We start from the raw sequence: 288,358 nt of genomic DNA, 5'->3' as shown, positions 1-288,358 counted from the left end.
ACGCAAATGGTGCAACTCTACTTCGTGTACAACCAGAGAAACGATAATTGTACCCCATATGTGTACAATTAATAAAAAAAAGACCTGCACATACAAATTTCTTCTACTTATTTTACTTTTGACACACCAACTCCAACTGCAAGACTGTAAAACAATCCATAAAGCTTTTCAAAAGCCAGATCCTTACAGTAAAGCATTATCTTAGACAGGCTTGTACCTATAGGTGGCACTTTCTTCAACTCACTTTACCTCTTACAGACCAACTCCAATTTCAAGATTCTACAAAAAGCAACACTGAGAGAGACAACCAGAGTGGAACCCCAAAACCATGGCCAATGGCTGGGAACCTTTAAATTGAGCAGACAAGATCTTCCCAAAAGACTACCTACAGGATCAATGCAGTATTGGTCACATCTTAAAAGGGGCAGTAATACATACAAACAAAACAAAAACACAGACAGACAACCAGAGGGAATTCACAAATCCAAGGCCAACAAATGATGAGAACCTCCAAAAGATCCTAAGGAAGTTAATACCCCTAGATTCTCGAGTCCCGCTTAACCATGACTCGTACACCAGCAGATGTGTACATCTACACAGATGTCCCCAGAAAGAAGGACCAGACATTCCCACAAAGAGGAGCCAGATATGTGGAATCAAGGGTCTCAGCATGCACACCAGGGGACATACCAAATGGCCAAGAGTGTTGTGACTTTACTGAGTTCAGTTTCCTTTTCTCAAAGTGGACCACGATGGAGAAACCTGTATCATTCAGGGAGAGAAGGCAGGAGTTTCCCGAAGCAAAAGGAGCTTCGGCATCTGCGGGGACAGTCCCTCAGTCCCTTCCTTTACTCACAGGAACAGCTCCTCTGGTCCAACCCTAGGCAAACTCACCCGACTCCTAACTCTCCCGCAGTTGGCTCTCAACAAGTTCACCCGCCACCTTGCGTCCTCAGCACGGTAGTGGGGTTCCTTGGAAAGCCAGGCCTGCCCAAGGAAGTTGGAGGGCGGGCTGCTCTCGGATCCTACTGGGGGTACGAAATTTGTTGCCAAAAGCTCAGTCCTTTTCCCCTTGGGCCGATCCACTAACAAGAACATGGTTTTGAGAAAAAGGAAAAAGGTGTATTGCTTTGCTAGCCAAGGAGAAACACAGGGGACTCTTGTCCCAGAGGCTGTGATTTTGCCCATCCAGAGGAACAGGCAATTTTTAAAGAGGTGTTTTGAAGGTTACATCCCCGTGTTCTGTATGAGAGTTGTAATTTACTTGTTAATTTGGGAGATAGTCATTTCTGAGATCTGGTACTATCCCCAAAGTCTAAATTACTTCATCCCTATGGTATGTGTGTGTGTGTGTGTGTGTGTGTGTGTGTGCGCGCCCGCGCGCGCTCAGGACAGATAAATCTGCCTAAAATGGGGAAGAAAGGTAATCCTGTTTCCCCTGAGATTAGGGAGGAGCAGGGAGAGAGGAAGGAAAAGAAACATGTCTGTTTTAAAAATGAGTTGCATGGCAGAGCAGCAAGGGCTGTATGCACAGCATCAAGCGGACCACGGTTACAGTCTGAGAGGCTTAGGGGTTAAGGGAACCTTCCGCTTTTAGTCACAGTAGACTAGGCAATGCAGACCAATCTCATCACTGATGACAAATAGTAAAGCTGGAACACACACTTGTGTGCACACGCATGTGCGCGTGTGCGCGCACACCCACACACACAACCTGCCTCAGAAGGCTACCAAGATAGTGGGGGGTTGGGGAGCAGCCTCCTAGGAGGCTCCCAAAGAGCTCTACCTCCAGGGATTCACACCTTTTTGTGAATCATCATCAACATGCACGTAGAATATGCCATTTCTGAGATTGGCTTCCTTCTTAACAGTGACCAGTCCTTTGGGAGTTGTCCTTGGCAGAGTTATTTTCACTTCCTCTTCATTTGCTTCCCTTCCTAACCCTTTTGATATCTCCTCTTATATCTAAAGAGAAGCCACCTAAATGTTAAGAGGTTAATTGCTCAAGTATCTTTCTTTAGATTTGCAGAACCCAGTCTGGAAACCTTCAGATAACATCAGAAGGTGTAACTGCACTTCCATGTGTTTTCTTTTCTTTTTCTTTTTTTTTTTTTTTGTTCTAGGGATTGAATCCAGGGGCACTTAGCCACTGAGCCACTTCCCCAACCCTTTTTTTGTATTTCATTTTTTTTGTATTTCAGGGTCTCACTGAGTTGCTGAGCCTGGCTTTGAACTCAAGATCTTCCTGCCTCAGTCTCCCAAGCTGCTGGGATTACAGGTGTGTGCCACTAGCCAAGAAGTGTAATTCATTTTTAATTGTTAGTTGTCCGAAAATGAAAAGAAGGAGCCCATCTCTGTTGCATTTGCCTGTAATCCCAGTGACTCAGGAGGCTGAGGCAGGAGAATCACAAATTTGAGCCTAGACTTAACAACTTAGAGAGTCCCTGTCCCAAAATTCAAAAATAAATAAATAAATTGCTGGGGATGTCATGGTAAAAAGCCCCTGGGATCAATTTCCCCCCAACACACATACAGAATTTTATGCCTGATTTCAGCTTTTCATAAATGGATTCATTGGCATCAGTTTGAGTGTGAAGCCTGGGCACTGAACCCTAGCTTTCTCCTTCTCAGTCACGCATAAAGGAATAAGATAGGGTGAATGCTGGAGGAACATTGGCATTCAAGCTTTAGCCAGGGACATGAATAAATGCAAGGGCTGTCTTCCTTCCCTCATCTCCCACATTCTCTGTTCGAGGTGGGGTTCTTTTTATTTTTTCAGTAGTGCTGGGCATTGAACCCAGGGCCTTGTACTTGCGAGGCAAGCACTCTACCAACTAAACTATATCCCCAGCCCTTGGGCTTCTTTTTAATGTTCGTAAAATGTCATCTCATGAACACTTTTTTGCATTTTCACAAGATGACTTCCTTGTAGGCGTTTAGGGATTGTTCTAGAGTTTTGAGAAATATAAAGAATATAAAGAAAATATACTTTGGGGATCAAAAAGAAAGCACAAAATTACGACTTCTTCATAGTTTATAAAAATTAATTTACACTTCCAAGTCACTTTTCTCCGTTAATTATTATTATGTTAGCGCTCCGGGCTATGGAGCAGACTCTCTCTCTGCCTTGTGGATGTGCTCCTGAATTTGAAAACCAAGTTTTTGAAATCCCAGGCTCTGAGCAAGCTGCGGAAGGGACAAAAATAGCTCCTGAACTGCGCAGAGCCCGCGCGCTGGGGAACTGAATCCCTCTGATCGCCGCTTGGTCCTGGGCGCAGGAGAGAAGCGCTAGCCCTGGCCAATGCTTCCGCGTTCCGAGCTGTGAGCCCAGTATCCGGAGCCCCCAAGGTCGAATCCATTGCTCTAATTCCCCCGCGACACATTCCCAGACTCGAGAGGTAAGGTCCACATCGAATTTGCTCGCGGAAAAATCAGTTCCCGGTTCGTTCCTGCGGGCTCAGCGTTGAGGACCCAACCCCGACTGCAACCGCTTCCGAACCCGTGGACCCCGGTTGCTGCTGCTGCTGCTGCTGCCGCCACCTACCCCGGAAACGCGTTGGGCTTACCAATTGCCCGCGGCTCCGACGTCTGCTCCTTCCCGAGACTTTTCTCTGCTCCGGGGATACTCACCTGCAGAAAATCATCCCGAATCACGCCTCTCGGATGGCCGAGATCGTGGGGGCAGACGACCACTCCACCGACCGCCCAGAGCTGGTACGGACTCAAGCAGGTTCTCTGGGGTCCCGGCAGGTGTAGGAAGCCGCCAGAGCTTGGGGCGGTGCTCGCCCAGGTCCTGGATCTTCCTGTGCGCCCAGGTTGTTCCGGGCGCGTCAAAAGTTGTTTGTGGTTGTTTGGATTGGTTCCAGCGGACTTGCGGGTGCAAAGACCCGCCACTGGCCCACGCCCGAAAGAACAACATAAAGTAATTACACTGACCACTGCCCTTGTTTCTGGTGCTTACCAGATAAGTAGTGGGCTCGACCCTAAAAGCCTGGTCTACGTGTCATTTGCTCCTTACAACAGCCCTAGGCGGTGGGTACAGATATTAGTCCCAGGTTTAGGCTACGTGGGATAACCAGCTAGTAAGTGGAATTCGAACGGAATCTAGGTGACCCTGAAGCCCCCAAGCACTTTCTGTCCCCCGGACCCAGGGCTAAGAAAACAAGATGCCTTCGCTCTGCTTAGTGGTCTGAGTGGAAAGTCCAGGGACTCTCTGCTAGGGACCGTGTATTCCAAGTATTACCCAAACCTCAGGATCGAAAGGAACTGGGTGAGACTCGGCAGGAAGCAGGGTCGTCTCCACTTCCCACAAGTCCCCGTCCTTCTTTTTTTGCTCCCAGGTATCCATTCCAGGATGCGGGAGCCGGTCGCACCCAGCGGTTAACGTCCGCGCCTATACAGCTTCCTCACTTCTGTCGTGACAACCTTGCCTGACCCTGTATCTACCTTGGACTTCGTTCTCCTTTTCTACGGGTGAACGGGTTTCCCTTTCCACTTTACAGAGAGACACAATTCCGGGGCGCACTCCTAGTTTCCCTGTCACCGCGGCGCCTACCTGTCGTTCCTGGCTAGGCTGAGTCGGAGCGCCCACCCATCTCTCAGCCTCGCCCACAGCCCAAATTCGCCCATTTTGCGCCACACTCCACCAAAGCTGTCCTGGCAAGAGACGCTGGAGGTGGAAGGCTGGAGTGCGCTAGAATCCCTCTAACAGGGACGTGCGCAGCCACACAATGCCTGTATGCCTGGAAGGAAGAGTGGTGAATCTCAGATGAAAGTAGCATTTTCTAATCCACAGTGCCCGGGCGTGGGGGAATACAGGTATTTTGGACTAGACAGAGGGGAGTGAAGGGAGGGAAGGGGCATGGGGGTAAGAATGACAGTAGATTATTACCCTGTGTGCAGATATGATTACATGACCAGGTACAACCAGATGAAAGAGAAGTTATACTCTATGTATGATGTGTCAAAATGTATTCTACTGTCATGTATAACTAATATATATATATATATATATATATAAATTAGCATTTTCAGGACCCTTTTCATAAGCCAGCTCCCGTGTTGGGTGGTTCCAAAGGCCATCCCAACTGTGATTGTACTGTATTTTACTCTGACTTAGCTAAGTTACAAACAGGATTTTTTTTTTTTTTCAAGTAAACACAATGATGGGATGCACAGTGGTGCTTCTATGTGTATCCAGTATGTATTTAATTATACCTTGCCAGTGTCCCAAGAAAGGATGTAAGATGACACATAAAATACAAGGTAGTGTAACTAAAAGACAAAAGTGGCAATCAATTAATTAACCAAGTCTGGAAAGAGTGCAATGGAAACCCAGAGTGCTCTAAACCTGGGTGCTAGTAATTCCAGATTCCCCTGGGAATTTCTCCAAAGTCAACAGAAAGTCAAACTCCCAGCTAGAAGGGAGTTAGAAGTAGCAATTGCAGATGACTTATTTCCCGGCTCTGAACTGAAAGAGGAATGTTATTCTTTGAAAAGACACATCAGCAAAATGTTGTACTGACCATATGTGTGCATTAAATAATGTTTGTGAAAGACCTGCTTGCTTATAAGGGGCTTTTCCTTTTAATTGTCATTCAACACTCCTAATAATGCTGCCAGGGACCACCCAACCTGTGAGAGATTGTATGGTTCATTCGGATTTTTGTGGCCAGTGAAGAAACTAGGACTTGCACCCAACAAGTTCCGTCTCTAAAGCCAGTGTTGGCTCCCCTGTTCCCCCCAACCCTTCCCATCATCTCAACACTGTCTAAATAGGAAAGCTCTTTGCCCAATCAGCTCTTCTTGTGATTTGGAAGTGGGGAAGGGGTTCATTCAACCCTAACTTCTGTCTCACAGCAGTGCTGTGATTTGTGATTGCTCTGTGGTTGCTGAGTCTCCTCCTGCTCCAGAGAAGAGAGAAGAATAGAAAAGAAGGGAGTTAGTTAAGTGAGGTGTTCTTTGTCCACCTGAACAGGAACTCTGCACCAGTTTTCCATGGCAGAACCATTTGCCCTCCCCGAGCCAGGGAGAAGGTCTGCTGCTGCTCTGAGAACTAGAGGGGGCTGAAGACCACCTGGAATCCCAACGGTGCCAAGTCTGTGTCTATCCTGTTTAATCACTCTCTGGGATTGGCCCACAGGTTGCATCTCTCAGTGGCTTCCCTTCCACTATAGCTGGTACTAATGTATCACCATAACGAGACTTCCACTTCTCCAAGGCCGTGGACATTTCTGGCTCTCAGCAAACTGACAAATTCTGAAGTTATTGGAAAATTCCTGGGGTAATTTCAGCTACTCCCAGGGCCCAAAACAAATGCCTCTGGCATTGGTCTTGCTAGGCTAAAGGGCAAACTCTTCTTTTTTAAAAAAGAAATGATGTCTCATTAAGTTGCCCAGACTGGCCTCAAACTCCTGCCTCAGTTGCCTAAGAAGCTGAGGGTACAGGCATGAGCCACCATGCCTAACAAGGTCAAACACCTTATCTTTCACAGTAGGGCTCCTGTTTTTTTGTTCCTTGTGGGAGAAACTTTGAGTGGCCCGCATGGAACTCAGATTCATCTAGCAGATCCTTGTGCTGTGACTGAGTTTTCTGGCAGGGGTTCTTGGAAGACCAATAAAGCCAGCTTTATATTCCAGTTAAGACAGCACTTTCTACCACGAGAAGTGTTCAAGGAAAAAGGAAGTCAAATGATTTTTGCCACCCCATCAAATTGGTGGTAGTAATTTCTTTGTTCCAGAGGAGTGGGGCATTTCTGAGTCAATTCTGAATCAATTATCAACTCCACGGGACTTGCACAGGTCTGACTCAGAGTGGGCATGTTTTCTTTCTTTCTTTTCTTTTCTTTTTTTTTTTGCCATGTTTTCTTAACACAGTCATGAACCCTTCTTTTTCCCCAAATTGTTTTCTTAACACATTGTCATTAACCCTTCTTCTTCCCCAAATCCAGTTCTTGCTGATGCTCAATAATGTATATTGAAAGAAAGCTTCTTCAGAAGACTGAAGGACAAAATGCCCTGACTTGTCATAATCATTAGGAAAAGGAAGCAATGTCACTTGCTCAAGGGTAATGATTAAATTTCTTTTTCCTAAGGAGACTTCTAGAAACATTTATCTTTCCTGCCTTTCTCTGGCCTACCTGGTCTGATAGTGGATAAGACCCCCATTTCAGAAGAGATCCTGTCCCATTCCCAGGAGCAAGGACTGCTATGCAGAGAGGTCAAGAAGAATCTAAACAGACAGACTTGCTGGGTTTTTCCACCCAACCTATTAGAGTTAAATGCACAGTATAGTCTCCCCTAAAAACTCAAAAGGAAAGAATTCCAGGTTCCTGGAGGACAATGCACCCAGAGAAGGCATGAAATCTCCAGGCCTTGCCCTATGCTTCTCTTCATCTATCCTTTGTAATATCCTTTATAATAAACCAATAAATGTCAAGTGTTCCCCTGAGTTGTGTGAACCACTGGGGCAAATTAGTTAAACCCAAAGAGGGGGTTCTGGGAATCCTGATTTATATTCAGTCTACCAGAAGTACAAGTTAAAAACCTGGAACTTGTGAATGGTATCTAAAGGGAGCTGGGGGGGGGGGGGGTAGGGGTAGCTTAGTGGTAGTGTTAAGCAGACGGGTAGCCTAAGAAGTCAGGATGTGACATTGTGATATTTTAACATGGGTTGGAACACACCCAAATATTTGGATTACAGACAGAGAAAATATATACCTTTGAGTTATATACAGTGGCTGAATTTGCAAATCAGATATACATCGGACCAGATCTGCTCTAAGAATTGTAAGATTATTGTGAACACCAACCTTGTTAGATTTCCTCTAGGTAGTTGGAGATAGACCCTGATCAGAGACCCTGGAGTATGGGGAAAGCAAATGCAATTGAATCTGAAGGAGAGCCTGGTGGGGTGTATCCTCCAACACTGGAAGGTATTCAGGTACTCCCAGTTACCCTAAAGCAATAATTTTCTTTTGCATCCCAACCTGGCCACAATACTCTCTGGAAGGTTTTTTCTAATGACCAGAAAATTAATCTCTTAATTAGAATATATTTCAGCTTGATTTACTTTTTGAAAGGGAAGGAAAGTGAATCAAGATCCCTTATATACAGAACTTCATGGTTGTGTACCAGAATCAAGGTTTGCAGAAAAAATGAGTTGACTATTAAGCCCAGCGTTTAAACTGTCTATCCTAGAAAATCTTGTGAATAAGGAGGTGCTTTATATGCCAGAGACCAAACAACAAAAACAAACAAACAAACAAAAAAAACCCCAAGTCTTTGATTCCCAGGAAACAGCCTCTGTCTCACCTATGGCACTACTACAGACAAGTGATATGGGGAAATGACCTCCACCTGTCCCTCAGACTCTACTGTCAAATCCACAGCTCCTAAGAGTCTAACTCCTGTGCAGATAGAACCTAATCCTTTACTCTCCCTGACAGCAGACCCCAGCCCACACTTGAGGGTCACTAACCACCCCAGCCCTCTGCTGCCTGATGGTACAAGTACAATGGGCACTAGGGATAAATTAGGATCTGACATTTTCCCTCTAAAACAGTACAGGATGCTGACAGAAATCTAATCAAGGTGCACCTGCCTTTCACCACCTGAAATCTATACAATTGGAAAGCCTGGACTAGGGATCAAGAAAAAACCCAGAGGATTTCGTTGCTCTGATAAAATCTTTTCTATTCATAACCCCATCTGGGCAGATAGTCAAAGTCTTTACATTAGCCTCTTCTAGGCTGAAGAAATGTCAGCAGTTTTGGTAACAGCTAAGATACTCGCAGATGAAGAGTACCAAGGATCTGAAATCAAGAGAATGGGTGAGGAAGCAGTGAACTGGGACTCCCATGATTTGGGAGACAGGGAGTTATGAGAACATTCATTACAAAGGGATGCTTCTCAGAGCTATGAGAAAAATAAGCAGTTCTTGGGTCAAATTTGGATAAACTAAGGGAAATTCAACAAAAATTGGAGGAAAACTCTTCTGCCTTCTTAGATTAAAGGAGTGTCTCAGGCAATACCTAACCTGAGTCCATCGTGCCTCAGGTAATTGGGTGTGTCTCATCACCTAGATCATATTTCAGAGTGACCCAGCTATCTTCAGGAAACTCCAAAAGTTGTCCATTGAACCTGACATTTATTCTTCCCTGTTGATGGAGGGGGCCCTTAAGCTTTTCAATAACAGAAATATAACTGAAAATAAAAAGAATGTTTTTAAAAAATAAAAACCCAGGCTTCCTTATTGTCCATTGCCCTCCAGACTACCCCAGGTAAGGGACAAGAAGATGCCATGGGTAAAAAAAATCTCAGCCTCCAGTGTGGGACCTGAGAACCACCAAGTTTGGCATGTTAATTTGTTGTTGCTGTGACCAAAATATCCGGAAAAAACAACTTAGGGGAGGAAAAGTTTATTTTGACTCAGAGTTTTAGAGATATGATCCTTATCCAAGGAAGAAACATCATGGAAAGACATGACAGAGGAAAGTTGCTCAACTCATGGGAGTTGGGGGGGAGAGAGAGAGAGAGAGAAGCCAGGGACAAGACATAGTCCTCAAGGGCACACACCCAGTGACCTACCTCCTCCAACCATTCCCACCTGCTTATAATTACCAGCCAGTAGTCTATTCAGATTATTAGTCCATGTATTAGCACATGTAATGGTTAATTTGAATTGTCAACTTGATTAGATTAAGAGATGCGGATGGTGTGTCCAGGAGGATGTGTCTAGGAATGATTGGAATGTGGGATACAGTGCTGAAGGTGGAGACCCTCCCTAAGCATGGGCAGCACTGCCTGATAGGATGGTGGCTTGGATGGAATGAAAGTTTAAAGAACAAGAAAGCAGATGCAGACCCCTCTGGACTCTTCTCTAATGGTCTCACTAGGGTAGCACTGTTGATCCTTCTTGTTCTGGGGCTTCTGCCTCTTGAACTGTGCAGATACTGGTTCTTCCAGCTCTAAACTGCAGACGGCCATTGTGGACTATCCAGCTTCTGGTCATGTATGTCAACCTAATAAATCCCCTTTTTATAATCATACTTCCTGTTGATTCTGTTCCTCTAGAGAACCCAGACTGATACAGTCCATCAAATGAATAAGTTCTCTGGTGAGGTTACAGCTCTCAATCCAATCTTTTCACCTCGGAACACTGCCACATTGCCTAACACATGCGCTTTTCAGGGGACATTCCTAGGTCCAAACCATCATAGTTGGAGGAGTTGGAGGTCTCACCAGTGTGCTTCCTGTAAACAAGAGGGGCATGGAAATGGAACTGTCCAAATTGTCCCCAGAAAGGAAAGGAAGAGGCCGGTCCCAATATTTACCAGTTGCCCCCGATATACCCAGATGACTGATGGGAACTGGGGTTCCCCTAAGACCTTTCATAATCTCTCCCAAATAACCCCACTTTAATTTGGATAAAGCTGGGGAGAAAATTAAGTTCTTGCTTGATGTAAGAGTCACTTATTCTGTGTTGGTGACCAGAAAGCCTTCTTTGACTGACAAGAGATGTAACATAAAGGAAGAGGGTAGACCAAATGATTTGTGGAGTAACCCACATAAGAACTGGGAACTAGGACATTATAGCACTCTTTTTAATTTGTACCCGTGTAGAGAAAAATGGAGTCTTGTTTAAGAGGGCTTTCAAAAAGTGAAATCAGGGCAAGGAGTAAACAACTTGCATGAGAAACTTAGTGGTCTGACAGTGCCCCCATTCAAGGACAGATAAGCTCTCTGTCCGAGAACATGAAAAAAAAAAAAAAAAAAACTTATAGACATCTGGTTTCTGCTCTCAAGGCCTGGCTCCTGGCCAGATCCAGGTCTGGAGACCAAACGCACTGATGGCACTGAGCCCAGTGTCTCCAGACAATAACTTTATATGTTTACTCTGGTATATTTAAGAGAGATGAGAAGAACTCAAAGGTGACAAGACTGCATTCTTTGGTTATGTATGCTGCGAAATGCCCGTGATGTCTCTCTCGTGCTGAGTTGGTATGCTACCTGGGATGGTTTTCCTTTTTATATACTTTATATATCTTAATAAATATTATCTTTTCCTATAAGCTTGTGGTGGTACATTCAATGGATCGACCCATATAAAATAAGTCTGTGCACAGCAATGGGAAATACGTTCCCAGACAGCCCAAGTGTCCAGTCCCGTGTTGGAAAGAGACTTGCTGGTTAAATTAGGAGCTACTGTAAACTTGCAACATAACAAGGTAGAAAGACAAGTGCCTACCAACAAGGGATACAAGTTTTTATGGTCCTCTTGCAAAGGAAACTCTCAGCCCCATCCTCAATACTGAAGGAAATTTTTTTTCTTTTTTGTATCAGGAATTGAATCGAGGGGCACTCAACTGCTGAGCCTCATCCCCAGTACTTTTTTTTAATATTTTATTTAGAGACAGGGTCTTACTGAGTTGCTTACTGCCTTCCTAAGTTGCTGAGGCTGGCTTTGAACTTAAAATCCTCCCCCCTCAGCCTCCCAAACTGCTGTGATTATAGGCCTGTGCCACCTCACCTGGCTAATGAAGGAGAGTTTAGCTAAAATTAACCCCAAATATGGTCACAGGGACAAATATGCTGAGTCATAAGTGCCTACCCAGTGAAGCTTAAAGCATATGGACAAATGGCCAAAGGTAAAATAATACCCCCCACAGCCCAAAGGCATTAAGGGCATTTTGCTTATACTCACAGGTTGTTGGCATAAATATTAACAAGACCCTGCAGATCCCATATATTACCCCATATTATCAGGAAGAAAAGGCCTAAAACTGAGGAATATGAGTTTGTGCAGGATTTCAGAGCTACACAGGTGGTTCCCAACCCTTATACTTTGCTGGCCAACTTGCCTGGAGAAGGCAGATTTCATACTGTCACCAACCTTAAGGATGAATTCTTTTGGTTCCTTTAGATCCTCAGTCCCAGGAGCTATTTATGTTTAAGTGGGAGCACCCCAAGAGACAATGGTACTGTTGGACTGTCCTACCACAGGGCTGTAAAAATTTTTCCACTCTCTTTGGGAGATTTGGGAAGTGATTTATGAAAGTTAAAATTTGTAAGGTATACTTATCTTCAATTTAATTAGATCTGCCACATTATTTTTCCTTAAAACCATGTGATAATTCTCAATACTGAACATCCTAAGGTAATATTAGAATTCTTTTGGCCATGGTGGTACATTCCTATAATCCCAGTGGCTTAGAAGGCTGAGATAGGAGGATTGCAAGTTCAAAGCCAGATTCAGCAATTCAGTGAGACCCTTTTTCAAAAATTTGAAAAAAATTAAAAAGAGGGGATGGGGGTCTGGGTATGTAGCTCAGTGGTAAACAGCCCTGGGTTTAATCTCTACTACTGAAAAAAATTAGTAATAAGAAGAATTCTTGGGGTGGGGGGAAGGGAAAAAATAACAGAATGAATCAAACAATATTGCCCTATGTAAATTTATGATTTTCTATTAAAATTAAAAAAAAGAAGAATTCTTTTGGCCAACATGGTGAGGATGTCACCATGTATTGGATGTAATTATGGTTTTCATTTGCATTTTTGATAATTAAACATATTTTCAAAGGTTTATTAGACATTTTCTATCTTAATTGATTTATATTCTGGATTGCAAGCAATTTTTATATGTTTTGGGTGACAAATTCTTTGTTGAAGGTACATTAACATCTTCCAAAATAACCTACCATCAAGACCCTCAACTGCTTGACTGATAGAGCATAAAATGTATCAAAAGAAAAGGCAGAGATACCTAAGGACACTCTCAAGTACCTGGAGTTTTTTATTTCACAAGGACAGTTCAGCCTACCTTTGGAAAGAAAGTTGATTGTTGCTAAATGGCACCTTCAAAACTCTGGAAGTAAGTAAGAGGCTTTGGGGAAGGCTATTTTCTGCTGCATCTGGGTCCCTAATTTCGGCTTAATAGCTAACCCCTTAAATTATAAGTAAAGAGGCTGACTACTTTGAGTGGCATGAACGATCAGATCCAAGTTTTTAAAACCATAAAAGGGTTAGGGATGTGACTCAGTGGTACAGCGAGCTTTACATGCACAAAGCCCTGGATCCAATCTCCAGTGCTGCAAAATAGGGAAAGGAAGGAAGGAAGGATTTGCCAGTGAAGGTTTCACCCTCTGATTTGTATGTACATGAGAAATAGAGGACAGCGGTGGAGGCATCAACCCAAACGCTGGGCCCCCTAAAAAGAGTGATAGTCTATTTTTCTAAGTAAGTAGATACAGTTGCTGAAGTCTGACCAGCTTGCCTATGGCAATGCCATATATTTTCCTGCTTATTGAGGAGGCAGAAAAACTGACTATGGGACCATTCTTTGTCCCACACCAAGTCTCCAGTGTCTGGTTGACAGAGGAGAGAATGTTAAACCAGGCTCTGTTGCTAGACTCTTTCTCCCACCCCCAACTCTTAAAATTTCGCCGGACATTTAACCCTAACACCTTGCTGCCTGTATCCCATAAACCATGAATACACAACTGCTCAGAACTGGTAAACTTCTCCAGCAGGAAAGACCTTCAACCTGAGCCTCTGCCTAATGTTGAAATGATGTGGTTTATAGAAGAAAGTAACTGCATAGTAAATGGCCAGCAGAGGGCTGCTTACCCTGTGCTACCTCTCCATGAGATCACTAAAGCAAGAAGGCTTCCTCCTTGTATCTCTGCTCCAAAAGTAGAAATAATAGCTTTGACTTGGGGCTTGAAACTGGAAAAAGAAAAGCTACTAAATGTATATACAGTGTCTAGATATACCTTCTCAGTGATCCATGCTTATGGAGCAATATGGAGAGAGACAAAGAGAGAGAGAGAGAGAGAGAGAGAGAGAGAGAGAGAGAGAGAGAGAGAGATCTTCAATACCAGCAAGAAAAAAAAAAAAAATGAAAAGGAAATTCTCAGAATGCTTCAGGCAGTAAACACCCCTCAAAGGTAGCTGTTGTACACTGTAAAGAACATCAGAAAGGAGATTCAGAAATAATAAAGGATATAATAAAAGAAAACTGCACAGCCAATGCTACAGCTGAAGGTTCAGCTTTGTCCAGATAAATTTCCCTTCTTTGCCCCTCTACTAATTTGCCCCCTTTTATTCAGAGGAAGACAAAAAGAAATACAAAAGGCAGGATTTCAAATGTCTTTTGTTTGGGTGTGGGTTAGTAAGTTCCAAAGGCAAATTTGGGCTCCCAAAGAAAGTAGTTAGAAGTAGTTGTCAGTAGTTGTCTACCTGTACCAGATCATCTCTGCCCATGCGTGTGACGATGCTGCAAGTGGCCACTCCTTTGTGAGTTACCTTTTGTAAGGGTACTTCCCCTTCCTTTTGCCTAGTATTCTAAATTCTAAAGACAAGTGAGACCAAAATGATTAGAATGTTTACAGCTAAATAGTCTTTCTTTAGCTTGGCAGAATCCAGAATATCTGGATTACATCACAATATGTAATACCCCTCCTTAGTCTTTAGTTCTGTACATTCACTCACAGAAAGCATGTAAATTGCTTTGAGGTTCAACTTGCAGAAAAGTAATATTTCCATCTAAAGAACTGTAGGCTAACCCCAAGAGGTCAATATCAATCGGGATGACGGTCAGAGAAAGGGAGAAAAGGAGACATATACTCTGGTGACAAAAACCCTGCGTAGCATGTAGTCTTCCTGCTCATTATCCCTGCATTTTCTTTCCCTCCCTATAAACCCCTTTCATATATCTAACTTCCATAAAATGAAGGTTTAAAGATGACAGCCCTCTTTATATCCCAGGATGCCAACCCTTGAATAAAAGTGATTTCCTGAGGGGTGGGGGGAAGGGAAAAAATAACAGAATGAATCAAACAACATTACCCTATGTAAATTTATGATTACACAAATGGTATGCCTTTATGCCATGTACAGAGAAACAACATGTATCCCATTTGTTTACAATAAAAAAAAGTGATTTCCTTCATACCAACTCTTATCTCCCAAGTATTGACTTTTATGTGGTGAGCTGCCAGACTTGAGTTCAGTAAAAAATTTGGTGAACCAGCCAGGAGGTGTGCCTCTTGAGTAGTATAGCCCTCTTGGTTTCTATGAGGCGGTGCAATGATTGCTTATGAAAATCCAGCTGCTCGTGACAAGGGGACCCTACATTTGGGACTTTGGGGACTTCCTAGCAGCTTTCGAGAATCTTTTAACTCCAGGATTTTCCCTTCTCTCTTCCTTATGGCACCAGCTACTTATAAATGGAAGAAATCAGTTTATTTTTGGAGGGAAGTCAGTGGATTACAGTATGGGGAAGTCACACCTGTGTGTACTGGGAATCCTCTATCTCTACTGAATGGGACTTAAGTAGTCATTTGTATATTGCCTGGGTAATTTTTAGTGCCAGTTGGTGTGAGATAAGAGTCTAAGGACTAGCATTCCCAGGCTCTCCTTTGAGGGAAATGTATTTGTTTGGAAAGAAGTCATTTATTTTGTTTGACTTTTTTTCTTATAACCACTTGTCCTCTTGGTCACATGCTAGCTAACTGAACAGTTTACAACTATAATCCTATTACTAAAAAGGAATTGGTGCTCCGTTGCAATACTGCATGACCCACACATGTGCTAGATTCTGATGAAAGATGGCTGCTTCATGGATCTTCAAATTACATACTATTTTACAATAGGAATTGTTCTGTCAAAGATCAGGTAAATAGTGTGAAGTCCCTTATGTACAAACTTTCATGGTTTTGCATAATGAGCATTCCAATGAAGAAGGGAATAGGTTAATTGTTCAGATAGAAGGGGAAGACTTTATTCCCTTCCCAGATAGTAAACTTCAGGAGGAAATGGAAAATGAAGAAATTAGTCTTTTAAATGCTTTAAATCTGCTTCCCTCCAATTGGTGCAACACCAGGTCCCATGGACAAGAAATGGGTCACTGGAGCTGCATCCCTTGACCATATCAAAGTAAGGCAGGAATATTCTCCCCTTTTAAGACCCAACAGGGCACGGTGTTTGGCCAGAGAGCTACCTATTTTAGGGCAGGACAATATTCTCTAAGGCAGGATCCCATCAGCCAGCCAGCAGAATTTTATTAGATTTTTCTATTTTCAACTTCAGATTTGTTAAACTTGAAAGACTCTAATCCACAATAGAAACATGATTCACACACATAAACAGTGACTCCGGTAGAGGAAGGCACTGTTGTGGCCAGTACTGGAGATCTTGCAACACCATTGCCCGGCAGGGGACTGGAGCCCAACAGTCATGGTTAGAATGTCGGGCAAAGACGGGATCCAAATCGTCCCCCCGTGAATGGCACAGATCATCATAAAGACTTGTTTTAAAGGAGCACAAACAGGTCGAAACCTTCTGAAGAAAAAATCTGATGCCCTAACTCTTCGATTCTGACAGATCCTGAAGGGGATAATAGAGACTAAAATGTTGATGGGTGAATGATGAGAGAAGCTGCCTTTTCACTGGCTGAGGCTAAGTGCACAGCGGGGGACTTCAGCACCACAGTTATCCAAAACATAAATAAAGCCCAAGTGAAGATTCGAGCGAAGGAAGATGATGTAGCAGGTGTTGCTTTACCGGTGTTTGAACATTACCACGAAGGAACTGACAGTTATGGACTAACTGGTTTAGCCAGAGGTGGGGGACTGTTGACTAAATTAAAGAGGAATCATGTCAAAGCAGTGGAACTAGAACTAGCTTCACTACAGATTTCTTTTGTTACTCTCATGAAGCTATTAAGATAACTAACAGGTGTGTGTGCCGTTGAACATGTCATCATTCCCCGGATTGAACGCACCCTCGCTTATATCATCACTGAGCTGGACGAGAGAGCGCGAGAAGAGTTCTGTAGATTGAAGAAAATACAGAAGAAGAAAAAGATTCTCAAGGAAAAATGTGAGAAGTTCTTGGAGCAACGGAGAGCAGCCGGAGAGGTGATGGAGTCTGCTAAGCTTCTGGCTGAGGAGAAGGACGAGGATCTTCTGTTTGAATCATCTTTCCTGATCTCTTCTTTCAGAAACCCTCAATACTGGTTCCAGCTTAATTCAGGGTGCAGGTTTGACACATGTGGCTGTTTTGGGGGCTAAGAATTTCACTTGTCATTTACGGGGGTGTCCATTTATGGGATTACTTTTGTGGACTCATAATTCAGTATTTATTACAGGTGAATGGGATTCGTAAAACTCACAGGATTTCTTCTGCTGAAGCGTCACACTACTTCATCTACAGGGCGTTACACATGATGTCTTTACCAAGCACAGTAGGACATACGCCTTAGGGCACATTAGTGGCTGTTGTTCCTACCTACAATCCTTGGCCCTGTTGCCTGATGTTAGCGCAGTCCTCCTTCACCATGGTACTTCTCTGCTCGAGCTTTATGAAAACCTTCACTTCCTTGCATGACAGATCTCTTGTCTTGTCTGTCATGGGACAGTTCTGCCATTTAAGTAAAATGATTTAAAAAGTAAGTTGTTCCCCTTTTTTATTATTAATTTACTAAAAATAGTAGCTATATTCTATGCTCAAATCAGTGACTGTATTGCCATCCATAAAGCTTTCTCGGCTGATGTGTGAGTATTTTTTTAACTCCCTCTATATATCAATGTTTTACTAAAAGGCTTATTTTGAGACAATTTTTGCATTACAGAGTCACTAATAAATGATCCCCAGTGAGTTAAAAAAAAAAAAAAAAGAAAGATGATTCACAGAAAATGACTGATTTGTTTATCTCTATTTTTATCTATTTTAAACTATTTTTTATTTCTGTTTGTTTATCTCTATTTTTGTTACTCACCACCCTTCCTGGGTGAATATCCAAGATCTTTTAAATATTTTACTGACTGCAAATTATAGGAGGCTCATGTTAGACATGAAGGTTCATGTGCCCAATGAAAAAGCACAGCATCTCCATAAAGAAGAACCCATGGGAACCCCCAACCCCCCAGGAGCTGTTCCATTAATAGAATTAATTGGAATCCAAAAGATGAAGGGATAACGATTCAATTAGATCTTTATAAATGGTGCGTCCTGGCAGGATTAAGGAAAGGGATAGCTAAGCAGAGAAGTTATACAAAGTATAAGCAATCCAACAGAAAGCAAACGAAGACCTGTCGGAATTTTTTGAAAGAATTTACTGGGCATATTGAAAGTACGTGGATGCTGATCCAGAAGCCCCAAAGAACATGAGGACAGTTGTCATGACTTTTATAGGGCAAAGGGCCCTCAATGTCCACCAATTACTTTATCACTTACTCGTACATAAATTATTCCTTGAATATAACAAAGAAATACTAATACAATGTATTTGATTTTTTTTATCATCTCTATATTTAACTCCGTGCTCTCCTGGAGCTAAATTAACCTAATTACTAAGAAAACAATTTCCTGGTACCTGGCAATAACTAGGGTGGCCATTACAGCAGTCTGAATTGCCTATCATAACCAGGGATTATTATTTTTTTTTTCTTTTGATGGTACTAGGGCTTGAACCCAGGGCCTTGTGCATATGAGGCAAGCACTCTGCCAACTGAGCTATATCCCCAGCCTAGGACCTGGTGATTTTTGACTGGGATGTAAAACTGATCTTCTCTGACACACTCTCACTACTGGAAATTGAACCTGGGGAGCTCTACCACTGAGCTTTTTGTCCCCAGTCCTTAGCGAGGGTCTCACTGAGTTACCCAAGATGACCTTAAACTTGGGATCCTGCTGCCTCAGCCTCCGTGTAGGCTAATATTGTTAAGATTGTAAAAGTTTCTTTAATGCTATTTTATATGTCGTTCTATCATATTGTCTCTAAATGTGCATTTTTCCCTTTCTTGCTAGGCCAGAACGCACCTGGTTGAACCTGCATCTCCAAGGCTTTGGTTGGACTTATGCAATCCTGGAAAAAGCATTTCCTCAGGGTAAGATGAGGTTATTGGTTTGAATCACAGAGGACAAGAGCTGAATGGCCCAGATTCCAATAACATCAGTCTTAATTTTTCTACTACTACTCATTTCTAAACAAAGAATGAGATCTTGAGATCTTCCTCAGGGACAAAACAGACGAGGAACAGGAAGTTGGCTTCCAGGATTCCAGCCACATCATTTTTCCATTTGAAGCTAAAACCTCCCGTTCTAACCTTGGGTCAGAATGCCTGAAATTGTTTGGAATCCTAGCTTGAAACATTTGCGGGAAGGAAACTGCTGCTCTCTTTCTACCAGACTTTTCCATGTGGCTTGGCCCAAGGCTAGGGAGATACTTAGGGAAAGTATGCTGGGGGCCACAGTGAACCCTTCCCCCAGGTAAGAGATATCCATATGGTGGTGAGTCCCTGACCCGCTCTCCCCATCTGGGGACCTATAGGGGACACACCCTATAATGGCAACTGCACCCTCATGGTGACCCCCTCCTCATACGTGGCACTGCCTGACTCACCAACAGGTTACTCGTACTTCCTTGCACTGCCACCCTCCCCTGAAACCTGGGGAGTATGTTCTTACCCAGCAACCAGTTATGTGTAACTCCCTGGTTGGCCTGCTTATCTCCAGCCCCTACTGTCAGGGATTGGTTGGTAGCAGTTCTGCAAATGTGATCAACTTGTACTTGCCATATAGTCCTATGGAACTCTCCCCTGCATGAATCCCCCGTGCCTTGTTAATTTTTAAGCTAATTAGCTCCCACCTAGCCCCCACCCTACATAAAACCTGTGTAACCTCCTCAATAAAGGAGTTCCTGCTTCACCTTTGGGGCGGGCCCTAAGGAGATACATCGGACCTTGTTGCTCAACAGGGAGCAACAGGGACCTGTTGCCATAACCTTTCTGCGATGAAAAGAAACACTAGCCAGGGTGACAGAGGGGAAAAGAGTATGAGCTTGGGTCTTCTGAGAGTCACTCCTTCCAGAACAGGTTTCCCCAGCTTCAGGCAAAGCCCAGATCAATGACCCAGCAGTTCAGCTATTTTAGCAAGGTGTTAGTTGTAGCTGTTAAAAAAATGAAAAAACTTCATTTTTATGACCCTACAGTTGGTCTAGCTCCTAGATATCCATCTATAGACAACACACTAGACATGATGTAAATGACAGAGTAAAGTATAAAGAGATGTTTAGGAGCCTCCAGTTTCTGATTGGGGCAATCAGTGTCAGCAAAGTAAGTGTGGCAGAGCCCTAAGCCAAGATGTGAGAGACCCAACTCGGACTCCAGCTCCAGCCCCCCGTCTCTGTGTGTCCTTGGGCAGGCCACTTCACCTTTCTGGGCCCCATCCTTGTAAGAAAACCCACAAAAACCACGCTGGACGTGGAAAATCACATAAGGGAGTTTATTAAGCAAACAGAGTGTCTCCCTGCAGGGTAAGAGAGAAAATGAGAGGAAAAGAGAAAGGAAAGGGAAAGGGCGCGTGGTAGAGAGATTTGGAAACCAAGGAGGAGAAAGAAAGTTAGTCAGCGGGAGAGAAAAGCAAGAGAGAAAAGGTGGCGGTGAAGCTATCTTTAAGAATCCCGCAGGGCTCACAGGGGACCAATAACAGAGAAGGATACTTGCAAGCTGACTGGTGAACCAATAGCTAGCTAGGATGTTCACAGACTGACAGTAGTTGGGAGGCGGGGAAATGGCTGCAGCGGAAAGGGTGGGGGAGCAGCTTTCAGACTGACAAGCTAGCTTGTGATACAATGGAAAGGGCCGGGAGCAGCTTTGTATTACAATCCTTTCCCTATAATAGGCAGGGACTCTTAAAATCTCTGCCTTCACCTCCCATCAACACTCAAAAAGATAAGAATGCATGCATATACGTGACAAGGTGGAGGTGATTTCCAGGTGAGAGGCATAGCTACTCTACTGGAAGACAGGAACAAGACGAGGTTGGCTCTGTGCAATTATGACTGAGCCTATTCTCATGAACTTTATAGAGGTGAATGTCCAGAGGACACTCAGGTGCACGCTGATGCTCCAGGACAGGAGGAGGGACTCTGCATACCTGTACCTTCTGTGAAAGAGATAGGGGAGCTGGGGTCCTCTCAAATTTCATTATGAGTGGAGAGTGGTGAGGCCCCTCTCCTACTGACAGTGCAAGTTTACCTGCTTCCTGGGTCCTTCCCTGCACCCTGGTCAGGGTCTCACCTATCCACCCCCTCTTTATTTCCCGTATGTTCAACTTTCCCTCTTTACTCGACTCATAGGCACGGTTCGAACACGCTCACACCTATCACTGAAAAAGGAAAAAACCCTCCCAGTTCTTGCTTCAGCTACGGTTGTTCCTCCCTTCACAGCCAGATTTCCCCACAGGGCTGTCTGTCCTCATTCCCACCCACCTCCCCCTACACAGTCCTCCTCTCCCCGTGAGGTTTCCACTCCACCGGGTCACAAACGCTGTTTGCTTAGGTCACCGAGATCGTCGTGTGGTTTAGTCTAACCGTCCCTCCTGTTTTCATCTTCTCAACCTCTTGGCAGTTCCCGGCAAGCCAGCTCTAGAGAATTGGATCATACACATCTCTTCACGCTCAGCTGCCAATAAACATACCACCTAGGTGGTGGCATCATTGTTCCTGGTTATTCACCCTTCCTTGGACCTGTGCCTCCTGTGATGTGACTTTGCAGCATCTCCCATTAGTGGCCTGTGCACCCCACTCCATGGGTGCAGGGATTGGTCGTATGACTTGTGTTAGCCAGTGCAGTGGGGGAAGAAGTGACAGTGTGCCCAAAGGAACCCAGGACTTCAGAGGCACTGCATGTTTCTGTTAGCTTTGTCCATGCTACATACATGGTCATGGGGAAGAAAAGGCCCTGATTCTGGAAGAAGTGTAACATGGAGCCGAGTTGCTCTGGCCAACCTGTGAGCATGTGTGTGAAGGCTTACTGCTGTCGCCCACCGAGAGTGGGGTGGGTGGTCACACAGCACTGTCATAACAATGGTAGCCTGATGCACCATGCCCTTCCCATGAGACAGTCATGGCCTCAAAAAGCAGTCCGTTGAGAAAGCTGTTGACCAATGATTTTCTTAAGACTCTTTTTCCATTTCTCCTCTTCCTGTAGCTTAGCAATGGAAGGTTCTAGGAAGAAGAACTTGCCAGCTTTTGGAATTTTTTTTTTTGTACCAGGAATTGAACCCGGGGATGCTCAATCACTGAGGCACATCCCTAGCCCTCACTGAGTTGCTGAGGACCTCACTAAGTTGCTGAGGCTGGCTTTGAATTCACAATCCTTCTGCCGCAGCCTCCTGAGCGGCTGGGATTATAGGCATGCACCACTGCACCTGGCAGCTTTTGGAATTTTACAGTATTTTCATACCAGAATTTGAGATCTCATGAGGGTCTGACCTCATGAGAGATGACTTCAAGTATTAACATCACAATGTTTTGATCCGGGTACCACCATCTGGAACTGCAGGTAACTGGATTTTGTTTTAGTTTTCCATGCATGGGTATCCTTTTATTTCCTGGATTAAAATTCAGAACCATAAATTCCCAGTGGTCAATGCTTATGAACATGAGCAAAGTTTCCTACGCTTCTGAAAACAGTAAGATTTCATTATTCAATTTTGAAATCCCATCCAACAGTCTCTGATTTCTTATTCCACCCTGGCACCAACCCAGGAGTTCCCAGTCAGCAGTAGTTTCAGCCATATTGCACAGCAAAGTGATCTATATTTTTTATTTCTACATTAATTCCATTTTTGCAACCCCAAGCTAGCATGGCTCTAAGTGATATTTCTCTAATCTGTGTAGCCTGTTCATAAAAAATTAGGAGGGAGAATTAAATCAGCTTCATAAAAAAGGGTCCTTCATATACGTGAGCTTGACTTGTCTGTCTAGCCATAAAGAGGGTTTCTATGACCAAAGAAGGATATTAAATACCACTGTAGGTTATGATCCTTGTGTCAGAGATGACTAGTGCTCATTGGTATCAGTGCTTTCCTCTTCTTGACACAGCTCAGTGATATCAGATCTTCTAGTCTACCCTGCAGTAAGCAGCCACATGAAATTTAATATGGGGTTACCCTTGTGCCCCCTTCTGTTTGGCTCTGTTACCCAATCTGAACGAATCATAACATCCAACAGGTGCCTGCCACCCCCTCACATGCCTACCATCCTATGTCATGGGACCACACGGTCTTTATGTCATCATGCCCATGAATTTCAGGACCCTTGCCAGAATTTGAAATACTTATTAAATATCCACTCCATCCATAAATCTTCAACTCTCCATTTACCACCACCTCTAGGTTCTACTCACAGTCCCTGGACATGCGTAAGAACTTCTTTTGGTGTCTCAGCACCAAGGCTCATTTCAGTGGTTCTGTTGTGCTTTGTAGCACAGGCCCAGACACAGAGCCAAGGCAGAGATGTTTGAGGAGGGCTGGTTTTCATTGCCTGAACCTGGCCTCCTCCTTCTAAGGCTCATAAAGGAAAACATGGTGACAGATGAACCAGTCAGAGTTACCACCAAAGCACTGGCAGCTTTTATCCATGCTTGGAACCCTTCAGCTATTACCCAGTGATACCCCCATTGGCTTCCAACTTTCCTAGTGCCAGCGTGCCAAGGAAAAAAATGACCTCCCACCCCACGCACATCTAATGGCATTGTCTGCCCATAAACTGACTTCCCTGAGAATACCACACAGTTGAATCTACATTATAGGTAATAATTCAGTGAGAATTCAGGTAGCCAGGTAACAAGTGTGTTGAGTTTGCAGTTCTTCGTGAGCATATTTTCTACCTTCACAATTTACAAAGGTGCTTCATCCAACCAGATGTCACTACTTAAATCTCAGGGAATCTGAAACCATAGGATTTGGTGTGACAGGGCTGACACATTTGACTCCATGGAAATGTTATAGACCAGGCTATATGGGCAATGACTAAACAGACTCCATTTTACCCTGAGACTCCATGGTATGTAGGAAACGCTTCTCCCATGGGAACACCCCGCCCTGTTCCCACCAATGGTTGTTTAGCATAGCAGGTTTGGCAACACAAAATGGCAAGTCTTATTTAATGTAAAAATGTTCTCTTTTTAGTGCCTATTTTTCGTGGACAATGTACCCTGTCAGCAACGATTGTATAGATGTTAGTAACCATTCTTCAACTTGTACCCAACTAAGGTCGTTTTGACCCACTTCCCCTTCTGCTTATGATTTTCGATCTCATGAAGTTTGTAGTTTGGAATCATAGCAACGGACACCAACATGCTTTATTTATGGTATAGAAGCTCTTGCAACCCTATGGTCGGGGCTGTTCTCCCAGTAGCAATTTTGGGCATGGTCAGTTGGCTAATAAAGACTCTCAGATCAGTGGTGATCAGTCTGTTCTTAAGTTGCGCCCCACAACATTGGTTGGGTACCTGGAGCAATGTTGTGAGGGCCCAGGCCTGGGAGTAGCAGAAGAACCAGATGGTGAACTAGAGCTGAGTTGTGAATTGTTCAGATTTAGTCATAGGAAAATCTCTGGGAACTTCTGACCACATCTTTTTATCTGCAAAAAATTAGCCAGGTCTCATCTGTGCCTCTATTTAGTCTTGTATATGCCCTGTCTCAGCTTACACACACATCCTCAGGACCCCCAAGCAACTTAGCCAGACCCTGTCTCAAAAAGAAAAAATAAGCCAGGCACAATGGCTCCCAGCAGTTTGGGAGGCTGAGGCAGGAGGATTGCAAATTCAAAGTCAGCCTCAGCAACAGAGCAAAGCTGTAAGCAATTTAGTGAGACCCTGTCTCTAAATAAAATATAAGAAGGGCTGAGGATGTGACTCAGTGGTTAAGCACCCCTGGGTTCAATACTCAGTACCAAAAAAATAAAATAAAGGGTCCCTGAGCCCCAGCTAAGCATTCTACATATAGGCAGCAGGAATAAAATATACTGATATGTTAGGAATTGAGATCTTCTGTAATTAACAGAGATTTGCAAAAAATGTGGTTTGAATGAATTAGAAGTTTTATTTATCTCATGTAACAAAAAATCCAGAGAAAGGTAATCCAGAGCTAGGATAGCAGTTTTATAACATCAGGGATTCAGATTCTGAAACCCGGGAGGAAAAGCTTTACTGCCCCTCTGCTCTGGCTCCACTGAAACTCTGGGAGGTTGCAAGGGGACAGGTTTTATTCAAAGCCAACTTTGAGAAAGAGATCTTTTTCTTTCTCAAATCTCTGTCTTCTGGGTGTGGAAAGCTTTTATGAGAAGAGGAGGCAGGGAGGGATAGAAAGCAGGAAATATACATATCTAGATTTGGCTAGACCTTGTCCATCAGAATCATGTCAGTCTCAGATTCCTGGGGGGGGGCATCAGGGCCAAGGGACATCCTCTCAGCCTCCATTCTCAGTATGAGGGAGTTCAAAAGTTTAAGCAATTCGGAGCTATTAATTTCAAGAAGGGTCTGTTTGAAATCCTCCCTGTTTAATTCATCCCTCAGTCTTGAGGGACTTGGGGCTTCATGCCATCTGGCTGGCAGCTTTTTGTTGGCTAGGCGAATAGATCCCATCAAGGACCTGAACATAAGGAGTTGGGTGCTTATTCCTGAAAGAGGCAAAGTCTGAAATATTTAACAACCCTACCTATGGGGAGGACTTCAGCGTTCCTTTAGGTAAGAACTCTCCATAATCTCCTGGGCTGTTATGGAAATGACAAGCCACTCCTGGTGATTCCACAACCCGATGGTGTCTGCAGAGTTTTCTCGAAGACACTGCTGATGTTTGCCAGGCCTTTTGATCTCCTGGCCAAGAGCCTTCTCCCATTCTTTGATCTCTTTGGTCCTGCATCAGAGGAAAAGCAACAGTCAGGGTTTGAAGACCCTCCTTTAGCCAATTTTAAGCAATAGGTTTTTAGAAAGATTAGTTCATAGGCCAGAAAAATACAAAACATTAATAAAAGCAAAGTGATCCAATCTGTATGGTAGATTTGAGCTAATAAGCATAGTCTCTTTAATTCTATCATTTTTATCTAATCAAAGAAAACCAATTTGTCCATAAAAGTACTTCTGTTAGATTTTCACTAAAGAGAGCCTGTTAGCTAGAGTCCTTCTTATGCAAATCAGTGTTACTGCTGTCTGGGTAGAAAGTTCAAACACCACATTTTATTGGTGTAGAAATTGTACCTTTAGAAATTGAGGTACATCTGGGTGCGGTGGCGGCACAGGAGGATTCCGAATTCCAGACCACCTCAGCAAATTAATGAGGCCCTAAGCAACTTAGTGGGACCCTATCTCAAAATTTTAAAAAATGAAAAGAACTGGGGATGTGGCTCAGTGGTTAAGTGCCCCTGGGTTCCATCCCCAGAAGTAAAAATACAAACAAACAAAAAAAAATTGAGGTACATTCCAAAGAACTACAAAGACCTTGAACAGTCTACAGGAATTAATGTCAGTCCACTTATTAAGAACATGTATATATAGCCATATGCTGTGGTGCACGCCTGTAATGTAAGGAACTTGGGAGGCTGAGGCAGGAGGATGGAGAGTTCAAAGCCAGCCTCAGTAAATGCAAGGCACTGAGCAAATCACTGAGACCCTGTCTCTAAATAGAATACAAAATAGGGCTGGGGATGTGGTTCAGTGGTTGAGTGCCCCTGAGTTCAATCAATCCCTGGTACCAAAAAAAAAAAAAGAGAACATTATATTTACTCAAGTGTATTTTGTAAACTAAGTCACAATGCAAATAATATAACTGAGAACACCTTTTAAAAATAACCAATCTTACACACATGCCAAAATCTTTGGCCTTAAATTCATCTTGAGATAGAGGATGAATAAAGCAGGATTGACTCTTATGAACTACACAGACATTGCTCATGATATCTAAAATAACTATAAACGTTTAAGGTATTATTGTTACATAGCTTAGCAACTCAGCGAAACCATTTAGTTACTTCTACAATATGTTAAGTCAACAAGCATGATTTACAGCATTACATTCGAACTACCAGGCTTCTTAAAGGTTTAGAGTATTTATATCCAGAAAACACCAATTATTGTAAAAATAGTAGTTTATCTAAACAGAGCTATAAACCAAAAAAAGACTTTAGAAAAAATATTTGAATAAACCATAACTCTTATAGGATTTAGTTTATCTTTTAAGCAACCAAAATCAGAAAACATGGGAAATTATCTTGATAAAACATAAAATCTTTGTTCTTTAAGTCAGTATCTTTGTAAACTTTGCTAAGAGCAGGCCAGTTATTGCCAAACTGTTGGATTCTACCTATTAATGTATTTTTAAAGTTACTTAACGTTTTTCTAGAATTTAACCATTAATCAAAACCCCAAAGCTTAGCACCATCTTATGTCTTTAGGTAATTAAAAATTGAGAAAATAAAAGACATTTAAAATAATGTAGATCCTTTAAAAAAAAAAGGTATGGTGACATATTAGAAAGATAGATCTACATTAATATGAAAAAAAATCTATTTTTTAGTGAAAAATGTTCTACAAAATTCAATCAAAACAAACTAGATTTTTTTAACATTAGACATAGCATACGATCCATTTAACAGTTTCAAGGAATATTAGAAGAAAGCAGTGAAGCATTTTGCTGGTTAAAAAAATAAAAGCCAGGTAGTTTGTACAGAAGTCATAAATGCAAAGTGTCTGAGTTACTCTATAAGGAACATCATATAAACTCACTTTTTAGAAAAACTTTATTTTATTTTTATGTGGTGCTGAGGATTGAATCCAGGGTCTCACAAGTGCTAGGCAAGCGCTCTACCACTGAGCCACAACCCCAGCCCATAAACTCACTTTTAATTCCAGGTTAACAAAAGGAACTAATGTTAGTTTACAGAGAATGAGAACAGGCTTTTAATCTGTGTTCTTTGAAGGATAATGAGCATCAACTTTATTTTTAACCATTGCAAATTTAGGACCTCTGTATATCAACATGAACCTTTTTTAACAAGGGAATAAAGAAAATAAAAATGACAAACTAGTTTTAAAAGCTAATGTCTAAAAGCTTATAAAACATTAAATTTCTCTTATACCCAATATAAAGAAAATAACAATCAAAATTCTAGAAGTGAGCTGGGGTTGTAGCTCAGTGGTGGAGCACTTGCCTAGAACTTGTGAGGTATTGGGTTCGATCCTCAGCACCACATAAAAATAAATAAACAAAAATAAAGGTATTGTATGCCTTTACGCCATGTACAAACAGAGAAACAACATGTATCCCATTTGTTTACAATAAAATAAAATAAAATAAAAAAATTAAAAAAAATAAAGGTATTGTGTCCACATACAACTAAAAAAATTATTTTTTTTAATTCTGGAAATGCACATGACATTTAGGTTACTGAATGAAGGTATAGATAGAATGATAATTAATTTTTGAAAGTACTCTAGAATTTATGATCAATTATATATCTACACATATATGTGTATAAACTTATGCTATTCCAGAAATCAGAAACAGAAACCATCCGTATGTAGGTCATTAGCATTTTAAAATCATCTTGCCTAGTATGTATGAGGCCCTGGGTTTGATTCTCAGCACCACATATAAATAAATTAATTAATTAAAGGTCCATCAACATCTAAAAAAATTTTTAAAAAGAATTCTGCCAATATGTTTTTAATAACATTTCTTATAAACCATTTTAGAACTCAGTGCAAACTTCAGTCTAGGCATTTTAGTGCATAGACTCACTTGTGAATTTCCAAATATATTGAAAAATTAATATCTCAGGTAAACAATGAATATCACATATAGGTATAAGAATTACACATTTATCAAAAAACGAAACATATTTGAGGTGTGAAAAGCCTGTTTTTACCAATTTTTGAAGACATCCTTATTACCAACAAATTAAAATTAACTTGTCACAGATTTACTAAAGTTATGTGGATTAGAAAGTCATTAAGGCTGACTTAAGTTTTAAGTTATGTGATTACTTTTTTTATAAGCCAATTTGGTACCATGCAAAACAAACAATTTGTAAGTATATAGACGTATAGGCACACACAAGACAATTTCAAAGCTTAGATTTATCATTTTGCCACTTTTTTTTTAAAATTTGTTCTTTTTAAATATACATGGCAATAGAGTGTATTTTGACATACATACGTCGAGTATAACTTATTCTAATTAGGATCCCGTTCTTGTAATTGTACATGATGTGGAGTTTAACCGGTGGTATTTTCATATATGAACATAAGAAAGTTATGACTGATTCATTTGCTGGTTAAAAGTCAGACTGTTGATCTGATATCACCCTAAGCAGTCTTGAAATCTTAAATTTACATTTACGAAGGTAAAATCCTTATTTGAGGCTAGGTAGAAAAATTACATCTGGAAGATTCAGATCAGCAAACCTTAAATAACCAGTTTTTCAGAGAGAGAAAGAGAGAGAAACAACCCTCGAGTAGACAGAGAAAATGAAGTTTGTTTTTTGTTTTGTTTGTTTGTTTGTTTTTGGTTGTTTTGTTACCAGGGATTGAACTCAGGGCACTCGACCACTGAGCCACATCCCCAGCCCTATTTTGTATTTTATTTAGAGACAGGATCTCACTGAGTTGCCTAGCGATCACTTTTGCAGAGGCTGGCTTTGAACTCCTCCTGCTTCAGTCTCCCAAGCCGCAGGGGAATACAGGTGAGCACCACCGCGCCTGGCAATAGAAAATGAGGAGTTTTTAATCAGACAAAACAAAATGTATAATTTAAACACGCAGAATAAAAGGTGAATTCACCAGAGGGGGGAAAAAGCCTTAAGCTCAAAATAAAGCGATTGCAGATAAAGTTTGTCCAATTTTTGATAGAGGCTCATCTGATGACTGAAGCAAGGACCATTCTTGAGAAAATAGAATTGCCTATCTATGCAGATAAATCTGTTGCTGCAGTCATTAAAATTTAGCCTGTTCAGCCAATCGTCAAGCTAATAAACACATAAAGCCGTTGTGTTAAACCAGAATGCACTTTTAGACATACAGACTACGTTGTATTAATTTTTTTTGTAAGAGCAAAATCAATCAAACGCTCCAAATGACCAGATCAACAAAATTGCCAGAAATGTTAGCGCTCTGAATTTTACCTTATACCGACCTGTACCCGCAAACCAAATGGCTTATTCAAGCCCCAGACAGAAGAGAGAGAGAGAAAGAAAGAGAGGAGAGACGGGGGAGAGAGAGAGAGAGAGAGAGAGAGAGAGAGAGAGAGAGAGAGAGAGAGAGAGAGAGAGAGAGAGAGAGAGAGAGAGAGAGAGAGAGAGATTCTTACCCCACCTCACCCAGTACTGCAAAATGACCCATTCAAGGTCCAAAAAAGGTTACCTTAGCCTCAAATAGGAGAGAGAAAATCTGTAGTGCCTCTGCCGCGACACTCAGGGGAACCCGCAGATCCCCACACAAAACCTTCTTCCTCATCGACAGGTAGTTGATGGTACAGAGAAGGAAGCAGGGTGGGGGGACGGGATCTGAGCAGCCGCTCGTGTTTTCCCCTGCAGCTCCCAGTGGAGGTTCAGCTAGCTGTGCGTGGTCCAGCCCCTGTTCCTTAGAGATCGCGGCCCCGGGCAGAGTCCCCCGCTAGCATCCCCAAACTGAGACCCGGCAGGGAAAGCTTACCGCTGGTCACGCTCCACTAAAATTCTGGGAGGCAGGTAGGCAAGGCAGCAGTTTTATTCAAAGTTGACTTTGAAAAAGATAGAGGAGACCTTTTTCGTTCATCTTCCGGGACTCAGGGAGTGGAAAGTGTTTATGAGAGGCGGCACAGTGGGACAGAGGACAGGAAATGTACAAGTGTAGATTTGGCTAGACCGTATTCGTCACAGTCTCAGGTTCCTGGGCTGCAGTCAGGGCTGGGGACAGGCCCTCAGCCTCCATTCTCAGTATGAGGAAGTTCGAAAGTTAAAACATTTTGGAAATTTTTGTTTGTTTGTTTGTTTGTTTGTTTGTTTTGGGGGGGTGTTACTGGGGATCGAACCAGGGGGCGCTCTTCCCATGAGCTACATCCCCAGCACCGACCCGCAAACTCTCGCACGTTTTTGTTTTTTTTTGTTTTTTTTTTTTTTTTTAAAAAAAAAAAAAGACTGAGTCTGGCTAAATTGCTGAGGCTGCGGGTGCGCGGTGGTGCACGCCTGTGATCCCAGCAGCTGAGGAGGATGAGGCAGGAGGAATGTGAGTTCAAAGCCAACCTCAGCAAAAAGCGAGGCGCTAAGCAACTCAGTGAGACCCTGTCTCTAAATAAAACAAAATAGGGCTGGGGGTGTGGCCCAGTGGTTGAGTGTTCCTGAGTTCAATCCCCGATACCCCCTCAAAAAAACAAAAAAGGTTGCTGAGGCCGGCTTCAAATTTATAATCCTCTTGCTTCAGACTCCTAAGTCGCTGGGATCACAGGCATGGGCCACTGTACCTGGTAGGAGTTTTTAATTTCAAAAGGGGTCTGTTTCGGTCCCTCCAGCTCCCCAATCTTTTTTCCTAGGGTGAGTCTTCATCCTTTTATATCATGGCTTAAATTGAAGCAATCCCACATTCTTAGCAGAGAAAAGGGGAGGAGGGAAGAAAGGGCCAGTAAAAAAGGCCGAGGTTAAACCCAATGCAGTGTGCACTCCGGTAATCCCAGAGATCACCCAGAGGTAATCCCGGAGAGGCTGAGGCTGGAGAATCACAATATGTCCCAGGTCAAGCTCAGCAATTTAGTAAGGCCATAAGCAACTTAAGGAGACCCCGTCTCAAAATTAAAAAAAGGCAAAAGGGCTGGGGATGTGACTTGGTGGAAAAGCACCCCTGGTTCAATCCCAAATACAAAAAAAAAAAAAAAAAATTAAAAATTTTAAAAAGCTGAGATAGCCAATTGAGCCAGCCTCAACAATCCGCTGGCTCCCACTGACATCTCATTGGCCAGAATTGTGTTAGGAGCCGGGCCCTGGCTTCAAGATAGGCTGGGAAGTGTGGTTCTTTTTTATCTGGTCTTATTGATATCCTGAATACAATTGAGATTCTCTTGTGAAGAGAGAAGAAGAGAATGGAGATTAGAAGGCATCCCCAGTCCCTGCCACCTAAGAAAAGACTGTCCTTGGACCAGGGGATATATGCACCTCAGGGTAGAAGCCCACTCTAATTTCCCTAAGAACTGCCTATGTTTTGCCCAAAACAGGGCTTGCATTTGAGACTTTATTGAAAGTTTACCCTTTTTCTATAAAACCAACTATATAAATATCTTGGCTGCTCTCACAGGCTATATGCACACTGTTTATCTGTGAAACTCCCAAAACTGTCAAATTAATGTAAAACTGACTCAGAACTGGCAGATCCTTTATAAGAGACAACCATAAAAAGATACACTAAGAACATATTTATAACAGGATATTCACAGGACTTCCACTAGAAGAAACATTCAGATACCCAGCCAAGATGAACTCATAAATAAAAATTATGAAGCATATGAGGAAACACAATGCCATAAGAAATAATTAGCAAATGTAACAAATTGTGAACTAAAGCTAGTAAAACAATCTGGAATATATTTTAGAGTATATTTTCACTTTCAAAAAATTGAAAAGAAGAAATTGATAAAACAAAATTGGAGCATTATGGAAAAACAATTCACAACAGAAAGATATGAAAAAGATTCAAATGGAAAGTCTATAAGTGAAAAAATATCATTAAGATGAAACCAGTAGAAATATAAAAAACAATTTGAACTTAGCCAACGAAAGATTCCATGAACTGGAATACATCAGAAGAAATTAACCAGAATGCTGCATGGCAAATTAAAGAACTTGATTTTTTTTTTTAATGCAAAAATAACTGAGCATGGTGACACATGCCTGTCATCCCAGTAACTTGGGAGGCTGAGACAGGAACAGCACAAGTTCCAGGCCAGCCTCAGTAACTTAGCCATGCCCTAAGAAACTTAGCAAGACCCTGTCTCAAAATAAAAAATAAAAATTTAAAAGGCTGGGGATGTGGTAAAGTGCCCCTGATTCAATCCCCAGTATCCAAAAAAAAGTAAATATAGGTTAAAATGCATAGAATTTTTTTTTTTTGGTACTGAGGGTTAAAACTGTAGGTGTCTTACCACTGAGCTACATCCTCAGTCCTTTTAAATTTTTATCTTGTTGTTGTTGTTAATTTTGAGACAATGTCTTGCTAAATTGCTGAGATTAACCTTGTACTTGTGATCCTGCTACCTCAGCTTCCCAAGTCTCTGGGATTACAGGTGAGTCCCACTCACCACACTTGGTGAGGAATGAAAATTAAATGAGAAGTTCCAGAAGACATGTAAGGGATGTTCCAATATAAAAGAATAGCAATAATAGAGTGTATTAGTCAGGTTTGTATTACTACAAAATATCTGTGGAAGCTAACTTCATAAATAGGAAAAGGTTTATTTAGCTCCCAGTTTAGGAGTTCAAGGTCATGGTGCCTGCATCAGTTGAACTCTTGTGAGGGCTTCATGGCAAATGGTAGATAGCAATGGCAAGAGTGTGCAGAAAAAAGCAGGCATATCCTAAGTCAGGAAGCAGATAGAATGGAAGGGGCCAGACTTGCCCTTTTCCAAGAATTCAAAGAGCCACAAGAGAACTACCTTCCAAGAGCAAGCCCCAAGTCACCCAAGGACCTCCTACTAGGCTCCACCTTCCACTATCAACGCCCACAAACCGAACTTTCAATAACCATGGACCCTGAAGGGACACCCAAACCACAGCAGAGAGTCACAATATTCAGAGTTAATTGCTAAGCATGTTCCAGAACTGAGAAAAGGCATATGCACCCTCAGTTCAAAAAGCGCATACTGAATTCTGAACAGGATAAATAAAAACAAATCAATATGTCATAGTGAAACAATAGAAGATCAATGATTAAATAAAACACCTCACCAGAGAAAGGGAAATACTAATGAATTTTAACAATAACAATATGCAGTCGCAACCACTGCCTATTAGCAGCAATTGATGTCAGAAGACAATGAAATGGTATTTTCAAAGTGCTGCAGAAAATAACTGTCAGTCTATAATCTTCTACTTAACTTTAAAGATGGGGTGAAATAGGCATTTTCAGACTTAGAAATGTAAGAGGGCTTTTTTTTTTTTTTTTTTTTTTTTGACTTCCAGATTCCCTCTGAAATACCTACTAAAAGAAGTACTTAAGTGAAGGAAAATAAATCCAAAAGGAACTTCGTGAAATACAATGATAAATAGTAGGCACAGAAGTAAAATAAATAAATAAAATAAACTGGCACAGTAATTCCCCCCTTATCTGTGGGGGACACATTTCAAGATCCCCAATGGATGCCTGAGACTGTGGCTAGCACTGAACCCTATATACACTGTTTCTGTCTATATAAAAATACCTATGATAAAGTTTCATTTACAAGGTAGGTGCAGAAAGAGTGCAGTGCTAATGATAGACCAAGTATAACCATACACGGTAGCAAAATTATGTGAATGTGGGCTGTCTCAAAATAACTTCCGGGCACTGCAGTCACCCTGTGATTCTGTGAGAGGACACAATGCCCACTAGATAAGAGGAAGGCTGTAGGCATTGTCACACAAACTGGCCGTAATTAGACAAATTGATTGATGAGATGGCTAAGTGACTAACAGCTAGGTAGCATATACACTGTGGCTTCACTGGACAAAGGGAAGATTCACTTTCCACGCAGGCTGGGGCAGCATAAGCGCAAAAGGTAGGGAGGTAGTGGATTCAGAGAAGGCTTTATTCCTTTGCAGACTCGATCGCCGTTGGGAGTCCACTTTCCAGCTGCGAAAATGGCCCTCAGTTACAGAGGGGATTTGGGTTTTATAGGGTACAATGATGTAATCATTGCAAGCCGTGTACATGCAGTTTTGACGGTCAGGAGCTAGTCGGACAGGTTAAAACTTTAACTTAGGAGGGTGGTTGTAAAAAGTTTGAAACTCATTGCTGTCTGGGGAGATAAGAGTCCACATCCGGAGGGATGAGTACTCAAATCTCGCCCATTGGTATTTGCTGTGCTTGGGTTTAGGACTAAATTGCCATGGGGGAAGTCATGGTTTAGGGCCCAGTATTCAATCTCCGCCCCTTTCCCCCAGGGCCCATTGTTCCTTGGTTAGTTTCCCTTCCCTCCTCCCTAGCCGCACCTCTCTCCACTTTTCTTCGGAGGCTATGTTGCAGGAATATTATTTTCCATAACCCTTCATATGAGACTCTGAAAGGAGAGAAAGAGTTGGGACGTCAGGTCGGATCTGGCTGCTTTGAGCTGAGAAGGGGTGAAGTGGGGGGACCCTCCTTTCAGAGTTCTGGAATACAGCATGGAGACCCTGGCAGGGAGGGTGTGTGGGGAGGAGCCTTGAGGTCATCATAGGTGAAGTTCTCCTTTTGTGGTTTCAGAAAGTCAGGATGCAATTGTGGTAGAGGTGTGTTCTGGGAGGCAGTTTGAGTTGGGCAGGTTACCTCATTAAGAAACTATTTCTGGGAGAAGAAAGGTTATTGTATTAACAGTTGTAAGGCCCCCAAAAAGGAAACCCCAACTCTGTCCCATGGATGGACGGCAACCCCAATCAACCGCAGGAGGCGTCACTTGATGCAAACCGCAAGAGGTGTTTATTCCAGCACGCTGGGACCCAACTCCAGGAGTCGAGTCCCTAGCAGAAAATCTTGTAGGTTTATAAAGGCAGAAACCACACATCGGGAGGGGTCGCACATGAAAGGGGGAAAAGGGGGAACAAAGCTGCCAGGAAATTTCAAAGGGGGTCTGGGTTTGCTGACAACATGTTTCACAATGTTTTACAACAGGTGTAGATTCTGGTCAATAGTTTCTGGTAATCCTACTGTTTGAGCACTATCTAGCTATCTGGCTCAATTTACTCTTTTATTCTCTGTTTGGGGCTGTTTCCTGGAACAGGTAAAAAAGTAGGTGTTTTTTATTCTCTGTTTGGGGCTTTATTCCCATTACTGGGAGGGAAACCTTAGGGAGTTGAGATAAAACAGACAGCTTAAAAAAATGTCCATTCTTTCACGGTGGGCATTAGTTAATTTGCTAGTGCTAGGAAGACAATTTTCCATGTCAAAACAGAGCATGTTCTTCTAAAATGCCAGAAATCATACACCTCAAGAACATAGCAGGTAACATAGTTGGGACCCTATTTTTCTTAATTAAGGCCATGTGCCCCTTTTAAATTTCGGGTGCACTCTCCATGATTTCAGGAGTCCGGGTCCTCTGAAGCATAGCAAGCATAATTAACGTTGAAACCATAATTTCCTGATGTTTGAACCATCTCTATCCTGCTTAACAAACTATGCAAAACAAGAACTGAGATAAAGTTTACCGTACAGTTATAGCCAGCAACCCAGCTACGTGTGTAGGAAAGTATTTTAAAAGGTTAAGAGAAGAAATTCCTTCAGGTAAACTGTCTCAAACTTCTTCACTATTAAAAGTAGGTGTTTTTGCATTGGCCAGGACCAGAACCTGAGATTGTAATTTTAACACATCCAAAAAGGTGTTATGAAAAGGATCAATATGTACTTGAGTTTGCCAGTTCTCAGTAAAATTTTTGAAAGTGTTGAAGGAAATGAGTTTTGGTGCCTGCTGGTGCAAAGACATCAGTGCAGTAGATAACAGAGGCCATTATCCCAGCTGTGACAACAATGTCAGTTATTAGCCCTCAGATAAAACATTTAGTACTTTTACAGGGAGCCAGGAGGCTACTGGCCTTTTGAGAATTATAACAATTTGTCCTGAACTTCATCATATATGCTGATTGATACAGTGTTGTAACATACAGTTTTCACATTTAACATATGTTTTGTGAGGCATCATATTGTACTTGAATAAGTCCAGACAATAAAACATAGGCATTTAATACACATGCTGTGGAATAGAATTCCTTATGAAAGGAAATATTAAGATGGGTAGCATTTTGAAACATATTGAAAATCACTGCTTGAGATTCGAAAAAGGCTCTTAAGTCAGATCTATTTTCCATATTTCAGGTGGTCATGGAGCTGTTTAACCCTGTCTCTTACCACTTCTAATTGGTTTACATGAGTCAACTGAGTTCCCACAGGGGTCACTCTTGGGGAACTCAAGAGCAGTTTCTTAGCTCTTTTAGTGCCATTTGCTAGGTAGGGTCTCCTTGATGAGGTGATTTCCCTTAGAAGCATCAGGAATGTCTCCCTTTTCCAGTGACCCTCCTCTTTGCAGCAGGTACACTGATTGGCTTTCTGTTCTCCAGTGGTCTCCCTTAGAAGCATCAGGAATGTCTCCCTTAGAAGCATCAGGAATGTCTCCCTTTTCCAATGACCCTCCTCTTTGCAGCAGGTACACTGATTGGCTTTCTGTTCTCCAGTGGTCTCGTTAATCTCCTTGATTGGGAGGTCATGTGGCCCAGAGTTGCAAAACTCCTTAGAGATGCTCTCCCATTCCCTGGGTTCAGGCTGACTCAGAGGGCAAGTCAAATACTAGTTTACTTGACCCTTTTGTGTTAATCTTGATCTTAAACATCCAGCAAGGCAGTCTTGCCACTCTGAAAGTAAGAATACTGGGCCTTAACTTGAATGTCTATAACTTACAGGCAGGACAGTGTGAGAGTTCATCACATTGCTCACAATAACACACAATTGAAGACAAGGATTATTTATTTCTGGAATTCTCCATTTAATGTTTTCCAACAGCTGTTGACAGCAGGAAACTAAAATCATGGAAAAGGGGACTGCTGTGAATTATTATAGATTATAAATAATGACTAATTTGGGTGTGCCTAAAAATCTAAACAAAATTTTAATATAAATATTTGTAAACTTAAACATTAGAAAACAAGAGCATAAAATATGGAAAGGGAAAGTTGGGAACGAAATTTTTTAAAAAGAGCTAAGAAGAAAAGCTTCTTTGATGGAAAAACTATAAGGATAAGTATATTATGGTAAAAAATGTAAGGGTGGGGCTGGGGTTGTGGCTCAGTAGTAGAGAGCTTACCTGGTATGTGTGAGGCACTGGGTTTGATTCTCAGCACCACATATAAATAAATGAATAAAATAAAGGTTCGTCAACAACTAAAAAAAAAAATTTTAAGTGTAAGAGTAATAATTAACAATATAGAAATACATGCATATCTTTCAAACCAATAGAGAATAGGGAAATGGAAAAATTTTTATTAATTCAATAGAATACAGAAAAACTACAGGGAGTGGGGAAGTAAAAAGCATAGGTATAAGAAAACTTCAAATAAGATGCTAAAATATGTCAACCATAATAAAAATGGTGACAAATATGGGTGGACTAAATTCATACAAAAGACAGTTCCAGCTGGGCATGGTGTTGCATGCCTGTAATCCCAACAGCTCAGAAGGCTGTGGCAGGAGGATCACAAGTTCAAAGCCGGCCTCAGCAACTTATCGAGGCACTGAGCAACATAGTGAGACCTGGACAACTGTCTCAAAATAAAATATAAAAAGGGTTGGGGATATGGCTAAGTGGTTGAGCTCCTCTGGGTTCAATCCCTGGTACTGAGAAATATATATATATAAAAGACAGTCCATCAGCCAAAGCATGGTGTGTATACCTGTAGTCCCAGCTATTTGGGAGACTGAGACAGAAGAATTGTTCGAGCCAAAGAGTTCCAGGCCAGCCTGGGCAACACTGGGTGACCCCATCAGCCCACTTCCCCAGAAAAAAAAAAAAAAAGGTAGTCCATCAATTTGGATTTTTTAAATGGGCTATATGATCTTTGTAAAGCACGCCTAACAACAAAAAACAAAGCAAAAAGCACACAGATTAAACATCAAAGTATGGAAAATACTTACTAGACAAATCATTGACGTTAATAAAGCAATACTCAAATCAGAAAAATAAAAATTTAGACAATGATGATTAAGAATAACAGTAATATTTTAGAATGATAAAATGAACACTCATAAGAATCAGGAAATCATCTGTCCCCTTAAAACAGAACCTCAAAAAATGGAATTATAAGGAGAAATTGAGAAATTTGCAAGTTGGAGATTTTTTTGTTTTGCAGCACTAAGGATGGAACTCAGAACCAGCTGAGTTGGTCTGGGGCCAGCACTGTTTGGCCCAAGACAGTTGTAGCAGAGAAGGAAGAGCATAATTCCGACCACTTCTCTCATGGTTCACACACCCAGATGACTGTCCTCCGGCTAAGGCTTCTACCCTACGCCGCACAGGGTCCCTCTGCTTCAGGGTCTTCACAGTCTTCTAGCCCTACCCTTAGCCCAGGATACACATTCTTTTTTTTGGTACTGGGGATTGAACCCAGGGGCACTTTACCTTTGAGCAACATCACCAGTCTCTTTTTTCCCCCCTGAGACAGGGTCTCAATAAATTACTTAGGGTCTTGCTAAATTGCTGAGATTGGTGTTCCTTCTGCCTCAGTCGCCCAAGTCATTGGGAATACAGGTGTTCACCACTGCACCCAGCTTAGAATACACATCTTCTTAAGCACATTCGCAAGCATTAGAAAGTGAATCATTTATTATACTTACAAGGAATCCAAAAAATATATAGAGATATCAGGGCTGGGGTTGTAGCTCAGTGGTACAGCATGTATTTTACATACACAAGGAACTGGGTTTAGTCCCCAGTACAACAAAAAGGGGTGGGGGGAGAAAGAGAGGCTGGCATCATGACTCAGTGGTAGAGGGCTTGCCTCGCACATGCGAGGCATTGGATTTGATCCTCAGCACCACATAAAATGAATAAATAAAATAAAGGTATTGTGTCCATCCACAACTAAAAAAACAAAAAAAGAAACAAAGGATGCTTCAAATGATTTTTTAAATGGTTATCTTGCCAGGTGTCATGGCACATGCCTGTAATCCCAGCAACTCAGGAGGCTGAGGTGGGAGGATCACAAGTTCAAGACCAGCCTCAGCAACTTAGTGAGACCCTGACTCAAAATAAAAATAAAAAGGGCCAGGGATGTACTCCATAGTAGAGCACCTCTGGGTTCAATCCCCAGTGTCACTGGGGGTGGAGGGGAGGACATCTTGCAGATCATATTCTCTACCCACAGTGCAGAGCAGGTCAAATCACACATACACAATTAGAAACCCTCCTTGGTTTGGAAATTGAGACTCATACTCCTAAATAATACACAAATTAAAGAGGACATTATGGAAGGATGGTGCCCAAGTATGTAAGAAGTTTGAACAGGTGGGCAGGCTAAATATTTTGAAATGAACTATGGTGCGGGTTGGATTTTTACCAATATGCTGAACTAACCATTGATGAAAAAACAAAAACAAACAAAACAAAAAAAAAAACCCACAAAATTGGACAGTGAAAAGCCCTGGAAGTGCAGTGCCCATGTGTGACATAGGGTAGGAGCCCTGGCCTGAGTACAGTCATCTGGGTGTATAAACTAGGCAAGGAGCTGTCAGAGGTAAGCTCTTTCTTCCTTTTCTCCCATCATTGCCTTGGGACAAATCATACTGGTGCCAAACCTGCAGCAACTCAGCCTATTCAAGTGTCCTCTGCAATAAAACCAGGGCGAGGCAGGTACAGGTGAAAGACAAAAGCAAGGGGACCAATTTGGAGGGTCACTTGTCTACCATCCACCACATCTCTCTTTCCAAATCCCCAGGAGGCAGTTTTGACTTCCTGATTCAATGAAACCATGATTTTGGTTTTTTTTTTTTTTTTTTTGCTCTATGTAAATTTATGATTACACAAATGGTATGCCTTTACGCCATGTACAAACAGAGAAACAACATGTATCCCATTTGTTTACAATAAAAGAAAAAAAATAAATAAAAAAAAAAAAGAAAATATTTGAGGTTTGTAAACCATGCAGGCTTCATTGCAACTACTCAGTTTGGCCACTGTTGCCCAAAAGCAGTCACGGACAATACTTAAGTGAAAGTGTAGCTATGTTCCTATAAAATTTTATTTACCATAACACATGACTGGCCCATAGGCCATACATAGTTTGCTGACTCTGGTCTCACCTATTCTTATATGTAAATTTCTAACTCAGCATCCTAAATGGCCAACATATTTCTATATTAGTTTCACTAATAGTCTGAAGTTGTTCTGTCTTTTTTTATTTTTATGGTACTGGGGGTTGCCTCACATAAGCTGGGTAGTTTTTATTACAAAATATTTCAAACAAGAGTGTTTTTGTGTGCATATATCTAGACATATATACATACTTACATATAAAAGGTACGAAGTATAACAAATGAACAGCATGCTTCCCCACACCCTTGACTGGGCCTCTGAGGAAGATGCCTCAGTAGACACCACTGAGGTTCTGCCTCCCTGACCAGCTGATTCTTAAAGGCACTGCCTGCCCACCTGTTCAAACTTCTTACATACTTGGGCACCATCCTTCCATAATGTCCCTCGAAACCATCCATGGTTCTTTCCCTTGCTCCAACAGGGAAATCACATCAGGCTTGGGAGTAGAGAGTCCTCAGAACCTGAGTTGTGTTTCCCTGGATCCCTCTCTTGGAAAAGTACAGCATCCACAAAAAGCAACTGGTACAGCTCCTCCAGGTTGTACCTGATGGACATGCTGCCCTGGATGGCCCTGACCGCCTCGTGCAGCTTCCGCCACGTGTCCTGGGTGTAGTTGTCCGGCAGACGCGGCCTGTCTCGGAAGTTCTTGATGACCAGCATCCTGGAGTCGCCCGCGACCCCCGGCTTGGCGGGGCCGCTGGCCAGCGCCGCCGCTTGGTGAGGCCATTGGTGCGGCTCACGAGCGCCGAGACGCTGCCCTTCCGCGGGCCCTGGTCCGCCATGGCTGGGCCAGACGCCGCCCCCGAAACCATGATTTTGTGTCCCAATGAGAACAAACCTCTTTGTGCACCAGAATCTTCATATCCCCCAAACTGAGGGTCTGGAGGGATGGGAAGCAAAAAGTATCCCAGTCAGCTATTAGGTGCAATAGAAAGAGATACTGTAATCTGCACCCTTTGGTTTCCCAAACTATGCCCTCAGACCAAAGTGGACAGGACAACACATGCATGCCACTGGTGTAAGGCATATGCCCTTAGACTTAGGCAAACAGGGCCTTGATTTGGGCCAGGTGCTTCAGGGGACCTGCTATTTCTCCTGTGGCAGTGCCCCTATGGAATGAGGATAGAAGAGGTTGAGGGGAACCCATGCACCGCAGGCCTAGGTACTTTTGGGTACCTAGGACTCTAGAATTCCTTGCCCATTTCCACAGTCTCCACAGCACTCCTCCCTAAGTGCCAAAACACCTTGAACTTTAACTGCCATCATGATGGTATTAAGAGGTGGGACCTTAAGAAGTGATTAGGTCATGAGGGTTCTGCCCTGGTGAATAGATGTTTATATTTACATTATTCTAATAAATAATCGACTTATAAAGAGAAACTGTACTAAGTGTAGTGACATATACCTGTAATCTCTGTGACTTGGGAGGTTGAAGCAGGAGGATTGGAAGTTCAATGCCAGTCTCAGCAACTTAGGCCCTAAGCAACTTAGGGAGACCCCGTCTCAAAATAAAAAATAAAAAGGCCTGGAGATGTGGGTCAGTGGTTAAGTGCCCCTGGGTTCAACCCCCAGTACAAAGAGAGAGAGAGAGAGAGAGAGACAGAGACAGAGACAGAGAATATTTATTTTGGCTCACAGTTTTAGAGGTTTCAGTCCATTGTTAATTGGCCCCTGTTGCTTTGGCTTGTGACGGTTCACCGTGGTGCTTCATAGGGCAAAAATTCTCACCTTATGACCAGGAAGCAAAAGAGAGAGGAAAAGAAAGGGTCTGAAGTCCTCCTCTCCTCTTCAAGGTCATTATCTCCCATGACTTGAAGATCTCCATTTCCCCTACCTCTTAAAGCTTCTGCCTCCTCCTGATTGTACCAGGCTAGGAACTCAGCCTTTAACACATGGGCTTTTGAGGGATATTTAAGCAATGGATTAATACCATTATCATGGGAGTGGGTTCTTGATAAGGAGAAAAGGTCAGCCCGATTTCCACTCAGGCATGCTCACTTGTCCTCCTACCACATATGGCACAGCACGGAGTCCTTCACCAGATCCTGGCACCATGCTATTGGACTTCCTGACCTCCAGAACAGTGAGCTCAAAAAACTATTTTTTTTCCATACTAGGTACTGAACACAGGGGTGCTTAACCATTGAGCCACATCTCCAGCCCTTTTTTATTTTTTGTTTTGAGATAGGGTCTCACTAAGTTGCTTAGGACCTTGCTAAGTGGCTGAGGCTGGCTTTGAACTTGAAATCCTCCTGCCTCACCCTCCCAAGTCACTGGAATTACAGGCATATGCCACTGTGCCCAGCTCAAAAAACTTCTATTGTTTGTAAGTTATCCAGTCTGTGTTATTCTGTTATAGGAGCAGAAAATGGACTAAGTCACCACTTTCGTGTCACCACCAGCAATATGCGCACCCCTGGGTTCAAGGAGTGAACACAGGTCAGCTGTTTGCAGGGCATGGGAATGGAGCTTGGAATGTGATGGTCTGGGTGTTCATACAAATTTGCAGAAAGATACGTGCAGTGGTTAGACAGGGAAGAGAGTGGGCCATCGACGGCGGCATAGGCTGACTTGCCTCATGAAATTTAAAAACTCTGAATTCACATCTGGATTTCCAGTTCATTATGAAAGTGTATTAAAGTAGGAAGGCAGAACATAGGCTATTTGGCTGTTCACCTGACTTATCACTTTAAAATATGTAGACGGGGCTAGGAATGTAGTTCGTTGGTAGAGTGCTTATCTAGACTGTATCAGGCCCTGGGTTCCATCCCTCAGACTACAAAAAAGCAAACAAAAATGACAAAAACGTGTAGACTTATGGCACGCCTTCCTCTTCTTACATTCTTGCCCCACAGAGCTAGGGGTGGGCCTATGCGCGGGGTGCTGGGGGTCAAGCTCCAAGGCACAGCGCGCTGTCTCTTGCTAGTGAGAGCTCCCTCAGCAGATCCTACCACAGTCCTGTCAAGGGGCTGCCCCTTGGTGATGGAGCCACTTGCAAAGACCAGGAATTCTGGGAGCATGAGCCCATTTTCATACTTCCTTTGCAACAAAATGTGTCGACTGTTGGCATTTCACATTTATAGGGAGATCATGGTGATGGAACAAGATTCTCTAAGACCATGAAAGGTGACTGAAACCCTAAAGGTAAGGCGGGCAAAGCCGAACTCAGAATACACATCTATCCCCATGAGGACAAAGTGTTGTCCCACCAGTCCCCTGTGATGGAAAAGGGTCCTATGGAATCCACTAGCCTCCTGGATCCCCAGGGAATTTCAGGAGCTTAGTGTTAGTCGCAGATTTTGGCAGTTGCTTGGGAAGATAGGCAGCTGTCCCTTTGCAACCTTACCAACATATTCAGGACTAGCTTCTTTCCTTCTGTTTGCTGATCACAGGGAGCTATGAGGCCATGGGTGTGAGTGATGGAGAGGGATTGGCACAGGAAATGGGAAAAGTGCCTGGACCTCCTATGTGTGTAATTTCTGCCCTCCAGCTACAGAAGTTGAGGGGCTATTCAGATGGTTGTATTCTGGCTGTCACCATGTGTTCTGACATGATCATGGGTGACCTGAGCCTGTCATCTTTTTTTCAATTTTTTTTTTTTTTTTTTTTTTTTGTACCGGGGATTGAACCCAGGGGTGTTTAATCACTGAGCCTCATCCCCAGCCCTTTTTATATTTTATTTTGAAACAGGTTCTCACTAAATTGATTAGGGCCTTGCTAAATTGCCAAGGCTGGCTTTGAAATCACAATCCTCCTGCCTCAACCGCCCAAGTCACTGGAATTGCAGGCATGTGCCCTCATGCCCAGCTTCAAGATTTTTATAACAGTTAACAAAACCCAACAAGCTCCACACAAATCCACTTTGCCCTGAATCTTTCAAGTGCCAGAGCAACTGCATGATCCAGTGCTTCTCTTTCCACCTGTTTCCCATCCCATCCATCATGGGTGAGTTTTTGTCACTCTGATGCTGCAGCACACAGGATCTCACTGTCCTGTTCATCATCAGCCAAGGGATCCAAGTACAAAATTCCTTCCTGAGGATTCACTGTCTTATGGCCATTTCTGGAACCGGCTGTCTTACTTTGGGCTTCCACAATGCAAACTGTGAGGCAAGGATTTAGTTGCATGGGGCTTATTGGGGAGCAGTTAAAGAAAACTGTGAGGAAATAGGGAATGGAGACTGGGGAGGTCAGCTAAAGAAGGGTGTGTGGGGGCTGGGGAGATGGCTCAGTTGGTAGAGTGCTTGCCTCGCATGCGTTCAATCCCCAGCACTGCAAAAAAAAAGAAGAAGAAGAAGAAGAAAGAAGAAGAAGGGTGTGTGTGTGTGTGTTCATGAATGGAGCTCAGCCTCACTGGGGACCCTTTGAGAAAACGTGTGCAACAAACTTCAGAACTGCACTGAACAGCACAGCAGGCTGTTCCTTCTGATTGTTCTAGAGGAGAATCTGTTCCTGGTCTTTTATGGTGACTAGATACTGCCTTTATCCCTTGTGTTATTTACTGAAGTGTGTTTCCTCAACCCCCAATGTTGAAGCCCTGTCCCCCAGAGTGACTATAGTGGAGATGGGGCCTATAAGAAGGTAATAAGCAAGATGCGCTGGCACATGCCTATAATCCCAGTGACTTGGGAGGCTAAGGCAGGAGGATTGCAAATTTGAGGACAACCTCAGCAACTAAGCAAAGCCCTAAGCAACTTAGTGAGACCCTGACTAAAAAAATTTAAAAAGGGGTGGGGATGTGGTTCAGTGGTAAAGTGTCCCTGGGTTCAATCCTCAGTACCAAAAAAAAAAGAAGACAGTAATAAAGGTTAATGAGGTCATAAGAGTGGGGCCTTTCTCTGATAAGAAGGGATACGAGAGACGTGTGTGTGTGTGTGTGTGTGTGTGTGTGTGTGTGGTGTGAGTTTCCCCTTCTTCCCATATATTTTCAAAAATGTCCTCGCTTACATGAAATACTCTCATTCTCCACCACGTGTGGTGGAGGGGGAAGACCATTTGAAGACCCACTGAGATGACCGTCTACAAGTCAGGAAGAGGCGCCTCAACTGTGCCATCATCAAACCTGACCTCTAGCCTCCAAAACAGTATGAAGAGAAATTTCTGTTGTTGACGCCACCCAGTAGCATTTGGTTGTAGCACCCCTAGCAGCCCTGCAAACCTTGTTTATGGACCTCTGTCATCTTCAAAGCCACTGTCACACCACCCAACCTCTGCCTTCACCCCCACATCACCTCCTCCCACCCTCTCTTTCCTACTCCCCCTTTCGTTGGGAAGCACCCTTGTGAGCTGGCGGTGGCAGTGAGTACCTATAGCCCCAGACTTTTGGGAAGCTGAGGTGGGAGAAGTGCTTGGCCAGGAGTTCAAGATGCACCTGGGCAACAAAGCAAGGTCCTGTCTCAAAGAAAAGAAGCATCCTTGTGATTATATTGGACCTAATTGGCCAGGACAGATCTCTCCATCCCCAGGTCCATTACTTACTCACATTCTTCAAAATCCTTTTCACCACATAAGGCAAGATATGCACAGGTTCTGGGAATTAGGATGTGGACATAGGTGGGAAGTGGAGGGATTCTCCTGACTGCCACAGGAATCCAGCTGGGGCCCGTGAGAAAACAGCTCTCGGGGCTGATGGACCTGATCAAGAGGATCACACGTATTCAGACGTCCTGGACTTGGAGCTGCCTGTACCAACTTGGTGGAACTTTGAGAATGAGAGTATTTCACATACGTGATGACATTTTTGAAAATATATAGGGAGAAGGGGAAAAACAGATGTTGGGCAACCAAAGGAGTGGAGCGTAACGAACATTCATGGTTAGCCTGGCCAGGTTTCATCATTCCTTCTGGTAACAGTCACTGACCCTAAGCTGAAAGGGGCTCGCTGCTTCCTCCTCCATCTGTGTTGGAGACTGCAATGCATGACTTTGGGAAGCCACCCTTATTTGGCAGAATCGGACTAGGTTGAGCCCTGGCATGCAGAGGTCTGGCTTCTAGGAACTGCCGGGAAGCGTTTAGCACTGTGTGGGAGTGGCTCCCTGTCTCCTTCTGGAATAGTCCTCCTAAGAGAATGACTCCCTAACTCCACACTTCCTGTCCATCATAGAAGAAGCTCCTCCTGGTCTTGAACCCTTTACCTGTGTAAATAAAGGAGAGTTGGGCTACTCCATATTGTTAGAGGCCAGAGCTGGTATGGCCAGACACATCACACTCCCTCTCATCTAAGAAGAGTATTGGCTCTTGTGTGTTTATTGAGTAGATAAGTCTATGGGTAATTGATTGATAAATAGTCAAAATCATTCTCTGGTAGATTTTCTCATCCTTTTCTCATCCACGCGGAACATGACTGAGAGACCCCCCACACACAACCAAAGCCAATCAGTGTATTGTCCTTTTGAACGACCTATGGGCAGCAAAGAAACAGCATTGGAAAAATTCCAAGCTATTTTATGGCCTAACACTTGGTATAATGGCTACCTGGCAAAACGTTTGGTAAAGTTGCTGACTCCTATAACTGGAAGACCAAAAACATTCCTCACATTGTAGCATCAGCAAGGGAGTTTCAAGGAAAGATGATAAAAATAACCCATTAGGGACTTTTGATAGAATAACTCAAGAAACAGATAAGCTCATAAAAGAATTGGCCAGTTCAAGAGGAAGCCCAAGATGGCGGGGCAGCATTGGAGGCTGGGAGAGTGCAGAGGGATCTCCTGGCACAGGAACTTGAACTTCTCTGCCGTTGTCCTCAGCAGGAGCCCTCACATCACACCCAAACTTGAGCCCTCAGCATAGCAGCCAGCTTGAAGCATGACCTCTAGGAAGAAAGTGTTGCTGAAGGTTATCTTGGGAGATTCAGGAATCAGTGAATAATCACTCTTTTTGGGGGGAGGGTTACTGGGGATTGAACTCAGGGGCACTCAACCACTGAGCCACATTCCCAGCCCTATTTTGTATTTTATTAGGAGACAGGATCTCACTGAGTTGCTTAGCACCTCACTTTTGCTGAGGCTGGCTTTGAACTCTGGATCCTCCTGTCTCAGCCTCCCAAGCCACTGGTATTATAGGCGTAATCTTTTTTTTTTTTTTTTTAATACCAACCAAATTTGTTATATTTACACAAATCCAAGACTTTTGTTATAGATAATTTTAGTTTTGATAGCACCAACTTGTCAATGTGCTCTTTTAAGCTTTACATTTAACTATGTTTAACTATTAAAGTAAAATTTAGAATCTAGCATGTACAGTAACAATAATTATAGGTCTGCATGGGTTAACAAAAAACAAAGAATAGCCTTAAATCTCTTATACATTTAGAAAATAGTGTTAATGATCAGAAATTGACTTAGTCAAAGCGAACATTTATAAGATAGGTCTTCAAATGATATTATGGCCCTTCTGTGTCAGATACAATGTATAAAAGAGAGCACTTATTGTTTATCTTTCCTGTAAACTTACATAAACTTTCACTTTATAAACTTTCACAGAACATCTGGACAAGGCTTAGAGACATAGAGTTCTTAGATGCATACATATAGGTACTCACATATATTTAGAGTGTCAACTATATTGTTATAACCAAAGTAACAGTTGTTTAACAAGTTACAAAGCAATCATTTAAGACTTCAGAGCAGATACAAACTCCAATTCCTTTAAGACTTAATTTCCTCAAGTAATGAAACCAAATAGCCCAGGGTGTCATGACTTTCTTAAGTTCAGTTTCTTTTTTCTTTTTCTTTCTTTCTTTTCTTTCTTTCTTTCTTTCTTTCTTTCTTTCTTTCTTTCTTTCTTTCTTTCTTTCTTTCTTTCTTTCTTTCTTTCTTTCTTTCTTTCTTTCTTTTTTTTGAGGTATATGAATGTTTTAATCACAGACTTACTGTATGCGATTAACTGTATTTCACAACTAGCATCTTACAAAAGACAGTACCATTGTGCCTGGAAAAAGTACTGCAATTAAACAGAAAATTACATTACCACGAGAAACCACCCAATATCGCAACTGTCAGGGCTTACATTTTTCTTCCTTCAAATGTTATTATGTCTTTAATGTGATATTTTGTACCCAAGTTATGTTTTTAAGCTGATTTACATTTCAAAAGTCTCCTATAAGTGGATGTATTTTATCCAAATGGTTAGAGAAAGCAGGAGACCCTAGGAGAATTTGACCATATGTGGCTCCTAAGTTGGTTTTAAAATACAACATAAAACACTTTATTAGTTGTAAACAAAATGCAAAATCTGTAGTCATAAAAATATTTTATTGGTAATTATACATAATAATGAGTGGGGCTGTGTTTTTTGTTTTTTTGTGTGTGTGGTGCTGGGGATCGAACCCAGGGCCTTGTGCATGCAAGGCAAGCACTCTACTGATTGAGCTATCCCCAGCCCCCTGTAAATACTTTTTTAAATTTCAGGATATTGATAAATGCATAAATCGGCAGATGTATCTGAAAATAGGGTACTATGATTTTTATAAGAACTGTTATATTTAATAAGAAGCCAATTAAACTGATATAAGATTAGTTATTTCCCAGTTTTGTGCATCAGTTCCAATTTCTGTATTAATTAGATTCATATATCTATGACCCTGAATAAGTTTGGGACAAGGAAACAGTGATAAAACTATCATTAAGTTAAAGCTTTTCCAAAATTGCAGCTTTTTAAATACGGCAAGTTTCTTTTCTCTTTAGTTTTTGCCCAATGCTTATAATTATTTGAATTTTAATGCTCTATATAATACAGAAAATATTAGTGTTCAATGACAATATCACCAAACCTGAATTATAAAGCTAAATAATCAATGTTTTATTGTTTACTAGTCTGCTAGTAAACATTACAATATGTGAATGTTTTGAAAAATAGGCAAACAAAAACATCTCAAAAATGTTAGAGCTCTCCTCCTCACTTTTCACACTCTCTCTAGCGCACACCCTTTCTCGTTCCCTTTCTTTTCCTCTCATTTTCTCTCTTACCCTGCAGGGAGACACTCTGTATGCTTAATAAACCCTCTTATGTGATTTCCCGTGTCTGGCGTGGTTTTCGTGGGATTTCCTTACATTGGTGCCGTGACTCGGGATGGGTCCTTCCACTGTCTCTTAAGTGAGTGGAACCCCATCTGATGCCCCAGTGACCCCGGACACAGCCTCACCTTCCATTTTGCATCCATCACCAGATTTCAGATTGAAGCACCCATCCCCAGATGCCTTTACAACCTGCTCTTCCCCAACCAAACTTCTACCATGGACCCCTTGACTAACCTGATTTCTAAAAAGGGAACTCCAAACTGCTTGACTCATGCTGCCCTCTTCCAGCTCAAAGAAGCCAGATCGGTCATCACCCCCTTTCCCTATAGCAGTGAAGGAGTTCCTAAAATTAGAGGGGTGAACGAAGTCAGAATTGGGGACAGGTAGTTTGTGTAGAAATAGGGATCAGTGAAATCGAGGAAATGAAGTCCATGAAAACCATCTGCCTTTGGAAGTCTGGAAGGAGAATGGACTTTTTACATCTCACCTGCAAAACCAGCCCCAGTCACTTAGGCAGGAAGGGGAGAGAAGGCTTCGGAAAGAACTGGAGAGCAAAAGATTTTCTTATAAAAACTGAAAAGGGGGAATATAATGTATAAAGCTGCTCCTCCGCCCTTTCTGTTGCAGCCATTTTCCCTGCCTCTCAACCACATGTCAATCTGTGAACATCCTAGCTAGCTATTGGTTCATCAGTCAGCTTGCAAGTATCCTTCTCTGTTATTGGTCCCCTGTTAGCCCGGTGGAATTCAACCGCCATCTTTTCTCTTGCTTTCCTCTTCCCCTGGCTCACTTTCTTTCTCCTCCTCGCTTTTCACACTCTCTCTAGCGCACACCATTTCTCTTCCCCTTTCTTTTCCTCTCATTTTCTCTCTTACCCTGCAGGGAGACACTGTTTGCTTAATAAACCTTCTTATGTGAAAAAAAAAATGTTAGAAACATAAGTCAGAAACAATAATTTAGTAAAAGGTGTCAAAAACATTGGCAAAGGTTCATAACAAATTCTTTATTTAATAACAACTTTCCTATTTAACCACACCAAGTACCAGCAGGTGTATTAAGTGGATAACCATTAAGAAAATTCTGTTGCAACAATAGTTGATTAAGCTGATATTTGACTTATATACATATAACTATTTGTTTCACAATTCTCAAATATTACATATTTAGGCAGCTTGCACTATGTTATAAAAAATTTAAACTTGTTACATGCCAATAGTAGAGAATTCAAGAATCATATTTTAGCTGGGGATATAGCTCAGTTGGTAGCATCCATCAAACTAAACAGGAATAAGTAGATCAAGTCCCCAGCAGAGAGCAGCACAGTTGCTGAACGGGCAGTAACCACAGAGCAGAGTCCTTCACAAACCAGGAACAGACCTTCTCCTATCTGTTCAATTGATCTCTCACATCCAGCCACTAAAAAAACACCACCAAACATAGTTACATCCTCTCACAAACAACCATGTATACACACTCAAACTGGATCCATGAAGACAAACTCCAGCCTGTGCCCATGCAGGGGGTGGGGTCTGCCACCCACCATGACCTTCCACCAGAGGCTGCTGTAGAAACCATTCTAATGTAGGGTCAGCATTGATGTTGCCATTAAGACTCAATGTATCAGTTCATTTTCTGTTACTCTAACGAAATATCTGAGGCAGGTTAGCTTTATAAAGAAAAGAAGTTTATTTAGCTCACAGTTCTGGCGGTTCAAAACCCAAGATCAGGCAGTCACATTGTTCAGCTTCTGGTAAGGGTCTAATGGTGGGAACAAGACATCAAGTCTCAAAAATAAGAAGCCACAGTCATGTGCAGTGGCTCATGCCTGTAATCCCAGCTACTCAGGAGACTGAAGTGGAAGGATTGCTGGTTCAAGGCCAGTCTGGGCAATTTTGAGACCCTGTCTCAAAATAAAATAAAAAGGGCTGGGGAGATAGCTCAGCGGTAGAGTGCTTTGCCCAGAAAGTGTAAGCCCCTGGGTTTAATCCCAAGTACCACAAACAAAACCACAAAAAACCAAAAACCCAAGAGGCCAGAGAGAGATTGGAATCCCACAATCCCTTTCAAGAACATGCCCCCCAATTGACCTATGCACCTCCTACTAGGTCCCATTGCTTAAAGATCCCACCTTCCAACATTGTCACCTTGAGGGCCAAGTACCATATATAAATGCTTGGGGACACACTTAAACTATATCCAAACCATATCACCAATACCTGTATCTGTTAGCTTATGCTTCATAACAAACTACCCACAAAATAAATGGTTTAAAGCAAGCGTTTTTCTTATGATTCTGTGGGTTTGCTGGGTAGCTTTTCTGGCCTGTACCAGCTCAACTGCGGCTGAGTCTGAATGATCTGATGGTTGTCAGGCAGAGCACATAACAGAGAATTAGAGGCTGTTTTGCTAAAAAAAAAAAAAAACTGACTCTTCACTTGAGCCTACAGATGCCAAATGGGTAACTAAAAGCAGGATGCAAAATTTGGCATCTCTGCCTTCATTTTGTATCTGTCTTATTTGTTACTATCAAGAAAACTTGGTTCAGATTCTTGCTCAACCCTGCACACAGGCATGTTAATCTTTCCTTAAGTGTTTGTCTAAATACTGGTGATGTCACACATCCCTAACCTTGAACTTCCTGCTTGTCCTAGCTGAACTTCTACCCCTCCCTAATTTTAACTATCTTTAAGGACAAGGTACCATAGGCCAGAACTTCCTCCTTAGGTCAGCTAGCTGAAACTGGCTCTATCAGAGATGGCTGCCGGAGTGACTGCCCAAAAACCTCTTCCTTCATGATAATCCCATCTGTGTGCTAAATGAGACATAACCCATCACCCTGCCAGTTGAAAATGGCCACAAAGATGACTGGAAAGAATCATAAAAGGTGTAATACAAAGCTGCTCCCCACCCTTTCCGTTGCAACACAACCTAGCTTGTCAGTCTGAAAGCTGCTCTACCTTCCCTTTCCAGTGCAGCCATTTTCCCCGCCTTCCAACTACTGTCAGTCTGTGAACATCCTAGCTAGCTATTGGTTCATCAGTCAGCTTGCAAGTATCCTTCTCCATTATTGGTCCCTTGTTAGCCCTGCGGGATTCAACTGCTTCACAGTAGCTACCCCGCCATCTTTTTCTCATGCTTCTCTTTCCTACTCACTTTCTTTCTCCTAGCTTTTCACACTCTTTCTTGCACATGCCCTTTCTCTTTTCCTCTCTTACCCTGCAGGGAGACATTCTGCTTAATAAACTCCCTTATGTGATCTCTTGTGTCCGGCATGGTTTTCATGGGATTTCTTACAAAAGGAACAAAAAGAGGTGATGCAAGAATCAATAAATGGGATAGATTCAAACCAAAAAGTTTTTTTCTCAGCACAGGAAGCAATCGATAATGTGAAAAGAGAGCCTACAGAGTGGGAGAAAATCTTTACCACACACACTTCAGACAGAGCACTCATCTCCAAATTTATAAAGAACTTCAAAAACTTTACACCCAAAATACAAAGAACCCAATCAATAAATGGGCTAAGGAAATGGGCAGACGCTTCACAGGAGAAGATATACAGGTGATCAACAAATATATGAAAAAGTGCTCATTGTCCCTAGTAATTAGAGAAATGCAAATTAAAACTATTGGCTCAGTTTGCTGCCAGTATTCTGCCCCCCACCACACACCATTTTACAACCCAGATTGTCAGCCTGCAAACATTCTCAGCAGTCATTGGTCCAGATTGTCAGCCTATGAACATTCTCGGCAGTCATTGGCCTGTTATCAGCCTGGGAAATTTGACTACTTAAGAATAGCTCCACCACAGACCTCTCCCCACCTCTCTCTCTCTCTCTCTCTCTCTCTCTCTCTCTCTCTCTCTCTCTCTCTCTCTCTCTCTCTCTCTCTTTCTTTTTTCTTGCTTTCACTCTTGCACATGCTCTCTCACTATCTCTCTCTCTCTCTCACCTCTCTCTCATTTTCTCTCTCTCTCTCACCCTGTGGGCAAACACTGCCTATCCACTTAATAAAACCTCTTGTGTGAGTTCCCTCATCTGGAGAGGTTTCTGGGTGCTTTCAAAAACCACCCTAAGATTTCCTCTAACTCCAATTTGGCTATTATCAAGAACACAAGCAATAGTAAGTGTTGGCATGGATATGGGGAAAAAGGCACACTCATACATTGCTGGTGGAGTTGCAAATTGGTGCAGCCACTCTGGAAAGCAGTATGGAGATTCCTCAGAAAACTTGGAATGGACCCATCATTTGACCCAGCTACCCCACTCCTCACTTTATACCCAAAGGACTTAAAGTCAGCATACTACAGTGATGCAGCCACATCAATGTTCATAGCAGCTCAATTCACAATAGCTAGATTGTGGAACCAACCTAGATGCCCTTCAGTTGATGAATGGATGAAGAAACTGTGGTATATATACACAACGGAATATTACTCAGCCATAAAGAAGAATAAAATTATGGCATTTGCTGATAAATGGATGAAGTTGGAAAATATTATGCTAAGTGAAATAGGCCAAGCCCAAAAAACCAAAAGTCGAATGTTTTCTCTGATAAGTGGATGACAATATATAAAGAGGGGTAGTGGGGGTGGGGAAAGAGAAGAATGAAGGAACTTTGGATGGTGTAGAGGAAAATGGGGTGGGAGGGGGTGGGGGACGGAAAGATAGAATGAAAGAGACATTATTACCCTATGTATATGTATGATTACATGAATGGTGTGAATCTACATTGTGTACAACCATAGATATGAAAAGTTGTACCCCATTTGTGTACAATGAATCAAAATGCAGTTTGTAAAAATAAAATATTTTAATAAAAAAATTAAATAAATAAATGAAATCCTTAAAAAGAAAAAAATTCTCAGAAAATTTCTGCCCATTCCCAGAAAAAGACATGAATATTTCTCCCTGTTATTAGCCCACAATTTCCCTGCATTTCTTTTACCTTCTGCCCATAACCTCCCAACCCCCAAGGGACAGGAAGCTGATTTGCAAGTTTATCTCCCATTTTTCCTATTCAAGGTCAAGAGTAAAACCACACACACACACACACAGACACACACACACACCGTTTTTTAATTTTTTTTTTTATTTTTGGTGTAGGTATTGAACCCAGGGGGCTCTTCCACTGAGTTATGTCCCCAGTATTTCCCCACCTTTGGACAGTCAATCTCACTAAATTGCTGGCCTCAAATTTGCAATCCTCCTGCCAAGTTTCTGGGATTATCAGTGTTCATTACCACACCCAAGGAAGTCACATTCAATTCTCTAACAGTGCTCAGTCTTCTTTTGAGTCCCACAATTCTGAGAGGAAAAAAGGAACCCAGCCTTTGGGGTCAAAATTTGGTAATGGTAATATAAGTTTTATTAGCTCTAAATTTACCTAAACCATCTCATCCCTCTTCAAGACTAAAGACTCCCTGGTAGGTAATTAAGGTATTGTCAAGATTTATAGGGACATCCTGCTGCCAACTTCTGCAACATCCAGTTCCAGACTGCCTAGAGTGGCACCTAGAAATCTCCAGTCATTGCCCTAAGCCTACAGTCACCTTGGAGTCCAGGAACAGCAGAGCCTTGCAGACAGATCACCTATAGCGAGGAATCATCTCACTGGAACTGAATAGCCCCCCTCCCAGGATTACAAGTCTGATTGGTAAACATCCTGAGCAGCAGATGGAGATGGTTGCCCCCTGAGCAGCGGCAATTTGCTTGATACCCATAAGACGGTGTGACCAGATCTGAGATAGTGATCAACCAAACCACAATTTGACCTAGACTGCTAAATTATGCATATGTCTTGCCCCCATCCCAATTATTCCTCCATTTAAACCTAAAGTTCACATCAGTAAAGTTTCCTTTCCTGCTTCTCACCATTACTTTTCCAATTTTAGGGTGAATGACTGGACTTCATTTGTTGAGGTTCCCAGAGGAGGATCTCTGGCCTTGGACTCCAGCAGCAAGTAGTATAAGAAAGCTTCTGGTGGGATGGCTGATTTCTGCCTCCTTGGCTCTCTCATCTTCCAGCAGCATCCTCACAAGTGGGACAAGTGTTCTTAGGATCAGCAAGAGAGGGCAAGCCCTTCCCCCTACCTCCGCCCAAGTGCTGGGGTTCTAACCCAGGGCTTTGCACATTCTTGGCAAGCACGCTACCATTAAGCTACATACGCAGCCCCTGTCAAGTCCTTTTCCAGTCTCTGCTTCTATCACTTAGCTAATGTAGACTAATCCAGCTAAACCCAGATTGAAAGAATTGATAGCATCACAATGCAAAGGTGTGCACCTACAGTAACTGGAGGAATTTGATCCAGCCCCTGTCAAGCCCTTTCCCAGTCTCTGCTTCTATCACTTAGCTAATGTGGACTAATCCAGCTAAACCCAGATTAGAAGGAAGAGAAATGGAATCCATCTCTTATTGAAAGAATTGTTAGCATCACAATGCAAAGGTGTGTACCTACAGCAACTGGAGGAATTTGTGACCATTTTGGCAGAATACAAGATGGCTTTAGAACAAAGATGAAAGAAATTGGAGGTGCAGGTATCACACACTTTTTAAGAAGCCTTTTAAAGGATTAAGGTAGTGCCTGTTGATCTATTCAACTAGACAAAGCATTCCTCGAATGAATAACTCTCTGGCCCACACAATAATGATAGGCCTATTGTTAGGTACTTTGTCTAATAGTAAGTCTAGAGAGAAAATTATGAAAAAATCATGGGCATAGCATTTGGTCCTAGAAGTCATCTGAAATCAAAGACTTAGTGTAATATAATATAAAACTGCTCCCCCCCTTCCCGCTGCAGTCATTTCCCCACCTCTCAACCACTTGTCAGTCTGTGAACATCCTAGCTAGCTATTGGTTCATCAGTCAGCTTGCAAGTGTCCTTCTCCATTATTGGTCCCCTGTGAGCCCTGCGGAATTCAACTGCTTAAGGATAGCATCCCGCCATCTTTTCTCATGCTCACTCTTCTCATGCTCTCTCTTCTCCTCTCCTCACTTGCATGCTCCTCTCTCTCCTCCTCACTTTCATGCTGTCTCCTCCATTTCTCTCTCTCTCCTGATCATGCGCCCTTTTTCTTTTCCTCTCCTTTTCTCTCTTACCCTGCAGGTGTTGAGAACAGGGTGATATCTGTGCAGCTAGCTGTCTTAATTACCAGGATGCAGGCAGTTGCGACTGCTCCCTCAAAAGCCAATACAGCGCAAACAGGACTGCTGGGCCCCCATGCTTATCGAGGTTGTTAAGAAATATTTGCCTGAGAAATGTGCAGCTGCCTAGGAACCTTATCTATCAAGGACAGGGGGGTCTAACTGCAACTCATCTCCTGCACAGTTCACCCCTTCCCTCCTCCCTTCTTCCTCTAGGACCGTTCAGTTCTGGTGGGACCCAATGAGAAGCAAATAGATTGGCAGGACCCAACCAGAGGAGGACTAATGTTTAGCTGTTCAAATGTTAACCAATTAAAAAGAACACTGTAAAACTGTTTGCCTTTCATTATAAAAGCCTGCTGAACAAAGGCTTGAAAGAATGGACATTTTTTTAAGATGTCTGAGGTCACCCTCCCAGTTATCTCAACTCCCTAAGGTCACCCTCCCAGGAATGGGAACAAAGCCCTTAAAGCTGTTCCAAGAAACAGCCCCAGAGAATAAAAGGGTAAATTGAGCCAGATAGCCAGATAGTGATCAAACAGAATGATTACCAGAAACTATTGACCAGAATCTACGCCCTATTGTAAAACATTGTGAAACATGTTGTATGTTATCAGCAAACCCAGACCCCCTTTGAAATTTCCCAGCAGCTTTGTCCCCCTTTTCCCTTTCATGTGCGACCCCTCCCGATGTGTGGTTTCTGCCTTTATAAACCTACAAGATTTTCTGCTAGGGACTCGACTCCTGGAGTTGGGTCCCAGCGCGCTGGAATAAACACCTCTTGCGGTTTGCATCAAGTGACGCCTCCTGTGGTTGATTGGGGTTGCCGTCCATCCATGGGACAGAGTTGGGGTTTCCTTTTTTGGGGGCCTTACATTTGGGGGCTCGTCCGGGATAAGATGGCCCCCCCTCATCCGCGGAGTCGACCTTGGAGGTAAGAAGGGGTACCCCGAAGTTGTCTTTGTCTTGTGTTTTGTTAGTTGGTCTGGTTCTGTTTCTGTGAGCGCGCTTTCGGTTTCGGTGGCAACCGTTCGGTGACTCGTGAGAGGGGCCGGACAGTGGCCGGTAGACGTGCCTGGGGGGCCACAGGTTGCAGCCCTGGGGGACGCCCTAAGGGTGGAAGGAGAGCCAGGGACGCCTGGTAGTCTCCGTCGGTAAGGGCGCTGATGGGGTTCAATTGGTGGATCAGAGATTGGCGCCCGTCTGTATCTGGTTCTGTTGTGTGTTTGTGGCGGACAAGGTGGAGGAAGGGTTGGAACAACTGGGGGGTTCTCGGACCGGGCTACTCTCGGGTGGACCCCAAAGGTTCCTTCTCTGGACTCCCCCTCCCGACAGCCCTGAAGGGTAACTTAGCAAAGTAGCTTCAGTCTCAAAAGTAATGAAAAATAAGGTCTCATAATTTTAACATCCAACCTGTCCGGATGAGATGGCTAAAATGCCTTAGACACAGAGTTTCTGTTAAAACCTGTTAGATCCTTCCAGATCTCAGTCCAGGCTTACATTGAAATATAAATAAAAGAAGCCTAAAGGCTCAGTAGGAGACCAGTCTCAAACCCAGGGAAAGAAAAGGTAAAAAGAGTCTTTAAAACTCCAGCAAAGTAAATGCTATATTTTTAATTATATGTTTTTTTGAGCTCATGATTTTTTGATCAGTTCTATTTTTATTCAACTAGAGTTTTTGAACATCTGTTACACTGCAATGGAGATTCACCTATAAAGTTACAAGGGCTTGATTTTGTGTTATTTGTATGTTGTGCTGTCTGATGTCATGTTTTGTCTGTATCAAAACTGAGCGCTCCTAAAATTAAAATTTAAAAATGGATCCAAATACTTTTAATTCACGTGATTTAAAAGAGGTTCAAATTGGGTAAACTAATAAGAGTAAAATGTCTTTGAAAATAACTTGCAAGTCTCTAGGTGGTCAAGCTAATAAAATATTGATGTTAATAAAATGTCTAATATCAATTGTTTCTAGGACTTTTCTTCAACAGGGAAGAGACAGCAAATACTGTTCAGGACACTTGTCTGATATCTTGTTTTTTTTACAGAATAAGTGAATTAGAGTTAACATGTATGGGATTACTCTAATGTGTTTGTAGAGACATCTGATTAATTTACAAAGTTAAAATGCTAATAACATTTAAATAACATCGAGTACTTTTAACTCCTTAAATTCCATGGGGTATCATACTTAAACATTATTGGTGTTTTCATAGGTTGGTAAATAAAAGGGTTTAAACTTGCTTTGTGTCATCACTAAACTAAAAACAAAGTTACTAAGAGTTATGTCCTAACAAGTGCAATTCTATATACAAAGGGTCCCAAAAGTTTCAACTGTGTTTCAGTTAGAGTACTATAAACAACAGAATATTTAATCTTATTAAAATAGAGTAATTTATCTAAATTCAGAAATTTCATAAGAGTTGTTTCAGAATGTGAACAAAAAGGGGTCTACAAATAGGAAAGAGAAAATAAAAGATTCTGGGTATGGAAATATATTTAGTAAAAGGAAAAAGGAAATGTTTCTGGGTAAGAAAGTGCTTGTGTGATGAAATACATGAGGGTCTAAGTAAGTGCTAAGAAAGTCTGTGTAAGTAAAGGGCAAGTTTCAACAAGTTTGTGTGTAACCAAGTTGGTTATATGTATGTGAGACAGCTAAAACTATTGAAGGTTTTTCCTAAGGTGAAATACTAACGTTCTGATATAAACCAAAGTTTAATCTATACGGTAGAATGACATGGTAAAATGACAAGGATTTGAAACACTAATTTACTCTTAACTTTGTGTCTATTAAGTTTTATTCTTTAGAACAATTAGTCTTAAAAATTGGGGTGTATACAATTATGGTTAAACAACTATTATAGAGTATTGTACTTTGTTACAGAGTATACATTTCTCTTTAAAAACTCAATTTGGTAAGATAAAAGTGTCAAGGTATTTGTGAAATGGTCACTAGTTATTAAATGTGTTCATATTTTTCAGGACCACAAGTTTTTAAAGCAAGGAATTTATTAAGCTCTGCTATCCTCCAGATTAAACTTGTCTGTAATGGTAATCTTAAACTTATAAAGAGTAAATTTTATTGGGGATTTATTTCTATCATTTAATGTTCTATTATAGGACCTGCTATCAATAGGGTATGTGTAAAATTTGTTACTTTTTACACTGGGATAAAGAATTTCAAATGTAAATGTATTTCTAAACATTAGAGTCTGATTTGTTTAAAGGTTAATATTGTGAAATATGAAAGAAACATGAAAACATTTTGCCACTTAATCACAAAAGGAAAGTTAAAAGCTCTCTCAGCCTTTCTTTGATTCATGTTTTAGATACTATGTTAAATTGTGTTAATTATAAAGTTTATATAGGCTCAGGAAACAGTATATGTAAACTACTTAATGATATTTAAGGAAGAAGCAAAGATCAACATCAGAATTAGAACACTTAAGATCTGTAAAGAGCCCTGCCTTACCTGAGATAAGGCTCTGCCTCCCACCTTACTGCATGTTAGAGTGACTCCAAAATAAGTCAGACTTCAGCTTATTTAAAGTTATAGTCAAAATATTGGTTCTTGTTGTAAAAGTACTGTGATCTCAAATAGGGGATAGAATATAGTTCTCAATCAAAATTCAAGATAGCTATTATACAAGCTGAATATATTTTTACTCTTGCTAATTTCATTTTGTAAAACTGTTACCTGTTAATGTTTTGCAGAAGTAGCTGCTCCAAGAACAAACAACCTAGGTAACTTGTGATAATAAGCCATCACCTATAGAATAGATAGTGGTAACTTCCAGTACTAATGCAGACTCCAGTTAGATAAAAGGGTAAATAACTGTAAAGTTATGGACATCAAAGTTAAAGCCCATTACTCTTAATTTATGACTGGTGAGACTGGCTTGCTGGATAATTAAGATCAAACTTAGAAATTGGAGTTAAATACAGAGGTCAAGAAAAGTCCATATTTGGGTCTTGCCCTCAACATTAGCCTGAACCCAGGGAATAAGAGAACTTCTCTAAGGAGCGTTGCAACTCTGGGTCACACAACCTCCTGATCAAGGAGATTGTTGACTAGAGGATGAAAAATCATCCAGTGCATCTGCTGCAGAGGAGGGTCATGGAAAAGGGGAAACATCCCTTGATGTTTCCAAAGGAAGTCACCCCATCAAGAGACCCTGCCTAACCAAAGTCACTGGTGGAGCTAAGGAGCCGCTCTTAAGTTCTGTATGAGTGACCCCTGTGGGACTCAGCTGACTCTTTAACAAGACAGGAACCAGGTCAATTTGACCAGCTTGATCTTAGATACCCAGCAAAACAGTTAAAACCAAAGTATAGCCATTCTTGGGCATTTAAAGGAAATAATAGTTAAATGTAACTTTAGATGTAGCCTGATAACTATCAGAGAAACTGCCAGAGTCAGAAGTTTTTAGTCAGTTTAAGGCCTGCAGACCTTCCTAAGCTACACAGGTAGACTTAATCTATGTTTGCCAGTATGATTATCTATTTCTAAGTAACAGAAGTATAGAGATCTCTACTAAACACAGGTTATACCAATAAAGGGATATTTTACAAAATCAGATGACATTAAGTAGCTTAACTATATTTTCTGGGGACATCTATGGCAATGTTAAAGTCCCCAAATAAAGGCCTTGTTCTCTCCAGCCTTTGCTAGGCCTAGTTATGGGAACAATTTCTCAGTTCTTTCACCTCCTGGTGAGAGATTAACTTCTGTCATTTTCATGATACTCAGTGGCATATTTCAGATGCTGCAACATTTACTTTGTGCTAATCTCATTTCAGTACTCATGTCTTTTTGTTCTTCTATCATAGAAGCAGCCACCCCCAGATGACTTTACAACCTGCTCTTCCCCAACCAGGCTTCTTCCTGGGACCCCTTGATTGACCTGATTTTTTAAAAAGAAGGAACTCCAAACTGCTTGCCCCTCGCTGCCCCCATTCAGCTTCGAAGAAGCCAGAATGACCGACGCCCCTTTTCATTTCCTTAACAAGCAGTTATGGGTTCCTAAAGCTAAAGCGGGGAATGAAGCCAGAATTGGGAATAGGCAGTTAGTGTAGAAATAGGGGATCGGGTCAAATCGAGGAAATGAAGCCATGAGGTCATTTGCCTCTGCAAGTTGGAGACTGCCCCTGGGAGAATGGAATGTCAAGGATCTCCGGAGGCCATTGATTACCAAATTTACCTGCCTTTATCAAGGACTGTTTATCAAGGACTGCAAACAAGGGGCTGCTAATGGGTGGCCCGCCCCCTCAGCTCTTGCCTGCCTGAAATCACCTAGTCACCTTCATCAGGGAAAGAATAAGTGCTGTACAGGTACTAATGCTCAGGCAACAATACCAGTCCCTCCGCCAAGGAAATAGCTTTGGAGAAGAGTATATAGAGACAGAAGTTCCATGATTAGAACTTACCAGAAAAGAAAATGGGGAAATGAAAGAATGGACATTTTTTTAAGATGTCTGAGGTCACCCTCCCAGTTATCTCAACTCCCTAAGGTCACCCTCCCAGGAATGGGAACAAAGCCCTTAAAGCTGTTCCAAGAAACAGCCCCAGAGAATAAAAGGGTAAATTGAGCCAGATAGCCAGATAGTGATCAAACAGAATGATTACCAGAAACTATTGACCAGAATCTACGCCCTATTGTAAAACATTGTGAAACATGTTGTATGTTATCAGCAAACCCAGACCCCCCCTTTGAAATTTCCCGGCAGCTTTGTCCCCCCTTTTCCCCCTTTCGTGTGTGACTCCTCCCGATGTGTGGTTTCTGCCTTTATAAACCTACAAGATTTTCTGCTAGGGACTCGACTCCTGGAGTTGGGTCCCAGCGCGCTGGAATAAACACCTCTTGCGGTTTGCATCAAGTGACGCCTCCTGTGGTTGATTGGGGTTGCCGTCCATCCATGGGACAGAGTTGGGGTTTCCTTTTTTGGGGGCCTTACAGGCTCAGGGCCTCTTAGCGTCACTGACCGAGTGCGCGGAGGACCAGGCTCGAGCTTGCTAATAAATGACTCTTTGTTGCTTGCATTGATCGTGGTCTCTGGTGGTCTTTGTGGGGTCTCGAGCTGCTGGGCACAACATATGGGGGCTCGTCCGGGATACCCCAAGCCCACCCAGACACCTGATCATAGAGTCATAAGTAACATCATTGGCCGGTGAGTAAGGCATTGCCGTATTTCTGTCTGGATTGCCTGCAGGTTCTGGTTCTGGGCTGGCAAAGTCCTGGCGGACGCGCTATAGGACCCCAGCAGGGTCTTGGGAGACGTCCCCTCGACCCATCTGGGCAGCCTTTGTGCTGCATCTGGGCGACTCTGTCGCATCTGGGCCTTTGTTTTTGTCGACAAAATACCAACTAGCCAACTTTGATCTAGCGCGCTATATGTCTGTCTGTTTGTGTATTGTATGGTATGGTCTTTACTCTTGCCTCCTATTGAATTCTTCATTGTGTCAGTTTGCTACTATTCTCACTGTTTCTCATTCTTAAATTTCTCATCTCCAATCTGGAGGAAAACGGGTCTATGAATCTCCTGATAGACAGGAGAAATACTAATCAATGGTCAAATTCATTTCATCCTTTTGGAATTATACAGGGAACAGGCTCAGGTGACTCCTAAGACTTTCCTCCTGAGTCACTTCTCAGAGGTCTGTGCCAGAGGAGAGAACTTCAGTGTGGACCACCTAAAGGAGGGTAAGTTTGCTGCACTCTGCTCCATGGAGTAGCCAATCTTCACCAAGATCTACGTCGAGTGAGATAAATAAGCTTCTCTCTCCATGCACCCCACATCTGGTTGAGGTGCTGGTTTCTGTCTCTTCATTTTTGGAGGGTAAAATGGGCTACACAATACTCCTGCACATCCACTCCCTCCTGGATGCTCCCCTTCCCTTGCTGGTCAGATATAGGAATCCAAACTGTTGGAATAAGACCTGGGACAATTAGTATGGAAATGCCCAGGTTCCCTTTGTTTGCATAGTTGCCCGTCACTAGTCTGTCCTAAGCACCTCTTTGTTTGTCGGAGGATGGGCTCCCTTTGTCCTCCCTCAGGTCCCCTATTCTTAGGCTTAGGGATACTCATTGCAGGGTACTTTACAGTCCTTCTCCTTGTTCCTAAGAGATTTGTTTACTCCAATCCCCCTAGGCAGAGAGCTCAGCAGCTCCATTCCCCAAAAGTAGTGGGAAATAATGTTTTGTGATTTTCTGCATTCAAACCTAACCCGATTTCTCAACCAGGAAAAAAAGGGGTTAAAAAGTCCTGGGCAATCCCTCCCTCCCCCTTGCCTGGCCTTGCTGAAGTCTGCATTGGAATGTGAACTGTAGCAGTTTCAGTGGGAGAGGAGGGAGTAACCTAAAAAAAAAAAAAAAAAGAGGTGCGTTTTAAACTCCTGGGCTGCTACACAGAACTAACTCATTTTCTAGGATTCTTGTTTTGTTTTGTTTTTCTTTAATGCTATATTTCTGAGCTCATAATTTTGATCCTACATGCCTAGGTTAATGATTTTTTTTTTTATCAGTTCTATTTTTATCCAACTCTAGAGTTATTTTTAAACATCTGTGATTGTTCTCCAGTAAGTAAAGTACATCTTTTATGTGCCACCACCCAGGAGGAATATCAAAAGGCCATTGCAGAACTCCTAAACTTCTTAGCTAATAGAAATTAAAAGATCAAAAAATAAAGCTTAATTATGTCATCAACAGGTTCAATACTACAGAAAATAGCCACTATAGGACAATATTCTGCCCCCAGGAATATCAAGAAGGGGCCTTACTTCAAGCTCTTGTCCTCAGCTTACCTATGAAGTAAGATTTAACCTGTTTGTCACAAAGGGAAAAATAAATTCTGGATAAGCAGTCATAGGCAGCTCAATAACCAATAGCATATCTCAGTGAGGAACTTAGCAAAGTAGCTTTATTCTCAAAAGTAATGGAAAATAAGGTCTCATAATTTTCTTTGACATCCAACCTGTCCTGATGAGATGGCTAAAATGCCCTAGGCACAAGGTTTCTGTTAAAACCTGTTAGATCCTTCCAGATCTCAGTCAAGGTTTACATTGAAATGTAAATAAAGGAAGCCTAAAAGCTCAGTAGGAGACCGGTCTCAAACCCAAGGGAAAAAAAAAAGTAAAAAGAGTCTTACCTAAACTTCAGCAAAAGTAAATTTTATGGTGCTTTACTGAAGTAATTAACGGCCGTATCATTTTTCCAGGGCTTTTGTTTTTCTAATTCTATATTTCTTGAGCTCATGATTTTTTTTGATCGGTTCTATTTTTTATTCAACTAGAATTTTTAAATATCTGTTACATTGCAATGGAGGTTCACCTATACAGTTACAAGGCCTTTGATTTTGTGTTATTTGTTTTTGTGTCTGATGTCATGTTTTGTCTGAATCAAAACTGAGCGCTCCTAAAATTAAGATTTAAAAATAGATCCAAATACTTTTATTCACATGATTTAAAAGGGTTCAATTTAAGTTGGGTAAACTAATAAAAGTGAAATGTCTTCAGAAATAATTCGCAAGTCTCTAAGTAGTCAAACTAATGCAATGTTGATGTTAAACAATGTCTAATATCAATTGTTTCTAGGACTTTTCAACAGGAAAGAGACAGCAAATACTGTTCAGGACACTTGTCTGATATCTTGGGTTTTGCAGAATAAGTAAATTAAATTTAACATGTATAGGACTACTCAAATGTGTTTGTAAAGAAATCTGATTAATTTGCAAAGTTAAAATGCTAATTGTTAAATAACATTAAGTACTCTTAAGTCCTTAAATTCCATGGGGTATCATACCTAAACATTACTGGTGTTTTCATAGGTTGGTAAACTAAAAAGTGTTTAAAATTGCTTTATGTCATTACTAAAAACAAGGTTATTAAGAGTTATGTCCTAACAGGTAAAACCCCAACCCGGAGGGTGAGCGTTCCATCTGCTCCCTTACCACTTCCCCCTGCTCCCCCTCCAGTTCTGCAAAGCTCCAAGGAGCTCTTAGGTTTGGATTTAGAGTTACCATCTCCCCTCTCACTGTGTTTCAGTTAGAGTACTATAAACAACAAGGTATTTTATCTTGTTAAAATGGAGTAATTTATCTAAATTCAGAAATTTCATGAGAGTTGTTTCAGAATGTGAACAAAAAAGTGTCGACAGAAAGGAAAGAAAAAATAAAATGTTTCTGGGTAAGAAAGTGTTTATGTGATAAAATGCATGAAGATCTAAGTAAGTGCTAAGAAAGTCTGTGTGTAAGTAAAGAACAAATGTCAACAAGTTTGCATGAAACTAAGTTGGTTACAAGTATGTGAGACAATCGGTTAAAGCTATTTAAGGTTTTTCCTAAGGAAAAATACTAATGTTCTGATATAAACTGAAGTCTAATCTATATGATAAAATGACATGGTAAAATGACAAGGATTTGAAACACTAATTTTCTCTTAACTTTGTGTCTATTAAGTTTTATTCTTTAGAACAATTAGTCTTAAAAATTGAGGTGTACACAATTATGGTTAAACAACTGTTAAGAGTATTGTACTATGTTACAGAGTCTACATTTTTTTTCAAAAACTAAATTTGGTAAGAAAAAAAGTGTCAAGGTAATTGTGAAAGTCATTAGTTGCATATTAAATGTGTTCATATTTTCCAGGTATACAAGTTTTTAAAGCAGGGAATTTATCAAGTGTTGCTGTTCTCCAGAATAAACTTGTCTGTGATGGTAATCTTAAACTTAAGGAGCACATTTTATTGGGGATTTATTTTTATCACTTAATATTCTATTATGGGACCTATTATCAATAAGATATAAATAAAATTGGTTACTTATTTCACTGAGATAAAAATTTAAATGTAAATGTATTTCTAAGAGGTAGTGACAGCCTGATTTGTTTAAAGGTTCATATAGTAGAAGGTAAAAGCATTTTGCTACACAAAAGAAAACTTAAAAGCTCTCTCAGCCGTTCTTTGATTGATTCCTGTTTTGGATATAATGTTAGTCTGTGTTAACTAATGTTCATATAGACTCAGGAATCAATATATGTAAACTTCTTAAAATGACATTTAATAAAGAGTATAATGCGCAATAGCAAAATGGGACAACAATGACTGAGATTGGGGTCTCTGACCACATGACTGTAGCATGCCTGGTGCCTGGAAGTGTTCCTGTGTAGGGGCACAAAATGCCTAACTGCTGTGGCAGTACCCTCCCTGGGGAAGCTCTGTACAGGAGTCCTTTCAGCTCTTACATTGATCTCAGGCACACAGCTCTTGGGCAGCAGGAAAAAAAAATTGTTTTGCTAGATAATCAGTGTTTCATCAGCTCCCTTCTCTAGTTCCTGCCCACCTTACAGTAACTTTGGACAGTGGACTTCTTTGAGAGCTACACAGAGTTCCTAACATTGCACTTTGCAGTTGTGGAAAAAAGTTACATAGATGTTCTATTCTCTGTAACTCTCCTGAAAACAAAGAATAATGCTTACATAGTCTTTAACCTAATAATAAGACATGTATAATGATTGCTAACATAACTCTTTGGATCTGCATCTCCATCAGAGAACAGAGCTCCATCTGATCTCAGCTTAATCTTCAAAATCTGTGTTTATAAACCTTTATTTTCTAATACTCCTTTGCCCCTCACTGAACTTGAAAATTTGGTCATGCTGGTCATGGCAAAAGGGAAAAAAATTAGCTTCAGGATTAGAACATTTTACTTAAGATTTGTGAAGAGCCCTGCCTTACCTAAGATAAGGCTCTGCCACACCCTGCTGCATATAGAGTGACTCCAAAATAAGTCAGACTTCAGCTTATTTAAAGTTATAGTCAAAAGATTGGTTTTTGTTATAAAATTACTATGATCTCAAATAGGGGATATAATGTGGTTCTCAGTCCAAATTCAAGATAGCTATTAAACAAGCTAAATATGTTTTTACTCTTGCTAATTTCATTTTGTAAAATTGTTGCTTGTTACTGTTTTGCAGAAGTAGCTGCTTCCAGAACATACAACCTAGGTAACTTGTGATAATAAGCCATCACCTATAGAACAAATAGTGGTAACTTCCAGTACTAATACAGACTCCAGTTAGATAAAAGGGTAAATAACTGTAAAGTTATGGACATTAAAGTTAAAGCCCAGTACTCTAACTTAATGACTGGTGAGACTGGCTTGCTGGATGATTAAGATCAAACTTAGAAATTGGAATTAAATACAGAGGCCAAGAAAAAAAAAACAAAAAAACAGTATCTTGCCCTCAAAGTCAGCCTGAACCCAGGGAATAAGGGGACTTCTCTAAGGAGCGCTGCAACTCTGGGTCACACAACCTCCTGATCAAGGAGATTGTTGAGACTAGAGGATGAAAAATCACTCAGTGCATCTGCTGCAGAGGAAAGTCATGGAAAAAGGGAGACATCCCTGATGCTTTCAAGGAAAGCCACGTCATCGAGAAGACCCTGCCTAACCAATGGCACTGGTGGAGCTAAGAAGATGCTCTTAAGTTCTCTACGAGTGACCCCTGTGGGAACTCAGCTGACTCTTTAACAAGACAGGAACCAGGTCAATTTGACCAGCTTGATCTTAGACACCCAGCAAAACAGTTAAAACCCAAAATACAGCCATTCTTGGGCATTTAAAAAAAAAATAATAGTTAAATGTAACTTAAGATGTACACTTGTATTAGCCCACTAAAATAAAAACTGGAAGCTACAAATGAAAAAAAAAAGATTCTTCAGCAAATGTGCCTGATAACTATCAAGAGAAACTGCCAGAGTCAGAAGTTTTTAGTCAGTTTAAGACCTTCCTAAGATACACAGGTAGACTTAATCTATGTTTGCTAGTATGATTACCTAGCCCTAAGTAACAGAAGTATAGAGCTCTCTACTAAACACAGGTTATATCAATAAAAGGATATTTTACAAAAATCAGATGACATTAAGTAGCTTCACTATATTTTCTGGGAACATCTATGACATTAAGAGTTAAATGTTGTGTTTACATTCCTGATAACCTGGACAATGTTGAAGTCCCCAAATGAAGGCCTTGTCCTCTCCAGCCTTTGCTAGGCCCAGTTATGGGAACAATTTCTCAGTTCTTCCACCTCCTGGTGAAAGATTGACTTCTGTCATTTTCATGATACTCAGTGGCATGTTTCAGATGCTGCAACATTTACTTTGTACTAGTCTCCTTTCAGTACTCATGTCTTTTTGTTCTTCTCTCATAGAAGCACCCACCCCCAGATGATTTTACAACCTGCTCTTCCACAGCCAGACTTCTACCTTGAACTCCTCGATTGACCCGATTTAAAAAAAAAAAAGGAACTCCAAGCTGCTTGCCCCACGTCACCCACTTCCAGCTCGAAGAAGTCAGAAAGGTCATCGACCCCCTTCCCCAGCAGCATGGAGTTCCTAAGATTAGAGGGAGAAAGAAAGCCAGAATTAAGAACAGATAGTTAGTGTAGAAATAGGGGATCGGGTCAAATCGAGGAAATGAAGGCCATGAAACCTATCTGCCTCTGGAAGTTGGAGACTGCCCCTGGGAGAATAAAATGTTAAGGGTCTCCAAAGCTCATTGATTACCAAATTTACCTGCCTTTAAAGACAGTAAGCAAGGAGGTCTATGTGCAGCCCTAGGAAAAAAATGTTGTTTTTGTATAGATCACTGTGGGATAATCAAGGATAATATGACAAAAGTCAGAGAAGGACTAGCAAACAGAAAAAACGGGAAGCTAGTCAGAGCTGGTTTAAATTCTGGTTCAATTTTTCCCCTTGGTTAACTACTCTGGTGTCCACTATAGTGGGACCCCTAGTATTGTTGCTACTAGCTGTAACTATAGAGACCCAAGATTGGCTCTCTAAATGTTCTTGGAAAGGGGGGAATGTTGAGAACAGGGTGATATCTGTGCAGCTAGCTGTCTTAATTACCAGGATGCAGGCAGTTGCTATTGCTCCCTCAAAAGCCAATACAGCGCAAACAGGACTGCTGGGCCCCCATGCTTATCGAGGTTGTTAAGAAATATTTGCCTGAGAAATGTGCAGCTGCCTAGAAACCTTATCTATCAAGGACAGGGGGGCCTGACTGCAACTCATCTCCTGCACAGTTCACCCCTTCCCTCCTCCCTTCTTCCTCTAGGACCGTTCAGTTCTGGTGGGACCCAATGAGAAGCAAATAGATTGGCAGGACCCAACCAGAGGAGGACTAATGTTTAGCTGTTCAAATGTTAACCAATTAAAAAGAACACTGTAAAACTGTTTGCCTTTCATTATAAAAGCCTGCTGAACAAAGGCTCAGGGCCTCTTAGTGTCACTGGTTACCGAGTGCGCGGAGGACCAGGCTCGAGCTTGCTAATAAGTGACTCTTTGTTGCTTGCATTGATCGTGGTCTCTGGTGGTCTTTGTGGGGTCTCGAGCCGCTGGGCACAACACAGGGAGACACTCTCCCTGTGTGCTTAATAAACTCCCTATGTGAGTTCCTGTGTCCGGTGTGGTTTTCTAGGTTCTTACACTTAGGAAATACTAAGTTTTGAGAGACTTATTTTGGCAAAGAACCTCAACATGGGCTGAAAGGGACTAATGATGTCAAATAATCTCCATTTCCCAACTTGCTAAAGGCAGGAAGGAGACTAAGGAAGCTTCCTAGCAAACACCATGGGTTTAGTCCTCTATGGTGTCTTCCAAAGTGACCTAGGAACAGGATGAAAAAGGAAGGGCCCCGTAAACATTGAGGTGAACCTGACATGGAGAACTTATAGAGTGGATAACCCATCGAGAACGTCATACTGTTAAATGCAATGGTTAATTCCCTGGGTTTATGAAATTTGTCTTCTTTTAACAGGACACCTCCTTTGGGAAGTTGTCCTTAAAAGAGTCCCCTCCTTAATCCTTTTCTAAGGATTATGTTCCCTCTCTTTTGCCCCATTCTAAGTTCTAAAGAGAAGTTCCACCTATATAGTTCTGAATAATCTTTCTTTAGATTTATACAACGCAGAATTTTTTTTGGGGGGGGGGTACCAGGGATTAAACCCAGGGGCACTCAACCACTGAGCCACATCCCCAGCCCTTTATTATATTTTATTTAGAGATAGGATCTCACTGAGTTGCTTATGGCCTCTCTAAATTGCTGAGGCTGGCTTCGAACTCATGATCGTCCTCCTCAGCCTCCCAAGCTGCTGGGATTACAGGCTGTGCCACCGCATTCAGCACTTAGAACATTTTTAATGCCCTCCTTAGTCATTAGTCCTAATACAGTCCTAATACAATTTACTAAGCATGTAAATTGCTATGCAGAAAAGTAACATCCATTCTAAGAAAATACAGGGGGAGAGAAAGGGGAAGTACTAGGGATTAAATTAGGATAAATTATATTCTATGCTTGTATGATTATGCCAAAACAAACCCCAATACTATGTATAACTATAATGCAGTAATAAAAAAAATTAAAAGTGGGGCTGGGGTTGTGGCTCAGTGGTAGAGCACTTGCCTCGCACATGTGAGGCACTGGGTTCGATCCTCAGCACCACATGGAAATAAATAAGAGGTATTGTGTCCATCTACAACTAAAAAAATTTTTAAAAATTAAAAGGAAAATACAGGAACTTGCTGCAGAAGGTTGAGGTCTATTGCGATGTTCCAGCCAGAGAAGAGAAAGAAGACACACACCTAGATAATGAAGATGTCACTCAGCACATAGCCTTCTTGCCCTGCCCCTTCTTTCCCTCCCTATGAAGTCCTTTGCACCCCGAGCCCCCCAAGATGGAGCTTCAAAAAGCACCTCTATTTTCCACGATGCCAAACCTTGAATAATTCCAATTCTTTCCTACCAACTCTTGTCTCTCAAATACTGGCTTTTGAGTGGCGAGCAGCCTGGACCTTGACTCTGGTACCATTCTCAGGAGATTTTAACACAGTTGACTTTCTAGGAACACATTCTTCTTTTGGCTTCTATCCTAACCACATATTGCAGGTTTTCTCTCCTACATACCTTTGGTAGTGCTTTGCAGTCTTCTCTACTAGCCCCTTTCCGCATAACCTCAAAATCCTGGAGTACCCCAAAGCCATTCCTGAGATTCTTTTGCTACAGAAATGTCATGCAGACCCTGGCATTATATATGTCCTTCTCCATGCCAGTGACTATCAAGTATATATTTTCACCATTTCTCCTGAATGTGCCTTCTGCAATACTACAATTCAGTCTGACATTGACCACACACAGCGCAGATTCCAAAGGTTTAAGGACACAGACCCCCAACAAGTCTACTCTTACTTCATATTCCCAGTTAGACGTGACCAAAATGTCACTAGAGGAGATCTAGGCAGTTCCCAAAGAGGGGGATCTGGACTCAGAATGAGTGGGCTACTTAACAAATGTCAGAGAAATGAATTTAAAGGCACACCATTGACAGGTACAGACAAGGATTTATTTAGAAAAGCAGAGACACGGTCAAAAGAGAATGTGGGTCATCTGTATGATGATAGATGCTTAAGGGATTTTCAGGGTCTTCTTTTAAAGGAAACTCGGTGAGGGGTGGGCATGGGAAGGCACACAGAGATGACAGTCTGGTGACCACAAGGTGGTTTATGGCAATTCTCAAGATCCTTAGGCTGACATGGTCCCCATGATCAGATCAATAGATAATGTTGCAAAGTATCCTATATTATAGGTTTCTTAAAAGATCGTATCTCTCTTTGCTTAATCTATTATGTAGGCTGATTAACAGTACACGAGGTAATTTTCATAACTGAGTGAATTTATAGCAAAAATTATAGTGAAGATTTACTGGTTTCCCAGAAATTTGGGAGTGACAGACCTGAGAGAGAGTGACAGGTCTGGAAGGAATGCTGGTTTTGAGAGTGAAGGTTTGAGAAAGTTTAGTTCAAGGATTTCAGATTAAAATTATATCCTTCTTTGTTTTATCTCCTTTCTACCTATATTTTTAAATTTCCTCTATCCTACATCAGGTCATCTGCACTTCTGACCAACTGTATACAAATGCTGGAGTTCCTGTGCCCTTTAGTTTGCTACCATCTCTCACAGAACTACTTAGGATTAGGGTTGGGGAGATAGCTCAGTGGGTAGAGTGCTTGTCTTGTAAGCACAAGGCCCTGGGTTCAATCCCCCACACCGCAAATACAAAACAAAAAACCAGGATTATAGTTTTATGAGCCAGGTGCAGTAGGGCGTACCTGAAATCCCAGCTATTCAGAAGACTGAGGCAGGAGGATCACAAGTTCAAAGCCAGTCTCAGCAACTTAGCAAGGCCCTAAGCAACTCAGCTAGATTCTGTCTCAAAATAAAAAGTAAAATGTGGCTCAGTGGTTAAGTACCTATGGGTTCAATGCCTGATACAAAAGAAAAAAAAAATCATAGCTTTATTATAAAGGATATAAATCAGGATGAGGCAAGTGAAGTGACATACAGGGTAAGACCTTGTCTTAAATGCAATTCTTCTGTATCCTCTCCCCATGGAATCAGGACACATCACCCTTTCAGCACCTTAAAAGTGTTCACCAGCTGGGTTGAGGATATAGCTTAGTGGTAGACCACTTGCCCAGCATGCACAGGTTCAGTTCTCAGCTTCCACTAACCAGGAAGTTCATCAAGGTGTCCGAAGTTTTTGTTAGGTTTTTATGACACAGGCATGGTTAATTTAGTCATTAATTATATCTCTGGCCAGCTTCTTCTCCCTGGAGGTCAGGTTGCTATCACTTGACTTAAAATTCAACTCTCAGACATGGTCAGCATAAACTCAGGTAGGGCCCCAAGACTCATGTGTAACAAGGACAATCTTACCACTTATGAAAGTCCAAGGATTTAGATGTTGGCTCCCTGAAACCAAGGACAAAGAGTGGCCAATTCATTATACCAAGCTTGCCTGCATAACGCAATGGATTACTTGACATACCTTTTTGTGTAAGGACTGAGACGGAGGAAACTTCATCTGCCAGTTGAAACTGGTCTGCTTGGGAATTATGGCCACTCCTCTAATCTTGATTTCTTTCTTTCTTTTTTTTTTGTTTTTTAATCATTCCTTGGATAAACCTCATTGGCTATGATACTGCCACTGCACAAAGCTAATATTGATTTCTTAGAAGGTCAGATAAACAACTTAATTTCATCCTAACCCTGCACTAATCTGGGTTGTAATACTCAAATTGCCACGACCACATTATTCTATCATCTAGACCTTCAATTTCTTTCTTTTCCCTCCTTTAGCCTAAAGACATTTACCTTGGCCTATATCCATCCAGTCTTCTATTCTAGAGGATTTGTTGCCTGGTTACTGAATTGTTTCCTGGATTTATTTTTTTCTGACAGCCTGGTGATGCCAATTAAGCCAGTCAATCTGACCCTGGGTGATCCTCTCATCATCTGGGCACTAATGTGTTCCATTAGAAATCCAAGTCAGGGGTTGGGGTTGTAGGTCAGTGGTAGAGCATTTGCCTAGCATGTTTGAGGTGCTGGGTTTGATCCTAAACATCGCATAAAAATAAAGAAAGAAAGAAAATAAAGGTATTGGGTCCATATAAAACTAAAAAATAAAAATAAAAATTAAAAAAAAAAAAAAGAGAGAGAGAAGAAATCCAAGACAGTGTTGCAGTCACCCTGAGGAAAGGGAGAGCATCCCCCGCTGTTGCCCATGGGTATTCATCAGGCAACAGAACCTCCTCTTGGGGAGGCTGCTCTATTTTGCGCATGCACAGACCTTTTGACTGCAACAAGCTCTGAGCAGTTGTTATGTTCTTCTCTGTGATCATGTCTTCAGCAAAGCAGACACGGCCACGCTGGCTTAGAACAGGGGGTCAGTCATTCTGGCCACTGAGTCATTTCCACTCCTTCTCATACTACACAATGGGTGTACTGAGGAGCCGACTCTCTAGACCCACTGGGCTTTTGCTCTCATTTTCCTCCTCTCCCACTTGTTGCAAGAGTGGACCTCAGCACATCTCTAGGTAATGGGCTGCCCTTGATGACTAAGAAATATCTCATTTGTGGGCTGAGGATATAGCTCAGTTGGTAGGGTGCTCACTGTGAAAGTACAAGATTGTGGGTTCAATCCCCAGCACTGCAAAAAAAAAAAAAAAAAAAAAATCTCATTTGTGGCCATGGCCACAGGCCACTGCTTTCCCAATGGTACATGAGGGTGAACAACCACCATAGCATGCTTTTCTTAGCTTTATGGGAGTCATTTTCCTTTGTCTCTAACTCTAGCCACTAACACAAACCATTAGGTAACTCAGGTGAGGGCCACTTGTGCCCCTGTCACCAAATGCTTCCACATCCAGAGTCAAAAGATATGCCCTCTCAGAACTTTAGAATGTGACTTGGTTTGGAATAAGTGTTTTTGCTGATGTGATCAGGGTAAGGATTTGGGGATAGAGATCATCTTGGATTAGAGTAGGCTGAAAATCCAACAATGAGTCTGTGTTCATCACTTTTCACTGCTGTGACCAAAATACCTGACAAGGACAATTGAGAGGAGTGAAAGTTTATTTTGGCTCATTGTTTCCAAGAGGTTTAGTCCAAGGTGGGCTAACTCCATTGCTCTAGGTCCAAGATGAAGCAGAACATCATGGTGGAAGGAAATTGCTCAGGACATGGCAGTCAGGAAACAGAGGAGAAGAGGGAAGGGGTCACAGGGAAGATGAACCCTTCCAGGGTACTCCCCTGGTGACCCTCCTCCTCCAGTCACATCTCATCTGCCTACAGTTACTACCCAGTCTATCCATTCAAACTGGGAAGGATGGATTAGGTTAGAGTTATCACAATCCAATTATTTTACCCGCAAATATTCCTGTATTAACACAGGAATTTTTTGGGAACACCTCATATATACATATATATACATTTTTTTTCCTTTTTCTTTTTTATCAGTGCTGCTGTTCAAACTCAGTGCCTCCAGCATGCTAGGCAAGTGCTGTACCACTAAGCTACACCCCTTTTTATAGCAAGAGGAATAGGCCAACTTTGGCTAACTTTCACATCAGGAACAGAGTTCGTTACTTTGTAAAAGAAGATTTTCCTTGACTGCCAGAGAAATTCAGCATTGCAGATCCACCTACATTGTTTCAAGACACTTCACCTGGCAAGCAGACCCTGATTTTTGTTGGAGCTTGAGTGACAGCTGCTCCCGCTGGCAGGCAGCCAAGGCCACTAAGAATGAGATCTTTGTCAACCAATAAGACAGTACTATAGAGAGAAAATTTTGGACATCAGAAGAATTTTCTAACATTTTTTTTTTTTTTTTTTTTTTTTTTTTTCGGTGCTGGAAATTGAATCCAGGGCCTTCTGCCTGCGAGGCAAGCACTCTACCAACTGGGCTATATCCCGAGCCCATTTAACACTCTATGTACATTCACAACGCAAACAGGTAACACATTCCAATATCAATTACACATTTTTTTACATGTTTATACAATGAATGAATTGGAGTCCTACTCCAATTCCTTCCCCCACCTGCTTCAATGCAAGGTTTTTCCCTAAATAATTAGCTTTGTTTTGTTTTGTTGTGGGAACTGAACCCAGGGACTTCCACATGCAAGGCACTGTTCCACTACAAAGCTACAATTCCATCCCCAGACCTAAGAGTTTTAATCCAAGTCGGTACTTCAGGAGTTATTTATGCAGGAACTGGAAGCAGGGGAAACAACTTACACCAGTAAGCACAACTTTGTACTGGCTTTTGGTCTTAAGTGGCCATCAACTCAGTTTTAAACTCACTTCTAACCCTGTCAGGTTCTATATTAGTTCATTTTCTGTCGCTATAACAAAACGCGTAAAGCTGGTTACTTATAAAGAACAGAGGTTTATTCCACTCACAGATGGGCAGCCCCATGTCTGGTGAGGGCCCCCAGGACATCACCTCATGGCAGATGGTATCATGGCAGTAATGAGTGAGAGAGGGAGAGATTACATGGCATGACAGAAGCCAAAGAGTGAAGCGGGGCCTGTCTTGCTCTTTTTAGAACTAACTCTTTCGGCAACTAACAGGAGTTACATTAAGAACTACATTAATCCCTTCTGAGGTCAGCGATGTACCTCCAATGACCAAATCACCTTCCATTAGGCATCACCTTAAAGGCTCACCACCTCTCAACATGGGAGACCCTGGGAACCAGTCTCCCAGCACGCGAACCACTGGGGGACATATTCAAACCATGTTGGGAACCCTATAGGTACCAATCCTACTCTAGCCACTGGACCTGCAAACATTTATCGACAAGTGGCATTCACCATCAGAACCCAGGAAGTCATATCCCCTAACTAGGAAATGTCTGTTCTCCCCTTTGAAGGCCCAAAGTGTCTTTTAAAGGCACTGTCATCTTTATGGGCCCCACGTTGGGTGCCAAATTTGGACACCTTACTGTAAGAAGACCAACCAAGATGGCAGTGATGTGGTTTGATATTGTGTAGCTCCATGGTGAGGAAGCAGAACCTGGGAGACCATGGAAAACTGACTCATGACAGTCTCCCGAGGGAGATAGAAGAGGACCTCAGAGTAACTCCTTGCAGGCCTCTCATTCTTTTATGTTCTGAGAAGATCTCAAGACATTCTGCCCAAATCAAGATAAGCTGTGTGAAGGCTTTGCCTGCACAAGTATGTACGAGGGTCCATGGTACAACTACGGTGCGGCCATTCCCCTGTTGAGATTTAGAACAGACAGAACAAAGACCCCTACCTGCACAGAAATTGGACTCCAGAGAAATGACAGAAAGCAAAGACAACAGAAGCCAGAATGGGCACAGGGGCTTCCTAGGGTGCTAGGAATGTCACCTTTCTTGATCTAGGTGTCACCATAGAACATTTTCATTTTGCAATCATTCATTAATTCACTTATAATTTGTGCATTCTTCTGTACATGTGCTATAATTTTTTTCAATTAAAATATATAACAGGGGCTGGGGAGATAGCTCAGTTGGTAGAGTGCTTGCCTTGTAAGCACAAGGCCCTGGGTTCGATCCCCAGCACCCCAAAAAAAATAAAAAATAAAAAAATAAAATAAAATATATAACTAAGTATGTAGTATGCTGGAGAATGGGAAGTGCTATAGAGAGAATTAGAGCTGAGAAAGGGGAGAGAGAGCATGCACTTCATGGTCATGGACAGTGTCTCTGAGATGGTACTATGTTTGTTTTATCCCTCCTACCTCTCCAGAGCTCAGGCTCTCCTTATCTTCTTTCTGGTTTTTCCACTAATACTTTAATTTTCTGTTAAACATCCACCACCACCTTTTTTTTTTTTTTTTTTTTTTTTTTGGTACTGAGAATTGAACCCAGGGGTGCTTAATCACTAAGCATCATCCCCAGCCCTTTTTTTATATTTTACTTAGAGATAGGGTTTTGCTGAATTGCTTAGGGCATCGCTAAGTTGCTGAGGCTGGCCTTGAACTTGTGATCCTCCTACCTCAGCGTCCCAAGCAGCTGGGATTACAGGCATGCGCCACTATGCCCAGTTTAATATCTTTTCTTTTTTTTTTTTTTTAAACAAAAACAGTGCCTGTGAATTCCCATCCTAAGCATGTTCTCACAACCTATAGTTGATATTTCTATATTCATTTCTGGATTATTGTGGATAAAATTCCTTTTTTCTCTAGTCTTATGTAGTTTTGCTAAGATGACAAACTCTCACATATCTGTTATAATATTTCCTAAATTTATTTCAATTTTTGTTTGTTTTGTTTGCTATGCTGAGGTCTGAGCTCAGGGCATTATACGTACTAAGCAAGTACACAGGCTGAGCTATACCTCCGGCCCCCAAATATGGTTTTTTAAAACATGAATCTTTTATATCTTTCAGGATTTCTACTTTTTTAAACTTTCATACAAACTTCTCCCTAAGAATATTCCTGAGTTATCTAGTAATTTTTATTAGTACCATGAATGAAAAGGTTTTATACAATTTTATCTGTATTTTTGTTGTTGTTGTTGCTTTTCCTTAGGATGTTTATATTTAAATGACCCTTTAGTTATGGTGGTTTATTAACTTTTTTAATTTCCTGAAAATGCAATCATATTAAATGCAAATAATAATACTTCTTTCTTACATTAAGACTTCTTTTTTCCACTTAGTATCTCACTATATTGCCCTGACTACAAACTATAAAATGTGGATAAGTAATATCTTTGGGTTTTGTTCTTGAGCTTATTGTATCTGTCCAGTAGCCAGCATGAAGTATATTTAGACTGATGATTTGAATTAGAGTAGCTTAATCATGTTATTAAACTACTTGTGTATTTAGTCTTTTTATCAGAAACAGATGTTAAGTATTATATTTTGGGAACATATTGGAATAATTTTTTTCTTTTTCTTTTTTCTTTTTCTCTTTTTTGGTGCTGGAGACTGAACCCAGGGGCATGCTACCATTAAGCCATATCCTCACCCCTTTAAATTTTCAGATACGATCTCTCTAAGTTGTTTAGGGCCTTGCTAATTTGCTGAGGCTGAATGTACAATCCTCCTACCTCAGCCTCCCAAACTGCTGGGATTACAGGCGTGTGCCACCCTGCCTGACTGGAATTTTTCTTAAAAGATTTTCTAACTTTAACCTTTCCTGAAAATCTTTTATTTTATTTGAGTGAATTTTCCTCATTAAATCTCATTTATTGTTACGTTTAAAAAATGCTATCTCTTGTCAGGCTTTAAAAAATGCTGTCTTGCCAAGCGCAAACATAGTGCATGCCTGTAAGTCCAGCAGCTCGGGAGGCTGAGGCAGGAGGATCTTGAGTTCAAAGTCAGCCTCAGCAATGATGAGGAGCTAAACAATTCAGTGAGCCCCTGTCTCTAAATAAAATACAAAGTAGGACTGGGCATGTGGCTCAGTGGCTGAGGGCCCCTGTGTTCAGTCTCCAGTACCTTCCCCCCACAAAAAATGCTCTTTTGTCAGGCTTTAGAATTAGGATGTTTGTTCTATTGACTGAATTAATTAGATAGCTTTTCTTCTTTGCTTGTGTTCTCTAACAGCTAGTTATAAATGTGAAATTTTGATACTTTCAAGTATCAGTTTGAAATTTTTCTTCATAATAAAATCTTATAGAACTTTGATGAGGAACATTGAACGACTCTTGGATGTTTTATTGGTCTGTTCAGATTGTGTATATTTGTGGTACTGGACATTGAGTCCAGGGACACTCTACAACTGAGCCACATCTCCAGCACCTTTTAAGTTTCCAAGGCTGGCCTCCAACTTGTGATCCTCCTTCTCTGCCTCCAGAGCCATTGGGAAAACAGGCATATGCCACCCGTCCCAGCCCTCCTGCCTTTTGTCTTTAATCCTGTGTTTCCCTAGAAAGTTATAAATTTACTGGAGGTTTGCAATACTATATAGTTCATATTAGTCTTACATTTTTAGCTCCTCAATAACTATTAGTATATCTTCTTGTTTACTTTAAATTTGCTCGTCTTTTTCTGTTTCTTGATTAAATTTTCCAGAATTCACCAACTTGCTGCGATTTTCTTCTTCAAAGCATTAATTCTTGGATTTATTTGTTAATACCATTGTCTTTCCGTTTCCTTCTTTTGCAGGGAGTGGGGGGCAAGGGTGGTGCTAGGGGACTTGAACAGAGGACCTGGAGCTTGCCAGGCTAACCCTCAACCCCTGAGCTACCTTCTCAAGCCCCTTGTGGTTGTATCTCAAACATTTTTTATCTTATTTCCCATAGACCAAATTTGTCAAGTCAAATGACCAAAGTTGAATGCTTGCATCTTATTTTTCTTTAACAAAAGTATTTTGAAGCTACAAAGCTAGGACCGAAGTCTTATATAGAATGCTTTAATTCTGTGTCTTAAGTTATTGTTGTTGGGGTTCCTGTTTTTTATTGTTTTGGTACTGGAAATTGAATCCAGGGGTGCTTTACCACTGCTGCATCCCCGACATGTTTTATTTTTTATTTTGAGAAATGCCTCACCAAGTTACGGAGGCTGACCTCGAACTTGTGATCCTCCTGTCTCGAGCTCGAGTTGCTGAGATTACAGGTGTATGTCACTGCACAGGCTTGATTTACATTTTAAAGGTAAAACTCAATGGAATATATGCTGTAAGAAAGGAAATAAGAAGTATGCTTCAGGGATGGGAGTGTTATTGAGGCCATCTATAAACTGGGAATGGTACCTGTCCCACAGACTTGTTCTCGAGATTAAATGAGTCAATGCATGAAAACTTGTAGAACAATTACTGGCACTTCCTCAAATAGATGAATATACTTGGGAACTCAGTTCCTATTGTCTCATGAACTTCTTCATCTTTGTGTTCAAAACTGTTCCCATTAGCCTCTCCCACAAACCTGTTTTCACCTTTATAGGTCCATCTGTTTCCTCAAGCTCTGAACCTGAGGCATGGACCCTCTGGTTAGTTTGGGCCTCCAAGTCTCATCTAACTAACCTTGTTTGTTCAAGTACCTGGCTTATTAAATACTCCAGATGCCGGTGTAGCGGGGTATGAAACAAACTCTTTGTATCACCTACCAATACTGGTTTGGGACCTGGCATGTGACACCCCAGAGCCCAGAACACTCAAGGTCCTAAGCCATCCTCCTTGGCCACAGCTTCTCTCCTCTGTCCAGCCACAGCACTGCTCATTGGTCCCTGTGTCCCTTTCAACACATGCGCCTCCTCCACGTGCATACTCTGTGCTAAATTCCACCATTATAAAGACGAATTCCTCGCTACTACCTCTAAAACGCTGCCCACTTCCAGTTCTATAGCCGACTGGCCCCATGTGGCAAACCACTCCCTCCTTTGTACGAGGCTCAGCATGGGTGATGGACGCCTTGCGATATCCAGAGATTTCCTCCGCTGCCCTTCCCCTGAGCCTCCCAGCTTCTCATGGACCTGGGAACCACATCTCTGGAATAACATCAACTGCTCGGTGCATTAGGTCTTCAAGTTATATCAGAGGAAGGCCTGAAGGAAGAGAAGACAGGGCAAAAGCAGCTTAGGAAGGGATCCCTGATGCAGATGCTCTGCAGATGTTCAGAAGGTAGGCAGTATGGCGGCGAAGCTGCTGCTGGGACAGGATAAAAACAGATGCCAGCATCAAGTGGTTCTCCTCTGGTTCCTGGAGCTTCCCCAACAGCATGGCAGTCAATGGCACCCTTGACTTCTTGGCATGGCTGATTCCAGTAGGGAAATTGGGACGCAGGTCTTTTTTTCATTATTATTATTATTATTTTTATTATAGGGACCCCCTCAGAAAATTCTCTCCCTCTTTCTCTTCCAAAGGGTAGAGAACGATTGATGTCAATCGTGACAAAGCAACACCAAGAGCCAGCTTCATGCTCTGAAGGGAACACTTCACTTCCTCCGGATGGTTTCTAGAATCTATGTGACCAGAGAAACTTCTCTAGTACCAAACTATAGAAATGATCCCTGTATAATCTTCAGCTGGGTCAGTTTTTCGTCGACTCATGCGTCACAGTATCTTGAAGTGCAGAGGCACTTTTTGTCTCTTCCCTCAGAAGAGTTTATTGGTTTGGCGACCATTCTTGTAATACTCACCCATTTAGTCATTTCCCCCAATTTTTTTTTTCTTTTTTTTTGCGGTGCTGGGGATTGAACCCAGGGCCTTGTGCATGCGAGGCAAGCACTCTACCAACTGAGCTACATCCCCAGCCCCCTCATTCCTAAATTTCTTTGGAACAATGGAGGGCGTTTCCCTCTAGTCTCTGTTGAGAGCTCCTCTTATCAACCCTCAAGGTAAAATGGCCTACCAAGACATGGGAGCACATCTTGCCCTTGTCTAGTTTAGGATCTACTCAAATGACTCAAGGACAATGATCCACACTCCTATGACCTTAATGACAATCACAGGTCCTCTTCTCATTTTTCCTCCCTGGGAAGAATATTCCACTGGACGAGGAAGCCTGCTAGTAGAGCCAAGCTCCAATGGGAAAGCAGATCATCAGCCTGAAGTCCTGGCTACAGGTCCTGACCAGGAAGGCCTGGACGAAGCATTCCACAACTTCCAGAACAGACTCCATCTTTTCCAGATCAGGTTCAAGCTGACTCTCCTTGTTCAATGTCTCAAGTTCCGCTCAAGGACTGAAAACTGTGGCAAGAAGTGATAAGTCAGGAGCCTGAGGAACTAGCCCAGGTGGTAGAAACAAGCAAAGAAAAAAACGGATGTTTGAACTGGTACAATGTATAATGGCAAAGTGCTGAATGGGACAATCTGTGGGAAGAACAGGGTTAAGTAAAGATTTACGTGGCAAATCGGAAGGATACGTTTATGAGAAAATGAAAACCATGTCTTTCAGGAGATGGCAACGTAGACCAGATGCAAAACAAAGGAAAACCAATGAGTGGATTCAGTCCTAATGGAACTTGGCCATTGGAACCTGGGAACCTGGAGGAAGGTTGTATGGGGCAGGAAATACGGAAGGTCCCCTTGTCAGTGATAGGATTCCAGACTGGAGAGACCTTCCTTACCAGATTTAAGGATGAACATTGTAAGTGGAATAAGCCAAATTACGATCACAGCCTCAGTCACCCAGTGGAATAGTCAGGAAGAGGGCAACTCGGGCGCCAAAAAGTAATTCCTAGGATCAAGTTGGCAGAATTGAGAGCCATAGCACACATGGCATGTCCCCGACCCCGAGAATTCAGCTCATGTCCCATCGAGTAGGGTTTAGGTCCACTTCCTTCTCCCTGTTGACCTGATTCTGTCATCTTCTGTTGAATGGGGGCTAGAAGAGGGGTTGATCTCACTCATGAAGGATGGACCTGTGATTCCAGATAGAAGTACAAATGAATACCTGAGGTGTTATGTCTGAACTTCATTTCCTGAATACTCAACTTTCAGCAGAAAATGAGAGTTTGAAATCTTGTCTCTTATACACCAACGAAGCGATATTGGCTAAGTGAACTGTTACAGGTACAGGGTCTACAACCTGCATGTGACTTTGGTAACAACCTCTCTGATTCGTACGTAGCTCCTTCCTCTACGAAAAGGGGCTGGCTTCAAGGGAGTGGTAGTTTCATGGTACATTAAGGGCCTGGCATGTGCAATCTCTGGGTTTGGTCCCCAACATCACAGGGAGAGAATATTTACTTTAAGATTGTTGTGAGGGTTAAATAAATAACCCATCCAGTAAAGTCTTACACATGTATGTGAAGCACCAATATTTATCAATATTGGTTGCCCTCAGGAAGATCCCCAAAGTTCCACTATCAAGCTTAAGACAGCTCAATTATTTCTTAAACAAGGCAGGGAATAAATGTTCATCACCTATACAAAACTTGACATCAAGAGGTGAGTCAGCCTGGTGCAGTCGGGCACACCTGTAATCCCAGTGACTTTGGAGGCTGAGGCAGGAGGATGGTGAGTACAAAGCCAGCCTCAGCAATTTAGCAAGGTCCTGTCTCAAAATAAAATATAAAAAGGGGGGAGAGGGGGCTGGGGATGTGGTTCAGTGGTAAAGCGCCCTTGAGTTAAATCTGCAGCACCAAAAATAAAAATTAAAAAGTGTATGACCCAGCTGTACCACCTCTTGGTATTTGCCCTGAAAAACTGAAGTCATCCTACTACAGTGATACATTCCCATATTTATAGTAGCACAATTCACAATAGCCGAACTATGGAGCCAACCTAGGTGTCCATTAATGAATCAATGGAGTTTTATTCAGACATAAAGAAAAGTGAAATTATAGCATTTGCAGGAAAACGGGTGGAAGTAGAGACCATCATGTTAAACGAACTAAGTCCAACTCGGAGGGTCAAGGGTCATATGTTTTCTCTCATTTGTGACAGCTAGAGAGGAAAATGGAAAACAAAGGTGGGGTTAGGTTTCCTAAAAATCAAAGGGACATCAATAGAGGAAAGAGACTAAGGGTTGGGAGGTAGGGAGGGAGGAAGTACTGGGAATTGACGGTGGTCAAATTCTATTGCTGTATTTTAACAACAAATCCCATCAATATGTACAAACATAATGCACCCATAAAATGTGTGTGGGGGGATGAGAGGGCTGGGTTGTGGCTCGGCGGCACAGCGCTTGCCTGGGATGTGTGCGGCACTGGGTTCCAGCCTCAGCACCACGTAAAAATAGGTATTGGGCCCATCTACAACTAAAATACACATGTATACATATTTATTTTAAAAAGGTTTCAGAGTCATTTTCCAACATTTACCCAATTATTTGGGAAGAAATAAGTAGTACCAACACCAAATCTAATCCATGACCTTAATCTTCACATATTCACATTAAAACGTCTCAAACAAGGGCTGGGGGTTAAAGTTCAGTGGAAGGCTACATGCTTGCAAAACCCTGGGCTGGATCCCCACCACCAGAGGAAAAATGTTTAAAAAACATTCTTTTTTTAAAGTATGTTGAGAGACTAGTTGAGAGAGTAGAGAAGGGGAGAGAATAAGAAGAAATGAGAAAAAGCCAAACTGTATAAGCATATAGCATGTTAGCAGATATTTTCCACTGTTCCCTGCAGAAAGATTTCACTGAGCTGCCTATATCCAGGGCAAGCACAAAAACCTACACGGGGGAGACAGTGCTTAACTCGTCCCTCCACACCACCTTCAGGAAGCTATGATTGGTGCAAGGAATGTTCATTGCCCCAACAGATTACCTAGAACACTCGTCTAAGTTTGTCATTGCCTAGCATCATCTGGTCATCTTTGAAAAGACAACGACGTGGTGGAAAGAGCGAATCAGGAGAGCCAAAGTAGGGATTCGGGTTGCCACACAATGCTCTCGTTCCACCAATCTGGCCTTCAAGAGTTGGCACAGTCGGAATAGGACTTTCCCTTTCCTGGGTTATAGGAAAACCAAAAACAGATCATTTTCACAGTTCTTGGAGTGGAAGTTCAGATTATGGTCTCATCACTTCCAGTGTGTTGACTGCTCTGCACAGCGGCTTCCCAACGTCTTCTTTCCTGGTGGAGTCCTTATTTAGGACATCTGACCTTCCAATAGGCAAAGCAAAATTAAAACCAGGGAACCATTTGAAACCCACTTACTCCTCCCTGGAGACAGTGGCACACACCCATAATAGGCTCAGAAAGGAGGATCAAAAGTCTCACACCAGCCTCAACCATTTAGTGAGACTGTCTCAAAATAAAAAAAATTAAAAAAGAACCAAAGAGGGTTGGGGTTGTAGTTCAGTGGTAGAGCACTTGCCTAGCATGGGAGGCACAGGTTGGATTTCAGCACATTAAATTAAAGGTCTTGTGTCCTACTTCCAAGGTTTTTAAAAAGGGCTGAAGCTCTAACTCAGTGGGGGAGTGCCCCTGTTGCACTGCAAAAATAAAACTAAAACACTTCTTTCTGTTGCCTTTCCATTTGGGCACCTCAGATCCCTGGGTGCTGAGGTTGACCCTTGAACTCAGATCTGAACCCAAGAAAGAAACCCTCCCCGAGACACAGACACACTTGGCTTTCAATATAAGTTTCCTTTTATTTTGAAATTGAAACAGCGGAATCAATTGGTTTGTGGCTAAAACAACCTTCACAAGGGAAGAAAACTGGAGTATTTATCAAAAAACAAACTCCAAAAGTCTGAAGCCGGCTGCCCCGCCTCCCCCAGACAGAGTAAAGCACAGATTAGGGTGAGAGGAAGGGTACAATCAAATCCAAGGTGGTGATGGCTGGCAGGTTCCAGTAAAGTACAATTTTTCAAAGTTGCCGCAATTACAGAATAAGGTAGCACTTGTTAAAAAAAAAAAATAAAAAGAAAAAGTCACAAGCAGTAGCCCTCCAGTCCCTCCCCTGATTTGCATTCATAAAAATAAAATTTTCAGTTTCCTAAGTAATGTCTCAGACTGCATACCAATCCACTGCTCCTCAGCGCAGGGGGCTCTTTTGAAGTATTCTGGTTTGAGGGACCAGGATCATGATTCTGGAGAAAGGGGAGAGCCCAAATGGTAGTAGATGTTTATTCGTTATGCTAACTCATAATCTAATAAAATTCATTTCAAATATCATTAGGTAGCAGTGGCTTACATAAAACTTGCAGGTACATGTGACCAGAAGTCCCCCGAGCCCTGACAAGGGAAAATCGTAAGTCAAGACTTGAGCACCCCAAAACATGAGTTTTTGACTGGCGGGGGTTGGGGGGGGGATTAAAGTCACCCGGCAGGGGAGGGGAGTGAGCACAGGTAGGTCTCACTGGCAGGAACGGGTGAGGGATGCGGCAAGCCCAGGGGTAGACCGGAAAGCTGTACCTGTGAATAGCTAAATCAGTGAAGAAGATTGCCGAAGAGTGAAATTTATTTATGGGGGAAAAAAAAGAGGAAAAAGTTTGGGAAATTAAAACAATCCAGCAGCAGCCACTGGAAAATGTCTCCCTCTTAAAATAATTTTTTTTTTTTTTTGGCTTTTTTAAAATTTTTTTTTATTTTTTGGAAAGTATTTTTTAAGGTAATAATTTTTTTTTTTTTCCTTTGGAAAAAGAAATCTTTTTTTCCCCCCCTAACCTAAGCAAGTGGAGTCGCCACTACCTACTTTATCTCTATTGTTTTGCTAAGAGGTAGATAAAACAAAAGTGAAACGGGGCTTCTATGAGGAGGTCCGTTAGAGGGTGGGGAGGGGTGGGTCACCCAGAGGAGCTCCCCGACTACAAAACGGCCTGAGCGCGTCCAGTGGACCAGGCCCTCAGGCTCTCCCGGGGCAAAGGATCAAGCTCCACCTCTCCTCCTTCCAGAGCAAACTGTCCCCTTGAAGACGAGAAGGGGGGTCCATGGAGGTGGAAGATCTCAAAGAAACCCTACTGAAGAGGTCTCGCCTCTGGCTTCCCCGGGCTTCCTGACTGGAGCTGAATGGCAGGTTTCAGGTCAAGCCTGAGCTCACCTCCAGCCAGCCCGGCCTGGAGAAAGCGATTCCTTTCCTCACCATCTGGTCCAACAAAGCTAACGCAGGTGAGAGGGACAAGCTGGAGGGAAGGTGTGAAGCACGGGCAAGGAAGGCAGAAAGGGGGACGTCATGGCCAGCCCTGCCAACCCAAACCGATGAGTGGGGATCCTGGCAGGCCTGCCTGGCCCCCAAGATCAACTTCTGTGGCACAAGCCTCAACTCACTTCTGGCTGGGACTCCCCCTCATGCACAAGTCCCTGCCCTTAGTTTCAATCTTACTGTAAAGGATTGAGGTAGTTAATCCATTTATACTCGTAGCATCCATCACCTGTTACTCAAAACGAGCTCAAGAGGAGCTTCCTGCTATTTCGCTTAAGGAAAAAAAAATTCTCTTCTAGTCAGTCCGGATTCAACCATCCTATGACACCAGCACTGGTGCCATCAAGCTGTGCCCCAAGGAGGTCCACAGGGCGAGGTTCAGGGCTGGGACCGTTGCCCACCACTCAACCCATCTTCTATCACGGGGTCTCTTCTCTGCCCTGTACCCCCACTGAGTCAGTATCCAAAGGAAAGAAATGGAAGTGTCAGCTGGTGTTAACTCTACGTCTGAATATAAGAGATACGTTCTGCATCTAAACCATCGAGTATTTGGAAGAAAATGGCTTTTACGTCCCCTGGCATCAATGAGGATTTTTCTTCAATCTTCCTGCAATTATGTGTCAGGCTGTGCTGTTCTCCTTCTGGTTTTCAACAGGCAAAACAGTCGCATGGTTTGAATGGCAACGCCAGTAGGATCTCCCCAAGAACACTTCAGGGGAAAGAAAGGAGGAGACCCCACCCCTCGAGAGGTGGGAGGAAGGGTCGCCTAGAGGCGCTGGCTTCTCTGGGACTCGGGAAGGCTCAGCTCCCTCTGGGCTCTGTGAGGTAGTTCGTAGCACTGCAGGTTCCCAGTTTGGCAGAGGTTATGTCTGGGAGGAGGGGAAGGCACCCTTGAGAGCTAACTGAGGCCCCTCCTCACTGCCAGTCTGCCAGGCCTGAAGGGAACTCCACGGTGCCATCTCTGCAGTGGGGACAGGGGACAAGCGCAGTCCCACAAAGAGAAGCCCTGAACATCCCTTTTCCCCAAAGTGCAACCAGGAGCCAAAGAACCCCTTTCTCAGCTCCCTACCCCTTCGCAAGCACCACTCCCATGTCCCCTCAGAGGGGAGGGGACTGTCTTTAGCTCACACTGTATACAGGTCCCTCCCCCTTACAGACAGCCCAGGGAGATGTCAAAAGATGGCTACTGCTTTGATTCAGAAATGGCCTCTCTCAGCCTCTGTCTGTCTTTGGCACAGAGGAAAACGGACACATAGAACCAACTGGAGCCCTCCCCTCTCCAGTGTCCTCTGGGTTTCACCTGTGGTCTTTTCAGCCAACAGTGAGGCATAAATAAGAGAATGGCTCCCAACTTCCCCCCAGAAGTGGGAAGCTCAGGAAAAAAAAAAAGGGAGGGGGGTGGAGATGGAGAAGGACCAGGAGGAGGGGAGGGAAGAGTAGAGGGGGATAAAACTCCCTGTCCTGAAGAATGGCTATCTCCTACCCAGACCCCTCCTAGGAGCCAAGTTCACAACCCAAACTACAGAAGGCAACGGGACGGGACGCTAGAGGGGATTAAAGCCATCAGCATGTAACTGGCAGATGCAGCTTCAAAGTTAAGTCAATGAATCAAACCATTTTGGTTTTCTATGTGTTTCAAAGAATTTAAAAATATATCCCAAAAAGAGATGGTCCTTTCATAAAAATATATATGTAACGCACACACGTTAGCGCACAGAAGCGTCTTTTTAAAAAGCCGCTTTTCTCAAAACCATCCAAATATGCCAAGTGCTTTTAGCGGTAGCTTGTTATCTTACCAAGGATGGGGAAAAGGAGGTGCCAACCAGGGCAAGGGGTTGCCCTAAGGCCTGCTATTCAGGTCACGGAAGGACCCACCAAGAGAGGTCCTTCCTTCAGCTAAATCTTAACCCCCAAGGTGTACTCCTTTTGCCTTCTGGTAGCCTAGTTTCCACGATTTTCCTGCTGGGCAAATGTCAGCGATGAGTGGAGCCTTGACTAATCCAAGTCAGTTTCTGGTCCCTTGCCACACTTCCTGGTCTCTTCTGGGAGCTCAATCAGCCAAACCAAAGGAAAAGGACTTGAACTTCCAAGGTGTGAAGGGAGCAGGCCCCCAAGGAACTGAACACTGCAACAATCACATTTCAGGTACTGTGGGATGTTTCTTTTATCCTGATGATCATTTGAACCAGGTATCAAAGCATGCTTGCTGCAAGAAATCAGCTTTAAATCACTAAATGGCCGATGTCTGAATGTTATCTGCTTCATTTGGAGACAAAGAATACAGAGCCAGAGATGAAAAGCTGGGAGACCCTTTTTGTGGTTGGGACAGGTGGGAGGCTTAATGCTATAGGCCTGATATCACCCCTAAGGGCTTTCTTGCTTCTCTTCTTTTCGGGCTAGAGAGTTCTGGAGGCTATGAGGGGATTTCATGGAGACAAAGTGATTAGACCAGAGTAAGGCAGGAAACTGCCCCAATCACATCTTTCCCCTGACCCTCCTGGCCACCCACCACCCTAAATCAAGCACTCCCTAAGTATAGGGTCTGAATCAGATCAATCTAAAGATAGGGAGTGGGAGGTGGCTGTCATCCGACCATCTGTTTGCCCTTTGGTCTATGAACATAGACTAAGAAGAATAGCAAGATGGGATGGAAATGAAACAACAATCATCAAAAAATAAAAACCTTTGCAATAACGAACCAGGTGGACCTCTCTGAGGGTGAGAGGATGGCCTTATCTTTCTCCCATGAATGGAATCTTAGCTCCCGTATTTTCAGACAGAGCAATATAGATTTTTTTTAAAGGGTATTTTTCTTTTTTTTTTTTTTTTCTTTTTTCTTTTTTTTTTTTTTTTAGTTATTCTCTCCTCGATAAAACGGAGGCAATATATTTTAAAATATCACAACAGCACCACTGGTGGGAAAAATGGCTGGGATGCTGCTTAACCTTAATGGAAGGCAGGAAGAGAGGAGCCCAAGGGCTTGCAGGCTGGTGGAGGCTGCTGGTTCGCCCCCCAGGGACCCAGGCTCTGCTAGGTCTTACAATCCTGTCAGGCAGGATATCCCAGCAGGAGACCCAAAGTCAGAGATCCGAGCTGAGGAAGGCTCTGGGCGCTCCCCCTTGGGGCCCTCAACCCCAGGCCTTTCCTCTCCACCTTAGCCTCCTACCAAGGGCCCAGCCCCTGCCGCCTTTCCCACAGGGGCTGTTCTCCATAGGGAGTTCCTAAAGGGTTACTGGCTCATGTTGTAAGAAATTATGAAACATAACTTTCTCATTTTTTCTTTTCATTAAAAAAATAAAATATTCAAGACTATCAGCTTCTCTTTTGCTTTGCTTTTCTTTTTTTTATATAAAATATCAGCAAGCCGCAAAGAAAAAAAAATAAAAAAAATTTTTTTAAAAAGGGGTTCAGGGGAACAAAAAGGAAAATAATTGCTGAGGTAACTTCATACCTTGAGGTAGTTTACTTCGCACACAGCATTGCCTGACTCCGCCCACGTCATAGTTGTCTTGTTGTCACTGTTGTTGCAATGTTGGAAGGAGGGAAACTCCATGCATGGGCTTCTCCACATGCAGAGAGGCCTTCCTCCCTTCCCAGCACACTTGATAGCATTGTCCAGGGTAGCTAAAGTGCATCACCTGGCTAATCTGCACTGACAATATAGTATTAGGAGGGGAGGCCTAACCTCATTCAACTGATGGCTGCTGTTCTCCACAAGGGCTAAACTTCCAACGGAATCTTACTGAGCCTGGTAAATTAATAAATTAAGCTTATATGTGCATTATGCTGCTGGTAGTCTGAATTTTGTTTTTAGGCACCTCAATAATAATTCATGGAGTCAGAAGCCATCAGTTAAATACTCCTCTAGAATAAAAACAGAAGCAAATACTCTCCAATTTACTGATTTTACCAGATGATCGACTTTAGCTTTTATCGGGAGCTCGGGGTTGAGTTCCAAGTCCCACCACCACTAAGGAAAAGAGTGCTGTGGTGGGCAGTGTCCCACAACCCTTGACTCTGGGAACCAGCCCTTATGGGAGCACATGGGCTGGGGTGAGGGCACCTTTGGGCCACTCAAGTCCTCCATGGAACTGAGACTTTATCAAGGGGAGTTCATGTCCCCTTCCCAGTGCTCGTATCCAATCATTAAAATAGACTTTAAAAAAATATAAAATCCGCCTGAGAGTGATGGGAATCAGGGACAGTGGTAAGTCCCTACCCTGCTGAGTATTCAATGCCACGCATGTGCACCTGGACATGTGGGACCCATAGGGTTAGAGGGACATTAATATGATGGGAAAGGCCCAACAGACCAAGGGGGAATTTCAATTGTGCCAAATTTTTAAGATGGTGATCTGGAATAGACCAGTCACAAGGGAGTTTTTTTAAAAATTTTTCTTCTTTTTTTCCTTTTCATTGCGGTACTGGGGGTGGAACTAAGGGCTTTACACATGCTAGGCAAGTGCTCTACCACTGAGCTGCATCCCCAGCCCAAGGGCACTTCCTTTTAAACGTGGATTACTATATGTTTTAATCATCTCTTTCCCTACTTCTCCCCCTTCATTCCTTGCTGTTCCTAACTGGATGGTTAGGGAGGGTTTGGAATTTAATTCATAGTTGAGGATGGGTCTTCTCTACAGAGTCAATACTGAAAGCAAAGTAATACATCAGTTCTCATATTCCTGGTAGCAGTTAAAACAGTGGCCACAGGAAAAGGGGTTGTCAGGGCATGAGAATGGAAGTATTTTAACCAATTAACCATGTTGGGGGTCAGAAAGAGAAATTTTAAGGTCAAGAAACAAACCATTCCTTTGAGGTTTTTAAAAACCTGAAGGAAAATTTTATTTCTCTTCCCCATTGGAGTCTGATCCACCTTCTTGGTGGGATCTGGAAAACTTCCTTAAACAATCCACGTTTAAAAGCACCCTGAGCTAGAATCTGAGTGGTGACACCCCGAAGGGTGGGCCTGGTTGGGCCGATCGGTCAGGGATTTGGCACCGAGAGATCAGGGTTCCTCACCAGAACATCTTTCTTAGCAAGTGGGCAAACCTGATCTCCAGTCCAGCCCTGGGGTCCCTGATTCCCACTCATTCTCAGGCCTGCCGGAGGAGCGCACTCCCCAGTTCTGCCCGGTGTCCTGCAGTCAATGGGACTGGAAGGCGCGGGTCACTTCCTCCGTGCTTGGGCTTGGTTGCTCTGTCCCTTCTGATGCTGCTGCTTAACCTGGGCCAGGATGTCTCGAATCTTCCGCTGAGCCATCTGCAGCAAGAAAGGGAAAGTGGGTAGGGTGAGGACCTCCAAGGAGAGAGGGTCCAGGACTCAAAATATTTAGCAGAAGACTGAGGATCTGGGTGACTTTAAGTTTCTCTGCCTCCAAGTGCACTCTGAGACTCCTCTAGGCAAAACGAAAAGTAAGCAGAGATGGAGAGGGTGAGCACAGAAGGGAGGAGACATAGCAGAAACTCATTAATCAGCATTTAAAACTTAATGAAGTTAACACTTTGCCATGACAGTGTACCTAGAAATGGGAAAACTTAAGCTTCTACCCAGAAGTATATTCCATGGTGCCCTAGAATCACAAATTAGGAGACACCATCACAAATCCAATACTCATAGCATGCCAAAGGAAGGGGGACAACGTTCCCAATTGTGGTGTTAAAAAAAAAAAAAAAAAAAAAAAGTTCTACCAATGTATCTGAATATTCCTTTCTATAAACTGAATGCTTGGTTTCTTCGTTAAAGAGAAAGTGGGTCTAGGTTCAGGAAAGAAGCTGGAATTCAATAGTTAGGAGTTCTGATTCCATCAGAACTCGCCTGATGCTTTTAAGTATTTCATTTAATCCTCATGCTGCTGCAATATGTAATAAAACTTAGCCAGTAGTGATAGATCTACTACTACCCTCATTTCCTTGTTGGTAAAATGAGGTTGTTATTGGGATTAAATTAGTTAATATAGGGCTGGGGGATATAGCTCAGTTGGTAGAGTGCTTGCCTCGCAAGCATAAGGTCCTGGGTTCAATCTCCCAGCACCACAAAAAAAAAAAAAAAAAAAAAAAAAAATTAATATACAAAAGCTCTGTGAAACAATGCTGGGTGTGTATCATAAGTACCCACAAACGGTAACTATTATTCCTATGGTTCTTACTGATACTTCTCCCAGGATTAACAGTATGCTGCTAATCCCAGGAAACACAGAGACTATGTAGGCAATGAACTCAAAAAGTTCCCAAGTTTTCAATGCTGTGCTACAGCAATAATGCTGGGAGCTCAGGGGACAGTTTCACCCTGGATTGCCACAGCCTGCTGATGATAAACAGCAGGAACTGTGTTCAACAGTCTCAGAGTCCCAGCTCTCAGTACTAGTATGTACAGCATTTAAGATTTTTTCAACTGCTCTGTCAGTCACCCTTTTACTTGCCTTGTTGAAGCTCAGTAAAATCTGAACCTGAGATTGGTTTTGTTTCCCAGGCTCTTTAGTCAACAGCAGCCCAGGGAAGGGGAAGGATAAGGCGCTCCGAAAGGGTATAGGAGGGTGGAAGAACAGGAATCAGGGAAGTGGTCATTCTGGGACAGGCAAAGGAACTGCTTTTGAAAACAATCCAGGGTGTTACGACTGGCATTTCTCATTATTCCATGGATAAGACTTGGCATTGCTAACTCCAACTTCCTTTCAATGTCCAGTGTAAAAAAGGGGCAGGGAAAGACTAAGGTTAGATAACTGGGAAGATTACTAATATATAATGTATAATAATAGAATAGAATAATAGAGGTTGACCTGGATATCATTTCTCTGCTCCTGGCCCCTGCAGCCCTCTTGAGATGGGGGAAGCACCAGATGTACCTGGCTAGCATAGAAATGCCCGATGATCTTAACAATGACTTGGTCGTTTTCATCCGGGGTCTGGTCTCTTGGCACCACTACCTCAGCTGCTGTCAAGTTCTGCAGCTCATTCACCTGGGGATAACCAGAAAGGAGCTCAGGATGCTATGGGGTGTCGCTCATGCACATGCCTAGCATGCACAAAACCCCGGGTTCCATCACCAGCAACACACACACACACACAACACACAGGAACATGGGTAGGACTGGAGCAAGAGACAAGAGGTGGGCGACAATTAGGGAGAGTCAGGCACTGAACTTGGGGAAACAGAATCAAACAGAATCAAGCAGAAGGGCAAATGGAGCAGATGCAGGACAGCTGAGCAGGACAGGGGAACAGGAGGCCAGAGTGGCCCTGCTGGGTTTGGACCCCAAGGCCCAAAGCCTTCAACCTGGCCCCTCGGGGCTCACCGTTTTGCCACCTTTGCCAATGACCCGGCCAGCAGCCGAGGCTGGCACCCGTATATGAGTCTCCAGCTTTACTTCCTCCTTGGGACCAAAGAAGTTCTCCTCTTTGAGTTTGCCATAAATTCTTCCCTGAGCCTGGGGAGAGGAGGTCATTGTTAATCAGTGGTTCATATTATCTGTGGCAAAAGGAAAGAGTGGTGAACACCAAGGTGACCCCCACACTCTAGCCCGTCCTTTTTGGGTCTATGGTTGGTGACGTGAAAGGCCCCTCTGGGCAACTGGTCAATGTTCCCCCTGCCTATCTCCAATACTCCAGACCGTGTAACGTTGTTATGAATGGGGAGTAACTGAATAATACTTCCAGAAGGATCATAATTCAAAAGTTCCAAACCAGACCTATGGGATCTAGGGTGATTGCATTTATTTGGATGTGGCAAGGTGAGCATGTCAAGGCCCTAAAATCAAGTCAAGAAGAGGGTAGCCCTGTAGGACACCCCAAGGGCCTAGAAAGCTGTCCCAGGTCTCCATTCTCACGTAGGTCAGTTTAAGTTAGTCATTATCTTTGGCAGCCTAATCACATGCTCAACAACCTATGGTTATGGTGGACATACGGGAACTGACATCAGTGCAAAGACCAGATTTCGTTCATTCTCTTGTTCCTATGTGAACTTTCAGGAAGTGAAGAGGAAAGTAGAAATCAACAGAAAGTAAGTTCAATGCCACTTTGAAAGCAGCATTGCATCCTTCTGGAAAGGCCAAAAGATGTGACAAGAATGTGACCCTAGCAGAAGCTGCCCCAGTCTTTCTCCTGCACACAGGACGTTCCCAACCTCAATTTCCCTGTTAATCAGTTTGGAAAAACAATATAAATCAAAACCTTGAATTGGGCCTCTGGGGGTCCAGTGATGATAACCATTCGAACTTTGGAGTCAGGTGTTTCCGGTGGAGCGATCTACAAAGCAAACATCTGGTCAAAGAGGGGCCTACCTGCCATCTCCATACCCTCCAGGCCCCTTCTTACCACACTCGCTTCCACTGTGCAACCTGAGGACTAGGAGAGGGACGAACAAAGACCCTGAAGCCCAAGTCACTGCTCCAGTGCACCCAACCTGTGATGAATGCTATGAGGTCCTGCTTTGGTGACATTTGCTCAGTAGGGTGTCCCTGACCCTCCCCACTCAGGCACTAGTGGGGTTTCACTGGAAACTGCTGAGAAGCAGAGACACAGGTGAGATGAACAACGGCAGGAGGGCAGCAACTGTACCTCCCTTAGGGGGGCAATCACTGCTTTCCCAACGCTTTTAAGATGTCAAACCTTTGAATTTGGGTTTGTGAAATTAATAGCACCTTTGTTTCATGACGCCACACACTCCTCCTCTTCCCTCAACTCCAGAGCCGGGGAAGGTGAAAGACAAGCAAAGTTCACTTAGTGGGACTGTAGCACAGAGCAAGCCAGGGACACTCTAGCTGCATGGTTTCCTTGTGTACTCTTGAGGAAAGTGGGGCTCAGGTCATGCAGATCAGTGGGGCAAGAGGGTGGGGCTGGACCTAGAACCCAAAGCAGTCTGTGGCAGGACCCAAGCTCTTTCCACACTGCAGTGCTGCCGCTGATTCCGCTGAAAACCCAGAAGCACTAAAGGCACAGTCGATAGCAAAAGAAGATTGCAGTCCCAGGGCAGGGAAGGTCCTTAACTTGAGATGCAGATTTCTCTAAAGCATACAAAGCATACCATACAAATCTGGAACAAACATCCCAGTCTGGAGAAACACAGAGCAAATCACCTTGATGGAGGCACTGGCAAATCTGGAGAGTTGCTTGATGTGCTGCCCCTTCTTGCCGATGATGGCACCCACAGCCTGGGCGGGAATGAACACCTGCACCATCTCCTGCTCTGGAGCCTGCTGTGGGACAGGGGCTTCTTACCAAGGGCCTGAGAGCAGGGCCCAGGAGCCCTCCACTCCCCTCCCTGCCTTGCAGCCTCGAGGAAGAGGAAGTACAGGAACCCCACTGCACCCTGAGATGGTGAGCCCTTTAGCTCTTCCTAAGCCCAGCAGGGCCGAAGGGAAGAAGCTGAGCAAGAGTGAGGGAAAGAGCTGCGGGCACCAGGGCAGCATGCTCTGCTGGGCTCTGCACAGCTGGCATTCTGGAGTCAGAGCCCAAGGTTGGAGCAATGCCGAGGAGGACCATCTCACAGACCTCCCATCCCTCTCCCTGTCCAACTTCCTGAGCACAGGGAGTTGGATCCCTTAAGGAAGACCACCCACAAGACTGGGGTCCCCTGAGATTAAAACCTTCCACCTACCATAAAGGAGCTGTAGGGAGCAGCCCCGGTAACGCTGCTGGGAGGTGGTGGGACCGCACTGGAGGAGGCTGGGAAAAGACCCACAGCCGCCAGGTTGAGGCCAGGGATCAGGTGAGACTGTAACTGGGGAAGAAGAGTGAGGAGCAAGTCAGCTCATCCTGACAGAGCCTAGTAGTCCCTTGTGTGCGTGGCCCTGGCTGAAAAGTCCAACAACTCTGAGGAAGTGGGCCCAAATCATGAGAACTGCATGCTTTTTGCACAAAAATCTGCCTGACCATGGTTTTCCTATCCTCACACACTACATGGCGTGGAGTCTTGGATGACATGATTTCCTCACTGGAGTAAGCGCTAGCACCTCGGACCCAAAGAACTAACCCGCCCTGGACGTCAGAGGCCCTTCCTCTGTGGAAGGTCCTTCCACTCCATTGGAGACAGACCAGGTTCATAATGCAGTAATGTCCTGCTCCTCTAGGAGCGCAGGAAGACTGCGCTCCCTTCAACTTCCAGAACTCAGTGGTTCTGAATCTCTCGTCCTGTACCAACTTCACTTCACCTTTTCTTTTCCTTCTTTCTTTGCACTGGGGATTTAACCCAGGTGCGATTAACCACCATGCTACCTCCCCAGCTCCCTTTTCAAAATTTTTTTTTAATATTTTTCTAGTTGCATGTGGACACAACATCTTAATTTAATGTGGTGCCATGGATTGAACCCAGTGCCTCACAAGTGCGAGGCAAGCACTATACCACGGAGCTACAGCCTCCAGCATCTCCCTTTCTGAATTTTGAGGTAGAGTCTCGCTAAGTTGCTTAGGGCCTCCCCAAGTTGCTGAAGCTGGTCTCAAACCTGCAATCCTCCCACCTCAGCCTCCTGAGACACTGGGATTACAGGCCACTGCATCTGTTTTTAAAAAATCAGATGAAAATGACGAACCCTCCTCTCCACTAAAGTGCACAGGACCACAAAGTTTACAGGAGGATCACAGCCTCCAAGCCCAAGATTGAATCTCAACTAGGAATCTATGACACCCAAGACTGGACGACCCACACCAACCTAGGACCCAGAAGAGCCCCTGTTAATTACATGTGGTTAAAAAGTTCATTTCTGGGGCTGGGGATATAGCTCAATAGTAGAGTGTTTGCCTAGGATAAACAAGGAGCCGGGTTCCATTTTAGCATTGCAGAAAGAAAAAAAAAAAAAAAAAAAGGTTATCTCTGATGAGTTGCTGTCCAAAAGCATAAAGATGCTCCACGGCCATATGGCACAGGGTGCATGTGACCATCACCTTCCTGTCCATGGCCAGGAAAGGGGACCCAAAGGGGTACAGCCTAGCACTCACGCTCATGGCTGCCACATCATTCTCGTAGGCCTCCCGAACTTTCTTCATGATTTCCTGCTCCGCCCTGCAGCAGTTCTCAATGGCCCCCTTGACGGTGATGGTCCGCTCTGGGTTGTAGAGGGTGAGGTCCTGCAACCTGGACAAAGAACAGAGTGGCCTCAAGCTTTCACTGGCAGCCCAGGGCCTGGATGGGGATGAGGCCTAGAAACCAGCCAAGTCCCAGGTCCCCCATTTCTGTAGTCTGTGGAACTTATGGCAAATAATTCTCCATCTCCAGCCTTCGGGCCCCTAATTATGTAACCAGGTCAGAGAGAGAGAGAGGTCCAGGGAGATGAGATTACTCAACCCATACTATCACAGCAGAGCCAATCCTGCGCAGCTTCCAGTCACCAGCCAACCACAGCCAAGCCTGGAGCCTGGTTCCCACTTATCAGGTCTCCAGGATGGCTCGAGGCAATCATATTTTTAGAAGACAATAGTTACACTGCCCACAGGCTAGTAACTAAAGGAATAAGGAGTCATGGTCCTTGCACAAAGCTAATCCACCCCCTTAACTGGTTCTTCCAGAGGAGTTGCCCACCACACACGTATATGGTGGCAGTCAGGCCTGAAGCCCCATTTCCTAGCAGTGGGCTCTTAATGAGATGCAGAGGAAGAGAGCCAGGATATGGTGGGAAAAGGACGTGGAGACAACCCCGCCTGACTGTGGGGGTGGACGAGCTCGAGAAAATGAGCTTTACCACTGCCTCCCCATAAACAGGAATGTGGGCAGTGCCTTACGAGGAGATGGTGATTTTCGTCTCTGTGTCCTGCTCCACTTTCTTCAGGTTCCGCCCTTCCTTGCCAATGAGACGCCCCACGAAGTTATTATGGGCCAAGATCTTTAGGGGGACTTCATCAGCCCTGGGGAAGAAGCAAGCAGAGGACAAGAGTTTGGGTTTCTACGACAAGTCACAAGACAAAAAGTGTTGGAGGGTTACACAAGTCAGCAGGTCAGCGGTTGCTTATGACTAGAAGTGGAAGAGGAGGACAGAGAGCCAAGGGCCAAGGGAACTCAGAGGCAATGGCTTTACTTGAACGGATTATGGCTTCAATAGGTACTAGATACAGATAATAAACTCATTAAACTGTACTTCAAAAATAGATCTAAGACAGGTATGGTGGCACCAGCCTATAATTCGAGTTACTCAGGAGGCAGAGGCAGGAGAATTACTTGAGTCCACAAATTCAAGTGCAGCTTGGGCAACATAGTAAGACCATGTTTCAAAATATGATAGAGAAGAGCCAAGTGTGTTGTATGCCTATAACCCCAGCAGTTGGGCAGGTCAAGGTCAAGGTCAGCCTCGGGAACTTACTGAGGTCCTAAGCCAATTAGCAAGACCATGTCTCAAAATTTTAAAATTTTAAAAGCGGGAGGTTAGGGATGTGGCTTGGTGGCTAAGTGTGCCCCTGAGTTCAATTCCTGATACAAATTCAAAAAAAGAAAATGTATTGGTGGAGACCGAGGATGTAACTCTGACAGAGCACCAGTCTGACATTTGTGAGGCCTTCCCTGGGTTCTTCCCCAGCACCACACAAAAAAAGTTACGGGGACAAGGAAGTTTGTGTGTGGAGAGAGAGAGAGAGAGAGAGAGAGAGAGAGAGAGAGAGAGAGAGGCCTTACGTTTTGGTGTCCTTTGCCTCCTTATGCATAATCTCCAGAATCATCTTACAGGCAGAGGAGCAGCCCTCAGGGGTCGAGTGGACGCTGATGGCCTTTTCGGCGGCACCTGCATTCTCCTTCCTGTGCACATCTATCCTGAGGACCACAAGAACAAAACCAGTTAGTTGTCCCCAGTGACACTAGTCCTCCGGCTCCCTCGCCTCTCAATCCATCAAAAGCATAGAACCCGCTCTCTTCCACAAAGGCCAGTCAGGTCCAGAAGTGAGAAGCGCCAGGGCAATGTGGTCAGGCTGTTACTCTGACTCTGTCAGCAGGTAGGTGGGGACAAGAATATAACCTTCAACACTGATGCCAGGGCAGGGATGACCAGGCCAGGCCTGTAAAACTGCATTTCCCCTTGAAGCAATGATAGGAAGATACAATGTACCAACGAAAAATAAGTAATGACAGGATTTATTATGAATATGGGAATAATGTGACCTGTTCTATCCCACAGAGCACACTGATCAGCCACAAAGATTAGAGAAAAGGAGTGAATATGAGATGGGGCATAATTATGACCCGTGACAGAGGACTCTAACTTTGGCCAGGTTGACTACACCTGTGGTCACTAAGGCATACAGCATGAAAGAGTGGCTGAGTTACCACACCTGCATTTGCTTGAAACGTCTGTGAAACTTTATAGAACCCTTCTCAATAGCAGCACTCGGCCAGTCACTGCCACCAATGGTGTACCCCAGACTCCTCCTCCCCTGCCACCTGCCCACCCAGGAGACAGGATTGGAAGCAGCGACACCGAATATCCCAAGCAACTTTTCTGAAGAGGAAATCTTGATGCCCCGGTGTGTCTCCAGGAGGCCTCCCGAGGCAAGAGCAGGTTCCCTTGCACCCAGCCTCCTTCCCCAGCAACCAGACTCACTTGGACTGGGTTTGTTTTGTGATGTTACGGATTGTGGCACCCTCCTTGCCGATGATGGCGCCCACATACTGAGTGGGCACCAGGAGCCGAAGCGGGATGTCCACCTGCTGCTGCTTGGCTGGGGCCCCCGTTGCCACAGGTGAGCCCTGGCGGGGCTGACCCCGAGAGCCAAAGCCTCCACGGCGCCCATTCTCAGGACCCTGAGATATCTGCTCATCAGGAATGTAAGAGACTTTCAGGGCATGGTTCTCCAGCTGGTGGCCGTTCAGCTTCATGATGGCTCTGGGAACAGAGGGAAAATCCATTAGTCACTCCAAACTATGCCAATCATATTAGGAACCCTCCTTGTGCAAAAGCATTCCACCCAGTTACAGTGAGGAACACACACTGAGGAAAGGGAAGTAACCACCTGCCCATCACCCCCACCTACTGTTTAAGAGAAACTTCCAGTCTACCTGGTATAAGACACCAAAGGAAAAGAAAAGAAATATAGAGATGCCTGCTGACATTTAGTTGGGATTATTGCTCACAAAGGCCTTCCATTTAGAGCAGAGACGTGGCATCCAGTGCAATGAGAAACACATGGTGCTGCTGGGCTTAGAAGGAAAACGAAGCCACAGGTCTAAAGAAGTCCACAGTTGGGGCTGGGGTTGTGGCTCTGTGGTAGAGCACTTGCCTAGCACGTGTGAGGCACTGGGTTCGATTCTCAGTGCCACATATAAATAAATAAATAAAGCTTCATCAACAGCTAATAAAATTTTTTTTTAAAAAAAGAAAGAAATCCACAGTTACTTGAAGAACCACATACCTGAAGAGGCTTGACAAAGCTAACACCTGTGCTTTCTAGATGGTATTCCTACCAGAGGATGAAGAACCCAAGCACTAACTACTACAAAATCTTAATATTACAGATTTTGAAGCCAAGGATTGAAATGTGTTAATCCTGTCCTGGCATACCCCCAATGAGTTAAGTAAGATACTCAACTGAGTTAAGATACCACTAGTTTGTGCACTAAGTAATTTATAACCTAGTCTACACCCAACCTAGCCTAGAACTAAGACTCAGCAGCTGCAAAGTGGAAGTTGTTGCCTGCCCTGCCTATCTTACATCTTTGACCTTTAGAGGTCGTTGACCCATTCAGAATTAATTTGTATGTAAAGTGGAAGTTAGGTTCCAAATTCATTTTTTTGTCTATGCATATCAAATTACCCTGGTACTATTTTTCATAAAGACTAGTTAACACTGTTTGATTCCCAACCTAAAGGTTTACTTCTAGATTACATTGATCTATGTCTATTCTTGTGCCCATAACTCATTGATTTAATTATTGCAGCTTTGAAGTAAATTTTGAAATCTGTAAGTTCAAGACTCTCATGGTTATTTTGGGTCTCTTGCATTTCCCCACAATGAATTTAATACTACTTATGTCAGTCAAAATTGTATATCCTACAATATGCATGTGAAAACACATGATAAAATAAGGGGTTTGTTTTTACACCAAGTAAGTCTGGCACCTTCTGTAGTTAAGGAAACTCCATGGGAAAGAAGCAGGAATTGGTGATAGAAATGATTTGGAGATTGGAGCCTACGTATATGAGGCCTGTAAAACAGGGCAGTATCAGATTGAAGGGAAGGGATAAGAATCATCCAAACTCAAGGCTGGCACTGATTAGAAAGGTAAGTTAGCAAGCCTCGATGTGATCTGTAAAGCCATGAAGAAGTGCCTGGATGGTCAGAGGGAGTAGGAACGGCTAGCCCAGATAGCACACGTCTAAAAGGAAAAAAATAACAGGTACTTGACCTGGTGGGACTCTACGTATAAAGCATCACTAGATTGAGGAGGCAGCGTGTTGAGGCAGAAAAAAAAAAAAAAAAAAGGGTAGCAAAACAATAGGATCAAATGCCAACATAAATAGACAATGTACAAAATATGCAACCTGGTATGATGCTGCACCTTGTACAACCAGAAGAATGAGAGGTTATACTCCATTTGTATGATGTGTCAAAATGCATTCTGTCATGTATAACTAACTAATTAGAACAACCAAAACAAACGATAGTAGAAACCACATTTTTATGTCGATCTGTAATGAAGATGTTTACCCTAAGTATATTAAGAGTTCAGAATATTAAAAAGCAAAACCAAAAAACCCATCTTGACCCCCGGGTTTTCAGTGGGTATTCTTGACCACAGAACAAATAGAAAAGTGGGTTCTGACACTGACTAGAAAATACAACTCTTTTGAATGGTTTATGTGATTTTCTGGTAAAAATGTACCCCAAGAAACAGCCTCCTTCATCGTGATACATAAAACCCCAGCTTGTTAGCAGTTTTTTGATTGTTTTTTTTTTTTTTAATGTGCAATCTGTACTAGTGGTTGAGAAGCAAACTGCTCAACCATGCTAAGGAACTAGAAATTGTGTTGTGATGGAACAGAAAGAATACTACAGAAGCTTCGACTAGGCAGGCTCCTGACTATCACTACAAAAAAGTGTCTAGTGGAAGGACTGGAGGTGTAGCTCAGTGGTAGAGTGTCTTCCTGGCATGTGTGAGGCACTGAGTTTGTTCCTCAGCACCACATAAAAATAAATGAATTAAAATTAAAAAGACATTTTTAAAAAATGTCTAGTGGGACATCTCCGTTAGTCTTTTGACTCCAGCAGTTCCACTATTCACCACTTGGTGTCGCCATCAACAAGGAATCCTGCATAACCCTGGGAACCAACACCTATCAGAGCTAACCTTTTCTCCCAGACTTCCCACCTTCCCTGAGGAGAGTTTTAGGTCCCTTCCTTCAATGTATTTCCCTGGCTGTGCTGGGGATTGAACCCAGGGTCTTCTGCTTTGGAGGCAAGCACTCTACCAATTGAGCTATATCCCCAGCTCCCCTTCAGTGTATTTTTGGTATCAATCCTCAAGTGTCAGAATCTTTAGGATTCCTGAAACACAGGACATGAAGATATGCCCTGAGAAGACCTATGGAGGGAATCTGAGGTTGACTAGGTCAATACTGAAAAACACAGGGCATCTAACCTGCCTGGGACTCCCCACACAGCTGTACCCCTTCACCCAGACCACTTGTCCTGTCCCAGCAGAGGGATCAGATGACCACTGCTCCACAGAGATCCCCAAGTCCCACTGCCAAGGTACTCACTGCCTGGTTTGCTCCCGGTTAGAATAGGTGACGTTCACCACTGCCGTCTCACTCTCCGTGTTCACTGCGGAGACAACAGGCCAGGGTTAGAGCAGTGATATCTGCAAGCCCCGTGGATGAAACCCCAGCCCAGCATTCCTTGTTTTGAGCTCAAGAAAGCATCCAGCTGGCTACCAGGAGGTTATGAAAGACTCCACCAAAAGGTAGTCTTCCTGAGGTTTCTTTCACCACAGCTGCTGGAAAGTTCAAACTAACCTTCTTGCCCTCCTGTTCTCCTTGATTTCTTCATTCAAGCTACCCCAAAAGCAGGTACACAAAGGGTGTGGCCCCCACATCAGCATCCATCCAGAATGGCAAACATACCCCCCACGCCCCCACACACACACCTGGACCTGGGAGAGGAATTTACCCGTGGAAAGTTAGTTAAACTAGTTAACAATCAACACAGAGAGTGAGATTAGCAATTTACAGAAGTAAACATCCCAAGGTCTGTAAAGATATGGTTGAGGAGACTTGGCAACACCCAAACTGATTCTAGAATCCTGCAAATCCTCAAGGACACACTCATCAAATGAATATCCAGCTACACGGATTGACAAGAGTGGATGTTGTAGAGCCTAAAGGAAAAGAATCTGTCTCCATCTTTTTCCAGGAGAAGATTCCCTGCCTTGAGTATCCTTAAACTTCAGTTGTGAACTAGACACATTGGGTCATCCTAGCCTCAGGACACTGGCCAGGAATCCCATCAAAGTATATCTTTCAGTTTTCCTTTGATCCTACATATGCTTCTTCCTATAGCGTGGAGAATGGGTTGGCCAGCTGATAATAAAATTCAACCATGGGGACACATATTTCTCACTTTAGTAAAATTAACTTCTTAGTGCCTTGTGACTTTGGGTCAGTTCATCCCTGTGTGGGGCTCTGTGTAATGCAAGTCTCTGCCTTCTGACCCCTGATAGGCACTTGGTCACAGAACATCAGTGCAAATCACTCTAAACCCCCTCTGGCCTTCAGCAGTGCTTTCCCAACTCAACAGTGAGGGAGATTCTGCAAGAATGATCCTTCATGACCAGACCAACAGAAGTGAGGCAACGACACCTCAGCATTGATGGAGCATACATTCCAGGAGAGGTGAACACGTAAGCATAAGAAGCCAATTCTACAGAATACTAGAAAGTGGAGTGTCATAGACATAAATCAGAGAGTAAAGAGGGCAGAGGTGAGGAGGCAGTTTTCAAGAGGGAGACAGAACAGACCTCAGGATCATCTGAGCTGACTAGAGGATTTTCTATTGTCCAACAGATTCAAAACATTTTCCATACTGTTCTCTCTCCAGGTGGCTGACACCCTTCCTTACAGAACCCTGGTGGGCCCTGAACAGACTAAACCAGCTTTAACTCCTAATGCAACCCCCAGTGAGTTCTGGTTGCACTGCTCAGGGTTACTATTGATTTATCCAGGAGTAGTGTGTTAATTAATTATTCTATACTGTGAACGCCACTGGGCAACAAGTTACCCTAGCATTTATGATCAAAGAAACTGCAGGTTTAGAGCATAACTCAACCTGTTAAAGATTCAGTGCTTTACCATCAAATCATTTGTAATCACCTATAGCCTGCCCCTTTCCACAAAGAATACAGAAATCAATATTTAAATCTCTAAGGGACCAAAACTAGTAGTATCTTCTCTATCTAAAGACCTAAAGATGCCAGGTGTGATGGCACTCGCCTCCAATCCCAGTGTGTTGGTATTCCAAAATCCACTGTAGCCAAGCACATGCCTATAATCACAGATATTTGGAAGACTGAGGCAGGAGGATCACAAGTTCAAGGCCAGGCACAGCAACTTAGTCTATTCTCAAAATAAAAAACAAAAAGAGCTAGGCATGTGGCTTAGAGGTTGAGCACTCCTAGGTTCAATCCCTGGTACCAAAAAATAAAACAAAAATAAAATTGAACAAAGACATGTGTAGCTAAAAGTCAGAGCTTCTGAAGAGAAATGACCAGATAATTACTTCAGCCACAACCCAGAAACGTGGAAAAATAAGAAAAAAATTGGAGGCAGGGTACTGGGCATTGAACCCAGGGACACTTTACCACTGAGTCACATCCCCAGCCCTTTTTATTTTTTATTTTCAGAGTCTCGCTAAGTTGTTCGGGACCTTGCTAAATTGATGAGACTGGCCTCAAACTTGTGATCCTTCTGCCTCAGTCTCCCAAGGGGATACTGGGATTACAGATGTAGGCCACCAGTGAAAGTTGAAAAACTTTTAAAGTAAAAAGTCTGCAAGCCAGACATGGTGACACATGCCTGTAACCCCAGCAACTCAGGAGGCTGAGGCAGGAGAATCACAAGTCTCAGACCAGTCTCAGGAATTCAGCAGGACCCAGTCTCAAAATAAAAAAGGACTGGGATACAGCTTGGTAGTAAAAGTGCCCCTGGGTTCAAACCCAAAGCCGCCCAAAGATAATGTATAAAGTAAAAGAACTGCAGATTTTCTTGGGTTAAAAGCACAATTTCCATTCTTAAACTACTATCTTTGATGTCTATCTATTTCTACCTTGGTTGATCCCTGAGAGCCCAAGGACTCCATGGTGGGAAGGAGTGACTTTGTTCACTTCTCACCAGACAGAAGAGAGACCTGGTTCCAGGAAGAAGCAGTAGAGCCTAAAACAAGGGCTTGGTGTCCCAGTCCCCAGGCCAGCCTATCCCCCTCTACAGCCCATTCTATTCGGATCTTCCTGGTGGATATGATGATGGAATGGGAAGGAGAGCAGGTCCCCAACTCCTCAGATACCCACCTCTCACCTGCCCCATCTTACCTTGCTCACAGTTCTCTACTGTACCATACTGAGCCAGCAGGCTGTCCAGTACCTAGGAACATGGAGAAGGGTGGGTGAGAAGGCAGTTTGAGAATCCCAGGCCAGGATACGACTCACCCCAAAAGCTCCAGGGCACAGGCAGAGCCACAGGTGAGGACTGGGCATTATTACCTTTTAGACTAACAATGATGGCGGCACCAGAGTGTCTTTACAGGAACGTACTTCAGCTCTGCACTGAAAGCCTGTTTTGGAAGCACGTCTGGCTAACTGGGTCCCTATATCAACTCTTACCATCGCCAAGTTTAGGGAACACCCTTCCCACCACCTTCTTAATGCCTCCTGCCTTAGCTAGTCCAAAAGGCAGAATCCAAGATGAAGGAGACCCAACCAACCCCAGACCCAGGAGACTCCTCCATTCAACCCAAGCCGACCCAGTCATGCTGCCCCATCTCCACCACCTCAGCCCACCCCAATAAGAGCTTCCCTCAAAACACTTACTTCCCATCGGAGCTGAGGTGGAATGTTTCGGATCTGGATTTTCCGACTCCTGAAATTAAAAGGAAAATTAGAGTCAGAGAAAGCTCTGGGTGTTTTAACAAGACCCTGTGAACTGGCAGTTTCCAATCTTTGTTTCAGTTTTTTCCTCCCTACCTTCTGCTCACCAAAACGGATGTCTGAGAATAACTGTTTGGTAATGGAGATTTGGATTTGGGGTGCCAAATAAGACTAAATCATTGTCAATAATACCACAGCCGGGCACAGGGGTGCACACCTGTAAACCCAGAGGCTCTGGAGGTTGAGGCAGGAGGATCATAGGTTCAAGTCTAACCTCACCAATTTAGGGAGACACTTATCAACAAGACCCTTTCTCAAAAACTAAATAAATAAAAAGGGCCGGGGATGTGACTCAGTGGTGATGTGCCCCCAGGTTCGATCCCTGGGACCAACAAATAAAAAATAAATACCACAAAGAATACAGAATCAAATGCTGTAAGCAATTAGGCAAAAAAATTCCTTAAAAAGCCATAACTTTATTCTTTGTCACTACTTGCGTTCTCACTTTATTCAATGTCTTGTTACCACAACCAGGCACTACAATGCAAAGCTAAACAAGAGAAATTAATTAATCTAACAACTATCTAATCGGTACCTACTTCATGCTCTACTTTGTGTAAGAGGCTTGGGGCACAGCAATGAACCAAACACAAAATGCCTGGCCTGAGGTGCTCACAAGGTACTAGGAGAGACAATATATGCAAACAATTGCAGCAGATAATAACCTGGTTAAGCCCTTGGCAAGGATATGGATTTAAACCACTTATTAGTACTGATCTTGAAAAGATTATTTATTTAACTTCTTTGAGGCCAAGTTTCCTCCCCTGTAAAGCAGGGATAATACCTATTCACAGGTGGTAGGTGGTGTTAGATAATATTTGTAAAGAGCTTAGCAAAAGGTTTGTTGTAAGCACTTACCCCGCAACAATGGATGCATCCGTGAATACTAAGGTGGGAGTGATCAGCACACCTCCCAGCTTCTGGACCTCCTTGTCCCTTCCAGTTCCCACTCCCAGGCAATTGTACCTTCTCCTTCCCATCTTTCAAATGCCTCTTTTTAAAAAGGGGCATTTTCCCTAAGGAAAGCTTTCAGGTTCAGGGTTGATTCCCAGGGCAACAGCTCATCACCCCAATCAATACCCTAATCCCTGAGTTTAAGACATTTAAATTGACTTGATGTGTTAGTCAATTGTCATTTAGGTCTTTGTATATCCTTGACTATAAAGTCTTAGTTCAAAGACAAGGTCCAACAAAATTCTAGCAATCTGAAGGAAAACTGCACTATAACGCCAGAGTCCAGTTCAAGCCCCTGAACTGACCCTTACTGGGATGTTGACTGATTGACCCCCTTAGCCTCAGGCCTCAGTAACCCTATTGGATATGCAATGGGGACCATATGTAACAGGAACTGTGTCAGTTCAAGTCCAGTTGGAGAAAGGGGACTGAATTCTAATTGTAAATGTGTCCACCTTGGCTCTCTTGGATGTACTCATTCGGTTTCCCAGTGTCCCTGGATATAAAATGGAAACACAAGGGTCTCTAAGACCCCTCCTAGCTCTGCAATTCTGATTGTGGAGTCTTTATCCACAAAATACATTAAGGAACATCCCTTTCTGAAATGAAATAACTTGAGGAAAGGAGAGTAAATGTTCAAGAGATACTTTGTGGCATTCTACTTTGGCTGGTTCATGAACTTGACCTCACTCCAGCAAGACAAAACAGTGAAGATCAGAAACAAAATGCAGTTCCATCTCCTTAGATTCTATCAGGCCACCCTGTGATTCAGTTCATTGGACAAGAGGAAGCCCCACATCTGCCTTTATGAGCAAGCAATTTCCCACACAATTCTTTTGATGACCAAATAGATGATTTTCAAACTGTCAGGGAACTGGAGAAATAAATGATCACATCATTTTAAGATTGAGAAAACCGACACAGAGTTTTGCAGGATAAGAGGGATAGCCCAAGACCCATGAGCCTCCCTTAACTGAACCATTCTGGATGAAGCACAAGGAGCTGGGGGACTGTCTGCCTGGGAGTTCAAGCCAATGAGGGCCTAAAGTAACCCATGGTAGAAGCCTAATTTGAAGTACCCCCTTGCTTTCAGGATTGTCCCTTGCTATAATCTAAGGTTAAAGGTCAAAACATCCCTCCTACTTCAGACTGTTTTAGGGAGCATTTTTTTTTTTTTCAGGGAGGGGAGGAAGGGAAGGAGGGGTGGTAGTGGCGAAATCAAATCTCTGCTGGGATGTTAATCCATATCCTGAAAGCAATGGCAGGCAGTTTGTCTGGAATGTCTGGAATGTTCCAGGAGAGGGAGGGGGAGGAGGGCAAGGCCACCCAGCCAATGAAAGAAAAGACATCCTGACAGCCCACCCCCACCCCTCCAGGGCACATACCCCACCCACCCTGGGAACCCATTCCTGGCCCCTCCCAGCCGTCCTTTCAGCAAAGCCCCCAGCCCTGATTAAAACACAACTAGAAGAGCCTGGAAGAACTGAGACCATGAAGAACCTTTGTCTTCAGGTCTCTTGGCCTGGTTTCTATTAAGTATGATGCTACCTAATTTATCTCGGCCCCAAAGCACAAGTGGCAATGCTGAAAGTGTAACCCGCATTCCCTTGCCTGGGACCTTGTAGGTAACTCATTCATTCCAGAAATAAGGTCAAAAGGCCCAGGGTAGGTTGGGTGAAAGCAGGGCACCAAGGGCTTGCGGTCCCTGGTGGTGATGAGGGGCACCCAAGACATCGCACTGAAAAGAGATAGTGAAGCAGGATGTAGTAAAGCTCCATCCATGTCCCAGTCCCCAGGAGTCTGCAGGTGTCCGGACCAGCATGGAAAGGTCAGAAAGTAGGGCTGACAAAGAGCTCATAGGTGAGAGGGATAAAAACTTCTGGGCTGCTGGGAAAATTATGGGAAACACTACTGCCTAACGCCCCACTCCTGCTCCTCCACCTTGCAGGCTGATGGACCCCTCCCTCTCCAGTAACCAGGTTCTGCCAGGCCAGGATGAGTGCAGTCTATGTCAGACAGACAGACAGATAACAGGGCCCCATACCCTGAGAACCGTCTCTGTCCCTGGAGGGCCTAAACCGAAACACCCATTATTTAGGAAAGGAAAGAAAACTCGGGGCTCACCAACTGGCCCCAACCTCCAGTAGCTGAAAACCTGTTGAATCAAAGAATGAAGCTGCCCCACGCATGAAGGCAGAAGAGTGCAGCAGCTAGAAGGCTGAAACTGCTACTGCCTGCGACATGCAGTGCCCTCTGCCTGCCCTGCCCCATAGGTGTCAGGTCCTAGAGGACTGTTCAGCGAATACATAGCAATTAGAGAGCCCGCCTGTCAAATGCTGCAGGGCCACCATGACACAGGGGTCATTCTTTGGAAACACAGGGGATAACAGAGAATCTCACCGTGACATAGGGCTACATAGGAAACCAATGGACTTGGGAAGTTCAGAAGCTGGTCCCAAGGAAGGGGTAAGAGGGGAGCTCCCTGGACAGGAAGGTCTCATTCTTTTACACTCTAGCTGGGTTCAGAGAAGTATCACTGACATGGACTTCAGGGAAAGGGAAATGGTCACAATTTGAGAAAAGCCTGGCTTAAATTTTAAACAAAGAGAACTAACATTTGAGGAGCACTTACTAGATCCCAGACCCCAAGATTCATAGTCTCATATAATCCTCCCCTTGCCCATGAAGTTGGTATCAGTGGTTATGTTTTACAGACCAGGGCCATGATTAAGAGGCTGAATATTTTACCCATGTCGCAATGCCACAAAAAGCCAGAGCCAGGAATTGAACCCCTCGTCTGTCTGTTCCAGGCTCTTTGCACTGACCTCGTGCTACTTTTGAACCCAGAGGCACTTGACCACTGAGTCACATTTCCAGCTCTTTTTATATTTTATTTAGAGATAGGGTCTTGCTGAGTTGCTAAGGCTGGCTTTGCACTCAAGATCCTCCTGCCTCAGCCTCCAGACCTGCTGGGATTACAGACATGCGCCACTGTGCCCGGCCCGTGCTACATTTTTAATGTCATAAAAGAAACAAAAAGCCTTGCCACAGTACAGTCATGTTAGGCTTGAAGACAGATTATAAATACTCAGAGTTCACACAGTGAGGAGCAGGGCCTGCCTCAAGGGTGCTGCTTTCCAAGAAGCCCAAACACCACACCTAAAACTCATTAAGCTATTAACTTCTTTTCCCAGCTGCACATTTCCACTTGGTTGAATAGTGATTTTATGGCATGTCCTAAGCTTATTAGTTTAATGACATTAAGAGTTTATTATTATTCTTTTAAAATCATATTGTGATTTGTGATGTTCTTTGTCTCTGCCAACCTGCTCCTTGCTCTTTCCACCCCCATACCCAGAGGAGAGGGTACCACCTGCCACATTGATGGCTTGCCCTTCCTAGACCTCTGAAGAGCACCAACAGCAGGTTTTAGAAGCCTATCAAGCTTGGGCCCCAGTCCCCAGAGGCCCCTGTCCTTAGTCCAGCCTGGACTTTCATCTCCTGTGGAAGTAGGATTAAACCAGATCTTCAGGTTAGACCCTTCACCTCTGCCCACCCCAAGCCATGCTTCTGCCTCAACCTGTTGTCTTGGGCAAGTCAAGCCTTCAACTCTCTGGACCTCAGTTTCTCACATCTGAGGGACAAGGAATGGATTATTCCATCTCACAGGATCTTGTGTCCCTAAATAGGTATGACTCTATCAATAGAACTTTCCTAATGTGAGAGATTTTCTATGCCTTAATGGTCCACATAATTGTTCCCCCTTTCTTCCTTTTTTTCTTTTTTCCTTCCCCCCAGGGTTGAACCCAGCAGTGCGTAGTCACTGAGCCATATCCCCAACCCATTTTTTTTTATTTTGAGACATGGTTCTGCTAACTTGCTCAAGGCCTTGCTGAGTTGCGGAGGATGGCTTTGAATTTAGGATCCTCCTGCCGCCAGCTGAGGAGCGGCAGGGATTTGCAGGCATGAACCACTGCGCCCAGCTCCCTTTTTAGGAATGTGATGAAAGGTAAGAACACTTTCTACCAGAAAAATGAAAACCATTTGCACATCATTTCAAAAATTCAGGGGGTTAATGAAAACCTTGGGATCCATCCATAAGCCCAAAGTTAAGATACCCATTCACACCTACAGGTTGAACCTCATTTAAATGATGTCCAAATCTTCAGTCAAGTCCCACAGTGAGAAGAAATAGTAAGAAGCAATTTATAAAGAAAAGAAGGGTGAGTAGGACTTAGGTGTGGCTCAGTGGCACAGCATTTGTCTAGCATGCAAGAGACCCTGAATTCCATCCAAAGTACCACCAAAAATAAGTAAATAATTAAAGCTAGACTGGAAGTGGACCTGGGTTACAACTACGATGCTACAAGAGTGAGCAAACGAGATGTTCCAAACCTGCAGGAACACACCACACTCACTTAACTAACAAGTACCCATTTCTGTCGTGTCAAGAAGCTGGCTACCATGGCTTCCCTCCATTTTTCTGGAAAGAGTCCAGCTGCTGTGGCTCTCCATTCCACAGAGGTTATCTTGGTAACTACCACGCACTGGGCCTATGCTATCCATCATGGTAGCCACTAACCACAATGTGACCTCAGAACACTTCCAATGTTACATGAACAATTTTAAATTTTATGTCGAGCTTATATAATTTTTTCAACTAAATTTTATGAATCTAAATACTGAATGGGTATCTCCACTAAAAACACAGCACCTAACTTTGCGATGGGTTAAGTATAAAATAAAATAGAGTGGATTCCTAAAACTTAACTACTTCCAAGATAAAGAAAAAAATCTCATTAACTACTATATATTGGTTGCATGTTGGGAATTTCTTTGAAGGGGTACTAGGGTTTTAACCCATCCGTGCTTTACCACTTACCTGCATTCCCAAGTTTTTCTTTATTGAGATAAAACAGGTTCTTTGCCAAGTTACTGAGGGTCTAAGGTAACCTCAAACTGATGCTGGCCTCGAACTGTCTCAGTCTGGGCTTACAGGTTTGTGCCACAGTGGCCAGCAGGGATATTTTTTATATGCTGGTTTTAAAATATCTTTAAGATTAATTTCAGTCGAGTATGGTGGCCTCATAACTAATCCCAGTGGCCCTGGAGGTTGAAGCTGGAGGATCGTGAGTTCAAAGCCAGCTTCAACAATTTAGCGAGGCCTTCACCTACTTAGCAAGACTCTATCTCAAAATTAAAAAAAAAAATTTTAAAAATTAAGTCTGGGGATGTAGCTCAGTGGTTAGTTAAGTATCCCTGGATTCAACCCTTGGCACTAAAATAACAATATAACAATAATAATTATAATAATAATTTCACCAGTTTTGTTTTCATTATGGCATTTGGAAATTAAACTTTCATGTGTGGCTCATGCTGTACATGCACAGTGCTGGGTGTTATCTGCATGCTTAGCAGAGTCACTGACGAGGTTCTTGCTTCCACATACTTTCAGTGCAGTAGGGAACCCCAGTTTGAACAGGGACGGATAGAACAAGGCTGACTGGGGAACAGAGGAGGCTTTCCATTGGGTGCCTTCCTTCAGAAAGGGGTGATTCCGCAGACTCTTCAACAAGAGTCCCAATGTGGCTGCTGTAGGAGCAGCAGGGTCCTCCCAAAGCTGGAGACCTCATGGTGTTACTCCAAGCTGGAAGCTGCCCTGAAGGGCCCACCTCTGCTTTTTCCAGAAGATCACCGCTGGACTCAGTCCTTCCTCCCCACCCTTCTTCTTATCCCTATACAGGATGGAGAAGTGGCAACACACACAAAAAAAACTGCCCAAGGAAAACTTCTGAAGGGGCGGGCCTGCACGCTCCAGGCAGGGCTGTAGTTGAGAAAGGGGGTGGGGCCGCGGAGGGAGGAGAAGCTGGCCCCCGCGCCCCAGGGCTCTGTGCCAGGCCTGGATCCAGAGGCAGGGCAGCCAGACAGACGCGCGTCGGGTGGCTGGCGGGTAAGGGCTAGGAGGTGGAAAACAGGGACCCTCTGGGTGGCAGGGGACCCAGCAGAGTGGGGTTCCGTCCCAAGAAGAAATCAAGTGTGGAGGGACTGGAAGGGCACGACACCACTGGCATGCAACTGTGGCACCAGCATGTGGTCCTTTAAATGAACGTGGCGCATACACTGAGTCCCACATGTCCCTTGATTTCTGCACTAACTCTGAGGACAAAAAGTAGGAAAAGCAACACTCTAGGATCTCTTTTGGAGAGCTCTCCTACCAGTGCATAATAACACTTCAGAGGAGAACGGGAGATCCACTCAGCTTTTACAAGACCACCAGGCACCCACAACACACAGCACACACACACACACACACACCTACACTACCCCTTAACCTATCACCAAGAATTTCCAGCTGAAAAGAATCAGATTCATAGTTTTATGGAAAGGAGGGAAACCCTCACACCTGATTCTAAAGTCACCCTTATTCTAGGAGAAGGAAAAAGCTTTGCCATCTGGCAGTGGAACTAGAAATCACTCTTCGCTGGTCTGTGTTCATTTTTCCCAAACTACGCTGCTTCCCTCCAAAGGAGGAATGTTGATACAGCAGAAGCTTGTAGAGCCTGACGTCAGGAGCTAGGAAAAAATGCCCATATGCTGTAGGCTAAATGCGTGCCAACTGGCTTTTACTGCATGCGGCTCTAATTTGGGCACAAGATTTAATTTGCCAGAAGAGCTAACTACCCTATATACGGCTGGATGGCTGTCAGAGATCTGTTTAAGAGGGGAAAAGGGTAGTCAACAGAAGTTCTTATCTTGCACCACAATGCCAGCTAGGCCTAAGATAGACAAGGAAGCAAGGCGTGATCTGAGGTAGAGGTGCTAAGGTACTGACTTGGGTGGACAGCAGCTGCAGCCATGAATCCTTAGCTCAACTCACTCATCTCAGGACTAAATGGGTTGACAAGAAAGCCTGAAGATTTTTTTTTTCCCCCTTGCCCATCTGGGCAGCACCAGAGGAAGCCAAAACAGAAGCTCTGGGACAGCCCTGTCTTTCCAGACAATTCTGAGTCTGCCTGGCCAAGGTGGCGTCCCCTTCCCCACATTGCTCTCTGCCTAGAATCTTGCTCTTTAACCTCAGAGCAGCTCCTGCAGGGGACTGGCCATGGAGAGCTATACAGTGGGAAGATGTAGAATAAAGAGAATAAAGAATCTGAGGTGTGATATATGTGCAGGAGAAACTAGAGGAAAAAAAACAAAAAAACTCTCAAGTACACAGACATGTGGAAAGAGGTGACCAGTGTAGCAAACCCTTCCTGGTGGAGGCAAATGGTGCCTGGAGGAGTGCTGCTCCCCCCATCCTTCTCAGACTGGCAGTGGGAAGTGTCCGGGATTTTCCTGGGGTAGAGAAGGTTAAGAAGCTCTGATAGAGGGAAAGACCATCTCCGGTCCGACTACAGCTCACGGGAGCTGCGTGGCTTAGCTCTCATCCCCCCATTGCAGATGTCAGCATCTCTCCAGGAAGCCCTAGAGCCAAATGGTCTGGCACTCTGGGTCCTGGCTGAGGGTGGAGCTGCCACTGAGTGGATGGTGACATGGAAGATGCCTGGGAAATGGAGAGGAGTAGTCTCTCCTCAGGCAGAGCAGCAAGTGTGGAGAGTGAAGCTCAAGGGAGAATTTAAGTAGAACGCTCAGAAGCAAGGAAAAAGAAACCAGCTCACTTTTTGCAACTGGGGACTTGGCCCTGTCAAAAAGACCCTCTTAAGAATTAAAGTAATGCTTGGAATAAGTGTTCCCCGTATAAGGATGAGTGTGTCCTGGTATGCATTCAATAGTAATAATCTAATTTATCCTATTAGTGGACAGGAGCTCTGGTTGCCTCCCCTCCCGGTGCCAAAAAAGTCCTGTAGGTGGGGGACACTCCAGGAAGCCAGGGGTTTGCTTCTTCAGGTTGAGGAACATCTGATTTTTGCCTGGCTTGGGGTAAGGGGAAAATGCCCTCTCCGTAAAGGTTTTTCTCCCCAGTTCAGGACTAACAGCCCCTTACAAGATGGTTCTCACAGCCCTCAGCCAGGAGGAGGCGCAGGGTCCAATAACGCCTTCCCCCCAGAGGGCTGGAAAGCCCAGCAGTCTGGGCAACTGAGGAGAAAGAGGTGCCTGGGAAGGGCGGCAGCAGCTGAGAGTGGGAGAGGGCTGGCAGCAGCTGGGGGGGAGGAGGGGAGTCCTGTGAGCCCGCAATTGAGAAGGTCTGAGCAGCTGAGAGGCCAGGCCTGTGCCCCATGGGGGCGGACCCTTCCCCCAGCCCCTCTCACCTAACCCAGGGAAAGCTGAGCACGCACTCTGCCACCCCAACCTCTGGGTGGGCTTCAGATGCAGAGTGCCAAAGGAGGTAGGATGCCCACCCCCACCACTCCCTCTGTTAATCTAGAATGTTCTGCCAAATCACCCTCGGTATCCAAGCCGGTCCAGCGGGGTCGAGTGGGCCCTAGGCTACCAGCGCAGGGCCCAGAGGGGGAGGGGACCTGCACCAGGGGTTACTGGGTGGGGGTGGGGACCAGGACTTTGCCCTTTGTGTGTGTCAGTCAGTCTCTCTCCCTCTCTCTCTCCCCCCCACCGCACCGGCAGAAACCCGACCCCGTCGGTGCGCCAGGCAGCCAGTGCGGGGCAGGCTCCCCCTCCGGGGTCCTTTAGTAAATCCAGACCCGACCTCCCTGTGGTCAGGGCTGTGACTGAGGTGGTCCTGTGGGGGGAGGGGGCTTCCCGCCTGCAAACAGGCCTGCAAGCATTTAAGTGGGAACCGGTTGGGGGTAGGGAGCCGGGAAGAGGCTGGAAGTGGGGCCGCAGATGCTGGAGGGGAGAAAATGGCCGGGGAGTTGGCATTCCTTAGAGACCTCGGCCGAGCTGCGGGAGGGGGCAGGACCGGCTGGGAGGCCTCCCACTGAGAAGGCAGGAACTGGGGCCTGGGAGTGGGATACGGGGGGGTGGTGGGGGGCAGAACTTAGGGGCCTTCCCATCCCTGGAGAGGCCAGGTCCCCAGTCAACCAGGAGGATCTACAGCTACAGCAGCGTTGAGTCATCCTGGCTCCCATGCCGGGTAAGGAGTGAGAACCTTATCTGCCAGCCCTTTGGGAGTGTCATCAATTTATAGTCTTATTAATAACGCAACTAGGCATAGTATTTCAAAGTTTACAAAGTACCTCTTTACACGCTCTCTTATGAACCTGGAGCAACCAAAAGGTGCTGGTCTGAGCCCCTCAAACACCAAAGAAGACAGAATATTACTTCCATTCTGCCAAGTCCCAAAAAGAGGCTCAGAGAGTTCAAGTAACTAGCCCAAGGTGACACTAGCCAGCAAGTGTCACTGCATCGGGCAGCCTGCTTCTGCTTGCCAGAGAAAATTTTAAATTGTTCTTGTTCAACGTGTATCTCCCAGCCGCTGGGGAGGCTGAGGCCATGAGGATGTCCAGGTTAAGTCAGCCTAGCCACTTAGTGAGGCCCTGTCTCAAAACAAAATGTTAAAAAGGGCTGCAGAGATGTCTGGGTTAAATCCCAGGTACCAATAAAATAAAAAGATAACATGAATCAACTATGAATTATGATTATGTAAGTCATGTAACAAAGGTCACCTCTTTGTCCCTGCAGGGAGGAGGGGGAGGAGAGGGAAAGTATCTCAATCCCTGTCCTTTTCCCCAAGCTCCTATTTCCCCTGGGTTAAACCCAAATGAAAAAAGGGAGTTAGCCAAAAGTTCAAGCCCTGGTGCCTTCCAGAAGTGTCAGAGTGGAGATTCTTTCTTAGAACCCAAAATATTTATTGTTTATTTCATGAGGTTTCTGGAGATGGCAAGGATCCAGATGAAGAAACAGAGACCTGGGAAAAGACAATGACCCTTCATGCCACAGCTAATACATCTGGGGGAAACTGAGTGTGCATGTGCAGCCCACTCAGGTCTTTCCTCCACTTGCTTTAGGTCCCTCTTTGTGGCTATTAACACTCCAACAGCAGAATCCCCTTTCCCATCTTAGCAGCCCAGACAAAGGGAGAAGTTTGGGATCCATTATCTCACTTGTGTTAGCCTGAAAATCCCAACAGGGAAAGGAAAACGCACTGTAAAGGCAATGTGACCCCACTGGGAAGGGAAGGAGGCACAGAGCAGGGAAATGGTCATGGGATTGCATGTGTGGTGTATTTATATTTGCAAAGCTTATGCTCCCCCCATCAAAATTAAAGAAAAACTCGACCTTGTTAGAGGACTACCTAGCCCCACCTCTAAGAGAGCTCAGCCTTAAAAACAGAAATGCCGCAGTTGAGTCCTAAGGTTCCTACTCATGGAAGGCATCTTTTGGTTATCTGCACCACCCAACTTCAGTTTCTTCTATAGAATGAAAATAATGCCTTTGGGGTTCTTATAGGGCTTCAATCTCGGAGTAGATACTCCGTAAGTTTCCTACAATTATAGAAAGACCATTTTTTGACCGTCATCACTTCTCACACTTCTTAAGAACAAAGCAGATGTTCAATGAGGACATAAACAGGGCGCCTGCCCTACCTACCTATAACTTGTCTCCACTGAATACTGCTCCCCCTCACAGAGATGAATTATTTTGCCACAAATACCACCCTGTCCTGTTGTCCACCAGCTCTCCTGAACCCACTCCTCTTTTTCTGCCTATCCTCCAAAACCTAGTTTAGTTACTGCCTCCCTCCTTTATCTTAGCTCCTGATATGGCATAACCCTATCTAAGTACCTAATCCCCTAGACCTCCATGCTGTCCAACAGCTTTTCTAGATCTAAAAACTAACACTGGAGGGCAGGAAGTCTCCCTCTCAACCCCTGTGCCTGCTCTCTCTGCCCAAAACAGAAGCCCCACTACTAAATATAAATTAAATAATTGAACTATTCAGTGCAGGGAAAGGGTCAGGTAAATATTCCACATTGGCCAGGCTCAGTGGCACATGTCTGTAATCCCAGAGGCTGGGGCAGGAGGAGCGAGAGCAGCCAGCCTCAGCAACTTATAGAGGCCCTAAGCAACTCAGTGAGACCCTGTCTCTAAATCAAATATTAAAAAGGCCTGGGGATGTGGCTCAGTGGTTAATTGCTACTGGGTTCAATCCCTGGTACAAAAAGAAAAAAAAACAAAAAACAAAAAAAAAAACAGATTCCCACATTGTCTAGGATGAAGGGTCTCTTCCATGTGAGAAAAAGCAGAACCAGCAATGGTATTAAAATAGCAATTTGTTTTTTGTGAGGCACAATGATTCAAGCCTGTGGTCCCAGGTACTACACAGAAGCTGAAGGATGATTTGAGCCTGAGAGTTCAAGACCAATGTGGGTAACATTGCAAGCAAGATTCCCACCTCAAGGAAAAAAAGATAAAAAAGGGGTGGGGGGGGGAGCAAAATAAAGAAAAAAAAAGTACTTGACAAATTAGTTTTTTTTCATAGCCATTATAAGACTAAGGTTTTTCACTTTTTCCTCGTGTATTTCTAGTATCTAGCAAAGGGAATATCATGCAGTTGTAGATTCCAAAAAGATAAGCACATGGATAAATGCATGTGCTCATGATCACATGATTAGAGGTACCAACATTTGCAGCAATATGCGAGCTATCACAAGAAGTACCATCTTCTGGGATGCTTGGAGGTTTGTTTTTTCTGGGATTCTGTGTGTTTGTTTGGTACCAGGGGTTGAACCCGGGGCGCTTAACAACTCAGCCACATCCTCAACCATTTTAAAAATATATATATTTTATTAAAAAAACAGGGTCTCACTAAGTTGCTGGGCCTGGCTTTGAATTCATGATCCTCCTGCCTCAGCCTCCTGAGAACTGATGAGTATACACACCACTACACCACTGCTCCTGGCAAAAGTCAGTACCATTTTACTAAATATTTTCTCACATGCATTTTGGTTATAATTTTTTCATTATTATTAAGGCCAATGATTGAGTAGCAAATGCACTCTGTAGACCGCACCACCAGGCAAAAGCTGCTGACAGAACTTTTTTTTCCTTTGAAGAGGAGAGCAAAGGAGCTTGGACTAGATAGGTGGCATTCCTCTTCTAGTCAGAAGTTGAAAGGAAACTACTCATTCAAGATGGCCAGCAAGAAAGGGTAGAAAGCGACATAAAGATTATCCGTCGGAGATGTATGGGGTCTGTGAAGATGATTCTGCCTCGCCCCCAGAGCTGAATTTTGCAGGGGACTCCCTCCACTCTATTCCAAACTGCCAGCAGCAGCAAAATGGTAATAAACAGAGGAAAGTCCTCTAGATAAGTTCGCTTCTGTCAGCTAGATCTTCTTTTTATTTTTTACATGAAATAAAAAGTTGCTGAACAGACACTTAAAGAGTGAACCCTGACTGGGTGTCGAGGCCCAGACCTGCAATACCAGTCACTTGGGAGGCTGAGACTGGAGATCACAAGTTCAGGACCAGCTGGGGCAATCTAGCAACACCTTCTCTCAAAATAAGAAACATAAAGAACCAGGGATGCAGCTGAATGAGTGATAGAGTGCTTGCCTACCAAATCCAAGACCCTGGGATTACAAGTGCACACAAATACGGCGGAGCAAGGGGACACCCAGTCCTGCTGCCTCTCCAGTCAGCATCCTAGTACAGCTAGTCCTTGCTCAGAATACACTGGCTGCAGACACCAACAGCCACAGCTCTCTGTGAGGAACATCTTTGCCCTTTAATTTAGGGCTCCATCTCCAAATCCTGCCAAAGCAACTGGTCTTTATTACATTTGGACTTCTCCTCCCAACCTACTTAGAGACCTCCAAGAGGAAGTAGAATAAATATTTCTAACTTTGAATAGACAGCCTCAAAAAGTTTCCTTTTACCCAGCAACCCCCATTTCAGTTCCTGTCTCCCCTCACATTCTCCTCCTCAGAGAACCTAATGGGAAGTTGATGAGCCCCAAGCAATTCCAAATGCAATATACATCACTCTGCATAAATTGCAAAACCCTTTATTCTAACTGATTAAAGTCACAAGCCTGTTAAAGGACCAGAAACCACATCCGTATTGGAGGCCATTCCCCTCCCCATCCCAGTAAGAGAGGGTTCAATCCTTAGTCCCTGGCGGGGTCCATGGCCTCTGTATGAACATATGCATATACCCACACGTGTGCCCAGGGTATGGTGTACATGTTTTGAGGAGGGCGGACTGAAAAGAGGAAGTGGTCACAAAATTGGGTTCTGAGTATATCTTTGGGAACTATTTCCAGACTAGCAGACCAGGGAGAAAAGGAAAGGCCACTGCAAAGGCAAAGGAAGGAAGAAACTCACCTCCTTGGCCTCCAGGAATCCCCAATTCCTGAATGCCTTTTTGTTCATTTACCAAGAGCAAGACATTAAGACAAAGATACACTTCTCTAGTCAGTTATCCTCTAAACCTCCAAAGGATTGAATTTTTTAAGTTTTTGATGAACCTTTATTTTATTCACTTGCTTTCATGTGGTACTGAGAATTGAACCCAGTGCCTCACATATGCGAGGCAAGCACTCTACCACTAAGTCACAACCCCAGCCCCCAAAGGACTGAATTCTTAATATACTTTCCATATTTGCAGAGTGAGGTGGACCCAGTGTCCCTTTTCTACATGCACCTTTGACAGTGCCCTAATGTGTGAAATTTCAGCTAGGAATCTGGCCCAGGTTCATAGAATCAACAATCAAAGACTCATTTCTCCTAATGAATCACCTAGGCTTCCCACCATGCTTGCCCCATCTCTCTATGCCGTCTGTCTCTGGGCAATGATGAGGTTCATGATCTGGAGGTGTCCCTAGTAAGCTTTCTCTCCCTCTCCCTAAAGATGGTTTTTGCTTTGTGCCTTTCAGCACAAAGGCAGAATTATCAGTTATCACTCTATACAGATCCCCTTCAACATGTTCCATATAAAATACAACCAAATTCATATGAATATACTGAAACACCCCAACCCAATGCCTAAGATATGTACCCTACACTGCCACACTCTCACTGACACATTTTCCAACACAAATACACTTGATCAGTTCTGGTTCTCTTGGAGTTACCCTCAGCTCTACAGGATAGAGCAGAGAACTGCAGAGCTTGAAAGGAAGACAACGACTGGACAAAACGGGAGGCAGTGAGGTCAATATCGAAAACAAAACAATAATACTATAATTATAATAGCTACTGCATATTACTGTTAGGATCACTTCACAGTTACAGAAATTGAGCTCTTGCTTTTAAATACTGCGTCTCCCGGGACTGAGGATGCAGCTCACTGGTAGAGTGCTGCTTTCCTAGCATACACAAGGCCCTAAGTACCCCCAACAATAAAAACAAAAAACTTTATATACTGGTATCCTGGAAGAAAGACCCTATATAGGGATCTAAGGTGGTCCTAAGACTCTGATATTATAGAGCTTTCTCCCTCCTTGAGCCATAGGAACTTTCTGGTTCCTAGGTGGGCATGGTGGCACACACCTGTAATCCCAGTGGCTTGGGAGGCTGAGGCAGGAGTATCTCAAGTTCAAAGCTAGCCTCAGCAACTTAGAGAGACCCTGTCTCAAAATAATAAAACTTTAAAGCAGGTTCAGGATGTGGCTCAGTAGTTAAACATCCTTGGGTTTAATCCCTGGTATTAAAAAGGTATCCCCCCCACCCCGCCACTAAAAAGAATTTAATGATTCCTATTCTCTTCATCCCTCCTGTCAAAGAACCTGGACCCCGCAACCTGTACACGTACTCATGTTTTTAAAAATTTCCAATTCTGATTTCCCCTTTTCAAGATTCAATCTCTATCCAATCAACTAAACCAAACTATCCAATCAAATTTCACTCACTTATTTTCCATTTAAAGTGAACAAAATAACCCCAGTGAAGAGCTGGCCTACTAAGGGAGCCTACTCTGGACTGGCAGCAGTGGCCTTGAAGCTCCCATTGGGCGAGCCAGGCACATCAGCCCAGGTCTGCCCTGGTCCCTCCCTCCCCCACCACGTGGGGGTTGGCGATTGGTGTCTGTTTCTGAACCTTGCCTGTACTGAGTAGCACACTGGCCCTCTCAGGTAGAGGTGGCATCACTCATGCAGAAACTGTGCAAATTGAAACTCGAAGAGTCTTTAAATTTTTAAAAATTAAAAAAATAAAGTGGCCAAAAGATCTTGATGACTATTTTGTAACTGAAGTTAATTTTTTTTTTTTTTTTTTTTTTTTTTTTGCGGTACTGGGGATCGAACTCAGGGCCTTGTGCTGGGAGCCAAGCACTCTACCAGCTGAGCTATCTCCCCAGCCCTGAAGTTAATTTGCAATGAAAAAAAAAAAAATTGAAAATTCCCCTTAACCCTCTTAAGACAATGTGGAAAATTAACTACAATCCACAAAATAGACACGGTTAAAAAAAAAAGAGAGAGGGGCTGGGGATATGGCTCAGTTGGTAGAGTGCCTGCCTCACAAGCACAAAGGCCCTGGGTTCAATTCCCAGCACCACAAAAAAAACAAACAAACAAAAAAAAAAAGAGAGAGAACAGGGAAAGATCACCCACTTCTTGTGCCTCTGCTATTATTTTTTCCCCCACAACCCTAGTTCAAACTGAGCAAAATTCCCAGCCGTCTCTTGTCCGACAATTCCTTACACACGTTCCAGTTACCAAAAGGCCACTTGTCTCATAAGATTTGTCCCAAGGAGTCTTGATATCTGGACAATTGAGCCAAAATTCGTTTAATCATCCTGCTGTTTTGCTCCTGTATTTCATTCAAAAGCAGTTTACGCCCCCGCATGGCGAGCATACTACTGCTGGGAGTTGGACCTCTGCAACAGGCTGCATTTCTCCTGGTTTGTTCTGCACAGTTTTTACATCTCAGGGGGAGCGCCAGTCAGATTTTTCCGACTATTATTGAAATCATGAAGTCCAGGGCACACTCCTATAATCCCAGCACCTTTCGAAGCTCAGGCAAGGGGATTTCAAGTTCAAGGCCAGCTTCAGGAATTTAGTAAGACACTGTCTCAAAATAAAAAAAAAAATTTAAAAAGGGCTAGAATGTACCTCATTGGTAAAGTGCACCTGGGTTCAATCCCCTGTCCCCCCAAAAAAGTCCTCCTTTTCCCCATGATTTATGCATAATCAACATTTTTGTATCAGCGTCTGTGTTTGGGGTAAAAGCTTGTTCTAGACTGTTGTATTTATTGCAAATCTACTGTAGTGCTATAAAGGTAGAAAACCAAGTCTTACAAAGCTGGCTATACAACACATTTCATAAGCAGAATTACCCTTTCCCACCTACTAACAAAGTTCCCCACTTTGATCAAAGCCTCAAAAACCATCCCAGTTCTTCTACTGGATAGAACAGTTACTGAACATTCTCCTGATGGCAGTCCATTCTTTCAGCCATGTGTCACATATCTTATAGGATCACTTCTAACCAAATCAAACTTCCTCAATAACCAAGTGAGTGCCCATTTTCTTGAGTGCAGGTCTTTTTGAAAGTCCTTTCCTTGGGGAGGAAAAGGGGAAATGGATAGGGAGCAAAAGTTTTCTAATAACATGAAGTCATATGTGAATTTGAGAATGAGGCCAAGACCTGAGTAAGCGCCTCAAAGCCTCACCAGTCACCAACTGGAGGACAGGCACTGCAGTCGGATTTTCTCCAACTACAAAAGGATGAGATCCAGGACAACTTTTCCCTGATATATTCATAATCCACACACCTTTTATATCAGCAGTGTTTAAGGTTAAAACTCACTCTACCCTGCCACGTTTTCAACATTTTGAATTGTTATCTATTCTCATCTAAGATTTCACAGAAACTTTCCTTACTATTACTCCCTATATTGTGTCAGTCAGTGTTCAGGACATGCAGTCAGGCAGGCCATTTTGTAAAGTTTACAGATTATCTGCCTGGAGACTGGAGACTCTGAGGCAAGAGAATCACAAGTTCAAGGCCAGCCTCAGGAACTTAGGGAGACACTCTTGAAAACATAAAATAAAAAAGGGCTGGGGATGTAGCTCAGTGGTAAAGCACTCTTGGGTTCAATCCCCAGTACCAGACATTTAAAAAAAAATTTTTTTAATTACAAATCTGAATTAACAACCATTTACTCTTTAATGTTTTATTCACCAGGTAGAGGATCTCTGGTACCCAAAGAGAACACAACTCCCTGCATGTCCATATTCTTCCACTTCTACGTTCCTTTACTTGCTCTCCTTCTCTCTTCTCTCTTTTCACTTCACAATGACCTCCCGGTCTTTGGCCTTAGAACGAAAATATCTTGGAAGGGGTCTACACTCCGCGGCGGAACTTGGGGAGGTCAAAGCAACGTTCGGGATCCAGGGGTGCCAAAGGCTAAGGCCCAGCTGCAGCCTGGGGGACCCTGGGAAGCAAGTCGTCAAAGATGCAGGCTGCGGATGTTCTCTGCCAGGGTTTGTTAACCGGAGGAAGGCGGGAGGCCCCTCTGCCTAGCGACCGCTGGGGCTGGGGCTGGGGCTGGGGCGGGCGGAGAGGGGTCAGGGCACCGGGCCGGGAGGGCTGGAACTCTCCAGGAAGCTCCCCAGCGCCGAGGATGCCACTATCCTCTCCCCCTCTGTTGTTTATTTTAAAGGGGAAGGGAAAGCAGTCAGCTCCAAGCAAAAATAGCCTTACCCTGCGCTAAATCAATCTACCACGGTCTCCTGAAGCTGGTGTCTGAGGGGTAGCTGTGAGCCTCCAGCCACTCCTCTTTAAAGGCAAGCGGGAAATCCACCCCATCCCCAGCGTCCGTCTGTCCGACTGCCTGTCGGTCAGTCTGTCTGTTTTTTCCCAGCACCCTCCCCCGACACACACACACACACACACACACACACACACACACACACACACACACCACACCACACACCATCAGTAAATTTAATCTGCACTTTGGGGAAGATATTAGCCACATTTTAAAAATTCTTTGAAAGGATGAAGAGTGAACAAGACTGACTTAAATTTAATTTTAAATTCTAACAGATGGAAAAATTAGTTCTTCAAACTTTTATTTGGTTTTTCGTTTATTCTAAGACACCATCATCACCACCACCACTACTACTACTACTACACAGATATCAACACAAAAATCTCTAATCTTCAAAAAATTGCATTTGCTTGGTCTCCCCCTTTTCACTCAATAAAACCAAATCCGAAATTTTTTAGAAATATTTTCAAAGCATATCCTCACTGGCCTGCCTCACACTATCTTTGTCAACTGGCTGTTACACATTAAAATATAAATTTTTTTTTAAGTCTTAAAAGGACCCACATACACAAAAAGAAATTAAAATGATATATATGAAGGTAATTTTAAAAGATAAGAAAAACTCAGAAACTCTGAATCCAGATTCTTCCAACTGCTAATGTCATGTATTTAATCACTGAAACATGATTATAAGAATGTTTTGCTTTTTCCACCAAAAGCTGTGTCATTATAACTACACATTTGGAGTAGTTAACTATACTTTGAATAAGCTAGTGATGGGATTGCAATTCTTTCCCTTCATTACTAAAGTCCTCCGTCTGAGAAACCATCCGAGTAAAATTTCATCTTTCTAATTTGGGCCAGAAAATCAGGGGTTATGGGAAACTTAAAATGCTTCCAAGGGACAAATACCATTGTTCTTAGAAAAGTCTCATCTTGAGTTACTGACCAAATTAACACACTAAAGATCTTTCTAGCAATGAATAAAATTCAATTTATGAATGGGTAAGTTTAATTCTAGGAGGAACTAAAATGAGGGCTAACCCATTTCCACCTTTACTCCAGCAGTGCAAAAAATTAGTCTTCATTTTTTTGCGCACTTATTTAAAGAAAGAAGAAACCAGAACCTAAGGGGAAAACCTTTTTTACTAAAGAATCTAACTGTTTCTGCTTTAAACTTGTGAAACTAGCCCATGTATCTTTCACCTTGTGGAAGTTGTTAACTCTCTTTTTGATTTGAAGGCTAACTCACATTACAATCATCAAAGTAAAAGTGCCTGGAAGAAAAAAGGTAATCCTACTCTGTCTCTTTCACAAACTCCCTTTCATTTTCAGCCCCTAACTATAAGTTGTTATGTTGTTGTTATTGTTTTGATTAAATGGAAAAAGTATTTCTAAAGGTAAAAAATTTAAGCTTGTTGAGAACATCCAATGATCCAAGTATTTCTTCAGTCTCTAAAAATAATTTTAAATAAAATGGAAAAAAATTTTTTGCCATTTACAAAACAACCCTTCAGATTTTTTAAAGCTGCTAACATCAGAAAATTAAGCTGTAAAATAGGAAACAAGTGAGAACATATTCTCTTGAGAGTTCCCACACTTATGAATGGTTATGAGACTAATTTTCATTTTAATAGTTGAAAATTTAGGGAAAAGTATTAATTCACCTCATTTTTAGTGAACTGAGAGGAAAGAAACAGCAGTAACTTGACTAATGAAAACAAACTTAGAAGTATTTAACTTCAATATATTTCACCCTGGAAAAGGGCTTTTTTTTTTTTTTTTTTTTTTTTTTTAACAGTAACACCTTTTATTTTGATGACACCAGTTGACTGTAAATACCATCCTCAGGTCACATCCCTATAGGAAAAGGCATAAACAGTGGCAAGTATAACAAAAGTTGAATTATTTCAAAAACAAATAATTTCCTTTAGTAAACAAGTCTCTTTAAGATGGTAACCCTTCACCAGAAGAAAACAAACACAAACTCTCCGCAACTATTTTTTAAATGTCTTGGGTCTTCCGACCAACATTTGAGAGCAGATATGTAGAAATTCTCAACCCAAAGGCAAAGCCGTTAACCAAATTCTAACACAAACAAGGGTATGAAAAGAGGGTAGAGAAATTTAATGTCATTTATTCTAAAAATTCAAATTAATTGCTCTTTTCATTTTTACAACAGTGTTCAGTCTCTTGCATCCTTAAAAGGCATAAATTTTATCAAAAATATTGAAAGTAAAAACAAAATATATTAATAATTTTAAATCAGAGCTGCTCAGATGTAACTTCTGTAGCACATCCTTTGTTTGACTTCCCCTCTCTAAAACACACACACAGACACACACACAGAGGTATGTTTAAGTTGTCGGGATTTTATGGGCATCAGAAATTTAAATCATGATTCATTTGGTACTGAGTGTTAACAAGAAGATAACACTTTTTATTTTAAATAATGAAAACACAAGCGTATGTACACACATGTATACATAGTACATATTTGCAGTTGTTCATGTTTCTCAGAATGTCATAATTAACTAGTTTCTCTTATGTACATGAGATTGAAAAGTCAGTAACAAACCCAAATGAAGGAATACTTTGAGAGACTAAAGACATATACAACATGCTTCCTCAAAGAACACAAAATGATAGAGCAAACTGAGTTCATGAAAACAAACTTTTTTTTTAAATCTGAGACTTCAAAAATTGATTCATGCTAGAAAAATGAAGTCCCTTCTCACCACCTCTACCCCAACACACACACAAAAGACAATTGACTCAATGTTTGGACTCAAAAATTATTTCAGAAAGGGGGAGAACACACAAAAGATCTAATTGAATATGGGTTGTGGAAAGGCCAGATTTTTACCCAGTCTTCTCACAAACCCCCTCCCCATCCCAACTCAAAAAGAGCCCTCAGTAATGCATTTTGGAGGGAACAAGAAGCAGCGTAGAAATAAAAGCAAGCAGATGGCTTGAGAAAAAAGATCCACAAACATAGGGCACCATGAAAATTAAAATATAAATGTTTTGAGTTCTATTTCATCACATTTTGCTATTTCTCAAGCTTTTCACATCATTTCCTTTAAAATGTAAACCATCCTCGAGCAAAAAAGAAAAAAAAAAAGTCCATATATTTCAAAGTTCTAGTCATTTGGGATATTTCTCAGCAACATTCAGCTTTCAATTCAAATATCCATGATCTCAATAAATCTACTGGTGTTCATGTATTTGCTTCTTATTCTCATTTTCAGAAAATGTCTCAAAATAATGAGACTTCTTCCAATTTTATTGCCTCTTTACTCCTAACTCTAATTGCCTTTCCAATAATAGTATTTCCAACATTTGAGGTTAAATCACAAGCTGTACAAACACAGTAACAAGCCATATTGATCATCTATAGATACAGTGGTTGGAAGTTAAATTTCTTAAGCTAAACCACTTCACAGATTCTCCCATTAAACTTTCTAGATCCTTGAACTGCCCCCCTAAAAAACACAGCCACCCCTTCACCTTCTTACCCAGGAAAGTCCAGAGACTATGCAAACTTCCAGTTTTGAAATGGGGATTGAGGGGATCAAAGATTTACTGAGGGTTGCTTCCAACCAACCACACAAGAGAAAACTCTGTACTGTCAACATGTTTAAAGTCTGATTCGAGAAAAGTAGAAAGATTGCCCTACACTCCCAGTCAGAGCGCAACATAAGATTTTGGAATTCAATGAAAGATCTGAAATCCACCATGAATTTTTGGAAAGCCCAATAAGAGATATCCCATTTTGCTAGAGAGAGGATAGTGGGTATAGGAACACACAACACACACACACACACACACACACACACACACACACACACCCATTCATCCAGAGTTCTAGACCCTCCAAAGAGCCCCAGCTCACAGCCTGAACACAAAGCTCTCACCCCAGATGGTCCCCTTGTAACAATGGGCTGAAGGAGTGGGGGTGGGGGGGCTCGAAAAGGATAGTACAGCCAAAGCATATTCTGTGGAAAATCCAGTTGGGGAGGGAGGAGATGTAAGATCTGAGGGACTGGGGGCAGGGGGTCTATGAGAAAAAAATGTTTTTTGCCTTTTACAGAAATTAAATAAAGCGCAAGTATAGGAGGATTCTTGGGAGAGGAGAGGCTCCTTCCACATCCCCTAGGGAGTAAAAAAGACCCCCCCACACGACAATCCACTTAAGAATTATAGTGGGATGGTGAGAAAAACAGAAAATGAGGCCTGCTAGGAAGTTTTAGAAATCGCCCTCGCCATGAATCTAAACTCTTCAAAGATTTTAAGCTTCCCCACAAATATGGCCCCACACTTTGAACAAACTCTGCAAGGTTTCTCCCCTGTTGATTTTCTCCCTTTACTTCCCTTTATTTCTGCAAGGATCATCTTAAGCACACCCCAGCCCCAACTTTTTTTTTTTTTTTTTTTTTTAAACAAGCTGTAAAACCACCCATTACAAGATCTTGGCCTATCTTCCCTCCCAGCCCCCAACATCCGGAGTTGGGGGTGGGAAGGCCAGTACCGGGTTTCTTCCACTGGAGACATTTATGAACCCCTGAACGGTCTCAGCCCCCCATTAGAGTTCTTTCCTACCTTTGTTTTTTGGGAACCGAGTGTTCAATCTCCAGGCGTTTTCCTTGCAGTTCTACTTTCCCTAAAGATTAAAAGGGGGGGAGACCTGAACATCAGAGAGTGAAGCGGAGTGGGGGCACACACACTTAAGTAATTCAAGAGTTGGGATTTGAGATCTTCCTAGGAATCCAGGCAGTGGCTTCCGCAAGTCTAAAGGGAAAAGGTTGGACTTGGAGTGGTGGAATCTATAAATTCACTATTATGTTTTCTTAATTTTTAATTTGTTTTGTTTAATCGCAAAGACTACTTGAGAGGGTCGTTCTGAGAGCCCGGATTCCGGAAAGGTGCGAGGGCATTTGTGTGAGCGTGCTGCCTATACGGCTCCCAGATGTGGGAGTAGGTGCCAAGAGAAAAGGGCTCCCCGTTTCCCGGGATGTGGGGGGGTGGGGGTTGCAGAATAAAACTTTTAATTTTCCTGAGGCATGGGAGAAGGGCTTCAGGCGGCGGGGCGTCACCTGTCGGGGCTAGTCTGCAAGCAGAGAACCTGGAGGAGACAAGCGGGGCCCCACGGGGAGGGTCCCTTGCGGTCACAGAGCGCGCCTCTCGGCCCAGCCTCAGAGTCTCGGGAAGCAGCATGGCGACCCGGCGCCACCGCCGCCGCGCCACCCCGCTCACGCCCCACTTTCAAATCAAAATGGCTCAAGCCCCAAGCCCTGGGCGGGAGGCGGGAGCCCCTTCCTCCCATGCCCTGCCCGAGGGCTGCAATTCCCACCCAAAAAGGGAGAATCCGAGACGGTGTGGGGGCCCCCCTTCCTGGCTGGAAAGGCCTACGGCTGAGGAAGGGGAGCTGGGGGGGCCATCCAGCGACGGGCAGGGAGGGGCTGGACGTGGAAATAACGCCTAGACTGGGTCGTCTGAGCCCAGAAAGCTACCACCCCCACTACTGCTAAGCGGGGCTCCCGCCCCGTCGGTGGGGAGTAAAGGGAACCCCCAGCTTCCCCGCTCCGCTGGGAGGAAAGGGGCAAGGAAACCCCAAGTGTCTGCTCGGGGGTGGGAATTGGAGAAGGGATGGGGGCGTCGGAGGAGGGTGGATACTGAGGCCGAGCCCCACAGGCCCGGGGCGGGGGGGGGGGGGGATAGAGTTAGCAGGCAAGAAAAGAGGGGGTGAGGGTCGCCGTTGTTCCGGGATTTCGATGTGGCTTTTCCGGGGAGGTGGCTGCGCTCTTACCCGAGAAAGTTTCGATGGCCTTCATCGCCCAGTGCTCGTCGGGGCAGTCCACGAAGGCGTAGCCGGATTTGACCAAGAATTGGCCGCTGTAGGAGATCTTGTGCTCCGCAAACACTTTCTCCAAGTCCGCGGGGGTCACGCTCTCGTTGAGGTTCCCGATGTAAAGCTTGTTCATGGTGGCGGTGTCGGGGCAGGACGCGGTCCCAGGCAAGGCCAAACGGGCAGGCGCTGGCGGCAAACCTCTTAGGCCCAGAGGCGGAGAGGCCGGCGGCAGGAGCCGCGAACTTTCTTTGCACCCCACTCCTGAAGTTGTCCGGAGCCCAGAGCGGGGAGGGCGGCCTGAGGGGGCGCAGAGGTCGCGGAGAGTTCGGAGAGAGCCGGGGAGAAGTGCCGGTGGTGCGCTAGGAGACGGGCGACGCAGCGCGGCTCCTTCCCTTCGGTCCGAAACCCCTCCGAGCGGGCTGGTGTGTCACGTTTCTCCGCGGCCGCCCTGGCGCCGCCTCTAAATAAAATCGACTTGAAAAAAAAATGGAGCGGAAAAAAAAAAAGGCGAAGCCACGTGGTGACAGCCCCCACCCACCCTGCAGGGGAAGACCCCCGACGCCACCCGGCTCTCGGCCCTCCAAATCGGCCAAATCCAACGACCTTTCTTCTTGCGGGGGAGGGGGTCATTCAACTCACCCCCAGGGTAAAATGGGATGGTGGGTGTGGAGTCCTCAAAGCTCTATTCGCCCCCTCCCCTTTTGCAAAAACCTGGCCCCTAGGGAAACGCCCCGCCCCCACCCCTCCCCCTACCCGGGATGAACTGGGGGAGGGGGTCGAGCTCCAAATTTCTCCGAAGAGTAAAATGTACGATTATTTTTTATTCGTTTTGGGGGGCTGGGTTGCCCACCCCACCCAGTTAACTGCTAGCGACTGACAGGCGGGGGACGGCCGAGATAGACAAAGAGAAGCCGAGGACTCTGGGGTCTTCAGGAGGGGGGTCGCACAAGCCAGTTATTTAAAAAGGCGCCTTTTCCCTAGATATTTAAGTAGGGGTCTCCACGTTTCCCGACCCACCCCCACAAGACTCCCCGTCTCCGGGGGTCTAGGACTGGGGGATCCTGCAAGCATGGCACTGGGAAGCTGGGAGCATTGGGGATCGTGGCTGGGAACGAGTGATCCGTAGGAAATCGTGTTTCTGGAGCCCCACGAAAGAAAGGGTGGCTCACACCGGGAGTCCAGCTGTTAAATAACATTCTGGGGTTCTGGGGGAAACCGCAGCTCCGGCCCGAGATGACCCCAGGAGCGAGGCAGGGTGAGAGAAAAGGTAGAGGGGTGGTCGCTTGGGCTAACACGAGCAAGCCAAAGGGGGAGGTCTTAGGGACGGAGTGACCGGGTGGAGATTCAAATGGTCCCCTTTTCCCTCCCTGATGCGGGGGCAGACAGGTGGAGTCCCCTGCGCCCGCCCCACCCGGGACACCGACAGCAGCTCTTTCAGCTCTGGGTTTGGGTCTCCGAACTTTGTTTGGGGTGCAGGCGGGAGAGGGGCGGAGGGCTGGGGCCAAGCTCGAAGCCCCGCCCACGTCCCCAGGTCAGACCCGCGGGGGGAGGGGGCAATTTCCGCTCCGCGCTGGGGGAAGCGAGGGGCGGGAGCTTAGGGGAGGGGGCGGCGGCCCCTCCCCCGCCCGTTCTTGGGGAGGGTAAAGCGGATCCGCCCTGGTCCCCTCCCTCGGCTTTGACTAACTCGTTCCGGATCCTCAGTCTCCGGGAGCCCGAGGGAAAGACCCGACTGGGCAAGGGGCGACACGTGGGCGGTCGCACCCGGTCTGGGTGGTGGGGGAGGGGGCAGCTCGCCGCGCGCTTCGGAGTCCCGGATACTCAGCGGAGCGCGGGACGCGCGCTGCACGCGCAATCCCGGGATCCCGGGCAGAGCGGCGAGGGTGGCCATCGAGTTTCTAGCGTCGGGGACAGGGATGGCCCCAGGGGGTGACGGAGAGCCCTGCCGGGGGATCCCCAGTGTTCCCTCACCCAGCAAATCGGGAGAAAAGGGGCGTTGGCCCCCAGGAATGCCGGAGTCCCCTGAACTGGGCGGGTGCTGGGTCTTGGATCCGCGGGAGGGAGAATAATTGTTTGGGGCAGGCATGCAGCGAGGACAGGTGAGGAAGGGGGTTACTCTCTCGTTCCCCCGTCCGACCCCATTGTCTCAGTCGCCTGCAGCCCGGGCCGACTCCGTAACACGTGTTGACTACACAGATGTGAATGGCTTGAATTTTTTTATTGTTATTATTTTTCGTTGGTAGGGTCAGTGAGCCAACTCCCACTTCGGCTCACCGCCCTTCTGCCGGGTGATTTTATGCGGCTCAAAAGTCGGGAGTTAAAAGACAACATCCAGCACCTTTGTCCCCCTCCCCATTTTTCCCTGCGCGCTGAAAAGAAAAGGGGCTGGGACGTGGGCGGAGGACTGCTTCCAACTCGGTTTCTCTATCTCCTTCACCACCTTCAGAACCCACCCTCCCAAATCAGCGTTTTGTTCTAGCCAGACACGTGTTTGTAGAATTTTTATTTTTGTGACATTTTTCTCCCCATGAAGCAACAGCGATTAAAATGCTGTAAGCTGTTAGTTGCTGAGTAGAAAAAGAATGTTTTCTGCCCAAGAAGGTGGGAGACATCTGCGTCTCAGCTCCCACACCTCCTCGGACCCTCCCCCTTGGATCTGATTCTTAATATTTAGTCGGCTCTTGACGACAAACATAATTTTAAAATCAACCAAACCAATGAGCTGGAAATGGTGCCTGCCACATAGTAGGCACTCAATAAACACTTTCTGAATGAAAACCAAACTGCATAGCAAAGAGAATTCAGAAAAAATTAGTCCGGGGTGGGGGCAGACAGAGGTGGGAGTTCTTTTAGCCAGAAAGTGCGGGTCTGTTGCCTGGGGACTTTTCCTGGTGGTGTGTGTGAATGGTCTCAAAAAAGCTGTTATGTTCCTTGGCCTTTTTCTAAATAGTAGCTTCTATCTCCTTAAATCGTTTTTTCTGTTGTCCTGGGGAACAAAGAACATGCCCTAGACAGAGCATCATAGTTCCCAGAAACTTTAAGTGCTGTTTCCTTCATTTTGTTTAAATCTTTAGGTGTTGATAAACGCACCTCTCAGATTTTCTCCATCACGGGAAACATCTACTACATTCTTTCTTCCTAAAACAAAAGCAAGTTACACCCCACTCAAAAAATACTCCATCCAGACCTGCAAAATGCAGCCCACTAATTAAAGTTTAAAAAGAAACAATTAAAAAATAATAATTGAATTCAGTTCACTTTTAGATGAACTTTTACATTTAAAACAGTATAATAAAAATTAACCCCAATGTTAGTTGAAACCACTTAGTTTTAAAAATGTATTTAAAATGACAGTAGAGGAGAAAATATAAAGTGACTTCAGCAATCTGCTTAAAAATTCTTTTAAATTATTTAATTAACAATGTAGCAATTATTGGTCAATTGAAACTGATTGATTCTTTTTTTTAATCAGCTGTTCCACTGAATTCTAATCTTCTCCAACACCCCCCCTCCCAACACACACACCAAGGGGCTTCTGTTTGTATAGTTGGAGGCTGTGAAAACTTCAAGAACACAAGAGAAGAGGCAACTGGGGTGAAAGACAGTTCTTGGTCCCCACCTCGGTTTTGCCTCAGAGACCTGGCTATTTTGGGTTGGGATTGGGGACACCAAATGGTGTTCATTGGTGCTTCATCTCTCCCCTCTGGATGAGCCCAGCATTCAAATTAACGTGAAGTAAGGGTGTTTTCTTGTCAAGACTGACATTCCTAAGTTAAGGCAGAAATGAATAGGCTTGGAGTATCAAGCCTGTCCATCTTTTTTTGTTTTTTGTTTTGTTTTGTTTATACTAAAGACAGCTAGCAAACATTGTATTTTCAATTTTTTTTCTACATTACCTTTCTGGAATAGATGAATTTTTAATGCAGAGTTTAATTTAGTTTGTGTAAGAGTCAAAAAATACAGCTGCCAGAAAATTTTTTTCTTTCTTTAATAATGATAATAGTTATTATTATTACTATACTTTTTTTTTTCTCTCTCTCTTATTACTGGGCTCCTCTTCCTCCTGCTCCTTCCTTCATTTTTGCTAAAGAAATATTTGGTCTACTTATGGATTTCAACTTCCCTCTGAGTTCAGAAACACTGAAACTTGATTCTCCATTTTAAAGATAGGATTCTGATCCATTTTCCTCCAATGTGAACATACAAATAAATGCAGATAAAATATATATGACAATAAGGGCTGGGGTTATATCTTACTGTTAGAGTTCTTGCCTAGCATAGGTGAAGCACTGGGTTCGATCCTCAGCACTACATAAAAAGAAGTCAATAAAGGTATTGTGCCCATCTACAACTATAAAAACTTTTTTTGGAAAGAATAAAACAGCTTTTTTAAAAATTGGAAATAGAAGGTTTAAAAAATCAACAATTAAAAAAAAATCAAAATTTCCACTATTGTCATACAAAATTGGTTGTACTCTTAAATGTTTCAGTCATTTGTTCATTTGTAATAGTTTTACATTTTGTCATCTTATTTTTCTATCTTAATTTTTCACTTGCTATTGTACCATAGTACTTTCCAATGCTTCCTCAATTTTTTATAACTCATTTTCATTCACTCCAATAGAGGTAAATCATTAATCACTGTTTTTCGATATGTAAGTTACATTTAAATTTTTCACTTTTATAAATAGTGCAGAACAGTTTTTTTTCCTCTTTTGGATTAATTCCTTTGGTTGAATCTCCAGAATATATATTGCATTTTAATCTAACATTTATCAGTGACTTTTCTATTTAAAAATTTTAACATATTTTATGAAAGAACAAAAATGGAAAGCAGAGGAAAATACATTAAAATAAGATTTTTATTTTATATTTCCTAATGAATAATAATCAATTTTGAAATAAAATTATGGTTGCTATGAAATACAGGAAAAGAAAAATTCACATTTTCTGAAAAACTTCGACTTCAAAGGTTTTGGGGTTTTGTTTGTTTGTTTGGGTTTTATTTTATTTACTTTTGGTTGTTTGCTCGTTTTTTCATTGTTACTACCTTGCAGTGTTTTGTTTCTTCCTGCAATTTGAAGTCTTAGTGTGGTTCTTTTAAATGCCTATAAACTTTGAGAAAGTGTAAATTAGTCCCAGTTTTGAAGCACATGCAGCATTTTCCCCTGTCAAATAAATAAGGATAATTATGTGTTTAGGATGTCTCATAAAATTTGAGAACCATAACTAGAAAAGGAAATATTCCTTCTTCAAATTATCATTTATTCAAAAAGTGTTCAGCATATTTCAAGCCAGAAAAAAAGAAATGTACTAAAGAGATAGAAGACTCAAGGGGAAAATATAACTTTAAAGACAATTGTTTGTTTTATTGTGGGTCACACAGTGTATGTGACAAAACCTCAAGTTTTTTTTGTTTTGGCTCAGGTTTACAATGTAGAAAACTTTAAGGCTGAGAAGGACATGGTTTATTCTGTTAACTTTTTCTAAAATGGGCATTTCCAAATTCATTTTGTGAGTAAATCAGACTACTCCACTTAGCCCCTATTGACAAGTGTAGAATAGTCAAGAACCTTCTTCACACTACACTAACACTGCCTTTTCCATTTTATTTAACTCTAAAATCATTTGGTTAAAAGATAATGAACAATTTTATTTAGTTCTTACTGCACAAAATGTAAAATAGAGGAAAAACTAGACAATTCAAGAAAAGACCAACTTTTTCAAAAATAAAACAAAATATAAGAAGCAAGAAAAGAGAGGGAATCCATACCTAAATATTATTTAAGATGGAAATACTAATAAGATAATTTTGTACTTGAAATTAACGTATGTTCTAAATATTTGAATTGTTAATTCAAAATTAATCAGTTATAACATCAAACTACATTAAATCGAGTTTATCTATACAACATCTGTGCATTTTAAGGCTAAAAGAATTTTTCTAACTGAAAAGAAAATTATTTTTCTTTGTTTTTAAATTTTTTACTCCTGTTAAAATTTATTGATTTTACTCTTGTTTCTAGGATTTCTCCCCACCCCTCAACCCCCAGGCAGCCTAAAATATTTCAGAGTTCTTAAGAAAAAATGTTGCTAAGACTTTTTAGTTTTTATTTTTTAATAAATTTATACAACTATTGTTTCACAAGTATTTCATACCACAAAAAAAATTTTTTTAAAACTTCAGTTGCTTTTCATTACACAAGCCAGTTTTACAAACAAAAGAGAATCAGCCTAATAATAGTTTTGTTGTTGTTGTTGTTTTAAACTGGTTGTTTGACTAAATTTGGATAGAATTCTTAAAGTGATTTCTGGTTTTCATTAGTTAATCTAGAATGAGTTTTGATTCATCCTCCTTTCCCATAAACACTTCAAAATATTTAAGAATTTTTATTTTAACAAATTAATTTCAACTCTGAAATATAACCTGAAAATATTTGCTCAGCACTTACATGATCAATTACTGAATACTTTTTTACGATTTTTCTTTTCTTTTCTAAAACGTGCCTATAAGGTGTGTAGGAAACAAATATTAGAGTTATTTCTAAGTTGCTTTCCAATGAGGTTCCTAATCCCATCTCTTTCCCTTCCTCTTCCTCCCGGCCCCTCCTCTCGCCCCTCCCCTTTCTCTCCCCCCCACCTCCTTTTGTTCCTCCATTTTTCTTCCTGCTCCCGACACTGTCAATTCCTCTCCTCCTCCCCCTTTACCTTTATCCTCTTTTCAATTTTTCTTTTTTCTTTGTTGCTTCTCTTCCCCCTTTTATTATTCTCCTACTCCTCTGTTCCTCAACTCATTTCTCTCCTTTTTTTAATTAATGTTTATCTCCACTTCTATCCTTTTCTTCTCTCTTTCTCCCTCTCCCACTATCACAAACTTGTTACCATTCAGCCTGTTATTTCTGGTGAAGGGGAAGGATACAAAGATGCTTGAATTATTTTATACACCAAATAGAAAACTTGTTGCATTTTTTAAGAGAACCCAGGATTGATTCAGACCCCAGAGCTCCTCCACCCCTGTACTCCCAGCATTTGTTGTCTGAACACTTATTAGACACTTTTACTTCTTTGTATCAGTTTTGTGTGTGTATCTTATGTTCTTTAAAACTAATTTTGTTACAAGTGTTTTCTGTATCAAATCCTTGGGCGCAAAGACTATTGTCTCTCCCAGAGAGTCTAACACAGTGCCACAGAGGTGTCCAATAAAAATATTTTGAATAAGTATCTTTTGATACCATCTGAGAAAACATGACCAGTATGATTAAAGTGCTATTCAGCCTGTTAGTGTCTTAAAAAAAAAGAGTCTTAATGAATAAGATACACCACAGTCATCAGATGAAATATCATTAATGCAGTCACTTGAAAGGTTAATTGGTCCCCATCAAGAATAGCAACCAAGGGACATCTCTGGGCTTGTCACTGCCTAGTTCTGTGACTATGATAATCCTGTATCCAGAGTCAACTGATGAGCATCCTCTTCCTGGTGTCTGATCATATAGTCCGAATTCTCAACTCAGGATTTCAGGTAGTCATTGGCAACTTTCAGAGTTATTTGCTGCACCCCTTTTGCCTTTCTGGACTCTCCTGATGGCACACAACCAAGATGACAATTTCAAGGGGGACATCCACAAACACCTTTTGCTAAGAGCTATCTAAGGGATTTCCTTCTGGGAGAGCAAGTTGCACCCCATTAACCATGTCAAGATTTGTCATTTTGTGTGTCACTCAAAGTCAAATTTTCTCTCCAGACAGTCTTCTTTCTTAATGATTCCCTGGCCCTCTGGTATGGCCAATTGTCCATATTAGATGTTTACTGAATGTTCTAGCTATCAGTACCAGCTGTGAACATTCAGAAGGCAAACCAATATTTATAGTGAAATCAATTAAAACAAAAATGAAACAAGTCATGAAAATAGAGTCGGGTAGGTTTTTTTTATTTTTATTTATTTATTTTTGTGGGGGTTGTTTTTTTTTTTTTTTTTTTTTTTTTTTTTTTTTTTTTTTTTTTTGTCTTTTTTTGAACTGGGGTTCAAAGCCAGGGCTTTGCAAATGGGAGGCAGATGCTTTGCCACTGAGCTACACATCTCAACCCTAGAGTTGGGTTTTTAAAAATGTTTCTGATATTTATTACTACTAAGAACATAGTGAAATAAAACATTCTAAATAGCTGTGTGGGAGAAAAAAATGGTTTTAAATTTTTGGTGCATGAAGAATGATTTGAGGGTGGTTACTGAGGATTGAATTTCAGGGGCACTCAGTCACTGAGCCACATCCCCAGCCTTATTTCATATTTTGTTTAGAGACAGGGTCTCACTAAGTTGCTTAGCTCCTTGCTTGTGCTGAGGCTGACTTCAAACTCGTGATTCTTCTGCCTCAGCCTCCGATGCTGCTGGGATGACAGGCATGTGCAACCGTTCCCTGTGAAAGGATGAGTTTAAAACAAGAACCTTGAAAATGTCACAGTTTAACTTAGAATTTGCACTGCTGAGCAACTTTCCTACCAAAAATTCTGTTTTAAGAAAATATTCACCCTTTTAGAGCAATGAAATTCTGCTACCTGCTACAACATGCATGAATCTTGAAAATGTTATGCTAAATAAAGTAGGGTAGACCCAAAGGGAAAATATCAAATTGTTCTTAATGGGTATAGAATTTCAACTAGGGATAATGAAAAAGTTTATGAGATGAACAGTACAATGTTTGCACAATAAAGTGAATGTGCTTAATGCTACTGAATTTTACACTTAAAGATTAAATTGTAAAAATTTTGTGCATATTTTATGATGATTTTTTTAAAAAAGAATTAGCTTCAAAATCTAAAAAAAATGAACGAAGATATATTATTAATTGTCAAGAAAAAATTATTAATTATATAAATGCTCAAAAATGGGGTAGTATTCAAGTAACTTCTATTATAGTCTCTTGATGAAATGAAATATTATGTTCAAAAAGATTTAGAAACCCTTAAAGAAAAGATGATCAAGAGTACAGCACAGAATCGAGTATTTGTGCTCATATATTTCTGTTGATTGGAAACTTTTTTAATTACATGAGCATAAAAGACTAGAAAGAAATTACTCTACGGAAACTCTTGCACAGTAGCCTGGAGACATACAAGAATATTCATAGCAGCATTGTTTATAACAAAACTAGAAATCACAGAAATGTCCATCAATAGGAAAAGGTAGAAATAAAACCTGGTAATGACCTTCAGCAACATACACTAACATGGTGAATCTCACAATGTTGATCAAAAAACCAACAACAACTAAAACTGAAAAATGTACACATTAATGTTGTGTTTATATAAGTTAAAAAATACACAAAACTAAACCACATATTATATAGGGATACATCCAGAAGAGAGAAAACATTAAAGAAAACAAAGGGAATGATAAATGCAAAATTCCAGATTATGTTTAATTCTGGAAAGGTACCATACACACAGAGCTGATTACAGAGGGGCACACTGGGCACCTTAAAGATACTGACTGTTCTAGTTTTTTAATCTGAGTGGTAGATCTACAAGTTCCGACTTTATTATTCTTGAAATCATACAGGTAAATTTTATATTTATCTTTGTTAAGTATCAATATTTCATATCAAAAACTGAAATAACAAGAATTTGGAGAGAAACTGTTACCAGTGATTCTTTTTGACTTTGAGAATATTAGTGCTTTCTCTGTGTGTGTTTCTGTTTCTCTCTCCTCCACTTCTATTTTCCAAGATTTCCAGACTAAGTCTATTATGTTTTTAAAACAAACTATTAAAATAGCAAATGAATACCCAAGTGAAACATCCCAGAGTACCTGTTGAAGCCCAGTAAGGAATAGTTTGGGATCATCTGCTGCCCCAAGGTTTGATTCCACCAGAATTCTTCTGTTAGTATCCATGGTGGAGGGTTAGTGGCAATTCACCCTGATCAATCACAAACATGGCTTGTCTTTAGCTAAAGGTCTGATTAAATATACGTGTATTCATAATAAATTGAGATGGTATGTGCTGAAACTCAGGACCAGCATGATAAACAACAGGGAGCAAGCCTGCAGATTCACATGTACTCAGTCTGCCTTGGATCCTGCAGACTCCTTGCTGTTTTCAATTCCCAAGTGGGATCATTTCATTTGCATTCATTGAACTCCTCTAAGAGTGAAACCCATCTCCCTCATCAGTCCAAGAGTTTCTTGGTGTGGGAACATGTCTTATAAAACACTGGAAACCACAGGGCAGCATCCATGTTGCTTCCTTTCTCTAAGTGAGTGGTTTCCATTATTTTCACCAGCTATGACCTCCTTAATTATCATTCCATGAGCCTAGTGGGTTTTTTGTTTGTTTGTTTGTTTGTTTGTTTGTTTTTTAGTCGTCGATGAACACAATACCTTTTTTTTTTTAAATTATTATTGTTATGCAGTGCTGAGGATCCAACTTAGTGCCTCACATGTGCCAGGCAAGCACTCAACCTCTGAGCCACAACCCCAGCTCAAGCCCAGCGTTTTGAAAAAGGTTACATAGCAAAAAGTTACATCAATCCAAGTAATAAAAAAAGTTTTCTTACATTGGTGGCCAACCTTTCCCTGGTGGTCTAGTGGCTGGGATTCAACCTTTCATATTGAATAGCCATGCAGAAATTCTGCTCTACACAAGTGGTAAGCGTTTCCACTAATTCCACCAAAAGCAAAGAGACTTGGCATTGGAATTTGCCCACACAGCCTTGCCTGGATCAGATGTCCCGTTTGTGTTAGATGTCCTACAGATAAACCAGTGCACCCTCCTTTCTTTCTTCAGAGAGCCCAATCTCAGGACTAGGGTTTGAGAAATATGACCCAGGACCAGTTTCCAGAGTTTTAGAACTTTCAGAGGAGAGGAAAGAAAAGACAAGACAGAGAACATTTCAAAACATGGCTTGTATCATTGTTCCTACTTTATAGGTCTACTCTGCTTCAGATCAGTGGCAAGAGCAGGATTTTAACCCGGGTGTGCCTGGAGCCCAAGTCTTTATTCTTGCCTTTATACCAGTGCTTTGCAGTCTTCAAAGCATTTAAAGTCCCAGTACACCCCACATCTGTATCACAACTTATGTTATACAAAGCTATAAAAACAATTCAAGCCAGATGCGGTAGCACATGCCTATAATCCCAATGATTTGTGAGGCTGAGGCAGGAGGATCGCAAGTTCAGAACCAATTGTAGCAATTTAGTGAGACCCTAAGCAACTTAGCAAGACTCAGTCTCAAATTAAAACATAAAAAGGGCTGGGGATGGGGCTTAATGGTCCAGCACCCCTGGATTCAAACCACAAAAGAAAAAAATAAATTAGAATTGCTATCATGACAGAGAAAGAATGAAGTACTGATTAAAGAAGAATTAAAGAGACATAAAAATGAATTGTAATACATGATCCTAGAATGGATCAAATGATGGAAGGGAATTCTCTAAAGGACATTACTAGGATAATAGAAAAAATTAGATTATGGACTCTATATCAGTGTTACATTTCTTGAATTGGATATGTGTACTTACTGTGTAACATAAGTGAATACATAAGTGAATATCCTTGTTCTCTGAAAATATACATTAATGTATTAAGTAGTAAAGAAACATTATACTATCTACTCTCAAACGTTTAGAGTAGTCTACCTGGGCAGATAGATGAATGACAAAACAAAAATGGCAAAATTTTAAAAGTTGGTCTGGGTAGAAGATGGGTTGGAGTTCTCTGTATTATTTTTTCAATTTCCCTATACATTTGAAATTGTTTCAAAATTAAGAATCTCCAGGAGACTGGGAATGTGGCTCAATGGTAGAGTACATGTGAGACACTGGGTTTGATCCTCAGCACCACATAAAAATAAAAAATAAAATAAAGGTATTGTGTTCATCTACAACTAAAAATATTTTTGAACAAGAAGAAGAAGAATCTTTAAGAAGGATGGGCACGGTGTCACATGCCTGTAATCTCAACAGCTCAGAAGGCTAAGGCAGGAGGATTGCAAGTTTGAGACCAGCCTGAGCAATTTAACAAGGTCCTAAGCAACTTACTGAGACCTGTCTTAAATAAATAAAAGGGCTAGGGATGTGGCTCAGTGGTTCAGCACCCTTGGGTTCAATCCCCAAAACACACACACACACAAAAAAAGGTGGGGGGAGAATCTTTAGGTAACAGGGCAAATTGGTATGTACCTGTAACCCCAACTACTCAGGAGGCTGAGGAACAAGGATATCTTGAGCCAAGGAGTTCGGAGTCAGCCTGGGAAACATAGCCAAGACCTAGTTTCTTACCAAAAAAATTCTTGAGCTAGGGCATGGTGGGATCTGTAATCCCAGTGACTGGGGAGGCTGAGATAGGAGGATCCCAAATGTGAGGCCAGCCTGGGCAACTCAGTTTGTATCAAATTAAAAAAAAAATAATAAAAAAGGTAGGCTCGCGATATAGCAAAGCACCCCTGGGTTCAATTCCTAGTAACACTAAATCTTCCTTCTAGTATACACAGTTAGGTCGGTCTCCAAAGCCCTTTCTGCCAAAATAAACTTCCATAACCTTCTAGGTCCCAGGTACTGGGCTAAATTAGCCTGGTTTCCAGATTTCATTTCATATCATTTAATAAGGAAACCCAGCACAGTGGCAGAATCCCAGCAACTCGAGAGGCTGAGGCAGGAGGATCATAATTTCAAAGCCAATCTGGGCAATTTAGCAAAACTTTGCCTCAAAATAAGAGGGAAATCAGGACTGGGGATGTAGCTCAGGGGTAAAGCACTCCTGGGTTTGATTCCCAGTACCTTTTTAATGGGGAGGGGAGATGTTTCTGCCAACACTTTCAGGGTACCCTCAAGTAAACAAGACATTAACTTGATACTTATCTGTAAAAAAAGGCAGGACAGGTTTTGTTTTATTTTGTACTAGGGATTGAACTTGGGATGCTCAACCACTAAGCTTTGTAAATTTTTTGAGTCAGGCTCTTGCTTCATTGCCGGAGGTGTCCTCAAACTTTGCAATCCTCTTGCTTAAAAGCACCCCACTCTACCCTGCCCCAGTAGCTGGGATTACAGCCATGCACCAACCAGGCTGGGTGAGGAAGGGTAAATTTTGGTGTTCCTTTCAACTTAGGGACAAATTAAAACTCAGAGTATTCAGGGCTTTGCCCAAAATCAAACTTAACTTTAGAAGCAGGGGAAGGTGGAGCTGGGACTTGAATCCTCCAAATCTTCTCTCCGTGCCCCACCAAGATGTTCCCTAATATAGTTAAGAAGGGGCTTGTTTTCTGGAGTTGCAGATGTTCCTACCCATTGCAGGAGGGGGATGTTCCACTAGAGAGTTTGGGAACTGCTCCAACCTCCAGGCTCCTGCAAACACATCCCTTCCCTCAGTTCCCTGGGATGTGTTCTCACCAGGGGACAGAGGGGCTCAGAATCCCTCTCTCCCTGGGAGCTTCAGTCCTTTGGTCTTTTGTCCTAAACGGATAAGGTGGCCCCCAATGATCTCTGCCTCTTGGTATTCACACCTGTGTGCACCCCCTTCTCTCCAACAGGGTTCCTGGAAGTGAGGACCTGGTGGCCACAGGTCCTAACTCTTCACTTCATTTCTCCTCCCAGGGATTAGGCAGCAAATGCTAAAGTTCGAGCTATTTCCCTGACAAACAAAAGACTTTGAAAACAGCAAAAGGGATTGGGAGAAGATCTGGGAGGGGATTTCTAAACTGAGTGCTTTAGCAAATGGCCAGGAAAGACTTGAAGACCAACCTGGAAAGTATCTCTCTTGACCTAAGTGGTGTTGGGGGATGGTATGGTCAAAAATGTCTGGGACTGTGACCGTGGTGTAACTGGGAAGAAAAGCAGGAGGTAGTCCTTCTAGGAATCAGCACCACCAATGACTCCTGCCCTGTCACTTCTTGTCTGCTGGCCTGCAGGAGGTAAAAGAGGGATCAGAGAGGGAAGTTGACATTCTGAGTCAGTCAGTGAGTTTGAAGACCAAAAGAACTTCAAAAGTAGCGTCCACGGCAGGGGAGCCTGAGGCCGGCACTCTGAGTCAGGCTGGTCTGGCTTCGAGCTGGGCCTGGAATGTCTGCAGTGGCCTTGTAGGGGAGATGGTGGTAGTGAGTCACTACTGGGAACTGGAAGAGTCAGCAAACACCAAATGTTCTTCTGCTCTTTCAGGGGCTCCATCTCATCACCCATGAAGGGCTATGTGTCAGTCAGATTTTAATCACTGTGACAAAGTAACTTTGAGAAAAATCAACCAAAGAAGAAAAGAGCCAGGCATGGTGGTGAGATCCTGTTTCACAAAAAAAAGACAAGTCTGGGGATGTAGCTCAGTGGTAGAGAGCCCCTAGGTTCAATCTCAAGCACTGCTAATTTTATTTTATTTTATTTATTTATTTATTTATTTTGCAGTGCTGGGGATCGAACCCAGGGCCCTGTGCTTGTAAGGCAAGCACCTTACCAACTGAGCTATCTCCCCAGCCCTGCTAATTTTAAAGAAAAGGAAAAAACTTCTATTTTGGCTCATATTTTCAGAGGATTAAGTTCATGGTCACTTGGCCCTCTCATTTTGGGTCAGTGGTGAGACAGGGAGCTTGTGGCAGAACAGAGCTGCTCTCCTTATCACAGCCAGGAAGCAGAGAGTTAAGAGAGGAAGGGGCCAGAGACAAGATAAACCTTTCCAAGGCATGTCCCCAAGACCTACTTCCTTCAATGAGGTTCCACCTCCCCAGAGTCAGTTCAGTTATGAACCCATCAATAGTCTCTTCTATTAATGGGATCCGAGCCATCCAGTCACTTCCCAAAAGCCCCACCTCTGAACCTTGCTGCCCTGGAAACCAAGCGTTCAGCACAGGAGCCCTGGGGGGATATTCCAGACCCAAGTTGTAACAGGCCAGGAGGCAGGAGCCTGGGTTCCCTGGCCCATCACTTCTTCCTTATCTTGCCTTGTGAACACACCTGACTTCCATGTCACCATGCCCACCCCTATACATTCCCTCCACCTATCTGAGTTTAAGGCCAGTTGGGATGTCTCGGTGCCTCCCATCCCATGTCCTCTCTGATCCTCAGTTCCTGGAAATTCTCTGTAGTGGAACAGGGGGAGGGATGACTCTGCTCCCTTCTGAGTTTCCCCATCCCCAGCCCACCCCGAAACTGCATAGGACTCTGCACATCAGGCCTTGTTCTTTACGATGTGGTCAGGTTGGCTGAACTGCCAGTTGGATTTATTGAACTATTTTGATCAAGTCCAGCAGGCCCTGGGTTGGTGGTGTAGTGCAGTGGTAGATGGCATGCTTAGCATTCTTCAGGCCCTGGGTTTGATCCAAATCACTGCAAAAAAAATAAATACCTAGCTCAAACAACCAAATAATAACAAACCAAATAAAAAGTCCAGCAGGTCCTACCAATACCCAGAAACTTCCCAAGGTCATCTTTTCCATTTTCCTGCCTCTCTAGTTGCTGTGGTGATGGAGGTCAGGTGTGCTATCCGCACATTGGGGTCTGGGGAGAGTAGTTGGCTTTTTCTTTGATCTGTGCCTGTGTCCCTCCCCATGTTGATCTCCAGGAGTGTGGCGCTTACAGGATTGAACAGGTACTCTGGGCTTGGTGGCCCTCACTATATCCCCGGCCCTGGCCACCCTGCACCTCCCACAGCCCAGGATACATCCTTTCTTGTCTATCCACTTGGGGAACAAGGGTCAAAGATCAAAGCGAAACTGGGAGACGGAAGTGGAAGGGGGTGGGATGGGGACTTAAGGCAAATGACCTTAAAAGTAGCCCACCCCAAAAACACCCAGAGAGAGGTGGGACTCACAGGCACTAGAACTCACAGTAGAGCCTTTCCTGACTCTGGTTTGGCACCAGACTTGGGGGTTCCAGGGAACAATGTCCTCTTTCTTGGATACCCTATGCCTTCAGGTAGGAGTGCCCAGGTTTTGACACATCCTTCTGAGCCCATTAACTGTTGCTCAGCAGAAAGCAATATCCCAGCGACCCCATTCCCTCTGGAGGTTGAATCTGAATTCATGTCTAATATCTGCCCATTGGTAGCTGGGAGATGGAATTTAAGGAGCTTGCTCTGGGAGAAGTTTTTGTAGATGATGAGCAATAAGTGAGTGGGCAGGTTAGGTTTCCAGGAGGCAGAGGTGGGCAACCTTCCTAGTCCAGGGACCTCTCATCCCACACACTTAACTTCATGCTAGATCTACTCCCAGGCCAGCACGTCCACCTGGGAAGCGAAGTGACCTTTATCAGCCCTGGGGCTAATAGGCAGAACATGAGCACAACTGTTTCTGGTTCCAGAGACTCAGGTTGAGTGCACAGGGGGAAGGAACCCAGGAAGGATGCCTTAGGGGTTTGCCAAAAATGCAGTCCACACCCTGCCCCCTTCAAAACCCAGAGTTCCTGGAGGCAGAGCCTCCTGCTAAGCATGTGGAGGAAAAGCAAAGAAAGCACTCCAAGGACACATGACACAACCTCTGGCTCTTGTTGCTCTTCTAAGAGAGCCTGATCAGAAACAAGATGCCCCTGCCCCGGAGAGCCCAGTATGACAGAGGGCACAGTGTGACCTCAGAGGGCCCCATGCTGATGGAGGAGGCAGCATGACACACTTCTCTCACATAGAAGAGTAAGGCATCGAGGAGGGGGCTTGTGTCTCACGAACCTTTACAGATAGAATGGTAGTTGCCCCACCTTCCTCCAAGTTCCCAAGTCGTAACTATATCTCAGTCTAAGCTGGGCACGATAGCACGCGCCTGTCATCCCAGTGGCTTGGGAGGCTGAGGCAGGAGGATTGCAAGTTCAAAGCTAGCCTCAGCAACTTAGCAAGACCCTATCATAAAATAAAATACAAAACTGGCTGGGAATGTGTCCCAGTGGTTAAGTTCCTCCAGGTTCAATCCCTGGTACCCCCTCCACCCCCGCCCCCCCAAATATATATCTCATTCTATCCTGCCTCTAAGCAGCCATGACTGGGAAACTTCAATAACATTCTCCAGGCCTTTCCCCAGCCTGCTCAGACACCCCCTAGAATGTAGGGTGTTCAATGACTAGAGCCTCTTCTCTTACCCCAAAAGTAGCCTATTGCTTTCTAGAAGTGCCCCCACACTTCTAGTGCCCACCATACCCAAATCTGCCCTCACCAAGCTAACCCTCCAATGGAGCTACCCATTCAGGAAGTAGGGCACAGAAGAATAGTGAACCCTGTAACCAGAGGGGAGGAGGGAGAAGAGAAAATAGGGTATTTAGGGTACCCTGCGCGTTGGGTGGCCCCAGATAGAGCTGGAGATATCCAAATGTTAATCACCAATTAGCACAGTCCAGGTAGAAGGGCAATGTCATTATGTGTAAAATGGACTTAATGTAGCGGGAGCTGTGGCTTAATTTCTTGAGATAAGATGCTTTTAGGCTAATCAGCGGGTCTATGATGCCTGGATATAAAGGAGCCAAGGCAGACTTTCTTGAGGCAGGCTCCAACTGGCCAGCAGGTAGGAGGAAGGGATCCCATCCTGCCCTTCTTCTGGAAGAGCCGGAAAGGAAGTCAGGTAAGAGAGAGCGGCTGGGCTAGGGAGGGAAGGGATGACCTGAGAGGAGGTGAACTCTGGCTATCTGAGATGCTGGGCTCCCAGTCATCTCACTCTCCCCTGAGAAACAGGAAGTCACCTCCTATGGTTTCTAAGGAAGGTCGGGTCTTGCAGCCCACACCTCTTCAGGTCTAGCTTTGGTTTTCAGGCCATCAAAGAGTGTGACAAGTTTCCTCATTGTTCATCATCTCAACTGAAGAACCACCATGAAACAGATCAAACCCCCACAAGAAGGGGGCAGGTCAGACTTTAGAATGAACTTTCCTGAGTCACAATAGTTAAGCCTGAGAAGGGAGATGTTTCTATACATAGGGCAAGAGGGCTATAATGATTTAGGTGAGAAATCAGGAAGTCTGGCTCTCATGAACCTGGGAGATTCTAAGGGGAGAGACAGGCTTAATCTGATACCTATGATGTGTGGCCTCTGGAGCCAGGGAAAGGAGGTATCCTGGCACACAGGCCTTCACTGCTTTACTCTGCCTAGATCTTTCCACCATTGCCCTTCTCCGCCCCATTCAGAGTTCACTGAAGACAAAACTAAGCAGGACCATCTCCTGGTCAGGCCCAGTGACCCTTCTTGTCACTACCTCTAATCCCCGGCAACTCCACCTTCCCCAAGGCATTGCCCCAACCTTTTGGAGTCATCCCTCCCCCAGCTTTCAGCAGCTGCCCAGGCCCTGGCACTGCACGACTTCTGGGCTGCACCCCCATCCTCTCGTCCTGGCCCTTTTCTTTCTCAGAGTGGAAACTAACCCCCTTGGAAGATGATGGCCATGAAGACCTGCTCTCTGCTGCTGGTGCTCCTGTTCCTGGCAGTGGGGCTGGGAGAGAAGGAAGAGGCTCTCTCCAGGTAGGAGTCGTAGGAAGGCAGAGGGTTGAGGAATAACCAGGCTCTCAGGACTGGGTTCACGGGGAAGGTGAGAAAGCTTCCCCAAGCTGAGAGGAGAGAAGTAGGAGAAAAGTCTGCCAGCAGCCCGGGTGCAGAATGAGGATGGAACCAGAGACTTACGAGGAGCTACAGCCGCAGTGGGAAAGACTGGTTAGATGATTGGATTTCAGGAAGGATTTCTCAATGTCTGCATTCTCAAGAAGATGACATCATCTCCTTTGTTTTTTTTTTATATATATATATATAAATATATATTTTTTTTTTTTTTTTTTTTGGTACCAGAGATTAAATCCAGAGATAATTTACTACTGAGCCACAGACCCAGTTCTTTTTATTTTTACTTTGAGACAGGGTCTCACACTGAGTTGCTTAAGACCTTGCTAAACAGCTGAGGCTGGACTTGAACTTGCAATCCTCCTGCCTCAGCCTCCTGAGTTGCTGGGATTAGAGCATGCGCCACCTCATCCAGCCAGCCTCTCCCTTTCTGGTAAAAGCTTCAGCCACTGGATGATGCAGGTGGATGTCTTCACTAGATCATACAGAGATCCTCTAGGGCTCAGGCACAGGGGTATGTGAACAGTGACCCACTGCTGCCTCCTGTCTTCAGGGAGACAGACAAGAAGCACTTAGGTCTATTGCAGATTGTCCTGAGCACTGGGATGAAAAGCCGGCAATATGGTGACTATAACAGGGGGCTCTGGTGGTCTTTCGAGGACTGAGAGAGTTTGTCTAAGTAGAGTTGGGCCTTCTCAGATGCAAGGACACACCATGTGTCCATGTTAATTTGGCACATGTAAAGTCGTCCCTGTGAGGGAAGCTGTCAGAAACACACAGAAGGAGAGACGCATCATGTGGACGTTAAGGCTATACCCCAGGGCCCAGTTTGCCTGTGATGAGTCCTGGATCTGCCACCCGCACTGTGTGGCACCTTGGTTTCCTCATTCACACAATGGGGTAGGGCTGGGGCGTAGCTCAGTAGTAGAGCACTTGCCTAGCATGTGGGAGGCCCTGGGTTCCATCCCCAGTACTGACAAAGCAGGGCATGGAGGTTGGGGTGTGGATATTTCCCAGGGATGTTGTAAGAGTTAGATGATTTTATGTACTGAAGGGTTTATAGACAACCTGAGTAGTGGAAAGTGATCTTCTGTGAGATGATGATGATGATGATGATGATGATTAAAAGTGAACCAAAGAACTGAATCAGACAGGACCAAGGCAAGAGGAAGAAATCAGAAAACTGAGCTGGGCATGGGGGTGCATGCCTGTAATCCCAACAACTCCATTGGCTGAGGCTGGAGGAGGCAAGTTCCAGGCCAGCCTCAGCAACTTAGCAAGATTCTGTTTCAAAATAAAAAATAAGAAGAGCCAGGGATGTAGCTCAGTGGTAGAGCAAACCCTTTGGATCAATCCCCAGTACAAAAAAAAAAAAAAAATCATGAGAAAGTGTGATTCAGTCCTTTGCCCAGAATCTGGAAACACACAGAATGCAGGAAAAAAGTCCTTGAACACTTGAACTGGGAGAAAAGTCCCAGAGAGCTAGGGACTTTATCCTCAGTTGCCAATGAATTGACAACAGGGTGTCTCCATAAAAACTGGCTCCCAAGAAACGGGGCTGGTTTGTTTTTATGCCTGACTTCTCTTGGAGGCAATCCAATCCTTTGCTCCCAAATTATGATCTCTGGCTCCTGCCCCTTCTCTGGCATCCTGGTTTTCATCTGTCCTCCCTCAGATCCCATGCTAAGGTCGGTGGCTCCCGACCTCGAGGCCCCAGGTATGCAGAGGGAACTTTCATCAGTGACTACAGTATTGCCATGGACAAGATCCACCAACAAGACTTTGTGAACTGGCTGCTGGCCCAGAAGGGGAAGAAGAATGAGTGAGTCATTCTGCACCCATTCCTCTTCCACACGCCCTGGCTTTTCTGTGTTCAGATCAGGTTGCCATATGTAGTCCCATAGGCAGCATGGTCACAAATCCAGTGGCACCTGTCACTAGATAAGGATGGTGAGTTGGAAATTGAGATCCTGACTCTGGCAGCAGTCGGTCTAGGGGTGATGATGGCCAGTTTCTCCTCCTCCTCCTCCTCCTCCTCCTCCTCCTTCCTCATCCTCCCTCTTCCTCTCCCTCCTCCTCCTCCTCCTCCTATTCTTCTTCTTCCTCTTCCTCTTCCTCTCCATCCTCCTCCTCCTCTTCTTCCTTCTTTTTGTTAGAAGAATCATTTGTTGCGTTGATTAGTATAGCAAGGTGGCCACCCACAGGCAGAGTTCCAGCCCTTTACTTCAAAGAGGAGGAATCGGGGAAATATGTGGAAACTCAGAGAGGATCCCCAGGGGGCTGGGATATAGACTGGAGGCTGGGCTGCTTCCAATGACTGGTGGTGGCCACTTCAGACTTTGGCAATAAACTGCCCTGTACTTCCTTACTACAGCAAGTCTCTTTCTGTGCTCTTGCTATTTGGTCAGCCTGGTAAATTCTAAAGAGGTGCCACTGGTGGAGGCAATTAAAGATAAATGGTGGGGAGGCTGAGTGGAGAAAGAGATACCCTTGCTCCCAGGATTGAGGTACCAAAGGTCCAAGTGTCCTTGGAAGGGGAACATCTGTAGTCTCTTCCAGCCCATCCACACCCCAATCTTCTGCTTACTAGCTGGAAACACAATATCACCCAGAGGGAGGCCCAGACCCTGGAACTGGCTGGGCAATCTCAAGGGAATAAGGAGGCAGCAGAGCAGCTGAGGTGAGTCTCCCATGGGGAAAAGGAGGGAACAGAGCCTCCCAGGTCACCCCATCTCACTTGTATCTCTCCCACACTCCAGAGCATAAGTATCTTCTGCCATAAGCATCCTCTTTTCCCCAGACCAAAGAGGAACCTCCAGTCAGGCACCGTGGTACACACATGTAATTCCAGTGATTCAGGAGACTGAGGCAGGAGGATTGCAAACTGGAGGCCAGCATGGGAAACGTGGATCCTGTCTCAAAATAAAAAATAAAAGGGTGGGCTGAGGGTATAGCTTAGTGGCAGAGCATTTGCCTAGCATGTGTGAGGCACTGGGTTTAATCCTTACACCACATAAAAATAAACAAATAAAATAAAGGCATTCTACCCATATACAACTACAAAAATTTTTAAATGCATAATGTAAAAGTAAAAGACATGATCTCAAAATAAATAAATAAATAAATAAAAAGGACTAAGGATGTAATTCAGTGGTAAAGCACCCCTGGGTTCAATCCCCAGTACCACGAATAAACCAAACTCACAGAGGAGGGGTTGTGCGAGTTTCTGGGCTAGGATTTTTTTTTTTTTTTTTTTTTTTTTTTTACAGTGCTAGAGATCAAACCCAGGGCCTTGTGCATGCTAGGTCAGTGGTCTACCACTGAGCTACAGTCCCAGCTCTTGAGTAGTTTCTAAGATCCATGACTAGTGTACACACAGTTTCACAAGACAAGGAGGGACAAGGAACGGGAGATCTCAGGATGTGGATTCTCCACTGCTCCCTGCCAAATCTCAGGAAGACTGGGAAATGGGGGATTCCTCCCAAGCCCAGTCCCTTGAAATCAGCTACCTGCTGCCTGAAACCAGGAGGAATGTGGCACAAAGAGTGAATGTATCCCAGGGAAGCTAGGGTCTCTAGGATGCATTCATTTAAATGTGAGTTGGCTTTCTTTCTTTCTTTCTTTCTTTCTTTCTTTCTTTCTTTCTTTCTTTCTTTCTTTCTTTCTTTCTTTCTTTCTTTCTTTCTTTCTTTCTTTCTTTCTTTCTTTCTCTTTCTTTCTTTCCCTCCCTCCCTCCCTTCCTTCCTTCCATCCTCCCTCTCTCTCTCTCTCTCTTTCTTTTTTTAGTACCAGGGATTGAACCTAGGGGTGCTTATACAGACAGACAGGGTCTTGCTAAGTTGCCTGGGGCCTCACTAAGTTGCTAAGCCTGGCTTTGAACTCGCAATCCTCCTCCTTCTGCCTCAGCCTCCCAAGCCACTGTGATTACAGGGGTTTCACCACCATGCCTGGTTTGCAGCAAGCTGGTTTCTTTTTTTGGTACTGGGAATTAAACTCAGGGATGCTTTGCCACTAAGCTACATCCCCAAGTCTTTTTATTTATATTTTATTTTGAGACAGGGTCTTGCTAAATTGCTGAGACTGGCCTTGAACTTGGGATTCTCCTGCCTCAGCCTCCTTAGTCACTGAGATTACAGGCATGCAGCACCATGCCTGGCCTTGCAGTAGATTCCTGTTTGAGTTTGCCTGTGTTGAAGAGCTCCTATTGCCCAGGCAGGCAGAGCTGGGTGAGGCAGGTGGAAAGGAGGCTCAGGATCTGAGAGCAGAGATAACCAAGAGGCAGCTGTGTTGGCTCTGTCCCCGCTTCCAAGGGCCCCTTGAGGTCCCAGGTCCTGTATTTGCTTTCCCTGGGTGAGGTCCAGACTCAAGCAGGCTCCCCACAGACTGTCTTCTTTGCAGCTCTCCACCCAAGAACCCCTGTGATGAAGATCTACTAAAGGAGTTGTTGACTCAAAAGCTGCTGGCCTGGATGGTGGACCAGACAGAGCTCTGCAGATTCAGGTGAGGGAGAATAGTGGCTTTGGGCATGTTGCACAGTGATTAGAAGCTTGAGTTTCTGGGTTACTCATGAATTCAGATTTCCTCACCCCAAGTGCTAGGGACATGGAACCCAGGGCCTGGGGCATGCTAAGCAAGCTGAACCATACCCCAGCCCCTAGTCAGATCTCTACCCCAATACACACTGGCAAATTACTCAGCCTTTCTGAACCTCGGTGTTTTCATTAAAATGAGATCTACTTAAACCATTTCATGGGAGGCTGGGGTTTACCTGTGTGGTAGAGCACTTGCCTACCATGCCATTCTCAGCATAGGTTTGGGGGTGGAATGGAGGGCTTATTTAATGGATCGTCGTGAAATTTATATAAGATAACGCAAGTGATGAGCTGAGAGTCACATCTGAGGAGTAATAAGAGTTGAGAAGTATTAGCTGTTACTACTGGGATTTCTCTCTCGTTGACCTCCTGTCCCAGTTCCTCCCCAGAGTTCAGTTGTCCACCCCTATTCTCAAATTTCCCTCTGGACCCTGGGGCCATGACACCCTCCCAGTGATGAAAACCCCCGTAGTCGGAGGCCCTTTGCCCTGTTCTGCAGACACTGATGGTCTCAGTGGTCACAAGCTAGAAAATCCTTCAGTCTATATATGCAGTCCTGGAGAAAGGGACTAAAGACAACAGACTCAGGCACCTGAGGATGAGACAGGACACCCATCCGATAGGCAGACGCCAAGCAAGGCACAGACACTGAACCACATCCAGACTTTAATACTGGGAAACTGGGAAGGGATGGAGAGGGAAAATCTGGAAAAGCATCTGCCAGAGGGTAAAAAGGGAATGTGACCAACCTAATAGAAAAGAGATATGAGAAAATCGCCATAGAAAAGTGGGTAACTGTCTCTGTAGTGTTGTGAATTATTTTGATTATTTATCATTAAAAAGATCATTTGAAGATGGGAGTGGTTTGGCTATGGCTGGGTGCCAGGATAAACAAACTTGCTGAGCTGACTCCTAGTTGATAACGACTCCCCTCCACCCCCTCCTCTTGTTTCTCCATTCTCCCAGGTCTCAGTGACTGACCAAACCCAGTTTCAGGACTGGACTCTGCCCTTCACTTACTCAGCCCCTGCTTCCGCCGAACTCCAGGGTCCCCAAGAGAAACCAAACCAATAAAGTAGAAGCTGAAATAAATCATTGTGCCCATTGTGAAAATATATTCAAATGTCAACTGAGCAATAACAGGTTGTGTTTGTGGGTATCTGTGTGCTTACGGCTCCCCATAAAAAGGGATACACATCTGTTAATTCATCTCTTCATTGAAACACTTAGCGCAAACAACATAGGCAGGGACTCTGCTAAATATAGTTTACAAACAGCAGTGAAGAAAATGGACAAAGGCTTCTCCCTGAGGAGTTTCAGGTCTAGCAACAGACACTTGCCTTAATCTCCCCTCCCACACTCACCCCTAAGGGGATGGAACCCAGGCGAATTCCACCACTGAGCTACATCCCCAGTCCTTTTATTTTGAGACTGAGTCGAGTTAAATTTCCCAGGCTGGTCTTAAATGTAGGATCCTCTGCCTTAGCCTTCCCCAGTCTACCATGGTGCCTGGGTAGTTGGTTTTTTTTTTTTTTTTTTTTTGGTTTTTTTTTTGGTATTGGGGATTCAATAAACCAGGGGTGCTTTACCACTGAGCTTCATCCCCAGTACTTTTAATTGTCTCACTAAGTTGCCTAGGGCCTCGCTAAATGACTGAAGCTGTGGCAAATCACGGAGATTACAAGTGTGTGCCACTGTACCTGGCACCCAGTACTTTTTATTTATTTATTTTTCTGAGACAGGATCTTGCGAAATTGCCTAAGTCAGCCTGGAACTTGTGATCCTCCTGTCGCAGCCTCCTGAGCCCCTGGGATTACAGGTGTTCACCACCATGCCTGGCTCAGGCATTTTAGGATCTCCCTAGTTTGCTTGGGCTGGCCTTTAATTCCTGGGCTCAAGTGATCCTCCTGCCTCAGCCTTCGGGGCAACTGGGTCTATAGGCATGTGCCACCACACCTGACAGACTAACCATTTTTTTTTTTTTTTTTTTGTAGTACTATGGGGGATTGAACCCAGAGCCTCTCCCAACCTAGGCAAGCACTCTACCACCAAGCTATACAACCCCCTCCCCAGCCCTTTGTTCCTTTTTTTTTTTTTTTTAAAGCTAATTCATCAAAGCATGTTTTATTTTATTTCATTTTATTTTTTTGTGGTGCTGGGGATCCAACCCAGGGCCTTGTGCATATGAGGCAAGCACTCTACCAACTGAGCTATACCCCCAGCCCAGCCCTTTGTATTTTGAGACAGGATCTGGCTAAAGGTCCAGGCTGGCCTTGAATTTGGGATCCTCCCACCACAACCTCCCAAATTGCTGGGATTATAGGTGTTGCCGCCACACCCAGCAAATTTCAAGTTCTTGAAAGATTTCAAGGAAGGGCATGTCTGGGAGGACCATTTACATTATAAAATAATCATTCCTAAAACAGAGAGGATTATATGGAGATTAAGGGGGGATGAGGTCAAGAGAAAGAAAAATTCTGAGGCTTTTGCACTATTTCAGGAAGAAATTATAGTGACTCAGATCAGCGTGGTAGTAGTCGGGGTGAAGGAAAGTGGGCCAACTGTTAAGAGCCCACACGTCATCCTTCAGCAGGTAAAGCCTTCCGCACTGCAGTGCGCTGCCTTCTCCCGGTGCTATCCACTCACAGAGGGCAGGGCGCGCGCCTTTTTCCCCTGGCTAATCATTGGACCGGATGAAGAGGAGAGAGAGGGATTGCCTACACTGCCTGGAATCCCTCCCTCTGTTTTTACTCTAGTCCAGTGTTAGCCAGCTAGAGCAAAACGCACTTCATAGGTCTCAGCCTTGGCAAATTCTTTTTATGAACCTCAATCTTCCCTCTGGTGCTGCACCTCTGTAATCCCAGCAACTAGGGAGATTGAGGCAGAAGAATCACAAGTTTGAGGCCAGGTCCAGCAATTTAGTGAGAACCTATCTCAAAATAAACAAAAAAGGGCTGGGATTTTTTTTTTTTTTTTTTTTTTTTTTTTTCCAGTTCTGGAAAAAAAAAAAAAAAAAATCCTGCTCAAACTGGGCACAGTGGTGCACACCTGTAATTCCAGTTATTTGCGAGGCTGAGGCAGGAGGATTGCATCCTCTTCAGCAGTTTAGTGAGGCTCTGAGCAATTTAGCAAGATCCTCTCTCACAGTAAAACATGAAGAAGAGTCTGGGAATGTAGTTCAGTGGGACTGCATACCTGTGTTCAATCCCCAGTATCAAAAAAAAAAAAAAAAAAAAAAAGGCCATCTTTTTCATAGGGTTGAAATCAAAGATAATGCCTGGCACAAAGTGGCACTAGTAAAAGTAAGTCATCAATAAACATTGTTTGGTTATTATGATTGTCACACTTTAGTTCGTTTCCTCATCTCAAAAAAAAAAAAAAATGAGAGCATTAGTTTAGAATTCAGGTGTGGCAAACTGAGTTGGCTGAAGGGCTGGGCTAGGTAGGCAGAGAAAAAGCTCTCAATCAGTGAGCTACACCCAGCCTTCCAGTCAGCTTTTTAAGTTTCTTCCATCTCTAATATTCTTTTTATTTTTTAATTTTATTCATTTATTATTTTTTTAAATTTATTTTTCTTGTAAACAAATGGGATACATGTTGTTTCTGTTTGTACATGGAGTGACAGCATACCATTTGTGTAATCATACATTTACATAGGGTAATGAGGTTTGATTGATTCTGTTATTTTTTCCTTCCCCCCCACCCCTCCCACCCCTCTTTTCCCTCTATACAGTCCCTCCTTCCTCCATTCTTGCCCCCCCACCCCCCATTATGTGTCATCATCCGCTTATCAGCGAGATCATTCGTCCTTTAGTTTTTTGAGATTGGCTTATCTCACTTAGCATGATATTCTCCAATTTCATCCATTTGTCTGCAAATGCCATAATTTTATTATTTTTTATAGCTGAGTAATATTCCATTCTATATATATACCACAGTTTCTTTATCCATTCATCAATTGAAGGGCATCTAGGTTGGTTCCATAGTCTGGCTATTGTGAATTGAGCCGCTGTGAACATTGATGTGGCTGTATCTCTGTAGTATGCTGATTTTAAGGCCTTTGGGTATAGGCCGAGGAGTGGGATAGCTGGGTCAAATGGTAGGTCCATTCCAAGTTTTCTAAGGAATCTCCACACTGCTTTCCAGAGTGGCTGCACTAATTTGCAGCCCCACAGCAATGTATGAGTGTACCTTTTTCCCCACATCCTCTCCAACACCTGTTGTTGCTTGTATTCTTGATAATCGCCATTCTAATTGGGGTGAGATGGAATCTTAGTGTAGTTTTGATTTGCATTTCTCTTATTACTAAAGATGGTGAACATTTTTCATATGTTTGTTGATTGCTTGTAGATCTTCTGTGAAGTGTCTGTTCATATTCTTAGCCCATTTGTTGTTTGGGTTATTTGTATTCTTCGTGTAGAGTTTTTTGAGTTCTTTATATATTCTGAAAATTAGTGCTCTATCTGAAGTATGAGTGGCAAAGATATTCTCCCACTCTGTAGGCTCCCTCTTCACATTGCTGATAGTTTCCTTTGCTGAGAGAAAGCTATTTAGTTTGAATCTATCCCAGTTATAGATTCTTGCTTTTATTTCTTGTGCTATGGGAGTCCTGATAAGGAAGTCTGATCCTAAGCCAACAAGGTGAAGATTTGGACCTACTTTTTCTTCTATAAGATGCGGGTCTCTGGTCTGATTTCAAGGTCCTTGATCCATTGTGAGTTGAGTTTTGTGCAGGGTGAGAGATAGGGGTTTAGTTTCATTCTGTTGCATATGGATTTCCAGTTTTCCCAGCACCATTTGTTAAAGAGGCTATCTTTTCTCCAGTGTGTATTTTTGGCACCTTCGTCTAATATTAGAAAATTGTATTTATTTGGGTTTGTGTCCATGTCCTCTATTCTGTACCAGTGATCTACCTGTCTATTTTGGTGCCAATACCATGCTGTTTTTGTTACTATTGCTTTGTAGTATAGTTGAAGTTCTGGTATTGCAATACCCCCTGTTTCATTCTTCCTGCTAAGGATTGCTTTAGCTATTCTGGGTTTCTTATTCTTCCAGATGAATTTCATGATTGCTTGCTCTATTTCTGTAAGGTACATCATTGGGACTTTAATTGGAATTGCATTGAATCTGTATAGCACTTTTGGTAGTATGGCTATTTTGACAATATTAATTCTGCCTATCCAAGAACATGGGAGATCTTTCCATCTTCTAAGGTCTTCCTCAATTTCTTTCTTCAATGTTTTGAAGTTTTCATTGTAGAGATCTTTTACCTCTTTGGTTAGAATGATTCCCAAGTATTTTATTTTTTATTTTTGAGGCTATTGCAAATGGAGTTGTTTTCCTCATTTCCCTTTCAGCTGTTTCATCGCTTGCGTATAAAAATGCTTTAGATTTATGCGTTTTGATTTTATAGCTGCTATTTTGCTGAATTCATTGATGAGGTCTAGAAGTTTTCTGGAGGAGTTTTTTGGATCCTCTAAATATAGAGTCATGTCATCAGCAAATAGTGACAGCTTAAGTTCCTCTTTTCCTATTCATATCCCTTTAATTTCTTTAGCCTGCCTAATTGCTCTGGCTAGAGTTTCGAGGACAATGTTGAATAGAAGTGGTGAAAGAGGACATCCCTGTCTTGTTCCCGTTTTTAAAGGGAATGGTTTCAGTTTTTCTCCATTAAGAATGATGTTGGCCCAGCTCTAATATTCTTGATTTCCTTTCCTCTAAACTCCTAGAGCTCCTCATCTGGAGCACACACAGTTTAGTGCACACCTTGTTTTGGGGTGCAACTTGAGAACAGACCGATCACCACTGAGAAGTCCAAATTTGAGAGTCTTTATTAAGCTGGCCGGCTGACTGTCTCACACAGTGCCCCTAAAAAATGGTTATTGGGAGAACAGCCCCAACCATAGGGTTGTAGGGGTTCTTATACCAAAAATCACATCAATCATAAGTGTTGCTATGATTCGAAATTACAAACTAACATCATTAGATCATCAGCAGCGGGGGAAGGGGGTCAAAATGACCCTTACCCAGGTACAAACTAAAGAATGGCTAATAACATCTATACAATCACTGTTTACATGGTACATTGGTTAAGAGCAATAGAGATCAAAAAAGAGCAATTTTTCATTACATAAGAATTGTCATTTTGTATTGCCAAACATGTCACGCTAAGTAACTGAGGATGGGTACAGAGTCGAGATGTTCCCATGGGAGAAGCTTATTTCCTACATAACATGGAGTCTCAGAGCAAAATGGAGTCTGTTTAGTCATTTCCCCTATGGTCTGGCCTATAACATTCTCATGGAGCCAGATCTGTCAGCCCATCACAACCTCTACTCAGGGGATATATTTTATTTGTACTTATTTTTTGAGCTGGGATCTGGCTATGTTGCTCAGGCTGGCCCCTAACATCTGAGCTGAAGTGATCTTCCCACCTCAGCCTTCTGAATAGCTAGGACTAGAGACCTATATCACCACATGATGCCAAAAATTGTCTTTTAGAGGATACATTACAGTGATTCTTAATAATGGAACTGAATGTCTTGGGGCTGGGTGCAGTGGCACACACCTATAATCCCAGTGACTTGGGAGGTTGAGATAGGAAGAGGCAAGTTCCAGGCCAGTCTGGGAAACTTACTGAGACCCTGTCTCAAAATTAAAAATAAAAAGGGCTGAAGATGTAGCTTAGCAGTAAAGTGCCCCTGGGTTTGATACCCAGTGCAAAAAAAAAAAAAAAAAAAGTCTTAGGGATAAGTTTGGATCTACTACACTACTGGGGTACTAGGTATCTGGGGATTAGTCAATTAATCAAAAAGGAATAGTCCCCCACCTCCTCATTTGTGCAATGTTCTTATTTATTATGGACCAAGCACTGTGAAAAACAATTTTTTTTTTGAGAAAGGGTCTTACTAAATTGCCCAGGCTGCCCTTCAGCTGGTAGTCTTCCTGCCTTAGCCTCTCTGAGTAGTTGGGATCACAAACCTAGACTCTTGGCTCAAAAGGCATTTTTGGGGAGGGGATTGAACTCAGGGGCACTTGACCACTGAGCCACATCCCCAGCCCTATTTTGTATTTTGTTTAGAGAGAGGGTCTCACTGAGTTGCTTAGCACCTCAATTTTGCTGAGACTGGTTTTGAACTGGTGATCCTCCCGCCTCAGCCTCCAGAGCCACTGAGATTACAGGCGTGCGCCACCATGCCTGGCTCAAAAAACTTTTATAAATATCATTTATTTTCTCTTTTCTTTCTTTTCTTCTTTCCTTCCTTTCTTTTTTCCTTTCCTTTCTCCTTCCTTTCCTTTCCCCTTCCCTTGCTTTTCTCCCTTCCTCCCATCCTTCCTTCCTCCTTGCTTTCTCTCTTTCTTTAATCGAAATGACCTCACTTCAAGCCTCAGCATAGCTGGGTGTGGTGTAATTCCAGCCATTTGACGCAGAAAGATTGCAAATTTGAGGCCAACCTGGGCAACTTAGTGAGATCTGTCTCAAAATAAAAAAACAGACTGGGGATTGGTAGAGCACCCCTGTGTTCAATCCACAATAACTAAAAACAACAAAAACAACAAAAATCAGTGCCTCATCACAACCCTAAAGGGTGAACTGTTAATAATAGATGTTAACTGTGTATTGCACTGCCTTTTTAAGGTAGAAAGTTAAAAATCCATGCAGTCAGCCACCTTGCCACAAGGTCAATGAGTCACTTAAAGCAAGTGAGGCTATCTGGGATGGTCAGCATTCAATGGTGTGATGGAGCAAAGGGTATGGAAGAGCTAGTGTTAAATCCTCTGGAATTCTGTGAACAGGTTGTGAAATCTTGGGTAACTTGAAACTGGCCATGGTCAGAGTATTTACATCATAGATATCGGCAAAGGCTACAAATCAGATTTCTCCCCTCCCAGCCTGGAGACATGGTTGTTAAACATTGACCAGCATATAGTACTGGTCAGTATACTTTCTCTAACACCATTAAAGGTAAAGATATGTCTGCATAAAGGGAAGAGCACGTGTGCTTAAGGGAGACTAGGAGTCACATTTACTGAGAGGAACTGTATCTAAGGGAGTGTGCAAGTGAATAGTTGAAAGTATGAATAGTAAGACGTGAATGTGAGAGAGGGGTGAGTGTGTATAATTTAAGGAGTCATACACTGGGAGTCAGGCAGTAAGGCAGGAAGCTGGTAGTTGAGTTGGTGTCAGTAAGTACCTAAGGGACTGTGTTTCTGTGTTTGGGGAGACATAAGAGTATGAGGATATGAAATCAGAGTGTGCAAATGAAGAGTGCTCAGTGAAAATTACAGGAAGCCAGATGTGCACAATGGTGAACTCCTGTAATTCCAGCAACCTGGAAAGCTGAAGGAGAATCAATAGTTTGATGCCAACCTCAGCCATTTGGCAAGGCCCTGTCTCAAAATAAAAAATAAAAAGGCTGGGGATGTAGCTCAGTGGTTAAAAGCCCCTGGTTCAATTCCCTAGTACCTTCCCTCCCAAGTAAAAATTACAGAAAGCCATTGTTTTGGACTAAACTCCTATACTAGGTTCCAGCAAACCAAGCTAAAAATTAAAATGGAGTTGCTCATGATAAAGTTTTATATTACCAAGGTGAAACTAAGCTGTTTATATGACCTGAGAAATCAGGATTAGGCAGATAGTCGCCAAAATTCCCAGCAGGCCAGGTTTACTGGCCTGATAATGAAGTTCCCTATTTTAATCCCTTTTTCTTTCCTTTTCCTTCCCCTCTTCTTCTTCTTTTTTATTTTTTTCCTCTTCACTTTACAATCTTGGGAGTTAAACTCAGTGGCACTCTACCGTGGGATTACGGTGATAGCCCTTTAAAAATTTTTTTTGTTTAGTTGTGGATGAACCTTTAATTTATTTATATGTGGTGCTGAGAATTGAACCCAGTGCCTCACACATGCACCACTGAGTCACAACCCCAGCCCTGCCAGCCCTTTTTGTTTGGAGACAGGGTCTCACTAAATTGTCCAGGCTGGCTTGAATTTGAGCTTCTCCTGCTTTAGCCTTAGGAGTTGCTGTGAATACAAGCCTATACAACTCCCTCTGCCTTACCTCCACACTTGGCTACAGGAAAATATCTTTGAAATAATCAATGTTTTTTTTTTTTGGTTTCTGCTTTCTTCAATCCCTTCTGTCTATAAACCCAGTCTTAGCTGTGACAATCAGCAACACTTTATTTTACAGGATGAAGAGTTGCCCAACTCCAGAACTGAAAATAGTCATTTATAATCTTTATAATTTTATCCTTTGACTAGAGTCAAGTTTTTTCTTTTTCTTTCTTTTTTGTCAGCATTGGGGATAGAACCCAGGGGTGCAATACTACTGAGCTACATCCCCAGACCCTGCCCCTTTTTGAGACAGGGGCTTACTAAATTGCTGAAGTTGGGCTCAAACTTTTGACACTTCTAGAGCTTCAGCCTCCCAGTCGCTAAAAAAAAAAAAATGATCTTATTATTCCCTGGCCTAGAGTCCTCCATGGTTGGGCAAGGTGGCCTATGCCTGTCATTCCAGTAATGGATTGAGGCAGAATTACCTGGGCCCAGCAGTTTGAGAAAATATAGTGTGACCCTGTTTCAAAAGTAACAAAAAGCATCTTCCAATAGTTCCTTGTTAGACTTAATAACGCTATCAAAATCACCCATGCAGCTTTCTAAACACAAAAATGACAGATTCCACCCAAGACGATGAATAATAACAACTCTTATTTTTATGCTGGGCATTGTATTAAATGCTTTATTACATTAATTTCTCACTATCCTCACAATTCACGTATAGGTGTTATTCTATTTTTACAATTGTGGATAATAAAACACAAGAAATAAAGGAAGTTGGTTTGAGTTACTGAACCATATGAAGTGGAACTGAGCTGTGGTTCCAAGCAATCGGACTCCAGAAGTCATGTTAACTGTAGGGCCCTCCCAAATCAGAATTTCTGCATGAGACTCCAACAGGTGAAGTTCCAGTAGAGTGGAATGGCTTCTGGCTTTTGCTCAGAATGGAACCTTGAAAGGTCAACATAGTGCCTGGCATGCAGCAGGCGGTTTTGGGGTATTTCTCAAAACCAGGCGCACGCCTAGACTCCCAAAGACTCAGAAGGCTGAAGCAGGGAGGGTCACTAGTTGGAGGCTAGCTTGAACAACTGAGCGAGGCACTGCCTCAAAAAATTAAAAAGGACTGGGGACGTAGCTTAGTGATAAAGCACCCGTGGTGGGTTCGACCCCCAGCATCGGAAAAAAAAAAATTAGTTCTTTCATAACTTTATCAGATACATATATATATATAAAAGTCAAGTGGAGGATTTGTCGACCTCCCGGCAATGGAGTGGTGGTTGCGGGAACTCCAGGACCTGCGGCGGCAAAGGGCGCAGGATGCGACGAACAATACGAGAGGGGTCGGGGTTTTCGTTCCAGCGCTCGGCGACTCTTCCGTGCTACAAGGGCTTTTCGGAGTTCTGCCACCAGGGTGAGGCGGGGCCGGGGTTCGTGGCGGAGGGAGACCCTTAGCCCCGCGGCAGGAAGTGGAAGGGTGACTTCCGGCGCGATCGGATGACGCGTTGCCCGGGCTTCCGTGTTGGGAGCCGGTGGCGGAACCCGGGACGAGGAAACCTGGGGTCCCGGCAGCGGGGCGGCCCGCGGGCCCAGGGCGGGGATGCACCGCCGCGGGGTGGGAGCCGGCGCCATCGCCAAGAAGAAGCTTGCGGAGGTGAGGGCGAAGAGGTCGACTCCCAGCCCACCCCTATCCCGTGAGACTGAATTCCAGTGCAGAGTTCTGTACCCTTAAATCGCCTTGCAGCAGACGCTAAGACAGGATTCTCGGGCGCCTGGGAACCGAGTCTCTCCATCTCCTGGTGGACTGACGTGTCAACATCCCCGATCCACCTGTCCTTTCCCGAGTTTCCTAATTTGACCACAGACGGAAGCCGTCGACTATATTCCCTCACCCTGTCCTTCCTAAAAAAAACACTTTAAAGAGAGACCCTTCTCTTTTCAAACTTCAGCTGAGGCAGCAAAAGTGGAGGCCTCCACAGCCTCACTTCCTCAGCTCATGCTGGTTTCTTTGTCTGACAGGCCAAGTATAAGGAGCGAGGGACTGTCTTGGCAGAGGACCAGCTGGCCCAGGTGAGTGATTGAAGGGCTCCATGCAGGAAGGGAGACCAAACAAGGCCGGTCAGTTCACCATTGATGTAAACTGCATTGTTTAGATTGAAGTAAAAGTAGGGCATTTGGCAAATCCGGATTTCTGGGTTGCTGTGATCTTTTAGGCAACTTGCTAATAACACTAGCTAACATTTTTGAGTGATTAAATGCTTATTAGGTGCAGGCTCTTGTCTATTTATTTATTTGTCTGTTTATTTTGGTTCTGGGGATTGAACCCAGGACTTTGTACAGGCTAGCCTTCTACCACTGAACTACCTTCCCGTGTCTAGTTCTTTACATATACCATCTTGTTCAGTCCTCATTAAAATCTCATGTCAACTTAAAACAAAATCGGTTTATCCAAAGAATACTGATACTTATTGGGAATAGCATTGCATTGGGAATATACATGCCAAGGTTAATTATGGGCATATACAAAGAGATTGAGGCAAAGGGAAGTATTTTTGGTTTTTTGTTTCTTGGTTTTGGCACCAGGGATTGAACCCAGGGAACTTATCCACTGAGTCACATCCCCAACCTTTTTTTTTTTTTTTTTTTTTTTTTTTTTTTTTTGAGATGGTCTTGCTAAGTTGCTTAGGGCCTCACTAAGATGCTGAGGCTGACTTTGAATTTGCTATCCTCCTGCCTCAGCCTCCCAAGCTGCTGGGATTACAGGCAAGTAACACTATACCAAGCCAAAGGGAGTGTTTCAAAGATGAAAATTAAGAGGATTACATTGAATAATTTGAAACAATAGTCTTGGTCACAGTGATTAATAACAAGAGTAGTGTCAGTCTAAGGTTGAACAGCTGTTGGGCAGATGTTTTATTTTTTTGGGGGGGGGTGTTTCCAGGGATTGAATTCAGAGGCACTCAACCACTGAGCCACATCCCCAGCCCTATTTTGTATTTTATTTAGAGACAGGGTCTCACTGAGTCGCTTAGCTCCTTGCTTTTGCTGAGGCTGGCTTTGAACTCTCCATCCTTCTGACTCAACCCTCTCAAGCTGCCTGGCTGCCCTTTACAGTTTTGAGACCAGGTCTCCCCAAGCCGAGGCTGTTCTCAGACTTAAGATTCTCTTGCCTCAGCTTCTTAAATAGCTGAAATTACAGGCATGTCCCACTGTGCCCAGCTTCTGATAGTTTTATGTTGCAAATGAGGAGGTGTTGGGCCAGGCATGGTTGATTTGGTAGGATAGAAGATAGTCTTTGTGCTGTGTGTGGTGGCACACACATAATTCCAGTGGCTTGGGAGGCTGAGGCAGGAGGATTATGAGTTCAAAGCCAGCCTCAGCAACTTAGTGAGTCCCTGTCTCTAAATAAAAATTAACAAGGCCTGAGGATGTGGCTTCGTGGTTAAGCACCCCTGGATTCAATCCCCAGTACAAAAAAAAAAAAAAAAAAAAAAAAAAGCAGGGCTGGGGGAAATAGTCTTTGTTAATTAGGGAAAGAAAGAGAGGTGGTAATACAAATAAAAATTCATAGCATCCACAAAACATTGTTTTTGCTTTGATAGTCAGCTGCCTCCCCCACACCCCATTTCTTTATGTGGAGTGGATCCCCAAGGAGAGCCATGACTCTGGTTAAATAACCACTATAGTCCTAATTCATGCCAGGCTTCATTTTTTCCTACCTAGCTTTTCCATCAGTGACTGAAGATTTTCCACTGTGGTAACACTGCATTCCCTTATTTTGAAGAAAAGGGGATTAGATGTACCTTCAATTTATTAACAGTTTTTGGGGAAAAAGGAAAGACATACATGTTGACTATTATAGGATGCATCCTGATTTTAGAACAGGGATACATGAAAAAATGTATAGTTTAGAATTGAGGAAAAAGTACAGTATCTCACTTCTGCTGACAGTTATGCCAGAGAGGCAGGATAAAAAGAGGAGACAGTAAACAGCATAATGGTAGGCCTGAAGGAGACAGGTTATTTCGGCTTTTTCCCTGCCAGGGTCTTATTTTAGATAACTAATTATCACATGGGCTGCTCCTAAGCTCCCCCTTGTCCTTCCAACAGATGTCAAAACAGTTGGACATGTTTAAGACCAACCTGGAGGAATTTGCCAGCAAGCACAAGCAGGAGATAAGGAAGAATCCTGAATTCCGGGTGCAGTTCCAGGACATGTGTGCAACTATTGGAGTGGATCCTCTGGCTTGTAAGAAACTGTCTATAGGGGTCCAGTGTCCTCATAAGGTTCTTAGGGACAGAGGCTTATCTACTTACCATCACCATGGTCAGGGTGCCCACTAACCCTTTAGAAGGGCCTGTGAGAAGATCCAGAGGATGTCCTCTTTAGGAGTACCTAGCAGTATGGCTAGTGCCTGTTCTGCTGGGAAGATGGAAAGATTAGGATGCAGACCAAGTAGCCAGGGTTCATGATTCTCCCTTGAATGATCAGATGATCTGTAGTGGAGTTTTGTACTTGTTGTTGTTATTTTAATGGCATTTTCCCTTATTTGAAATTAAAAACCAAACTACTTTTAATGAAAGTGCTATTTGGTCATGTAGTCAACAAAGAGCTATATAAAAAAGGAAGTGGGAGTCTTCTTACTGTTCTACAATGCCAGGGAGCAGTGCTGGAATTTGAACCCAGGGTCTTAAGCTTGACCCTGTCCTGTAATTGCAGAGGTAAGTAACACTGAGAGTTAAAAGATACAGATGGTTCCCATTGTAGGATGGTTCAACTTGGCAGTGCTGCAAAAGCAATTGACATTCACTAGAAACCATACTTTGAATTTTGATCTTTTACTGGGTTAATGATATGTAGGTAGAATATTCTTGTCATCTGGGCAGCAGCAGTTCCATCAAAAGAGTAAATAACATATTCTACAGTGTACTGTGTTTCTAACCCATGCTGTTCCATAGGTTGGGTGTATTAAATGTTTAGTTTTTTGTACTGAAGATTGAATCCAGGGGTGCTTTACCATTGAGCTACATCCCCAGCCCTTTTTTATTTTTCACTTTGAGACAGGGTCTCAACAAGTTACCTAGGACCTTGCTAAGTTGCTGAGGTTGACTCTTCCTTGAACTTGAAATCCTCCTGCCCTGCTGGGATAACAGGCCTACAATACTACTCTGGACTTACTAATTTTTTTTTTTTTTTTTTTTTTTTTTTCAGTGCTGGGGATTGAACCCAGGCAGGCACTCTACCCACTGAGCTATATCCCCAGCCCCTTCAGTGGATTTTTGAATGCCAAGTTTGCATATTTTTTTTCTCTTAGCCTTGTCTGGATCATATCTCCCACTGTATTTCACTGTATGCTTTGGGAAAGGAAAACTCCACTGAACTATCATAACCTGAGCCCCAAAAAGGACTTTGATATTGCCCACCCTTTGGAACTGTCCAAGCCTGTTTTTTTGTTTTTTTGTTTTTAATTTTTAAAATTTTTTAAATTTTTTGTGGTGCTGGAGATTTGAACCCAGGGCCTTGTGCTTGCGAGTTAAGCACTCTCCCCACTGAGCTATATTCCCAGCCCTCAAGCCTGTAAAGCAGGAGTTCTCAAGAGACAGGTTGTCACAGAGGATCTTGAGTAGCAATGGAGTAGGACATAAAGCTAGGCAATAAGATTTCCTGAAAAATAGATGTTTCAGTCCACTGTTGGAAAAACAAAGGATGAAAATTACTGAATAACTTAGTTTTTGTTTTTTCTCTCTTATAGCTGGAAAAGGATTTTGGTCTGAGATGCTGGGCGTGGGGGACTTCTATTATGAGTTGGGCGTCCAGATTATCGAAGTATGCCTGGCTCTAAAGCACCGGAATGGAGGTAAGGGCTGTGGTTAGAATCTGTGGATTGGGCTTTGAACTTCTCTGAGAAGATTATCTTTGCCATCCCATAGTCTGCAAACCTGCAAGGTCTTGAGATACATCTTAGCTGTTTTATGCAGTTGAATTTGTGGCATGTGTCCAGAGCCAAGTGTCACTAGAATTACCTGAATGATTGTTTCCACCCCCACCTTCCACCTTTCCTTTTTCTAGTACACGGCTGCTTTACAACTGAGTTACATCCCAAGTCCCGTCCCCCCCCCCCCCCCCCCAGAGACAGGTCTTCCTAACATGCTGAGGCTGGCATCAGATTTGTGACCCTCTTGTCTTAGTCTTCCAAGTGGCTGGGATTACAGGCATGTGCCACTGTACCTTGCTGATTGTCTCTAATCTCTAAAAATCTTTGGCTGGGAAGATCCAGCCCTGGATCATTACAGAAAATAGGAGGGAGGTAGGAAGTAGGTTTTTTCCCATGATGTGTGATGCATCTGGTTATGAGTTTTTCATTAGTAACTACAGGCCTGCATTGCATGTTTGAAGTGTAGGGATGCCAACTGAGTCTGCATTCCTTAAAATGTGATGTTACAAATAGTCATCTGGTGGGGCTGGGTTGTAGCTCAGTGGTAGAGTACTTGTCTAGCATGTGTGAGGCACTGGTTCAGTTCTTGGCACTGGTTATAGATAAATAGATGAAGGTCTATTGACAACTAAAAAATATTTAATTAAGAAAATAGTCATATGAATTGGGTGTGGTGGCACATGACTGTAATCCTAGCTACTCAAGAGGTTTAGGCTGAGGAATAGAAGTTCAAGGTCAGTCTCAGCAATTTAGCAAAGCCCTGAGCAACTTAGACCCTGTTTCAAAATAAAAAATTAAAGAGCTGGGTAAAGTGCTCTTGAGTTCAATTTCCAGTACCAAAAAAAAAAAAATGTAGGGGCTGGGACTATAGCTCTGTGGTGGAGTACTTGCATAGCCGTGTGAGGCACTGAGTTCAATCCTCAGCACCACATAAAAATAAAGACACTGTGTCCTACACGACTTAAGAAAATGTGTATATATGTATACATATGCATATATGTATATATATATATTTTTTTTTTTTTTACAAAAAATGTAAAAACCAGTTATAAATCATTGGCTTTAAACACATACAGCCCTGATATCAAGAACATTGCAGCCATAAAGGTACTCTCTTCATTTGCTTTCTGTCTCTCCCTCTAATAGGTCTGATAACTCTGGAGGAACTACATCAACAGGTGTTAAAAGGAAGGGGCAAGTTTGCCCAGGATGTCAGCCAGTAAGTGTTGTCTTCTAACCACTTAGAGGTCTTTCAAGTCAGATGGAAAGCCTTTATTCATTTATTAAAATTTTTTTTGGTACTAGGGATTGAACCCAGGGGCATTTAACCACTGAGTCACATCCTAGCCCTTTTTATTTTGAGACAGGGATTCATTAAATTGCTTAGGGCCTCATTAAGTTGCTGAGGCTGGCCTTGTACTTGCCATCCTCCTGCTTCAGTCTCCCCAGTCTCTAGGATTGCATGCATGTTCCACTAGGCCCTGCTCCAGATGTAAATCTTTTCTTCCTACTCCTCATGTGTAAGCTAGCTTAGGATCTTTTTTTAATTTTATTTTTTTCATTACTAGGGGTTGAACCCAGAGGTGTTTTACCATTGAGTTATATATCTTTTTATTTTTTTGAGATAGTCTTGCCAGGTTGCTGAAGGTCTCACTAATATGTTGAGTCTGGCCTCAAATTTTTGATCCTCTGCCTCAGCCTCCCAAGCTGTTGGGATTATAGGCCACACCACCATTCCCAGCTATGAACTGTTTTTATTGCTCTGTATGATCAGAAAAAAAAAAAAAAATTTCATATTAGAAAACTATAGAGACCGGGCTGGGGATATAGCTCAGTTGGTAGAGCATTTGCCTCGCAAGCACAAGGCCCTGGGTTTAAATCCCCAGCACTGCAAAAAAAAGAAAAGAAAAAAAAAGAAAACTATAGAGACTTATTTTTAAAAAAAGAAGGCTGGGGATATAACTCAGTAGTAGAACATATCCTTAGCATGTGTGAGATCCTGAATTCTATCCCCAGCACTGAAAAAAAAAAAAAAAAAAAAAAGATAAAAACACCTCATTTTGGCTGGGTGTAGTAACACATGCCTGTATTCCCATCAGCTCTGGAGGCTGAGGCAGGAGGATGATGAATTCAAAGTCAGCCTCAGCAAATTTAGTGAGACCATGTCTCTAAATAAAATAGAAGAAATGGCTGGGGTGTGGCTCAGCACTTAACTGAGCTTAACTGCCCCTGGGTTCAATCCCCAGTTCCACAAAAACAAACAAACCTGAAAAGGAAACAAACAAAAAAATCATATTTTCTCTCAACTAAGAGATTACATCTTGTATACATGTTGGGGTATTAGCATTTTTCATACATATGTATTGTTTTTAACTTAGGGGAATGTACATGGCTTTTGAGATTATTGGAAGCCAAGGAGAAAGGGGTAGGCCCTTAGAAATTCTGGGCATAGAGGTGGGGATGAGATAATGTGGTACATTGACCTGGTTCACAAGCCTCTTATGTTTGAGTTCAACTTGAGAAAAAATGAGTGGTGGTTTTAGATGTAGCTCCCAAAGAGCCATCCCAGAATGGAATCATGAAGACCAGGAATATTCAAAAAGGAAGTGATGACAAGATTACTAACCATACTCATTACATATTTAATTCCTATGAAGAGGAGGTGAGCTAGTGCATTTGAGATTGTATTTTGCAGGGATTACTGGGGATTTAACCCAGGGGCACTTTACCACTGAATACATCCCCAGTCTTTTTATTTTTTTCTTATTTTGAGACCGTCTCCCTAAGTTGCTGAGGGTCTGGTTAAATTTAGGGGCCTGCCCTTGAACTTGAAATCCTCCTGCCTCAGCCTCCCAAGTTGCTGGGATTGCACGTGTATGCTTTCATACCTGGCAAGAGAGATTTGAATCTGCTCTTCTAACGGGCTGGAGAAAGCACTTCAGTCTACCTAAAAGTTCTCTTTCCCTGGCTGATTAGGTGATATATTTCTGGGCTTTGGCAGAACTTATAACCTTTCAATTTGTGGGCTGGATATATGACCTCATTTTGTGGGTCTTTTCCTGAGTTTGTTGTCAATTGAGAAATCAGAAAATCTGGCAATGCTGGACTTGAATTTCCAAATGACAATCATGAAAAAATGGATAGGGGGTGCTGGGGAGATAGCTCAGCTGGTAGAGTGCTTGCCTAGCAAGTACAAGGCCCTGAGTTCGATCCCCAGTACTGCAAAAAAAAAAAAAAAAGGGATAAGAAAAAAAAAAGGATAAGGGACTGGGAATGTAGCTTCGTTTTACAATGCTTGCCTAGCATGTGAGAGGCCATGGGTTCAATCCTCAGCACCAAAAAAAAAAAAAAAAACTCCACAGTTCACACTACTCCCTTTTGTCTTCAACTAACTTACCCATATTTCCTGATGAGCTTCAGTAGGCTTATTACTTTTTAAAAGAATTTTATTTTTAGTTATATATGACAGTAGAGTGTATTTTGACATAAAATACATGGAGTCTAACTTCCCATTCTTGTGATTGTACATGTGATGTGGAGTTACACTGGTCATGTATTCTGTTTTTTACCTTTTTGGGTAAAGTGAGCGATTGACTTCTGTACTATCTTCCTTCAGTGTCCAAGCACTATTTGGTGCTCTTTAACTGCTGTTTTACTGAGGAGTTGAGAGTTGTGTGCCATTGACTCTTCTCTCAGGGTACCCTGCCCCGGGCAGAGCTGAAACTGCATTGTTGTCAGGTCTGATCTGCCAAGGGTCTTTAAGCTGCTCTTCCTCACCTCAGAGACGACCTGATCAGGGCCATCAAGAAACTAAAGGCACTGGGCACTGGCTTCGGCATCATCCCTGTGGGCGGTACTTTACCTCATTCAGTCTGTTCCAGCTTGAACTGAATATGGATCACACCGTGGTGCTGCAGCTGGCAGAGGTACTGGTGCACCTTTGGAGAGCGTGTGAGCTTGTTCTCATCTTTTCTCCCCACTGCCCCGTCTTTTGCAGTCTGTCTTACAGATGAACTACTCAGTCCTGTGCTCATTCAGCAGACATTATTGAGCAGCTACAGTGCAAAGCACGGGCTACGCTGTGGGGCAGATATAGAGAGAGGTCCAGTACAGTCCTGCTCTCGAGGAGCTTACAGTCTAGTCAGGTAGACAGACATGCAGACAACTAACTATATTTCCTGGGGTAGGCACTCTCTGATGTCCTGTTAAGCTACTTTGTGGATTCTTCAAATAAATTTTTACTTTTGTTTGCCAAATCTCTCATTCCTTAGCATGCCTGAAGCATATACCATCTTCCCCAGAACCCCATCATGTATTTTAGGGAAGACATGTTCATTTTCCCCAATTCTGTAATGGAAAACAAAACTAAATAAGGAAGAGGCTTTTTTATTTGTGGGAACAGGTTGGGTGGGGCAGGGTAAGGGCTGAATATTTAAATATTTTAATTATTAACAGCTGATGATTATCACCATTCCTTCCTATCAGTTATCATTCTCAATCTCTCCTTGGCGTATGCTAAGAGTTCTCTGGAAGCCTAACCTAGTATCTTACTGCCTGGGACCCACATCTTTAAGACTGAACCCACGAAACTACCCGTCATCCTGAAAGTCACTTCTCTAAACATTCTTTTCCCATGCTTTCTCAGGATTGGCCCAAGGGCAGCTTTTTCTCCTGTTTGGATAACTGTGCTGCTCCTGGGTAGGTGCTGGGCTCTAGGTGAGTGCACTCTTAACTGACTCAGTCCCCACTGCTCCTTCCTTCAGAAAAATGGGTACGTGACTGTCAGTGAAATCAAAGCCAGTCTTAAATGGGAGGGACCGAGCGAGCGCGCCAAGTGCTGGTATGTGATTTTAGCCCAGAAAGATGGGTTCCTGGTTGGGGGGTGGTACCGCATAGGCAGGAACTTTAGTCTTGCTTTGCCCATTCTTTGCCTTGAAGGCTGCAGTTTCCACCCTAGGAGAAGCCCGTTATCTCTCTGCCAATGGCACTGAGAAGGTAGAACTTGTTAAGGCAGGCCTCTGACCCTGGAGTGCACTAATAGCAGCTGCCCCTGCTGTTGGGGAAACCACCAATGCCCACTTACTCCCGTGGACATATTATTGAGTCTGGAGTTGCTGGTCAGGAGCTTAATATAGTTTTTGCTAGAAGTAACTAGTACAGAGTGAAGGGAATTTACTACTTATATAAGTATATACTAAACATATATTGCATATTACATAACAATTATATTATATATTCATGGTACTGATGTAAGATTCTTGTTGTGAAGAGGAAGCAGCAGCATGAGGAATGCAGGAGCCTTGGCTTCAGTAGCTTTTCCCTTACCCAGGCAATTTAGTATCTGGACTTTGCATCTATAAAGTGGAAAGAACGTAAATATCTGCCTTATAGTACCAGGCCATCTTGAGCATATTTCCCATCTTAGGAAAGGAACTCAGTCTATTTTAGTAAAAATGTGGTCCCTCACATTTGTTCCTAGCGAGTTAACCCACAGCTAGAAACAGTGATCTCCATTTCTCTCCTGGGAGAATGGGAAGCAGTGATTTGCTCAAGGCCATAAAATAAATATTGGAGCCCTGCATCCTTCCCACTACATCCCACTTTACTCAGGCTCTACCTATTCACTAGGCAGCACAAGTTAAGTGACTTGGTGGCATATCTTCACCACTTCAGGCAAATAAGACCAAACAGCATCCCAGTTTGGTTGTGTAAATGTGCGAAGGCACGTAGAGGTCATTTGAAGCCTTGCTGGAGCCAAAATAGGTTTGGAGATTGCTTAGCTACCAAATTTCACCCATGGAACCTTCGCTCTTAAGTCATTTTTTCTTTTCCCTCCAGGAGAACACCTGTTGAAGGAAGGGCTGGCCTGGCTGGACTTGCAGGCCCCAGGGGAGGCCCCCACTACTGGTTGCCAGCTCTCTTCACTGATCTCTACTCACAGGAGATTACAGCCGAGGAGGCCAGAGAAGCCCTCCCCCTGACTCAGTATTGAAGGGATGCACAGCAGGCAGGGAGAAGAGGGAGGACCTGTGGTGAATAAACCTGGACAATTTGTTATAAAAGAAGTTCCAAGTTTTCCTTTCTTCCCCCAATATTTTATTTTTTTAAAAGTGCCTTCACATATGCATCCTTTTTTGGAGGAAGCTTCCTTTATCCAGTAAGGAGAACCTGAGTAACACAAGTATAGCAAGCACATATAAAAATGGACTTGTGCAGGTCATGGAAGAACTGGGACCCAGAATGCAGGTCATCTCCTGGCTATAGGGTCTAGCCATCAAACAAATATCCACCACGCTAGTTAAGAACTCTTACTATTCCATGTTCCTTATTACACACTACAAACCCTTGTGAACCAGTAAGTCAGTTCTGATCAGTCTCTTCTAGCTTTCTCTGTAGAGGATCTAAATATGACAGATTCACCTGAGTGTGAAGGAAACCGGAGTCAGCATAAGTGGTGGCTCAAGCTGGAGGAAAGAATGAATTTTGAGGAGAATCAGAGAATAGTGAACACTAGTTTGGTCCTCAAATTCCCTGCTAGCTCTCCCTCTAGACCGAATACCAGGTCCCTCTAAACTCAATGGTAGAAATTTTATTGAACACCTACCCTGTGCCTGTTTTATATATAGATCTTTAATCCTTGCATTAATAAAATAGGTATCCTTAACTTCACAGATGACAAATCAAGTAATTTACCAGACAGAGGCTACCAGCTTAAGCAGCACCAAAGAAAGAGCTAGGTCTATTACCAGAGCCCACGCTTCCCTGTAATCACTGCTTTGCACAGTACAGGCAGGCAGAACATAATGCGTGTACAATGCCTTCTACACACGTGGCCAGCCAAGAGGAAAAGCCTGTGCCCCAGGAAGCAAGACTGCTATAACAAGGATGGTGAGGGACAAGGCCAGACTTTATAGCTCTGAGTCCTCATTCTTCAGAAGTGCTCATTTAGTATTATGAAAACTAAAAATCCCAGTGGTTTCTCCATGCTGACATCCTCTTACCAGCAGTAGCATGGGTCCATCATTACTTTCTGCCTGTTACAGAGCACTGCTCACTTCTCAAAACTTCTGGAAGTCAGAGGCCAAACTGGTCTGCCTCACTGACCACCAGAGCCACAGCCACCCTCTAAAAGCCCCTCCTTTCCTAACAGGTAGAGAACTAATCACCATAGTCCTGCCTCCACCATGTCACCGTGTCTTCAGCTTCCAGACAGTTCACTGAGCATATCCTCTCCTAACAGATCCAGGCCCAGGTGAGCATGGTGGTTGAGATGATCCCATTCTTCCTTTGCAGAAACCCCCACCCATCCCCATAGGCGCTTCCTCCTTCTGCCAAACAAACTTTATTGCACAAAAAAAAAAAAAAAAAAAAAAAAAAAAAAAAGAAGAAAAAAAAAAAACAAAAAAAACTTCATTATGTACAGTCAGATATAAAGACATCTCTTTCGACTCCTGTGCATATATTTCTCAACTCAAGATGTAGGGCGTAAAAGTCAGGCTGCTATGCCAGACATGCTCTGCCCCATGGCAGGGCCAAGGAGAAGATTGTCACTTCAAAGTGGGAACAATTAGATGGATGACAGACAACACTGGACCCACAGACCAAAGGCATTCTTCTCAGCCCTGGGCTAGCTCTGGAAATGGAAGGACATTGGAAGCAGGGTCCCTTTTTCAGTCTCCATGTGAAGAGACCTAGCATTCAGATAGCCAAGATAAAACTTCTGTTCCCCAAGTGTACCACTCCCTCCCCAGTTCCTCTGCTTCCTGCCCTTCTAAGTAGGATGTTCTCCATTGTGCCCTGTTCCCCTCGCCCATGACTCCCCCCAGGGGAGTCCCATGATCCATAAGGCAGAGACCTTAAAAGCAGTGGGCAGGGCAGGTACACTTTATCCTCTTCTGCCCATGGCTGGATACTGACTGGGCCCTGTGTCACATGGATCACCAACACTCCATGAGGGGCCATAACAGCAAGAATCTGGAAGTAGGGGGAGAACACAGCAAAAAGGGGGAAGGATGAATTCCCTTGATGCCCAGTATTATAGGGCGCCTAAAACACTTTTCTGAGCCAACCAGTTAAAAGGATCACTGCAGCTAAATACAAATAGAGAAGCAACACACCAGGCAAACACCCATGGAGCCAGTGACAAAGAGCAGCTGGGAGGGGGCGGGGAGAGAAGGGAAGGAGCCTCCAGAGTCCCAGCCCAGATCCCCTTCTGCCATTGGCTACTCCGGCTCCCCCCAAATCCCTGGGGGTTGAAGTGAGGTAGGGGACTACAGGCTGGGATAAAAATACACAAGGTCAACCAAACAAAATACAATAAGGACAAGCATCAGTCTCCCCTACTGACCCCACCCCCAAGAGAAAATATCCTCATTGTGACTAGTACTAAAGAAAATCTTTAAGACTATTCTATGTAGTGGCTCTAATCCCATACACACTGCAGCTGCCTGTGTTGGGAACTTTTCAAATCAGTGATTTCGGGAACACACAGTACTTCCGGCTTCTCATGGTGCCTGTGCAGGCTTCACCAAGACCTGGTTCAGTCCTGGTCCTGTTTACGTTCTGTCTGAAACCTAAAAGGGCAAGGGAATGAGGGGTAGGGGAGAAAGGTGCTCAGGTGCTAGGTAAAGCTTACTGATCAGCAGCCTAGACTCCACCACTGTTCCTTCTCTTTGGTCTGTCTAGAACAGTGACTATAAATTAGGAAAAAACAAAATTATGCTGGCCCATGGGAAATAATGGGGGGTGCAGGGAGGAAAAGGGCAATGGGAAGCCCTGCTTTAAGACTAAAGACAGACACAGACAACCACCCAGACTGCGTAAGTGTCACAAACAGCCCCCTACCCCAAAGCTTCCTTCCAGATACCCCCATAAACCATTTGGGCACATTCCCTCTTAGAACTGCAATTTCTGTCTTTTAACTCTAAGGAGCTGGCCCTGCAGAGAGGTGTGTTGGTTGTTTTGTTTTGCCAGAGGCCCTTGTTCTAGGTGATCCTGTAAAGGTACCTTGGCCCTGATCCAGGATGAACACAGCCCCAGGTGCTCCAGCGCCAAGGAGGTCAGATCGCAATAGCCCCCCACTCCCACACCCTGGGATCCAAGCTTGTTTGCTTCTTGCCATCTTGCAGAATGACGTCACGTGTGGAGGGAGATACACAGTGCCTCTCCATCCCTGGGGTGGGGGGAAGGGGCTCTGCTGGGACTCAAGTGGGGGGAGGGGAGAAGGGAGCAGGGTCTAAACCCTCAGGCTCCCATGCAGATCTGTCTCTGTCCCAGACGAGCTGCTATCAGAGTCCATTTCGGCGTTCTCATTATGGAGCCTCTCCAGCACTTTCTGACGAATCAGTCCCAGGCGCATCAAGAGGGACTGGTAGTCAAAGTGGCCCCGCTTCTCTCCAAAAGGGTCCTGTGGGGGAAAGGAGACAGGGGGATGGAAGATTCAAGTCTGGGTGGCTTAGCGTGGAGAACAGCTTTGGGCCCATGTGAAATGCAAGCTCATCTTCTGAGTCATGGGAATAGAGGAGGGCACAGTGCAACACAGGGAGACCCAAACAGTCCCAAATGGTATGGCATGTTTATTACCCCAGACAGATGTCACTTGGGCTGACATTAAAATATGTTTGCATTCCTTGAAAGTCAATATGCAGAAGGAAGCATGGGAGACATTCTATGAGATGTGGCTGTCACTCTTGTGGGGGGGATCTTACACAGTCTTCTATGGGGCTTCTGGAATTAGATAGCTAGGGAAGAGAAATCCAAGACCAGAACTGTAAATCATTAAGTGTGCCCGTGTTTTCAACCAACTTCTAAATGCCAAAGTGGGTGCAACTGTCTTTCATTCCCTATAGTCAAAAAAAGACACTCTCTGGTAGGCACAGTGGCGAGCATGCCTATAATCCCTGGAGGCTGAGACAGGAGGATCAAGTTCAAGACCAGTCTTAACAATTTAGACCCTGTCTCAAAATAAAAAGGTCTGGTGCTGGGGCTGTAGTCAGTGGTCAAGCATCCCTAGGTGTGTGTGCTCAGTGAGAAAATATGTCTGTGAGTTCAATCCCTAGTTTAAAAAAAAAAAAGGACATCTTTCTTTTCTAAGGTCACAGGCAAGTCTAGAATTCAATAGTTCTGACTTCCAGATAAACACAGGTACTCTTCCCCAGAGACTCATCAGTACATTCTTGTCCAGGTTCCTGGGCATCACTCCAGGGCCACCTAGTCCTTGTCATACTAGATCAAAGATCTCTAAACACTTCACAGAAAGGTTTATCTGTCCTCAAAGTCTCAAAAATGAATATGCTTGGGACAAAGGACATAAATGTGTATGTGTACACACACACACACACACACACACACACACACACGGACACAAAAATTTAAAATGCTATATAGTGACTTTGGCAGCAAAGTAGTACGGCCAGAGTTCAAACAAGTACTGATCTTTCCTTGGTAGTCACAAAAAGTTCACATAATTTATATTTTCCCTCCTCTCACAAAAATGCCTTCCACTTTTTTTTTTTTTTTTTGGTGGTACTAGGGATGAACACCGAGCTTCACACATATTACCCGTGTTCTACCACTGAGCCATACCCCAGGGTCCTGTTCCCACATTTCTGTCCTATACATTACCCTCACTAGCAAGGTATCATTGGGTGATAGTTACAGTCACTATGACTATAGCCCACCTTTACACTTGTGAAGGTTATATTCCTTAGAGGCAAAGTTCCACTCTTACGCTCCATATCTTCCTTCTTTTGTCTTTGGTTCCATTTCCCCCCATTCCTTTCCTCTCCAGATGGAGCCCCTCCTATCCCATTCTTCATCAAGAGTTGTTTCTCAGGCTGGGGATATAGCTCAGTTGGTAGAGTGCTTGCCTGGCATGCACAAGGCCCTGGGTTCAATCCCCAGCACCACCACAAAAAAAAAAGGTGTTCTTCCTTCCGAGACTGAATGTTGGTAATGTTGCTGGACACCAGCAATGAGAACTCCTACTGGGGAACAAACTAGGGCAGACATGGCAGTATATCGTAGTATATTCTCAAAAAGGGTTCAAGAGGGCTGGGGATATAGCTCAGTTGGTAGAGCACTTGCCTTGCATGCACAAGGCCCTAGATTCAATCTCCGGTACCACAAAAATAAAAGAGGGAGTTCAAGAAATTTGTTAACTCTGAACCTGCTTTGTCCTTTGCACTTAGGTAAGGCAGGTGAGTGGGAAGTCCTTGAAAGCAGAATAGGGAAGCTACAATCTCAGCAGCAGCCCCAAAGGAAACAAGACATCTACTTCTAATGTTGTTGGTCTCAGTGGGTAGAAACAGCACAAGAGCTGGGGAAAGCCTAGGAGATCTTAGTTACTCAAGTCATCATGTCTAAGCAAGACTACTAGTGAATGATGCAAAGACACAAGAAATGCTCCTCCAGGACAGCACCTCTTAATAACCAGGTGAGTCCACCTACAATTTGATCAAAAAGAATCTCTTTATTAAAATAAGAGTGAATCTGCATTCTTATTGGAAGTAAGAGCACATTTCCCCAGAAGGGCAAAGAATGAACAACTGGCTACCATCTTTGGAACAGGAACCTCAGTATATGACACTGCACAGTCACTATTTCTGTAAGTCAACTTTCTCTGTGATCCCTTTAGGGATTGGGATAAAATGCCAATAATGATTTTTATCATCCCTAAGTTCTGAGAGGGTTAAATGTTCTTGGGTTGAAAAGTCTATTGACCAAGAAGGTAGGGCAATGAAGATCCTACCCTGAGTACCTACTTTATGCCAGGAACTAGGAAACAACTCCACATGACTTTAAGCAAATCAGTCTCCTCTCTGGGCCAAGGTTCCTCAAATGACACAGGTTCCTTTTAGCTGTGACATTCTACGAGAGAAGTGAATGTCACCTTTGGGGAGAGGGGTGTCCATGGTCTGCTGTGGGGCTTCTAGAATTAGCAGCAAAGGCTGTTTTACCTGCATAGTCTGGCCTTGAAGGTGAAGGCGATCTTTGCAGGCCACCTCATAGAAGTCATAATACTCCAGGAAGGACTTCTCCATCACCCCTCTAGAAAACAAGAAGAGAGGTTAGAAACCTTGAGGTTCAGGTCCCTTTTGTAGTCTAATCTTTTTTTGAGTACCAGGGATTGAACCCAGGGGTGTTTAACCTCTGAGCTACATCCTTTTCTGAGACAAGGTGTTGCTAAATTACTCAGGGCCTTGCCAACTTGCTTAGGCTGGCTTTGCACTTGTGACCCCAGCCTCCCAAGCTGCTGTGATTTCAGGTGTGCACCCTCACACCTGGCTCACCTCCTAATCTTAATACCAAATTAAATAGCTAGAATTCCCAAGACTGGATTTGGTTTCCCACACAGATCTTTAAATGGAAAATGGGAAAGGAACAGGTGACTGCCAAGGCTGATTTCCCTTATGCCTCAGATAATACAGAGTATTACTCTGAGTAATACTCACAATGGAATTTCAACTTGTTACATTTTCAATCTCTACTGTTTCCATAGGCCATAACTAATCCCAAACCTTACTCAAAATCCTCCTAAAAGTTTAATTAACTCTGACTTTGTCCAGTTCGAGCACTTAGAAATGAACTTGAACACAAAGAAACAGCTTTATTATGAAGTGTTCTACAACCGTACCTCACTAGCTTGTAGAACAGTTAGTATGTTCAAGCTTTCATTAAAATGGGGCTCTCTGAGGACATGGACTACCTTTTCTACCAACCTGGAAATCTCCAAGAACTGAGAAACTCTGAACTTTCTCATGAGTAACCTCTAACCAATTGGTATTTAAAAACATGAGCCACATTTTGTCTTCCTTTTTCTCTCGACAATGGACTCTGCCCAATGATCCTCAAATGTACAAACCATCTAACACTCAGTAGGTCTTCTTGACACATACCTTAGGGGTTCAGGGCAGGGACACTTTCCTTCCATCATGTCACAGACCGCAACTCTGATGGTCTCGTGCCGGATACATTCGTTGTAGTTTTTGCTGTCTCCTGGATGTCTCTCCTGTAATTTGACAAGTGCCATAGTAACCAAATACAAAATTTAGGCATAGAGAAGTCAATGAGACTTCAGGAGTCATAAAGGTAGCCTCCCAAGATGCTGGGATAACAGGCGTGCACTACCACGCCTGGTTGCTTTTTTACTTTTGAGGAAGGGTCTCAGTATGTTTCCAAGACCAGCCTCAATCTTGTGATCCTCCTGATTCAACCTCCCAAGTTGCAGGGATTATAGGTGTGCACCACAGTGCCTGGCTTAACCCTTTGAGACCACTTACCTCCCCCATATGTACCAACATCCATCCTGATACAAAAAACTAGATCCTATAATCAGCAAACTAGATCTATCTAAAGTTCCTGAACCCAAACCAAAGGGCCATCAGGAAATAATTAAGTGGGAAATAACCACATGTAGAGTATCAGTGATTGATGGGGATATGACTCAGTGATAGAGCACTTGCCTAGCATGTTTAAACTCCTGAGTTGAATCCTCAGTACACCACCAAAACAACAAGAACAAACAAATTTCCTATGTCCTGCTCACCAAAGCCAGGCATGGTATAATCCCAGCAGCTTGGGAATCTGAAGTAGATTTGAAGTCAGTCTCAGCAATTCAGCAAGGCTCTATGCAACTTAGACCCTGTCTCAAAATTAAAAATATGGCTAGGGGATGTGGTTCAGTACCCTTGGGTTCATGGGTTCAATCCCTGATACCAAACAAACAAACAAATAATAGAAATGAAATAATGGTGGGACAGAAAGGTACAAATGACATTAGGAGTCTTGGTGTGGAAAACCTTTAGGGATCAATCAGTGAAGGATACTTCTGATTAACTCCTTTCCATGTCTGTAGGGTTCTACCATCATTGAATACTATTATAATAAATCTATCAGGAATAGAACTGAGATTTTGAAAAACTCCAAATTTGGCCTACAAAGCTCCTATGAATGTGCAAGTGTGAATGAAAGGGAGCAGGGTCTTTTTTCCTTTATTTTTTTTGGTACCAGGGATTGAACCCAGGGGCGCTCAACCACTGAGCCACATCCTTAGCCCTTTTTATTCAGAATCTCGCTAAGATACCTAGGGCCTCATTAAGTTGCTGAGGCTGGCTTTGAATTTGTGATCCTTCTGCCTCAGCCTCCTGAGCTGCTGGGATTATAGGCATGTACCACTGTACCCGGCTCTTTGCTTTTTAAGACTTCTCCCTCCCACTTCCCTAGTCATTTATAGAGTGTAGGCCTCTGATAACATATGATGACCAGGAAAGTGACATAAACCTTCAGCCTACTATCATGGTTTCTAAACTGCTCTACTGTGAAATCACAGGGGCATAGAAAGATATTTTAAACTTCTAAAGATAAACACAATAGCCAGGCCTAGTGGCACATGCCTGTAATCCCAGTGGCTTGGGAGGCTGAGGCACTAAGCAAATCACTGAGTGTCTGTCTCTAAATAAAATGCAAAACAGGGTTGGGGATGTGGCTCAGTGGTTGAGTGCCTGAGTTCAACCCCTAGTACCCACTCCTGAAAAAACATAACTACAGTATTCAACACCTATCAAAAACCATGTGCAGTACTAGCTTAAGGTAGGCAGTTGAGTTTTTATTTACTGTTTGTTTAGTAATAGGTATACTCTACAACTGAACTACATCCCCACCCTTAACGTGGTCTCACAGTTACCAAGGCTGACCTTGAACCTGAGTTCCTCCTTTTGAGTTGCTGGGGTTATAGGTATGTACCACTATGCCTGGCCAGCCCTGACAATTTATCTTTGTGAAACTGGATTTTCAGCCACTGCTTTGAGAAAAAGCAAATACCATGTGAACATAGCAGGGGACAGGAAATGGGAATATGAGGTCCAATTTGATTCCAAAATGTTTAAAGAATGAATTCTTGGTTTTTATCTATTTTTAAAACATCTTTTAAATAATTCTATTTGATTTGATTTTTGTATGTGGTGCTGAGGATTGAACCCAGTGCCTCAAGCATGCTAGGTAAGTGGCTCTATCACTGAGCCACAATCCCAGCCCTAATTCTAAGATTTTAAAAGCTGTGCGGTGCATAATAGGTACATACATCCTACTAAACAATTAACAGTTATTTAAGAAAGAAGCAAGTTGTTTGGACTTAATTGCTTAAGACCTAACTACTTAATAAATGGAAGAGTGGTTTTTCCTTAGGGAACTCTGAAGAACCCACTAAGATACTATGGGTGATATGACCCCAAAATGTTTGTGAGTACTAAAAAGTCACAGCAGACACAGTGACCATGTGCCTATAGTCCCAGATATTTAAGAGGTTGGGGCAAAAGGATCACTTGAGCCCAAGAGTTTGAGGATAGCCTGGGCAACACAGTAAGACCCTGTCTTGAGAAAAGAGAAAGAGAGATATTTCAATTTTCAAACAAGGAAAAACCCCCAAATCTGTGCCTCGGTTAGCCAATGAGGTTCACTTCTATTACTATGTACTCCTGAAGTCAGATACACTGGAAAGGATGGTTTAGGGAATAATTTTTGTTCATTCTTAAAGGGAATTCATTCCCTTTTGTTCAGGTCTCTGTTATCTCTGTTTTAATGGCTGGGCATATAGCTCAGTGGTAGAGGACATGCTACAAATGCAAAGATCTGGGTTTGATCTTCAGCACCAATAACAGTTAAGAAAAAAAACCACCAATTTTAATCACTGAAATGGAATTATTTTCTTCTAAGAACATCACTGGAACTTTTTTCCTGTGTTTGAGTAATTAAAAAGAAATAGAACTTGGGCTCCCGTGTAAATTTTGAGTCCTACACTGATTCGTGTCCTTGTGAAAGTTAAATAACCTCTATAACTTCACTTGGAACCACTATAACTTCACTTGGAAATAGAAACAATACACGCCTCCATGAAATTTAAACAATTACTTGCCTAAAATGCACAAGGCCCTGGGTTAGATCCCCAGCACCAAAAACGCATGTATATGTACACACACTAACTCAACACACACAAATGACACAACAAAAAAACAGAAGGTATTAAACAAGAAATCATATATAAAACCTTGGCAGTGTCTAGCAAACACCACATCCTTGGAAAATGTGTTTTCTGTCTTCTCTAACAGTGCTGACTCAATTTCGTGTCTTAACTAACGACTACCTCTTTTGGCCCCACAGGTAACAGTACTTCAAAACTCCAGAAGAACAGCTGGCTGGGCAGTAGTCACTCAGGAGCACCTTATGGAGATGCTGCAGAATATAGGTATACTTACTAATCCACTGGCTTCAACAACCCCCAAAAGTAGACTCAGAATTAATTTCAGATATTGAACTCAAGTTGGACTCTGGTCTTAAAATAGAGGTAAATGGTCACTTCAGCCCAATTCTAGTCATCCCTGTTGGGGGGGGGCAGTGGCAGCCGGAGGGCGGGGGGCAAGATCCAAAGGAACCAGAGCAGTTAGGAAGCTGTTTATTGGTGCTCTGAGCTTTGAAACTATAGATGATAGTTTAAGAGAACATTTTGAGAAATGGGGCATGCAGATTGTGTGGTAATAAGACCCCCAAACAAAATGTTCCAGGGGCTTTGGTTTTGAGTTACTCTTGAGTTGAAGAGGTGGACACAGCAATGTGTGCTTGAACACACAAAGCTGATGGGCGTGTAGTGGAACCAAAGAGAGCTGTTTCTAGAGAGGATTCTATAAAGCCTGGTGCTCATCTAACAGTGAAGAAAAATTTTTTGGTGGTATTAAAGAAGATACAGAAGAATATAATCTGAAAGATTACTTTGAAAAGTATGGCAAGACTAAAACCACAGAAGTTATGGAAGACAGGCAGAGTGGGAAAAAGAGGATTTGCTTTTGTAACTTGATGATCATGACAGTTGAACAAAAACTGTTGCTCAGAAATACCACACTATTTTTTTTTTTTTTTGCGGTGCTGAGGATCGAACCCAGGGCCTTGTGCATGCAAGGCAAGCATGCTACCAACTGAGCTATCTCCCCAGCCCTGAAATACCACACTATTAATTGGCATTAATTATGAAGTAAAAAAGGCCCCTTTCTACAATAACAGAGGGCACAAGTGGTCAATGGAGGTGGATTTAGCAACTTTATGGGTCATGGAGCAGAAGACTTGGACTGTTGGAGGTAACTTTGGCCCTTGCGTTGCAACAACTTTGGTGGATAGAGGAGCGCTATGGTGGTACAGGTGGTGGCAGCCAGAGGTAGTAGTTAGGTGAAAAGGTGAATAGTGGATATAATGGATTTGGAGGTGGCTGGTCGCTAACGTATGACAGTGGTCCTGGTTATATGTCAGTAGAGGAGGCTTACTGGTGGTGGTGGACCGTTGGTTAGTGGAGGAGGAATATGATGGTTACACTGAAGGATGCAGGAATTTTGGTGGTGTGTAACTGGTGATGGTGGGAACTATAATGATTTTGGAAATTTATAGTGGACAACAGCAATCAATATGGCAGGAACAGTTTGGTGGAAGAAGCTCTGGCAGTCCCTAAGGTGGAGGTTATGGATCTGGTGGTGGAAGTGGTAGATATGGTAAACAGAAATTTTAAAAACCAGCAGAAAAAGGGCTATAGTAGTTCTTAGTAGGAGAGTAAGCAAGGAGTTATCAGGAAAGCTGCAGGTTACTTTGAGACAGTCGCCCCAAATGCTTTAGAGGAATTGTAAAAAATCTAGCATAGAAGGAATGATGATCCATAGTCAGAAAATTTACTGCAGCTTAAACAGGAAACCCTTCTTGTTCAGGACTGTCTTAGCCACAGTTTGCAAAAAGTGCAGCTATTGGTTAATACAATGTAGTGTCAATTAGATGTACATTCCTGAGGTCTTTTATCTGTTGTGGTCTTTTCTTTTTCTTTTACAGAGCATCAGGTATATTGCTCTTTAAATTGTGGTAGTGGTACCAGGAATAAAAAATTAAGGAATTTTTAACTTAAAAAAGAAAAAAAGAAAGGAAGAATGAATTCCAAATGACTCCGCTGACTTCCACTGTAGACTAATACAAGTCAAATACTTAACAGTACCACTGTAATTCTTCAAATGAAATAAGGCATTACTAAGGAACATACATGTTAGCTCCCTCTTACTCCTACCATAAGCACAATGCATAGGGTCACAGCAGGTAAGAAGACTCAAAACAGATTTTTCAAATCTTATTTTTTGTGGCACTAGGGATTAAACCCTGGACCTTGTGCATGCTAGACAAGTGCTCTGCCATTGAGCTATATTCCCAGTCTTTTACATTTTTAGGTACTGGAGACCCACAGGTGCTTAATCACTGAGATTTATCGTCAGACTTTGTTATTTTTATTTTTTAAAGACTTTTTTTTCTTTAAATATATATATTTTTTAGTTGTTGATGAACAACTATATGTGGTGCTGAGGATCAAACCCAGAACCTCACACATGCCAGGCAAATGCTCTACCACTAAGCCACAACACCAGTCCCGACTTTTTTTACTTATAATTTTGAGACAGGGTCTCACTAAATTGCTGAGGCTGGACTCGAACTTCTGATCCTCTTGCCTCAGACTCCCTAGTAGGATTATAGGCATGCTCCCCCATGCCTGGCTACAGTTTTATTTTTAGACAAGTCTCACCAAGTTGCCCAGGCTGGTTTCAGATGGGATTACAGGTGTGTTCCACTATGCCTGGCTTCTCAGCTCTCTTAAAGCACCCAATATAGCACACCTCAGAGTTGAGCACACCTAGTCTTACCTGTTCAAAGCCAGGTTCATTGTGGTAGGGGTTCTCAGTCATCAGGGATTGGATAGAGATGAGTACAGAAGAGATGCTCTGGGCTGGGCTCCAGGCAGGGCCAGTCCATGTACTGCAAACACAGCAGAGGAAAAGGGTAAGGCAGAAAATAACCAGGGAGCACAGGACAGCAGCAGTACCATGGTAAACTGACTTACCATAAGTTTCTGTTTCACTGTTAATACTCTGGAAATTCCTAGCCTCTGTCTCAACCTCATTCACCAAAAATCAGTAAACTGTCTAATCCTTATTTCAAGTGGGACAGAAGAGAACTGAAAAGCAAGCAAGGTAACTTTGGGCTAGAAAGGAAACAGTAGCCAGGGAAAGTTACCATATCAAAATGAAAGAAGTTAAGAAAATAACACTAAAGGTTGTCTAAATGTTAACCTCTGTGGGCCACAAAGAGCTTATTTATTTATTTACAGGTAGTGACAGAGTCAGTGAGGGGAAAGTAGTTGAGTACAGAAGCACACAGGTGACTAAAACCATCTGGTTAGAGGCCATTTGGTAGGACTGATGATCCAGTTCTGTATCAAACCCTCAATGAGTGTTCAGAAGACCACATGAGACTGCCAAAGGAGGAAGAGAAAGGAAGTATATACGGAAAACAACTTGAAACATGAAGATAAACACCAAAACTGCTCCTTTTATAAACCTAATCAAGTATGAAGAAGTCAGTTAATAACATTTAATTTTAGCTTTATTGACAAGATGGCACTGGAGCTGAAAGCTGAACAAAACCTCAATCAGAACTGGCTTGTTCAAGTTAACTGGCCACGGTCCTTTCTCTGCTACACTCAAGAAAAGGCCTAAGTTAGTGACAAGCAATAGTAACTTCATCGGCGGCTGCTTTGAAGTGCCTCCAAACTGCTCTCTTAGATCTGCTCACCCTCTACCCCTGCCATCCATGACTTTACATTTTGGAAATTCAAATCATTAGGGTTAATTCTCACTCCTTGTTGTGTGTGGGTAGCCTAGTATTTTTTTCTAGGCAGGGAGGGAAGCAATGAGGCTGATAATGATAATGTTCTTAGTCAATTAAGAACATGTGGGGATATTGACTGTCATTCTTTCTCTTCTTCTTTATTTTTTAAGTAAAGGGGGTTGACCCCAGCAGTGCTCTAACACTGAACTATACCCCCAGACCTTTCAATTTTTTAAACACTTTTGAAAACAGGGTGTAAGTTGCCAAGGCTGGCCTTGAACTCATGCTCCTCCAGCCTCAGCCTCAGCCTCTGCCTCCCAAGGCTCTGGAATTATACGCGTGTGCCACCATGTCTGGCTTGGCAAAATTTCAATTTCTGGGTAACTTCTCTTTTTTCATACAAACACACTTCTGCTGATTTCACATCACCACCTTACTTTCCCTGTTTCTTTTGTGAGCTGGTATTTGCCCAAGGAGCTTCATATTGGCCTAATGAGGGAGAATCTATTACAAACACACTTTCATGAACAAAACTTCATACAGAAGCCATTACTACATTTCCTTTCCATCATGGGGGAGATACAGAGACACACACACAACCACCCCACCAGTGCAGACAATTATGTACTCTAATAAGATGAAAAATTTCTTTAAGGAACATCCTTTAAGAACTGCCTTACTGCCACAATCACAGCAGAACATAACCCCATATATGATATAAAGTTCTATCTAGAAAATGAATCATATCTTTAGTATGCTGCCTTTCAAACTCCACACAACCTGGAAATGTCTTGAAAAGAATAAAGAAACAGGATCACCAGTTTAGACAACTTTCCCAACCTTCAGCCTATATTTGTTCTCCACCCCAGAGAAGTTCAGACCACAACAAAAAGATTAATCCACAATATGCTAGAAAATATTTTCATTCAGAGGTCTTAACTCACAAAGACAATAAAATGGAATGAATGGAAAACTCCATGAAGTAAAATCTCCATAGCACCCAGGAAGATATAGTTTTGTTTCATATTTATGACAGGATTTTCAACATTGGCCATTTTCAATTGTTAAATTACAACCATTATCACCATCACCACCACTGTTGCCGCCTCCAAAGTCACTCATTGAGAGACTCAAATAAGATATCCACAACACTGAATGGCTCAGATGTGCAGCCTTTCTCAACTGTTTGGGACAGAAGGCCCTAGTCTCCTAAGGGAGTGTTTCTCAAACTAGAGGATGCGACACAGACTGCTGGACCCACTCTAAAGTTCCTGATAGAGTAGATCTAGGGTGGATCCCCTGAATCTCCAGATGCTGCTGCCATGGCTCAGGGACCATGCTCTGAGAACCATTTCATAAGACATCCCTTGTATGTAATAATTTAACTTCCCTCCTTTGCATCTAGCATAATATCAATGATATACCACCCTAGGGAGAATTGATAGAGTGTCCTACAGTAATTGTTTTCTAAAAACCAACTTGGCCACTTAGAAGTCCTCCTCTTACCCTAGAATACTCAAGCAGACTTTCCCATTGCGGTAGAAGTTGGGGTTAAACCTCACTGTGTTATTGCCCGTTGTCATCAGTTTGACCCGAGGTGGGTGGATGGGATAGTCGGGCGGACACCGAAACACGAACAGGAAGAAACCCCCTTCATAAGGAGTGTCAAATGGGCCTGTGATCAATGCATGAATCTGCAAAATAAAACCCCATCTCAAAATTGTGAGGTGATGCCCGACCCCACCCCTCCTGGTTTCCACCTGTACCCCTGGCAGAAGCAGGGTTCACAGTCTGGCATCCACATTCCATATCCTCACTATGCCAAATGAACATCCTGTACTCACACAAGGATTGACATTTTTTAAAAAAATCACATTACAGTGGAGTAGCATCTGAGTCAGTGGTCATATTCTAAAGTAAATCCCAAGGTGAAAACTGAATCTATTAAAAATCACCCAAGTATCTCTCCCTTCAAGCATGGTTTTGTTTTTTTGGTACCAGGGATTGAACCTAGGGTTGCTTAACCATTGAGCCACATACATCCCCAGGCCTTTTTTTTTTGGGGGGGGTGGGGTGGGGGAGGGAACCAGGGATTAATTTCAGGGGGTACTCAACCACTGAGCCACATTCCCAGCCCTATTTTCTATTTTATTTAGAGGACATTGCTGAGGCTGGCTTTGAACTCATGATACTCCTGCCTCAGATTCCCAAGCCATTGGGATTATAGGCTTGTACCAATAAGCCCAGCAAAACTGGTTTTTCTATGGACCTCTCTTATCAGTATTACATACAACAAGTGGACAGAACATCAGTGTGTAAGATATAATATGGGTCTGTAAAATGTAATGTTAGCATTAGGCTGGGGTTGTACCCCAGTGGTGCAGCACTTGCCTCGAATGTGTGAGGGACTGAGTTCAACCCTCAGGACAACATAAGAATAAAATAAATTAAATAAAGGTCTTGTATCCATCTACAACTTAAAAAAAAAAAAAAAACTAAAGCAAAATGTAATGTTAGCATTTTTAAGATACCCATACCTATTTTTACTGAGTATGTATGTTTGCATTTGCCTAGGATAAATATGCATATGATGCAACTCCAGCCCACATTTATGTTGTGTGAAGGGGAGATATGCTGAATGGAAGACAAAAGGAATTGGAGGCCACAGCACCACTGCCAGTGCCAGTGTAGACCTGAGGATTACAATGATATCTAGTGTGTCCACTTGCTTCCTCCAGAGGATCAAAACTACTGTGGAGGATGTGATTCAGGCAGCATCCAGCTGAGAAAAATGGGAAAAAACTCAGCTTTCCACTCAAGCTATTAGACCATTCCCAGAACTTTCCCTAAATAAATAAATAAATAAATAAAAAAATCAGCATTAAACAGAACACTAAATTCTCTTTTCCTCAAGCCTTTATTAAACATGATTTTCCTTTTTAAATGGAGGAAAACCTAAATTGACTCAGTTATATGTCTATTTCAAAGGTTCCTAAACATTTAAGTCTGCTCAGAATTCAAATAGCAAAGAGGAAAAGGACCTTGCAATCAATCCCATGCCTCAAGCTGCAGTCCCTACCTTTCCCTGGTAACACCTTGGGTAATATTCTAGCTCCCAATCATTTGGAATAGCAAACTCAACTGGTTTCAACATAGCATCAATTCTTGAACCCCGGGAACCAGGATATTAACACTAGTACACTAGTATTTGACCAGAGACAAGATGTCCCAGGAAAAACATTCCCAATCACATAAAAAGAAAAAAAAAAAAAAAAAAAAAATGATTTAAAGGGAAGTCTATTCAAAATTAGAAAGAATATACCAACAAGAAAGGCAAATTTCTACTTTAAGAAATTTGAAACTGAGTTTTTACTTAACACTAGATATAGGGAATCTAATTTCTTCCCAACATCAGTTTACATGAGAATTCACTCCCAAGTTTGGAGCACTCAATGACAGAGAAGCCCAGGTATCTATGCCAGAAAAATTTTAGACATTATGTACTAAGCGTTCTCTGTGTGGAGGACAAGAGAGGAATGGTCTTTGGGTGGTAGGGACATTCAATAACAACCAGTAAGGACAAGTACGTAAAAAAGGCCCTTTAACTACAAACGCTGCAGCCAAGCTGGCCCTATCCCCAACTTTCCCTGGATCTGATTTACAGTACCACAGGTAAAGTCAAGAGTGGCAGATTGGGAAAGAGCTGTGTAGTACAATGGATAGGGTGACCATATAATTTATCAGCCAGATTATAGCATTTTTGAGAGGGAAAGAGTGGCCTATTAATAGTTAAGCTGGGACAACAGACATGAACTGGGATTTTCCAAGCCAACCAGTTTTTATGTGCATCTTGATAACAGACACCTGCTCAAGGCTCTATTCTACCTCACTGTTCAACCTCGGGCAAGTCATTTTATCTTCTTGGGGTCTTAATTTCTTCATTTATAACCAGAGGGGTGAGCTGAATAATCTCTTTTAGGGTCTTCCAACTTCATGGGCCCCATTTCCCAGTAACCCCCAACCCCCCCAGCAAGTTACATACCTTAGTCATGTCAACAGTATCAGGTACAACGAACATTCCTGGAGGAGGCTCCTTATAAATGGACATGATATCCCTGTATAACACCAAGAGGAGGTGGGGGAAGGAGTGAGGGAAGAGGGGAAAGGGAATCCCTTGAGCAGGACAGCTATCACCTCAGTGAGGCCCAGGTTGGAGAAAGTGGTACTAGGTACCACAAATGTTTGCACTGCCTTGTTGGCTGAGAAATTTCAGTACTTGTTAGGCAGGCAGAAAGCAAATTATTATCAAAGGGGCATTGTTTCCTTAGGGGGAGGGTAGGAAGAGTGGGTGGGTGGGGGGGAATCAGAGATCCCAATGGCATCAGATATCACCCTGGAAGAGCCACATCCCATTTACTCTCACTTCCTCCCACATGGCAACTCATTCACTTTCCACCTCCCAGATTCCCAGGTACTATGCTGAATGCAAAATGAAGATCATTTTTAGTAACTGGGAAGGCATAATTAACTCCACTAAAAAACTAACTTCATAAATCATACAGAGGACCCCTTATTGGTAAGGTAATTATAAGAACAAGTAAGCTACAGGGAGCAAGATTATCAGTGATCTTCTTGCCCAGAAGACAAATAGGGTACCGATCTGTTCAGGCTGGGGAGAGGGAGACCCTCTGATATCGTTAGAATCTCACATCTGGAAGATAAACACATGATGACTACTACAGATGAGAGAATTTCTAGGTCATACCTCCTGTAATGGATCAGTTGAGAGCAATAGGTTGAAGGAAAAAAAAAACATTCTATATGAGGAAATATCTAGGGACTTGCCAGGGTGGGTAGGGGCATAAAAAGTGTAAAAAGGTGACAGAGCCAAAGAATATGTGCTAAACTCAAAGGTGTATTAGGAATGAAATGGCTGAAGGAATGTAAGAGTTGAGTGCTGAGTTTTAAGTTAGAGGTGGCAATCCCTATGAAGTTGGCATCCTGTGTCAGGCACTGTGCCAGGTACTTTACACACATTGTAATGTTTAATTTTCATCATAACCTTGAAAAGTAGGTAGAGAGACATATTAAGTAACTTGAAAAGTGGGAGATAATACCTAGATGAGGATTCTGTGATGGGGGGCATAGGATCAGTATGGTCACAAGGAAACAGATTTTAGTATTAATAGCACCTAACCAGTATTACCTTTTTCCTATTCGGTAAGTACTATGCTGAACACTTTTGCAAAACATATTACCTATTAAATGATATGATCTGAGATCAGTCACCCAACAAGTAAGTACAGAAAGGACTTAGGCCTTTGTTCCTATATTTGAATTGAGTACATTCACTTCACAAAGTTAACCACATGACCCCGGCGGGGGGTGGGGGGAATACAAGAAAAAAGGTGGTTCTGAATGGGATATTACAATCCAGAGTGACACTGAGGGTAAGGGAACCTGAGTTTCTGGAACAGGTGAGAGAGTGGACAGCTTTGGGATACCAGAAAGGGAAGATCTGAATGAGTGAGGGCAGCGCTTTAGACCAAGGGAAGGGGCTATGTGGTGGGGATTTGAGAAAACGGAGGGTAAAACCGAAGCTGGCTCGAGTGTGCGGCAGGGGAGAGCAAACAGTATGTTACAAACCGAGCTCTAGAGGAGACCAGGGGGGACCGATGGGTGGGGCCTGCGGGCTGCACCTAGGTAGTGTGAAGAGAGGAAGGGGGAAGAGGGGCGGCGCGGAGGGCGGGAGGGGGTGTTACTGTAGCGCGAAGGGGTCGGGTTTCGGGCGGGAGGTAAGGGTGTGGGGGGGGGTGTCCGGAACAGAGCCTGAGGGCTCACCGGAGGTTGCCGAGGGGCGGGGTCGACCTGGGCACGCGAGGAGGGGTTTAGGGCTTGTGGCTCTGGAGGCGGGGTGGAAAAGGGGAGAAGTGACTAGGATTCAGGTGCACTGGGCTGGCAAGGCTGGGGCTGGGAACCGGGCCGCGGGGGTGAACTGTAGTGAGGAAGGGTGGGGGGCGGGGAAGGTCGAGCCCCGGAACTCGGGGCTGGGGGAGGAAAAACCCCGGCTCACCGCTTGATTCGGAGTAGACACTGCGGCGCGGTTCGTTCGCCGTCCCAGTCAGAGCTGAGCGTGGGGTCCCAGTGGCTAAGCAGCGCAGCCCCGTGGGCAGCGGCAGAGGGCGGGAGCCCGGGCAGCGGAGCCAGGCCGCTCCCCGGCCCCCCGGCCCCGCCCGCCGCCGCCGCCGCCGCCCACACATCCGGCAGGAAAGGCGGCCCGAACCCGCCGCCGCTGCCGCTAACGCCGACCACACCAGCAACGCCGCTTGCCCCGGGGCCCGCCGCTCCGGCACCCGCCGTCGCCGTCGCCGCCTCTTCAGTCGGACTCTCCGCCATCGCTGCTTCGCTTCCGGGACTGCTCGGCAGCACGTCCGCCGACCAGAGCGGCCGCTGCTCCCGCCCGCTCCCGCACCACCGAGAGCCGGGCCAGAGTGTCCCCACCCTCTGCTTCCACAGCCTGGGCGGCGCTGGCTCCGCCCACCTCCGCCCCGACCAGAGAGAGGCGCTCTGCAAGAGCGTCCACCCACGGTCCTCCAGGGCGGGGGGAGGGGGAAGTAGCGGGGCCAAGAGGGTTCTGGGCCCGCGCTGTTATAGTGCTGTGCGGGAGAAGCTGCGAGTCTAGCTTCGTGGAATGTTTCATTTTCGAGTGTTGAAAGGGGAGAAGAAAGTTAAAAGGGGAGGATGGGGAGAGCCGTATCCTTCCTTAACGAGTGCGACCTCAGACGTGTCCTAAGGGTAGGACTGGGGATCCTGTTCTACAGGACTCAAGAGTGGAGGAGTCGGCTCGCTGTGCGCCCATTCAGTCCGAAAAGCTCTGTGATTGATCCTTCCTGCCTGCACGGTCGTCTACCAAGGGCAGGCTACCGTTGCCCCCTGCCTGGAGCAGAACCTGCGGATGAAAAGCCACCTCGTTTCAGTTTATTCAACATATTTATGAGGATCTACTAAAGGCCAGACACTGTTACTAGGCATTGCCCTAGGAATAATGAAGCAGATCTAGAGAGCTTGGTCAAAGGGAAGAAAATTAGGCCTGACTCCTAAATTCAGTTCTTTTCTTCCCAGAAATCCTTTAATCTACAGGAATCAAGAACTGAATAAATCCTGCGAGGATTCTTTAGGACTTTCCAGAGAGCTGTAAAGTGAAAAATAATCTGCGGACTAAGAAAAACAGGCCTTAAAAAAAAATTATATATACACATACATACATACATATATATTATAATGTCTGGAAACCAGTAGTGCCAGATGTGTTTCAGAATTTAGAGTGAGATACTCAGCAGGCGTGGGGCAGCACCCAGTAATCAATATACTGATATTCTGCAGCAAACTGTAGGAATGGTCATACTAATTTGGGTACATATATGAATATCAGACTAAGACGAATAGCTTCACTTTAGATTACATTTTGCCGCCAATTTTTTTCTTTTTAGATCTGGTTTTCAGAGTATTGTGAATTTCCAGTAATGGACTGTGGACCAGAATGTTAATGGCCAATATTTATTGAGAGATAAAAACAATTTTTTTTTACATTATTTAATGCTTAATGTCAGGTTCTTTATCTGCTTTGTCTTATTTCTTTCAACAACCCTATGATGTAAGGACTATTATTAGTCTATTCTGACAGATGGAAAAACAGGCTTACTGAGGTTCAGTCACTAACACAGGTCACTGGGAGAGCAAGTGGCATAACTGGGGCTATAGGCCAAATTCGTCTAACTCCAGAAAACAATTCAAACCACTCTGTGACATTGTCACTACTTAGAACTCTTCCATACTTACATTTTACCTTGTACTAATTATGGTCCTTTGGTATTCCACTCTCCACCCCCAACAAACAAACATATCTTTGAGACTCAGGCCATGTATTATTTGGGAACCCAGCACAAGGCTTGACACAGCTCAGGTACTTAACATGAAGTGAAATTAACCAATGTACAAGTTTATACAGTTTCCATGTTTTCTTTGTGTAGCATTTTATTACTATAATAAAGCACACCAAAAAAAAAAAAAAAAAAAAAAGTCAGAATATTGGTGAAAAAATACAAAAGAAACTGCCAGCAATGGTTGCCTCTGAATGGTTTGGTTGCTGACAAAATTGGGCCTCCTCCTCTTTCTTTTCTTCTCCTTCTCCTCCTCCTTTTTCTTCTTCTCCCTCTTCTTTTCTCCTCCTCCCTCTTCTCCTTTTCTTTCCTTCCTCCTCTCCTCCTTTTCATCTCCTCCCTCCTCCTTCTCTCTTCTCCTCCTCCTTCTCCTCCTTTTTTTTGGTACTGGGGATTGAACTCAGAGGCCAATGACCACCCACCACATCTCCAGCCCTTTTTAATTTTTTATTTGAGAAAGAGCCTTGCTAGTTGTTTAAGTTACTTGCTAAATTGCTGGCTGGCTTTGAACTTGTAATCCTCCTTCCTCATCTCCAGAGCCACTGGGATTATAGGTAATACCCCTCGCACCTGGCAAATTTGTAATTTCTTCTTGCCTCACCCTCTGGGATTATGGGGATGTGCCACTGTGCTCAGTTCTGAAATCCTAAATCCTTTTAAAAGTGAATAAAACAAGTTGGATACCGTGGTGCAAACTTGTAATTCCAGCTATTCCAGCTGGAACAGGAAGATCATAAATTTTGAGTCTAATCTCAGCTTTTTAGCCAGACCCTGTCTCAAAATAAAAAATTAAGCTGGGCTGCCCGCCGTGAATCCCGGGGGCTTGGGAGGTTAAGCACGAAGATTGAGAGTTCAAAGCCAGCCTCAGCAAAACTGAAGTGCTAAGCAAATCAGCGAGACTCTGTCTCTAAATAAAATAATTAAAAATAGGGATGGGGATGTGGCTCAGTGGTTGAGTGCCCGAGTTTCAATCCCCAGTATCAAAAAAATTTAATAATAATAGTAATTAAAAGGGCTGGGCATGTAGCTCAGTGATAGAAAACACCTGGGTCAATCACTAGTACTATTAAAAAACAACATCCCATAGTGGGCACAGTGGCGCATTGTTATAATCCCAGCAATTTGGGGAGGCTGAGGCAGGAGAATCTCAAGTTCAAAGCCAGCTTCAGCAAATTAGCAGGGTCTAAGCCATTTAACAAAACTCTGTCTCAAAAGGGCTGGGGATATATCTCTGTAGTTAAGCACCCCTGATTCCAATCTCTGTTAAAAAAAAAAAAATACACCTAGGTCTGCATAGCTACAGACTGGAGATGCCCCAAGATGGTATGTAGGGTGAGAGGATCCCTCAGAGTATCTCTTCACTGCTGCACCACGTTTTCAAGTGCAAGGTGTGGTAATGATAAGGCCTAACAAACAATAGATTCAGAAGAGAGATGTTTAAGTTTTACTCTGAACCACACTCCTTTCCTTTGCAGCCGGTTTCTGGCATCTGTACAATGATGGTATTCCACCACTCAAGGTTTTCCTGAAAATTAAGTGTGACATTTCCAGAAGTGCTTTGTCAAGTGGCAAGCACTGTATCGAATAACTGACACCTCACTTACCCATCTCCCGTCTCTTCTTTGGTCCGTTGTTCCTGTTTTCCTACTTGGAATAATCTTCCCTCTACTCTTTAAAGAAATCCTAGTCATTTAACCTCTCTGAACCTCAGTTCCCTCTTTAGCAAACTGGGAAAATAACAGTAGCTACTAAAAAGAGATAATGTGATAATGAATGGGCTTAATGACTGGCCAAAGCAAATGCTCGATTAACTGTTTACTCTATTATACTTACTCTACTTCAAGACTTGCTGGAATATGTTATATGCCTTTAACACTTCCAGGCATTTATTATTAATTAGTCATTTTTAATTACCCCTCCTTTGGTTCGTAGGGCTGATTACTCATATTTTTTATTATAGCATATACCACTTTTTATTTTAGTGGTTTGGTTACTCATCTGGCCACTTCAGTGACTTCCTCTAGGGCTGGAGCAGGGGTACCTGATCCTTTGTATCTTTAGGGCCTGCCAGCAGTGAAATAAGGACAATAGATGCCTGTTGCCCTTCCCCTGGATGTAGGTCTTTTTAGGATTTTTCCTCTACCCGCCTCTTCCTCCTCAGGTATGCCCATTTTCTTTTTGATGGGCTGAACTAAGATTGCACAAAAAACCTGAGTCAAGGCCTGAGAAGGACTGCAAGGGATGGCAGCTGCTTAAAGGACCAGGTCACCACAGGAACTTGAAAGCTGGGGGAGAAGGCCCAGAGAGGTGAGTACCAGGTAGGATGGCAGTGCTGCTGGTGCTGACTTTTTCAAGGCAACACCTGGCTGTTCCCCACAGGCAGCTTGGCCAGAAGGGCAAGTGTACTTCCTGAGCTACTCCTGTGGCTTCTGAAGGTTGGGTAACTGAGCAGTCTTCCCAGTGGAACTGGATCTAATTCTCCTTTTACTACCCAGCTTTGGCCTACCCTGTATTGAGCCATCTCTTGGTGTCACAATATTTGGTAGCACCTTGCTTGTTAAGTGTTCTCCCCAAAGGACAGATTGCCAAGTCCTGGAGTTCAGATCACTGCTGTCCCTCAACACTCTCTTCTACTGCTGCAGTATTGGGGATTCAACTTCAGGGTTGTCTACCACTAAGCTACATCCCCAGTCCTTTTATTTTTGAGACAGGGTTGAAGTTGCCCAGACTAAGCTTGAGCTTGTGATCCTCCTGCCTCAGCATCCCAACTTGTTGGGATCAGGTGTATACCGCTGTGACTGGTTTCATGCTGAACTCTTGAAGTGGTGGTTTCTAATTGGTTTTTGCCCTCTGAGAATAAAAATAATAGAACTTCTATGGGGCTGGGGAGATAGCTCAGCTGGTAGAGTGCTTGCCTCACAAGCACAAGGCCCTGAGTTCGATCCCCAGTACCCACAAAAAAAAAAAAAGAACTCCCAAGAACACTTTTCTGTATTCACTTATAAACATTTTGTACTAAGCAAAATGGTTCCATTTATAGATCATAGAACCCTAGATAAAGAACCTTATGTTATTATGGATAAGGGAGTTTTCTCCCCTGAACCTTAAGGACTCCATGATCCTATCAACCACACTTCTTTTTTTTTTTTTTTTTTGGTACTATGAATTGAATCCAGGGGCACTTACTATTGAGCTACATCTCTAGCCCTTTTATTTTTTATTTTTGAGAGAGGGTCTCACTAAGTCGCTTAGGCCTTGCTAAATTGCTGAGGCTGGCCTTGCACCTTGATCCTCCTCCCTCAGCCTCAGAAATTGCTGGAATTACAGGCATTTACCAATGCATGTGGCCCAATTTGGGTTTTAAGTCTAGGAATTCCAAGGCTGATTGAAGTCTCAAAGGGAGATTCCTTACCAGCCTCTTGGTAAAAAAAAAAAAATAGATTCCTGGCACTTCACAGTAACGAAAAGGCAATCCCTTCCCTGGGGCTGTTCTTGATTACCATCCAGAGCAAGTGACCTCACAAGAATGCCAATGTAATATCCCAAAGGGTATGGTGTTCCATTTGTGAACAGCATTACCAGTTAATCCATTGCTCCCTTGGTAACACATAGCTGTCACTCTAAACTCAGTCCCATTCCTTTTCCTTGGCCTTGAGATTCCTGGGCTCTGTAGGCAAACTTGAGTAACTTAAAGAAGCTAACAGAAGCAGTAGATTGATAACCACTAGTTCTCACTGGGTGGTTAATTTGCCTTTCAGCCAGGGGACATCTGTTAATATGACATTTGTCAATTGGTTGTCACAACCTGGGGGTGGGATTAGTTGCTATGGGCATCTAGGGCGTAGAAACATGGGATGGTGCTAAACATACACTGTGCAGAACACTTCTCATCCAAAAGTGAATTAACCTGGCCCCAAATATGCAAAGACTGAGAAATCTTAAAAGTGGAAAGGCCATGATTATTGATTGACTGTCAAATGGGCTTGGATTGGAATTGCTGACATGCTGTATGACCTTGGACAAGTCACTTAACTTGGGCAAACTCCAATGAATCAAATAGTGATAAGAAAACAAGTTCTGGAGTTTGAATCCCAGCTTACCAGCCAAGCTGTGTAACTTTAGGCAGGATGCCTCACCTCTCTGAGCTTTCCCTCCATTTATCCATAAAATATCTTGTTCCTTGGAATGTGAAGTTAATCTTGGAAAGGGCTTCAGCACTGTGCCAGACAAATGCTCAAATGTCAGCCCATGTTATTATATCTAATGCTAACTTCCCTTGCTTCTCCTTACTGACATTTCTGTAAGCACATAGCTTCCGTAGCGTTGTTTCCAGTCTGTTGATGGCCCAAAAATCCTTGAGAGCAAGAACCTTTTAGATTTCTTTTGCATCCCCCCAAGGTCCTTAGGAAGCAGCTTGGTGCCTAAGTATTTGTAGGACTGTCCTTTAAATTGCACGTACAATGAATCCACTGTTTTTTTTTTTTTTTGGCAGGGAGGAGGGTGCTAGGGATTGAACTCAGGCCCCTGTGCCATGCCAAGCACATGCAAGCAAGATCTACCACTGATTTACAGCCCTGTTCCTAGTCTTTCTGTGTATTTTAACTCTTTTGGTACTGAGGAGTAAATCCAGAGGCACTTTACCACTGAGTTATTGTCCTAGTCCTTTTTATTTTGAGACAGGGTCTAAGTTGCTGAAGCTGTCCTCAAATTTGCAATCCTTCTGCCTCAGCCTCTGGAGTCACTGGGATTACAGGAACATACCACTGTGCTCAGCTTGGAAGGTGTTCTTAACACTAATTAAGAAAGTTCTTGGATTCACTATTTCACAGAAGTTTTGCAGTAATTGAGGTACAAGATTCTTACAAAATGGGTCTCATAAGTTACTACTACTCCCTTTGAAACCATCCAATTTTACACAAATCATGTCCCCTAAGCACTTCTGCATTATTTTGTCCATGGCTTACTCCTGCTAGGGCTATAAGAGCTAGCTGGGCACAGTGGAGTGAGGCAGGACTGCTGGAGTCGAGGCCACCTGGGTCAGAGACAGTGGGACCCTGCCTCAAAACAAAAATCTTGGCAGTTATTGATTGATATCATCAGTTTAGTTGTATCTTCCTTGTTGGGTACAGAAGTGTATGCCTGTAATTTCAGCAACTTAGGAGACTAAGGCAGGAGGATTTCAAAGTTCAAGGCTGGTCTCAGCGGACTTAGTGGGACCCAATCTCAAAATAATAAAAGGCTGGGGATATAGCTCAGGGGTAAAAAAGCCCTGGGTTCAATCCCCAGTAGCCACCCCCTGCCCCAACCAAAGCAAGTTAACTAATTAATAATGAGTTAGGCTGAACTAGGAAGAACTGGGGATTCTGCCTCTTATCAGCCCTGTGACTTTGCATAAGTGATTTTGCTTCTCTAAGCATGGTTCTCCCATTTATGAAACTGGTTTTAATGGGTATGCTTATAATTCATAAAACTGTTGCTGTAAAACACTCGAGTACAAGCAGGTGTGGAAGCATGTACCTCTAATCCCAGGGGCTTGGCAGGCTGGGGCAGTAGGACTGACTGTAAGTTCAAAGTCAGCCTCAGCAACTTATCAAGGTGCTAAGTAACTTAATGAGACCCTGTCTCTAAATAAAAATATAAAGAGGGCTGGGGATGTGGCTCAGTGGTTAAGCACCCCTGGGTTCAATCTGTGTTACCAAAAAAAAAAAAGTATCATTATGACGTGGACAAATCCACATTCCTCTGTGAGATGAGAATCTTCCATGTTCCCACTGTTGTGGCAGTGGTGATTCTCTCTAATTGGTAATTAGGAAGCCCTAGGGACTTCCTAATTACCAATGGCTGACCCACGTCCCTCTTCCCACCTTTCCACCAGGTTCTCCCCAAGGTCAAAGGACAGAGGCAGAGGCATGGGTTTAGAGAAACATTGTTTAATGGTACAGCTCGGCACACTCCAGCACCAGGAATGGAGTTGAGTCGAAGCAGCAGGGAGGGGTAGGTGACCCCCCACGGAGCCTCACATGGCGAAGAGGATGAGGAAGGCGACCATCAAACAGAAGAGCCCCATGGCCCCAGACAGGGCAAAGCCCAGAATGGCATAGGAGAAGAGCTGTTGCTTGAGAGACGGGTTCCTGTCAGGGACAGAGATCAATGCCAACCCAGGGAGAGGTAAAAATGAGAGTGTGGGTGGGGGTGGAGGGCAAAGGAGGGTGAGGTGAAGGGGTGTGTTATGACTGCGAGGGTCTAGCCTGCATGTATCCTGGGGATTTGGTAGACAAGCAAAGTAACAATCTGGCTAGTCCAAGAGGGCCAGGTTGGACACATATTTAAATTCTGGTTTAGAGGTCACTGGAAAAAATGGGAGGTGATGAAATCAACCTGAAGGCTCCTGTAGGGAGTGCCTCCTGCTGAAGCTTTGCCCAAATAGGATAGAACTTACAGTGGGAGATGCTTTAGGCCACCCAAACTTACCTGGCATAGCCAATGATCAAGCTGCCAAACACGGTTCCAATGCCAGCCCCTGATCCGGCCACACCAACTGTGGCAGCCCCAGCACCAATGAACTTGGCTGCTGTGTCAATGTCCCGGGAGACAGCACTGGTCTGGAACTCCCGTCTGGCCACCTGGAGCGGGGAGCTGCTGTAGGAAGGCTAGAAGGAGGAGAGAGCAAGGAGAGTGTGGTATTGAGACAGATGGCTGATTCTACTCTCTAACCCCACCCACCTGAGCTCTGAAACTGCTGGCAAACTGTCTGACAAGTACAGAATCCTCTGAATGCAGACAGTACACCGGGAATTAGTCTTAGGGTCTATTTTCAGACAGGGTCAGTGAAGTTTTGTGAGCTAAGCACACGCCATTGTTCCAAGTTTCTAATCTGCAATGCTCATTTTTGGTGCAGCAGAACTATAAGAGCATCATAGTCCTTCAATTCTCCTTCTTAGGCCTAAAAGCGAACCAACCTGAAGAATCCCTGTCTGAGAAGACCTCTAAGAAGGGCCTTATTTCCTCACCTGTTTCGATGAGTCCTCTGGTCTACTCAGGAAGGAGGCAGACACAGGCCTGATTAGACCCCTGGTGCAACAGCGGATCTGTAAAATCAGAAAGACATGTCTCCAAATATTAGGCAAGAAAAAAAATCCTCATTGATGAGCTTCTCTCAAAAATGACAACAAAGTCATAAACAGATAAACTCCAATGTACTCCAGTAATATATTCCTGTTTCTACCAGGCAAACCTGCACCAGAGCTGCCCTGAGAGTCTGGCGTAGTTTGGCAGTAGCAACCATCACAATTTGGAACCATGTACCAGGCTAAGGTGCAGCTCAGTGGTATGGCACATGCTTAGCATGTACAAGGTGCTGGATTCCATCCCAGGCATTACAAATCAAACCAAAACAATACAATATATGTACCATAGTTCACTTCTAGGAACAACCTCAATCAGTTTCCCAGAATATAACAAGAATTCCGGCTAATCTTAAGGCAGGTCCAAGAAGGGTTTGTACCCAGATCAAAAAATTTGTTTAAATTTGTTAAAATCTACTCATTGCTACACACTTAATGGTGTGGCTTTCTGGTACAGCCATCTAAGGAGATTCCTCTGTAACACTGCTTTTCTTAAAATATTCTTTAGTGCAATGGTTCTCAGACTTGGCTGAACACTGTAATCACCTGGGAAGTTCTAAAAAAAAAATCCTGGGGTTCCACCCCCTCCCAGCCTGCTGCAATTGGTCTAAGGTGCATTCTGGGCATTAGATTTTTAAAAGCCCCCAAGATAATTCTAAAGCACAAAGTGAAGAATCACTGATTAAGTGGACTGTCTAGTTATGGCTATGGCTGAGCCAGACTAGGGGTAAAGGTCGGATCTAAACGCTCCGAGGACACGTCAAAGCCGAGACAGCTTGGTTTACAGGCCCAAATAAACAGGGTTACCTGTTTCACATCCTACAGCCTCCCCAAGGAGCCAACATCATCAGGACGCCATGCTCCTCTCAGTCCATTCATTAAACACCGATGACTCCCACACCACACATGGCACTACAGGGCACCCCGGAGCCGCAGCTTACCAGAGCCGGAGAAATGAGCAGTGCCCCGGTGGTCTGCATTTTTTTCAGTCTGCATAGACAAAAAAAAAAAAGAGAGAAAAAAAAAAAAAAAAAGAAAGAAAAAGAGAAAGGCAATAGTTCCTTTGAGAGCCAGGTTGTTTGGATATAGTGGCGGCCTTCTTGTCGTCTCCTTCATCTCCCACCCTGTCCTCTCCGGACCCTCTCTTCCATGCACCGTACCCGAGCTCAGGGCATTAGAGGTCAGAGGAATAGGGGTCGGACTCCCGGTTCCACCACCTTCTGCGCAGCAGGTTTGCAGAGGGAAAGTGAGGGACACCGAAATAAAAGATCAGGCCCCAGGAGAGAAATGTTGTGAAAGGAGACTGTCTCCCGGGAAGACTGGAGGCGGATACTGGGCAGATGTCGAACAAGGTCCTTCCTACCCATGTTACGCAGATGTCTACTCAACCCCAGTGGCCGTTTACCCCTTATTACCGTTGGTAATTAACATTAATTGACATAGCTATAGATCCCCTATCGTCTCTCCCAGCCCTGGGGACAAATACCCCTCCTCAGGGCCCAGCCTACAACCCTGCCGATCGCTTGACTCCCGACCCCTAGTCACCTGCACTCCCACTGCCCCGAGGCCTCTGCTTGGCCCACAGCGCTCGCCCTGCTCAAGGTGACTGACTCACCCCTCAGCTTTAGCCCTTGGTCCCAGCGCTCAGCTCTCCTACCCACGTGTCCCGGGGTCCCTACACTTTCATTGGTCGCAATCCCCCCGTGTCCCCATTGGTTAACGTCATCGAATCCTCCTTTCTGATTGGTTTTCTGCAGCTTCTTCCTCTCTCTCCACAGGAGCTTCGTGGCAATTCCCGCCTCTATGCGGGTAAAGGCGGGGCTTTCCCCTGAGATCTGGGTTACGATTGGTCGATCCCCGAAATACTCGACCATAGAGTCGGCTGGACTCGGAGTTTCCAGAACCTCTCGCACAAAATGGCGACCAAGGTGGTAGCTGAAGAAAAAGGCGTGGGAGAGATGACCGGACGCCTGACGCAAGAGAACACGTGAGCTGGGTCCCGCGCCTTCATTTGGGCGTTCGGGATTCGCGTCGCGTTGTATGTTGGGAATTGTAGTCAAGCTGGAGGGCCTCAAGGAATGCTGAGATCCCGCGAGAAATTGTTCCGATACACGGAGAGCCGACGCCTTTGCAGTAATTCCCACCCTAGTGATTTGTAAAAACCTCTGCTTCGGTCTTGGGCAGTGAGGGCAGTCCGCGAAGTTCACAAGTGGTGACCGCTCTTTGGTGGGTCTCTGCCTGTGTTCGGCAGTTTTGGACTAACAACCCGATTTTTTTTTTTTTTTAATAAAGCTTATATTGTAAAACCAGCTTTCTAGGAAAAAACTACCCCGGTAGAAAAGATGAGAGCAAAGGAGGCACCGGCAATCCACTAAGGAAGAAATATGAATTGCAGGAAAGAACATTCAGCCCTACTAATCAAAGAAATAGAAACTTTAAACGCACCATTTCGCACTTATCAAAAAAAGTAGATTTTTGAAAGGGGATATCCTGGGGAATGATATTAGCCAACTTATATTGTTATATCGTATGCATGTATGAATATGTAACAACGAATTTCACGTATATTATGTATATTCATAATGTGCCAATTTTTTAAAAATGGGAAAAAGCAGTTTTTGTTTTTGTTTTTTTTCTTTTCATTAAGGTGAGCCAGGCACTCTCCCACCCTACTGGTGAATTATTAGAAATTCTTCCTTGAAAGCAGTTTGGCAGTGTTTATTTTTATTTGAAAAACTTTGAATGGGCTGTCCTCTTTGACCCAACAGTTCTTGAGTAATTGAGAGCCTTTAAGCGCTCCATTCTCTTTGACCCAGTAATATCACTTCTAGGAATATATCCTGAAGAAATAAACAGAAGGGCAAAAATTCTGTTAAAAGAATGGACACTGCAGAGGTTATGGAAAATGAAAACAGCCAGGTAAAGTGAAGCAAACCTCTGCTGCTATCAGTGACTGGGGAGGCTGAGGCCGGAGGATCTCAAGTTGGAGTCCAACCTTGGCAATTTAGTCAGATCCTCTCTCAAAATAAATATAGAAAAAGACTGAGGATGTACCTCAGTGGTAAAGTGCTCCTAGGTTCAATCTGTAGTACCAAAAAAAAAAAAAAAAAAAAAAGTGGGGGGAAACTGTTAGGGGGTGCAACTTAAGAACAGACCAATCACCACAGAGAAGTCCAAATTTGAGAGTCTTTATTAAGCCTGCCTACCGACTGTCTCACACAATGCCCCCAAAAAATGGCTATTGGGAGGACAGCCCCCACCATAGGGCCACAGGGGTTCCCATACCAAAAATCTCATCAATCACAAGTGTCTGCTGCCTTGATTCAAACCACAAACTAACATCATGAGATCATCAACAGAGGGGGAAGTGGGTCAAAATGACCCCCACCCAGGTACAAACCAAAGAATGGTCACCAACATCCACACAATCACTGTTCACATGGCACATTGCCTAGGAGCAATAGGAATCAAAAGAGAGCAACCTTTCATTACATAAGAATTGTCATTTTGTATTGCCAACCATGTCATGCTAAGCAACCGCTGATGGGCACAGTGGTGGGCGTCCCCATGCGAGAAGCTTATTTCCCACAAAACATGGAGTCTCAGAACAAAACAGTCTGTCCAGTCATCTCCCTCACAGTCTGGCCCACAACATTCCCTTGGAGCCAGATCTGCCAGCCCACCACAAAAACAACTCGTGCTTTAGTTTATTTTTCTTTTATATTTTTTTTGGTACTGGGCGTTGAACCCAAGGGTGCTTTAGTGTGGAGCTACATCCCAAACCCTTTTGAGACAGGGTCTCACTGGTTGCTGAGACTCACCTAAAAATTGTGATCCTAACTGCTTCTGCCTCCCTATTTGCTGGCCACTGCTCTTGTTTTTCCTTCGGAGCCTTGAATTGAATCCAAGGGTGATTTACCACTGAGTAACACTCCCAGTCCTTTTTCTTTCTTTACTTTTTATTTCGAGACAGTGCTCCCTAAATTGTTCAGACTGGCCTCAAACTTGACATCCTCCTGCTCCAGCCTCCCCATTCATTGGTATTACAGGCCTGCCCCACTGTGCATAAGAGTATGTTTTGAACAGTATTAAATTGAGAAAAGTTTCATGATGTAAGATGTGGACAATGCAAAACTATAGCATTGTGAAAAAGTATATATGGAAAAAAGATGGGAAGAGGCCTGTTCAGTGGTGCAAGTTTATAATCCCAGCTACTCCAGGGACTAAGGCAGGATTGTAATTTCCAAGCAGCCTCTGAAAGGAGACCCTGACTCAAAAAGAAAATAAATAGCTGGTGATGTAGCTCAGTGGTAAAGCCCTTGGATTAAATTTTCAGTACCAAAAAAAAAAAAAAAAAAAAAAAAAAAAAAAAAAAAAGGACTAAAAGAAAATATATAAAGCTAATTGTTAATAAGTTGATTTATATTTCTATGAGTATGAGTGTATGTGTGTGTGTATGTTTTTTTTTTGTTTTTTTTTTTTTTTGTAACAGGAATTGAACCCAGGGGTGCTTAACAACTGAGCCGTATCTCCAGGCCTTTTTAAATATTTTATTAGGGACAGGGTCTTGCTGAGTTTCTTGGGGCCTCACCAAGTTGCGGAGGCTAACTTTGAACTTGTGATCCTCCTTCCTCAGCCTCCCAAGCCACTGGGATTACAGGCGTGTGCCACCATGCCCATCTGAGTATGAGTATATTTATTTTTTATTTTTTTAAATTCATTTTTATTGTAAACAAATGGGATACATCTTGTTTCTCTGTTTGTACATGAAGTAGAGGCATACCATTTGTGTAATCATACATTTACCTAGGGTGATAGTTTTTGATTCATTCTGTTATATTTTTTCTCCCCCCACCCCTCTCACCCCTCTTATCCCTCTATAGGAGTATATTTCTATAAGCACTATTAAGTTTATAATAGATATGAAGAACTACACTGATCTGGAAAGTCAGAACTCTGGTCTAGCTGGGTGTGGTGCATACTCCTGTGATCCCAGAAACTTGGGAAGCTGAGGCAGAAGGATCAAAAGTTCAAGGGTAGGGCTGGGGACATGGCTCAGTTGGTAGAGTGCCTGCCTCGTAAGCACAAGGCCCTGGGTTCATTCCCCAGCGCCACAAAAAAAAAAAAAAAAAAAGTTCAAGGGTAGCCTCAGCAATTTAGTGAGACCCCATTTCAAAATTAAAAGGGGCTTGGGAATGTAGTTTATTGGTAAAGTGCCCAGGGTTCAATCCCCAGTACTGCAAAAAATAATATATAGAGACTGACTTCAAATATTCTGCCAGTATGGTATCAATGGAAAGAGTGCAGAATTTTGAAATCACACCATATGAAATTCCCACTAGAGCTTCACCCTATAACTGGTATATACCTCTGAGCACATTATCAAGTGTCTCTTGGCTTTGTATTTATAAGCTGCTCTTCATTAAAACTTCACCATATGAGAAGCTGTGTGCTATGTGCTTTCACCTATTATGTAGTCCCCCTTAACCTTGGTTTTGCTCTGCAAGGTTTCAGTTGCTATGACCACCTGTTCTGAAAATATTAAATGGAAAATGCCAGAAACAATTTCTAAGTTTTAAATTTGCATGCTATTCTGAGGTTTGTGATGAAATCTTGCGCTGTCCTTCCTTGTCCTGCACTTGATGTGAATCATCCCTTTATCCATCCTAGGGCTGTCCAGTACAGGCTGTCCCCGTTGTTAGTTATTTAATAGTGGTTTAGGTTATCATAACCAGATTGACAGTTGTGATATTCAAGTCTTTGAATATTGGGTTTAGTATTCTCTGTGGTTTCAGGGCTCCATTGGGGGGTCTTGGAACAGATCTCCTGAAGATAAGGGAAGACTTTAATATAATTTAATCCTTATAATAATCTTTGAGATAGGAATTTTTATCCCCATTACATATTTCCCCATTTTGTAGAATAATCTTTCACAGATTAGTATATTTGGTAGGAGGTGAAGTTAACATTTGCACTCAGATTGAATTCAAAGCACAAGCTCTTTACTATTCCATGAAACTGGGAAACCCATACAATAAGATTAATGCCACCTACCTTTCAGAAATAGATAAATGCCAGGCACAGGTGGCTGGTCACTGAAGTTTCCCCTTTTGTTACTGCTCTTGAACAAGTTTATCTTCATGTGGATCATTCCTGATTTTGTGTACATGCCTCAATTTTTTTTCACATACATATTTGTCACAATATCTGTATAGCATATATTCAAAATTGGCAAATTTAATCCATGCTCAGTGATGCACATCTGTCATCCCAGTGTCTTGGGAAGCTGAGGCAGAAAGACCTCAAGTTTGAGGACAGCCTCAGCAACTTAGTAAGACCCTGCCTCAAGATTTAAAAACAAAAAGGACTGGGGATGTAGCTCTGGGTTCACTTCCCAGTACCACAAAGAAAAAGAAAGTCTGTCCTTAGGCACTCTGAACAAAGTGAGAACATAAAATGACCAGTAGACATGTAATATTAAACCGAGGTTGCCATGAGTGGGCATATGGTGGGTTGAGAAAGAGATTGGTCAGGAAGACATAATTGGCCCTAATAAGGCTGGCCCAAACGTCATGAAGCAAAGCTGAAAGAATTGAAGGGAAAAATAGACAACAATAATACTGTTTAAGTATTCTATATCTGAAATGTTTGGGACAAAGGGTTTTGGATTTCATGTTTTGGAACATTTGCATATACATAATGAGATATTTTAGGGCTGGGACTCAAGACTAAACTTGAACATTTCTTTTAATATTCATATATGCCTTATACACATAGCCCAAAGGTAATCTTATGCAGTATTTTTAGTGTACCTGCATTTTTGGGGGGGGGGGGGCGGGCAATACCGGGAATTGAACTCAGGGGCACTCAACCACTGAGCCACGTCGCCAGCCCTATTTGTATTTTATGTAGAGACAGGGTCTCACGCATTGCTTAGCACCTCACTGTTGCTGAGGCTGAACTCTCGATCCTCCTGCCTCAGCCTCTGGAGCCACTAGGATTTCCAGGCGTGCGCCACTACACCTGGTGTGTGCATGCATGTTGACTGATCCCCTTTGGGCTATGTGTGTAAAGTGAATGTGAAATATAAACACGAGTCAGGTGGGGAGTTTCTTACTTGTGGCATCATATCAACTCTGAAAGCTTCTTGGATTTAGGAGGTTTCCAGGCCATGTGTGCTTAATCTGTAGTTGATTTCTTTCTTTCTTCCCTGCTTCCCTCCCTCTCTCTTTTGGTACTGGGGGTGGAACCCAGGGACTAAGTTACATCTCCTGTCCTTTTACTTTTAATTTTTGCCAAGTTGCTGAGGGCCTCACTGAATGACTGGGGCTGACCTCAAGTCTGTGGTCCTTCTGCCTCAGCTTCCCAAGTCTCTGGGACTCCAGGTATGTGCTACCCTTTCTTTTTTGTTTATTTACTTTTTTTCTAACAGGGTTCTCACTACATTGTCCAAGCTGGCCTCAAACTCCTAGTCTCAAGCCATTCCTGGCTCGCCTCTGGAATAGCTGGGACTACAGACAGAATCCTTAATAATGTCCAGCTATAGTTGGGTTTCAGCACCCCGTGTTTTTATTGTTGTTGCTTTTTTTGTGTGTGTGTTGTGCTGGGAATCGAACCCACTGCCTTATGCTTGCAAGGCAAGCACTTTACCGACTGAGCTACCTCCCCAGCCCTTGTTGTTGCTTTTTGAAATGGGGAACTGAACCCAGGGATGCTTTCCATTGAGTTACAAGAGTTACAACCCTAGCTCTTTTTTTTTTTTTTTTTTTTTTGGACTAAGTTGCTCAGGGCCTTGAACTTGTGATCCTTCTGCCTCAGCCTCCTGAGTTGCTGGGATTACAGGCAGGCACCACCATGCCCAGTTTCTTTGAATCGTTAACAGTGTTAGCAAACTTTTACTTAGAGGAACCAAGAAAAACAGGGAAGACTCAAATTACTAAAAATAGGAGTGAAAGAGAAAACATCACAACTGACCTTATAGAATGAAAATGAATTATTAGAGAATATTATGAACACTTGTATGCCAAAAAAATGAAACAACTTGGATAACATGTACAAATCCTAGAAAGACACGAACTAGGAAAACTGACTTGAAGAAATAGAAAATCTCAACAGATCTGTAGCAGTAAACAGGCCGAATTAGTAATCCAAAAACTTCCTGCAAAGCGAAGTCCAGACCAATATGGCTTGCTATAAATGCTACCAAACATTTAGATTTTTTCTCCTGGTTCTGGGAATCATGCCAGGGCCTTGCACTTGCTAGCAAGTGCTCTACTACTGAGCTAAAACCTCAACCTTTCTACCAAACATTTAAAGAAGAATTATCATCGGGCATGATGGCACATGCCTGTAATCCCAGTGACTCAGGAGGTTGAGACAAAAAGAGCTCAAGTTTGAGGTGCTAAGCAACTGAGTGAGGCCCAGTCTCAAAAAACAAAAAGGGCTGGGGATGTAGCTCAGTGGTAAAGTGTCCCTGTGTCAATTCCTGGTACAAAAAAATTTAAAAAAAATTGTCATCAGTCCTTGAATTACAGGCATGAGCCATCGTGCCTGTCTTTCACAAACTCTTATAAAAGGTAGGAGTATGTACTTTGTAATTCATTCTATGATGCTTTTATTACCTATATACTAAAACCAGACATTAACATCACCAGAAAAGAAAACTACAATCCAGGCATGGTGGTGCAGTTTTGTAAGCCCAGCTGCTCAGGAGACTCAGACAGAAGGGTCTTAAGTTTGAGACCAGCTTTGGCAATTTAGTTGAAAGTCTGTCTCAAAATCCATAAAAAGGGCTGGTGATATAATTCAGTAGTAGAGCACTCCTGGGCTCAATCCCCAGTACCGCCAAAACAAAACAAAACAAACTAAATAAATGAAACTTTATCCCGTGGTTATGAATTAGAAGGCTTAGCCTTGTTAAGATGATAGTATTCCCCAAGTTGATCTATAAATTTAAAGCAATATCTATCAAAATCCCAGCTGGATTCTTTTTTTTTTTTTTTTTTTTTTGAGAAATGCTTTAATTAACAAGTATAATAAATGTTTTTAAAAAATTATTTATTTTTTAATTTTTTACAGACTGCATTTTGATTCATTGTACACAAATGGGGTACATCATTTCGTTTCTATGGTTGTACAGGATGTTGATTCATACCATTCCTATAATCATACATGTACATAGGGTAATGATGTCTGTCTCATTCCACCATTTTTCATACCCCCTCATTTCCTTCTACATAATCTAAAGTTCCTCCATTCTTCTTTCATTCCCCACACCCCCACCACCATTATATATTATTCTTCACTTATCAGGGAAAACATTTGGCTTTTGGTTTTTTGGTATTGACTTATTTCACTTAGCATGATATTCTCCAATTCCATCCATTTATTTGCAAATACCATAATATTATTCTTATTTATGGCTGAGTAATATTCCATTGTGTCTATATACCACAGTTTCTTTATCCATTCATCTGCTGAAGAGCATCTAGGTTGGTTCCACAATCTACCTATTGTGCACTGAACTGCTATAAACACTGATGTGACTGCATCACTGTCATATGCTGATTTTAAGTTCTTTGGGTATAAACCGAGGAGCGGGATAACTGGTTCAAAAGGTGAGTCCATTCCAAGTTTTTTGAGTATTCTCCACACTGCTTTCCAAAGTGGCTGCACCAATTTGCAACTTCACCCCAGCTGGATTCTTTGCAGAAGTTGAAGAGTTGATATCTAAAATTTGTACAAAAATTTGAGGGATGCTGAATAGACAAAATAATCTTGAAAAATAGAAGAACAGAGTTGAAGGACTCACACTCCCAATTTCAAAACTTATTACAAACTATAGTAATGAAGACAGAAGCATGGTGTTGGCATATGCATAGACACCTAGATCCTAGATGTGGGAGTCCAGAAGCAAACTCCCTGGCTTACAGTCAATTCATCTTCCTTCTTCCTTCCACACTGGGGTTTAAACTAGGACTTTGCACATGCTAGGCAAGCACTCTACCACTGAGCTACATCCCCCAACCCTATTCAATTCATTTTCAACAAGGGTTCCAAGACAAACTCAATAGGGTAAAGAATAGTCACTTTGTCACTTCAACAAATGATACCAAAGGATGACGTTAGACCCCGACCTCGGACCAAATACAAAAACTAACTCAAAGTGAGTCACAGACTAAATATGAACCAAAACTATAAAACTCTTAGAAGAATATATAGGTGTATATTTTTGTAATCTTGGACTAGACTATGCTTTCTTAAATATAACACCAAACACAAGCAAAAAGAGAAAGAAAGAAAAGAAAAAATGACCAACATCAACACTAGTGACTTTTGTGCTCGGAGCTAGGTTGCACACCTGTATTTCCAGCTACTCAGGAGGCTGAGGCAGGAGGATCACAAATTTGAGGCCAACCGGGGCACTTTAGGGAGACCTACCTCAATAGTATAAGGGCTGGGATGTAGCTCAGTGGTAAAGGGCTAGCTTACTGTATGCAAAGTTCTGAGATCAGTCCCCAGTACTGCAAAAAAGGAAAAAAAAAATCATCGAGAAAGTAAAAGGACAAAGTGAAAGAAAGTCCAGTAGAGTAGAGGGAGGAGGTGGGGGGCAGGAGGGAAAAGGGACAATGAACTGAAATTGATTTCCAAGCATGTCTTTGTTTGTCGGGATGAGCCCAAGTAGTATGTCCACAAAGATCTAATTAAAAAGAGAGAGAGAGAAAGAGAGAGAGAGAGAGAGAAGGACAGAATGAAAAATATTTTGCAAATTATATATCTGAAAAGGGGCTTTTATCTAGATTATGTGAAGAACCACCACAACTCAATAATGATAATAAAAAACAAATAACCCAATTTTAGAAATGAATGAGGGGTTAGGGGTGTAGCTCAGTGGTAGAGCACTTGCCTAGCATATTCAAGACCTTGTTCTGTCCCCACTGCTGCCAAAATAAAAAATAAAAATGAAAAAAGAAAGAGCAAAAGATCTGTTTAGGTAAGCATGGGAAACGATATTCAAAGTCAGACTTCTGGAAAATGCAATTGAAATTTCAATGAGATATCACTTTACACTTACCAGGGTGACTGTACTTAAAAAGACAGTTAAGCCAGCTTGGTGGCACATGCCTGCAATCCCAGTGACTCAGGAGGCTAAGGCAGGAGGATTGCAAGTTTGAGGCCAACTTAGCAAGGCCCTAAGTAACTTAGCAAGACCCTGTCTCAAAATAAAAACATATCACACAAAGGGCTGGGGATGTAGCTCATGGTAAAACACCCCTGGGTTCAATCCCCAGTATCAACAAATTTAAAAAAAAATTTTTTAAAGACAGGAATAAGTGTTGCTGAGGATGTAGAGAAATCAGAACCCTTAAGCATTTATGGTAGGAGTGCGAAATGATCCTGATGCTTGAGAAAATAGTAGTTTCTCAAAGTGTTATACATAAAACCACCATAATATACATATCTAGACTAAAAATGTAAGAGAAATAAAAATATATTTCCATGAAAAAACTTGTGCAGGGCTGGGGATATAGCTCAGTTGGTAGAGTGCTTGCCTCACAAGCAGAAGGCCCTGGATTCAATCCCCAGCACCGCAAAAACAAAAACAAAACAAACTTGTGCACAAATTTCATAGCAACATTATTCATAATAGCCCCAGTAGAAACAACTCAAATTTTCATCAACTGAAAAATAGATCAATGAAATATGCCAAATTCATATAATGGACTATTGGTCATGAAAAAGAATGAAATACTGATGTATGCTGCAACACAGATGAACCTTGAAAACATGCTTAGTAACAGATTCCAGACACAAAAGGTTACATATTGTATGATTCTATTTTTAGGAAATGTCTAAAATAGGCAAATCTATAGACAGAAAGTCAGTTCATGGTTGCCAAGCTTGAGGTGGGGGGCAGGGAAGGCTAATGAGAACGGGAGTTATTTTGGGGATGATAAAATGTTCTAAGCCAATTGTGGTGATGAATGCACAACTCTGTAAACATACTAAAAACTTTCATATTGTACAAATTGTATAGTATGGGACTTATTCAGTATTTTAAAAAGATTTACAAGTATGTTTTTTCAGGTATAAAACAATGTGAATATACTCAATGCCACGGAACTGTACACTTAAAAATGGTTCAAATGGTAGATTTGTTATGTCTATTTTACCACAATTTTATGTATATATATATATATGCATGTAGTACACACACACACACACACACACACACATATATCACTATAATAAATACCTACATACATAATAATAAATAATACCTATATACATAAATGCTTTCTGATGGCAAATAGTAAAAGACAGAAAGAAGAACCGAAAATCTGAAAAATATATCTGAGAATGGTTTCCTCTGAGTTTTCAGGTTATAAGGTAAGAGATGATTTTTTTTTTTCCCTTTGTGCATTTTCTGAATGATATATAGTGGATATGTGTTTCATTTACTTTGAAGAATCAAACATATACTTACTATAAAGGTGCATCTTTTGCTTCAAGGTTAAGGGTGAGGAGGAATCAATGTACGTAGAAAAGTCCAAAGAGGACTGGCTACACATGTTAGCACGTGCTTATAATCCCAGTGACTCTGGAGGTGGAGGCAGGATTACAAATTCGACTTAATGACACCTGTCTCAACATTTAAGAAAGGACTGGGGCTATCAGTAACTCAGTGCTAAAGCACCCTGGGTTCAATCCCCAGAAGTGCAAAAAAAAAAAAAAAAAAAAAGTTCAAGGAGGGAGCACCTATGTGTATATGTGTATACACACACACACACACACACACACACACATATTTAAATTTATTTTAGTGTTGAGATTTGAACCTAGGGCCTTGCCCATGTTAAGCAAGCATCTACCATTGAGCTACATCCCCAGCCTGGGCATCCCAAAGTTAAGAAGTCAGGGAAATGAGAACTAGCAAGGGGGTCTGAGAAGGAATAGCTAGTGAAGCAGCGGACAAGGTGGCGACTTGAATGACAAATACACAAAGTGTTTCAGGGATGAGAGAGTGATCAACACCTCCAATGCTTCTGGTAGGTCAAGTTGTATGAGAACTAGATCTGACTTCTGGATGCACGGGTGAACTTGACAAGAGGAGTTTCAAGGGATCAGCGAGGGTGACCCTGACTGCACGGGGTTCAAGGACACGGCTATGGACCACAGTTTAACTGACATCAACAATTGATAATTAAAAGAAAATAATCTCTGGTTTTGTCTTTCCATTAGGAACTGTAATTTAGGATAATCGATTAAATTCCAGTGATTAGAAACTTAACAGGATAATGCAGAATTTGAACATTATTTTGTAAACCTTAACAAATGATTGATTCAGGCAAGGATTGTTAGTTTAAAACCAGGCAAATGAGCAGGTGAGGAATTGGACATTTATGTAATGCTAAAGTAACAATGCAGAAATTACTTTCTAGTTACAAGGGGGAATACAATTTGCAGTAGGGGGACTAGGCTGTCCTCAGACCTGAACCAGTGGCCTAAAGTGTTATCACAATTGTTTTATTTTTTTATTTTACTTTTTGTGGTACTGGGGATTAGATCTAGGAGCACTTATCACTGAGATACAGCCCTACTGCTTTTAGGTTTTTATTTTGAGACAGTAAGTCACTAAATTGCTGAGGGTCTCACAAAATTTCTGAGGCGGGCCTTGAATTTGAGACTGTCCTGTCTTGGTCTTCTAAGTCACTGACATTCAGACATGTGCCACCCTGCCCAACGAAATATTGTGTTTTGTGTGAGTTGCAATATGAAATATACAGCATCATTTACCATCTATGCTATGGTCTGAACGTAGGAGTCCTTGACTCCAAGTTCATATATTGAAACCTAACTCCCAGGTGATGATCTTAGGAGGTGGGGACTTGGGGAAGTGTTTAAGTAATGAGGGCTCTGTCCTCAGGAATGGGATTGTTAAAGACCAGAGGTAGCGTCACATGCCTGTAATCCCAGCAGCTGGGAAGGCTGAGGTAGAAGAATTGCAAGTTCAAAGCCAGCCTCAGCAACTTAGCAAGGCCCTAAGCAATTTAGTGAGACCCTGTCTCAAAAAATTAAAATAGGACTGGGGATGTGACTCAGTGGTTAAGTGCCCCTGGGTTCAATCACCTAACCAAACAAAAAAACATCTAATCAAGTCCTTTCAATAAATTAGTGTCATGAAGAAGGAGACAATGCTGGAAGACCAGGTGCCGTAGGTTGGATACTGATATGAACATTTCTGGGATCATTGGGAAAAATTGAATATGGTATAAGCATTAGATCATATAACACTTAAAAATTTCTGATTTGAAAATGGGGAGATGATTGATGAAAAGAAGTTATAAAGAGGTATTACAATATAATCTCATTGATTTTAAAAATCCCATGCATGCTTGGTGATATAGATCAGTGGTAGAGTGCTTGCCTAGCAGGTGTGAGGCCCTGGGTTTGATCTCCAGCAGCAGCCCCCACCAAATCCTATTAATTTAATAATACCAATATATAAATGATCCAGTTATTACTGAAGTACCAAGTTATTAACATTGATATTCTCAGCATGGCGAAGATTTTATACTTCCATTTTATTATTTTTGCTCATCTAATTTTCTGATTTTCTACAGCGTTTGTGTATTGCTTCTGGGAAAAAAACAGGTTATTTAAAAATATAATATAAAATTATAAATAAAAACCTGAGAAAGAGAAAAATAAGAGAATGAGAGGAGAGGACTGAATATTATTCTTTTGAGGAATTTTGTAGTAAAGGAGAACAGAATGAGGCCAAAACTAAAAGAGGATGAGGGGGTCAAGTGAATCTTCCTTCCTTTCTTTTAGTAGTACTAGGGATTGGGCGCATGCTAGGCAAGTGCGCTACCACTGAGCCCTTTTTTATTTTTTATTTTCAGGCACTGTCTTTTTTTTTTTTAATTTTTTTTATGGTACTGGGGATTGAGCCCAGGGGCACCCAATCACTGAGCCAAATCCCCAGGCCTTTTTTATTTAGAGACAGGATGTTGCTAAATTGCTTAGGGCATTGCTAAATTGTTGAGGCTGGCTTTTTTTTTTTTTGGGTGCTGGGGATCAAACCCAGGGCCTTGTGCCTGCAAGGCAAGCACTCCTCCGACTGAGCTATCTCCCCAGCCACTGAAGCTGGCTTTGAACTCTTGATCCTCCTGCCTCAGCCTCCCAAGTCACTGGGATTACAGGTGTGTGCCACTGCGCCCAGCACAATGTTTAAATTGCCCAGGCTGACCTAGAACTTGTGATCCTCCTGTCTCAGCCTCCTGAGTAGCATACAACAAAGCTCTAGACAAATTTTTAAGATAAAAAGAAATAACATTATTATTTGTGTTGATCAGAATGAAGAAAAAAAATAGATGATAAAGGAGAAAGAATAAGCGAGCATTGTGTCTCACACTTGAAGACCCAACTAACTCCAAAAGCTGGGTGAGAGGATCATTTGAGCTCAGGAGTTCAAGTCTAGCCTGGGTAACTTAGTGAGATTCTGTCTCAAAATAAATAAAATAAAAAAAGGGTGGGAATGTGGCTCAGTGGTAAGTACCCGTGGGTTCAATCCCCATTACCAAAAGATAGATAGATAGATAGATAGATAGATAGATAGATAGATAGATAGATAGATAAATAAATAAATAAATAAAAGAAAGGAAGGAAGGAAGGATTTCTAAGGCAATACTTTTAGCAGGAAAGAGTAATTTGTCTTTGATGATAGGAGTGTGGATAGTTGGTTGCAATACTTCCAGTTATATATGTTTATGAGAAACGTTTCAAACCTAAGGCACTGAGGCCAGGCACAGTGATGTACACCTGTAATCCCAAAGATTTAGAAGGCTGAGGCAGGAGGATTGCAAATTCGAGGCCAACCTGGGCAATTTAGCAGTGTCTCAAAATAAAATAAAAAGGACTGGGGATGTAACTCAATGGTTGAGTACCCCTGAGTTCCATCCTCAGTACTACACACACAAGCAAAAGGCACTGAAAAGTTGAATGTAAAAAGAAAATACTAAGGAAAAGAAATCTGGTGTAACTATATTAATATCAAGCACACTATCCTTTAAGCAAAAAGCATTACTATAGGAAAAAGGATCTTATATATATATCAATAAAATGTTCAAAGAGAATATAACAGTTCTAAAGTATATGTAATATGGTGAATATAGAGGGAAAATTGACAGAATTATCAGGAGAAATTCAGGAATTTACCATCCTGATGGGGATTAAACATCTCTGCTCTGGTGTGGCTAAGTGTCCCATAAGTCCATATATTAAAAACTTGGTCCTTAGCCTATGGTGTTATTGGAGGTGGTGGAAGCTTTGAGAACTGAGACTTAGTGAGATGGTTTAGGTCATTGGGGACAAGCCATTGTAGGGGATTTGGGGACACTAGGCTCCTCCTTGCTTTTTTTTTTTTTTTTTTTTTTTTTTTCGTCTAGCTATGAAGTGAGTGGTTTTACTTTGCCACATGCTTCTGGCATGATGTGCCACCACACCCCCAAAATCAACCCGATCAACTGATCATGAACTGAAACTTCTAAAACCGTGAATCAAAAGAAACGTTTTCTTTTGTAAATTGGTTATCTCAGGTATTTGTAACAGTCATGGAAAGCTGACTAACAAGCTGGGCATGGTGGCACTCACCTGTAATCCCAGCAACTAGGGAGGCTGAAGCAGAAGGATCGCAATATGAGGCCAGCATCAGCAAATTAGTGAGGCTCTAAGCAATTGAGCAAGACCCTGTCTTAAAATAAAAAAATAAAAAGGGATGGGGATGTGTCTCAGTGGTAAAGCACCCCTGGGTTCTATCCCCAGTACTTCTACCCCCGCAAAAAAAGTTGTCTAACACACTGTCAGTAATTCAGATCAAACAGACCGGTAATTTACCAGGGCACAGAAAATTTAGATTTGAGCAACACAATTAACTACCTTCATCTATTGAATTTATATAGAACCCTGCAGTCAGCAATTTTGAAAGCACACATTTTTTTTTCAAACACCCTCATGGGATATTTTTAAAACACTGACCACTTACTCAGCCACAAACATGCTTCAATAAATAATCGATATCACCCAAACCACATTCTCTGACCACAATGTAATTAAGAAATCAAAATATTAAAACTCACCCTCTTAGATCTTAGACACACAAAAAACTCAAATATGACCACTGATATCCATACCAAGAATTGGAGGACAGTATCTAAAAAGGAGAGGGTGAAGATTCATGACAAAGAGTACCCCCAAAGGTCTGCAGTACATTCAGGCCAGACAGGCCAGTGCATATACACATGTACATCGGCACACACACTGTCATCCCAATCCCCCCTAAGCTGACCCCACTGTGTATGATCCAACAACTTCAAAGGCAACTACAACTTCTTTTATTCCCACAGAAAAAAAGAAATCCAAAGTCATGTCCAGTAGTATCCAGAGGCAACATCCTGACATAGCTATTCCCCAAGTACAAAATCTCCAGGGATGCGTAGTTTTCTAGTTCAGGCTAGGTCTTGTTTTGGTTTTGTCATCAGTGAACCAAATAATACATATAACTGCCACCTGCTGCTACCTTATGCATATTTGGGCTTGAGCAAAGCCTCAAATTGTGGAAGGATCAGGACAGATTCATGAACACTGGTGTTTTTTGCAGGTGCAGGACCTACTCTCTTTCGAGCATCTGTGTTCATTGCATTTCATTCTGTTTACAGGGAAGAACTTCAGTGCAAGGATCTTAGCCATAATCTTCTTCCCTCTCTCTCTTGTGATTTAAAAATTTGTCAAGTGGTACAATCTGTTTTTTAATTATTTGTACATCCCCCAGAATTTTGCTGAACAAGGCATGTTCATCTAACTTTATTGATTCATTGAATTTTTTCTAACATCAAATGTTCCCAAATACCCATGCATACAGAAAGCATCAATTGTAAGATACATTTCCTTGTATATTTACTAATCATAATAATTTCCCAATTTTAATTGATTAGCAATACCTACCAGTAATCACTACACCTACTATTAATCACTATGCAATAGTGGGAAAGAAAAAGACAATTACAATGTTTACCATTAAGAAAATGGATGCCGGACTGGGGAGATAGCTCAGTTGGTAGAGTGCATGCCTAACATGCACAAGGCCCGGGTTCAATCCCCAGCACCACCAAAAAAAACAAACCAAACAAACAGAAAAGAAAAGGAATGCCTCTAGGGAAGCATACTGGCCATTGGCCCAGGGGCTGTGCTGCATCTTGTTGGAAAAGTCTATATAGATAAATGACCAAACCAGCGAATCCTGTGGGCATGATTGTGTAACTTACTTCCTGGACAATGAGCTCCTTAGTTCCTCTGATCTGCCTGCTTGGAGCACTTTCTTTGTATAACAAGCATCCTTCAGAACTCCACAGAAGAGCAGTGGGTAAAGTTTCCTACAGGGAGCTGTTCAGGCCAGCGTACTTCATATGTGAGTTTGGGAGTGAGTTTGGGAGTGAATGCTCTTGCAGCCTTGGCTCAAGAAAATCTCAGGGGCTGGGGAGATAGCTCAGTCGGTAGAGTGCTTGCTGTAAGCACGAGGCCCTGGGTAAAAAAAAAAAAAAAAAAACAACAACAACTCAGGTCTCTGTTTGCCAGCATTATTATTATTTTTTTTTCCTGGTATTGCAATTCCTAAGAGATCTTGACAGCTGAGCATTTCATTTGGGAGATCTCTGCTAAAAAAAAGTCCAAACTAGGAATATTGTCTTTAATTTCTAGGCCTGGTAAAAATTCAGAACTGAGCTTGTGTAGGGGGTTCTGCTCATTCATCCCAATTACTCTTCCACCGAGGGCCTTAGTCTTAGGGTGCGGATAATATATATTGGAGATGGAGGTGTCTAATTGGAATCTGTCTTCTTTAAGCTGTTTTGGAAGGCTAACACTCCATCCTTGCTGCATTTTCTAACTATTGGTAGATGTTTTTTAAAGGGGAAGCAATTGCACATTTGTCCAGCAGAGGGGGCTCAATGGGAGATAGAGACTGGAGGTTCGTTGGTTGGTTGGGACCTTTTTTCTTTTTCTTCACAATATTGGGGATTGAACCCAGAGCACTTTACCACTGAACTTCAACTCCAGCCATTTTCAGTCTTTATTTTGAAACAGGGTCTTGCTAAATCACGGAGGCTTGCCTTGAACTTGGGATCCTTCTGCTTCAGCTTCATGTCTCTGGGATTACAGAGGCACCCTACCAAGCCTGGCTTGAGGTTTAGTTTTTAAAACAAAAGTCACTTCTCTTACATATCACTTTTTTTTTTTTTTTTTTTTTTTTTTTTTTTTTTTTTTTTTTTAGTTTTAGACAGACATACCTTTATTTTGTTTATTTATTTTTATGTAGTGCCTCACACATGCTAGGCAAGCCCTCACCCAGTGCCTCACACATGCTAGGCAAGCCCTCACCCAGTGCCTCACACATGCTAGGCAAGTGCTCTACCCCTGAGCCACAGCCACAGCCTGCTTACCCATTACTTTTAATCCTAGGAAACCATTCGAGTTCTGCTTTCCAATACATCCGGGACCTGATCACCTCTCCAACCTCCAGCCTCATGGCTCCTGCCTGCACCCCTTCATTTTCTCATGTGGCTAACCCCAGAGACCTTCCATGGCCTGCCAGAATTTTACTAACTTCCTTCTCATCCATCTTCAGTTGAGCAGGCAGAGAGATCACTTTAAGATATAAATATATCACTCTGGTGCTTAAAGTCCTGAAATGGCCTCCCATTTCTCTAGGAGTAAAAGTCAAAATCCTCCTTGCTCCCCATTGCCTCTTGACCTCCTCGCCTTCGACTTTCCCCTGGATACTCTGCTCCTGCCCCCCTAACCTGGAATGGGACGCCCCTGGCCTGTTCTTGCTCTTCCTCTTTATATCTGTGTGGCTCACCGCCTGGTCGTTTTCACGTCTTGTTCCAATCTTGCCCTTTCCTTAAGGCCTGTCTAACCTCCATGTTTAAAATCACCACTTCCCTACTCTCCCAAAACTTCTTACCCTGCTGTGTTATTTCCTCCAGAGCACTACACTTAGCACTTTTTAGCATAGTGTTCTATTCCACTAAACAAACAAATGTCAGTATTTGTTCTGTGTTTTATTTATCCTTTTTATACCTTCTGCAATATAAGCTCCTTAAGGGATCGTTGTCTGTTTTGTTCTCTGTGCTTAAAAAAGTTCCTGGCACGTGGGTGCTTGCTCAGTAAATACCTATTGAATGAATGAATCAATACCCTCATTCCAACCCCTAAGAGCTTACAGCTTTCTAATCAATACTACCTTCTAATGAATACTAACTTCATTCTTGGGCATGGGGGAGGCTTTGACTTGAGAGTCTTCTCACCATCTGGTCCCACCTGTCTCCTAGATAGGTCTTGACTGTGTAGTACCATGACTTCTCCAGCTTTACCGCACCTCTCATTACCCCTGCCCTTGGTAAGCCTGCACTTCTACCGTGTTCCCCCCCTGCCCAGGATGCCTTTCCCCTCCAGCACTGCCTGGAAAACTCATGCACATCCTTCACAGTTCGGCTTGAATGTCACCTTCCCATGATGCCTTCACCTCTTTCCCCAAATGTAGTCTCTTTTCCCACTGCTCCTGTGGGACTTGGTGCACACTTCTATTCCAGTACTCATTGTACTGAGCTCTAATCTTGTACTAAGTGTCATAGTTGCTGCTCTCAAAATGGTGATTCCTAGAGGTATTACCCGTTGTTCCCAGAGCATGTATGATGTTCAAGAAATGTGAGTGAGCTGGGCGCGGTGGCCCACACCTGTAATCCTAGTGACTCGGGAGACTGAGGTAGGAGGATGGCAAGTTCAAAGCCAACCTCAGCAACTTAGTGAGGTCCTAAGCAACTTAGCAAGATCCTGTCCTAAGATAAAAGGAACTGGGGAAGTGGCTCAGTGGTTAAGCATCCTGGGGTTCAATCCTGGTACAGAAAGAAAGAAATGTGAAGGGAAGGAAGGAGGAAGGAAGGAAGGAAGAAGGAAGGAAGGAAGGAAGGAAGGCAAGGAAGGAAGGAAGGAAGGGCAGGAAGGAGGAGGAAGGACGTAAGGAAGGAAGGAAGGGAAGGAAGGAAGGAAGAGGAAGGAAGGAAGGAATGAAGGAAGGAAAGGAGGAGGAAAGGAAGTAAAGAAATGTGATTAAACATAGGGGATTGATCTTATAAGCCTGAAAGAGGGGGGGTCTTCTTGCCTGCACCTTCACAGAGCAATCTCTAGAGGGCAGTCTCATCCCATACTTGGCTCCTCTAGTCTCTCCACCCCAAATTGCTTTTTTATCCTAGCAGCTTGGATGGATGGGATGGATGGATGGATGGATGGATGGATGGAAGGATGGATAGTTGGATGGGTGGACAAACAGTGGCAGTCCAGTGGGCACAGTCCAGATGAGCTCTGGAGTTGACAAACTGTGGGGACTGGGGCATCTACTCAAGATGCCTTAAGCATTGGAGGCACTGCGGGCCCGGCTCTTAGACACAGAGCTTCAAAGCCAAGGGACTATGATTAAAACCTGGAGAAAGGTTATTTGTTTCAAAATGAAAAAAAGAAAATTGCAATATGGAATTGTATGAATATTAAAATGAATAAGCACAGAACAAAATATCATCCAATCAACTGCAACTTGTATGTAGTTTAAGTATAAATTACATTTCATGTGGGATGTGAGAGCCTTTCAATATTTTTGACATGATGGGGGCACCTCTAAAGTGATGAGGGGCCCTTGTGGCCCTTGAAAAGGCTCTGAGAGGGAGTGAACAGAATGGAGTATAAAGTTGAGTTGCAGATTCCCCAGCAGAGGGCTCAAGGCACCGCTCATGATTAGCTTAAGCAATGTGTGGTGAGTCTGAGACTGTCATTCCCCTCTTCCCTGCTGGGAGGCCGGGAACCAAGTCCAGGAGTCTGTGCCCTTGATCTCCAGGTAAGATGGGAGGGGAGAGGTATTTCATCCATTAAAGTTCCTGTGCTGGAGAGGCCACTGAATGTCCTCTGGAACTCCTGGTTCAGGAATGGAATGGAGAGGAGGTGAGAGGCAGACTCAATGAAGTCTGAATTCAATCACAACCAGTCAGGGACTCTAATGTACTGGTGCACATCCAGGGAGACTCCTGGAAGAGTCAGCGTTTTGAGTGAAACTCGTGAAAGTGAGTCAATGTGGCACGGGGAGCAAGAGTAGGTGGAGCATCCTAAAAGAGTAGGAAAAAAGGAAAAAGAAAACAGAGGGCACGTGCTTCCAGACTTAGAGAATTCCTGGGGTATTACTGTGTTCTGTTTACACATAAAGGAACTGAAGTTCAGAGAGTTGATCATGATAAAAGCAAGGACCACTTACTGAGTGCCCACTGGAGCCAGACACTGTGTATTGTCTCATTTCATCCTTCAGTAACCCTAATCAGAAGTCAATGTTATTAGGCTCATTTTATAGACAAGGAGACTGAGATTCAGAGAGGTTAATCAAGTTATTGAATGAGAGTCAGGATTGAAGGGCAAGGCTGTCTGACTTTGAACTCAGTACTCCTAATTACATCATCATATCCTCTTTCAAAATGGCCTGCCAATTTCACTGCGCTGTTAAGTGGCCTGATGTTAAGCATTATTCTAAATGCTTTATATATTTTAACTCATTTGGCTGAAGTGGGGACTATAATGATCACCATGATTTTATGAATGGGGAAACCAAAGCCACGAGAAGTTAAGTAGCTTATCTAAGGTTGACACCAGACAGTCTGGTTCCAGGGTCTGGGCTCTTGACCAGGATGACTTATTACTAGTCTATATACTCTATGGAAAGAGGGGGTAGAACATGGAAGAAAATTCAACTAAGGTTCATAGTATTTCCTCTGATGTTTCCTCAGGAGAAATTCAATGTTGAGTGAATGCCGACAGCATCATAGAACACTTAAAAATGTTTTGTTTTATTTTTTCAAGTTTTTGGTCTATGTTGGGGATTGAACCAGGACCTCATGCAGGCTAGGCAGGTGTTTGACCACTGAACTACACTCCCAGACTACTTAAAAGATATTTTGTTAAAGTGGTTTTTGCAAATAAAGTTTCCTTCTTTTCTGTGACCCAGCACCACTGGTCTGCTAGACTGCTGTTCAGTCCTCCAGTTAGGATTAGTAACCACTTTGTTGAGAAAGAGATGAGTGAGGGGCCATGTGGAGTTGGTCAGAAATTAGATGAAGTGATGGAAAGATTACCTTTGGTTCTGGTCCCTAAAAGAATTCAAGGTCTTTGGGACCAGTTCTAGGATAGGCTTGTGGAAGTAGAATCAGCCTTTAGAGAAAGGAAACCTGTAAGGGGACACATTTATAATTAAGCACATGAACTCTGAAACTGAACAACCTGAAATTGAACTCTAACTCTATAACTATATGACCTTGAGTAATTTACTCAACCTCCAAACCTTGGTGTTCCATCTGTTTAATGGATGTATTAATTATGCCTTTCATGTTTACTCATAATTCCATGATTAATATTTGTTACAGGGACCAAAATGACCAAATACAAAGTAACTAACCACCCAAGCACTTAGTGTCTATTATTTTATCCAAATTAAAGGATACGTTATGCCTCAAATTTTAAGACAGTAGATCTTGTTAAATGTTCTTCCCACAATAAAAAAAATTAACTCAGAAGAACAATAATACAAGAAAAGGAGGTTTTATGTAGTAGTAGGGGAAATAACAACAAAAATAATCCTATTGTTCAGGATGAATTAAGAGAGACTGAAGTTGGCTACAGAAGAATTTCCCAACCACAAAGGGTGTGGAACCTTGAGCGCATTGTGAAAGCTCACTCTCTTCCCAAGAGAGGGTTTCATCTGGGGTAGGGAGTCATTGCTGGAGGAGGGTCCTGGGTGAGATGCCCTGGCCACCGGCTGGTCTGTTTACCTTCTTGTGTTCTTGACAGTCGATGAACACCGCCAGATAGAGCGCCTACATTCCCAAGAGCTCCACTTACAGTTGTTTCCTAGATTTGAGTACATTTGTTTTAAATACATCACTTGGACTTGACTCAGCTCTCCCCACTGGTTAACACAAACAGTTGCTTCTCTGGCTGAGCAGGAGCTGACTGCAAAAATCCCTGGAAGGAAGGAAGGAAGGAAGGAAGGAAGGAAGGAAGGAAGGGAGGCGGGGCTCAGTGAGCCAGCAGATATGATTTGGCTGGTGGTAGGGGATGGAATTTTCTTTCAGAAGATATGTCCTGGGCCTGAGGGTAAGCTGGAAGTCCAGGAAACTGGCAAAGAAAGAGTTACTGAACATCAGCCGAGGAGATGGCAGGTGGTGAGGGAGGCTCTGGCCAAGCAATTCTTATCTTCAGGGAAGTGTTAAGAGTTATTGTCACTTGCAGGGAATTTCCTGGACTATGAACTTTATTGCAGAGAGGACAGAATGGATGAGTGGGTGCAAGTTAGCCTCAAGCTCCACCCCATCCCTCCCATTCCTCCATAGCTGGGATCTCCATTTCCCCAAATGGCATATGCTAACCTCTGCACACTGATCCAGACTGGCCTCCAGTAGCTGTGCAACCTCCAGTGAGTCCCCAGCCTTGCTCAGCTGTTGCTCCCTCATCTATAAAAGGGGGTAATACTTATAGTAAGTGTTCAATATATATTGGGTTTAAATAATCATTGATAATTCTGGGGGCCAGAAATTTATATCGAGGAAATGAGACAGAACAAAGTTTGTTCCTATTTTTGGGAGATGGTTAGAGGAACAAGACAGGCAAACATTGAAAGATTAATAAATACTGCTAGGTTTGGTGGCTCAGGCCTGTAATTCCAGTGATTCAGGAGGCTGAGGCAGGAAAATTGCAAGTTGAAGGCCCCCTGGACAGCTTAGCGAGACTCTGTCTCAAAATAATAAAAAACGAAGGGCTGGGGATGTAACTCAGTGGTAAAGTCCTCCTCAGTTCAACCCTTAGTACCAAAATTAAATAAAAAATAAGCAATTGGTTGCCTTGACTAATCAATGATCATGAGCAAAATCACCAATCTTGGGAACAATGTCTAGTTATCCTTTGTGGTATATTTTGTCATCTTTTTGTATTGGTTTTCTCTTCCTGGTCTGTGTTGAGATGGTATTGAAATGAATGTGTCCCCAGGGCTCCACAGGCTGACAGCAGGAAGCAGGAGTTGGGTAACAGGGTGGCAGCAGGACGTTCTGACCCCTCTGGCAGATCCTGGGTAATTGGCCATTTCATTATGAAAGCACGGAAGGGAATGGCAGAGACAGGGTTGTGCTGGTTGAAGACCAGGCCAGGGGCACTGAGTGCAGGCTGGGGCACATGTTTACCAGGCTGCTCTATGTTCAGGAGCCAGGGAAGGAAGCTTCCAAAGAGGAGGGACTTACTTGTGACTTGAGACTTGTTACTTGTGACTTATTGGCTCAAGCAAGAGTTAGAGGATTTAAAAAGGAGAAATGAACGAGCACCAAGAAGTGTCAAGGCAGAGAAAGCCCTGGGGAACCCACAGAGCAAAGAACACAGCCCAGAGAGCAGATGTGGAAGATGGATCAGCCCCTGATAACGAATGTGAAATGTTGACTCAGTGAAAAGAGCCTGGTGTTTGTACAGGCCAAATGAGTGCAGCAGCTTCTGAGGGAGGTGCCATAGAACGCCCCTCAGGTCTAGAGGTTGCCCTCTGCACATGCTCTCTGCCGCATCTATTTCCTACCACTCCGACACTGGACATGGTTCTGTTGGAGTAGAGGACTCAACACTTGACACGGTTCTGTTGATCATCCTCCCTCTTGGGGACCATAGGCATGGCATGTCTCCATGTGTAGTTGCTTTTTAATATTAATAATCAATATATCATTAGAAACTTATTTGAAAAACATTGGGAAGGTTTTACTGTATTGGGACACAAAATAGTACACAACAAAAATTTAGTAGTAATACGTAGATAATATATATGAAAATAAACAATTGTAGCTATGCTCAAGTTAAAAGGCATCTGTGATTACTTTAGTATAATAATTTCTAAATATAGATGGATAAAGAGGAATTCCTCTGAGCTCGGATGCAGTGTTTAGCTTTTGTTGCTTTCCTAGTTTTAATAGTTCATTCTAGAGATACTTTACATAATAAAAATATTTAGTTATAAATATAATTGGTTTTTCCTATTTTTTTTTAATAATCGTTTTTTTTTTTTGCAGTGCTGGGGATCAAACCCAGGGCCTTGTGCTTGCAAGGCAAGCACTCTACCAACTGAGCTATCTCCCCAGCCCTGTTTTTCCTATGTTTAGTGTAATTCTTTGAGAATCAAAATAAGATTGTAGTCTGCCATTAATGAAATAAAAGACTAAATATTACTATAAGTTGCTTTCTTTGCCCCTTGTTAATAATAGTAAAAGCTTTTCACTGTTAAACACTGCGGTAGGGGTGGTTTCTCAGAAAATCTAGTGACGTTTGTTCTGGAGGTTGAAGGTTGGCAGATCATGGTGTCCTCAATTTAGCCAGGAGGCAAGGTTGTTTTAATTTAGCTGGGGGAGAAGGTTGTTGTAATCTAGCTGGGAAATAAGGTTGTTTTGGTCTGAGCTGTCATACAGAGGGAATGTGTACTTTGAGAAGCATAGATTATACTTTTGAAGGTTTTTGTTATTTTGAACTAACCATAACCATCCTGGTTACATCAATGACAACTTGCAAGCTCCAGACCAGTCCTTTGCTGAAACATTTATCCAGTTGCCCACCATCCCATCCCTGTCTGCAAGCCCCTCAAACTGGACATGCTTAAAACTCATACTCTAAAATCTCTTCCCATAGTGTCTATCTTGGTTGTCTGAGTCAGAATCCTAGTCTTTTTTTTTTTTTTTTTTTTTTTTTTGAGATGGGATTCTCGCTAAGTTGCCCAGGTAGTCTCAAAACTCTTGGGCCCAAGTGATCCTCTTGTGTGAGCTGAGATTACAGGCAACTGGAGAGGCTGAGGCAGGAGGCTCACAAGTTCAAGGACAGCCTGGGCAACTTGTGAGACCTGTCTTAAAATTAAAAAAAGGACTGGGGATATAGCTGTGGTAGAGTGTTCCTGGGTCAGGGAAAGAGTATATGTCAAAAACATGTGAGTAGGTTAAGAATTCCCTCCCCCAAATACTGGGGATTGAGCCCAGGGGCATTCTACCACTGAGCTACATCCTCAACACTTTTTATTTCTTATTTTGATACTGGATCTTGCTAAATTGCTAAGGCTGGCCTCAAACTTGCCATCCTTCTTCTTCAGCTTTCCAAGGAACTGGGCTTACAGGTATGCATCACACAGCAAGTTAAAGATCTTGAAGAAAAACACTTATCCTAGCTTACCCACACGGTTACTACAGTCAATGACAAGGGTCCTTTTAAGAGAGACACAAGGGAACTGTTGTTGTGGCTCAATGGTAGAGTGCTTGCCTAGTATGTGTGAGGCACTAGGTTTGATCCTCAGCACCACATAAAAATAAAGGTATAAAAATATTTTTTTAAAAATAGACACAGGAAGAGAGCACACACTGAGAGGAGGTGGTGACATTGTGACCACAGAAGCAAGTTTTGGAGTGATGTCACAAATTAAGGAATGCTGACAGTCACCAAAAGAACAGGTTGTCCTGAACAGGGAGCCTTTCTCTTGCTGTGCCCCACTAGGGACACCACACTCTCATCTCAGACATAATTCCCTCATCTCAATATGTTCTTTGAAGCAATTCAAGGAGCATATTTTTAAATAAAATTTTTAAACTTTTTTGAGATAATAGTAGATTCACATGCAGTTGTAAAAAACAGTACAGAGAGATTTCATGCACCCATTAGTTTTCCCCAATGATAACATCTCTAAAAACTTGCCTATGATATCACAACAAGAGGTCAACATGGATACAGTTCATAACTCTTCAGATTTCTCCAGTTTTACTTGTTCTTGTGTGTTTAATTCTGTGCAATTTGGTCACATCATAGGTTTGTGTAATCCAGATACGGAACAGTGCCATGTCCATGAGGATCCCTTGCACAGACCTCCTATAACCTCCCTTCTTGGCTAATGTTCACTGTTGGAAATCACTATTCTTTATTTCAGAAGTATTACATAAATGGAATATATGGTAAGCAATCTAAATGCTTGTTAAAGCATAATCCTCTGGAGATTTCAACCAAGTTCTAGCATGTAGCAATAGTTCCTTTTTTTTTTTTTTTTTGGTACTGGGGGATTGAACTCAGGGCACTTAACCAGTAAGCCACATCCCCAGCCCCTTTTTATTTTATTTTGAGACAGGGTCTTGTTAAATTGCTTAGGGCCTCACTAAGTTGCTGAGGCTGGCTTTGAACTTGTGGTCCTCCTGCTTCAGCCTCCCAAGCTGCTGGGATTACAGGTGTGCACCACCATGCCTGGCTCAATAATTCCTTTTTTATTGCTGAGTGGTAGTCCATCCTGTACCTTTTTACAGTGTTCTCTTCAATTTTCTAAAGAGGCGGCCAGTGTATACCTCCTGGCCACAGCTGATTCAATGAGAGAGCACTGGTCCACTCTAGTTGGGCCAATGAGTCCCTCCCTCAGAAAATCTAGAATTGGACTGAGAGATTCCCATTCTTTCAAAACATGGCATTTTGGGGAACAGATAGGGTAGCTTAAAAATCCAGATCTATTGGCAGAAACCATTCTACTTCATGTAGTGCAGGAGACCAAGAAAGTTGGCCTACACTGAAACAAAAGGAATCCAAGGTAGAGAGGCAGGATGAGAGATGTAAAGGGAAAACAAGTGTTACTTAGTGTTCCGGCCCCTATTACTGGGAGTCTTCTAGGCTTGGATTCTGAACACTCCTTTATCACCACCACCATCTCCCCCATCTGCCCCTTGTTCATCTGGGCTTCTTTGATATGACTCAACTAGACTGGAGTCTTATTTACAATAGAAGTGAACTATTTAAAATATTCTATGGGGCGGATGGGAATGGGAAGGGTTGTAGATTGAGACAGACATTATCACCCTATACACATGTATGAAAAGAATTTAAAAAAATATTTAAGTAAAAAAAAGTTAATGAAAAAAATAATGAAAGTTCAAAAAAATAAAAAATAAAATATTCTAGCCCTTAAAAGTCCTTTGTATTCTGGGTCTGCTTCTTCCTTTTCTCTCTCCCACTTTGCAGAGACCATCAGAGTATTCTTACCCTATCTGCCATCTCTGTCCCTCTACTTCTTCCAAAGCACACTTCTGTAAGAAGGTATTAACTTAGATTCAACCTGTATCAACACTGAGGTCCCACAGCCCCTAAGTCCTCAGTTTGGAAAATAAATTCCCTTATCTTTGGATTCTTAAATTATTTTGATGTTGGTTATCTCCTTTCCCCATTAGATTGGGAGACCCCTGAAATCTTAAGACTCCTTCAGCAGTTTTGAAGTTCCCTAAAGGTAGAGATAATGTCTTCATTAATCTAGATCCCTCAAGAGAGGAACTTTTCTTTTCCTCCTTTTTTTTTAATCCTGGCCTGATACTAGCTCTGCACACTGTGAGTGCTCAATAAATGTTGATGGACTGAGTAAACAATAAACTTAGTCCCCTGTAGTGTCATATTCTTTCTTTCCACAGGGAGAAAGTAATAGCATTAGGCAGAGCAGGCTGGATCTCTTAATGGGATTACCTGGGATTTGTGGGCCAATGATTCTTTCCCCTAACTTTATTGGGTACATCCATCTCCACAGAATAGATATTCCCAAACAGAAACCACTAATGCTGCTGGCCAAATGGTGGGCTACCACTGATTGCCCTGGTTCTGTTAATCTTGATTCTACTGCGACTGCAGCCTGCTGCCAGCCCCAAATAGGAAGAACCTAAAATGGTTGTAGCAGTGGTTATACTAAACTAAGAGTAATATGCCCAAGTTCAACAGTGTTGCCATGCATGTATAATCTTAGTAAGTTATTTAAAAAAAATATTATTTTAGGCAGAAATCAGTGTTGTCTGTCTTTATTTATTTGTAGTTTCTAGGGATTGAACCCCAGCTTCATGCGTGCCAGGCAGACACTCTACCACTGAGCCACATCCCCAGTCCAGTAAGTTATTTTTTAAACTTTAGAAATGTAACAACTTGATGGGCTGGAGATGTGGTTCAATGGTAAAGTGCTAGCCTGGCATGCGTGAGGCTCTGGGTTCAATCCCCCCACTCTACACACACACACAACTTGAAAGATAATTCACGTAACATAAAATACATTTATTTAAAGTGCACAATTCAATGCTTTTTGGTGTACTCAGAGCTGTCAATTTTACATTTTCTTTATTCCCAAAGGAAACACCATACCCATTAGTAGTAGTCACTCCCCATTTTCCCTTAACCCCAGGATACCATTAATCTATTTTATGTCTCAAGATTTATCTATTCTGGACATTTAATATAAATAGAATTATACAATATGTACTTTTATGTGACTGGCATCTTTTACTTAGCACGTTTTCAAGGTTCATTCATGTTGTAGTAGATACCTGTACTTCATTACTTTTTATTGCTAAACAATATTCCATTGTTTAAATATACCACGTTTTGTTTATCAACTTATCAGCCAATGGACATTTGAGCTTTTTTAGTACTGGGAATTGAACCCAGAGGCAGCTCTACCACTGAACTACATGCCCAAGCATTTTTATTTTGAGATAGAGTGTCACTAAATTATTGAGGGCCTTGCTAAGTTCACCTTGAACTTGTTATCCTCCTGCCTCAGTCTCGACTGGGATTGTAGGTGTGCACCCCCATGCCTGGCTTGTTTCCACTTTTGGCAATTATTTCTCCATATTTCAATTTATCAATAAAAATAAAAATTAATAACTGGCTAGGAAGATTATGTGAGGTACACAGGGGATATATGAAATATATTGTAAACTATAAACTACTACATTAATGTAGACATCTGAATTATTTATGAAATCAGCTAAGGAGGGCACTGGGGCCAGTGTAACTTTCCCGAGTTTATGGCCTATTTATTGACTAACTTAGAGCAATTAGGTATCTTTTTGAGTTTCATCTCCAATGGAGTCCACTTTGCTTTTTTCCTAGGTAATGGGTTGCACCTCTTAGCCCTGACCTGTTTCATCTCTACCTGTTGCTAGGAGACCAGGTTAGATAATGCTTAGCTCAGTGCAACCCACTGCCATGGTAGAAAATCACTCTAATGATATTTGAAATGTGACACTGTGGCAGTTGCATTTCATCCCATTTTTTAGTGAGACCAGAGAAAAGGGGTTAAAAGCTATAGGTGTTCTTTAGGGCCTAGGTTTTCTAAGTATTTTGCCAACTCTTTCTGATGTAGGCTAGCTTTCTTTTACCACTTTCACATTCACATGTGCCAGGGTGACTTTCTACTGTTCATCAAATAAGTATGCTGAGGGAATGCAAAAATATTTTAATAATAGACTGGGAGAAAATGAATTTGGAAGGAAAACCTGTTGCCATAATAACTAGATTTTTAAAAAAATTGGTTTAGATATAAATACCTATTTGCTCCCATACCTTCCTGCTGTTTTGCAGGTATTTCACAGCTATAAAACACGTGGGGATAGGGGGGACAGCAGAAGGAGGCTGGGGTTGGGCAGTGGATTATGTAAGAATGATTGTTTCCTTTACCACTAGTAGCTGCCTGGAGCATAATTTCCCCTTCACAGCCTTGGTATGAGCAGCTGGGGATAATGAACAGTGGTTAAAAATGTTTTTGTTCTACACCCAGCAAAAAAGGATCATTTGCCAAGTCTATGGAGGGCTCCTGCTGCTGTTGATAATCACGGTAACCCTCAGGGTAGCAGGGGCAAAGGGTAGGTAATTCACACAGAAAGTGATATTCACTGATTTTGGATTATGTGCACCACTGCTCCTCTCCATTCATGTGCTTAATTAAGAGCTGAGTAGTACAAAATAAATGAAACTGCAATTCTTCACTGGAACTATCTGGGAGCAACAGAAATTTTGTGGGGAGGTAGGGTATACTCCAGAAAAACTCTTTTATTTCCATATCCCCATTATGTTTCTATTGTAGAGCCAGGGATGGGTTCATGTCACATCTGATTCTTAAGGGGACAAAAGGCTTAAGAGTGCAAGAGACTTCTTGCTGAAATGATGATACAAGGTAGGTTGTATAGCTTAATTTTCATTTTATCAAGGAGAAATCAAAGCAAGTAGCTGTGACTGGGACAATAGTTTGTCCAGGGCATGACTCCAATCATATCAGGAAAACCCCAGTAGGAATGCAGAGATAGAGGTTGGCTCAACCTTATGTATTACATCATGTTTCATGTCATTCAAAAGTTTATGTAAAAGTCTCTATAGTGACTAGCTGGTTGACTGCCTGGGAGTCATTTCCATTTGTTCAGTTTCCCAAGAGGAGAGAAAATGAACTGCTTTCTTACAGTTCAATTAGGCAAATCTGGATGGAGGGTATTGGACTTAGTTCCACAAAGGATGCCAAATCCACAATGCTTTTCAAAAACTGCATGGAAAGTCAGAGCAAGAAGGCAGGGCCCCAGATTTCTCAAACTGACACTTCATCGCATCTCTCCCCACCTCAACATAACTGCCAGGACACTAACTGAACAGTTAAGACAGGTGAAGAGAAATCAATTGTGGGGTCTTCTACAATCCTTTGTTTAAACTCAAAAACTTAAAAATAAAAGACCATAAATGGAAGGTTTATTTTAAATTACCTAAATCCCTGGAAGAGTAATTTATTTTTAGCATTAAGATTAACAACAGTAGTCTCATTATTTGGACATCCATACTGAAACTCAACTCTTCAGAAGTTGTAAACCTAGTTTCTAATGACTCCTAATTAAAGAAAGACAATAATAAAGCAGATATGGTGGCACACGGCCTGTAATCCCAGTGACTCGGGAGACTGAGGCAGGAGAATCGGAAGTTCAAGGCCAGTCTGGGCAACTCAGCAAGGCACTGTCTCAAAATAAAAAGGGCTGTGGCTAGCTCAATAGTAGAGTGCCCCTGTGTTCAATTCAGTACCTACAAGAAAGAAAAGAGAAAAAAGGGCAACAATAAAAGTTAGCGTGCATAGGAAAGATTAAAGAGCAGAAAATACCAATCAGGTTATATAGATAGAAGGCTTTCTGTGATTGAAATAGTATTTCCTGTCCATGTTTCAGGAATAAAATGCTTCTTCTGGGGAGTTAAAATATCTCTGGTATTCAAATTGAACATCTGAATTCTTGTTGTGCCCATTTTTTGGCTAGTTTAATGCAACCAGTTGGAGAAAGAGACCAGTTAGAGAAAGAGGCCTGAGGAGAAGGCCTTAGTACTAAAGACTGAGGACAGATACACTCAAGGCCCTAACCTTGAATGGCAATGGGAAAACAATCACTTAGAATCAATTCAGGCAGGGGCAGCTCTTAACCTGGCACCCTTGTACCGAGGTCCCAAGGAAGAATGGGCACTATAGGTGAGAGGCTGATACAGTTAGAGTTATGTGACTTAGGGTAGTCACTCACAAGAATGGAGGCAGAAGCTCTTAACAACATCCTGTATAATAAACATGGCTCCACCTTTACAGGCAGCAGGCTAAGTAAATCCCTAAATGATTTCAGGTTATGAAGTATCTTGATTCATATAACTCATAGTAGAAGCTATATGTTCTATTCTAAACTATGTACAGCACAGATCCAAAAGGCTGGGATGCTTAAAGAGAAGTGGCAGAACACATGGTCTTCAAAGATCTGCTTCTCTCTTGCTGGGAAGATCTTGTCACAAATTGGACAATTTAAACAAAGGGTCTGCATTTGCTGCTGCTCCAAGGTATGATCACAGGATTTTCATCAGCGAAGTCTGATTTGCAGGTAAGAGCATTTCTTGATGGAGAGCTAGGAGGAAGTACGAAGAGGTGAGCAAAAATGTGGACTCTGTGTGGCAGAGACAGTTCCATCTTGTTTTTCATGTATCCTCAGTGCCTAGCATAATGATTAGCACATGACAGGGGCTCAAGAAATAGTGAACACGTGAACAGATTCATATTTGGAGATACTCCCTGGGGCTTCTCTAACTACAGGATTGAAAAGACCTAATACTGCTAAAGCAGTCAACATAGCTCCAGCCAAGAAGGTGCACTGAATAGCCTTGTTTGGCTAGCTGCTTAGTTCACATCTCCCTAGTCATGCTACCAAACTTAACTCAGGTGGAGATCATGAATAGAATACTAATGGATGAACTGTGCTTTCTTTTCCCCACCTCCATAGGCTGCCTCAAATCATACTGATCCTACAGACCTCTGGAGTTACCAAAATGAACCACTCTCCTATGGTTCTTCCATAACTGGAGGAGCAAGGGACAAATTTTCTTAGGATTTGATACGGACAACTCATGAAGCAAATACTTACCAGGTTAGGAGCAGAACTTTCTTGAATACCTGAGGAGAATAAAAAGATTTCCTTCAATAAAAAAAAAAAAAAAAAATCATTCCTTGATTCTCGGCTGTGTTCTACTAGAAATTTTCTGTAAAAAGCCCTGTTTCTTTTCTCCTCACTGCCTCTGATTCTTTTTCTCATATACACCATTTACTTCTGAAAGAGGGGATCTATGTGAGGAAAAAATAATGAAATAATGGCATTTTCAATAACTATGTTTATATGTTATATAATCAAAAAAAAACAAATGTTTTTCAGAGTGGGAAAAACATTTTTACATTTTTTTTTTTTGGTTACTGGGAATTCAATCTACAACCCTTTTTATGTTTTTTGGTTTTTTTTTTTTTTTTTTTTTTTTTTTGCAGTGCTGGGGATTGACATAGGGCCCTATGCTTTCCAGGCAAGCACTCTACCAACTGAGCTACATCGCCAATCCCCCACACCCCCCCTTTTTTTTTTCAATTTTGAAGACAGTCTCACTAAATTGCCAGGTTGAACTCAAATTTTGATCCTCCAGACTCAGTCTCCTGAGTTGCTGAGATTGTAGGACTGTACTACCACACCTGGCTCTATCAATTCTTTTGGATGTTATTGAAAAATTTTCTACATTCATTGCTTTCCTTCCTCTATTTGCTAATGTGATCATCTATACAGCACATAAGAAAACTAATTTCATATGCTATTATCACCTCTTATATGCAGGTATTCATTAAAAACTTCCTGCAAACAAGATGATTTGTCAGAATCCTGATTTCTACCTCAGCCAATACAATGATGACCCATCTTTATTCTGTGCTTGATCAGCAATACCCACTTGAATTCTCCTGCTACATACATTTCACTGAATTCAAGGCACTGAGCAGGGAATCTGGTGGCCTCAAACTCAGCATAACCAAAGTCTTTAACCTCTCTGGATGGCTGGGTTCATGTAGTAAACATACTGCATGGATATTTAATCCTCTAAAAATTCCTTAAAGGGGCTGGGCATAGTGGTGCACACCTTTAATCCCAACAACTCAGAAGGTTAAGGTGGGAGGAGCACAAGTTCCAAGCCAGTCTCAGTAACTTAGTGAGGAACCCTGTCTCAAAATAAAAAATATCAAGGGCTGGGGAATATAGCTCAGTGGCAGAGTGCTCCTGGGTTCAGTCCTCAGCACTGAAAAAAAGATTCCTTGATGGACTCTTCCATCACAACATAGGCCAGGTTCCCTAAAAAAGAACGTTGGGTGGTGATTAGGAAGGCAGCTCCAGTAGATACTGGATTCCCCAAGCAGACAGTGGAGCATTGGGAAGGATGGAGCAGTCAACTGAAAGGGGCCTTATACACGTCAGTCATCATCATTACTATGTCAACCAGTGGAAAACATCTCTTGCCAGGTCATCTGTCTCATCAGTCCAGCTGACTGATCTGGAGACACAAGGTGCTTCCTCTACCAGTCCCCCTCATCCCTAGCCAGAAAGTCATTAGATAAATATCTTTTGCTTCTTTTTTATTCCTTTTTTGCTGAGGTTACCATGTTGGGAGAAGGAGAGATAATGCAAAATGCTTAAAAATATTTTTAAAGCAAAAAATAACCTGTTCTTCATCTACTGCAAAGATTTGGTTATGACTTTTAAGATAACATACTGCTTTAAATTGTACAACAAAGTCTTGCATTACCTTTGGAAAAAAAAGAGAAAAGCTCCCTGTTTGGCAGGAACATGTTACCCCAAGTTCCTGTGTAACTACTGGTTTTCACCCCTATTTCCTGTGCTACCATTCAGGAGTCTCAATGGAGCATACTCCTGCTCCCCTTGATTGGGACATCAGTGGGCTGCCGTTTCTGGGCAGCATAACCTGCTTTCCAAACCTTAATTAGTTTCCTCCACTTTGTACGTGTATATCTTCTACACAAAGACATTTCTCTGATTTATACATTTGGAATATAGCCGCGGGACTCAATTTGTGTCTGCTGCCTCTAGGCGAATGATCTGATTTGCGTCTTCATCAATTCAGATTTATTCTCAATTAACACTTCTTGCCTGGCATCTTTCTATTGGGTCCTCAGTTTCTGCCCAGCAAGTCTTAACAATGATGTTGGTCTTAATTAGCATCTCAGGCAAAAAAAAAAAAAAAAAAAAAAAAATTAGTGGTGGGGGATGCAGGCAAGGATTTTCCAGGTCAGAATGGCAAAAATTGTCTTACCAGAATATGGGTTTCCATAGACAAGACCTGGATTTTGTCCGGCACATCCTTGATCTGAAGTAGGCACTTGACATGGCAAAAGAGTCAAAATCCAGACCCATGTAACTCAGCAATCTGCTGTTCTCTCTCTTTAAGTGCTAGATAGAGAATTAAGACATATTGAAAGAGAACAACAGAGAATGGTCAGTCACCAGGAACTGACTAAAGTAGTTCTCAATTAACAATCTAGAAGTGTGAAGCCCAATAAATGAGAATCCAGAATTCTTCAAAAGGGGAAGAACAGTTTCAATAGTCCAAAGATCAGGCCCTTTATATCTGAATTTAAATATATTTACTGAATTTCATTTATATTATTACAAGAAGAATTTTAAATCACTAATATATCCTGAAACTGAAAGAGGTGGTGCAAAAGTGTTTGGACACTGAATATAGAAGGAGCTATATTAAGATTGAAACTGTTATATTTTATATAAACATATATTAAAATTCCATTTTTTCCCCTCTGGGTGCAAAGATATTCATTCTTTTGAAAATGTTTAAAAAATATTCCTCCCTTTCCTCCCCTCAAGTCAACTTTTATGCTCCAGAAAATTTTCTATTCCATAAGTTTGAACATAAAACTTCACTTATTAAAATAATTTGTACATGTAGAAAGAAAAATGACTTTTTAAAATATATAAGGGCAGCTGCTAAATTGATGTATTATATATTATGGTTTCTGTTTCTTGAAAGAATTTTTTCTGTTTTTACATCTAACAAAGGAAAAATATTAAAACAAGGATAAGGAACGATTCCAGTGGGATGATTTTAACATGCAAAATGTCCCTGGGGTTTCTTCTTTGCTGCTTTCTTCCTCCTTACCCTGCTCCCCAACCCCATACACTTTCTGTAAAACTTGAAAATAGAAAGCAAAAACCCTCAACTGTTGTAAATCATGCAATTAAAGTTGATTACTTATAAACTTTGGATCTGTTAAATTTGATTTCTTATTGCCTATTGTTAAACTGTGTGAGACAGACAAAAAAAGAATCATTTTATCGGGAGCAAAACTGTTCTTCTTAGAACGATTTCTTTACATAATGTAAATATTCATCTGATATAATTTTCCTTTCTTCATGTTTTATCCCATCAAATGGACAGACCAATAAAGACAATGAAAGACAAGAAGGGAAGGTGGAAGGAAGGTAATGAGAAAGATCAAGAATGAGAGAGGAGAGAAGAAGATACCAGTGGCACAGAGAGCATGTAGTTTTTAGAAAAAAGAAAATAAACTTCCCCTTAAAATCATAAGATGGCTTTACTACAGTTCTGAACAAAGCTTCCAAATACCAGATCACTCTCTTCTTCTGGATTGAGGATATAACCTGACCCTTGACCATCAGACTAACCCAGGAAAACAGGATTTCAAATTCAAAGTGTAATTATCTAAATCAAGAGACTGAGCATGACGAGACAAGAAACAGACCCCAAAGCTCTTCTACAATCATTAAACACATTGGCATAAATAATATAATCAAAAGTAGAAATTATCAAGGGGGAATTAGTGTTTATGGTGTTTCAGTGCTACAAGATGAAAAGTTCTGGGGATCTGTTATACAACAATGTGAATATACTTAAAACTGTATGCTAAAATTATTAAGACAGTACATTTTATGTTATATGGTTTTTTAACCACAATTTAGAAAAGAAAAAAAAGTAGAAGAAGTCACTTGGAGGCATAGCTTGAAAGGGTTACAAAAGTATAGAGAGGTAGGAGCTAGTCATATGGATACATGCCTGTTATCCAAGGACTCAGAGGATAGCAAATTCAAAAGCAAAAGGTCAGCCTCAGCAATCTAGTGGGACTGTTTCAAAATAAATCTGGGAGTTTGGCTCAGTGGCACAGGGCTTCTGGGTTCAATTCATAGTACCATCCCCTCCCCGCAAAGAACATATAGTATTGCTAGAACTATAGATCTAATAACAGTGAGAATGCATGAACAGCTGGGTCTTTGATGATGGGCATGAGAATGGCTTCAAGTAAATCACTTTATTTGCTGTCACTGCAATCAGTCAATCAATCAAATCAATCAATAATAACAACAGCACTTAACACACAGAAGATAACCAATACTGTTTGGATGAGTGAATTAACTGATAAGTAAATGAATGCACAGCATCTATTGCAGCCTACCATGGGTCCAGCATTGGCACAGACAACCACTTCTCCTGGTTTGGCAGCAAAGAAAAAGGAAAAAGTCATGCTAAAGGAAAGGGATCCCTCAGTTAACATAAATTTGATGTAGGGTCATACCCTCCCTCCCAAAGACAGTACTTCAAATAGTTATGAAGTTAAAAGCAGTAAGTTAGGTCTTCAGCAGGGTTACTTCTTTCAAGATGACTACTGCCATGCCAAACAAGTCTCAGTTTTAGAACAGAGAGATGGTTTTGTGGTAGATAAGGAAACTAGATTTTGGAACAGTTTCACCCATTGTTTGTTCAACTTTCTACTTTATCACTGCATTGCTGGGATACACTGCTCCTTCCCCTTAAAACTTTAGGTTTTCCTGCCTTTTTCCAAACACTTACATCATTTTCTTTTTCCATTCTCTCTTTCTCTCTCTGCAGAACATCACATATAATCTTGTTCTCACTCAGTCTTCTTGACAGTTCGAAATTCTCATCCTGTCAATAATTTAAAAATTAGAATTAGGATCACATATCGCAATCTGGGTCCCGGTGGGAGACTGTAGAGGATCTGGCTTTCCAAAGGGGGGGGGACTGAGGTGGAGGAGAGGGACTTCAGAGGAAGGAGTGGTACAATGGGGTATTGACTTATAGAAGTCACTTAACCAAATGCTGGAAGGCCTGAACTGGCATTTTATTTGGTGTAGCTGTGAGTAAGTGACTTAAAGAGAAAAAGTAAGCTTGGGGAAAACCTCAAGACTGACACATCAGAATCAGGGTAAAAGGGAGCTTGTTTAATCCCATACAACCATGAAACAATCCTGTTCATTTTGAATAAGCACCTCACTCCATAAAACCTGTAGCACTTAGCTTCAGGTTGGTGTGATTCCCTCCCAGGGTTAGGACAGGAATCTGGGCTCAAGTTCCACTGAGGAAGAAGGAACACTGGAAGGCACTTGTCCCAGGCTGCAAGGAACCCAGACTGGGGTCTTGAGCTTCCCAGAATGATGGGTTGACCTAACTAGGTTCATGCTTCAGTTTTTTCCATCTCCTACTTGTATAAACACACGTGCGCGTACCTCACAAACACACTAAAGCTAATCCTACTAGTTGTGGTTTTTGTTCCAAGATTTTTTATTTGAATGCTGGTGCCCAAACTGCTGTGCGCTTCTAGCCGACCCTGAGGTAGTAATGCGAGAGGGGGCTACCCGATGACAGTGCTGACTGCAGGCTCCTTGCTCCCCATCCCCACTGGCTCCTGCTGGCTCTTCTGGTCCTGCTTCACTTCCTCAAAAGGCAGAAATAAGAAAGGACTGAGTCTGCACAAAACCGGCTCAGTGGTTAAAAAACTTCCCTGAGACCCATGGCTAGGCTGAGGCCTATATTTCCAGAAACACCCCAGGCTGGCTTCTGGTTTCTTACTCCATCCCTCCCTTTCTAGTAGGAAATTTTTCTCCTTAACAAGGGTGTACATTTTGGGGACTTGGTCAAAGAATCACAAACCTTCATTCCCCTTGCTTTCCTGGGCCCCTTATCTCTATCACCTACCAGTGCAGCAGCCCTGAGTTGCCTGATCTGTTTGTGGAGTCGTTGGCACTCTTTGTACTTCTCTAAGAAACAGGCTTTCCCGGCCTCTACCTTTGCCTTTAGGCGTTCCACCTCTTGTACTAACTGCTCCTCCACTGTTGTTTTCTTGTTCCTAGGCTCCTGAAGTATAAGACACATAGTCCTCATAGTTAGAGGCCTTTTTGGATGCATGAGAAATAAAGAATTGCGATTGGACAGGTGGAGAGTCCTTGGATCTTGAAAAATATTCCATAAAAACCAAGGAAACCCAGACCTGTCATAGGGAGCTTCAAACCTCTGAATGACTATAGACTAAAACTAATTTCTTGAGAGACTTTTAGGGTCTTGGAAGGGGGTCTGGAGGAGGAAGAGAGCGGGGAGGATGAGAGGGTAGAAGGGAGGTTAGACATGATCAATGCATAATATATGCATGTATAGAAACAGCACAGTAACATTCATTTATATAATAAGTCTTAATAAAAAAAATAATAATTTCTTTGCTACATCAGACAACACTAACTCAAATGTGCTTAAGGGACCAGGCAAGTGGTTAAGTGAATGAAAAAATTAAATGCAACCAGTGAAGACTGAGCTGGGGTGTAGCTCAGTGGTAGAGCACATGCTTATCATATGTAAGCTGGTTCAATCCCTAGCACCAAACAAACAAACAAATAAAAAATCATTGAAGCTGGGTGTGGTGGCTCATACCTGTTTCCCAGTTACTAGGAAGTCTAAGGCAGAATCACAATTTGAGGCCAGCCTCTGCAACTTACTGAGACCCTGTCTCAAAATTTAAAAAGGGCTAAGGATGTAGTCAGTGGCAGAATACTTGCTTAGTATGTGCCAGGCCCTGGGTTCAATCCCCAGTACCACAAAAAAAAAAAAAAAAAAAAAAAAAAAAAAATACCCAGTGAAGACTGCAGCCAAATGGAGTACAAATAACTCATCCAAAGTATATATAGTTACTCAGCTTCATATATTGCTGCTGTGAAGGAATGTGGGCTCAGTGTTGACAGATAATCTAATTTTTCAAAAGATGCTAGAAACATAATTTTTTTTGTTGGGGGGTACTAGGGATTGAACTTGGGGGGTTTAACCACTGAGCACATGTCCAAGCCCTTTTAATTTTGAGACAGGGTCTCACTAAGTTGCTTAGGGCCTCACTTTTGCAGAGGCTGGCTTTGAACTTGTGATCCTCCTGCCTCAGCCTCTGGAGCTGCTGGAATTATAGGCATTTACCACAGCCACCAGGTGAAACATAATTTTTTTATAAGAAATATTCTCAGATTATCTTCAAATTTTGGTAACCAATTCAATTTCTAAAAAGGTACCCCCTAAGCCAAATGAAACATTTTCCTTTCTTTCTTTCTTTTTTTGAGATGGACTCTTGCTATGTGGCTCAGGTGCTCAGGCTGATCTTGAACTTCTGGGCTCAAGTGATCCTTCCACCTCAGCCTACTTTATCTTATATATAGTAGGTACTTGAAAACTAACTGGAGGGCTGGAATTGTAACTTGGTGGTAGAGCGACTGTCTTGCACATGTGAGGTACTTAGTGCGGTCCTAAGCATCACATAAAAATAAACAGAATAAAGGTTAAAAAAAAAATTGACTGAATATACTTATGAACAATGTATATATGATGTGAGTTGCATTCCAATAGTCGTACCCTCAAACACAACTTCTCATGACCTTATAGCAATTTAGAAAATACAGCTTCCAGGTACCTGTCGGCACCATGAGGCTTCTTTTCAACAATATATTATAGAAAATTGTTAGTTACAGGAAATTATTAGTCAGTTAGGTATTCACTATTGCTGTAATTCAGAATGATTTATAATAATGATAACTGCTATATATTAATTATAATAAAATTTGCTTTGAGTGTTGTAGTTACCTGTTATAGAGCTATTTGTAACCATTAATTTGTCTGCCCTACAATAACACTTTAGGAGGGAGTAGGAGTTAGTCTGTGTGATTCCTAGCCCCAGAATCTATTTGTTATAACTTGTCATGATGTTTAATTTTCAATATTCCTTTATCACTCATCACACATTAACATGCCCACCTCTCCTAAACATTTTGTAAATGGCAGATTCTCTATCCTTTTGGGTAGCAAGTAAAATATCCAAAAGTGAATGTTATTCTAATCTGTCTTGTTTATCCTCTTCCACACCTGAAAACAGACCCTCATTCCTCCCTTTCTTCAGGCTCCCTCCCACAGAGCCATGCAAAAACAGACATGCCATTAACTCCTGCTGTTTCTTCGTTGTTGTAGTTTCTTTCTGCTTCATATCCTCCACTATCTGCTGGAGCTTCTTCTGCTGCTCCCTCTGCAAAAAAATAAAACAAAATACAGATTTCAGTATCAATGGCAGGAAAACACACACACACACACACACACACACACACACACACACACACACACACTCAAGGAGGAAGGGCCTGCTGAACTCATGAACAAGCAGGATGCAGAGGGAAAGCTATTTCTTAGTTGCCTAGTAAAGTCGTGAGAAAATTTTGCATAAGATGGTTTCCTCTGAGATCTTTCCCACAGTCACAGATATTCAGGTATATCACAAAGAAAGAACAATGTATATTTTCTTGTAAATGACTAAAAATATTTCTTCCATGACTTTACCTGTTCAGTCAAACTGAGGAATAGTTGGCCATTTTCCTTTTTCAGATGTTCCAACTGTTCTGCCTTATCTTGATCTCCCTGAACAAGCTTCTCCATTTCCTTCTCTTGAGTTGACAGTTGGGCCTAAAGCAAAAGTAGTGAATACAACACCAAGATATAAAAGGAAAACTAATCAGGAACAATGCTAAAACTTTAATATATGAAAACAAAGAAGTGTGTTTCCCTAGAAACTGCCAAATCCCTTAGAACTCTTACTTTTCAGCTCTACCTTAAGTCCCAAGAATCTGACTCACCTGAGTAAAATAAAATGAACCACTCTTTACATTAAAGCCCTACTTTAAGGCACAGATTCCTAAAAATTACAGCAGTACAGGCTTTTGAATAAGATTTTGTCTGAAAAGATCTTTTTTTTTTTTTGGTACAGGGAATTGAACTCAGGGGTGCTTAACAACTGAGTCACATCCCCAACCCTCTTTCGTATTTTATTTAGAGACAGGGTCTTGCTGAGTTGCTTAGGGCCTTGCTAGTTTGCTGAGGCTGACTTTGAAGTAGCAATCCTCCTGTCTCAGTCCCCCAAGCTGGCCTGAAAATATTTCACAGCTAAAAGAAAAGGGTTTAAAAACCATGGTATAGATGTCCATCATCCATCATAAGAGTTTATAATACATAAATTTTGAACAAGTTATTCAGTTCCTTGTGGGCTATAACTATTTAAAAAAAAGTATGGGTGGGAGTCACCTGTTTCAAGTATGGAAAACATATAAACCTGAAACTCTAGTCTGATGCTCTGCAAGGTATGCCATTTGGCACTTAGTACAATGCAACGCATCTTCCCAGGCTACCAGATTAGCGTGGTGGCAAAGCTAAGGAAATACCCTTTGGCAAAGCTATGACTTTACCTACCTGAAGCTGATCCACTCTGATTCCCATCTTCTCATTTTCTGAGGAAACCTTCTGGTTATGTTCTTTCAGTCTGTGAAGATGGGGATAACTATGTGAAACATTCACTGATTATTCCAGGTCAGCTCCCCTACGCGTAAATGATTTAAGGCTGGCTTGGCCCTAAGTCTACAGAGTTAATCACGTCTATCACTGTCAATAGAAATGTTCTCTAACAAATTCCAGAAATCTGATCTGACTCTATGTGACAGTCCTTATGATACAGCAGCTCCTCCTATCCAAGAATTATAGGACACACTCACTGAAGCAGCTCAGTCTCCCAACAGGCCTTCTGCTCTTTCACTTTCTGTTCCAATTTCTTATTGATACTCTGTAGAGTTTCCAGTTCCTCCTATAAATTGAAACATCATCAAAGGGACAGATAATTTCTAAGACCACTTTATTATTTTATATTTTAGGCAGTCAACAAATATTTATTGAGTATTTACTGCATATTAGGCATGGCATGATATAACAGCAAATGAAATATCCAAGTAAAGACATTTCTATATGAAAAAAAAAATCTTTTTTTTTTTTTTTTTTTTTTTTTTTTGTACCAGGATTGAACCCAGGGGTGCTTAACCACTGGATCACATCACCAGTCTTTTTTTTTTTTTTTTAATTTATTTAGAGACGGGGTCTCGCTGCTTTTTGTTTTGCTTTGTTTTGGTACCGGGGATTGAACTCAAGGTCAATCAACCACTAAACCACATCCCCAGCCCTATTTTGTATTTTATTTAGAGACAGGGCAACTCAGTGCCTTGCCATTGCTGAGGCTGGCTTTGAACTCATGATCCTCCTGCCTCAGCCTCCCATTACAGGCATGTACCCACCATGCCCATTGTGAAAATGTTTTTAAATCCAATGTAGCTAAAACATAATTTAATTATAATCATTGTAACAATAAAAAATGAGATATTTTCTATTTTTCATACTAAGTTTTTGCAATCTGGTACATATTTTATGATCATAGCACGTCTCAATGCAGCTGCATTTCAAATGTTTAATGGCCAAATGTGGCTAGCAGTCACCATACTGGTTCTAGACATTTGTTTTTACTTTCCCAGTTTCCCTTTTGCACTAAAGTCAACTTCACATGTCAATGTCAACTCCCTGCTTTTAGCTACAAGTTTCTTAAAGTTATTGCTTATAACATGTAGAGAAAATTTTCTTTGCTTAGCTTCTAGCATTATCAACTCATTCCTTGCTTGCTGATTTGGAGGATGATTCAAAGTGGAGAAAACATCAAAGAGAATAATCTATAACCTTACCTGAATACTAACTCTTCTCCCTCTTGATGTTTACATTCTAGTTAATTAAAGAAAATATTTTAAATTATAAATACACAAAAGGCAGAAAACAGACTACCTGAGTTTTGAATCTGTGCTCCATCACTGATTACTTAACTCTCCTAAATCTTAGATTATTTACTCATCTACAAAACGGGATAATAACAGTGTCACTATTTGGTAGATGAGTAATCTGAGGTTTAGAAAGGTTAATTTTTATTTTTATTATAAATAAAATAATCCATATAAACCTTTTAAAACTGTGCCTATTCAAAAAATATTGGCATAAGGGATTGAGATCATAAGTAAAACAGAAAACAAAGCTGGGCAAGAGATACTATCTAATTCTGATCTTCATGTTCCAAGTTCACCTTTAACTAGCAGTCATACCTGCTTCTGTTGGAGCTCAGCCTGCAGGTCTGAGTTCTGCTTCTGGAGGCTGGCACAGCTGTCCTTCAGCTCCTGGTTTTCTTTGCAAAGCTCCTTGTTGTGCTGCTCAATCTCTTCCACCTTTCCCTACAAAAGAACATTCCACATACTATATTCTAGTAAAAAATTCCCATATATTGGGATGGTGAGGGTCTAACTGAGTCTCACGCACTGGAATGACATTTATGTACCCCAATGGGAGCAGCTCCTCAGTATGTATGCAAGCAGAGGTATGTCTTTGTATAATTGCAGCATTATGCCTGCCATTATCATGAAAGATAAGCAAAAATAACGGCCATAAAAAGTTACAAGGGGAAATGAGAGAAGAATACAGATGATTCTTATAGATTCATAGTATTATTTGTCTTTCTCAAAGGACTTGAGGCCAGGTACAGTAGGGTTTTTGTTTGTTTATTTGTTTGGTGTCAGGGATTGAACTCAAGGGTGTTTAACCACCAAGCCACATCCCTCCCCATCCCTTTTTATTTTTTATTTTGAGATAGGATCTCACTAGGTTGCTTACAGACTTACAGCCTCACTAAGTTGCTGAGGCTGGCTTCAAATCTGCCACTTTCCTGTCTCAGCCTCTGGAGCCCACTGGGATTATAGGAGTAAGTTACCACGCCTGGGTGGTACAGTTTTATTTATTTATTTTTGTCCTTTGGTACGAGGTATTGAACCCAGAGGCACTTAACTAATGACCTACATCCCCAGCCCTTTTTATATTTTATTTTGATACAAGGTCTCACTAAGTTGCTTAGGGCTTCCCTAAATTGTTAAGTCTGGTTTTGAACTTGTGATCCTTTCTGCCTCAGCCTCCTAAGTTACTGGGATTACAGTTGTGCTCCACAGTGCCCAGCACAGGTACAGTGTTTTAATTGGTTTTTCATAGCATCTCTAGTGAAAAATAAGTGTCCTGACAGATGAGTTAGTAAATGAATCTAATAATCATGTATTTACAGGCTCTGGGTCAGAACTGAGAGGATACAAAGAAGACTATTTGGTGCTTCTCTCCTTGGTGGAGCTTTTACATTTACTGTGGTCTTCGGACACACAGATGACAAAAATTAAGTACCTAGAAAAGTTAAGGGGATAACTGAATGTCAACTAAGTTAGAGAAAGTTCTAGAGAAGGGAGAATTCACTTAATTGTTACGATTCTTTTTAATATTCCTTGGTGGGTTAAAGTGAGTACTCTATAGGTTTTTCCCAACAGTATCTGTTAAATATTCCATAAAGCCTTGTGGGGCACGGTGGCCCCACAGGTGGGGCCTATAATCCCAGCCTATAATCCAGTGGCTCAGGAGGCTGACACAGGAGGATCACAAATTCAAATCCAGTTTTAGCAACTCAGCAAATAAAATATTTTTTAAAAGGGCTGGGATGTGCCTTAATGGTTAAACTCCCCTGGGTTCAATCCCCGGTACCAAAAAAAAAAAAAAAAAAAACCAAAATTTTATAAGCCTTATTGATTGATTCACCAGGCATGGTGGCATAACGCCTATAATCCTAGTGGCTCAGGAGGCTAAGGCAGGAGGATGGAAAGTTCAAAGTCAGTCTCAGTAATTTAGTGAAGCTCTATATAACTTAGACACTGTCTCAAAATAAAAAATACAAAGGCTGGGGATGTGGTTCAGTGGTTAAGCACCCTTGGGTTCAATCCCTGGTACTGAAAAAAAAAGATAAGGCCTTATAGACTTAAATTCTACCCTATCTTGGAATTGTTACTCTTAGGGTGGGAAGGGTTTGAGATGATTACAGACCTTAGTAGTAACAACCAGGATGTCTTCCTCACTTTCTGGACGGAACTGGAAAGGGATACTTGCTCCCCGGACCACACCATCCTGATCCACATAGCAGAACTGGTAATACTCATCATCCTTAGGCAGGTAATAAGCTGAAAACACAGCAATCCAAAATAAGGTCTATTCCAAATTTTTAAATCTGGAAATAATTTTATTTGCCCCAACAAGCTCAAATTCAAAGGAATTTAGTCTTGGCTACTGTTTTCAACATCTTTGATCTAGTATTTTTCTCACCTTTGAATTGGACTTCCTGCTGTTTGGTTGATTCGTTGTTTATGTCACTAGGCAAAGCAACCCACATGAAGGTGTAATACTCACGGGTTGTCTTCCATCCCACCTGTAATGACAAGAAGGTTTCATCTGGCACCTGACAGGGTTTGGAGAAAAAGTCTTACCTGGGCTATATCATCTTAAACTGCACTTATATTTTACTTGTGTATGTTAAAAATAAAATAGAATAAGTTCATTATGATAAGATTCATGTTTTTCAACTTATGATAACTTTATATGGAAAAATGATTGACACAACTAAAAATTGAGATGCACATACACAGTTCAAAATATTAGTTTAGGGGCTGGGGAGATAGCTCAGTCAGTAGAGTGCTTGGCCCTGGGTTCGATTCCCAGTACCGCAAAAAAAAAAAAAAAAAAAAAAAAAGAATTAGTATAAAAACTAGATCTTCAACACCCAGGACATGAGCTCCAAATTCTATCTCCAAGACAGATACACACCTGAATGAGAATGATGGGATAAAAAGGTTCTGAGATTGAGAACGTAGGCCCTGCTACCTTCTTGCAATGGTGCTCTTAGAACTTCTAAATCAGAAAGCCCTCCTAACGTACCCTCTACATTTGTTTGTCCTCTACTCTTGTCTAATTCAGCCTCTTTACATACCAACCTGGTATTTTTAAATGCATTTAAAAAAAAAATATGTGGGGGCAGAGGGGCAAGAGTAAGAACATTCTAGATCATGAGGCACCACATAAGAGTTCAGGTCTATAAAGTTTGTCTTCAGTGTTTTCCTCAATACATGCTCAGTAGTGTAAGCTTTTTGGTGATAAAGAAATAAAAATCTGGTAGTCAAAATGGCCTCTTCTAGGTACTGAATACAATGAATTGTATGACAAGAATATAGCAAAAGATGCCTCAGAGCAGAAAGCTGGCTAAGTGTAAAATACTGTCACTAAATATGAAGAGGAGTAAAAGATTCCTCAAAACTTATCTGGAGAATAAAAGGACTCTAGAGAATAGAAGACATAGAAAGATAGCCCTTGTATTTTTAAGGGGAGAATACTCAGCAAATGAGAATGCAAAATCACTTTTATTGCCATATTTTGACCCTGTCTGTGCCCAGTAGGAAAAGAAAGAACTAAAAATAAATTCCATTTTATATATTAAGGAATTGGAACAAGGTTGAAAAGGCTATACCAAAAGCTCACCAGAAAAGACTAGGGTATATTTTAGAGTCTTGTTAATATACACCCATTGCTGTAACATCTCAAAGCCATTGCAGCCTGCGGTGGTACAGGAAGCAGGAATTTTATAGAGTCCTCATTCACATCCTGGAGTTTCTTAATGCACTGTGACCAAAATATCATGGGCAGGCCTAAGAATTATGGCTGCCTCGGAACAAGGAAACAATTTCTATCTACCTACAATTTCTGTCCTTGGCACTTCTACTTGAATAGTCGTAGTCCCAGCCTCCCCTTGTGATATGCTAGTTCCCTTCTCTGGAACCTTGGAAATATTTAAATGGTATGGTGAGAAGAGTATGGAGCACAGGAGTGATTATATCCTCCCCCAATTATATCTTAAAGGAAGGAGAGCAGACTCCAACATGCTACAGACTCTATCACTGGTAGTAGCTGTCACTATGATTAGAAAAGTAACACAACGTCATGCATCAAAAAATATTTTGTGGGGCTGGGGAGATAGCTCAGCAAAAAAAAAAAAAAAAAAAATTTCTGGGGGCTGGACTGTGGCTTAGTGGTAGAGCACTTGCCTCCACATGTGAGGTACAGGGTTCAATCCTCAGCACCACATTAAAAAAACAAAATTTTTTTGCCTACTTGGTGCCATGGACTACCAGTGTTAGGAGTGACAGTCTGATTAAGGCAACAGTGAAAGAACACCAAGGAGAGCTTTGGAAGCAAGATACAAGACAAACGCTTTACAGTAAACTCTTTGATTCTTTAATTCATCATCTATTGTTCAAAGGAATTCAGCAGAATAGAGGAGAAAAAGCAGAAACATGGGAATCAAACAACTTGCTTTACCACTTTGTTACTTGAGACCTGGAGAGTCACCATCTCTCAAGATTCATTTTACTCATCAGTGCATAAGAGATCCATCACCCACCTCAAGGGGCCTTCTGGGCTGTAAGGATTAATTTAGAGCACATCCAAAGGTCTAGCTCATAGTGTGTCCCCTAGGATGGTGCTCAAGTCAATAACTTTATGGACAACAAGTATTAAGAGTCCCTTGTTTGTGTTAACCATACTATTGGTACTAGGGATTGAACCCAGGTATACTAAATAGCACTGTACTAAGTCCCCAGCTCTTTTATTTTTAAATTTTGAGATGGGGGTCTTACTAAATGGTCCAGGTTGGCCTTGAATTGTTTATCATTCTGCCTCAGCCTCCTGAGTTTCTGGGATTACAAACCTGTACAACTTTGCCTGGCAACCACTACTTCTTTGTTGAAGTAGAGTAATACCTGTGAAATGCACAAAGTATCCCAATATAGATGTGCTTTAAAAAATACTTTAAACATTCGGTTTTAAAAAGCATAGAAGGGCTGGGGAGTAGCTCAGTGATAAAGTGTGTTCCTAGCATGCACTAGGCCCTGGGTTCAATCCTAAGCACCAGGAAAACAAAAAAACAAAACCTCACAACCTTGTGAATTGTTTAGACCTGGCTGCCTCAAAGAGGTTTGGAGGGCTAGGCATGGTGCACACCTGTATCCCACTGGCTCAGGAGGCTGAGGCAGAAGCATTCCAAGTTCAAAGCCAGCCTCAGCAACTTAGCAAGGCCCTAGGGTAACATAGCGAGGCCTTGCTTCAAATAAAAATGAAAAGGGCTAGAGATGTGACTCAGTGGTAGAGTGCTCCTAGGTTTAATCCTCAATACTGCAATAAATAAATTAATGATAGCATAAGATTTTCATTTGGTTTATAATAAAGTCCTCACTGGCAGTTGCTGAATGCTTGGGGAATATAACCAGCCTAAGAAATACACTCCATTTATGTATGATCTATCAAAATGTATAAATGCATTCTACTGTCATGTACAACAAATTAGAACAAATAAAAAATGAAATAAAAAAATGGATACACTTCAAAAAAGAAAGAAAGGAAGAAAGAAAGAAATACAACCATGTTACAACAAAAAATAAATTACATATTACATTACTGAGCCTGGTAAGTTATTTTTAAATCATTCTCGTTTTTTTAAATTATTTATACCTGCACCATCCAATATAATAACTACTAACCACACAAAGCTGTTTAAACTTATATTACTTAAAATCAAATAAAATTTAAAATCCAATTAGTCACAACTAGTCACATTTTAAGTGTTTAATAGCCATACTGTAATAATAACAAAGATACAGCAGAAAGTTCTATTGGATAACACTGCTCTATATGCTTTGTTACATATGGAAAACAAAAACAACAGCTACCACCTTCTTTCCAAGACAGAAAACACTCTGGAGTGTCTATTTTCTGTGTTGGAATGTATCTTAGTCTGATGAGGTGTCCTGTTGGTTTGTTTACTATCCCTACCGGGGGGTCCAAACATCAGTTTTGTCTTGGTCTTCCAAACAATTAAGGAAAAGGAATTCACTGAGGGATATAAATAAGTCATAATTCCTTCACACTATAGTAAAAATGGTGTCTGATTTCAGATGAACAGGCACTGGTGAACAGGCACATGACAGTGGAAGTGTCAAACCAAAGGTCACCGATGTTGGAGGTAGTAATGTAAATTACTTAAATTTGACCTTTATCTCCTATCTCTGGAAATAGGAAGATTTGTTATTATGGAGATGTACGTGGTGTGTGCGCGCGCTATTATGGGAATGTATGTGTATATGTGTGTGTGTGCAAGAGAGAGCGAGAGACAGACAGACATGAGAAATAAAGGTGGGACTTGAACTGACGGATGATTAGACTTTGGAAGAGGTCACTGGAGAGCTCATAAACTTTTTGTCCTTGGAAAGAAATAAGGACACACTAATTTAGGAACAAACTTTTTGGATATCAAACCAGGTAACTTCTCAACTTTCAGATTTTTAATATTCATATTAAAACAAATTAAATACTTGTACCAAATAAGGCATGGGTAATGGTAATAAAGTCACAAAAATTATATAAGGGGGTCACCCATAACAGTCAAATCATATATGAATATTTCAAAATGGGATCATTAAAAAAGCATTTATATTTGGCCTTTGAAAGTATAATAAAACTTGAGGATTGTAGCGTTTCCCATGTTATTTTTATTTTTTTTAGTACTAGGGATTGAACCCAGGGGCACTTAACCATCAAGTCACACCCCAGTCCTTTTTATTTTTTAATTTAAGACAAGGTGGCTTAGGGCCTCACTAAGTTGCTGAGGATGGTCTTGAACTTGCAATCCTCCTGCCTGACTCCTGAGTTGCTGGGATTAACAGGTGTACACCACTACGCCCAGATCCCATGTTATTTTAATTTGTAATTAAAATTTTAATTTGAGTTCCACAGCGCACATTGAAGTGTGATAGGGAAATACTAGGGAACTTAATTTAGGATTTTAAAATTAGCCAGACATGATATACAAAGTACTTATAATACATATAGTGAGTCACATCCTCAGGTAACAGAAGATTCACCTCTAGTTCCCAATTACTTGGTAGTAATTAAACACTTACTCTAAAGATACCAATCCAGTCCTTTCGACGGGGGATGAAATGCTGGGTGAAGGTGTAATAGCATGTGATGTCCCCTCCAGGGACATAGAACTTCTCCACACTATTAAAGATGACCTGAGAGAAATGACAACGATCGAGCAAGACAGCTGATGTAGGGGGATCTTCTATTGTTTTTTCCATGGTGGAGGTCCTGTAATGAGATATGGAATAGAGTAAGGCTCAGAAAGGATTTCTGAAATGCCAGAGATTTCTGGGCTCTCACCCAAGAACATTCTGTTCAAGGCAATCAGGAAAAGCGAAATTCTGACAAGTATTGAAATCACACAATTTACTTTCTGTTTCACTTCGTGCCATTTCTCATCCATACTACCCATTCTTTAAGAATTTTCAGAGAATATATTTTGACCTCTTCACAACAGGCATCACCACACTTTTAAAAAATTTTTTGATGTTGGGGATAGATCCCAGGGGCACTTTACAACTGACCTACACCCCTAGCCCTTTATATTTTTTTGAGACAGGGTCTTGCCCAGAGTGGACTTCAACTTCTGAACCTCCTGCCTCAGCTTCCCAAGTAGCTGAGATTACAGGTGTAACATGACCATCACCAGCCCTCACATACCCTTTTTTTGTGGGTAGTGGGTTTTCAGGGACATTTACCACTGAGCTATATCTCTAGCCCCTTTTAAGTTTTTTTTGTTATTTTGAGAAAGAGTCTATAAAGTTGCTTAGGCCCTTGCTAAATTGCTGAGGCTGGCCTCGAACATGGAATCCTCTTGTCTCACTCAGCCTTCTAAGTCACTGAGATTAACGGTGTACCCTTGTTTGCTTACAGTAGTTAGATGTTGGTAGTTTATTTCTCTTTCCTCCTCCTCTTCTTTTTTTTTTTTTTTTTTTTGTGGGGGGGGGGGGACTGGAGATTGAACTCGGGTGCTCTACACTGAGCCACATCTCTATCCTTTTTTATATTTTATTCTGAGACAGAGTCTCCTTAAATTGCCTAGGGTTCACTAAATTACTGAGGCTGGCTTGGAGTCTGCGATTCTCCTGCTTCAGCTTTCTGAGTCACTGGGACTACAGGGTTGTGCCACTGGTACCCTGTTTTTTTTTTTTGTTATCAGGGATGAACTCAGGGGCAATTCAACCAGTTAGCCACATTCCCAGCCCTATTTGTATTTTATTAGAGACAGGGTCTCACTGAGTTGCTTAGTGCTTTGCTGTTGCTGAGACTGGCTTTGAACTCATGATCTTCTTGCCCCAGCCTCTAGAGCTGCTGGGATTACAGGAGTGGGCCACCGCACCTGGCCCCTGCTGTTTTTATTTCCCTTAAATAAACAAGGCAACCTGAGAAAACAGTCTAAGGAACTTGTAAGACCTAGATTTTAGATTTCTCATCCCATCAAGCCCTATGACTTTCCTAAAGTCAATCTCTCTAGATTTCAGTTTCTTCATTCAATTCCATTTATAATTATCAGGTCCTTCCATATAAAAGACACTATATGTTTTAGAAGGTTGAGGCAGGAGGATCACAAGTTTGAGGTCATACTGGGCAACTTTGTGAGAACTTGTCCCAAAATAAAGAGTTGGGGCTGTAGCTCAGTTATATAACGCCCCTGAATTCAATTCCTAGTATCACACACACACAAGACACTAGGCTAGGCTGAGGATGGGATCAGAACAAAGACAGAAATAAGAGATTATGTGACATGAAGCGGTAGCAAACATGGGTTCTGAAGTCAGAATGGTAATATTCAAATTACACTTTCCTCTCCTTGTTAAGGGATAACATTCGGGCAATTAAATCAGTTAGGCTCTGTGACTGTTTCCGCATCTGTAAAGGAGACTTATAACAACATCTACCCCCAAATGTTATTGTTTTGTGAGGTTTAAGTGAAATAATAAAAAGTGTCCAGCCCTTAAATCAGTGCCTGTCACTGAGCAAGATACTTCAAGGTAGACTCATGCTGACTGATAGAATAAAGAATTTAACAGAGAGTCTGCACAAAGAAAGGGTTTAATAGATGCTGGTGATTATTACTATGGTTGTGGAGGGATTTTAATTTTGCCCTCAAAAGGGTCCCAATCCTATATAGAGGCTAAATGAGTATATAAGTTAACTGCCAAATGAATGAAAAGAAGTGCAAAATGCTATTGTTCAAAAGAAGGGATGCAACTCCTTATGAAAACAAAGGAAAGTTTCAGGAAGTAATGAAAATCTTACATAAGCCCTCAAGGAAGATTTGGATTTTGACAAGTGGTTATATCACGAAGGGGGCATTCCAAGGGAAGGAAATAGCAAAGAAATCTTGGTAACAGTAAAGAAGCAGCAAAATGTAGTCCAGGTTTGGAAGAAGCAAGGGACTTTGGATCCCTTTCTATAAAATGGAGATATCCATATTTCACCTTTTTAGATCACAGTATACAGATAAAATATGATCAAGGATAGGAAAATTTTGGGGATAAAAACACTACATAAAAGAAACCAGTGCCTGAATTGTTGACACCTCAAGCTTATTGGTGCTCAAACAAGTCACATGTACTGTCTTCTAAATGCTTCTGTCAGTCAAACATGAATGAGTCTGTGATTCTCAACCTATGGTTTTACTAGGAAATGAAAAAAATATTGCAGCTGTTCATATGCAAATACTAAATGATACAAGCGCAGCTGTTGGAACATGTTGGAAGATAATATACACATACAGGCACACACATAATTAAAATAAGTACAGTAACTAAAAAACAAACCACTAGGGCTAGGGACACAGCTCAGTGGTAGAGTGCTTGCCTAACATGCACAAGGCTCTGAGTTCCATCCCCAGTACCACAAAAACAAAAACAAAAAACCATTATTACTCTTCCAACTCTGCCCACCCTACCTATTTCCTGGTTTTACTTTGAAATACATGCAACCAGGCCTCTTCCTCCAACTTCCCAGAAGTCTGTTTTTTCCACAGAGAAGACAAAGGGACTTTGGGGCACTGAACTATTCTTGAGATTAAGCCAAAGAACTGAGAAATCACTGGCTTTCTGGTTTTTGACACAGTCTAGCACATCCTCAACCTCAAATCTCAGAACATTTTTTTCAAAGTGGAGGGTGTGGGATCCCATTCTGATCTCTTATTTCCCCTACAATAAGCTGTTGTCTGTGTGATGAGGGTTTCTCTTGGATGGTATGGGAAGATGGGCAAGGAGGTTTATCAGCTTACAGACTCTTTCTCCCTAAGAGTCTCCAGTCACTCTGAGGTCAGCAAATTTCCTTCCCCCTGTCCTAAGCCTGAAGCACAATTTATCTGAGCATATAAAATGACTTAATTTGGTCCTTTGTCTGTGGATCATGAAGAACACTCCAGTAAGAGTGACTTCCAGGGCCTGCCCCTCAATTAACTTAAGTACCTCATATGTAGTTCTTTTCCTTAGGACACTAACTGTATATACAACACAATGCCTAATGCAAAGTAATCACTAGGTATTTGTTAAACAAATGAATGAACAAGATACGCATATTGATATGCATATCAAACAGTAAAAAGAGAAGGAACTTTGCAAGTAAATAATGGTAAGGGTAGGTTGGAGATGTAGCTCTGGGTAGAAAGCACTTGCCTACAATTTGCAAGGTCCTGAGTTCCATCCCTAGCACTGCAAAAAAGAGAATAAGTAATTAATAATAGTAATAATAATAAAAGTGATGGGGCTGAGGGTTTTTTTTTAAAGCCCTACTCTTAATTTGTTGAATACCCTTGAGGAAGTTGATGTTTCTTAGTTTAGTTTTCTCCTGTCTAAAATAGGGTGAGATCTGATAATATCTGGGTGCAATGTCAACTCTTTGTGTGGCTGGTTCAGCTGGCATGGCTGGTTCAAGTGGCATGGTGCCAAAAAACAAAAGGCACCAATATGATTTCTTTAAGAATCCATCCAGTTTACACTCCATTACCCATCTTCCACACACTGAAATTTCAGCAAGCTGTTATACAAATGGATGCTACTCTAAAAAGTAAGACCAGCCATGGGTAGGGGTGACTTGTTACAGCCTCTCTTTACTTACCAGAAAAACCACCAAAGTAACTCATAAGCCAGGTGTGGTGGTGCATGCCTATAATCCCAATGGCTCAGGAGGCTGAGACAGGAGGATCAAAAGTTCAAAGTAAGCCTCAGTAATTTAGGAAGGCCTTAAGCAATTTACCAAGATCCTATCTCAAAATAAAAAGGGCTGAGGATGTGGCTCAGTGGTTAAGAGCTTTGGGTTCAATCCCCAGGCCCTGGGGTGGGGTGGGGGGAGTAGCTCATGAGCAGAACTCTGAAGAAAGGACAGGGCATGCATACATGTATTCACACATAAAATAACATTAGAGAGCTCATGTTTTGAGGCTTGAGTGCACCGCCTTTCATTCATTTTAAAACAATCATCTGTCTGGAAAAACCAACAGCTTTGGTCCTGTGCTTATCAAAAATGTGAGAGACTTCATGAAGTTTTCCACTTGAGAAATCTCATTGTATTCCCAGCAGGACTCAGGATATTCAGAACTCAGTCATTCTTTTAACTTTTTTTTTTAGTTTCAATGGATCTTTTTTATTTGTTTATTTATATGCAGTGCTGAGTATCGAACCCAGGGCCTCGCACATGCCAGGCAAGCGCTCTACCATGAGCTACAACCCCAGCCCCCTAACTTTTTAAATTCTTGTTACAAGACAGGGTCTTGCTAAGTTGCTCAGGTTGGCCTTGACTTGTAATGTCCCCACCTCCCCATTAGCTGGGATTTTAGGAACATACCATTGTACCCAGTTTGAATTTCAACCAATCTTGAAATTCTCCTTGGCCAAGACTGGCTTCCCTTCTCTCCTTTACCAAAGTTTAGGACAGCACTTAGCAACCTCAAACATAACTGTACCAATCTGAACTGGGTCCGGGAGGAAGGACTGCAACTTTTCCTGGAAGGAAGGTATCTGCCGATTCTTAAAATCAGTGATTCCTAAAACCCTTCCTTTCTCCCGGTGACAAAATTCCCTGGGATTAATGGGCTCCAACAATTGGGAAATGACCTTTCTGACAAAGTAGTTTAGAGATGAGTGTTTATGGAGGGGGCACTGAAGGAAGGATCTAGAAGGAAAATTGGAATGATTTACACATCAACTTCCCCTCCATTAATCATTCTTCTCACTGTAGAACCTTTCTACCATCCACTTCTAATTCTGGCGATAATTAATAGAGGCAAAGGAGAAGAAATATAAGAAGAGCAAAAGTTAAATTTAGAAGCCCTGACAGCTACTGAGTCATGAAAAGCAGTAGGATGCATTAGGTCCCCTAGAAATGTGTAATGGTATTCTTCCTTACTCCTACTTCCAAATTAGATTGGTCACATAAGAAGTGACCAGGAAAAACAAATAATCATTTTTAAAAACAAAAACATCAAGCATGAGAAAATAATACAGAGATGCTACAAACTATCAGAGGCACTTTACTTGGCTTTCCTTTCCCCACCCCCCTCCAATTTGGTTTCCAAAAGGATTAGGGTCCTCAGGGGAGCTGGCAATAATAGGAATGTATTTTAAAGCAAGTCCCCTGAACTGACTCCTAAGAAAACATGACATATTTTCATCTAATGAGCTTTTTAAGCCTAATATACTAGTCCCAGGACTGTTCCATGAGGGTATAGATCCTTTTATCCTGAAGCAAGGCAACAATAGTTCTACTCCTGCTCTTTCTGAGTGAATCTGCAAACTACATTGATATGCTTTTTAGCAGAAAAATAATTTTAAATGCCCAACACCTCCCCCCCTTTTTTTGTGGTACTGAGATTGAACCCAGGGGCACTTTACCACTAAGCTTTATCACAGACCTCTATATTTTTTGAGATAGGGTCTCACTAGATTGCCAATGGTAGCTTCAGACTTACCATCCTCCTACCTCAGCCTCCTGAGTTGCTGGGATTACAGGTGTGCACCATGTTGCCCAGTCCAACATTTATATTATTCTTTTATACCAGTGGGGGCATGTGTCAAGAGAAATATAGCTACATAGGTAGCTTCTCTGGATTAGCTCACAAAAGGAAATCAAACACTTCTATAGTCAACACATGCAAATCTATTCTTCATTTGGGAACAGTAAAAATAAAGATTTATAAAAGTCAAATCTACATTTAATCTAATTCCTTCATCCTTATGCTTACTTTCTAGAGCTAATAGCAATTAGGAAAATGAATGAACCATTTGAATCCCATTTCTCCCTGACATGGTGGATACATACATATAACTAACCTTAGTGAACACTGGTAGTATGTGGCCCTGAGATAGGTAGGAAAAGCAAAACCAGAAATCGCTGTGGTTCAGATTACTGAGCCACTTGCTCTAGTTCAAATTTCTCAAGTTCATTTTAGTTCCTTACCTAAAATGTTTTAAAAGTGCCTTAGAACCCAAAGGCCCTTTTTTTTCTTTCTTTCTTTTTCTTTTGGTGATGCTGGGGACTGAATCCAGGGCCTTGTGCTTGTGAGGCCAGCACGCTACCAAGTGAGCTATATCCCCAGCCCTCAAAGGCCTTTAAGACTACTCATTGATGACTGTATGAATTGGCAGTTCAGCTTATTCTAAGCAAGCCCTTATTCCACATACCATATCAACCATAGTGCCAGCAGTACTAGGGAAAGCATAGAAAAATAGTTCTGGGATGCAGGCAACCAGAAAAAATCCGTGAAAATCTTAGTTTGCTCACTTTTTTCTTGAAATGAATAACTCTGCTGTCATGTCAACAGTGATGTGGGCAGATACAATGTTTGAAGAGTAGTGGAAAGAGGACTAGGCCACCAGTCAAGGCACCTGGGTTCCTGTCTCAGTCCTACCAATAACTAGGCTGAGATCTTGGCCAGGTCACACTACCTACTTTTAGGCTTCTGTTTCCTTATCAGTAAAATGCAGGGATCATGCTAGAAAATGTCTAAGGAAGTTTACGGCTAGAATGATGACCCTAAGTGAAAGAAAAAGGACATGAAAGTTCATTTTAACTTTGATCTAAGAAAACAGGGAGCATGACACTATGTCAGCAAGTGCCACCACATTTTTCAAAGAGCCCAGATGTACAATGTGATGTGAAGTGTACAACTTGTTAGTTCCAATTAACTCAGGATTACTGACCAACCGTTTTAAAGGTTCTTTCCACTTTACAACTGTCAAGTCTGCCAAAGGGTAGAGTTTCAAAGTCCCCTGAAATTATCTGGGAAAGTGATCCATCCGGCTACTACTAAATCATGTGTTCTCTATAAGTGACAAAGATCTACCGCATCACGTCCATTGTTTCATATAGCTTGGGCAACCCCTAAGAGATGAGTTGTATCTTCCATATTATTCTACTCAGCTCCACCCATGGCCACTTGTTGGCCCGCATCTGTAGCAAAGAATCCAAGCGATAGGAAAAAGCTAACAGAAACAAGTTAACAAGTCCGGGTGGGGCTGAAATCATACGGGAGTGGGAACTTTAGTCTTTAAACTAAATCGGGCTAATGGCGATGGGGAGGGGCAACGGAAGAGCAGCGGTGACGTCGGTAGGCACCACACCTCCTTTTTCTTCTCGGCTGCCTGGAATAAAATGGGAGCGCGGGGGGTGGGGGGGCAGGTATGCAACCTATTCGTAGAGGGGGAAACTGAGGCCTAAGAAAAAGTAACTTGTCCGGGGTGACGCGGCGGGCCCCCGCCGGCGCCCGACGGCCGTCCGCGCGACGTCGAGGCGAGGCGGAGGATTACGGTCCCGCAGGAGGCGGTGGGAGGGGGCATGACGCCAGGACACGGAGGGCGGCCGCCGCGTCACGACCCTCGCTCCGGTCAGCGACCACAAACAGACCGCCCGGCCCTCCTCAGGAGGAAACTGTCCCTTCACCCTCCAAGGCCGCGGAAGGAGCGCCAAGGCCTCCGGGGTCTAACTCCCAAGACCTTAGGAAGTGGCGTGAGGTGAAAGCTGAAACTGGCCGCACCTCTACCCGTCCGTGTCCTTTCTTGGGGCTGGAAGTCTGAATTTGGGGAACCCGAGGGGCCAACTGCCCCCTTTCACTTTAGGGACTCACCAGGGGCAGCAGCCGGCAGCGGCGCAACAGCAACAGGGCAGGGAAAGGGGCAGGGGCGGGACTAAGAGCCCGGGGGATCGTTGCTCCAGCCCGGCCCCGCCCGCGGCGTCATAACGGTCAGCAAGCCCCGCCCCGCCCCGCCGCAGGGCTGGCTGGGACTTGTAGTTGTAGTTGTTGCCCCTCGGACTTTCCTGGGTAGCCGCAGTATTGTCTCCCCCCCAAGGGGCCTACTTCATTCCCTAGAACGAACTGTTTTATTTACTTTTTTTTTATTTTAATTTTTTTTTTTTAACTTTAGTTCTTTCAGTCTTGGCTGAGAAAGCTTCATACCTTTGAAGGGCCATTGAGAGGTCATTTTCATTTTCAATTTTCCTCCTGCCATGTAATACTTTACCAAGAGTCCTATAGATGAGACTGGCATTTAATCATGCAAAATTCCTGAGTCTCCTGATTTCTGTATTTTATCATTCCCTTTCTATGAACAAATTATTCTCTAAGGTAGTGCTCTTTCTTTAATTAGAACAAACTTAGCAGGGCTGGGGATGTAGCTTAGTGGTAGCACCTTGTTTAGTATTCATGACGCGTTGCGTTCAGTTCCCCAGTACCATAATAAATAAAGTCAGCAATAAATTCCTTATGTGACATGCGTATCAGCTTGACATTTGGTCTCCCTGGCCTTCCTTCAACAGGAATCCTGTTAACTTGGGTTTAGCAAGAGTCTCCCTGCAGACCTGGTGGAGCACGCCTGTAATCCCAGCAACTCCGGAGCCTGAGGCCAGAGGATGGCGAGTTTAAACCCAGTCTCAGCAATTTAGCGAAGCCCTAAGCAACTCAGGGAGATCCCGTCTACTAATAAAATATTAAAAAGGGCTGGGATGTGGCTCAGGGGTTAAGTGCCCATGGGTTTAATCCCTGATACCAAAAAAAAAAAATCTCACCACGATATCACAATGTCTCCTCTTAGAAATTCCACCCATTGGGCTGGGGAGATAGTTCAGCTGGTAGAGTGCTTGCTTCGCAAGCACAAGGCCCTGAGCTCGATCCCCCGTACCGAAAAAAAAAAAAAAAAAAAAAAGAAATCCCACCCTTTGTCCCTCACTCTGCTTGTTGACTATGAATTTCCACTTATCCTTATTGTATTCAATCCCTAGTTTAAAAAAAAAAGTAAGAAAGACTTTATTTTGGAGTGTTGCAATAGGGACAAAGTGGTGGTGAGGGTCTGTGGACAGAAAAGTACTAAGAGAGGCTGGGAGTATAGATATGTGCCAGAACACTTGCCTAGAATGTGTGAAGCCCTGAGTTCCAGCCCAGCAGGCGCACACTCATAAAATTACCAAGAGGAGATACCAAGAGTAGGGAAGTTGTGGTGCAATTTGAGAGGCTGAGGCAAGAGGATTGCAAGTTCAAGTCCAGCCTCGCAATTTAGCCAGACCCTGTCTCAAAATAAAAAAATGAAAAAGGCTAGAGATGTAGCTCAGCGGTAAAGCACCCCTGGGTCCAATCTCCAGTATCAAAAAGCAAACAAACAGAGTATGGGAATTCTTGCTAAACTAACACAGGATTCTTGATGAAGGGACACCAGGCCAGGGAATGATATCTCAGGAGTAGAAGAGGAGGAATTTGATCAGATGTTGAGGGTAATCAGATATCAAGGGTAAGAGGTTCTCCCACCATGTGACCCAGCTATCCCACTCCTTGGTTTATACCCAAAGGGCTTAAAATCAGCATACTACAGTGATGCAACCACATCAATGTTTGTAGCAGCTCAACTCACAATATCTAAACTATGGAACCAACCTAGGTGCCCTTCAACAGATGATGTTCAACAGAAGGATAAAGAAAATGGAATATTACTCAGCTTTAAAGAAGAATGAAATTATGGCATCTGCTGATAAATAGATGGAGTTGAAGAATATCATGCTAAGTGAAATAAGCAAAACCCAAAAAAACAAAGACCAGATGTTTTCTCTGATATGCGAATGCAAATTCACAATGAAGGGAGGGGAAAGAGTTACTTTAGGTAGAGGGGAGTGAAGAGAGGGGAAGGGGTATGGGTGTAGGAAGGATAGCAGAGTGAAATAGACATTATTACCTCATGTACATATATGACTGCATTTCCAATGTGATCCTACAACATGTACAATCAGAAAAATGAGAAATTATATTCCATTTATGTATGATTTATCAAAACACATAAATGTATTCTACTGTTGTGTATAACTAATTAGAACAAATAAAAATTTAGTACAAACAATTTTTCAAAAGGGTAAGGCGTTCTCTCTACACTACCTTAGGATTCCTACTAAAACTGTACTCCTAAGAACAGACATGGAAACCCAAAGTCAAGGCCAACTTTGAAGAGGGTCTTTAGAGGAACCTAGCTAAAGCTTGATCAAAGAGAATCTTTGTTAAAAGATTTGATAATGGATTTACTTGAATAAGAAGCTTGGCAATCAGAAAAAGGGATGGGAGAAAAATTCAAGCTAGAGGGAATGAGCCATTATGCACAGCAGTGCTATCTGGGAGAATTCTCTACAATGGTGGTAGTTATTGATATCTGCACCTCCTGATCCAGTAGCCACTAACCATATATGGCTATTGAGCATTTGAAATGTGGCTAGTGAGACTGAGGAACTGAATTGTCATATAACTTAAATTGAAATGGCTGTGGACAAGTGTCCTCCTAGTGCAGATCTAGAGTATCTGGTAACAGAGGCATGGATTCTGGGAAGGAGGAGGAGAAGTAGGCAAGCCTGAGGGGGAAAAAAGGTACCCAAGGTGCAACTTCTTGCAGCATGAGCCCTGCCCAACTCTGTCTAGGGACAATGACACTGGCTTTTGGACTTTCAACTCCATGGAAAAAGAGGGTGAGAGGTATTTCCTCCCTGAAACTTGTCATCTCTGTAACCTCCTAGTCCTTCCAAAGTGCAGATTGTTTCAATGTTTAAATCTGAGAAAGAAGAGAACTGAGGATCAATGAGAAGAAGGAAACTACTAATTAGACTGAGATATGACGGGGATTTTACATGTATGCAGGCCAGGTATAGTGTTTTATAAACTTCAGGAGAAAACAGGGGGTCAGGTGAACCTCACATTTACCATGTTTCTAAAATGTGTGGGCAAACCAAATCACCTATTAAATGTTTTAGAAATTGCTAATATTTACTGAATTTTTCCCCCCTTTTTGTGGTGGTAGGGGCCTTGCACATGCTAGGCAAGTGCTCTATCACTTAGCTATAGTTCCCACCTGAGAGTGCTAACATATAAAGGCACTTTTCAAAAGTCCTTTTAAAAATTTGGCATAGTTTTGTTTTTTCAAAAAATTATATCAAATAATAAACTGATACAAAAAAAACTCCACCAATATTTTCAAGTCCTTTGTAGAGAAAATTTGTCTATAGGGACAGCTTTCCTTGAATTAGCTGATTCCAGTTGATACTATGGGGGTTATTTTATAACTCTGTAAATTGTAGATAATTAATAGAGAAGCAAATTCTGTCTGGTCTGATGGAAGCTTAGTTGTCCTCTCTCCCTTCTGGAGAAAACAGTTTTGCCTCTATTTGCAATTCCTTTCAATATTCTTTTTCTCAAATTTTGTGCTTCTTGACTTCTTTTTGAACCATCTGACCATCTGAATTTTTCCCTTATTTGAATGAATCAAATAAAATCTTTATACACATTCATTTTAAAAAATCTTTATGAGAGCATTGTGACTCTCTCTCTCTCTCCCCTCCCCCCTTCTCTCCACTACCCCTTTTGGAAAATTCTCTCTTAGCATTTCTTCTAATATTTTTTTATTTGCATGTAAATGTTTGACATAATTGTAACCTTTACAAAACTTTTTTCACACTATTAAGTAAAAAACTTTTTCATATTGCTGTAAAACCTCATATTTACTGGTTTCTATTTTGTTATGACTCTACCATGATTTATTTCCCTATTCTCTAGCCATTAAGTATTTAAGTTGTTCATTAAACAACAGAATCTTTTTTTTTTTTTTTTTTGTGGAGAGCTGGTGATTGAACCCAGGATCATTAAAATGCAAAGATTCTGAAGGTATTTAACCGCTTTATAAGTTTGGATTTGACTACATATTACTAGTATTATCAGATGAAATGATATCAATGTATAAATAAGTAGACTTCATGCTACATATTACATACCCATGACATGCATATACAGTGTGGCCACCAAAAATAAGTGTTAGTGGAAAATGGATGTCTGAAGCAGTTTGAAGAAAAATAAAAGGGCAGTTTTGTGGAGGGACCTTTTGTTTATTTTTAAAAATTATCTATTTATTAATTTTGTGATACTAGAAATTGAACCCAGGAGCACTCTACCACTGAGCTACATCCCCAGTTCTTTCTATTTATTATTATTATTTTTTATTTTGAGACTAGGTCTCACTAATTTGCCAAGGCTGGCCTTGAACTTTCTTTTTTTTTTAACTTTTTTTTTTTATTATCTTTTTTTTTTTTTTTTGACAGTGATAAATAGTAAAAAAAAAAAAAAAAAAAAAATTTCACACATGTATATAGGGTAATAATGTCTACCTGACTCTACCGTTCTTCCCATCCCCACCTACCCCACCCCCCCCTTCACTCCCTCTGTACAATCCGAAGTTCCTTCATTGGCCTTGAACTTTGATCCTCCTGCCTCAGCCTCCTGAGTCACAGGGATTACAGGTATGTGCCACTGCACCCACCTCCTTTTCTTCCATATAGTGTGTTAGTGATGGGTTTGTATGTCTCCTGTGGCACATAGGATGGGCTCAGGGAATATGCCTGTTATTTCACTTGTGGTGGAGGCACTTTCTATGGGACTTGTTTATAGGTGCCACCCATACTAAGAAAAGGATGCAGTAAAACATCCATGAAGGACTGGGGATGTAGCTCAGTGGTAGAGCGCTTGCCTTGAATATGTGAGGCACTGGGTTCCATCCTCAGCACCACATAAAAATAAAGAAAGATATGTGTCCATCTACAACTAAAAAATATTAAAAAGCAAAAAACCAGATGAACAGTTACTTTTAGGAAAAGCTGTTTCCCTAGAAGGTGAGGAAGGATGAAGACAGGCAAGAGAAAGACAGAAGCCTGAAATGCTCATGGCCGAACAGCCCCCCATTTCCAGAGATTCTTTTTTTCAGTCCCATTAGACATAGCTAAACGTCAAAGGGTGGAGAGCTCAAGAGAGGTGTTGTTCAGCAATTTCTATTTCTCTTCTTTTTCTTCTTTTGGTACTGGGGATTGACCACTGAGCTACATCTCAATCCTTTTTGTCTTTTATTTTGAGACAGGGTCTTGCTAAATGGCCAAGGCTGGTCTCAAACTGGTGATCCTCCTGCCTCCGTCTCCCAAATTGCTGGAATTACAGACCTGCACCACTGTGCCCAGCATATATAGTGTGTATATGTATACACACACACACACACACACACACACACACACACACACACATATTTTTTAAAAGATTTTTATTCATTTATTTTTTTATTTTTAGAATTTTATTTGTTGTAATTAGTTGTAATACGAGGGGAATATTACTCAGCTTTAAAGAAGAATGAAATTCTGGCATTTGCTGGTAAACAAATGGAGTTAGGGAATATCATGCTAAGTGAAATAAACCAAACCCCAAAAACCAAAAGACCGAATGTTTTCTCTGATATGCAAAACCAGGTTTTTAATGAGTTCACCCTAAATCAGTGTTTTTAATTCTTAGCAGCACATCTCAAATCCTTGGTGAAATTGTATAAATTTCTAAATCCAGGCCACAGCCATATATTTAAAGCAGGCATGGGCATTCTTTTCTAACTCCTCCAGTGATTTCCATTTGCGGCCAGCTTTGAGGACTAATGAATGGTCTAAATCCAAGACTCATCTGCATATTTCACTAGTTCCCCTGATCAGAAATGCAGTCCACAGACCAGGGGGTCTGATCACCATGGGAGCTTTTAAATATGCAAATACATGGAATATATCCTATGCCCACTGAGTCAGACCTGGGGCAAAGGAAGGTACCAACCAATCTCTAGGGAATTCTAATGCTTGCTAGGGTTCAGGAACTACTGTCCTCTACCTGTGGGGAAACAGTGCTTCTCAGAGGGTAATGCATATGTGAATCTTGTGGGAGTCTAGGAATCTTGTTAAGACGCAGATTTTGATTTAACAGGTCTAGGGAAGGGCTGAGAATCTTTTCTTACAAACTTCTAGAGAACATTGTTGCATGCATGATGCTTCAAGCAAGAGGGGCTAACTCACTGGTAAAAACTCAGACATAGACACACGCAGTGAAACAAGCCTGTAATACCAGCTACGTGGGAGGCTGAGGCAGGAAGATCACAAGTTCAAAGCTAGTCTGGCAACAAAACTTGAAGGTAATGTGGGTGGCTATTGGGAGCTGGAGAAGCTTGGGTTGGCAGGCCCCTAGTGGATCAGGACAGGTCTGTCGCAGGCAGAGGAAACCCCATGTATTGGGATGGTGGGTTGCCCAGGCTTCTGGCCAGCCTCAGATGCTGCCCTCAGAGGTGACTAGAATCTCATTCTTCTTAGTCCTGCTGCTCTGGCAGAAGGCATTTGCACTGGATGTCTGCCCTGCCCTCCAATTTACTGTGGAGTAAGAGTTGTATAGTTGGTCCAAAGTGAAGCAGTTTTTTAGTCAATCCCCGAAGTGCCAAGCTTCTCTACCTGACAGGCATCTTGAGTTCAAAGGGGCCTCTGTGTTTAGCGGCCAGTCATGCAGACCTGTTCCCAGGCAGGGGAAGAATGCCAGCGTCTGTTTGTCTGCCAGCAGGCCTTGACCCCTAGTCCCCTTTTTACTTTTTCTTTTAAAACAGGCTCTCACTAAGTTGCCCAAGCTGACCTTGAACTTGCAACCTTCCTGCCTCAGCCTCTGGAGTAGCTGGGATTACAGATATGCCATACTGCAACTGGCTAGTAATTTCTACTTCTATTACACTAATATCACTAGTAAGAGTGTAGAGAAAGGAATAGTGGACTCTGTGAACCTACTATAAGATCGTGGACCGGTCAACTAATTCTCTAGGCCTTGGTTTCCTCCTCTGAAAGCAAGAGAAATACTGGAGTTGAGGTAGGCGTCTGTAAGTATTCTGTACATATTTCTGCCACATTCCTCATGCATTGCAGACTTGAAGGGAAAAAAAAATCTGTTGCATGCAAAACTTCTCTTTACTATCCTTACCTCATTCCCACTCCCTTTCTTTAACCATCCCTGGCACATATACCTAGACTTTGCTTTGATAGGACTGTTGGCTCCTGTCATCACCCCTGAAAGGACAGCAGTGCCAGGATCTGGCCTATTAGCTCCCGTTGCAGCCAGCTCTCATAAATAACCAGTTGTCAGGGGTTTTAATGGAAACTCTCAGGAAGCTGTAATCTTTGCTGCTCCCTTATGCATCCTCTCCCTCATTTCCATCACAATAGTACTCCTGAGGGAGGAGAAACCCAAGTCTGGTGGAGCAGATTGGTAGGACACTGGGGAGAGGAAAAGGTGGGGTGGGGGAGGGGAACAGAGTTAGGACGGTTGGTCTTAAGGAAGCATCTGCTGGGGGACCAGTTGATGGTGGTCACCTGGGCCCTTAGGGCCCTGGAGAGGGGGAGGGGCAGTACAGCCTGGGCCACCTGCAGGATAGAGGGAAGAGGAATATATGGCAGAGAGGTTTCTGGGAATAGTAGATGGGCTGCTGATTCCACCTTGGGCTTCTCTATTCATTCCAGGGTGAATATAAGCTTCATGTCAAAGGCTTCCAGTATCCATGGGGCTAAGCTACACCTTTGCCTCTAGCCTCCAGCTCCTGCAGATTAGCAGATCAAGGGACAGTTTCCTGTGCTGGAAGGAACTTATGTACCAATTTAGGTTCATATGCTGACAACATTCATATGCATACAGGGCACTCAGTAGTACAGTAACTCTCCAAACAAATGGGAATAAAGTCTTATATACCAGCTTTATTGGGGGGGGGGGTGTTTTAGGGCTTCAGAGGATGGAAGGTTCTGATGAGGCTGTCGACAGGATTTTTTAAGAGTGTCCAAGGAGAAAGTCTTCCTGAGAGAGAACCTCCCTCATGGAGGGTTGTGACAGGGGCTTTATTTAGCTAGGGGAATTAACATAGGATTCTTTCTGCATCTGCAGCAGATCAATGTTTTCACTTTCAAGTAATATTTATACAACCTTTATTAGTTTAATTTTGCAGTACTGGGGATTGAACCTATGGGTGCTCTAACCCTGGAGCTACACTGCTATACCCCAGTCCTTTTTTTTTTTTTTTTCCCTCCCGTTTTGAGTTTCCCAGGTGGTTAAAAAGTATGATTCTCCTGCCTCAACCTTGCCAGTACCTGGGATTACAGGCATGTACCACCATGCTAGGCAAGTTTTTGTTTTTGATTTTTTAAGTCCCTTCACCTGCCATTTCCCCCATATTTCGTCATAGCACAGCATGAAGTCCCAGACACACATGGGCACAATGCTCCCAATGAGTCCGCTCAGATCCTCCAGGAAGTCTCCTGGATTAACCCCAAAAGAGATGTGGCTTCTGCCTCTTCTCTTCGAACTTTGGATGTAGTTTTTCTGAGGAGGTACTGTCGCTCTTCCTCCTCATGTTTCCCCTCAAGAGATCGGCAAAGGCTCTATTTTCAGCAGAGAGGATGATCCATGAAACTAACCCTTTCCCACAAAGTGACTGCATTTCTGTGACATTGCATCAAACCCTGAACACATCCCAAGGCTGAAGAAATAAGGATATTGACAACAAGAAATCGTTGTCTAAAAAAACCTATAGTTCATCTATTTAAAGTCGACCCTTTGATCTTTCACCAAATCCTGAATTAATCCAGGCAGGAAGAGTTCTTCTCTGCCTGCTAATCCTTTGCAGGCAGCCATAAGGCGAGATAGGAGGAATGGAGATAAAACTGCAATTATTTGAATCCAGTCACTGAGAACAGTCAAATGGTTGTTGGGAGAAGTCGAGACCCCGGACCCCGGTCTGGGTGGCACTCTTCGACTAGTCAATTGGATGTCATGATTCGGGAAGTCTGAGCGGTACATTACTGATTTGCAATACCCATTTTACATTGAAAGAAGCTAAGCCTCAGAGAGGCAATGTGGACTACCCAAGGTTACATAACAAAATATGCCTGCGATCCTGACTTGAGTTCTGGTTTCGTCTTTGGAGACCTATGTTCAAGTCCTTCCCTCCCAGGGGAGGGTGCAACTGGAACTCGGGCTAGCCTTTCTGACAGCGCCTGTGCACTGCGCTCCGAAGGCGCGGGCCAGGGCGAACCTCCGCGGGAACTCGGCTCGCTGAGGGGGCGAGGGCGAGGGGAGGAGCCCGGCGGAGGAAGAGGGGTAGTGGCGCCCAGCTGCAGTAGGGAGCCGGTGCGTCCCCAGCGTCTCCCGGGACAACCTCGGCGCTTCCCTCTACCAAGCTCTGGGACGGTTAATTAGATTCGGGAGGGAGGGGCCGTGGCCCCTACTGCAGGGGCCCAATCGAAGGCCTGAGAGGTCCTGTATGTAGATATGAGGGGCGGGCGGACCGGGAGTTAGGAGGCTGGCGGGCTGGATTTGGGGTTGTCTGGTAGCCAATGGGAGCGTGTCTCTCTACTCCTCCCGGGGGCCGTAGAGCTCGGTCAAGACCGGGTAGAAGGAATCGCGGGTAAGAGGCGCCCCAAAGTCCGGTGCTGGCCCCAAACCTCGGCCTCTTAATGCCTTCCCAACACCGAAAACCTAACTCGACACGACCCCTTATCCCATCCGAGACCCAGTTCCCCAGGGCTACGCCTCTACCAGCCGCTCACCCTCACCGCCTTTCAGCTCCGCAGCTCTGTCTTTTCTCAGTCCCTGCTGTTAACGCTCACTTCCAGCTTCCCCCGATTTCCTAAACTCGGTGCCACCAGGGAACTGTCCCTTAGATACCAACGATCCCTGGGACTCAAACAGCCTTTCGCTTCTTTCTTCACCATCATGAAGAAAGTCATGATGAAGTCCTTCTCTTCATCACTTTTCTTCGTTGGCCTTCGCATTTTTCATGTCCGGATGCTCCTTCCTCCTTTCCTGCCTCTCTTTCTTTCACCTCCATTTGTTATTTCTCACCCCTTCTGAGGGAATACTCTTCTTCTCTGGGGTTTGAGCCCTAGGGAAAAAAAATATCACTTATATTTGGGGTTGAAATGGGAAGGGGGTTAACGTTTATTAAGCACTGTGCCATGTGCTCCAGAAAATGATTTAATATTTATCCCGATCCTACCATCGTATTTTCATTTTTATGATATGGCGCACATTTTGAACCAAGCTCTGCTGTAAGCGCATTAGAAATGTTAACTCAAGTCTTTAGAACAATCCCGTGACATGACTTATTTTCCTCATTTTATTTACAAGGAAACTGAGGTATGAAGAGGGTAAATTACCCACAGCCATCATTCTGGAAATCTGTCTGTTTTTGCTAGTATTGCCTTAAATATTTTGGAGAAAATGACCGGACATGAGCCTAACTGAAAACTGAATCTTCCAATCTTGCAGAATTCCTAAATTTCTATCAGAATAAAAGATGGCATCTGAGTTTGCAAGACTTTATCTTTCCCAGTGACTGTGGCCTGTCATCCTCAGGATTTCTATTGGCAAAGCCCTTGAGCAATTGGGCTCCCCATCCCTTTGTTGTTAGTTTATATTTTGCTAAATTCAAGGGGTGACTAAAAGGAAAAGCAAAGAGGCCACAAGAGGCATTTTATTTTATCCTCTCTGGATCAAAGCTCAAACTACTGTCCTGAATGGGAAGTTTTTAACCTCTTGGGGGTCCTGTAAGCACAAGAAGATAGGGAATGAAGAGAGGAAATAATAACTTGGCTCCTATGCCGTACTGAGTCCGCAGGACAAGGCTGAAAACTAGATCCAGAGGTCTCTCCTCCGCATTGTTTTGTCTCCACTCTATTCAGCATTTCCAAGAGCTGGTCACTAGAGGCTTCAGATGGATCCTTCTAATATGGAAACAAGAGCCAAAACGTGAGAAGGGGTGTGGGAAGGAAAACCTATTATTTGGGAAAAGAGAAGGAAGTCAAGGGCAGACAAAAGAGGAGAGTCCTTCAGTACTATACATTCCTACAAACTGGAAGAAAAGTTTAGGCTGTAGGGGAAGGAATGAAAGAATTTGACTCACCTTTAAAACATGTTCCCCTATCATTCTTTTCTTTCTTCTCCTCTCCAAGTGCTGGGGATTGGACTCAGGGGCACTCTACCACTGAGTACATCCCCAGCTCTTTTTAACTTTTATTTTGAGACAGGGTCTTACTAAGTTGCTTAGGGTCTCCCTAAGTGCTGAGGCTGGCCTTGAATTTGTGATCCTCCTGCCTTAGCTTTCTGAGATCACAGGCGTGCACCACTACCAGGCTTCCTATTGTTCTTATTTTAATCACCCACAAAATTATTCTTTCCTCTCATTTAACAGACACCTCTATGCATTCAGTCTTGGCAGAAGAAAGCACTGAACATTTTCCCAGGGAAAACAAGAGTAGTCAACAAGTATAGTCCTTCAGGAGTGGAAACCAGACATGGACTCTGGGTTTTTTCCAAATAATCTGCAGCAAGTTTGTCTGGGACCATCCCAGTGCTCAATTTCTCCCCCTGGTGGCCAATGAAGGGTATTTTCCTGCTCCCCAACTAGGAATGAAGTTGACAGCCTCTGGTTTGGAAGATCTCAAGATCAAACCCATACGTAAAAGGAAGGAAACATCAGTGTTTTTTCACTGCCTAACTATCCTGTTTGGAAAGGTGAACTGAATGCTTCTTGCATCATTAAGAAAAGTGGGCCAGCCTGGGCACCTTAGCAACACCCGGTCACAAAATAAAAAATAAGAAGTGATGGTTGATGTAATCCAGGGGCAACACACTCTTGGGTTCAATTCCCCGTACCAAGGGTGTGCAATGGGAAAAGAAAGAAAAACAAAAAGGGAAAACTGAACATGCTATTTACTGTGTTTTGTTTGTTACATTGATAGCAAAGCTCTTAGTCTTTCTTTTCAAACTCTCCAAAAGTACTTAGTCCACTTTGCCTGCTGTCCTTGTACATTATTATTTTTTTAAACCTGGGATTGAACCCAGGGGGGGCTTAACCATGAGCCACATCCCAAGCCCCTCCCCTTATTTTTTTGAGATAGGTTCTGGTTAAATTACTTAGGACCTTGCTAAGTTGCTAAGGCTGGCTTTGCACTTACAATCCTCCTGCCTCAGCCTCTTGATCCATTGAAATTACAGGCATGTGCCATCATGCCTAGCAGTGTCCTAGCACAATGAGAAGATAATTAGGCAGGGTAGGAAGCAGAGGTGTTGCTCCTGGCTCCAATAACTTGCTCTCGAGCTCTGTGTACATGCCCTTTCCTAGTCCAGACTGGTGGCAGTATAGGCAGATGGGGGAAATTTCAAAACCTCCTCTAAAAAGTGAATGTTTTTTTTTTTGTTTGTTTTGTTTTTTGTTTTTTTTTTTTTTTTTGGTGCTGGGGATTGAACCCAGGGCCTTATGCTTACAGGCAAGCACTCTACCAACTGAGTTATCTCCCCAGCCCTGTAAATGGGTTGAACTAGACATTCTTCAAAGTCCCTTCAAGATCTAATATTCAGGAATTCCATAATATCTTAGAAAATGTTCTAATTACACCCCCAATAAGAGCCCTGGTATAATGTGGATATTGGTGAAAAGAAGGAAAGAAAGAGTGAAAATGAATACAAAGCAGCACGGCAGAGCTGTTCCCAAGTTCTGACAAATCTAAACCCCTCATTGGAGGTGGAAATTTAGAAGGAGTGGCTTTAAGGGATGTAGGGACAATTTATTTATTTATTTTTGGTAGTGTTGGGGATTGAACCTAGGGCCTCATGCACGCTAGATAAGTGTTCTACTGCTGAGCTCTACCACCAGACTGAAACATTTGATTTTAAGGGGCTAAAGTCACCAAGACTGTATCTGGGAGCAGGGAAATCAGTTACTTTATGATACAACATTATGGGTGATCATTGGAGAGGAAAAGACAGCAGAGTGTAGCGGAGAGACAGGCTGTGGAGTCAGATAGACATGTGTTCTAAATTCCAGACATGCCCAGCTTGGCAACTACGTCTATCAACTATAGCAATAACAACATACTGCTGGGCCAAGTGAATGCGTCTGCAGGCTAGGTTCAGGATGAAAGTCTCCAGCAGGCAACCTTTGAATGAGATATTCTTTCAGGAGCCTTTGGAGGGAAGCTAGCAGTTTTCAGCCGTAGAAATTAAATCAGGGAGGAGAAATCTAGGGAGAGTGAAAGGGAGGGAGAAAGACAAAGTAAAAAATAATCACATGTGGCAAGAACTGTTGTTTGCCATCTTGCACCTGTCTCAGGTGCCACCCAGGTGGCACTTGTGTCATAAGCAGCCTAGAATACAGGGGAATGTAGGCAAGAATGCCATGGTGAACCTGTTCCTCCAAAGTACATGGGCTTAGTTTCTTGCTCTGTGGGCCTGAGCCCTTCTCACACAAGGACAAGTCATTTGACCTTTTTGTTTGTTTGTTTGGTTATTTTTCTCTTTTAGGCAGACAAATATAAGCAGCCATGACTTGTTCTGACCACTTGGGTAAGGATTTGAAAAAGGGCAAAGATACCTTCCGACTCTAGAGGTCAAATTCAGGGTCAGTTTCTCCCCAAGTTAACATTAACCTTTAGGTAAACGAGCCACTCCTCCTTGAGGGCTTGGTAAACAGGAGCCGTTGTGGAAGTCTAGGGGAGTGGAGCTGGCCGTTTACCTGCAAGGAAGGAGCAGCCCAAGGTCAAGATTCATGTTCTTTAATTCTCTTGAACTTTGCCAAAATATACCCTGTCATTGAGGAAATCTGACTTACAAGGCTCAGGTTTTATCTGTCAGTTGCCCAGAGTACAACTCTTTCTTCCCCTACTCTGCTGTCACCATACAGGGACTTGAGTACAAATGACAGTGAGAGAGAGAAAATAAGTGGCAATCCTTGGTACATGTAGTAATTCTGCCTGTCTTTCTCCCAGGGGCGATTGTAAGCATTCAACGAGAGCATGCATATGAAAATTGTTTGCAGAGCCCAAAGAACTTTCCCAACATTAGGGTTTATTGTTAAATTATTCATGGGTAGCCTTCCTAGTTAGAGCTCCCACCCTGACACCAAATTAACTGTGGGAAAAGGGCACAAGGAGGTAGAAGGATGTATAATTTTAAAGACATGGTGGTAGGGTCTAAGAATTGTCTAGAATTAGCAAGTTTAAGTACAGAGGGGAGGTGATTCCCAAGAGATTTTGTACCTCTGTTGAGCCTGCTATAATTGCATGTTGTTGGTAATAGTTAGAAAAAAATTGTTGAAATCCCTCTTGGAAACAACATGGTAAAAAAGAAAAAAAAATATATTTATACCAGAAGCTACATAATTTTCCTGTTTGTTAGTAATATAATCTCTGGTTATTAATTTAAGAAAACAATCTCAAAGAGTAAAAGATTCTCTGTAAAAGTATGTGTTTTGTTTGTTTGTTTGTTGTTTCCCTTGACATCTTATTATTTTGCCCAGGCTAGTCTTGAACTTCTGGGCTCAAGTAATTCTCGTGCCTTAGCCACCCTAGTAGATGGGACTACAGACTCGCACCATCAAAACCATCTTGAAAATGTGTATTTTAGAGTTATTTACATAAGATTAGAAATTACAAGCAACTAACATTTCCAACAATAAGGCAATGTTGGTTAAATTTAGGCACATTTCTTCTATGGAATATTGCATAACTGTTAAAAACTAGGAACCTGCAAACTTTGCCACCACTAGAAGGATGTTTACAGTATGATATGTGGGCAAAAGGCAGATGCAAAATTGACTATAGGGCTGGGGTTATGGCTCAGTGGTGGGGCGCTCACCTGGCATGCATGGGGCCCTGGGTTCGATCCATAGCACCACATAAAAAAAATAAAATAAGGTATTGTGTCCATCTACAACTAAAAAAATCTTTTTAAATGAATAGAATAATTATGCTCAGAAGTTAAGAATAAAAGAAGGCACAGATGAGTCAAAGTTGCTATGCCCCATTTCTAAAATGTTTGTTTGCAGTGCTGGGGATTGTTGAACCCAGGGCCTTCAGCATGCTAGGCAAGTGCTCTACTACTGAACTATATTCCCAGTTCACCCTACCCCGTTTAAAAAGTCTCCTTTAATGTTATTTCAATAATAATATGATATAATAAATATATATTTTTGAATTCCAAAGAGTGTGTGAGGGAGGAACAGATAGTAAATAGCAAAATAACTGGGTATCAAAAGAGAGGGCTAAAACGGTGAGGAGCTTGGCAGGATTTTAGGAATTAAAAGAGGAAGGAAAAGCACTGGAAACATGGACTTATGGCCACAGGAGCCTTGGATGTAAGGGAATTCACGGTAATTGGGCCTGGCATATCTGGGTTACCCGAAAGAAAACTAAGTACATTCCTAAGGAGTAGTGAAGCAGGAACATTAAAGTCCACTTTTAAAAATGTGATATTTGAAAATTCAAGCAAACATCAAAGATATCTCATGCGGTTAAGGAGGATGAGAACTTTGCTGTACTTCCTTTATGTGTTTTATGCTTTGGTGTTATTTTAATTTGGAGTGGATGGTGAGGGGGATGTCATAGACTTTTCTGTGGTTGGTGTACTTGAAGGTCTGCATTTGAACCTTGGGCTTGACTCTTACAGTCAGCTACAATTAGCCCTGTAGTCCATGAGTGATCGTTGCCTTTATTTTCAGGCCTGAAGATTACTATGTGGGGAGTTGATGTAACCCTGAAAAGAGTTAACAGACTTAAATGCACCTCCACTGCACCCTCAGGGGACAAGCTCCCTCAGCTAGGAAGGCTTCAGGGCTTAGTTCTGAAGCTGTCTCCAGATACTCACTCACTTTAATAATAAGATTGTTTACCAAGTAGTGCCATGCATAGCATCTCAGCCTGCTCCAGAAAACCCCAGAGGCAAAGACCAAGCTAGGGTTGGCTGGGTTAAGTCTCCAAGGACATAGTCAATGGCAAAAGGTGAAATCAACTCCTTCCCAGAGCTTGCACCAACTGTGGAGGTGGGTGGGCAGCATTTTGTAAACTACCACCTGTTGCCTTTGGTCTTGGAATTCTAGTTCATCACCCACATGTGCTAGGGAGGGGGGTCCCCCTGCAGGTGGGTCTGTGTAAGTACGTTCCCTTTTGCTCTTTGTCCAGGGGGAGCTGGTATTTCCCTAGAGCCTCCTTCCAAGCCAGGAAGATGCTACAGTGCCTGACTTCTGAAGGTGAGGAAGGAGCAGACTCCGAAGAGAGGGAGGACAGTCCCATGGAAGATCTAAAAGAAATCATCACCCTGGCTTTTGTGAGAGAGAACACACAAAAGAGGCTCCAGGATGCCCATCAGCAAAGCAAGAAAAAGAGGAAGAAAAAGAGGTTAGGATTGAAAGATGGGGAAAGGGGATCCATGTTGGTAAGAACAGGAAGGACCTGAAGGGAAGGGGACCTGATAGAGTAAAGGAAAATGTCAAAATCACTCTGCTTTCAGTTCACATAGAAAAAAGGCACTTTAGATGGCCTGTTTTATGGAATCAAATTATGTGTAAAACTGCACCTTGTCCTGATTTTCATTCTATTTATATTTAGAATTCCTTTGGGAAAATGGGTGGAGAGAGAAAATTTCCTTGCATAAGTATAAGAAAGTGCTTATTTGGGTGGGGTTGTGGTTCAGTGATGGAGCTCTTGCCTCATGTGTGAGGCACTGGGTTTGATCCTCAGCACCACATAAAATAAATAAAATAAAGGTATTAAGAAAAAAAGAAAGTGCTTATTCGTTCTGAGAATTTAGTGCATTTTAAATATAAGAGAATCATGTTATTTTATTAGGATCTGACTGTAGCTTGTGGATTCCAGTTCTTGTTTAATATTTTGCCATGTCTTGCTCCATTCAGACTGATTAATGTCCGAAAGTTTGTCTTTCGGACATTAATCTGACAGCTTCCCTTAAGGAGAAGATGAAGAGAGAGACAAGTATTTTGACCAAAAATATTTTAAATTCCTGTCCCCTGTGGGTCACTGGAGTAAAATGATTAAGACCATGGTGTTAATATGAAGCTGCGTGCAAAACTAGCTATAATTGCAATACAGAATTTGTACCACTTGGACAGAGTAATTGCACTCTGATTCCATATTTTCTGCCACTCTGTACCCATTCATGTCCTCAGTGATGGGAATGGTCGAACCAGGCTTAGTGTGACAGCTCAGCTTAGGCTTCTTGCAGCTCCATCTGGGACAGGATGTTTCTGGGTGCAGTCTGTCTCTGTCTTGTGCTTTCCTTTTTCTCTTTTCCAGATGATTGGTGATTAATCTATCCAGCTGCCGGTATGAGAGTGGTGAGCATTTCAATTCAAAGGATCTGCAACAGGGACTTACTATTCCCCGCTGCATGGATGAAAAGCATCACTATTGATGTCACTATTGATGTTGAGGATATTCTTGAGGAGGAAAAGGGGTGTCTTCAAATCCCATTCCTTGGTTCTTCCTGATCCACAAACTATTGAGAGGGTTGGAAATATCGTTCCAAGAATTATGGGTTTTGATCCCAATGGCATGTCCTTCAGCTACCTGTAATGCTTAAATATAGTGACTGGGGATCTCATTGTAGAAGAGGCAGCCGTTACTGCAGTCGATAGCCCCGTTTTTTGAACATAAATTGTGATCCCGCAGTCTTTGGGCTAACCCTGACCTACAGACTTACTTTGTACTACAGAGCACAGGGTTGTTGCCTCTGTATTTGAGTTTAAATTCTAACGCCCTGGGCTGCTCTTGTCCTCTCCTAGTTACTGCAGGCCCTTCTTCCTTCTTAGGCCTAGGAAGGAAGGCATTTGACCTGTGTTGAAATTAGCTCCCAGCTATTAATACTAATAGGGGCAGGAAAGAAAGATATGATAGTGTATATATGGTTTTGAAATACATTGTCTAATTTTTTTCCTGCCAATTTACCTCACTAATTAAGCTTAGCTCTGCTTGATGTTAAGTCTTGGTTTATATTCCCTGAACACTCAGGGCTTAGTGTTTAGGAGAAAGCCAGAGGTCTGCTTCCTGGCAAGAGAAAGCCAGGGCGGGTCAAACATTCACCCCAGATAGCCTTTTGTGGCAATCGTTGCACCGACTGTGTTCTTCAACAACTTTCAACTCTCCATGTTCCTTGCTTGGTAGTGGTACATCCAGACAGGGCAAGATGACTTACAATCCTAAGGAACTGGGCTCTCTTTTCCAGTACTTGATCTGGAAATACCTAGAAAAGGAACCTCCCCGTCCTGTGCTCCTCCTTTGCTTCCTGGGCTAACAGGCCATTTCTTTCTTCAACTCCATTGCAGTGCGTAGGGTGGCCCAACAGTATGGCCTTCGAGAGGGAGGTGACAATGACGACTGGACTCTCTACTGGACGGACTACTCGGTATCACTGGAGCGGGTGATGGACGTGAAGAGCTACCAGGTATTTTCCTCAATTTATGTGTGACATCTGTCCAGTGGGACCCCCATTTTAAATCACTGCCTCCTGAGGGGAATCTCAAAGTACTCCCATGTCCACTCATTGTTCATGAATTATTGCTTCGCTCATAGAAAATCAATCACTTTCCCGGGATGAGTGAAATCTGCAGAAAGGACTTGCTGGCCAGGAATATGAGCCGCATGTTGAAGATGTTCCCTAAAGATTTCCACTTTTTCCCTAGGACCTGGTGTCTTCCTGCTGAGTGAGTGACCCCATATTTTCTTCTCCTCCCATTCCCTGTTTACATTTCCCTCTTGCCCTGATTCTCTGGCTGCTACTTTCCCTTCACATAAGATCTCCCATCTCCATACTGTTCAGGAAGAGAAAGGATAAAGGGTGTGTCCCAAGGTTGAGAAAACACAGGGCTCTGCCTATAAAATGAGATGACCATTAAGGCCGGGTGCCTTGGAGCCTGTACCTGAAGTTGGATGAGAGTTTGTTCTGACCCTGAAAGATGTTGATCTTGAACTCCTTCCAACCATTTAAACTGTGCAGTTTCTGAATATTTTAGGACCAGGAGCTCCTCTGGAGATAGTGGGATTGTGGTTAGTACTTAGGGTAGGAGCAGGGAGGACTGCCTGGCCTCTGTCCCATGCAGTGCATGCAGGGCAGTCAATCCTTGCCCTTCTCTGCTCTCATTTTATCCATTTCAAAGGTGGACCTCCATTCCTGATAGGTAAAATGCTCTGGTCCCCACCACCAAGTCATGGAGAAACATGAGATGGCGTGAGCACAAGCAGGGATATAATCCAGTGGTTGAGACAAGGCAGGTGTAGTGTGAAATGCCACCATCTGTTTTATGCTCAGATGGAAAGGGCAGCAAAGGAATCCCACCCTCCCCTCTCCTCCCAAGACTTCTTCAAACCAGCAGCTCCAGGGTTCCCAACCTTTCCTTAGGCTTGTCTGGAACAACTTCCAGGGCTTAGCAGCAACTTAGGAGGAAATGTGTGTGCCGTCCAGTTAACAGGACCTCCAGATTTCATGGCCACTGAGGAACATTGTAGCTAAGTGATTTTCCCAAGGATCACAAGGTTCCTTTGAGCTAAAATGCAAAACAAGAAGTACAGCAAGACTGAGGCATATTACCCATTAATTTAGTTTCTTTCTTCAGAATACACTGTCTTAAAAGCACATTCAAAGGTTTTATTTGCCCCTCCATACTCTGGCTGAAGTGGCGGCATCACATGAAACACTGAAGCCCAGAGAGGGTAAGAGACCAGCTGATTCAATGTCACATCACTTGTCACGGCTTGTGCCAGATCAAGAATTCCAAATCTCCTACCAGTAAATCCTGAATGCCAAACTACCTGGGTCATAGCCACCTTTGTGTGGGTAGCGCAGATCATCACTTGGCTGCATTATGTCATGTTAACTAACCACTTCACGAGACAGGTTTCATTATCCACCTTGCCTAGATGACGAAGTGTAGACCCAGAGAGGTCACATCCTTGCAAAGGGTTCCCAACTGGTAAGTGATGTTGCCTGGGCTTGAATCCAGGCCTGAATTCCCTCCGAAGCCCACACACACCTTCGCTTTGTCGATTCTACTCTCTCTCCCACTGCTGGCCTCTGGGCATCTGTATATCAATGCCAGGACTTTGTCACATCAGATAGCTTTACTCTTCAGTTTTTTTGTTTCATATGGAACTGACCTTCCTTTTCATTGCTCTCCAGCTAATGGTGTATCTCGTTCCTTCCTTGCCTGGTAGCTGGGGAGATTTGCAGACGTACGGCAGATCAAGAAAAAATAAGACATACATTTGTAAGCCAGACTCAGGTTGCCAAGGGAGAGGTATATTCATTACCCGGACTGTGAAAGAAATCAAACCAGGGGAGGATATGATCTGTCAGCTCTATATTTCAAAGGTACTTCTTTATTGTGATTATTTATTTATTGCCCCTAGCAGCCTTGGGCTCTGGCTCCACTGGATAGAATGTGAAATGAGTCAATGGAGGGTGGAGGTGGGGATGAAGCTGAGCCTGTCTTCTCTCTTAGACTTTGTCAGACCAAATTTCCTGACCAGAGGTGCTGCCATGTGCCTGGGCCAGAGTGTTCCTCTCCAGTGTGCACTTGTCTGTTCCATCAAGTCACACCCCAGTCCTTTTTATTTTTTAATTTAAGACAAGGTGGCTTAGGGCCTCACTAAGTTGCTGAGGATGGTCTTGAACTTGCAATCCTCCTGCCTGACTCCTGAGTTGCTGGGATTACAGGTGTACACCACTACGCCCAGATCCCATGTTATTTTAATTTGTAATTAAAATTTTAATTTGAGTTCCACAGCGCACATTGAAGTGTGATAGGGAAATACTAGGGAACTTAATTTAGGATTTTAAAATTAGCCAGACATGATATACAAGTACTTATACATATAGTGAGTCACATCTCAGGTAACAGAAGATTCACCTCTAGTTCCCAATTACTTGGTAGTAATTAAACACTTACTCTAAAGATACCAATCCAGTCCTTTCGACGGGGGATGAAATGCTGGGTGAAGGTGTAATAGCATGTGATGTCCCCTCCAGGGACATAGAACTTCTCCACACTATTAAAGATGACCTGAGAGAAATGACAACGATCGAGCAAGACAGCTGATGTAGGGGGATCTTCTTTGTTTTTCCATGGTGGAGGTCCTGTAATGAGATATGGAATAGAGTAAGGCTCAGAAAGGATTTCTGAAATGCCAGAGATTTCTGGGCTCTCACCCAAGAACATTCTGTTCAAGGCAATCAGGAAAAGCGAAATTCTGACAAGTATTGAAATCACACAATTTACTTTCTGTTTCACTTCGTGCCATTTCTCATCCATAACTACCCATTCTTTAAGAATTTTCAGAGAATATATTTTGACCTCTTCACAACAGGCATCACCACACTTTTAAAAATTTTTTGATGTTGGGGATAGATCCCAGGGGCACTTTACAACTGACCTACACCCCTAGCCCTTTATATTTTTTTGAGACAGGGTCTTGCCCAGAGTGGACTTCAACTTCTGAACCTCCTGCCTCAGCTTCCCAAGTAGCTGAGATTACAGGTGTACATGACCATCACCAGCCCTCACATACCCTTTTTTTGTGGGTAGTGGGTTTTCAGGGACATTTTACCACTGAGCTATATCTCTAGCCCCTTTTAAGTTTTTTTTTGTATTTTGAGAAAGAGTCTCATAAAGTTGCTTAGGCCCTTGCTAAATTGCTGAGGCTGGCCTCGAACATGGAATCCTCTTGTCTCACTCAGCCTTCTAAGTCACTGAGATTACAGGTGTACCCTTGTTGCTTACAGTAGTTAGATGTTGGTAGTTATTTCTCTTTCTCCTCCTCTTTTTTTTTTTTTTTTTTTTGTGGGGGGGGGGGGACTGGAGGTTGAACTCGGGTGCTCTACCACTGAGCCACATCTCTATCCTTTTTTATATTTTATTCTGAGACAGAGTCTCCTTAAATTGCCTAGGGTTCACTAAATTACTGAGGCTGGCTTGGAGTCTGCGATTCTCCTGCTTCAGCTTTCTGAGTCACTGGGACTACAGGGTTGTGCCACTGGTACCCTGTTTTTTTTTTTTGTTATCAGGGATTGAACTCAGGGGCATTCAACCAGTTAGCCACATTCCCAGCCCTATTTTGTATTTTATTAGAGACAGGGTCTCACTGAGTTGCTTAGTGCTTTGCTGTTGCTGAGACTGGCTTTGAACTCATGATCTTCTTGCCCCAGCCTCTAGAGCTGCTGGGATTACAGGAGTGGGCCACCGCACCTGGCCCCTGCTGTTTTTATTTCCCTTAAATAAACAAGGCAACCTGAGAAAACAGTCTAAGGAACTTGTAAGACCTAGATTTTAGATTTCTCATCCATCAAGCCCTATGACTTTCCTAAAGTCAATCTCTCTAGATTTCAGTTTCTTCATTCAATTCCATTTATAATTATCAGGTCCTTCCATATAAAAGACACTATATGTTTAGAAGGTTGAGGCAGGAGGATCACAAGTTTGAGGTCATACTGGGCAACTTTGTGAGAACTTGTCCCAAAATAAAGAGTTGGGGCTGTAGCTCGTTATATAACGCCCCTGAATTCAATTCCTAGTATCACACACACACAAGACACTAGCTAGGCTGAGGATGGGATCAGAACAAAGAACAGAAATAAGAGATTATGGACATGAAGCGGTAGCAAACATGGGTTCTGAAGTCAGAATGGTAATATTCAAATTACACTTTCCTCTCCTTGTTAAGGGATAACATTCGGGCAATTAATCAGTTAGGCTCTGGAC

General features: G+C 42.8%; 7 protein-coding genes, 1 long non-coding RNA gene and 2 pseudogenes across 16 annotated transcripts; 5 read left to right on the top strand and 5 right to left on the bottom strand.

Moving 5' to 3' along the window:
• Window positions 1-16,071: 16,071 nt before the first annotated feature.
• Window positions 16,072-17,294, top strand: LOC306656791 (V-type proton ATPase subunit D-like; annotated as a pseudogene). The gene has a single exon. The product of its transcript is annotated as a V-type proton ATPase subunit D-like (transcript).
• Window positions 17,295-40,653: 23,359 nt separating this feature from the next.
• Window positions 40,654-41,614, bottom strand: LOC306658581 (cullin-4A-like; annotated as a pseudogene). Its single transcript has one exon. The product of its transcript is annotated as a cullin-4A-like (transcript).
• A 50,532-nt stretch (window positions 41,615-92,146) lies between these two features.
• Window positions 92,147-132,590, bottom strand: IGF2BP1 (insulin like growth factor 2 mRNA binding protein 1). 3 transcript variants are annotated; one of them, XM_079132696.1, is made up of 15 exons: window positions 132,341-132,590; window positions 131,134-131,194; window positions 107,846-107,894; window positions 107,348-107,399; window positions 104,526-104,589; window positions 101,370-101,651; window positions 100,451-100,585; window positions 99,568-99,690; window positions 98,788-98,923; window positions 97,451-97,573; window positions 96,930-97,049; window positions 96,025-96,099; window positions 95,151-95,282; window positions 94,701-94,814; window positions 92,147-93,118 (listed from the first exon to the last, which is right to left on the bottom strand). In XM_079132696.1, the coding sequence occupies exons 1-15, from the start codon at window positions 132,513-132,515 to the stop codon at window positions 93,026-93,028; spliced, it is 1,734 nt and encodes a 577-aa protein (XP_078988822.1). In that variant the 5' UTR covers window positions 132,516-132,590; the 3' UTR covers window positions 92,147-93,025. The 3 variants fall into 3 exon arrangements, with proteins under 3 accessions (XP_078988822.1, XP_078988823.1, XP_078988824.1); XM_079132697.1 differs by lacking the exon at window positions 96,025-96,099 and having other exon boundaries at window positions 96,930-97,046; XM_079132698.1 differs by lacking the exons at window positions 100,451-100,585; window positions 101,370-101,651.
• Window positions 132,591-150,697: 18,107 nt separating this feature from the next.
• Window positions 150,698-156,444, top strand: GIP (gastric inhibitory polypeptide; the record flags this gene model as incomplete). The annotated part of the gene is made up of 5 exons (XM_079130343.1): window positions 150,698-150,783; window positions 152,552-152,698; window positions 153,467-153,556; window positions 155,275-155,376; window positions 156,435-156,444. The coding sequence occupies 5 exons, from the start codon at window positions 150,698-150,700 to the stop codon at window positions 156,442-156,444; spliced, it is 435 nt and encodes a 144-aa protein (XP_078986469.1).
• Window positions 156,445-166,107: 9,663 nt separating this feature from the next.
• Window positions 166,108-176,523, top strand: SNF8 (SNF8 subunit of ESCRT-II). Its single transcript, XM_079134332.1, is given in 12 exon segments — window positions 166,108-166,176; window positions 166,542-166,592; window positions 168,633-168,771; window positions 170,276-170,380; window positions 171,605-171,677; window positions 174,241-174,316; window positions 174,318-174,341; window positions 174,343-174,384; window positions 175,222-175,272; window positions 175,275-175,301; window positions 176,299-176,355; window positions 176,358-176,523. Coding segments are annotated over 12 exon segments (792 nt in total). The 5' UTR covers window positions 166,108-166,122; the 3' UTR covers window positions 176,451-176,523.
• A 1,356-nt stretch (window positions 176,524-177,879) lies between these two features.
• On the bottom strand, window positions 177,880-196,652 carry UBE2Z (ubiquitin conjugating enzyme E2 Z). Of its 3 annotated transcripts, none has more exons than XM_079134308.1 (8): window positions 196,206-196,652; window positions 194,175-194,247; window positions 191,639-191,826; window positions 189,169-189,280; window positions 183,355-183,467; window positions 182,416-182,506; window positions 182,221-182,326; window positions 179,724-179,864 (listed from the first exon to the last, which is right to left on the bottom strand). In XM_079134308.1, the coding sequence occupies exons 1-7, from the start codon at window positions 196,526-196,528 to the stop codon at window positions 182,234-182,236; spliced, it is 993 nt and encodes a 330-aa protein (XP_078990434.1). In that variant the 5' UTR covers window positions 196,529-196,652; the 3' UTR covers window positions 179,724-179,864; window positions 182,221-182,233. The 3 variants fall into 3 exon arrangements, with proteins under 3 accessions (XP_078990433.1, XP_078990434.1, XP_078990435.1); XM_079134309.1 differs by lacking the exon at window positions 179,724-179,864 and adding an exon at window positions 179,875-180,198; XM_079134307.1 differs by lacking the exon at window positions 182,221-182,326 and having other exon boundaries at window positions 177,880-179,864; window positions 196,206-196,649.
• On the top strand, window positions 183,557-193,154 carry LOC306657874. Its single transcript, XR_013762907.1, has 2 exons — window positions 183,557-186,698; window positions 192,707-193,154. It is a non-coding gene; the product is annotated as an uncharacterized lncRNA (long non-coding RNA).
• A 7,330-nt stretch (window positions 196,653-203,982) lies between the features above and the next one.
• On the bottom strand, window positions 203,983-206,258 carry ATP5MC1 (ATP synthase membrane subunit c locus 1). Its single transcript, XM_079131153.1, has 4 exons — window positions 206,138-206,258; window positions 205,083-205,160; window positions 204,544-204,722; window positions 203,983-204,203 (listed from the first exon to the last, which is right to left on the bottom strand). The coding sequence occupies exons 1-4, from the start codon at window positions 206,174-206,176 to the stop codon at window positions 204,089-204,091; spliced, it is 411 nt and encodes a 136-aa protein (XP_078987279.1). The 5' UTR covers window positions 206,177-206,258; the 3' UTR covers window positions 203,983-204,088.
• A 32,088-nt stretch (window positions 206,259-238,346) lies between these two features.
• On the bottom strand, window positions 238,347-265,656 carry CALCOCO2 (calcium binding and coiled-coil domain 2). Its single transcript, XM_079134284.1, is given in 16 exon segments — window positions 238,347-238,987; window positions 238,990-239,016; window positions 239,018-239,038; window positions 239,552-239,580; window positions 241,764-241,842; window positions 241,844-241,900; window positions 244,332-244,427; window positions 247,741-247,827; window positions 248,136-248,258; window positions 249,039-249,108; window positions 249,338-249,426; window positions 250,754-250,879; window positions 252,555-252,688; window positions 252,831-252,933; window positions 257,510-257,699; window positions 265,555-265,656. Coding segments are annotated over 15 exon segments (1,395 nt in total). The 5' UTR covers window positions 257,690-257,699; window positions 265,555-265,656; the 3' UTR covers window positions 238,347-238,813.
• Window positions 265,657-275,119: 9,463 nt separating this feature from the next.
• Window positions 275,120-286,126, top strand: LOC306658580 (tubulin polyglutamylase TTLL6-like). Of its 3 annotated transcripts, none has more exons than XR_013763091.1 (6): window positions 275,120-275,221; window positions 281,772-281,987; window positions 282,903-282,943; window positions 283,931-284,049; window positions 284,178-284,308; window positions 285,816-286,080. XR_013763091.1 is itself a non-coding variant. In XM_079135719.1 (6 exons), exons 1-6 carry the CDS (start codon window positions 275,151-275,153, stop codon window positions 285,782-285,784), a joined length of 579 nt encoding a protein of 192 aa, XP_078991845.1. In that variant the 5' UTR covers window positions 275,120-275,150; the 3' UTR covers window positions 285,785-286,121. The 3 variants fall into 3 exon arrangements, 1 of the variants encoding a protein (XP_078991845.1); XM_079135719.1 differs by having other exon boundaries at window positions 282,906-282,943; window positions 285,781-286,121; XR_013763090.1 differs by having other exon boundaries at window positions 281,772-282,943; window positions 285,816-286,126.
• Window positions 286,127-288,358: the final 2,232 nt, after the last annotated feature.

The sequence above is a fragment of the Sciurus vulgaris genome, assembly GCF_902686455.1.
Source record: "Sciurus vulgaris genome assembly, chromosome: 3".
Lineage (NCBI taxonomy): Eukaryota > Metazoa > Chordata > Mammalia > Rodentia > Sciuridae > Sciurus > Sciurus vulgaris.
This window is presented reverse-complemented; position numbering and strand designations above follow the sequence as displayed.

Excerpts from the sequence above, each read along its gene's own strand:
- ATP5MC1 (XM_079131153.1), bottom strand. The coding sequence starts at position 206,176 with ATGCAGACCACCGGGGCACTGCTCATTTCTCCGGCTCTG. Across the intron at positions 205,161-206,137 it reads TGCTCATTTCTCCGGCTCTG|ATCCGCTGTTGCACCAGGGG; the intron begins GTAAGCTGCGGC and ends CTGATTTTACAG. Across the intron at positions 204,204-204,543 it reads TTGATCATTGGCTATGCCAG|GAACCCGTCTCTCAAGCAAC; the intron begins GTAAGTTTGGGT and ends TGTCCCTGACAG.
- LOC306658580 (XM_079135719.1), top strand. The coding sequence starts at position 275,151 with ATGGGAGCGTGTCTCTCTACTCCTCCCGGGGGCCGTAGAGCTCGGTCA. Across the intron at positions 275,222-281,771 it reads CCGGGTAGAAGGAATCGCGG|GGGGAGCTGGTATTTCCCTA; the intron begins GTAAGAGGCGCC and ends CTCTTTGTCCAG. Across the intron at positions 281,988-282,905 it reads AAAAAGAGGAAGAAAAAGAG|ATTGGTGATTAATCTATCCA; the intron begins GTTAGGATTGAA and ends CTTTTCCAGATG.
- UBE2Z (XM_079134307.1), bottom strand. The coding sequence starts at position 196,528 with ATGGCGGAGAGTCCGACTGAAGAGGCGGCGACGGCGACGGCGGGTGCC. Across the intron at positions 189,281-191,638 it reads GTCTGCTTGAGTATTCTAGG|TACATGGACTGGCCCTGCCT; the intron begins GTAAGAGGAGGA and ends CTGTGTTTGCAG. Across the intron at positions 182,507-183,354 it reads CCCTGCCCTGAACCCCTAAG|AGGGGTGATGGAGAAGTCCT; the intron begins GTATGTGTCAAG and ends CTTGTTTTCTAG.
- IGF2BP1 (XM_079132696.1), bottom strand. The coding sequence starts at position 132,515 with ATGAACAAGCTTTACATCGGGAACCTCAACGAGAGCGTGACCCCCGCG. Across the intron at positions 107,400-107,845 it reads CACCTCAGCTCCGATGGGAA|GTACTGGACAGCCTGCTGGC; the intron begins GTAAGTGTTTTG and ends CCATGTTCCTAG. Across the intron at positions 100,586-101,369 it reads ACAAAACAAACCCAGTCCAA|GATAGATGTGCACAGGAAGG; the intron begins GTGAGTCTGGTT and ends TGTGGTCCTCAG.